This window comes from Kogia breviceps, chromosome 8, assembly GCF_026419965.1.
Source record: "Kogia breviceps isolate mKogBre1 chromosome 8, mKogBre1 haplotype 1, whole genome shotgun sequence".
Lineage (NCBI taxonomy): Eukaryota > Metazoa > Chordata > Mammalia > Artiodactyla > Physeteridae > Kogia > Kogia breviceps.
In genome coordinates this window covers 42,970,067-43,258,424 of record NC_081317.1, presented here as the reverse complement: position 1 = coordinate 43,258,424, position 288,358 = coordinate 42,970,067, and the positions used below count along the sequence as shown (strand labels likewise).

The following is a 288,358-nucleotide window of genomic DNA, read 5'->3' as shown; positions in this document are numbered from 1 at the left end:
CAGGGGACATGGGTTCGTGCCCCAGTCTGGGACGATCCCACATGCCATGGTGCGGCTGGGCCCCTGAGCCATGGCTGCTGGGCCTGTGCATCCAGAGCCTGTGCTCAGCAACAGGAGGGCCACAACAGTGAGAGTCCCGTGTACCACAAAAAAAATAAAATAAAATCTCATCTTGGCTTTCTAAATTATACCTACCATTATTCAAAGTTCAATGGGCCCGGAAGAAATATTTTCTACAAAGTAAGATTAAATTACTATTCTTACAAAACTATTTTTTAAATATAACACATTTAACTAATCAGGAAAAATTATATACTCATTGCAAACAATTTTGGAGGGAATAGTGAACATATTAAAAAAAAAAAAGCATTAAAATCACACATACTATTTCCAGCCAGAGATAAATTCTCTAAACATTTCACTGTATTTGCTCTCAATGTTCTTCAAATAATACGTGTGTGTATATGTGATTTTTTTACAAATTCAAAATTATCCAATTATATACATAGTTTTCATTTTACTGATACCATTAATATTCTATTAAATATCTTCAAAAATATCACATTTAATAATTGCATGTTATCCTATATCAGATGTTTCGGTTTCTTTTAATTTTTAACTATTATAAATAATGTGATGAATGTCTTGTGTCAAAGATCCACAAATCTTTGATTAAATATCTGATGATTTTCATGGGCTAAATCCCTACAATTTTTGAGTAACCTGTTAAGGACTTTGTCACACACTGTCAGTTTCCCTCCATAAAGTTCATGCCTATATACCCTCCCACCAGAAGAATATAAGATCATCCATTTTCTCACATTCTTGCCAACATTGGATTTATAAAAATATTTCTATCAATAAATTTCATATCTTGAAGAGATATCTGTACTCCCATGTTTATTGCAACATTATTCACAACAGCCAAGATATGGAAATAACCTAAATGTCCTTCAGTGGATGAATGGATAAAGAAAATGTGATAAATATATATCACATATACACACACAGAGAAACACAGAAATATTATTCAACAATTAAATATATATATATATACATACATCCAAAAGCAGCAGAATACACATTCTTTTCAAGTGCACCTGCAATATTCTTCAGAATAGATCACATGCTAGGACATTTAAAAAGCCCCAGTAACTTTAAGTAAATTGAAATAATATCAAGCATCTTTTTTGACCACAACACTATGAGACTAGAAATCAACTACAAGAAAAAAACTGCAAAAAAACCCACAAACACATGGAGGCTAAACAATATGCTATTAAACAACCAATGGATCACTAAAGAAATCAAAGAAGAAATTAAAAAAAAACCTGCAGACAAATGAAAACAAAAACACTATGATCCAAAATCTATGGTACTCAGCAAAAGCATTTTTAAGAGGGAAGTTTATAGCAATACAAGCTTACCTCAGGAAACAAGAAAAATCTCAAATAAACAACTTAATTTCACACCTAAAGGAACTAGAAAAAGAACAACAACAAAAAAACCCCACCAAAGTTAGTAGAAGAAAAGAAATCATAAAGATCAGAGCAGAAATAAATGAAATCGAGACTAAAAAAAAAAAGAGAGAGAGAGAAAAGATCAATGAAACTAAGAGTTGGTTCTTTGAAAGATAAACAAAATTGATCAGCCCTTAGACAGACTCATCAAGAAAAAAAGAGAGGGCCCAAATCAATAAAATCAGAAATGAATATAGAGAAGTTGCAACCAACACCACAGAAATACAAAGGATCTTAAGAGACTACTATGAACAACTATATGTCAATAAAATGGACAATCTAGAAGAAATGGTCCAATTTCTATAAATGTACAATATCCCAAGACTAAACCAGGAAGAAATAGAAAATATTAACAGACCAATTACCAGTAATAAAATTGAATCAGTAACCAAAAATGTCCCAACAAAAATGTCCCACAGGACCAGATGGCTTCACAGGTGAATTTTACGAAATATTCTTTAGAGGAGAGTTAACACCTATCTTCTGAAACTACTCCAAAACTTGCAGAGGAAGAAATGCTTCAAACCCATTCTAAAAGGCCATTATCACCCTGATATCAAAACCAGACAAAGATTCACACACCCACAAAAAGAAAATTACAAATCAATATCACTGATGAACATAAATGCAAAAATCCAAAACAAAATATTAGCAAACCAGGGGCTTCCCTGGTGGCGCAGTGGTTGAGAGTCCGCCTGCCGATGTAGGGGACACGGGTTCGTGCCCCGGTCTGGGAAGACCTCACATGCCGCGGAGCGGCTGGGCCCGTGAGCCATGGCCGCTGAGCCTGCGCGTCCGGAGCCCATGCTCTGCAATGGGAGAGGCCACAACAGTGAGAGGTCCGCGTACCGAAAAAAATATATATATATATTAGCAAACCAAACCCAGCAATACATTAAAAGGATCATACACGATGATCAAGTGGGATTTATCCCAGGGATGTAAGAATGGTTCAATAACTACAAATCAATCAATATGATACACCACATTAACAAATTGAAGAATAAAAACCATATAGTCATCTCAATGGATGCAGAAAAGGCTACTGACAAAATTCAACTTTCATTTATGATAAAAAAATAAACTCTCAACAAAGTAGGTACAGAAAGAACACACCTCAACATGATAAAGGCCATATATGATAAGTCCACAGCTAACATCATAATCATTGGTGAAAAGCTGGAAGCATTCCCTCTAAGATCAGACATAAGACAAGGATGCTCACCTCACCACTTTTATTCAACATAGTATTGGAAATCCTAGCCCCAGCAATCAGACAAGAAAAAGAAATAAAAGAAATCCAGATTGGAAAGGAAGAAGTAAAACTATCACTATTTGCAGATGACATGATACTATACATAGAAAATCTTAGAGACTCCACCAAAAAACTACTAGAGCTCACCAATGAATTCAGTAAAGTTGCAGGATACAAAATTAATATACAGAAATCTGTTGCATTTCTATACACTGAAAACAAAATATCAGAAAGAGAAATTAAGGAAACAATCCCATTTAACACCATGTCAAAAAAAAATACCTGGGAATAAATTTAAGAAGATAAAAGACCTGTACTCGGAAAACGAGAAGACACTGATGAAAGAGATTAAAGATGACACAAACAGATGGAAAGATATACTATGTTCATGGATTGGAAGAATTAATGTTGTTAAAATGACCATACCACCCAAGGCAATATACAGATCCAATGGAACCCCTATCACAGAACTAGAACAAATAATTTTAAAATTTGTATGGAAACACAATAGACCCTGAATAGTCAAAACAATCTTGAGAAAGAAGAAAGGATGTGGAAGAATCATGCTCCCTGACTATGCTACAAAGCTACACTAATCAAAACAGTATGGTACTGGCACAAAACCAGACACATATATCAATGGAACAGAATAGAGAGCTCAGAAATAAACCCACTCACTCATCATCAATTAATCTAAGACAAAGGATTGCAAGAATATACAATGGAGAAGACAAAGTCTCTTCAATCAGTGGTGCTGGGAAAACTGGACAGCTACATGTAAAAGAATGAAATTAGAATAATTTCTCACACAACATACAAAAATAAACTCAAAATGGATTAAGGAACAGAAACCATAAAACTCCTGTATGAAAACATAGGCAGCATACTCTTTGACATAAATCACAGCAATATTTTTTTGGATCTATCTCCTAAGGCAAAAGAAACAAAAGCAAAAATAAACAAATGGGACTTTCTGCACAGCAAAGGAAACCATCAACAAAACAAAAAGACAGCCTACTGAATGGGAGAAAATATTTGCAAATGATTTGACGTATAAGGGGCTAATATCCAATATATATAAACAGCTCATTACAACTCAATGTCAACAACCTGATTAAAATCTAGGTAGAAGACCTGAATAGACATTTTTCAAAGAAGACATACAGATGGCCAATGGGCACAGGAAAAGATGCTCAACATTGCTAGTCATCATAGAAATGCAAATCAAAACCACAATGAGCTATCACCTCAAACCTGTCAGATTGGCTATCATCAGAAAGACCACAAACAGGGACTTCCCTGGTAGCACAGTGGTTAAGAACCCACCTGCCAGTGCAGGGGACATGGGTTTGGTCCCTTGTCAGGGAAGATCCCACGTGCTGCAGAGCAACAAAGCCTGTGTGTTACAACTACTGAGCCTGTGCTCTAGAGCTCGTGAACCAGAACTACTGAGCCCACGCACTGCAACTACTGAACCCTGCACACTCGAGGGCCCTCATGCTGCAACTACTAAGCCTGCATGCTGCAACTACTGAAGCCCTCATGCCTGGAGTCCATGCTCCGCAACAAGAGAAGCCACCACAATGAGAAGTCCACGCACCACGACAAAAAGTAGCTCCCACTCTCCGCAACTAGAGAAAACTCACACATAGAAACAAAGACCCAATGCAGCCAAAAATATATATGCATATAAATAAATAAAAAGAAACTTAAAAAAAAAAAAAAGACCACAAACAACAAACGTTGGTGAGGATGTGGAGAAAACATAACCCTGGTACACTTTTGGTAGGAAAAAAATTGGTGCAGCCACTTTGGAAAACAGTATGGAGGGTCCTCAGAAAACTAAAACTAGAACTACCATATAACTGAGCAATTCCACTCCTGGGCAAATATTGGAAGAAAACAAAAGCACTAATTTGAAAAGATACATGCACCCCAGTGTCCACAGCAGCATTATTTACCATAGCCAAGACATGGAAGCAACCTAAGTGTCCATCAATTGATGAATGGATAAAGAAGATGTGGTACACATATACAATGGAATATTACTCAGCCATAAAAAGAATGAAATAATGTCACTTGCAGCAACATGGATGGACCTGGAGGATATTATGTTTAGTGAAATAAGTGAAACACAGAAAGACAAATACTAAATATTATCACTTATATGTAGAATCTAAAAAAAAAAACAAACTAGTGAATATAACAAAAAATTATATAAATATATATACATATATATATACATACACACACAATGGAATATTATTCAACCACAGAAAAAAAGGAAATTCTACCACTTTCAACAATGTGGATGAAACTGAAGGGCATTCTGCTAAGTAATGTAAGCCAGAGAGAAAGACAAATAATGTACAGTATCACTTCTGTGTGGTACCTAAAAGCAAATAAAAGTTAATTTCATAGAAACAGGGAATAGAATGGTGATTGCCAGTGGCTGAGGGGAGAGAGAAATGGGGAGATATAGATCAAGAAGTACAAACTTTGGTGACTGCAGTTAATAATACAAAATCATATACTTGAAAGTTGCTTGAGTAGATCTTCAGTGTTCTCACAACACACACAAAAAAAGTTAACTATGTGAGGTGATGGATGTATTAATTACCTTGATCTTGGTAATCATTCCACAAAGTATTGCACATATGTGTGTGTAAAATCATTATATTGTACACGTTAAATATATTATATTTTGTCAATTATTCCTCAATAAAGTTAGAAAAAAATACTTCTATTATCCAGCTGATATTTATTATATACCTTCTTTGGGCCAGATCCTGGCTATGGCTTCAAGAAATGAGGACTTAGGGGTTCCCTGGTGGCGTGGTGGTTGAGAGTCCGCCTGCCAGTGCAGGGGACATGGGTTCGTGCCCCAGTCTGGAAAGATCCCACATGCCGTGGAGTGGCTGGGCCCATGAGCCATGGCCACTGAGCCTGCGCGTCTGGAGCCTGTGCTCCGCAGTGGAAGAGGCCACAACAGTGAGAGGCCCGCATACCACAAAAAAAATAAAAAAAGAAATGAGGACTAGTGGAAGAAACAAAATCACAAATGAGTGAAAGAACTGATAAACAAAATAGCTAATAAATATAATGTATTATGTTAAAATAAGTAAGTAAAATGAGCTCTGGCTAAGAAAAGGTGAGGGAACTGCCTGAGGAGGAAAACACCCTGAGCTACAGCAAGTAGTTGCATAGCTCACATGGGAAGACCTTCTTCCTTAAAAATACCTTCTAGATATTATATGTATCATCTCTAATACATGATATTTTAAATGTGGTCGTACAGATAGACTAGGAATACTGCTGCTGAAAGCTGGCCAACCACTGAGTAGAAGCCAAACAGAACTTTAATCAACACTTTGTGCCAGTCAAGGAAAAGAACCTTGGGACTCCCCTGTGGTTCAGTGGTAAAGAATACGCCTTCCGGGCTTCCCTGGTGGCGCAGTGGTTGAGGGTCCGCCTGCCGATGCAGGGGACGCGGGTTCGTGCCCCGGTCCGGGAAGATCCCACGTGCCGCGGAGCGACTGGGCCCGTGATCCATGGCCGCTGAGCCTGCGCGTCCAGAGCCCGTGCTCCGCAATGGGAGAGGCCACAGCAGTGAGAGGCCCGCGTACCGCAAAAAAAAAAAAAAAAAAAAAAAAAGAATACGCCTTCCAACGCAGGGGATGCAGGTTCTATCCCTGGTCGGGGAACTACGTTCTCACATGCCACGGGGTAGCTAAGTCCGCATGCCTCAACTAGAGAGCCCGCGTGCTGCAAAGTACAGAGCCCACGTGCTCTGGAGCCCGCACACCACAACTACAGAGCCCATGTGCCCTGGAGCCTGTGTGCCACAACTAGAGAGAGAAAAAACCCACACACCACAACTAGAGAGAAGCCTAAGCACCACAACTAGAGAGAAACCCAAGCACCGTGACAAAGAGACTGCAAGCCACAACTAAGACCCAAGGCAGCCAAAAAATAAAAATAAATAAATAAATAATTTTTAAAAAAAAAAAAGGAAAAGAATCTTAACAACCCTGGACTGGATCCAAAACTTGTGATGAGTGCGTGGATTCAAATATGACCCAGTGAAGGACTTTCTGCTTTTCAGAAGCAACCTTTAAACAGAGTTAGGAGGACTTGCTGAACATTTTTCAGTAAATGGTACTACCATTTTTGTAGGCCTTCTAAAACCAGGAAAAATGAACTTAACTTGGAAATAATGTAGGCATATTAATATCCAAAATTTCAATGCACCTCAGGAATTTAACTACAATATTTTTGTGTAAATTGAGGAAAAGTGTGAAGCTATAATCAGCAAGCCTCTCAGTATAGAGTAGTAAATGTAGCCAAAAAACGTTCAAAGAAAACAAAGCGAAACTAAATTGAATACAAAGGAATTTAAAACACTGCCAAAACGCAAAATTAAGCTTTCTTGTTCTCACATTTTGCAGTTAATTTACCCCATTATAATCCTTTGACCTGCTTTTACCATCAATTTTACTGTCAGGAATTTAGCTGTTCTGTTAATATGCCCTCAGTTGTAGATATATGAACCTCAGGGTATAAATGACCTTCTGAGCAAAGAAAAAGAACCCACTGAACCCAAAGCAATGCATGCCTGGCACCCTCTGCAATTCCTCCCAGCATCTGGAAGTACTTGTGTATGAATAATCCTTCCCTGGGCCATTGACCAAGCAACAAATCACAAAATGTAGATGTTAAGGGATATTTAACAAGGCTCTATGATGATATGTCTTTGCTTTAAGTTTCAACACTGTGTGACTTTGGCAAATCACTTAACTTATTTTTAAGCCTATAAAATGTGTCTTAACAAAATAATACTTAATCTTAGGAGTGGTGAAAATTAAATGAAATAATGTATGTTAAAAAAATCTTAACATATAGTACAATATTATTTGTGTTAGTACAAAATAATCAGTTATTGCTGTTATGGTTATTTACATATTACGCTTACAAAACAATTTCTAGTCTTCTTATATGTCACAGCAACTTCGTGTTGAAATATCCAGGGAAATACAATCATTCAGACCTTGCTTTGCCCAAATCCAAACCTCAAAAAATATAATTCTCGGGGCTTCCCTGGTGGTGCAGTGGTTGAGAGTCCGCCTGCCGATGCAGGAGACACGGGTTCGTGTCCTGGTCCGGGAAGATCCCACATGCCACGGGAGCGGCTGGGCCCGTGAGCCATGGCCGCTGAGCCTGCGCGTCCGGAGCCTGTGCTCCGCAACGGGAGAGGCCACAACAGTGAGAGGCCCGCGTACCGCAAAAAAAAAAAAAAAAAAAAAAATTTCTCCTCACATGCAGTTAGTTTCCAATAGTATATGATATTCAAAGCCTACCTAATATTTCTTATTCCTGTTCTTAAGAGTATTAGCCTCATTAACGTTCACAAAATGCAAGTGAAAACATACTTTTATAGCCTGTAGAAATATATTTTTTATATAGTGTAAATGTATTACATGTATATATTAAAATGTGTTCTTCAGGAATAATTTTTAGCTCTGATGAATTAAGAAGAAAAAAAAAAAAAACAGAAGGAAAAAGGTTGTGTCAAAACCACAGATACCAGGAGGGGCAATTTAACTATCTGCTCAGACCCATATTGACACTGCCTTCCCTCCAGGACAGTAGGACAGCTTTTTCTGGAAGGATGAGGACATTTGGCTACAGATTCTGTCTAGTGTGATGGCTATAGTGGTAGCGTGTAGACTACATTGATAGCAGGGCAAGTAATAGAGAACTCTGTTTTACTCATAAAGATGATGACACCCTGCCTGGTTCTTCCCTGCAGCTTTCTATATAATGTGGAATGTGGCAGAATGTCTGTGATTCCAGACCACTAAAATGAGTGAGGGAATGAGGGATCCAGCAGATAGCCTCATCAAAGTTTACAGAAGGCCTTATAAGAACCTTATGTTAAAGAAGGCATAAGAATCTCAGTTACAATAAGAAGAGGTAATATTCCAAAGCAAACCAAATAGTGAAATTTGTCTCAGTAGTGTTTTTGAGGAATGATCAAAACACAATATGTGTTTGGGAAATAATTAAAATTCCTGAACCAAGGTTCTATGTACTTCATTCTTCACTGTGTTTTTCCATCTAGATTCTCAACCCAGAGAGATGGGGAAGACCAAAAAGACAGAGAAAGTGCAACTGTTTAATTGCAGGATCCTGTGCTCACTGCAAGTTTGAAAGTCTGAGTCATTATTGGAAGTATAATCTGCATCTTCTTTACAGCAGCAGTTCCACCTTGGCCAGCTTTCTTTCTAAGTCTGTCTTGGTAAATGAATTTAACCCAAAGAAATGTATTTGCTTACTATTCTCTTGGAGAAATGGATTGTTTGTGTGCTTTGGCATTCTGGAATAGTAACTCTCATTATTTCCTCTGTTGTTATCCACCAACTTTGACATCTTCCTGTCAGTAGCATTATACAAGTAATTCATCAAAGCTTCAGTTCCAACATAAAGTCCTCAAACACACCTCGCTTGTGAAGTATCCTCGCTGGCTTTCTTCTGTTATATCCCTTCGAGTTAACTTCCAGCTAACAGACCAAGATTTTTTTTTTTTTTTTCTTTTCTGAAACCATTAATCTTCACTGAAAAGCTGTTCAAATGTCTTCCAACAGTTACAGAGGCAGAGCCTCCTGCTGGCACTAGTAACTCTCATAAATATTATTGGGATTGTGCATGTACATCAGGGGGAGATTTTTAACCCCAGAGAACATGAAAGGAACACCAACAGTCTCATTCTTATTGAGTTTGAGTTGTGCAACTGAGCACAGGAGAGAATGTGGGCAGGAAATTAGTTAGCAATTGAAAGGGCAAAGGGGTGTTCCACATAGACTCTTCTTCTAGGGAACAGTGACAACATCACACTTTATTGTGTATCATTCTTCCTTATCATTACATCTTATCTCCTCCAGTAAATGATAAACTCCCTGCAAGAAGCATCTTTGTATTATTCATGAAGTATTTGGCAGATAGACATTCAGAAGATGTTTTTTGAATAAACTAATGGATGAGTGGATAAATGGGTGGGTAGATGGGTGAATAGCTTGTGAAATAAAGCTTATATTATTCACATGTCAAAAAAAGGAAGAACATACTCCCTAATATCAAGATGAGCAAAATATTCCCAGTCTTTTTTGAAAGAACTATCACATTATTTGTGTGTATGTTTATGCTTCAAAGCCACCCACATGATTTTTTCAGCTGACTGTTTCAAAAACTAAAAACACCACTGCATTTTGAAAAAATCTTGATGTTAGTTGTCTGGCCATGTGTTGTAGCCTTAGGAGCATTTTCTAAAGACATATTGCCTATAGAAATTAGTGAGGGAAGATTATGACAGAAAAAAAGAAACATTCTTAACAAATTAGGTCAAAAAGAACCTATAATATACTCCTTTAAAAATTATACTTGAATTAATGTTCAGAACATTTGTTTAAGCGCTAGAGGAGGGATAAAGCTCTTGTGATGATGAGATTATGAATTTAGAGCTATGGAATTAGGTTTACCACATTTAAGTGTTCTAGCGAGAATTTATTGATTCAGCAAATATTCTTCATGGTAATAAGCCTCCCCCTTTTGATATGGATTCACTTTATTTTTTTTAATTTAATGAGTCTTTAAATTCTATAGTGCTTTACAGTTTTCAAAAGTTTCACACATATGATTTCATATAATCACATAATCACCATTTTTAAAATCTCCTCCCCCTATATTGCCCCTCCCCCTTCCCTCTCCTCACTGGTAACCACTAGTTTGTTCTCTCTGTCTGTTGAGTCTGCTTCTTTTTGTTATATTCACTAGTTTGTTGTATTTTTTAGATTCCACATGTAAGTGATATATAGTATATGTCTGTCTGACTTATTTCACTTAGCATAATGCCCTCCAAGTCCATGCACATTACTGCAAATGGCAAAACTTCATTCTTTTTATGGCTGAGTAGTACTCCATTGAGAATATACATTCCACATTTTCTTTATCCATTCATCTATTGATGAACACTTAGGTTGTTTCCATACATTGACAATTGTAAATAGCTCTGCTGTGAACATTGGAGTGAACATATCATTTCAAATTAGTGTTTTTGTTTTTTCAGATATATACCCAGGAGTGCAACTGCTCTCAACACAGAATTCTTTATCCAGCAAAAATATCTTTCAAGAATGAAGGAAAAACAGGGACTTCCCTGGTAGCACAGTGGTTAAGAATCCGCCTGCCAATGCAGGGGACACAGATTCGAGCCCTGGTCCTGGAAGATCCCACACGCAGTGGAGTAACTATGCCTGTGTGCCACAACTACTGAGCCTGCACTCTGGAGCCCGCAAGCCACAACTACTGAAGCCCATGTGCTCTAGGGCCCATGTGCCACAACTACTGAGACCGTGTACTGCAACTACTGAAGCCCACATCCCTTGAGCCCACACTCTGCAACAAGAGAAGCAATGAGAAGCCTGCGCACTGCAGCAAAGAGTAGCCCCCGCTCACCACAACTAGAGAAAGCCCACGTGCTGCAACAAAGACCCAATGCAGACAAAAATAAAATAAAAGTTAAAAAAAAATGAAGGAAAAACAAATATCTTCAGATAAAAACTAAGGAAATTTATTGCCAATATACCTACTCTACAAAAAATGTTAAATTTCTTCAGGCAGAAATAATATATCAGACTGAAAATTGGATCTACCAGAAAGAAACAAGAATAAATTAAATGGAATGAATGAAGATAAAATTAAATTAACATTTTCTTATTTTCAATTATTCTAAAACAAAAGTAATAGTAATGCATTCTATGTTTATAGCATATGAAAAAGTAAAAAGTATGACAGTAGCACAGAGGATGGGAAGGAGGAATTAAGAATATACAGTTGAAGGTCCATACAGTACATATGAAGTAGTATAATATCATTTGAAGATTTATTACTTAAATATATGTATGATAAGCCCTAGTTTAACAACTAAAACAAATTTTTAAAGAGGTATAAATAATAAGTTAATAGAGGAGATAAAATAGAAACACTGAAAATGCTCTAGGCAGAAAAGGGGGAGGGGAGCAAAGAACAGAGAGAAGAAATGGAAAATATCTAGAAAAAAATGTAGGTTTTAATTCAATCATACAAATAATCACATTAAATGTGAATTTAATTTTCAAAACAAATTTCAAATTGGATTTTAAAAAGCAAGATTCAAATATATGCTATCAACAACAAATCTACTTCAAGTTCAAAGACATATATAGATAAAAAGGAAAAGGATGAAGAAAGATATACCATGCAAACATTATACAAATGAAAGCTGGAGTAAGTATATTAATATTAGATGAAGTAAGTTTCAGAAAGAAAAGTAATACTGGGGATAAAAAGGGACACTACATAATGATAAGAAAGTCAATCCTCCAATAAAGTATGCATCTAACAACAGAGCTTCAAATATATGAGCCAAAAACTGATGGAACTGAAAGAAATTAACAAATCCACAATTACAGTTGAAAACTTCAATACTCCCCTCAGTAACTGATAAAACAAGTAAACATAAAATCATTAAGTATTATAGAACTAAACAACACTATCAACCAACTAAACCTGAATAATGTATAGAACACTTCACCTAACAGCAAAATTTATTTTCAAGTGCACATGGAACAATCACCAAAATAGATTATACTCTGAGCCATGAAATGAACTTCAACACATTTAGAATAAAAATCATATTATAATATAAATTTGATATAAATAAAATTTAATATAATGTCTTATTATTACCAAATGAGAGTGGAAATGTAGGCTCACTACTCAGTCTTTGCTGACTTGGGTAGCAGAGCACCTGTGTTTTTCCATGATGTTTGCTTGGAATAGGTGGTTATTGTCAAAGTTTTCTGTCTTGCTAAATTGCTTTTTTCCCACCTAGAGAGAACAGGCTTTTCTGTGGGCTTTTAATCTGTGGTCATTGATCGTTCCTGGGTGCAGCCTTCTCCAACACCCACACTGGAATGTATGGGAGGCAAAAAGGAATCTCAGGGAACTCATCACTGTCTCGTTCCTTGAATCCAAGATCCCTAAATAGTGTGCCTTTTCCACTCCACCTTTCAGAGTCTTTTTCTTATTTTTTAAGATAATATTATAAAATTATGTTATATTACATTATATCATATCATATCATATTATATTATATTATATGAATGGAGAGTAAAGAGACCAATATGGAGGTAAATTTTCTATACTTCACTTGAACTACAAAAATGTTGACACCAGTAGACTGTGATAATTTATGTATGCATAACAGCAATCACTAAAAGAATCTATACAAAAAGATGCACTCAAAAACACTATACCTGAATCAAAATGGAATCAAAGTCAAAAATTCTAAAATTTGTTCAAGTAACTCACAAAAAAGCAGGAAAAAGAAAATAGAGAAATGAAAAACAGAAAACAAATTATTAAATGACAATTTTAAGCACAAACATATCAAAAATTACATTAAATGTAAATAGTCTAAATATATAATTAAAAGACAAAGATTGACAGAATAGATAAAAACAAAAATGACTAAACTCCTGTGCTGTCTTAAAAAAACTCACTTTAATTATAACTCATTGAACATAAAATGATGGAAAATGATATATCAAGCCTTAAGCAAAAGAAAGCAATAGTGCTTATATTAATATCAGAAAAAAGTAGGCTTTCAAACAAAGAAAATTACCAGGGACAAAGAGGAACATTACATAATGGTAAAAGGGTCAATCCAGCAAAGAGATACAGCAATTCTAAACATGTATGCAGCAAAAATCAGAGCTGCAAAATAAGTGAATCAAGAACTGATAGAACTAAAAGGAGAAACGGACAAATCCACAATTACAAGTGGAGACTTTTAGCACTCTTCTCTCAACAATTGATAGAACTACTAAACACAATCAATAAGGACATTGAGGAACGTAACAGCACCATCAACTAACAGGATCTAATTGACATTTATAAAACACTCCACACATCTACAGCAGAATACATGTTTTTTCAAGTAAACAAAGATACAGACAGGACTTCACTGGTGGTCCAGTGGTTAAGACTCCCCACTCCCAATGCAGGGGACCCAGGTTCAATCTCTGGTCAGGGAACTAGATCCCGCATGCCACAACAAAGAGTCCGCATGCCTCAACAAAGATACTGTATGCCGCAACTAAGACCCAGTGCAGCCAAATAAATAAATAAATATTAAAAAATAATAAAATAAAATAAAGTGTTAAAAAAACAAAGATACAGACATGCACTGAAGTATTTACTACATCCACTATACTTCCTTTAATTGATATTCTTTCAAACAGAAAAATTAATAAATACTTGTTAATTATAATCAGTAAAATAATACAATACAGTGATAAAGATAAATTTAATCATGTCAGACCCACTCCTCTACAATTCCTACCCACATAGTAATTGTGGGTATGAGAGATTTGCAATCCACAGATATACTAGCTCCCTCTGATATTTACAAATTCTCTATCCCCGTTATTCACCTGTATAATGGGGATAAGAATTACCGCTACCTTACAGACAGTCTTTTTATCTCTCTCAGGGCCTGCACTGTCTGTCAATCTGCTTCTCTCTAAGTTTATTCTTTTATTCTCTCTGAAGATAGAAAAAAATGAAATGGGGAGAAACTTTTCCACACATGTGGCAAAGTTTTAATGTTCTTACTACATAAATTTCAATTAAAAGTGAATATCACACAAAAAAAGTGAGTATCGCAAAGAAAAACTTGACAAAGAATATTAACATGAAATTCAGAATAAAAGGACATTTGACAGGCCAAAAAAGGAATGAAAACCTCGATTTTATTCAAATAACTAAAATAAAAACACAAATGGACAAAAAATATTCACCTAGTGACCAAAGAAATGAAAATTAAAACTATGATATATAATTTTTACTTATAAATTGGCAAAAATAAAATGAAGCCAGTATTACTGAGAACACAGCATAATTTACCTTTGCTTATACTGCTGATAGTGCAAATTGATGCAAACTTACTACAAGGAACTTGGCAACATCTATTTTGTAGTTTTTAAGTAGTAATTTCCCTTCTCAATACTTGTGTATTATTTGTACTTATTTAATGAGTTATTATGCTGCAGAAAACATCAGAGATTCACACAAAGACTTATATAGAAGATATTTCTCATGTTTTAGCTATAGTCTAGTGAAAAACTAGAAACCTAAATTTACAACAAGGAGAGTGATGTTGAAATGAATTGTGATATGTGCATGTAAGATAACACCAGCCGTTAAAATCATGTTTCCTAAAATTATTTAATGATGAGTAAATGAATACAAAATAATGTTAAGAAAAAAGCAGGATACACATCATATATATAGTGTACATGTTAAAAAATTCATACATAAGAAAAGGCTGAAAAAAATCAAAATTGTAAAGAGTGAGTTATTTCTGGGAGGTGAAATTATGTGTGATTTGTCTTTCCTTCTTTATGTTTTTATCTCTTACAATTTTCTTGCTTTAAAAATACTAATCTGTTCATCTCAGTATTTTCCACTAGACTAGACTCCTTGTAGAAGGTCTACATTGTCTTCACAGGGGTGCTCTGCCTAGAAACCAGCACAGTACTGATACAAAATAGGAATTTCCAAATGTCAAATCAACAAAGCAATGCTTTTGTAAGCAAAAAAAATTGCAGTTGATTTTATTCTTAAATTAGCTGTAATTTATTCAAGAAATAATTATTTTTATGTAAATGGCATTGAACTTAATCAAGCATTTCTCAGTTATTTCTGGAATTTCATGTAAGTCAAAAATCATAAAGAAGAAGACACTATTAGCATTTCCTTATAATAAATTAAAGGAGGTTATGTCTTTAAAATATTCTTGTTTTATATATTATCTCTCATTCCAAAAAAGACTTCAGGTGGCCTAAATAAGAACATATAATAATAGTAGTTTATATTTATCAGGTGCTTACTAAATGTCAAGTTTTCTTCTAAGTGCTTTAACTCTAGTAAGTTATTTAATCTTCATAACAACACTATTATTATCCAAATTTCATAAATGAAGAAACTGGGGTACCATGTTTAGGAAAATATACAAGATCACACCCCTGAGAATTAGGTGAGTTAGGATTAAACTCAGACCCTCTGGGTCCAAAGCCTACACCCTTGGGGCTACAGAACTGCTTCTGTAAAGTAGAGATTTGAAACAGAATCAGTTATATGCTTATTTTCAAGTCCTGGTGTGTTCTTCATGTTTAATATCCAGGCATTAAATAGCATGGCTGAAGCATGAAGCACACTGCCCAGATGCTGTGGTGGACAGTGCTCCTATTTTTAGCCCAACTTTCTTTCAGTCCTTGACCTCTCTCCTTGTGGTAGTCTTTCCTTCCCAAAACAACACCTATATCTTCAAGTCTGTCTGCCCTCTACTTCATCAGCACTTACAAACATGAAAGAACCTTTTCAACTTATTCATTCTCAAGTATACAGTGACTGATGGGACACTGTTACTCCTTCCAAGGAATTTGGATTTTTAACAAGAAACAGATTCTTAAAAAGAAGACCAAATCTCTAATGGTGAGGGTTCCAAGGATTGGCAAGGCTGTGAACGAAATAGTTGGATATAGAGTTTCTGGGGCCACTAAATTTATATCCACAAAAGAGGCAATCGGGCCTCTGAAAACAGTATGAGCTTTGGAGTCTACCATTTTCTAGCTGTGTGAACATAGGAAATGTAGTTAATTGGGCCTCTTTTTTAATTTTTAAAGGAGAACATGGTACCTACTCTCCAGGGATGTAAAAAAATTTAGTGATGATGTTTATAAATTAGCACCCACAGTCTCTGGTGTAGGGCTAATGCTCTATAAATTATTGGTATTGATATTTAGCATTCATTTTGGTATAAGTATAACCATAGGGACATTAACATTAACATTAATTGACATTAACAAAAAAGTACTGAATCTAGCATCAGAAAACCTGGCTTTTGAGCATTAGCTCAACCTTGACTCTGTTGAGAGAGGCAATCCCATGGGCTGTGAATACCCTTGTACATTCTTTCTGGGTGTGCCAAGAATGTAAGGCCCTGGGGACTCTTTATCTGGGCTATTTCTCTGAATTGTTTTTGCAGCAAGCAAATTTGAAGGATAAGGTAATGTCTCCACCCAAACAAAGAACAGGTTTGCTTAGCACTCACTATAGAACAGTAAATTCCTCTCCTATGACACAACCCGCTTCATGTGCATCCATCTAGGTCCGTCCATGTCATCCTGTGAGATCTGGAGGACATGGAGAAATGGAGCTGACATCATTCTCATGCTGTTTGCTGTGCTGCCTTTGTCTCTGACCTAGGAGTTTTATGTCTGTTACCAGCATCCAGAGAACATAACAGGCTAGCTCATCAGCTTACATGTAGGGTAAAATCTCAGAGCCTTCACAGGTCATGATAGACCCCTAATTTACCATAGACGAACAGTAACACCTGCCCTCTCTCCCCCATAGAACTGTTGGAATAGATAAATAGAATACATATTCATACAGATTGTCAATTTTTAAATAAGATGAGAGACTTAACACAAATAACTGCAGACCATAAGGTGAGCCTTGTGTCACAGCATTGAGAGACTCTCAAACAAAGTAACACTTTACTGTTAGTTACAAGTCAGCTAGTATCTATATTTTTTAGACTTTACCTTAAAAGCACTCTATGTGGTTTTGGCATCGAGCGATACCAGATTCAGAGAATAATGGCATGTGAGTGATACAATCCTATACATTCATGCCAGTGAACCTTCTGGTAACTCAAACTGAAACAAAGACAAAAGTTTCCAAAACATCGACTTTCCTCTGCTGAGAATTACATCATCCTTTTTTCCTGTAGTCTTGATGTAATAGCTTACATATTCATTTTTCACTTACTTAAATGAACTTTATCCTGTGGAGATTCTACACTGCTTTCCAAAAGGACTTGGTCTTTATCTTCTGGACTAAAGATGGTGAAGATTCACATGGAAAGCTAGATTTACCCTGCTCCCTTTACCTTACATGCATCAAGGCCAAAGAAAAAAACATCTGCTCTGAGATTTACTGCCAACTACAAAGAACTAATAGAAAACCAGGGCCTTCCAGTGGTGTGAATGCTAGTTACAGTTTGAATCTAGCAAGTGGTTACTGAATATGCAATGCCTATTCATATGCTGAAATCTTCAAACGGCCAGATGGGCCCTGCTCACATTCAGAGAACCATTGAGAGTCATCCCAAATCACCATAACTAGTACCCTTGACATTTACCAAACCACAAACCAAACCTTGTCCACATGAAAAGTGATTAAGTGAAGAGTCACTAACACAGTTTTAATATTTCATTAGAAGCCTCTAATTAAAGGGCAGCCTTTCGTTTCAACACTAAACCAAAGTGATAAGAATTCCATATGCATGTGAGCATGATGAATGTTTTATTAAAAACAAATGGGCTCACACTGAGATCCAAATGTCTGGTGAAATAATTGGAGGCCAAAAGGAAGTAACTTGTCTGAATCAGTTTACAAGTGTTTTTTGTTCTTGTTTTGTTTTGACTGATGAAAGATGGAAGTTTTGCATGGCACCTGAAAAAAAAAATCTGAGCAATGGACAAGAGAATATAGTGCAGTGAGGTGTGTACCTCACATGTGCCTCTGGACTCATAACCACAAAGGAGGAGGCTGTCTGTGAGTCTCTGGGGGCTCATCAGAGCATAGACTGCAGCACTGATTCCAAGCGACAGAATGAAACCTCAGAACATACAGCCTCCCTGGCAATCAGAAATTGTGTTTGATAGCTTTTGCTGCTCTTTACACTAACACTTTAACCATGTGTCTACTCTATTTGCTCTGGTTCAGTGATCCTAGACAATAGACTTTAACGTGAAAAACAGGTAAACAGCTCACTATTACCTGAACACTACAATAATTTCTTCAGGGTTTGAGACGATTCTCTGCAGCCTGCATTTTCTCATAATAGCAGCCAATCAAGAGAGTAGAGAAAATGAAGGAAGAAAGGAGAGAGACACACTGAGAGAGACAGAGAGAGAGAGAGAGCAGTAGCTAAGAAATTAAATTCTTAAAAGTATTGTTTTCCAGTTAGTCTTCAGAAAAAGAGCCTTATTTTTCATTTATTCTGTTTACTTTAATTTTTACAATATTGATAATATCCTACATAATTTTCTTTTTATATAACTAACCTCTTTGTAGCTATAACAGTGCACTTGCTGCTTCTAGTGTGGATCACTCCTCCTCAGATAAATGCAGTCACTTTCTTCTCTTGGTCTCTTCAGCCCTCTGGGACTGACCTGGGACCTCTCTGCTGCCCAGGAGACATTCAGATACTCAGGAGGTAAACTGCTCAAAAGTGAGGAAGGCAAGGTCATGCCACTCAGCCTCCTAGGCCCTGGGAGAATGTGGACACTCTACGGCAACCTGCAGTCTGATCAGGAGGCTCAATCCTTCTAAAGCAGGAGCCAGGAACTCCTGGAGACTATTCCTCCATTCCATAGGAGGTACGTTTGGAAAAAAGAGATAAAAGACTTTTAACAACAAACTGCAGAGAAGAAGGAGACAATTGGCTACCGTTAAGACAGGTACTGCTTTGTTCTCAGTTGGAGCTATACATGCCTGTATAATGCATGTACAGTGCACTTATGTCCATTTATAAGACTTGTAATATGGCGGCCTTAGTGAGTGATCAGAAGTTTATAGTCATGGACTTGATGCTTTGTTTGTTTGTTTCTGTGAGGTGTTTTTTTAGTTTGAAAAAAGTTTTTTTAATTTAATTTTTATTTTATATTAGAGTACAGTTGATTTACAATGTTGTATTAGTTTCGGGTGTTCAGCAAAGTGATTCAGTTACACATGTACATATATCCATTCTTTTTCAGGTTCTTTTCCCATATAGGTTATTACAGAATATTGAGTAGAGTTCCCTGTGCTGTACAGTAGTGGACTTGATGCATTGACTATATTTTATTTTTTTATTTTTATTTTTTTTTGTGGTATGCGGGCCTCACCGTTGTGGCCTCTCCCGCTGTGGAGCACAGGCTCCGGACGCCCAGGCCCAGCGGCCATGGCTCACAGGCCCAGCCACTCCGCGGCACGCGGGATCCTCCCAGACCGGGGCACAAACCCGTGTCCCCTGCATCGGCAGGCGGACCCCCAACCACTGCGCCACCAGGGAAGCCCCATTGATTATATTTTGACCTTTATATCTTTCATATATCACACACCACTACAACCCCCAACTATACTGTAAACCACCACGCCCAGGCCACATCAACCTGAACATCCAGTTAAGACTGTGAGATCTGGTAGGAAATTCTCAGGCTCAGCCTCCACCAGAAGAACTACTTCCTGCCCTATGTCACTCGTCCTTTCTTTGAGAGTTTGTAATTGTCCCTCCATGTTCCTGAATTGTGGTCCTACTGAGCACCTCCCTGAATCCTCCACTCAGGGAGAGTGATGCTTGATGTCAGATGTGGAATGTCTTTTCCACCAAAGTTGAGTAAAAGTGACCAGTGTTCTCCCTATCTCATTCCTGCCATGATTCCTTATGTTCTGCTTGATCTACTTTAATACCATCCTCCAATAAATCTAAATAGGATAAGTTTGTATCATTTTAAATTAAGTGTTCCTCCTGCCTCCCATATTTTAGTATTCTAGTTCCCTTTAGTGGGAGGGATCAAAAAGTGTGCCCAGCGAGGGACTTCCCTGGTGGTTCAGTGGTAAAGACTTCACCTTCCAATGCAGGGGGTGTGGGTTCAGTCCCTGGTTGGGGAGCTAAGATCCCACATGCCTCATGCCAAAAAACCAAAACATAAAACAGAAACAATACTGTAACAAATTCAATAAGACGTTAAAAATGGTCCACATCAAAAAAAAAAAAAAAAACCTTTAAAAAAAAAAAGTGTGTCCAGCGAAACTGGAGAACCTGGGTTTCGGGGCCCTGTCCCTTTCCAAGATGCACCCAGGAAAGATCAATGACCACAGATTAAAAGCCCACAGAAAAGCCTGTTCTCTCTAGGTGGGAAAAAAGCAATTTAGCAAGACAGAAAACTTTGACAATAACCACCTATTCCAAGCAAACATCATGGAAAAACACAGGGTGCTCACCTACATGGGGTATTTATCTTCCCTCAAAGGTAGCCATCCGATTCATCTCTGTTGCATTGTCAGATTCCCTTAGATACTATACAAGTCCTCTTACCTGATACAATTGGGACCAGAAGTTCATGTGTTAATAAAAAAAAAAAAAAAAAAGAATATGCTAAGCAAAACAATGGCCTCCAAAAGATATCCACATCCTAATTCCCAGAACTCGTGAATATGCTATGTTATATTGGTAAAGAGAAATTAAGATTGCAGATGGAATTAAGGTTGTTAGTCAGATGATCTTAACATAGGAAGATTATCCCTGATTACCCTGGAGGGTCCAGTGCAATCACAAGGGTCCTCACAATTGGAAGACAGAGGCAAAAGAGGAACAACCAGAAAGACGACAGCATGAGAAGGATTCAGCCTCTTGTGCCTATCTTTGAAGATGGTGGAATGGAGCCACAAGCCAAGGAGTGTAGGAGTCCTCTAAAAGATGGAAAAGGCAAGGAAATGGAGTCTCTCCAAGAGCCTCCAAAAGAAAAGTGCCCCTGCTGACACTTTGATTTTAGCCCAGTAAGACCCTTGGACTTTTGAACTACAGACCTTGTAAGATAATACATTTGTGCTGTTTTAAGCCACTGTGTTTTGGTAATCTGTCACAGCAGCAATAGGAAATGAATACACGTACACTAAACATTTGAGGTTAAAACATGTAACTGCTTATTCACCTGCCAACGTTTTTATGTATATCACAGTTTGGAGTTACATAAATCCTTTTTCATTAAATCACACCCATATATTTGGCTATAATTTCCAATTCAATTTCTTAAAGTGAAACAAATATCTGCTAAAAGATTGTATCTAAATATAAAAATAACTTTTAAATCAATAAGAAGAAGTAAAACAAACCAACAAAAAATAGACAAAGCAGTTAAGATATTTTAAAAGAGAAGTTAAAGGAATGGCCAATGAGCATGAAAAGATGTTCAATATCATTAGTCACCAGGAAAACACAAATTAAAATCACAACAAGATATGACTATGTAACCATCAGAATGGCTAAAATTTAAAATACTGCCAAGTGTTAGCAAGGATTAGACTTTTAATTATGCAGCATTTGAAATAACACATTTTTGCCCTCCTTTTTTGGAAGTTTCATCAATAGTTCAACTGACTCTACAGTTTATTCAAGAAGCAAACTGATAGATTTTCAAAGAGTTTTTACATATTTCTAAGATTAAAGTTAGTCTTAAGATGTACATTCAAAGAAAAGAAATCTTTTTTTTTCTTTCCCCAAACAGTAGTTCAGAAGACAAAGAAGCAACACAGACAAAGTTTCAAGGAAAAAATATTGTGACCCAGATTTACTGTTCATGTGAAAAGAAAAAAAAGAAAATGCTGGTAAGCCATGTAACAAGAAGGAGGAGAGAAAAGAGAGAATGAAGAAGTAAGGGAGGAAGGAAAGGAGGAAGTTGTATTATTTGAATATATTCAATAAAACAGTACATACATTAAAAATTATCCTTGAAAAAAGGCAATAGGACATAAAAAATTAAGTAGCAATAATGTCGGTCTAAAATACTATATTATGTTTTAATATCTTAGGATGTAACTAAAGCTATGAGAGGAAGAAAGTAAAAGCATACTAAGTTGCTCAGCTTTTACCCTCTGCTATAAATGAAATATTTTAGATTTCAAAAAAAGTAAGGACTTTCAACAATTAAATGTTATATATTCATTAAAAATAATGGTATTTCTGTAGCCATAAAAGGAATAAAATCTGCAGCCATAAAAGGAATGTTGTTACAACATGGATTATGCTAAGTGAAAGAAGTCAGACAAAGACAAATACCATATGATTTCACTTAGACGTGGAATCTATAAAACAAAACAAATGAACAAACATAACAAAACAGAAACATACTCATAGATACAGAGAACAAACAGGTGGTTACCAGAGGGGAGGAGGGTTGGGGGATGAGTGAAATATGGGAGGGAGATTAAGAGGTACAAATTTACACTTAAAAAATAAATGAGTCACAGAGATGAAATGGACAGGGTAGGGAATATTGTCAATGATATTGTAATTTTTTTTTTTTTTGGCCGTACCAGGTGGCTTGCAGGGTCATATTTCCCCAACCAGGGATTGAACCTGGGCCCTCAGCAGTGAAAGCGTGAAGTCCTAACCACTGGATCACCAGGGAATTCCTGATATTGTAATATCCTTGTATGGTGACATATGTTAACTAGACATATCACAGTGATCATTTTGTAGTATATAGAAATATCGAATCATTATATTGTGCAACTGGAACTAACATAGTGATGTAGGCCAATTATATTTCAATTAAAAAAATATGTAGACCCTGGGAGGAAATACTTCAAAATGCTAATGATGGTTACCTCTGGTGAGTGGGGATTATGGATGACTTAATTTTTACTTTATGCTTTTATGTATTTCTAGTTGTCTGCCATGAACATGTATTGCTTGTAAAATTAGAAAGAAAATAATAAATGTCACCAAAAATTTTTCATACATATTTCTGATAAAAGATAGCACAATAAATCCATTTCCCCTCAGGTCACACTGACCAGATTTGGTTCCCATGGCCATCCTTAGACCTAACATTTGCAAACACCAATCATGAGGCATCCTGTGTTGGGAGTGAGGCTGACCTTCCTGGAGAACAAGAGGGTGTTACTAGCTAAACATCATAGTTCTGTTTCCAGGAAAGAAGGGATGGAAGGATTGGCTGTTGAGAAATCGGTGAATAGAATCAATGTCCTCCAGCCAAAGATCACCAGGAACACACCTATAGTTGAACTAGTTGGGTTGAGTGCTCATTGCGGTGAGGGAGGACGCACACCACGGGGAACTGTGGGGCAGCTCAGCAAGAAACTCTGTGAAAGGATTAATTCTAGAAGCTGGGCATGGGTTAGGTGATCTGGGGGAGGGTTGAAGGAAGCAGGACTTTACTATAGATGCCTTCGGGAAAGAAGGGCAATTCTAGCCTAGATTCTTAATAAATCTCATCTACAAGGTATGTAGTGAGGCCAGAGCTGTGATAGTCACTCATATTAGCCAAGAGAGAGGGACGTTTGGTATCTGTGGTTTGTTTTTGTCTGCACCTAGACAAAATTATCAAGTTTCCTCATTTGTTTTTTTCTCTCACTTCAGCACAGTCACAGAACACCCTTGTCTGATGTCGCTGTTCTGTGAGATTGTTTATGTCCACTTGGCCTAGTTGTAAGTGTCCTGCCAGTTCCCAAAGGTCAGGAGCTGCTTTTCTCCTTTTAGGGAGTTCTATCCAGATGGTGGGGATGAGGTGAGACCTAATCCTAATGCTGTTATTTGTACCTAATATTCTTGATGCTTCGTATACCTAGTAAGAGCTACATATTCGACAAGATTTTACTAACCACTATTTTTAAAGAAAAATGTGTCTGTATCGAAACTAATGAAACAGTTCATTTTCTCTGTGCAGGAAATGATGACCCCCTCCCTACTCCTCAATTCCCCTAGGAAATCTCAACAGTGGTTCTGTTTGCAATAAATATGTAAGGCTTTGTTTGTTTACTTGGTCTTCCCTAATACTCACAAATATTGATTTATATCAGTGGATTTATTTAAATGGCAAACAGAAAAGAACTTCCCCAGGTGAGCATTTCTAAGCCAAGTTTCTGGCCGGAGGGAATACGTTTCCCTCTCAGTTATATATAATTCTCTCCAAACGAGGTACTATCAGGGGAAGTGTAAGAAACAGCGTGTGTGACTCAGCCTATTGTGGCTTTATGTCACATTTCAGCTTCAACCAGGGCTGAGTCACACAGCACAGAAACCAACAGAAACAAAAGTTTCCATTCCCACTGCAAAGAGTAGCTTCCAGGTCTCAGCAGAAAACGGAAAGGAAAGAATACTTTTTGGAAGCAGAAAATGAGGCTTTCTCTATGCCTAATTTACCTTCAGAGTCCTGCCATTCTGAGCTTTCTCACCACTTTAACCCTCTCAGCTCAAGGAAACCAAAACAAGAAAAGTAAACTGGCAGTCATTAAGTCGGTTAGACAAATAAATCCCCCAAAATTACCTGTTCGGTAACTATCTTCTACAATCTCCTGAGTTGGACACAGAAGACAGCCAGGGACACGATTCAGGCTAGCATGCCTCGAGGAACTGGAGAGCCCAGGAATTGGGACAGAGCTGGAGGTCAGCTGTGCCAGCTCACCTTAGACACAGTGACAGCCAGTGGACAAAGCTTGCCTATCTGAGGAAATGTCTTATAGTATGATCGCTTGATGGGGTAGAGAATTCACTCTCTATAGTTTCCCATCCTTTCCCACCCCCTGCTGCGTGTACTGTCATACACTTCTTTAATCCATGGCCAGTTGGTCAGAGTAATCCTTCCTTCTGATTTCTAGGTCATTATTCCATGACAGAGCCTTTCAGGAAAAACTTCACAGGAGGTCAGCCCCTGCCTTGTTCCTCTGATTTTGCCTTCCTATCCCCTCCCAGCAGGAATACCCGATGACCCATGTACAGCCCAGATCCAATGTGGCAGGGACAGCAAGTAAGCAGCAGCTTCAGATTTCAAGATGGTGGTGCCAGGACCTGATTCTGTCACCCATGGACTTGGGATCTGCCCTCAGCCATCTGGTAGACCCCTAGTCATAGCTCTTCTTTCTGTCCACCCCACTGGCCCCATCCCCTGCCCTGCAGTGTTGATCCAGACTCTGACATGACTTCCTTGATTTTCCTGCCTTATACTCTCACTGCTCCCTAGGACCACCTGAGCCCAAGGAAGCCTGATTAGGGCACAAAGATCATAGCAGCCTCTTCTGGGAGACTGGGTACTATTCCATCTCCCTGCTTCTGCTATGGAAGTAGTTTAAATTAAATCGTCTTTACTCTTGCAAAAGTACTTTTTGCATTTATTCTGACCTGAACCAGAGGTCTCTAACCCTCTATTCTTCTTCAGAATATTCTGTATTGATTGGGACACAATAAAAATCAGATTCACAGCCTTTCTCTACAAACCTCAAATCAATGATATAATGTGATCTCATCACCGTGGAAGAAGGGTACAAAGTACATGTAATAAAGGGGAAACCAGTTTGCTGTGAATGATGAGTCTGAGCCTGGTTTCTACTTAATGTTGGGGGTATAGATGGCCTTCGAACAGGGAGTGCATATATTTGAAATCAAATGCCTGCCTGGGAAATATCCACATGTCAATTGTGTAATGCATCAGCTCCACATGATGGTCACATTATAAATAGATGTTCAAGTTCAAAAAATGTGGCCCCTTCTAACATGGAGGCTCTCACATCCTCTCGTGCGTTGGTAAATCATGGTCCTGAGGAACCTGCACTGCCCTCCCTTTCCCCCTCTCCAGGACTGTTTTAAGGGTTACACTTTGCCCTTCAGCAGTGATGAATGGAGTCACCTCCATTATTCATGTCCCCATCCTCTGTCCCAGCCTATAATTGTAGCATCCCAGAAGTAGAAGCAAAAACTGCATTACAGAGGAAACTTTCCTATTCCTGATTATAATACCTGACAAAAGGCAGGCTTTTCTATTAATCTTGGGTACCTTCCACCAGAGGGGCATTCATTCACTTGCCATACATGTGCAGGGCACACATCTGCCAGCATCCCACAGAAACGGAATAGGTGGCTCTTGGGATCTATAACTTCAGCCTGAAGAAGCTGAGGTCATAATCACATCACTCCACTGATATGATGATAATCATATAAATCCTTAATCAGCCTATTACTGGCATAAATTCAGAGTTTTACTGGAGAGAGCCTATGTCCCAGAATTCGTGACTGCCAGGACCCAGGTGAGCTCTGCTGAATATCAAGTATCCCAAAATATTCTCACTCTCTCATTGCAGCCTATTACAATCCAATTCATGCTTATTCAGAAATGCCCTGGATTTGTCAGAGTTATCTCTTTCCTCCTTTTCAGTTCTTGAAGTGATACTCAAAAGAGGGCATTCAGTTACACAAATTATATCTAAAGGATATTGGCCAAAGATTTATTGTTCAAAATGTATAATTATAGGGATTTTTGTCATAATTAACAAAGAGGCTGAATAAGTGACAAGCCCATCAAAGCACCAAAAAAGCATAAATTTGGGTTACAAGACAGTCCATTACTGTAGTTGATCGTGGTTTCTATTAAGTCTTAGAGCTACAAAGGTTGTAACTTTGCCATCTGCTACTTCATCAAATCATTTATAGGAAAGCTTCTGGCCTGCAGAAAAACTGTAATGCAGCTGCATCCTGCTTGCTTCTCTTCTTTTTAAATTAAGACTTTTCAAGAAAGTCTAGGATCCAATCCAAACTGCAGGGAAAAAGGTAAATGAATTTATGTAGTATAGTACCCACAAACCCTGGCATTCATAATTGTAAAAGTTCAGCCCCGATTTATACCAAATTTGCTGTATACTGGGCACTGTCCTAGCCACTGGGTATATCTAGATAAAGGAAATCGAGTGAGACCTGGCCAATTAGCCAATTGGGAAGTCTGCGTTTGCCACATGTCTGAGACTTAGCTGTCCCTCCAAACAGACACAGCAAACCTCCCTCCAGCTTGCCAACACTGGAAGCCACTACCCAACCTCTTATAGCTACAGAGACATTACGAGAGGAGGGTAAAGGCAGGGCCTTCGCCCCTCCATCTGCCCTGGCTCTCCTGGACACCCCTTTTCTGAGTCCACAGCAGAACTGTCTCTAGTCCAAGACTGACTCTTAGAGCACAGTCAGATAGAAGAGAGTCAAGGGTCTGCTCCTAGACTATATATAGACTAGTGTCCCTAAACAGGCAACTCAAAGGTTTCTTTAAGTGACTTAAGTTTTACTAAGTAAAGAGCTTTTGTAGCCCTAAGATTGAAGAGAAAACATAATCAACTACAGCTTCAACTGATCTATTTTAAAAAGAGAGTCAGTGTCACAGAGCAAACAGGGAATTACTTATCTGTAGTTGCAATTTTCTGACAACAGGCCCCCTTTTCTCAAGAGCTAAGGGCGGATCTGTGCCTTTGATATTTGGGGCAAAATTGGCTATACCACCTAATGGTGGGGTTCAGGGAGAGGCGACAAAAAGGATCCCAGTTGGTGGAAATGGCCAAGGAACTTTGAACAGTGGCTTTCTATTCTATTCTGTGATCTCCTTCTTTATAAAAGGGATAGTGTGTGTGTGTGTGTGTGTGTGTGTGTCTGTGTGTCTGTGTGTGTGTAGAGACTGACAGACAGACAGGCAGAGGATCAAAGTTAAAGCAAGCTTTTAGAGAGTTCTTACTTTCACAAGCATCCCAGAGTCTAGTCAGAGAAATGGACAAGTAAACTGCAATAACTGCAGCGTTACACTTCACAATGGAAGTGTCATGTTGGCACGGAGGAGGGAGTGGTAGATGCTGTCAGGTGAAGGCAGAGAAGGCTTCATGGAAGAGGTGATGATAAATTGACTCTTGAAGGAGGGTAGGAATTTCCAGATACCTTAGGAGGTCAAGGCCAATCCTGCTTTGCTTAGGTGGGTGGTTCTCAAACTTCAGCATGTGTAGAGCCACCTGGAGAGTTTATTAAGGCACAGACTGCCAAGCCTAACCCCAGAGTTGCTGACTGAATAGGTCTGAAGTGGGCCCATGAATCTGTATCTCTAACAGGTTTGCAACTGATGCTGACGCTGAGAACTTGAGGCAAAAGTGCAGGGTATGGGCTTCCCTGGTGGCGCAGTGGTTGAGAGTCCGCCTGCAGATGCAGGGGACACGGGTTCGTGCCCTGGTCTGGGAGGATCCCATGTGCCGCGGAGCGGCTGGGCCCGTGAGCCATGGCCACTGAGCCTGTGCTCCGCAACGGGAGAGGCCACAACAGTGAGAGGCCCGCGTACCACAAAAAAAAAAAAAAAAAAAAAAAAAAAGTGCAGGGTAAGGAGCAGATATACTGGGAAATAGGCAGACACTGGATCATAAGGACTCTGGGTTCCATGAAGAGACCATTTACAATCTGGACAGTAAAGACCCATTTACAGGTTTTAAGTCACAGAGTGCCATAATAGTATTTGTGTTTTCAGAGGGCAACTCTGGTGGAAGTACAGAGGGAAAGGGTAGTTATAACACAGTACCAGTCAGCCTATCAGGAAATGATGAAGTTAGAACAAAAGCCCAGGGGAGTGATAGGAATGTTGAGGATGGATCTGAGGTTACTTATGTGAAAATGAGAACAAAAGCCTGGTCTCCTGAGCTATCCTCTCAAAGGGGGAAAATAAATCAACTGTCTTCTTTGCCTCTAGAAACTGTTATTTGTTCTCATCTCTTATTAAAATATGCATTATGTATCTTCTGGGAAAGGACACATAGGTTTTAGTATCATTTCCTTAACAGCCATAGTTTGTTAATTCTCTTTTCTAAGAAAAAGGAAAATATCTTATTTAGTGAAGTCAGAGACAAAGCCCTGGGTTAAGGGTACCTGGTGGGGTTTGGTGGAAGTCTGTGTGTTCATAGTTTGGGCAGAAACCAACCCAAGAAGGCCAGAGTAGTACAGAGTAGTGATGTAGAGAACACAAGAGGAGTTGCAGAAATAGCAAAAGTTGGTGCACCTGAGGATTTCTAGGAAGTCTCAGAAATATTTGGTAGGTGACTGAATTTCCTGTGGAATATGCTACATGAGAGAAATATAAAATTACATTATTTTGCAATATTAAAAGATAACATTTACTGATGCTAACTGTCTTAGCCAGGGTTTCCCCAGAAGCAGAGTCTGAGACAAAGGTTCACCTGCTGGTGGTGTATTTGGGAACAGGACCAGAGGGAGCAGGAGTGTGGAAGAGGCGAGGGGCTTGGGAGCAGGGAAAGCCAATCCCAGGCTGTGGGACAGAACTGACCACCGCCCCGGGGGCCACTGCTCACTAGATCCCACAGCACCGCCTGAGAAGCTTTATGAAACATTTCTCAGAACCATCCAACAGGGAAGAGAGGGGCCAGGGTTCCCCCAGTGGTCAAGGGCTGGCCTGCAGGACATTCAGTCTCTCACACTTCTACGCTGCCTACACAAGAGTGCCCACTTCTGGTGTCAGAGAAGCCCTAGGCAGGAAGTGAGGAGCTATCAGTTTGCACCTGCGCCAGGTAAGCAGGGCCTGGGAAGAAATGGTTACCGAGTGTCAGTATCAGAGGCAAGACCACGAGCATGTTTGGTCTGGGAAGTGTCCAGTACACTTGAGATGGGCCAGATCCTGGGCTAAGGGTTTTACATGCATTCTTTTATTTAAGCCACACAACAACCCTATAAGGCAGGCATTGCTATGCCCACATCACAGAACAAGGAATGAGGGTTAGAGGCCCAAGATGAGACAGCTGGGAAGTGGCAGGGTGAGAACTCAAATCTACTTCTTTCTGACTTGAGCCCATGCTTAACCACAATATTAGGCTGTACTCAACACATTAAACTAGATGGTAACTCAGGAAGTTAGTTCAGGAAGCCATATCAAAGACTTTAAAGTACTTATCAATTTTATTTCTATTCTAGAAATCTAACTTAAGGAAATAATCAGAAATGTACACAAAGAATGATGCTTATCCTAGTCTTATTTATAATGGAACAGATAAATAGATAGGTAGATAGATATGTATATGTATAAAGTATCATGCAATTATTTTAAATGATGACTATGAAAAATATAATACAGAGAAATATTTATAAAATAAGGTTAAGAAAAAATCTAGCCTACAGAACATACAGTATGAGCTTAACAACACATAAAATACAAATACATAGGATAAAAAAGACTAAAAGGGAAAATCAAAAATATTAAAGTGGTTGGCAAGGTAATATTAATTTAAAACTTTTTTCTTTATTCCTCTCAATATTTTAAAAATTTTCCACAAAAACAAATATTACTTTTATAATCAGTGACATTTTTATTTTATTTTAATAGGCAGTGGGTGAAGTGACTGTCACCCACCAGGGGCTCCCCACTGGTACCCTAGGTCACCTTCCAGCAGCAGCTGGCAGGTGGTCTGTCCTTCCCGGCACCCCTCACAGCAGTTGTTATCAGTGTTGTCACTGAGGAAGGGTCCTTTGTGGCCGAAAGAAGTCTTTGTGTCCTTCACAGAAAGTCTCCTTCAAACATTCTGCTTGGAACCTAGAGCTGCATCTCCACTCCTGGGCTCCACAGACACTTATGCACCCCAAGCTGGGCATCACCATAGCCTGGCCACTGCTCTCTGTGTGTGCAGCAGGGCTAATGATCCTGCAATGCTTGTGTTTGAGAAGATCTTAACTGGGAGCAGACCTGCTGCAACTCTGGCCTGTCAAGATGAGCTCTCTGTCCTGGGCAGGGCTAGAACTGTTTCTCCTGCGTTCCCTGAAGTTCCAGGACTCTTCCTGGTGCCTGGAGAAGATTAGAATGTGGGAGGGAAAAGGGCATGGGATCTACACTTTCTCATCCTTTACTAATGCCCCTAGAGGTACAGTTGGCCCTCCATATCCGCAGGTTCTGCATCTGAGGATTCAACCAACCACGGGTCAAAAATATTTAGAGGGAAAAAACTCCAGAAAGCTCCAAAAACCAAAACTTGAATTTGTCACACATCAGCAATTATTTGCATAGCACGTACATTGTATCAATATTACGTGTTATGGGCTTCCCTGGTGGCACAGTGGTTGAGAGTCCGCCTGCCGATGCAGGGGACACGGGTTCGTGCCCCGGTCCGGGAAGATCCCACATGCCGCGGAGCGGCTGGGCCCGTGAGCCATGGATGCTGGGCCTGCGCGTCCGGAGCCTGTGCTCCGCAACGGGAGAGGCCACAACAGTGAGAGGCCCGCGTACCGCAAAAAAAAAAAAAAAAAAAAAATTCAGGTTTCGTTCAATCCCCCTGCTCCCCATCCATAGGAGTGGTGGACAGAAACAACCCCAAACTCCGATTACTCTGCAGCTCAAGATGTAGGAAGGGTGCAGCTTTACTGTGTAATGAAGCATCTGGTGAGAGACCCCAAAAGACTTGGGGAGTGTGAAGAGTAACTCCCTCCACCTCAGCAGTGCCAGGTCTCACTTTCACCAAAGAAACTGTGAAAAATGCCTCCAAAGAGCAACACAGGAACCATGCAGATTATCCATTATGTACATTTTGATAACCTCTTGCAAATAATTAATTCCTCAAACTTTACCTTAGTTATAGTTCTAGCACTTTCTGGACCACCTGCCTCCAAGATACCTGAAGCACTTGATAAAAATTATTTATGCCTTGCCAGATCCCCTAACTTAGAATCTCTGGGGATAAAGACCCAGAATTTGCATTTTTAACTTGTGCTTAAAATTTCTGAGTACCTAACTTTTTTTAATTAACATCCTAGAAAAGGGCCTCTCCCTGAAAACATACAGTGAAAAGTTTAACAGAAAATTCCAGGTATATAACACAAATTACATGTTTAGACACGCAGGCATACATTGTCATGAAATGTTTAATAAAAAATTTAACCCACAGTTTTAGGCCCATAAAATTCTCCAAAATGCCTAGGGCAAGTTGAAGAAAAGGTGAGAGGAAGCCAGACCATTTTGCTGGAAGTCACCACCTACCCCCACTTTCTCTTCAAATCCAGAAACTTCCTGTGTCCCCAACAGGAAGTTCTCTAAAGAGTGTTCTGCCCAGGCAGTTTCCAAATACTGCTGTTTCTTATCATGTCTGGAAGATATGGTGGAGTTTAAAATAGCTAAGCTTCCATGAACATTGGGGTACATGTGTCCTTTTGAATTATGGTTTTCTCAGGGTATATGCCCAATATTGGGATTGCTGGGTCATATGGTAGTTCTATTGTTAGTTTTTTAAGAACACATGTACCCCAATTGTTCATTGCAGCACTATTTACAATAGCCAGGACATGGAAGCAACCTAAGTGTCCATCGACAGATGAATGGATAAAGAAGATGTGGCACATATATACAATGGAATATTACTCAGCCATAAAAAGGAACGAAACTGGGTCATTTGTAGAGATGTGGATGGACCTAGAGACTGTCATAGAGAGTGAAGTAAGCCAGAAAGAGAAAAACAAATATCGTACATTGACGCATATATGTGGAATCTTAAAAAATGATACAGATGAACCTATCTGTAGGGCAGGAATAGAGACATAGACATAGAAAATGGACATGTGGACACAGCGGGGAAGGGGAGGGTGGGACAAATTGGGAGATTAGGTTTGACATAAATACACTACCATGTATAAAATAGATAGCTAGTGGGAACCTGCTGTATAGCACAGGGAGCTCAGCTCAGTGCTCTGTAATGACCTAGATGGGTGGGATGGGGGGGTGGGAGGTGAGGTCCAAGAGGGAGGGGATATAGCTATATACATAGCTGATTCACGTCATTGTACAGCAGAAACTAACACAACATTGTAAAGCAATTATACTCCAACAAATAAGTAGTAAAAATTAAAAAATAAAATAGCTAAGCTTGAAAGAGGGCTATTTATAAGATACCATACTAAGCACTTTGAATGAATTATTTCATTTAACCCTTACAACTCTGTGATGCAGGCATAATCATTATTGTCATTTTATAGAAGAAGAAAGTACATGTAAGCAAACTGTCCAAGTTCTCAGTGAGTTAGTGGCAGGGGTAGTACATGAATCGTGGCAGCCTGACTCCAGAGTCTATACTCTTCAGTACTGCACCACATTGATAGTACTTGACAATGGTCAGATCAAAGACAGAGGAGGGAAATGTGGGGTGCTGCAAGAAAGCTGCCTGCCATATACATAAGGACCTACCCTCTCAGAGAATCTTGCAGAGAATCTTGGAGAGTTTCTACAGGGGCTGGGTTTCCACATTAGCTAGGAAGGTCTAGTCTGTGATGCATGGATGGTAGTAGCAATGGGGACCCCATCCACAGTCTGTGGCCTGAAGATTCACAAACCATATCTGTATAGTAAAGAGGCTACAGTTCTTATCACAGAGGATGGATTCTGTCATTGCCATCTGATCCTTTTGCATCTTCATTAAAAACCAGCAAAAAGAACACCTTCTGGGGTTTCTGCTGGAAAGAGTGGACCCAGGTTGCCTGCTGAAGCAGCCCCTGACTCAATTTCACCTCCTCCACTGCCTTGCTGTCTCTGGTTTCACAGGAACTGAAGCCCTTCCCTTGAGGCAGTACAGCATGCGCCTGGGCTCAAATCCTAACTCTACCACACAAGGTCCGAAACCTCAGGCAAGCTAGTTGACCTCTCTGAACCTCAGTTTTTCCATCTGTGAAAAGAAGATAAACATTCTTCACTCACAGGAATGATATGAGGATTAAATGAAAACAGTATTTAGCAAAGGTCCAGGCAAAGACTAAACACTCAGTATATAGTAACTATTTAAATTGTTATAAGAGCCCACATCTCTTCCTAAATCATGTATGCATTCATTCCTTTATGCACAAGTCCCTTCAACAAACATTTCTGGTTCTGTGCTTTTGCTTTGTGTACACACATATCCAGCAGGACACTGATAGATGGAAGATGTAGGTGTGTATTATCAGGCCTGTGTTCACTTTCTCTGCAAAAGTGGTATCTGGAAGATGCAGCCCAGCTGCTGCAGTTGGCTTTTACAGAGACGTCTACTACAGAGCAAGGCCTAGGGATCCAGGGAATCCAGCTATCTCATCCTCCATGCTCTTTATATTTTCTCTCAAAACAGCAAGAGCATGGTTTCTTTTCACACGTGAATCAATGGGATGCAGAAAGTTTCTCTTCCATTTACAGCTTCCCTCTCATCCCTCTGTCATCTGTATATTGGCTGCCTGGCTCTCTGTGTCTCTCCCTATTGCGCTATCTTGAAACTGTCCATAACAAAGAGCAGTAAATCAAGTCCACATCCAAAAGCCACGCTGAAGAGTAAAACAAACTCAGATAAAAGACCATGCCTATTCTGATGAGTGAGAACTGCCAGCCTCATCAGCTAAGGTAAGACTGAATGATGCCTTTCTAAAGAAATGTTATATATGGATTTCATTTTCTGGCTTGCCCCCAGTGCCCCTCAGATTGGTGTTTTTCATGTATTTTTGAGTTTATTCATAGGAATAAATGGATTGTTTGATCTTTCTGGATTTCCCATTCAGTTACTTACCAAGAAAAGAAAAAAAAAATCAAATGCATAATTTCAAGCCCTCAAACCACTGGTTGCAACTGCAAAAAAATGATAAGAAACGAACAGACTCTGTTCTGTAACCAGCTGTTATGTTTACCATTTATTATGTCTCATATACCTAGCTACAAGCTCCCTGACCTCAAGTCTCATGGACTAGAGCAGGATTTCTCAAACTCAGCATTATTGACCTTTGGGGAAGGATAGTTCTTTGCTGTGGAGAGCTGTCCTGTGCATTGTAGGATTTGGAAATATCCATAGCCTTTACTCACTGGATGCCAGTAGCATCCCCCACCCCAGCTGTGTCAACCACAAGTATTTCCAAACATTGCCAAATGTCCCTTGGGGGACAAAATTTCCCCTGGTTGAGAACCACTGGACTAAACAGACATGTAAACAAATGCCAATAATTAAATGAAACACATACCAGTAATGAAATGAGATGGTGATGGAAGGCAGAGACCTGTCAAATGCTACAGAAGGAAAAACTGCACCAGGAAAAATGAGAAAAACAGAGAAGGTGTGGAAAACAGAGGATCAAGCTAGTTTTAGAGCTTTTGTTGTCAGAAATAATTCCCTATTTTGAACTCAAATTAGCCTTCTTATAGAACTACTATCCTTTGGTCTAGACCCTCTCATTTGACCCTTTGAAGTTAATAAATGCAAAACCCTGTTGTCTATGCAAGTATTTCCCAGCTCATATGATACTGTGTAAATTCACTCCTCTCAACTCTGTTCTTGAAGGAGAGAAGAATGGGGAAAAGATCATTGGTGGAGCCTCAGCCACTGGGAGAAAACTTGAGGAAGCAAGTCTATCACTAAGCATAAGCATCCAAATTTACATTAAAGATGAAAGTCTGGAAAAGAACTTCACCTGTCTGATATATTTCTGTACTGTGAAATGAAACAAAAGTGAGCTGTAGCAATGGAGTTTTTGGAAATGTCATAAATTTAAGCTACCACATGCAATACTTATCCAGAAACTCTATGCACATGAGCACAATGTTGGCTAGTGGTGTTCCCTTTGCTCTCCTTCCACATTTTAACTGTTTGCTCCTCTCCAGGTTAAGAAAAGTTCCAGTTGAAATAGCAGATGCTCAGACACTCACTGCTGTAGGCCACTCATGCCAGGCACCCACCCAGGATCACTGTCGCATGTGTGCAGAGTTGCGTGGGTACACAGGCGCCCATTTAATCGCAATGACCTTTAATGCTGATAAATGTACAAAGTAAAAATGAAGGGACTGGAAAGAAGCACTTCCAGAATGGTGGATTAAGAATTGAAACCGAGGACTTCCCTGGTCCAGTGGTTAAGACTCCACACTTCCACTGCAGGGGGCACAGGTTCAATCCTTGCTCAGGGAAGTTCCATGCCATGAGGTGCAGCCAAAAAAAGAATTGAAACCGAGCAGGACTTTGCAGGGCCTTCCTGGGTACAAGCCTCTCCATGTCCCCTGCTTCTTGTTTGTAAAAAAAACCTTTAGTCTCCTAGACCCTCCTCAAGTTCCAAAGAGCAGACTAAGATAGTTAATGATTAGAGAGGTGAGAAAATGCAGAAACAAAGGGAAAGCAGTCAAGCAAGAAAAGTATTAATATTTTGAACAATAGTTCAGCAATAAAACAGAGTCACAGGACTCCTAGTTCCTCCTCAAGGGATATAGACAACAATCTGATGCATACCTTTAAGTCATTTTGTAGAAACTAAAACCCAGTGGAGGATGTTTACTACTTGCTGGTCACAAACACATAGACCCCAGACTGGTGGGAGCCACAGACTGATGATTAAAATTCCCAAAACGTCACCCTGTTACCTCACCACCAACCAATTAGAAGAGTGTTTATGAGCTGATCATGCACCCAAGGACCCCACCCCTAATGTTGCCTTTTAAAGCCCTTGCCTAAAATCCATGAAGGAGTTTGAGTCTTTTGAACATTAGCTGTCCATTCTCCTTGCTTGGTGCTCTGCAAATAAATGCTGTACTTTCCTTCACCACACCCCCGTGTCAGTAGATTGGCTTTGCTGTGCACGTTGGATGAGCAAACCTGAGTTAGGTTCGGTAAAGAACCTCTGAAACTCCATTCCTCCCTAAAAGCAACCAGAATACTGACCCAAAAAAGTCAAAATTAACTTTTTCAGAACCCTATAAATTAACTGAAAGCATACAATGATCCAAGGAGTATTTATTTATTCAAGAAAAGTGGCTGAACCTCAGTAAAAAGGGCAAACTTTGTGATGTTTGGACTTGCCCCATTACCATCCAGTTTTGAATCAGAAAGTTTGCACCATTATTTGTTGAACAAATAGATGCAGTTTGCTCTGGTTGATTAAGCATCAACTGGTTTATAATATGGCTGAGAATATACATTAATGGCAAATCAACAATTTCACCATCCATAAACTCAGCTTTGGCAGCTAAGTTTTTTACCAGTAAGTGAACTGACACAGTAATTTTTCTCATGGCCTTCTGAAGTTCATGTAGATCCTAACAGAAGACTTTAATGAGGAGAGAATCTGAGAGCTTAAGGTACATGGCGCATATTAAGTTCTTTGTGAGTTATTAATATGCTACCATTATCACTACCTTCACTATAAAACATGCCCATGAGCTTTTAACTGAGCCTCTGCCACTGAGCTTAGAATTATAAAATAGGAGTTGTAGAGGAAGCAACAAATAACCCTTAATTATAACCTCCACTCCTGCTGGGATGTAACTCCTCCATCAGAATGAAAAAAGAATAGTTAAATTGCCTAGAATTGTTAGTGAGTGTTTCAGGACTTTTCACACTTTTTTTTTTTCCAATTCATTTTTGCCAAGAGTCTATGTCCTTCTCACATCATCTCTGACTACATTGGTTGCCATGGTTTCCTAGCTTTCACTACTCCTAGAAATAAACAACCCATTAGATTTATGTCATTGTTAATTTGTCTCTTTGTATAAAACACATAGGTGATTTGTAGCTTGGAAATCAGCACTAGTTACTGCAAGTCTCCCTTAGCAAAAAGTTGGCTCCAAAATGTTTTAACAGTATATCTATTAGCATGACTTCTATTTAGGAGACCTGTCTTCATGAAAATGTAAGTATTATTTTTAATTAGTATGTCATATTTGTGTGCTTCTAGAGTTGCTAGAGACAGTTTATTTCATTTATCTTTTGTATATTTTCAGTATTATCTTGTGTCCAAGATACTTTTTCTATAGAAAATGTGAAAATAAAAATTAGTCTAAATTTTTTCAAAAAAATCACAAATTCCAAAGTGATAGACTCCAAATGAATGATATTTTTAAAAAATATATTTACTTGAAAATAATATTACAGCATCATGTGGGTGTTCTTTTTGTAGATTCTAAACTGCTCTTACTCACGAAACTTCTGACACCTGATATGTAGGGGGTTTTTCCCACACCAACCAATTTTCTAACTCTCCAGAACCAACTGAGTGTCCGCAATTCAGTTCTGACACTAACTATCCAGAGTCAGCACAGAACCCCCAGGTTAAGAGCTCAGTCCCACAAGACTGAGATGCCAGTCACAAGTCCTGGGCCTCCCATACTTTTGACTGACCACCTATAAACCCAGGTTCCCATGTCCCCCTCCTTAGGTTTGATGATTTGCTAGGATGACTCACAAAACTCAGGAAAAGTTTACTTACTGTCACTGATTTATTCTAAAATATACAACTGGGAAACAGCCAAATGAAGGAGATGCATGGGGCAAAGTATAGGGTGGGGAGCACAGTTTCCATGCCCTCTCTAGGTGTGCCACCCTCCAATCTCTGACCCAGAAGCTCTCCAATCTCTGTCTTTTAGGAGTTTTTATAGAGGGTTCATTAAGTAAACATGATTAAACATTGGCCATTGATGATCAACTCAACCTCCAGCCCTTCTCAGAGGTCAAGGGATGAGGATGAAAGGTCCAACCCTCTAATCATGAGCTAGTCTTTCTGGCAACCAGCCCCCATCCTAAAATTACCTAGCTAGGTGCCCCCAGCCACTAGTAATCTCATTAGCATACAAAAAGACACCTTATCACCCCAGAGATTACAAGGGTCTTAGAAGCTCTTGTGTCAGGAACTATGGACTAAGGCCAAACATTATAACAAAAGATGATCCTATCATCTCTGTCATTCAGGAAATAAGAGTTTTAGGAGCTCTGTGCCAGGAACTGAGGAACTGAGAGACGATATCACAGAAGCACATCAATTCTTTCAAGCCACCAAGAGAACCAGTCTACAATCTGGTGGGTGTAACTCTCCCAAATGACTTCAGCTCCATCCAGTCCAAGACCCAAAGAGAACTCAGGCTGAAAGAATATAAACAGCTTCATACCCAGTAGAAAGAAAGGAAGTTGAGGAAAAGTTTATAATCTTCTAAGGGACCAGGTCCTATTTCCTATGGAAATTATCTTAGAAGCTCCTGAATCATGTTCCCTTTTGATGTCATGGAGAACTGCTGCCTAAAATCTTGATGCTGGGACTTCCCATCCATCCACTCCACCCCACCCTCACCATCTCTAGCCCAGTTGAAACTTGGCATATAATACTTGCCAGTAACTTAGGGTAAAGGTCCTATCTTATTCATTCTTGTATTGTCAGCACATACTACAGAGCCCAGGGCATAGGAAGCTCGCAACTGTGTTGAAATATGTGGAACTAAAATATTTGTTGAATGAGCAATGTATGCACAAGCCTGCAATCATAACAAGTTGAATGTAGCTAAAGTGAGATATTTGAGGGAATAGGCCAACGTGCCCATCCTAGGCTAAGCCCAGTCAGCCTCACAGAAAGAAGGATAGCAAATCAGAGGAGAGTGGCCAAGAACCAGAACCTTCAGGAAGGTCAGATACACCTAGGCTACTGGCCAATCCAGATAATGCCAAAGGGTCAATTGCTTTCCCTACTGGCTTTGAGACATAGATCGGATTTCCAATGTGCCCTGAATCAGTTTATTCTTTTTTTTCCATTTTATGATACACTTTATCAGTTTATTCTTTGATTCAACATTCAACAAGCTTACTTACAAAACCTTTATCTGAGAGATACAAGGAAAACGAAGGCCTTCCAGAGCCTGCAGAGATCCTTTGGTGATGCACTTAAGTAGCCATGACACCAACTCAAACGGGTATGGCCATAAGAAGGAGATAAATAAATCTCCACCTGATAAGAGATCTGTTAATAATCACCTGATTATTACCAAAGAAGTTCTTTCTCATTTAAGATTTTTCTTTCTAAATAGATATACACCCAGCAGAAAGGGATTATGAAGTGGTGCTCAGACTCGTCCCTCTGCTTACAACACTGGCCTCTCCCCACCCCTTCTCTTTCTTAAGTCCTTTCATCTTCAGGTCTCAACCTAGAAGTCTGTTCCTCTAGAACGACTTCTTTGCTCCTTCTAAGGTCACTGCTACATGCTTCAAGACACATAGGACTTACATTATCAGAGCACTTACTACACTGTCTCCTAATAATTTGCTTAATTTTCTGTCCCTTTAATAAGATTAAATTCCATTAAGAAAGAACTACACTTGGCCAGGTCACCCTGTATCTCTGCTCAGGGTCTGGTGCACAGTAGGCCTGCAGAAAATATTTTATATGGATTTATCAATCAATCAACACAGAGCACATTTCAAGAGCCTCAACAAAAATCAAAGTGGAATAACATTGAGTAGTCAAACTGTTCATCAATCTAACTGGACATGAAAATAGATTAATGCAAATTTTCCCCACCAAATATGTAATTCAAGGCTAAAGGCTCTGGGACTTTCCTGGTGATCCAGTGGGTAAGACTCTGCACTCCTAATGCAGGGGGCCCGGATTTGACCCCTGGTCAGGGAACTAGATCCTGCATGCATGCCGCAACTAAGAGTTTGCATGCCACAACTAAGAAGTCCGCATGCTGCAACTAAGAACTGGTGCAGCCTAAATAAATAAATACTTTAAAAAAAAAAAAGGCTAAAGGCCCCGCCCTCATTATGGAAAGGAGTTCACTTGTACTAGCAATGAGTCATGGAGGAAATGGAGGCAGAGAGAGCATTTGAAACCCCAAATTATCCAACATTTATTCATTCTTACCATTAGTTCCCTCACCACCACAGTACCTTTTAATAGAACCGCTAATAAAGAAAGAGGAAAAAACATGCCCTAAATTTCTGCTCCTCCTGCTTCTGTCTTCTGGGAGCCTTGAGAGCTGGCAATAGCCAGAAGAAGAATGAGGAATAAAGGGAGTGAATAATCCCTGCACTTCGACTTTCAGTTGTCATGCACTGTCAGTTTCTGACAAACGATCAGAATCATGCCCAAGACTTGAACAACCTGGGGTGCCAGTGTTCACTGTTCTGTATCCCCAGTCCTGGACCCCCTGCTCAGGAAGCTTCCCCACACAGCCTCTCCACCTAAGAACTAGGCTACCAGGGGAGGCTGGGTCCAATACCCATCAGCATCACTGAGTGTCATACACACCTGGACACCACTGAACGTGACCCTGAGCAGCCACATTACCAATGGGATGCAAAAAACAAGCCATGCTGCACCTTCCAATGGAAATGCTCCCATTTTATCTGTATCTTTACAGATTGCTTTTTCTACAAGGCTGTTACTGCATGTGATGCCTCTATTACATACACAGCCTCTGGAACCATGGACAAGGCCGATCCTTGTCCAAAATCAAAACGTGCCAAAGCAGATCAAAATATGAAGCAGTGCTTAAGTTGAGGTGGAGAGTAATTCACAGGCACAGACATCTAACTTAACTCTTTCTTTGCTGTGGCAATTGGACTGTGGCAACCTAATTTGATGCCACGTCACCACCCTCCACCCTGCTCCTCAAAGGCATTATCACCACCTAGAATCACCAGATTCTACTATATCACACGATACTATTCACTGGATTCTAGCAGAGAGGCAATGGAAACACGACAGGACATTTTCCATTTCCAAACAGAGCCCAGGGAAAGCATCGCTCCACTGAAGAATGCTTGCTGTCAGGCGCTCCCAGATATCCCCAAGTGGTTCATATGCACACCCAGTTGGAGAGTGGCACTTTCCATCTAGAGCAGCTGTTCCACTGAGCCACCCTCAGAAGGCTGCCTCAGCTAAAAGCCAATTTTTTTATGGCAATGCTCACAGATTAATAAAGCATGTGCAAAGAGACAGCCCTCCAAATAATTAGCCTTCTCATTGCGGATCTTGGGAAGTCATGCCTGATCCAAGCCTGCCTGCAAATCTGGTTCCTTATCCAGTACAGTTGTGAACAAATAGGTCTTCTGTTATAAATTCCAGGTGTTTTTCTTAAAGCACAGTTAAGAAACACAGTACAAAGTAGCTTCTCCCAGCTCTTACCAGAATGCAAACACATGTCTCCCTCTGACCCGGAAGGCACCAGGGGGGTCACCATAAAGCTCCCAATTAAAATGAATCCAGGATGGGGAGGGGTGAGAATAAGAGCTGATGTTAGAGCCTCTTGAATCCATATTTGAGGAGGTGTGAGAAAAAGGACTGATATCAGACCTTGTTGGGATTGATTCTTACAGCTGTTTAAAGAATAATGTGTTTCTTATTACAAAGTAATTAATATTCACTGTAGAAATACCAACAAGCATGAGAAGAAAGATAAATTAGCACTAATCCACTTTCCAAAAGTAAGCACTGTTAAGATTTGAGTACAATTGCTCCCTTCCATGCTTGTGTGCGTATGTTTGTTGTGAGTACTATTTTGTAACTATTATTTTTACTTATAAAACTGCTATATAAATATTTTGTACATTTTTAAAGACCACATGTATGGGTACTAAAAATAGCTAACATTTATTGAGCCAGGAAACTTGCTGTATTATCTCTTGTTAAAAGTTAAACCGAGGGTTTCCCTGGTGGTGCAGTGATTGGGAGTCCACCTGCTGATGCAGGGGACACAGGTTCGTGCCGCGGTCCGGGAGGATCCCACGTGCCGTGGAGCGGCTGGGCCCGTGAGCCATGGCCGCTGGACCTGTGCGTCCAGAGTCTGTGCTCCTCAGCGGGAAAGGCCGCGAGAGTGAGAGTCCCGCGTACCACAAAAAAAAAAAAAAAAAAAAAAAAAAAAGTTAAACTGAGGCATAGTAAACATTTTAAGAGTTGAGCAAAAATCTATTCAAATCCAGCAGCGCCAAACCTGAAAGCGGTTAGGAGCGTTCCACTGACAGGAGCTCGGGGAAAGTCTTATATAGAGAAAGTGCAGAAGCAAATTAAGAAAACTGTTGATTGGCTATAGCTTAAAGCCTAGTTGGCTGTTTGTGATTGGTTGCCCTTAGCGTTTTGATTTTGTAACTTTGAGGCACTTACAGGCTTAGATTTTGGTTTGCTTACATAGGTGCAGGACGGTCTAATGGCCTCCTTGGTTAATTAATTTAGCATTCCCTTACTCTTCACAAGGACTCTCTGAGTTAGACACTCTCACATTTTACCCTTTTATAAATGAGAAAACAGAGATGTAGAGATAAGCTGTGATGTCTTTTGTCTGCTTCTCCTCCTCCCCTTACACCATCCTCATACCAAGAGCAAGAAGACAGCTTCAGGCACCTCCTCATCTCTCTACACACCAGCTAGACCAGCCCTGAGAGAACAGGTCACCAGGCAGGTCTTCCAGGACCACCTCTGCCAGGGCAGAGCAGGTGTGCCTGCCACACACACCTTGGGTTCCCAACGACCACACCAATGGTTTCCTGCCCTGTTTCTCCCCATGTTGGACCAGGACTCAGTTTTAATACTAATAAGAAGACACAGAGCACCATTTTCTGTGCCGTGTTCCCTCTGTACCATTTTGAAATCATAGTTCACAGCTTCTACTTCAGGCTTGCCAGGACCAGAAATCACATGCAACATATTTTCTCTTGTTTGTACCACCTCTTATTAAACAAGGGGTTGAATCTTGTTCTCTCTTGCTTTTTATCTCTTGTTTCGAATTTTTCTTCCATTTCTCTTCTCTTTCACACTACTGCTTATGTCCTTGCAAGACAAGATTTGTTCTCCTTTCTTCTCTTGTTCTCTTTGTTCACTGCACCTCTCCCTCACCTTACCCTGGTCTCCTCCACCAACTTATGAGCTCTCAGCTTCATTTTCTGGTAGAGAAGTTCCCCTTCCTATTGCCCTTGGTCTAGCATGCTCATTCAAGGTTGCTCCTGACATATGAAGGAGCCAGTGGCACCAAAGTTGACAAATCCCCGTTCCATATAATAAAGAGATAGTAAGAAGTTATCCCATCCAGAAGAACCCACTAGCTGCTGCCACATACAAGCACACATTCCCGACTTTCCATTCGTCTGCACTCTTCCTCAGTGATCTCCAGCTCCCACTAGTTCCTCATACAACCAAAACCAACGTGATGTTGTACGTGCCAAAGGGTCTTTCCTAGAGCCTCTCAGTCGGCATTTGGCTTCGCAATGGTTATAGCTCACAAATGCAAATACAGGTAATGAGTGAAGAAAGATTACAATGCACCCTCCAGCTAACATCTGGAGGCAGCTCTGCTTGGCTTTCTGACAAAGGCTGAGGTGTTCCAGAGACATTTCACTGCAATCCAACCTGCTACCTAGAAACCAGGCTGCCTAATTTCACTTGTCACCAGTAACTCAGGTTTAGGAGTCAGAACATTGCAAGCAGTTTAGGGTGAGGTGGGAGAAGTGGGGCATCTGAAATGCAATTCATTTTGCTTCCGGGCTGGCTCTCCAGCAAGTCTGTAGGGAGCACTTGTTTTTCAGCTTAATTATATTCCTTTACCACCTCAGTGTCTCCAGCGCCTCCTGTCTCTTCTCTGTGCCCTGCCTGCCCCCCAGTTTTCACATGCACTCACACACACTCTCACACATACACACACACAAAAATATACACCCAAGATTCCAAGGCTTTCAAAATGTACTCACTGATAGGAACCAAGCGCCGTTTATAACGGGTCTTTTTGTGCGTGTTTTTAATTTTTACCATAATAGAAAATAGAGAAGAAAATTAAAGATATCACTATTAGTAGGACAAATCCCTACTTATCTGCTGAGACCTGACCACCAAACATCTCCCCAGAGGACTGGACAGTCTCTCTGGGACTAGTCCCCACAGGCTTGCTGCTGTAGGGTCCCAAGTTGTTGGTAGCAACATCTGAAAATAATAAGCAATCCAAGACCACATGCTGTGGATCTTCCTTCTAGAAGTATATTCAATCCTGACCTGTCCTCTAACAGTAACACTGGGGACCTATTTCACAAACCTCAGTGTTGCACTGAAGAGTAGAGAGGCTCCTATTTGGATACTGTAAGATCAAAACCATGTGGCTGCTTTCCCTCAACACAGCCTCTCACTTGAGGCTAAATAACAGTGGTGCACTTCTGCTTGGCACTGAGCTGAGAAAGAGTTTGTGTGATTTTCTTAAGGATGATGGAAACATGCAAAAAGATGTCAGGATACAAATATCTTACTTAAGACTCAGTGCATAGGGCTTCCCTGGTGGTGCAGTGGTTAAGAATCTGCCTGCCAATGCAGGGGACACGGGTTCAAGCCCTGGTCCGGGAAGATCCTACATGCCGCAGAGCAACTAAGCCCGTGCACCACAACTACTGAGACTGTGCTCTAGAGCCCATGAGCCACAACTACTGAGCCCGCAAGCCACAACTACTGAAGCCCACGCACCTAGAGCCCGTGCTCCGCAACAAGAGAAGCCACCGCAATGAGAAGCCCATGCACCGCAATGAAGAGCAGCCCTCACTCACTGCAACTAGAGAAAGCCTGCGCACAGCAACGAAGACCTAACGCAGCTAAAAATAAATAAATTAAATAAATAAATTATTTAAAAAAAGACTGAGTGCACAGGATTCAGACAAAGTCTGTGGAGAGATTCAAAGAATCATTGATTTGGGACGATCTCAAGCAGGTAAGAGTGAGAGGCAAGGTTTTAACTAGCTGTTGCCAGCTATAACAATAAGTGAACTGTAAATTTTTCTGACTGGAGGTTTCTTAAAACAGCAGAGATAGAAATATTCCTGAAATTCTAATGCAGGGAAAGTTACTCAAATAAATACTTCTTAAAGTAATCGATGCATTAAAAGGAAGCATTTGTGGACTAAAAGCCTCATAACACACAGAGGTTGCATCCTGACAGGACAGTTGTTAAAAGAATCCATTTGTGGATTCCAATACTCAGGGTGAGTAATTGCTCAGAAAAAGGTTAATGGAAACAAAACAGAATTCAGGGCACATTCTCCCAAACAGTATGCAGAAATGTAAGCAAAAATATACCCTTAGCATATCCTCCAGTTATAGAATGCAAAATCATTGCAACATTCTATTTAGTAGAATTTGTAGTCAATACAATGGAGAACTGAAGGAGACTAGATGTAAGGGGACATTTGCGTGACTGGGCAGAGGGTCTAAATGACCTCTGGTCACTCCCAACCTGAGGCTGCAATGATTCCATGTTCGAAGGCAGAGGGTCTGGATGTGAATAAACCAAGTGGTGACTGGATGGAGCTGAAGGACTTTTCTCAAATTAGCTTCTAGCCCTAGAAGCTGCTCTGAAAATTTTATAAATATGTCACAGACTCACACAAATTACGGTAAATTGACCGAAAATGAAAGCCATAAAACCTAAAGGCTGTGGTCTAATCTTCCTTCCTAGAAAAAAAAGGGAAACCTGATATGGGCAGCAGTATTTTAGAAATGTTGGGACAGTGGGAGTCTGGCGTGGGTTTCAGGATCTAGAGCAGCAATGTCCTTGGAACATCACGAACAGAGCAAGAGAAGGATCGAGCTAGAGAAGGTGTCAAGAGAGAGTCTAGAAACATGAATAGGACCCAGGAGCCTCGTACAAGAGGTTTGGAACCGGGATGAATGAGCAAATATAAGGCTGGAGGGAATCCTTCCAGAAAGGGATGCCAAAGCTATCCCAGTTCAAACGACTTTTGAAAACCACCGCTGCGTTTAACAGGCCACACAGATAACCACACGAGTCAGCCACAGCGAGTGCTGTGTGCCCTTTGGCTGAGGGTTGTGCATGGTCCAGGCTGGTAGTGGATAGCTTTTAGCGAGGCCTCACTCGCTCCAGACTCAGAGCTCAGTGTTCTGCATGCAACATGTTATTTAGTCTTCATAATAAATATAACCCTTTGATAAGGGTTGCCTCCAGCCTTATCAAACCCCCCAGTTAGAGAAATAATATTTATGAAGGATTCGTGGATTCGAAATTGTATCCTTCAGTTAAACTAAATCAGAAAGCTACACAACAAGGAATGCTTGGGGGTACATGGTGCTTAACCTCCGTCCTCCACCTCCAACTCCTTTAACTGAACAGCACTGTGTTGCTACCCACCAGCTGACACATGTGAAGAGTATCACTGTGCATAAGGTAAGAGTAGTATCTGTTACATTACATAGTATCCTCTTCACGAATCCCCAAGTGACATAATTCCTTATCTTAATACATTATACCTAAGAATTATTATAGCTCTCCTAGCACTCGGCATGTTTTTATGTCATAGACACTAGATTATGCAACTGATCCTGTTTTCCTACTAGCATTAGCTGCTAGGAAGCTCCAGGTCAGATTTGTGAATCAAATCAAGACATACTATTACCCTAACTACATTCCATTCTTTCATGCTCCAGTTTAACATTTAGTTATGTTTTTTCTTTTTTAAAATTTATTTATTTATTTTATTTTTGGCTGCGTTGGGTCTTCGTTGCTGCGTGCAGGCTTTCTCTAGTTGCAGCGAGCAGGGGCTACTCTTCGTTGCGGTGCACAGGCTTCTCACTGCAGTGGCTTCTCTTGTTGTGGAGCACGGACTCTAGGCACATGGGCTTCAGTAGTTGAGCATGTGGGCTCAGTAGTTGTGGCTCGTGGGCTCTAGCGCACAGGCTTAGTAGTTGCGGTGCACGGGCTTAGCTGCTCCGCAGCATATGGGATCTTCCCAGACCAGGGCTCGAACCTGTGTCCCCTGCATTGGCAGGCAGATTCTTATCCACTGCACCACCAAGGAAGTCCTAGTTATGTTTTACCTTTTTTATCCTATAAAATTTTGTACATTGCTAAAAATCCTTTATGTATGAGAGCATTTTGTACAAAATAAACATAGACATACACATATTCATATGTACAGATCTAAAAGTGCTATGGCCAAATTGTAAAAACAGTGCAGGTACTACGGGTTTCATATAGATATAATTGAAATTAGTGAAATTCCTGTCCCCTGTTAAAATTATTTATTAATATTTATAAGTAACCCACTTTTCCTGTTTCACATTTTTATTGAGGAAATCCATTTTCCACTTGCCAGAAACCTGGATTTCTTTAGTCTCATGGAGAAACTAAGCATTCTGTTTTGTATGGAACAACTTCTCCATCTATTGGCACAATTTAATATTGCAAATAATATCCTGAAATCAGATGTTCCCTTGTTATGTTATGGAAAGTTTTCCCACACTAAGAAACTCAAGAAGTTTCCACTGTCAGTAATTAAATACATCTCCCCCGCTTTAAGCTTTTTGCTTTTAGGAGCTAATAAACCTATAGAAATTAAATTCATGGCACTATCACTGGGCTGAGAGGCTTCCTGGATCACAATCCCCACGTCCTAAAGGAAGTCAAACCAAATTTTCCAAAATAAGATGAAGAAGTATTATGCATAGACTTAGTCTAAACCAACATAGGATGTGACAATTATTTTTATATTTTTATTTATTTTTTAAAAATAAATTTATTTATTTCATTTATTTATTATTTTTGGCTGCATTGGGTCTTCGTTGCTGAGAGCGGGATTTCCCTAGTTGTGGCGAGCAGGGACTACTCTCCGTTGCCGTGCACAGGCTTCTCATTGCAGTGGCTTCTCTTGTTGTGGAGCACGGGCTCTAGATGTGCAGGCTTCAGTAGTTGTGGCTTGTGGGCTTAGTTGCTCTGCGCCATGTGGGATCTTCCCAGACCAGGGCTCGAACCCATGTCCCCTGCATTGGCAGGTGGATTCTTAACCACTGAGCCACCAGGGAAGCCCGACAATTATTTTTAAATCACGTTTAAAGGCTGAGTGAAATCTGGATATGACAACATTTCAATCCTCATTTGTTACACCTTATAAGTGACAAGACACATGGGCGTCCAAAAGGGCCAATCAATTTTGTAAGCATGTATCATAAACTAATACTAAAAATTGAGACAGAACCAGTCTTACCATTCCTCACCCACCAACAAATCTCTACCTTTGAATACGTCATTCCCTTTATCTGACAAAGCAATGCCACTTTCTCATAAACAAAAGTTTTCCCTTAAAATTTTTTAAAGCATAAGATGTTTTCAAAACCCCTGTGATGTTACAACATCTATATGACTATATATCTGCAGTGAATTTATTTATATGTACAGCTCTTATATTATTATTCTACAGATCTGAGTTTAAAATCCAATTCTTCCACTTATACAAAGTGTGCAGGCTTGAGTAAGTTATTTTACCTCTGGAACCTTCTTTCCTCATGTATACATGAAAATAATACTAATTACCTTGTAGGACTGTTTTGAAGATTAAATAAGATATCTTTTAAAATACCTAGCACTTAGTAGATACTCAATAAATGGTAGATTTTAGTAATAGTTGCAGTTGTTGTAGGAAGAAGAAAAGGCTTTGTTAGATTTTTCCCACAAGTCCCTTGACCTCTCAGTCCTTCACAAATTGAATCTCTGACCTGAAGAAACAACTTAAGAGGACCTAAAATCAGGGAGGTTCATAAACAGCAAGAAATAAGAGCCTTAATGAAAACTATGAAGTTTCAGACAGGAAGAAGCAAATGCGAACAGAAGAAAAAATAAGAATTAGAACAGAAATCAGTGAAATTGAAAATAGGAAATCAATAGAGAAAATCAACAAAAAGCAAAGTTATCTCTTTGAAAATAAAAAATCAGTAAAATTGATAAGCCTCTAGCCAGGGTAACTAAGTGAAAAAGAGAGAAGACACAAATTACTAACATTAGAAATGGAAGAGGGAACATCACTATAGATCTCATGGACATTGAAATGATAATAAAGGAATACTATGAACCTCTATGCCCACAAATTTGATAACCTAGATGACATCAACCAATTCCTTGAATGACACAATATGGCAAAACTCACACAAAAAGAAGTGGAAAATCTGAAGAGGCCTATAGCTATTAAGGAAAGTAAATCAGTAATTAATAACCCTCCAAAACAGAAAGCATTAAGCTCAGATGGGTTCACTGGTGAATTTTACTAAACATTTAAGGAAGAAATATTACCAATTGTCCACAGTCTCTTTCAGAAGATAAAAGCAGAGGAAATACATCCTAACTCATTCTATGAAGCCAGCATTACCCTAATACCAAAACTAGACAAAGACATTCGAGAAAACCACAGATCAATATCTCTGATGAACATAGATGAAAAAATCCTTGACAAAATATTAGCTAATCAAACCTGACATTGTATTAAAAAAATTTGGTAGGGACTTCCCTGGTGGTCCAGTGGGCAAGACTCCACGCTCCCAATGCAGGGGGCCCGAGTTTGATCCCTGATCAGGGAACTATATCATGTATGCTGCAACTAAGAGTCCACATGCCTCAACTAAGAAGCCCGCAAGCCACAACTAAGACCCGGAACAGCCTAAATAAATAAATAAATAAAAATCTTTACATGCAGTACAACTAGAGAGCCCATGCACCACAACTACTGAGCCTGCACGCACAACTAGAGAGAATCCTGTGTGCTGCAATGGAAGACCCCACATGCTGCAGTGAAGATCCTGCATGCTGCACCTAAGAACCAATGCAGCCAAATAAATAAATATTTAAAAAATAAATACATTTTTATAAATAAAAAAAATTTTTTTAATGTTATAATGTGGTATACCACAACCAAAAGGGATTTATCCCAGGTATGCACAACTGGTTCAACATTTGAAAATCATTTAATACGATCCATCACACCAACAGGCTAAAGAAGAAAAATCACATGATCATATCAATAGATGGAGACAAAGCATTTCACAAAATCCAACACTGATTTATGACTTAAAAAAAAAACTCTCAGCAAATTAGGAATAGAGGGGAACTTCCTCAATTTGATATAGAACATCTACAGAAAAACCTATTGCTAACATTAAACTTAATAACAAAAACCTCAAAGCCTTCCCCCTAAGATTAGGAACAGGTAAGAATGTCCCCTCTCACCATTGCTTTTAACATCTTATTGGAAGTTTCTTTTTAATTGAAGTATGGTTGATTTACAATGTTGCATTAGTTTCAGGTGTACTGCAAACTGATTCAGATATATATATATATATATATATATATATATATATATATATATATATATATATGTTGTTTTTCAAATTCTTTTCCCATATAGGTTATTACAAAATACCGATTATAGCTCCCTGTGCTATACAGTAGGTCCTTGTTGTTTGTCTGTTTTATATATACTACTGTGTATATGTTACTCCCAAATTCCTAACTGGAAGCTTTAACTAATTCAATAAGACAAGAGAAGTAAATAAAAGGTATACAGATTGTGAAGGAGGAAGTAAAACTTTGTTTATAGATGATAGGATTGTCTATGCTGAAAATTCAAAAGAATCAACAAAAAAACTCCTGAAACTAGTAAGCTATTATAGCAAGGTTGCAGGATACAAAAATAAAATATGAAAGTCAATCACTTTCCTACATACCAACAATGAACAAGTGGAATCTGAAATTAAAAACACATTACCATTTATACTAACACCCCCTAAAAATGAAATGTCTAGGTATAAATCTAACAAAATATGTACAATGATGAGAGAAATCAAAGAAGAACTGAATAAAATGGAGAGATATTTCATGTTCATGAATAGTAAGATTCAATATTGTCAAGATGTCAATTCTTCCCAACTTGATCTATAGAATCAACACAAGCCCAATCAAAGTCTCAGCAAGTTATTTTATGGATATCAACAAGCCGATTTTAAAGTTTATATAGAAAGGTGAAAGACTCAAAAATAGCCAACTCAATATTAAAGGACAGATAACCTGAATGCCTGACTTCAAGACTTACTATGATATTAGTGAAAGAATAGTCAAATAGATCAATGGAACAGAAAAGAGAGCCCAGAAATAGACCCATATAAATATAGTCAACTGATCTCTGACAAAGGAGCAAAGGCAATACAATGAAGCAAAGACAGTCTTTTCAACAAACGATGCAGAAACAGCTAGACATCCACATGCAAAAAACAAAACAAAACAAAACAAAAAAACCGAAACACAGACTTTACACCCTTCAAAAAAATTAACTCAAAATGGATCACAGACCTAAATGCAAAATCAAAACTAGAAAACTAGAAGATAATGTAGGAGAAAGTCTAGATGACCTTAAGTATGGCAATGACATTTAAAAAAATATTTTTAAATTTATATTTATTTATTTATATTTTTTATTTTTGGCTGTGTTGGGTCTTCACTGCTGCATGCAGGCTTTCTCCAGTTGCAGTGAGTGGGGGCTACTCTTCATTGCGGTGCACAGGCTTCTCATTGTAGTGGTTTCTCTTGTTGGGAGCGCAGGGTCTAGGCGTGCGGGCTTCAGTAGTTGTGGCATGGGAGCTCAGTAGTTGTGGCTTGCAGGCTCTAGAGTGCAGGCTCAGTAGTTGTGGCTTACAGGCTTAGTTGCTCCGCAGCATGTGGGATCTTCCCAGAACAGGGCTTGAACCCGTGTCTCCTGCAGTGGCAGGAGGATTCTTAATCACTGCACCACCTGGGAAGTGCTCTTCTAGAACTTTTATAGTTTTAGATTTTAGATTTAAGAATATGCTCAAGGGCAGACAGCAGAAGCAAGAAAAACTACAATCCTGCAGCCTGTGGAACAAAAACCACATTCACAGAAAGATAGACAAGATGGAAAGAGAGAGGGCTATGTACCAGATGAAGGAACAAGATAAAACCCCAGAAAAACAGCTAAATGAAGTGGAGAGAGGCAACCTTCCAGAAAAAGAATTCAGAATAATGATAGTGAAGATGATCCAGGACCTCGGAAAAAGAATGGAGGCAAAGATCGAGAAGATGCAAGAAATGTTTAACAAAGACCTAGAAGAACTGAACAACAAACAAACAGAGACGAACAATACAGTAACTGAAATGAAAACTACACTAGAAGGAATCAAGAGCAGAATAACTGAGGCAGAAAAAAAAACAAGTGACCAGGAAGACAGAATGGTGGAATTCACTGCTGTGGAACAGAATAAAGACAAAAGAATGAAGAGAAATGAAAACAGCCTAAGAGACCTCTGGAACAACATTAAACACACCAACATTCGCATTATAAGGGTCCCAGAAGGAGAAGAGAGAAAGGACCTGAGAAAATGTTTGAAGAGATTATAGTCAAAAACTTCCCTAACATGGGAAGGGAAATAGCCACCCAAGTCCAAGAAGCGCAGAGAGTCCCATACAGGATAAACCCAAAGAGAAACACGCAGAGACACATAGTAATCAAACTGGCAGAAATTAAAGAAAAGGAAAATTATTGAAAGTAGCAAGGGGGAAATGACAAATAACATACAAGGGAACTCCCATAGGTCAATGGCTGACTTCTCACCAGTCACTTTACAAGCCAGAGGGAGTGTCATGATATACTTAAACTGATGAAAGGGAAGAACATACAACCAAGATTACTCTACCCAGCAAGGATCTCATTCAGATTCGATGGAGAAATCAAAAGCTTTACAGACAAGCAAAAGCTAAGGGAATTCAGCACCACCAACCAGCCCTATAACAAATGCTAAAGGAACTTCTCTAAGTGAGAAACACAAGAAAAGAAAAGGACCTACAAAAAGAAATCCAGAACAGTTAAGAAAATGGTCATAGAAATATGACATACATATCAATAATCACCTTAAATGTGAATGGATTAAATGCTCCAACAAAAAGACACAGGCTTGCTGAATGGATACAAAAACAAGAGACCCACTATATGCTGTCTACAAGAGACCCACTTCAGACCTAAGGACACATACAGACTGAAAGCGAGGGGATGAAAAAGATATTCCATGCAAATAGAAATCAAAAGAAAGCTGCAGTGGCAATATTCATATCAGATAAAATAGACTTTAAAATAAAGAATGTTACAAGAGACAAGGAACAACACTACATTATGATCAAGGGATCAATCCAAGAAGAAGATATAACAATTATAAATATATATGCACCCGACAGAGGAGCACCTTAATACATAAGGCAACTACTAACAGCTATAAAAGAGAAAATCGACAGTAACACAATAATAGTGGGGGACTTTAACACCTCACTTACACCAATGGACAGATCATCCAAAATGAAAATACATAAGGAAACAGAAGCTCTAAATGACACAACAGATCAGATAGATTTAATTGATATTTATAGGACATTCCATCCAAAAACAGATTACACTTTCTTCTCAAGTGCGCACAGAACATTCTCCAGAATAGATCACATCTTGGATCACAAATCAATCCTCAGTAAAATTAAGAAAACTGAAACCATATCAAGCATCTTTTCTGACCACAACACTACGAGGTTAGAAATGAATTACAGGGGAAAAAATGTAATAAACAAAAACACATGGACGCTAAACAATACCTCACTAAATAACCAAGAGATCACTGAAGAAATCAAAGAGGAAATCAAAAAATACCTAGAGACAAATGACAATGAAAACACGATGATCCAAAACCTATGGGATGCAGCTAAAGCAGTTCTAAGAGGAAAGTTTATAGCTATACAAGCCTACCTCAAGAAACAAGAAAAATCTCAAGTAAACAATCTAACTTTACACCTAAAGGAACTAGAGAAAGAACAAACAAAACCAAAAGTTAGCAGAAGGAAAGAAATCATAAAGATCAGAGCAGAAATAAATGAAATAGAAACAAAGAAAACAATAGCAAAGATCAATAAAACTAAAAGCTTGTTCTTTGAGAAGATAAACAAAATTGATAAACAATTAGCCAGACTCATCAAGAAAAAGAGGGAGAGGACTCAAATCAATAAAATAAGAAATGAAAAAAGAGAAGTTACAACAGACATTGCAGAAATACAAAGCATACTAAGAGACTACTACAAGCAACTCTGTGTCAATAAAATGGACAACCTGAAAGAAATGGACAAATTCTTAAAAAGGTATAACCTTCTAAGACTGAACCAGGAAGAAACAGAAAATATGAAAAGACCAATCAAAGTAATAAAATTGAAACTGTGATTAAAAATCTTCCAACAAACAAAAGTCCAGGACCAGAGAAGAGCTAACACCCATCCTTCTAAAACTCTTCCACAAAATTGCAGAGGAAGGAACACTCCCAAACTCATTCTATGAGGCCACCATCACCCTGATACCAAAACCAGACAAAGATACTACAAAAAAAGAAAATTACAGACCAATATCACTGATTAATATAGATGCGAAAATCCTCAACAAAATACTAGCAAACAGAATCCAACAGCAGGATCATACACCATGATCAAGTGGTGTTTATCCCAGGAATGCAAGGATTCTTCAAGATATGCCAAGCAATCAATGTGAAAAACCATATTAACAAATTGAAGAATAAAAACCATATGATCAACTCAATAGATGCAGAAAAAGCTTTGACAAAATTCAACCCATTTATGATAAAAACTCTCCAAAAAGTGGGCATAGAGGTAACCTACCTCAACATAATAAAGGCCATATATGACAAACCCACAGCAAACATCATTCTCAATGGTGAAAAACTGACAGCATTTCCTCTAAGATCAGGAACGAGACAAGGATGCCCACTCTTGCCACTGTAATTCAACATAGTTTTGGAAGCTCTAGCCAAGGCAATCAAAGAAGAAAAAGAAATAAAAGGAATACAAATTGGAAAAGAAGAAGTAAAACTGTCACTGTTTGCAGATGACACGATACTATAAATAGAATCCTAAAGATTCCACCAGAAAACTACTAGAGCTAATCGATAAATTTGGTGAAGTAGCAGGATACAAAATTAATGCACAGAAATCTCTTGCATTCCTATACACCAATGATGAAAAATCTGAAAGAGAAATTAAGGAAACACTCTCATTTACCACTGCAACAAAAAGAATAAAATACCTAGGAATAAACCTATCTAGGGAAACAAAAGATCTGTAGGCAGAAAACTGTAAGACACTAATGAAAGAAATTAAAGATGATACCCACAGATGGAGAGACATACCATGTTCTTGGATTGGAAGAATCAATATTGTGAAAATGACTATACTACCCAAAGCAATCTGCAGAATCAATGCCATCCCTATCAAATTACCAATGGCATTTTTTATGGAACTAGAACAAAAAATTTGAAAATATGTATGGAGACACAAAAGACCCCGAATAGCCAAAGCAGACTTGAGGGGAAAAAAACAGACCTGGAGGAATCAGACTCCCTGAATTCAGATTATACTACAAAGCTACAGTAATCAAGACAACATGGTACTGGCACAAAAACAGAAACATAGATCAATGGAACAAGCCAGAAAGCCCAGAGATAAACCCACACACCTATGCTCTACTAATCTATGACAAAGGAGGCAAGGATATACAATGGAGAAAAGACAGTCTCTTCAATAAGTGGTGCTGGAAAACTGGACTGCTACATGTAAAAGAATGAAGTTAGAACACTCCCTTACACCACACACAAAAATAAACTCAAAATGGATTTGAGACCTAAATGTAAGACCGGACACTATAAAACTCTTAGAGGTAAACATAGGAAGAACACTCTTTGACATAATTCACAGCGTGATCAAAAATATTTCATTTTTGATCCAACTCCCAGATTAATGTTAATAAAAACAAAAATAAACAAATGGGACCTAATGAAATTACAAAGCTTTTGCACAGCAAAGGAAATCATAAACAAGACGAAAAGACAACCCTCAGAATGGGAGAAAATATTTGCAAACAAAGCAACGGACAAAGTATTAATCTCCAAAATATATAAACAGCTCATGCAGCTCAATATTTAAAAAAAACAAACAACCCAGTTCAATAATGGGCAGAAGACCTAAATAGACATTTGTCCAAAGAAGACATACAGATGGCCAAGAAGCACATTACAACCTGCTCAATATCACTAATTATTAGAGAAATGCAAATCAAAACTACAATGATGTATCACTTCACACCAGTTAGAATGGGCATCATCAGAAAATGTACAAACAACAAATGCTGGAGTGGGTGTGGAGAAAAGGGAACCCTCTTGCACTGTTGGTGGGAATGTAAATTGATACAGCCACTATGGAGAACAGTATGGAGGTTCCTTAAAAAACTAAAAATAGAACTACCATATGATCCAGCAATCCCACTACTGGGCATATACCCAGAGAAAACCATAATTCAAAAAGACACATGCACCCCAACGTTCATTGCAGCACTATTTACAATAGCCAGGACATGGAAGCAACCTAAATGCCCACTGACAGACGAATGGATAAAAAAGATGTGGTACATATATACAATGGAATATTACTCAGCCATAAAAAGAAATGAAACAGAGTTATTTGTAATGAGGTGGATAGACCTGGAGTCTGTCATACAGAGTGAAGTAATTCAGAAGGAGAAAAACAAATACCGTATGCTAACACATATATATGGAATCTAAGAAAAAAAAATGTCATGAAGAGATTAGTGGTAGGACGGGAATAAAACACAGATCTACTAGAGCATGGACCTGAGGATATGGGGAGGGGGAAGGGTAAGCTGTGACGATGTGAGAGAGTGGCAGGGACACATAAACACTACCAAATGTAAATTAGATAACTAGTGGGAAGCTGCCGCATAGCACAGGGAGTTCACCTCTGTGCTTTGTGACCACCTAGAGGGGTGGGATAGGGAGGGTAGGAGGGAGGGTGACATGGGAACATATGTATATGTATAACTGATTCACTTTGTTGTAAAGGAGAAACTAACACACTATTGTAAAACAGTTATACCCAAATAAAGATGTTAAAAAAAAAAAAAAAAAAGCTAAAAATAGAACTACCTTATGATCCAGCAATCCCACTACTGGGCATATACCCAGAGAAAACCATAATTCAAAAAGACACATGCACCCCAACGTTCATTGCAGCACTATTTACAACAGCCAGGTCATGGAAGCAACCTAAATGCCCATTGACAGACGAATGGATAAAAAAGATGTGGTACATATATACAATGGAATATTACTCAGCCATAAAAAGGAACGAAATTGGTCATTTGTAGAGACGTGGATGGATCTAGAGACTGTCATACAGAGTGAAGTAAGTCAGAAAGAGAAAAACAAATATCGTATATTAATACATATATGTGGAACTTAGAAAAATGGTACAGATGAACCAGTTTTCATGGCAGAAATTGAGACACAAGATGTAGAGAACAAACGTATGGACACCAAGGGGGCGAAGCAGCGGGGGGGTGGAGTTGGTCGTGTGATGAATTGGATGATTGGGATTGACATGTATACACTGATATGTATAAAACTAATGACTAATAAAGACCTGCTGTATAAAAAAACAAATAAAATAAAATTCAAAAAAAATGTAAAGAAAAAGTGTTCTGAAGACCTTTGTGAGAAATTTAAGAGTTAAAATCTCAACTAACGTGTGAAAACATACTAAGTTCCACACTTATTATAACTAAAATTTCAATGTTTACTCCATACCCTTTTCTTCCTCATCTGTTTTTTCCTTCTTTCTTTGTGCTTTTGTTCACTTTCCACATTTTCAGTATGAACATGCATTTCTTTTTATAATTACAAATATTAACAATATTATGGCATAAAATATTGTGGCATAAAATCATAAATTACAAAGATTGATAAATTTGACAACAAAATTTTACATTTCTTTTCTTCAAATAACAGCATAAAGAAGTGAAAAATAAGGCAAAACAGAAAATATTTAAAACCATTATAATAGACAAATATTATACTTCTAGAATATATAAGGAACTCCTACAAAGTAAGAAAAAAGACATCAGAAAAAGATGCAAGAGACAAGAAAAGATGTTTCACAAAAAACGGAACGCAAATCATCAATAAACACACTTAATATCTGAGGAAGCAAATTAAAATCAAAGTGAGGTAAATTTTGATATATTTTTTTTTTAGTAGACTGGCAAAGATTAAAATTCTGACAATGCCGTGTATCGGTAAGGATGTGGAATTAAGGGAATTCTTAGTCACTGTAGGAATGTTCCTTGTTTCAATGACTCTGTTAAGCAAATGGGAGTTATTGTGTAAAGTTTCACAATGTGCTTATGCTATCGCCCATCAATTCCACCCCTAGAAATTTTTTCATGTGAACACCAAAAAATATGTACAAGAGACATCATAACAGGGTCACCTGTGATAGAGAAAAACTAGAAACAAGCTTACTCATCATGAAAAGGAAAATGAGTAAATTCTTTATATATTTTTTTCACACAATAGAACACCACAGAAGAGTGAAATTAAACTAGTGTTATAGACATGAACATGGAAACATCTAAAAAAATATATGGTATATTGGAAAGGCATATATTTCCAATATATGGAAAGTCATATATTGGAAAGGCAAAATGCTGAAGAATTGCCTTCTATCATGATATCATGTATGATACCATGATATCATTTAACTGGATTCCATAACTCAATAAAAATTAACAATATAATGTTTATAATATATATAATACATGATATATAATGACTATATAGTTTTACATATATGAAGTTGTAAAATCAAGAATATGATAGTTATAAAATTCAGAATAGTGTTTACCCTTGAGCAGAGGATGGAAGCAGGAAAGTAAGGAACAGCACAGAAGGGATTACAATTGTACTGGAGATATTCTTTTCCTTAAAATTGGTAGAGGGTTCACAGGTGTTTATCATTTTTCTTAATCAATTCATTCATCATATATGCTTTTTATGATTGTCATATGTCATAACTTAAATGTACACAGAGAAAAGCTGTAGAGAAAATTATTCTACTTAAAGCAAGATCAACTTAATAATAGAGATGGCAGGCACTTTGATGCTTCTAGATTAAAAAGAAGATATGGGGAAATCTATGACAGAAACAAGGACTACTTTGGCAAGAAAAATTCTTGTTCACATGCTGAATTTATTCCACACCAGTAAAAAAATATACTATTATACATAATTTAAAAGCTAATATAATAATTCCAATTAACAAGCCCAAAGATATTGCTTTGCAATTAAAAATTGGTTCACTTGAATAGCCAGTTGTTTTATTACATTCTGCAGTCCAATAAATGAAGTGTTTCAATGTCCTGCTTCCTAAATCCTAAGACTGAATTCAGTTGCAATCTGATTTAGTTCTTTAAAACTCAAACCCATACATACCAGGGCAGCAGTTCTTTCATTTATTTTGCTTGAGATTCTTTATTCCAGCACATTTTTCTGCTTTGTTTTCCAAGCTCCTTAAATCTTGTTTCATGTTTCCAATTAGAGTACAGTTAGATACTTAATGATAACTTACATGTAGCATACAGTAGGGGAGAGCACAGGTTTGAATCCTAACTCCTGCACTGAATCTTGCAAAATCATTAAAGCTCTCTATGCCTCTGTTTCCTTATCTGTAAAATGAGGATAATAGTAACACCATCCACAGAGGATCACTGGAGTAACAGTCACAGAATTAATATGCGGGAAATGTTTAACAAAGACCTAGACAAATTAAAGAACAAACAAACAGAGATGAATAATACAATAACTGAAATGAAAACTACACTAGAAGGAATCAATAGCAGAATAACTGAGTCAGAAGAACGGATAAGTGACCTAAGGACCTACAAAAACAAACCCAAAATAATTAAGAAAATGGTCATAGGAACATACATATCGATAATTACCTTCAACGTGAATGGATTAAATGCTCCAACCAAAAGACACACGCTTGCTGAATGGATACAAAAACAAGACCCATATATATGCTGTCTACAAGAGACCCACTTCAGAACTAGGAACACATACAGACTGAAAGTGAGGGGTTAAAAAAAGATATTCCATGCAAATGGAAATCAAAAGAAAGCTGGAGTAGCTATACTCATATCAGATAAAGTAGACTTTAAAATAAAGAATGTTATAAGAGACAAGGAAGGACACTACATAATGATCAAGGGATCAATCCAAGAAGAAGATATGACAATTATAAATATATATGCACCCAAAATAGGAGCACCTCAATACATAAGGCAACTGCTAACAGCTATAAAAGAGGAAATCGACAGTAACACAATAACCATGGGGGATTTTAACACCTCACTTAAACCAATGGACAGATCAACCAGACAGAAAATTAATAAGGAAATAGAAGCTTTAAATGACACAATAGACCAGATAGATTTAGTTGATATTTATAGGACATTCCATCCAAAAACAGCATATTACACTTTCTCCTCAAGTGCACACGGAACATTCTCCAGGATAGATCACATCTTGGGTCACAAATCAAGCATCAGTAAATTTAAGAAAATTGAAATCACATCAAGCATCTTTTCTGACCACGCTATGAGATTAGAGTCAATTACAAGGATAAAAACATTAAAAACACAAACACATGGAGGCTAAACAATACATTACTAAATAACCAAGAGATCACTGAAGAAGTCAAAGAGGAAATCAAAAAATACCTAGAGACAAATGACAATGAAAACACGATGATCCAAAACCTATGGGATGCAGCAAAAGAGCTCTAAGAGGGAAGTTTATAGCTATACAAGCCTACCTCAAGAAACAAGAAAAATATCAAGTAAATAATCTAACCTTATACCTAAAGGAACTAGAGAAAGAAGGAACAAAATCCAAAGTTAGCAGAAGGAAAGAAATCATAAAGATCAGAGCAGAAATAAATGAAATAGAAACAAAGAAAACAATAGCTAAGATCAATAAAACTAAAAGCTGGTTCTTTGAGAAGATCAACAAAATTGATAAACCATTTGCCAGACTCATCAAGAAAAAGAGGGAGAGGACTCAAATCAATAAAATTTGAAACGAAAAAGGAGAAGTTACAACAGACACCACAGAAGTACAAAGAATCCTAAGAGACTACTACAAGCAACTCTATGCCAATAAAATGGACAACCTGGAAGAAATGGACAAATTCTTAGAAAGGTATAACCTTCCAAGACTGAACCACAAAGAAATAGAAAATATGAACAGACCAATCAGAAGTAATAAAAGTGAAACTGTGATTAAAAATCTTCCAACAGGGCTTCCCTGGTGGCACAGTGGTTGAGAGTCCACCTGCCCATTCAGGGGATGCAGGTTTATGCCCCGGTCCGGGAGGGTTCCACATGCCACGGAGCAGCTGGGCCTGTGAGCCAAGGCTGCTGAGCCTGCGTGTCCGGAGCCTGTGCTCCACAGCGGGAGAGGCCACAACAGTGAGAAGCCTGCTTACCGCAAAAAAAAAAAAAAAAAACCTTCCAACAACAAAAGTCCAGGACCAGATGACTTCACAGGTGAATTCTATCAAACATTTGGAGAAGAGCTAACACCCATCCTTCTCAAACTCTTCCAAAAAATTGCAGAGGAAGAAACACTCCCAAACTCATTCTATGAGGCCACCATCACCGTGACACCAAAACCAGACAAAGATACTACAAAAAAAGAAAATTACAGACCAATATCACTGATGAATATAGATTCAAAAATCCTCAACAAAATTCTAGCAAACAGAATCCAACAACACATTAAAAGGATCATACACCATGAACAAGTGGGATTTATCCTAGGGATGTAAGAATTCTCCAGTGTATGCAAATCAATCAATGTGATACACCATATTAACAAATTGAAGAATAAAAACCAGATGATCATCTCAATAGATGCAGGAACTTTTGAGAAAATTCAACACCCATTTATGATAAAAACTCTCCACAAAGTGGGCATAGAGGGAACCTACCTCAACATAATAAAAGCCATATACAGCAAACCCACAGCAAACATCATTCTCAATGGTGAAAAACTGAAAGCATTTCCTCTAAGATCAGGAAGAAGACAAAGATGTCCACTCACGCCACTATTATTCAACATAGTTTTGGAAGTCCTAGCCATGGCAATCAGAGAAGAAAAAAAAAATAAAAATAATAAACATTGGAAAAGAAGAAGTAAAATTGTCACTGTGTGCAGATGACATAATACTCTACATAGACAATCCTAAAGATGCCACCAGAAAACTACTAGAGCTAATCAATGAATTTGGGAAAGTTGCAGGATACAAAATTAACGCACAGAAATCTCTTGCATTCCTATACACTAATGATGAAAAATCTGAAAGAGAAATTAAGGAAACACTCCCATTTACCATTGCAACAAAAAGAATAAAATACCTAGGAATAAACCTACCTAGAGAGACAAAAGACCTGTTTGCAGAAAAGTATAAGACACTGATGAAAGGAATTAAAGATGATACCAACAGATGGAGAGATATACCATGTTCTTGGATTGGAAGAATCAACATTGTGAAAATGACTATACTACCCAAAGCAATCTACAGATTCAATGCAATCCCTATCAAATTACCAATGGCATTTTTTACAGAACTAGAACAAAAAAATCTTAAAATTGTATGGAGACACAAAAGACCCTGAATAGCCAAAGCAGTCTTGAGGGAACAAAATAGAGCTGGAGGAATCAGACTCCCTGACTTCAGACTATACTACAAAGCTACAGTAATCAAGACAATATGGTACTGGCAAAGAAACAGAAACATAGATCAATGGAACAAGATAGAAAGCCCAGAGATAAACCCACGCACCTATAATCAACTAATCTATTACAAAGGAGGCAAGGATATACAATGGAGAAAAGACAGTCTCTTCAATAAGTGGTGCTGTGAAAACTGGACAGCTACAAGTAAAAGAATGAAATTAGAACACTCCTTAACACCATACACAAAACAAACTCAAAATGGATTTGAGACCTAAATGTAAGACGGGACACTATAAAACTCTTAGAGGAAAACATAGGAAGAACACTCTTTAACATAAATTACAACAAGATCTTTTTTGATCCACCTCCTAGCGTAATGGAAATAAAAACAAAAATAAACAGATGGGACCTAATGAAACTTCAAAGCTTTTGCACAGCAAAGGAAACCAAAAACAAGATGAAAAGACAACCCTCAGAATGGAAGAAAATATTCACAAACAAATCAACAGACAAAGGATTAATCTCCAAAATATATAAACAGCTCATGCAGCTCAATATTAAAGAAACAAACAACCCAATCCAAAAATGGGCAAAAGACCTAAATACACATTTCTCCAAAGAAGACATATAGATGGCCAAGAAGCACATGAAAAGCTGCTCAACATCACTATTAGAGAAATGCAAATCAAAACTACAATGAGGTATCACCTCACACCAGTTAGAATGGGCATCATCAGAAAATCTGCAAACAACAAATGCTAGAGAGGGTGTGGAGAAAAGGGAACCCTCTTGCATTGTTGGTGAGAATGTAAACTGATACAGCCACTATGGAGAACAGTATGGAGGTTCCTTAGAAAACTAAAAATAGAATTACCATATGATCCAGCAATCCCATTACTAGGCATATACCCAGAGAAAACCATAATTCAAAAAGACACATGCACCCCAATGTTCATTGCAGCACTATTTACAACAGCCAGGTCATGGAAGCAACCTAAATGCCCTTCACCAGATAAATGGATAAAGAAGAAGTGGTACATATATAGAAGGGAATATTACTCAGCCATAAAAAGGAATGAAATTGAGTCATTTGTTGAGACATGGATGGATCTAGAGACTGTCATACAGAGTGAAGTAAGTCAGAAAGATAAAAACAAATATCGTATATTAACACATGTATGTGGAACCTAGAAAAATGGTACAGATGAACCAGTTTTCAGGGCAGAAGTTGAGACACAGATGTAGAGAACAAATGTATCGACACCAAGGGGGAAATCTGTGAGGGGGGTGGGGATGGTGGTGTGCTGAATTGGGCGATTGGGATTGACATGTATACACTGCTGTGTATAAAATTGATGACTGATAAGAACCTGCTGTATAAAAAAATAAATAAAATAAAATTCAAAAATTAAAACAAAAACAAATAGAGACTTGAAAGTCACCTTAAATTCCACCATGTGGAGAGAACTAGTTAAACGTATGTGTGTATTCTATAAACTGTAAAGATAACATTTTGGTAAAAAAAAAAAAAAAAAAAAGAGCAAGCTCTGTTTTGAGTAATTCTTGAATATAATATGAGGTATGGGTTGAAACTGATTTTCTTACATATGGATATATAATTGTTCCTGCCTTTTTTTCCATTGACTTACATTTGCACCTTTGTTGATAATCAGTTTTCTTTGAAAAAGATACATATATGTATGCATGTCTATTTCCAGACTCTCTATTCTCTTGCATTGATCTACGTGTCTATTCTTTTGCCAATACTACACTATCTTAATTAAAATAGTTTTACAATAAATCTTGAAATCAGGTACAGTGAATGCTTCAGCTTGATTCTTCTTTCTCAGAATTGTTATGGATATTCTATTTCATTTGTCTTTCCATCATAGGAAATTTTAGAATTAGCTTATCAACTTCTACCAAAACAGTCCTGCTAGAATTGATTGGTATTGCATTGAATCTACAGTTCAACTTGGAAAAAACTGATATCCCAACAATATTAAGGCTTGAAATCCATGAACACTGTATGGCTCTCTATTTACTTAGCTCTTCTTTGATTTCATTCATCAGTGTTTTGTAGTTCCACATACAGATCCCTCACATATTTTATGAGATTTATACTTAAGTATTATATAATTTTCATATTATTATAAATAGTACTGGTCTTTAATTTTAATTTACAACTTTTTATTGCTAATTTATAAAAATACAATTGAATTTTATATATTGACTTTGTACCCTAAAATCCTGCTAAACATAATATTAGTTTTAGTAATCTTTTTGTAAATTCTTTGGGATTTTCCTCATATTCATTCATGTCACCTACAAATAGAATACAGCTCTTTCTTCCCAGATTGTATACCTTTTATCCTTTTTCCTGGCTTATTTCAGTGTCTTGTATATGGAACAAAATCAAAAAGAAGTGATAACAGTAGACATCCTTGCCTTGTTTCTGATCTTACAGAGAAAGCAGTCAGTCTTTTGCCATTAAGTATGACATTAGCTGTAAGTTTATCATAGATGCCCTTTATCAGGTTGAGGAAGTACCCTTCTACTCCTAGTTTGCTGAAGTTTTTATTATGAATGGATGCTGGATTTTGTCAGATGATTTTTCTCCATCCATTAAGGTAGTTATAGTTTATCTTAGTCTGTTGATACAGTGGTTAATTTTTTTTTTTTTTTTTTTTTTTTTTTTTTTTTGCTGTACACGGGCCTCTCACTGTTGTGGCCTCTCCCGTTGCAGAGCACAGGCTCTGGACACACAGGCTCAGAGGCCATGGCTCACGGGCCTAGCTGCTCTGCAGCATGTGGGATCTTCCCGGACTGGGGCAGGAACCCGTGTCCCCTGCATTGGCAGGCGGACTCTCAACTACTGCGCCACCAGGGAAGCCCAGTGGTTAATTTTTGAATGTTGAACCACTCCTGCTTTCCTGAGATAAATCTCTTTTTCATGATATACTATCCTATTTATTTAGTTGGTAAACTTGATTGGTTAATATTTTGTTGAGTATTTGCCTGTTCTGGACATTTCAAACAAATGGAATCATACAATATGTGTAATATGTGGTCTTTTATGACTGACTTCTTTCATTTAGCATGATGTTTTCAACATTCATCCATGGTGTAGCATGTATCAATACTTCATTCCTTTTTATTGCCAAATAATATTCCATTATATGGATATACCACTTTTTGTTTATACATTCTTTAGTTGATGGACGTTTGGGTTGTTTCTACTTTTGGCCATCATAAATAATGCTTCCATAAACATTCATGTATAAATTTTTATATGGACATATGTTTTCATATCTCTTGGGTTTATAACTAGAAGCAGAATTACTGAGACATATGGTAAGTGTGTCTAACCTTTGAAAAATGTCCAAACTATTTTCAAAGTGGCTGCACTATTTTACATTCTCACCAGTAATGTATGAAGGTTCCAGTTTCTCCACATCCTCATCAATACTTGCTATTGTAATGTTTAAATTGTGTTTGGTTTTTAAATGTTTCTACTTTAAATACCATATATTTCTACCATATAGCCCATGTATTTCCAAGAGAATCCTTTATATTTTTGTTTAATTATAACAAGGTCAATAAAGCCATAATCAGTTAGTGAAATAGTATGAAATCCAAATATAAATGTCTATAACCTGTGTTAAATAAATAAAATTTTCTACTCCAAAATAGTTTTTTAAAATAGTCTCAAAGTTAAAGATCATTGTGTCACTGGAGAACATCTTGCTGATAAACTAGCCAGATCCAAATTCATGATGACAAAAATATATTTATACATACATATATATTAAAAATTTGACTAGAACTTTATTCTCTAACCTAATTAATATTTATACTTCTTTTTCCCAAAGGGATAAACCATTTTTTCCAGCTGTACTGAGGTGTAATTAACAAATAAAAATTGTATATATTTAAGGCATACAATGTGATAACTTGATATATGTATATATTGAGAAATTATTACCACAATAAAGCTAATGAGCACATCCAACACCTCACATTGTTGCCCTTTCTTTGTGTGTGAGGTGAAACACTTAAGATCTACTCGGTTAACCAATAAAACTATATGATATTAATGAAAGAAATTGAAGAAGACACAAATAAATGGAAAGATATCCCATGTTTATGAACGGGAAGAATTAACATTGTTAAAATGTCCATACTACTAAAAGCAATCTAGAGATTCAATGCAACCTCTACCAAAATTCCAATGGCATTTTTCACAGAAATGGAAAAAGCAATCCTAAAATTCATATGGAACCACAAAACACTCCAAATAGCCAAAGCAATCTTGAAAATAACAATGCTGAAAGTATCACACGTCCTGGTTTCAAACTATATTACAAAGCTATAGTAACCAAAACAGTGTGGTTCTGGTTAATATTACACTTTAAAAACATCAAGTTTTCAGCTTTTGCCCTCATCTCCTTAATAGCATAAAATGACTATCTCAATGCTTTACACCTTCAAACCATCCTCGTCAACAATTATTTTTCTTCTCAAGATTCCTGCTACTGAAATGTGTGGCCTCTGGTTTCAACTATAATTTTGATCAAAGCTAAATCAGGAATATTTTGATCTTATAATTTTATTTATAAATTAATATTCAAGAAATAGAAATGTTTAACAAGTACAAATTATCAATTTCTCCCATCAAATTAAAAAAAATTAATATCCAGCATTATGAAGGATCCGAAAAGACAGTTATTCTGGCTCAGAAGGTGGAAATTTAAACTATTACAAGTTTTCTGGAGGATAATTTATAAACATAATTTAAAAGTTTTAAGAATGTACAAACCCTTTGACCCAGCAATTCTTTTTCTAGGAATTTTTTTTCCTATTTTTTGGCCATGCTGTGTGACATCCAGGATCTTAGTTCCCTGACAAGGAATCGAACCTGTGCCCCCTGAAGTAGAAAGCACGGTGCCTTAACCAGTGAACTGCCAGGGAAGACCCTCTTCTTCTAGGAATTTGTGCAAAGGAAATAATTATAAATGTGGTCAGAATTTTATGCATAAAAATGTTCATCTTTATAATGGAAAATTAAGGAAAATTTTACATAGCTAAAAATTTAGAATGGTCAATGGTTAAATATTGGGTTGGCCAAAAAGTTCGTTCGGGGTCTGCTGTAACATCTTAATGGAAAAAGACAAACTAATTTTTTGGCCAACCCAATGAAATACAATCTATTTGTGTGATGCAATACTATGCAGCAATACAAAAGTCATGGTTTCAATTAACTTTCAATGGCCTGAGAAAAGTTTTTGATGTTATGTTTTGACAAAAATGCAACATACAAAACTACCTGTTGTGTGTTCCCCACTATTGAGATAAGACAGAGACCAATAGAACTAAACATACTGCCAATGATAAGTCATTCATGGGTGGTAGGATTATGGGCAGTTTTTAATGGAGTGTGTGTGCGTGTGTGTGTGTGTGTGTGTGTGCGCGCATGCATGTGCACGTGGGTATATTTTCAAACTTTTCTGCAGTGTACGTGTTTTACTTTAACAATGATAATGAAAGTGATGTACAGAACTGTTCTTAATTTCACCTCTATTTAAAACCACTTTTTTATTTCACTACACAGCCATAAATGTCTCCTTCATGAATACCTCATTTTGCTTTCTCCAAAAGTTCCAAAAACAACTTAGATAATGAGCAGTTTATTTGCAGTAATAACATATTGGCTCCACTTAGGGAACAAGCTCACAGAACTTTTCTCTATGGCAAAACAAAAATGTCACACACAGAGGCATTACAATGTTTATGCTAACTCTGGCATTTTACATGCTTGAGCTCATTATTATTCTCAATAATTTTGTGATTGTTAATAGCGCTGCTATTTATATGATGACTTAACCTTTACAGATTTCAATCAAAGATTTCAAAACTTAATGGAGAATGTGTCTAGAATGTAAGAGGATATATCTCTGAGTGACTTTCCCAAGCAGGAGAAATATTTTGATTCTCAATATACTTAAAGGACTGGGATGCCTAGCTAGGGAGAAGTCAAGAAACAATTATTTTATCAGTACAGGTATAAAAATTGTAGATAAGAAATTGGCCTTCATAAAAATATGTATGGGCTTCCCTGGTGGCGCAGTGGTTGAGAATCCGCCTGCCGATGCAGGAGACACGGGTTCGTGCCCTGGTCCGGGAAGATCCCACATGCCGCGGAGCAACTAAGCCCGTGAGCCATGGCCGCTGAGCCTGTGCGTCCGGAGCCTGTGCTCCGCAACGGGAGAGGCCACAACAGTGAGAGGCCCGCATAACGAAAAAAAAAAAAATATGTATGAATGTCAAAATATACATGAAATGAAAACAAACTACGGGGGTATTTTCTAAATGGTCCCTTTTATATAAGTAATCTTAAAACAAGCAAGGAGTAAAAACGTTTTTTAACGAAAAGCCTTAATTTATTACAAAAGCTGTTCTAGGCTTTAATATGAGCAGGATAAACTAAAATTTCCAAGGGATAGAAATACAGAAGATTCCACTGTTCGCTTCTGCCAACAGATGGTTTAGGCCATCTTGCACAATCGTTTTATCCTTGGTCATAGAGTTGTCCATTAGTCTGTGTCAGCTGTGTTTCTGTACAGTTGTGTAGTGTTTTACAAGCATTGTTAAAGCCATTATACATGATAAACATAAAAGCAGTAAGAACGATTATATCTCCCATCTTTTTCTCTACTTCAGAACAGTTTATAGGGCAGATAATTACCTGTTGTTTAAAAGAATCATCTGAAAAAGAAAAAAACAAAAAAGAACCATCTGACGGCAAAAATCTGCAAGTCTGACGAAATATTCCGTTGCTAAGGCTGTGGTGAAAAGGCACTGGGTAATTGAAATGCTTAACAGTTCTACCACACCTGTGGAGATTATGAAATTGCTACCTCTCAGCTCCAAATCTAACCTTTCATACTCTGCTTTTTGATCCTGGGGCCAGGACTCTCCAACCAACTTTCTGCTTGGTCAGGTGGCTCTAAGTTAGGATGTGTCAGTGGGAGCCTGAGAGGCTACAGGAAGACAAAGGGACTTGCTTCTTCCTGTCTGCTTCCTGGTGGCTTCCTGTTTGTTTGCCGTTCCCAGGAGCCGGTCCTGCAGTGCCTTCACTCTGCAGCAGCAGGTACCTTTGCAGAGCAGCAGCCAAATTCAGTTTCCAGTTTTCCCCATACTTGCAAACCCCTGTCTCCCACACAGACATCAGAATCAGCTGGCCTTCTCCTCCTGCAAGGTCTGTCCCAGGCCCACAAGGCAACCCGTATCAGACTCAGAACCTCCCACCAGTCCAGCAGTACCATCTCCTCGGAGTTCTGAGTTGCAGCTCCATAGGGCCTCTCCTCTAAGTTTCCTCAGCTGAGGGTTGGGAGCAGCTGCCTACAGTTGCTGCCTTTTGATACCTTAAAGTTCTCTTTTTACCTACAGCTATTAGTAACATTATACCTAATGAACAAGCCTTTATATTAAATTCTTTTGGTTCACATAACTGGTGTGGTCTCTGTTTCCAAAGGTGACCTTGTCTTAGTCAGTTTGGGTTGCTATTACAAGTCACCATAGACTGAGTGGCTAAAACAGCAAACATTTCTTTCTCATGGTTCTGAAAGGTAAAGTCCAGGATGAAGGTGCTGGCCTGGTCGGGTCCTGGTGAGAGTCCTCTTCTTGGTTGCAAAAGAAGTTACAACTGCTAACATTGTATGTTCACATGGCAGAAAGAGACCTAGCTAGCTCTCTAGTCTCTTTTTCTAAGGGCACTAACTCCATTCATGAGGGCTCCACCCTCATGATCTAATCATTTCCCAAACGGCTCACTTTCAAATACCATCACATTAGGGGAGTCAGGATTTCAACATATAAATTTTGGAAGGACACAAGCATTCAGTCCATTGTAGAACCTAACTAATACAGAAAAGAAGTGGGCAATATCTAGCAAAAATGACATGGATTTACCCTTTGAGCCATCAATACCACTGCTAGTACTCTATGCAGAAAGATATATGGTCTTTTTTTGAAATGCTATTCAGAATAGCAAAGATTGGAGACAAAAATATCTACCAATGGTACATGCACATAATAGGATATTATAGAGTCATAAAAAGAAATGGGAAAATCAGGCTCCCTGACTTCAGACTATACTACAAGGCCACAGTAATCAAGACAGTATGGTACTGGCACAAAAACAGAAATATAGATCAATGGAACAGGATAGAAAGCCCAGAGATAAACCCACACACATATGGTCACCTTATCTTTGATAAAGGAGGGAAGGATATACAGTGGAGAAAAGACAGTCTCTTCAATAAGTGGTGCTGGGAAAACTGGACAGCTACATGTAAAAGTATGAAATTAGAACACTCCCTAACACCACACACAAAAATAAACTCAAAATGGGTTAAAGACCTAAATGTAAGGCCAGACACCATCAAACTCTTAGAGGAAAACATAGGCAGAACACTCTATGACATAAATCACAGCAAGATCCTTTTTGACCCATCTCCTAGAGAAATGAAAATAAAAACAAAAATAAACAAATGGGATCTAATGAAACTTAAAAGCTTTTGCACAGCAAAGGATACCATAAACAAGACCAAAAGACAACCCTCAGAATGGGAGAAAATATTTGCAAATGAAGCAACTGACAAAGGATTAATATCCAAAATTTATAAGCAACTCATGCAGCTCAATAACAAAAAAAACACAACCCAATCCAAAAATGGGCAGAAGAACTAAATAGACATTTTTCCAAAGAAGATATACAGATTGCCAACAAACACATGAAAGAATGCTCAACATCATTAATCATTAGAGAAATGCAAATCAAAACTACAATGAGATATCATCTCACACTGGTCAGATTGGCCATCATCAAAAACTCTAGAAACAATAAATGCTGGAGAGGGTGTGGAGAAAAGGGAACACTCTTGCACTGCTGGTGGGAATGTAAATTGATACAGCCACTATGGAGAACAGTATGGGGGTTCCTTAAAAAACTACAAATAGAACTACCATACGACCCAGCAATCCCACTACTGGGCATATACCGTGAGAAAACCATAATTCAAAAAGAGTCATGTACCAAAATGTTCATTGCAGCTCTATTTACGATAGCCAGGACATGGAAGCAACCTAAGTGTCCATCAACAGATGAATGGATAAAGAAGATGTGGCAGAAGATGGAATATTACTCAGCCATAAAAAGAAATGAAACTGAGTTATTTGTAATGAGGTGGATAGACCTGGAGTCTGTCATACAGAGTGAAGTAAGTCAGAAGGAGAAAAACAAATACCATATGCTAACACATATATATGGAATCTAAGAAAAAAAAATTGTCATGAAGAGATTAGTGGTAGGACGGGAATAAAACACAGACCTACTAGAGCATGGACTTGAGGATATGGGGAGGGGGAAGGGTAAGCGGTGACGATGTGAGATAGTGGCAGGGACATATACACATATACATATACCAAATGTAAATTAGATAGCTAGTGGTAAGCTGCCGCATAGCACAGGGAGTTCACCTCTGTGCTTTGTGACCACCTAGAGGGGTGGGATAGGGAGGGTGGGAGGGAGGGTGATGCAAGAGGGAAGAAATATGGGAACATATGTATATGTATAACTGATTCACTTTGTTGTAAAGGAGAAACTAACACACTATTGTAAAAGTTATACTCAAATAAAGATGTTAAAAAAAAAAAAAAAGAAATGGGAAAAGGCACTACATACAGCCATGGAGTGATCTCCATGATACGTAGTTAGGCAAAAAAAAAAAAAAAAGGCAAGAGGAAGAAAATGTGTGTAGGATGCTGCTGTTTGTCTAAGAAAGGAAAGAATAAGAACACAGTCACATATTTACTTTTATTAAACTAAGTTGAAGGATAAACCAAAAAAACAAAACAAAAAAGATACCCATTGGAGGTAGGAAAGAATAGGGTGAAGAAGATTGGGACAGAAGCTAGACTTCTCTACGTTTACCTTGTTTTACAGATTTGACTTTAAGAGGTTCTGGTGAACAATTCCACCATGTAGGTGTGTATGTGGAGTGGGGGTCCCCCCACCAACAAGCAATTCTTCAACACCAGCTAGGTGTCCTACAAATCAGCTGAATACTGACAGTACCTGGAGATGGCATCAGATCCCACAGGTTAAGGGCTCCATCCTATAAGAGAGTCCCCCTGACACCTCCAACTTTAGACACCAATCACAAGCCCAGGTTATCACCTGTGCTTCTGACCAACCAACAGTAGATTGGAGGCTCTAATGACCTTCAAATTCTAACTTGCTAGAATGACTCACAGAACTCAGAGGAACATTTTACTTACGAGATACATCAGTTTATTATAAAAGGATATAACTCAGGAACAGCCAGATGGAATAGACACACAGGGCAAAGTATGGGGAAAGGGCATGGAGCTTCTATGCCCTCTCCAGGCACACCAGTCTTCCCAATCTCCACATGTTCACCAGTCTGGAACCCTCCAAACCCTGTCCTTTTGGGGTTTATGGAGGCTTCATTACGTATACTGGGTTGATTAAATCATTGGCTATGACTGATTCAACCTCCAACCCCTCTCCCCACCCTAGAGGCCAGGGGGTTGGACTAAAAGTTCCAGCCCTAATCACAGGTTAGCTCCTCTGGCAAACAGGTCCCATCCTTAGGTGCTTTCCAAAAGCCACGTCATTAACATAACAAAAGACACCTTTATGCTCTTATCACTCAGGAAATCTCAAGGGTTTTAGGAGCTCTGTGCCGGAATCAGGGACAAAGACCAAACATATATTTCTTACTACAAATCACAATATCACAACTTTGCAACCATAAAAATCATTTAAGTAATCATAAATAATACTAAATTTTTTAAATGATGTATTATATAAACAAATAAACAAAAGCTATATCCACTGAAAAGGCAGTGTTTCTACAAAGACCAGTCCAACAGCAATGAGGACTTCTAGTGCCCAGGTTATGACTCTAAATACCATTTCCCACTAAGAGGAACCAGGGCTACTTTGAGAAATGGCAGATTCTAGGTCAGGAGCAGAAAATGTACAAAGCAAGTAAGGAAGCTCCTGTTATACCAGAAAGCAAGAACAGTATCAAGGGACTTCCCTGGTGGTGCAGTGGTTAAGAATCCGCCTGCCAATGAAGGGGACACGGGTTCGATCCCTGGTCAGGAAAGATCCCACACACCATGGAGCTACTGAGCTCGCGCGTCACAACTACTGAAGCCTGAGCGCTCTAGGGCCCATGTGCCACAACTACTGAGCCCATGTGCCACAACTACTGAAGCCTGCATGCCTAGAGCCCATGCTCCACAACAAGAGAAGCCACCGCAATGAGAAGCCTGTGCACAGCAACAAAGAGTAGGCCCCGCTCCCTGCAACTAGAGAAAGCCCACGCATAGAAACAAAGACCCAACACGGCCAAAAGTAAATTTGAAAATATTTTTTAAATAATATGTTTATTTTAAAAAAAGAACAGTATCAAGGATGACTGGGTTCTGTCAAAAGGACTCAGGAGTCAACTTGAAGAGATTCTATTAGAATATCCTCATTTGCCACCCCTAATGATTAATGAGCCTAAGCATTGATCATCAATGCCTGCTCACATTCACAAAAAAAGAGACACAGTGGGCTTCCCTGGTGGCGCAGTGGTTGAGAATCTGCCTGCCAATGCAGGGGACACAGGTTCGAGCCCTGGTCTGGGAGGATCCCACATGCCGCGGAGCAGCTAGGCCCGTGAGCCACAACTACTGAGCCTGCGCGTCTGGAGTCTGTGCTCCGCAACAAGAGAGGCTGCGACAGTGAGAGGCCCGTGCATCGTGATGAAGAGTGGCCCCCACTCACCGCAACTAGAGAAAAGCCCTCGCACAGAAACGAAGACCCAACAGAGCAAAAACAAATTAATTAACTCCTACCCCCCACATCTTCATAAAAAAAAAAAAAAGAGAGAATTCTGAAAAAAAAAGTCAGTTAGAGTAAGTCCCCTACAAACGAACAATTTCTGTTCCGAGAGCAAGTTTGTAAGTCCAATTTGTTCCTAAGTCCAACAAAGTTAGCCTAGGTACCCAACTAACAAAATCGGCTATATAGTACTGTACTGTAATAGGTTTATAGTACTTTTCACACAAATAATACATAAACAAACACAAAAAATAGAGAAAACATTTTTAATCTTACAGTACAGTACCTTGAAAAGTACAGTAGTACAGTACAACATCTGGCATACAGGAGCTGGCATCGAGTGAACAGGCAAGAAGAGCTACTGACTGGAGGAGGGAGAAGAGGTGGGAGATGTTAGAGCTGAAGGATCATCAGCAAAAGGAGATGGAGGGCAAACTGCAATTCCACTCACGCCTGACTTTGATGGAATGCATCTTTGAAATTTTGCAACTTGAAATTTCACAACTTGAAGGTTCGTATGTACTGGACTTACTGTATTATATACCTCCTGATAAAAGTACACAATATCATCTTTGAAGTATTCTTGAGCAAAACATGGGAACCATAATCTAATCAAGCTTCAAGATACATGTATCTATTTGCAGGGGACAGAAGAACATATTAATGACATCATGGAGATGCAATTAGCAAAATCCAGGTGGTAGAACACAATTATTTCTTCAACAAATAAACTACAAAAAAAAAAATAGAGTGTAAATCTGTAAATTAACAGAGAAAAGATAATGGGCCTGATTTAAACAAACAAATTGTTTCAAAAACTTTACAAGACAGGGAAATTTGAACATGGGATATTTTATGATTTTTAGAATTATTTTTAACTTTGTTATGTGATGATACTATAGTTACATTTTTAAAACAAAATATATAATAGATGAAATTGTATAAAGACAGGTATTTACTTCAAAACTGTCAGGTTGGGCTTCCCTGGTGGCACAGTTGTTAAGAAGCCGCCTGCCAATGCAAGGGACACGGATTCGAGCCCTGGTCCAGGAAGATCCCACATGTCGTGGTGCAACTAGGCCCATGCACCACAACTACTGAGCCTGTGCTCTAGAGCCTGCAAGCCACAACTACTGAGCCCACGCACCACAACTACTGAAGCCCACGTGCCTAGAGACCATGTTTCGCAATGAGAGAAGCCACCACAATGAGAAGCCCACGCACAGGAACAAAGAGTAGCCCCTCTCGCTGCAACTAGAGGAAAGCCTGTGCGGAGCAGAAAAGACCCAACGCAGCCAAAAATTTAAAATAAATTAAAAAAATAAAAACTAAAGAAAAAAAACAACTGTCAGGTGTGAGGAAGAATTGAGTGAGGATATAGAAGAAACAAAATTGTCCAAGAATTTATAATTGTAGAGTCTGGGTCATGGGTATGTTGACTGAAAAAAAAACATATGATGTAAAAGTAGTAAGTTTCAGTTTTATTTGGAGACCTTACTGAGGACAATAGCCCAGAAGACAGCCTCTCAGGTAGCTCTGAGGAACTGCTCTGAAGAGGTAGGGGAGGAGCTAGTTTATATATGAATTTTTTGGCTGGAAAATACATGTAGTCAAGCATACATCTTGGCGAAAGCTTACTGCTAATTACAAAAAAAGATATTATCTCAAGCTAATGACTTTAGTGTTTTTCTATGAATGGGAAGATGCAAGAATCTGCGGTCATTGAAATTCTTCCTTAGATATTCATCTTAACTATCTAGTGGCCCTATACCCAAAACACAGAATGCCATTTTCCCATTTTTCTCCATCCTGAATTCCCCTCGGGTGTGCTAAGACTGGGTGTGCTAAGGCGTGGGAGACTGCAGTGGGTTTCCATTTGACCGTTTGTATCAGGGTGACACTCTTTGTTCTTTTTGTTTACAGGTACATGGGTGTTCGTTATAAAGTCTTTTATGTTTTTTTATACATTTATATTTTCCATAATAAAAAGTCCATTTAAAAGGCAAAATCATCTCACTTAAGAACATTTTTGAATGTATCTCTTTGATAACTTTTCCTATTACTTGAGTGATTATTGTACTAGCCAAGTTTTTCATTTCTTCTAGAGTCAACTTTTGGTGATACAATAATGTCAACTTCATGTGTATTTATGTAGATTTATTAAAATAACTAAAAAGCTTAAGCGATACATTTATAACTATGTACAGCTTTGGTTACCTCCAAAATATTTCAGGTGTCAGGGAGACGGAGAATTGTGATGCTTTTCTTATAATTATTATTAGTGGAGCAATATATCCTATGTTCACAAAATAGCTCTTGAGAAATTCAAAGAATACAGATACTTTAAAACAAAGCAAATTCCAGTCAATGATTTTAAAATAAAATATATTACAAATGTAATTATATGATTTTATAAACATGCTTCAAAATTATCAGGGATGGGAAGCAGATATAGAAGTAAGAAGACTGGCTATGAGCTGAAAATTGTTGAACTGAGTGATGTCTATATGGATGCTCATAATACTAATATCTCTACTTTTGTAAATGGCTGAGATTTTTCATTATTTTAAATCTTTTAAATAAAGCTGAAAAAGTGACAAAATTTAAAAGTTCTAAATTTCCAGCTTTGCAGAATTTGCAACAGCTGCAAGACAAGTTTAATAAATTGAATGTTTTTCCCTCAATGTAAAAACAAAATTACACAACTAAATTTGTGCCTGGTGATTTCCAGCAAACACCAGAGCACCCTCCCCCAAAACACAGACACCTATCAGGGTTTGGGATTTTACCCTACTTACAAGCTAATAAGAGCCTGTTACTATTTTATGAATATTGGCAGGAGACAGGAGACTCCTAAGTCAAAGAAAAAATGTTATTACTCAAGGCACAGCAGGCAGCATGAGCATCAAGTCCTTGCCTCGGGTCCCATGGGAGAGATGTGGAGGGTCCCGAAGGATGTAATACATACATTGGGTTTGTGCTGCAGAAGAGGAGCACTGAGCTTAGGAATTCACTGCTTTTATGGTGATAACAAAGTCTGCACTTTGAACCCACATGTACCCATGACCCAGACTCAACATGCATAAATTCTTAGACAATATCGTTTCATCTATACCCTCATTCAATTCTTCCCCCCACCTAGTAATTTTGAAGCAACTGCCTGACTTTATATAATTTCAGTGCTCAAAGCTGCTCTCTGTAATCACCACCCTAAGGAATGGCCTGGGTGAAGAGTAGTCAGGACCTTGCATACTTGGCATACCCAGCAAAAATGTGCAGGGCTGCTCAGGGCCCATGAAAGTTTGCCTTCCCCACCAATCTACCTGTTGTCCCTCCACGTCTTGGCTTCTGGCAAAATTCACAAACGTATGCCACTCTGTTGACCACTCTGATTAATTTAACCAACAGAGGCTAGAACTAAATCTGTTCAAATGGCCTCATACAGCATTCAACTAAGGTTACTATCAATAGGACTCCAAACAAGCAAGACAAAGTTAGCCTGCAGTATTGACCTCAAATATGCCTCTGGGGGTCCTGGAGTCAGACAACTGTCCCGGGGAGACCAGAGGATTCTATTTCAGACAGTCAGGATGCAGTCTAGTGTAAGCCCAGTCCATTATCCATTACAAGCCATAGACAGAGTTTACACGGACCTGCTGATCTTTGGTGTCATTGCCAATAATTACAGAAGGCAACAGATAAGCCAAAAAAAAAAAAACCCAAAACAAAAAAAAAATATCCATCCCCAATGGAGAGATATTCTATGGCCCATTTCCAGCCATATGCAAACCCAAACAGGCACAGGTAATTCTGATGAGGTTTTTCATTAAACTTGATTTGGATCAGCCTTAACATTGGTTAAGTCACACGGGCAGTGTCACTGAGTGGTTGTAGCTGGCATAACCTAAAACCTCTCAAGCATCAGAAAAGCACGTGAATTTATAACAGTCAGAATGAAACAAGGTTGTGCCAGCCCGTGTGTCTGTACCTGCTTAAAGGGTGTCCATGCTGAGAGCTGCTATTGATGGCATCAGGCGCAGCAGAAGAATTAAGAATCAGCCATGTCCACAGAATGTCAGCTGCAGCTGCTATTTGACTCAAGTGGCAGTGGTGGATCTAGGGGACAAAGAGATTATTAATTGCCCCCACCCTTACACATTTTGGGTCTAAAGTGTTCCCACCAGAGGTGCCAGGGTTGTTTAATCTATGAGTCTACAGTATTCCAATTGGCAGACCAGATAGCAGACCAGGCAGCTAAGTCATTGGCAATATCCCAATAATCAATCAAAAAAAATCTTTCATCAAAAGAAGTATTGGCCAGAGTTATGAGAATGGCCTTGAATTCTGCCCACTATGTGGACAACCACACCAGTTTTCAAGATGGCATATATTGAGCAGCACTTGAACAGCTGAAGCAGCCCGGTGGACACTAACAGGATCCAACTTAGCCAAACCATCAGTGAACAAGGGTTAGGCTTTAAGGAGAACCTCTGTGAATCAAGGGCCCCATTAAACCAATGGATTTATTTCAGGTTGTATACATAATGGAGAAGGAAGTTTCTCCTCAACAATAGCTGCCCCTTTTTCGTATAAACTGAGATGATGTTGGGGCTAGGTCACTGTGTCCTTAAATATACAATCTCCATTTGACAAGTAAGTAGACTGGACCTTTTTCTTATTAGTTGTCAAGTCTCAATTGACCCACCCAAAAATGGGGACAGCAGGTTGCAGAGTCCTAAGCCCTCTATGCATGGATCAGGCGTTCAGCTTGGCAACACATTAATAGCCACCCCGCTTTTTAAAAGGGGTGTACTTCGTGCCTGCATCAGGCAGGTGGCGATGTTGTACTGGGAAATTGCCTCTCTGAGCTGCCACCATTTAAGTCTTTAAAGCTGTGATTTCCATTTCTTCTCAGATTTTATATTCTTTTGGGAGACCGCCGGGAAGAGGACAGAGATTACCTCTCTACACGCCACAGTGCCTGAATGAAAGAATCCCTTCTGGACTTCATGAGCATTTACAATACAAGCATGTACAACATAAATATCAAGTAGATGTTCAGCAGTGAAAGACCCATTACCAAATCATTTCCTGGAAAAAAATATTAAATAAGTCAGTAAGAGCAGCCTCGGAACAGTAAAATTTCTGCTCCTGATTTCCAACACCTCCATCCCCAGGATGGGGAGTTTCTTTACCTGTGTGCACCTAAATCACATGGCGGCAGCAGGGATCTCCATACTACCATAAAGGAGAAGCAGCCCTGAAAATTTGTGAATAAGAAATTCTAGACCATATGGGAACAGACCAAAGTTCCCTCCTAGAACATTTAAGATCCTCTTCCTTTCTGCAAACAATTAATAACTTATAATCTCACGGTATCCAATGAGTTCATTTAAATAAAATTATATTTGCTTGCACAGGGTTTCAAGCACAAGCTCTGGAATTAGACCAGGCTTTGTTCAAATCCCAGCATCACCACTTACAAGTTATGTGACCTGAAGCAAATTACATAATCATTCTGAATCTCAGTTTCCCCATCTGTGAAATGGTAACATGCCACCAGATACAAAGTGTTCTTGTAAAGATTCAATGGGACATTTAATCACATTTGGTTTTTATTATTAGCTTTGTTGAGGGGAATGGTACTTAATTGTAAAGCCCATGGCCAGAGGACCCTGGTTCCCTGGGAAGGCAGCTCAGGAATTCAGGCATTTAGGCAGTAAGAAAGCACAAAAATTAAGACTATGAGAGGCATGGAAGGGGACGGCAGCTGGATATCTGTGGGGGGCCAAGATAAGCCTAAGAACTGCCTTTCTTTTTTATGAATGTAGCATTTTTTTGTAGAAGAACAGAAAACATTTATCTCAGACTTCCTTTGGTATGAGGAAGAAATACATTCAGTGATGAACTCAGGCATTCTTGAGTCATATCAAACAGGAATTTCAGAAGGGACCACTTTATACTTTATTCATTGCCATACAGATATCTCCCCTCTACTATGCTAGAGAATACTGAATGTTTCTACTATGCTAGAGAACACTGAACACCAACGGAGAGCACAGAGTAGAAGGCAGTAATTAGTCAGTAAACTTGTACTGAGCACCTTCTATGCGCCAGGCTCTGTGTTAGGGGTGATGAGCAAACTGACATTATCCCACCTTCAGGGAGGGTACATTTCCAGCATGCAGCTCTCTGGGGGCAATCTGATGAACATGCGAGAGCAGAATCACCTGTAGTGTTTAGAGTGCTCAAACTCTGAGCACAGATCCTACTCCTGAACTAATTCTAGGAGGTCAGGGCACAGGAGGCTATATTTTTAATAAATTCTAACACCCAGTTTGGGAACCACCACTGGTGTTACTCAAAGGGTGGTCAGACCCTCACACTCAGTCTGTCTAAGAGTGCAGTATAGGAATGTGTTTTTTCAATGAACCTCGAGGTCTGAGAACTGCCATGCTAGACTGCCTTTCTCTTTCTCTTTCTCTTTCTCTTTCTCTTTCTCTTTCTCTCTTTCTCTCTCTCTCTCTCTCTCTCTCTCTCCCTCCCTCCCTCCCTCCCTCCCTCCCTCCCTCCCTCCCTCCCTCTCTCTCTCTCTCTCTCTCTCTCTCTCTCTCTCTTTTTTTTTTTTTCCTTTTCGGCCATGCATGGCATGTGGGATCTTAGTTCCCCTGACCAGGGATCAAACCCATGCCCCCTGTAGTGGAAGAGCGGAGTCTTAATCACTGGACCACCAGGGAAATCCCTAGACTGTCTTTCTTTTACACCACTTCCTTTCTGTTACATAATATGTGTGAAAATATATTATGAACAGCAAAGCATGATGCCAAGTTAGTGGGGTCCAGTTTATACAAGCAACTGAAGTCAATGTGGAGTATAATGAGGCATTCCTCAGAGCTTAACAGGTCTCTGACCAAAACCTCATGATTCTCTCTCTCTTTTTTTTAATTAATTTATTTTATTTATTTATTATTTTTGGCTGCATTGGGTCTTTGTGGCTGTGCACGGGCTTTCTCTAGTTGCAGCGAGTAAGGGCTACTCTTCATTGCAGTGCGCAGGCTTCTCATTGCGATGGCTTCTCTTGTTGCGGAGCATGGGCTCTAGGCGTGCAGGCTTCAGCAGTTGCGGCACGCGGGCTCAGTAGTTGTGGCACATGGGCTTAGTTGCTCTGCAGCATGTGGGATCTTCCGGGGCCAGGGCTCGAACCCGTGTCCCCTGGATTGGCAGGCGGATTCTTAACCACTGTGCCACCAGAGAAGTCCTCATGATTCTCTTTATAGTAGCATAAGCTTCTGGCAGGTAAGGCTGATAGAACAGTGCTGTTACCTCACTGAAGGCCCTTCTGCCACTGGCCCATGGCGCAGATTCATGGTGCCTGAGCAGTTACCACACCTGGAGGGCTTCCTCTCAGAAGGCCCTTAAAGTCTACACATTCCTCTGGGCCACGTGCAGAATCTTTTGTATCATGATCGAAATATTTATTAGGCGAAACTTGTATGAGCATAGTGATATGATTCTAACCCCCTTAAATGCTTTCTCAATACACCATGAATTCCAAACTCAGGATGTGGGATTCAGCATGAGGAAGAAACTGGATGGGTTGGAGGGGACAGGCAGATGTCCAGAGAAGACACTGAACTGCCACTTTAGATGTGAAGAATGGCAAATGCCTTGGGAATACTCAGGTGGTGATGCCCCGCAAATGGCTGCTGACAAAGAGTGTGGAGATCTGAGGAGCGTTAAGGTCAATGACAGAGGCAGAGGGGACTTCAGCTGGAAGTTTGCATAGAGAGAAAGTAAATGAAGACGAATTCATCAGTGTATGGAGTCACATGTGAAGTGAGAGGAGAAAGAGTGCAGTGAAAGAGCCTAAGAAAGAGGGACCAAATTAAGAAGAAGTGAATCATGAGAGCAGAAAGCTGTAAAGCCAAAGGAGGTTAACATTTCAAGGAAAGACCTGTCACCAGTGTCAAATACCACAAAGCAGTCAGCAAGGGCAAGAACAGAAGAGAGGCCACTGGATTTGCAATCTGCACATCACTGGTGACGCTCCCCAGAGCAAAAGAGCAGAGTGATGTGGGAACTATTTCCTTCATGGTTTTGGCCAGAGTGTTTACTAATAAATCTCACTTCCTTTTATCGTTCTGATTTAACTATTTCCTGTCAAGGATTACCAGTTCTCATATTATATGTATGTTATCACTGAACATTAAGAAACTTTGTTTTTTGAAGGGCTGCCTCAGTAAGAACCAAAATGTAGCTGGATGTCTTTTCTCCCTACCCCTCAGCTTTCCCTACACTCTAACTTCCAAGGCGACCCCAGTATTATTTTGGGGGGTTTGTGGTGAGCCTCTGGTATATGGTGGTCACTCAAGGAAAGTTTGCTCAATGAATGTGAATGCAAGGACTTTAGGAAATGGGTGGGAAGAAAGTCTTCTCCCATACAGTAAATACGTTATATTTACTATAGTAATATGAAATATAGTAAATATGTTCTCTTTCAAAATTAAATATAACCCTTTATATTTAAATATTAAATATAACCAGGAAATAGCGGTACCCTGCAGTGCAACATGATGAAGTGTGGGCTTAGGAGTCAGATAGAGCTGAGGACTGAATCCCAGCTATGAATGTCTGTAAAACGGGGTCATATTCCTCACTTCATGGGGCAACTGGAGGAACTGAACTAAACATATGTAAAGACCCCATCATCGAACCCTGCAAAGAGTAGGAGGGTGGTAACTAGTAGGGGTCAGTATCAGCTATTAGTTTGTCATCTTATAAGCTGTGTATTCAGATAAGATAGAAAACGACAATAACTCTCTATATAAGTTGGGCAGGAAAACCTCACCTCTCATCTAGAAAGATCTAAACACCCATATTTACCTGAGCGGGCGCAACTCCAACCAACCTATGGAAAGTAGGTGCGGTGAGGAAGGCCCTCTCAGTGTCTGCTGAGCCATTTCTCTGACTTCTGACAGGTGAACAGTCTGCATTAGGAAGAGTTGTTACACGTTAAAAATAAATAAGTTGATTAAACATTGAAACTTTGCACTCTTAGCCACGGAAACGTTGAAGTCCCTCCAGGTCATTCGGCACGCTTTGCAAGGCATTAAGGTGGCGATGGGGTGAGGGCAAAAGGGAGAGAGGGGAAGTGACCACACATACCCGGGTGCCAGATAGGGAAGCCTCCACCTTGACGGCCAAATCATTTTTTAAATTGGCGTTTTCCCCTCGCCCCTTCGGCTCCCCTCCTAGCGAACTGGACAGTCACACTCCACGCCCCAGAGTGAGCCAGTTCCAGGCCTGGGCCCGCAGGGGAGGAGCCTGCCGCTGGCCCCTAGCAACCCTCCCTCCCTCGCGGGGTGGGGGGGGTGGCGCGGGGGCGCGGGGGCGAGGTCTCCTTCGGCCCCGCAGACCCCGCCCGCCCCGGCTCCGCCCCTCGGCCGGTGGCCCCGGGGCGACAAGGGGAGGAGCTCGGCAGCTGGAATCGCGCAGCGCACGGGATCGCGCCCCGCAGCCTGGTGCCCGGCTGCCGGTTGGAGCCTGCAGTGCAGTTCGGGTGAGTATGTCGTGGCCAGACCGCCAGACCGACGCCCGGTCCCGGGCGGGAGCGCCGGCCGCCCTGGCCCCGGCTGGGTGGGCGTGAGCCCGCGACGACCCGGCACCTTCCCCGAGCCCGCACTGTCCGGACTGCAGCGCGCCGCGCGGCCCGGGGCGGGAATCCGGGGAAGGCCGAGGGGAGAATCGGGGACTAGTTCCTGGGGACTGACCCCTTCGCCCTGTCCCCAGCCTGTGCTAAGCCGAGGACAGGTCTCGGGGACTGGAAATGGCTCTCCTAGGCCTTCTTTGTCTGGGCTGTGCGGGCGGCCCAGAGTCCACGCTGAGACCGTTCCGGCCGACTGAACTGGGGAGTCCTAACCTCAGGGAGGGTGTGCGGGCCTCACCGGGGAGTCCTTGCCGAGCTGGGGGTGGCGGGATAGGGAAATCCTCAGAGGTTCTGACAGATCAGGGAAAACACACCAAGTGGTGAGGGGAAAACGGAGTGCGGGGGAAGAGACCCTCGGTGGAAGGGGTGCGGATAGAGCCCATTCTAATAGATTCAGAGATCCAGGAAGGAACACAAGCTCCTAATTCAGCCAGCACATCAGAATGGCACATTTTCCTTCCTGCCACATACATAACCCTCCTTACAGTGTGTGTGTGTGTGTGTGTGTGTGTGTGTGTGTGTGTGTGTGTGTGTGTGTGTGTGTGTGTGTGTGTGTCATGCAGGGATGGGGGTAGGGAGTTGGGGACAGCCTCTAGGATAGCAGTTCTCAAACTTTTCTGGGGCAGTGCTCAAAAACCCCTTTACACTCTTAAAAATTAGTATACTAAGGAACTTTTATGTGGGTTATATATTTCAATATTTGCCAAATATAACTAAAACTGAGAATATTTTACTATATTTAGTAATGCATTTAGACATAATAGTGGATCTATTATACATATCTTTATGAAAATAACCATCCTTTTCAAAACAACGTTACTGAGAAGAGTGGCATTGTATTATGTTTTTGCAAATCTCTTTAATGTCAGGTTTAATAGACAGCAGCTAGATTCTTTTTTTCATTTGCTTTTTCATCAGCTAGATTCTTATATCTGCTTCTGCATTACGTCTGTTGCAGTATTACATTTCATATAGTCTCTGGAAAACTCCACTGTGTACTCCGGAAAATGTGAGAGTGAAAATGTCAAATAGCATCTTGGCATTGTTACGAAAGTAGTTTTGACCTTGTGGATCCCTAGAGTCCCCTGCACCACACTTTGAGAGCCACCGGTGTAGGAAATGCTTCAGAGGCTTAAATCGTTGGGCCTGCTTCTTGTTTGTGATCCTTCCTCTGAATGGGAACACACACCACACCATACATGGATGGTTAACCTCTGGTAGTTGCAACCAAGCTTGACCTCACTCTGGAAACCACGAACTGGGTCCCCACATAAGGGATGATGAGCCCTGCTGGCCTCCAGAAAACTGGCAAGGCTCTCAGATGCCTTTGGTTATTTCTGTCCCTGCAGAGGTGACCTGTGCGTGAGTCCAGACTGTAGCAGTGATGTGGCACACAGGACCCACGCATTCGGAGACGTGCCCATGGGGACCCCATGCCAAGTGTGGAGGGGTTTGTGCAAGAGTTTGCAAGTGTTTGAGAAGTGATTTGCAAAAGAATAGGGAGGCGTGTTGTTGCCTTCTTGTCCTCCATGATCATTTCTGTTTGTGGTTGAGCAGCCTTGAGTTTATTGGAATATGACTGGTGAATAAGAGCACCCAGCCTTGGTGCCCTTTCATTTTCCACTTTCAGAGGGGTGTCCCTGTGAGTGGCCCTTCCTCAGCCTCTGCCAGAGCCCAGTGTCCTGCATGCCGCTGTGTGGTAGGTGGGATCACCCACTGGATTACTTCCGTGGCTCCTTGTTCTGTCAGCACAAATTCCAGATAGAAATTACATACATATTTAGCCTTATAAATGTTTGGCAGACAGACATACCAAGCTATGAACAGTAGTCAGTTCTTGACAGTGGAGTCAGAAGGAAGGCAGGGAACTTATCTTTGTTACTCTTTGTGTTAACATATGTCTGCCTGCCTTGCAGCATTCATGTATTGCTTTTACAACCTGAAAACAAAAACAAAAAACTAAAATCCCAGCAACCTATACTTTTTCAAGGAGGATATGGTTATTTGTTAGAATGTTACCATCACTCCCTCTCTCCTGATAAAACAAATTACTGGGCTTCCCTGGTGGCGCAGTGGTTGGGAGTCCGCCTGCCGATGCAGGGGACGCGGGTTCGTGCCTCGGTCCGGGAAGATCCCACATGCCGCGGAGCGGCTGGGCCTGTGAGCCATGGCCGCTGAGCCTGCGCGTCCAGAGCCTGTGCTCCGCAACGGGAGAGGCCACAACAGTGAGAGGCCCACGTACCGCAAAAAAAAAAAAAAAACAACAACAAATTACTGCATCCTATTTCTAAACTAGTATATATGATACTAGTATAGATTAACTCAAAATAATATTGAGAGAGAGAGCCCTCTCAGATCAAAGCATTTTACTGAACAATATTTGTTTGACGTAAGCCCCTGTCCAAGGTTAGAAGCACCAGATCAGACTTTTTTTTTTAATTTTTGAATTTTATTTTATTTATTTTTTATACAGCAGGTTCTTATTTGTCATCCATTTCATACACATCAATGTATACATGTCAATCCCAATCGCCCATCATCACACCACCACCACCCCCGCCACTTTTCCCCCTTGGTGTCCATATGTTTGTTCTCTACATCTGTGTCTCTATTTCTGCCCTACAAACTGGTTCATCTGTACCATTTTTCTAGGTTCCACATATATGCGTTAATATATGATATTTGTTTTTCTCTTTCTGACTTACTTCACTCTGTATGACAGTCTCTAGGTCCATCCACACAGATCAGACTATTTTCTAATGGACTATTGTGCAGCCCTTAAACTGATGTTGTAAAACGCTGTTTCATGAAATGTCACGAAGTACAGTTTTAAAATTGAAAAACATGTTACCCAAGACTGTTTTTCTGTGATCCTACCGTGACGAGGAGAGAAAGCATGTGTGTGTATGTACAGATGTGCACACGCGTGGACAGACGCAAAGGATGTGCCAAACGCTGGGTGGTTTTTCTCTTGGTGGTGGGGTACAGTGGGTTTTTAATTCTCTTCACTTTGCTTATTAATATTTTCTAGCAAGTATTAAACAAGTATTAAAATTGACTTGACCAGACTTCCCTGGTGGCACAGTGGTTAAGAATCTGCCTGCCAATGCAGGGGACACGGGTTCGAGCCCTGGTCCCGGAAGATCCCACATGCCGTGGAGCAACTAAGCCTGGGCGCCACGACTACCGAGCCTGTGCTCTAGAGCCTGCAAGCCACAACTACTGAGCTCCCGCGCCACAACTACTGAAGCCCGTGCATCTAGAGCCTGTGCTCCACAACAAGAGAAGCCACCACAATGAGAAGCCCGCGCACCGCAACGAAGAGTGGACCCCCCTCGCCGCAACTAGAGAAAGCCCACGCATAGCAACGAAGACCCAACGCAGCCAAATATAAATAAATAAATTTTAAAAAAAATTGACTTGACCAAAAATAACCCTTACAGTTATTTGTACATTGAGGGCAACATAGTTGGCTTCGTTTTTCTTGGACTGACTTACCACCAACTCAGCCAGTAGCAGACCCCTGCTACTCCCTTCCTCCCAGTGGGAAATGGAGAAAGAAGTATGGAGCAAGAGTCATGGGGAACCAAAAACAGCCCTTACTTATGTTGTGCAGTGTCTACTTCTGCCTGAGGAGTCAGCTCCAGCCTCAGCCCTGCCCACTCCCTCCAACTGACCTAGAGGTTAGAATGTTCTTATCGGATCAGCACCATCACCTGAGAAGCCATCAGCTGACCATCTCCCCAGACTGAATGGCCTTCATTTCTTTTTTAGCCATTTTTAATGGAAAATTGCAGACATCCCAAGAAGTGGAGAGTATAAACGCCCTGCTTTAACAATTATGAACATTAGCATTTGACCAATCTTGTTTCATCTGGACCTTTCCTCAAACTCACTTCTTTTTTTCCCTCTTCCAGGAGTTAGCATCTTCATTTTCAACTGTATAAACTAACAAAGTATCTTTGTCGTGTCTTTTAGTAACAAGCATGTACTAACTGCTGTAACAAAATCTTAAAACTCTTCTGTCCTAATGTCAGCGCAACGGAACCCCCCGGCAGACTTAGAACACTTGCCGTGTGGTCCCCCTTCTCTGCTTCTGCATTTGCTCTCCTCTCTGCTTTCTAGGCTAAATCAGTCTTCCCTCTTTCCTTCTCCCAATTCTCCTCTGTTAAGCCTTTCTCAACTCCCTTAGTTTTAGCTGTCACTTTCCTCTGACCTCTCTTATGACCCTTAGCATATTATAGTTCTTTTCGAGCTTATCTCAGTCTGCTTAGATCATAATCTTCATGTAAAACAAGATTTTCCTTATCTCCCTTTCTCCTATGCTACTTAAAAATGCTTAATGCAAAGAAGATGCTCAAGAAATAGATGCTAAATTAATTTAAATTGATTAAGTTCATTGGAGAAAAATTTTGATTACAAAAGAAATGCATTATGTTCAAAGGAAAAATTTCAGATATTGCCTAGGACCACGAACATTTTATCTCACCTGCAAGATTTTTAAAGATTTTAAAGTACTGCAACAAAAAGAATCTTCAATTTGAGCCAGTATAAAGAAGACATCTTTTTTTTTGTGAGGAAAATGGTCTTTCTTTATGGTCTGTTGTCATTTTTTTCACATATATCTGGAGCATTTAGGTCTTCTCTTATTCTAGGATGCTTTTTTTCCATTGGTAGGGAAGAGTGACTCTGACAACATTTAGAATATCCATTATGATTTAAGACGTAGGTTTCAATCTTCAGTAGAAGAAACTGGCTATGTTTAGGGTCCGCATGCCCCATGAAGTAAGTTGCTATCAATCTCATGAATAACGGCAGCTCACAGGTATAGAGTTGCTTCCAATGTACACCATCTCTTCATCTATTGCCTCCTTTCATTATCACAGTGGCCCTTGTGAGCTGGGCAGGGCAGTGCAGGGCAGCTATTGTTGCCTTAAATCTGCAAAGAAGTAAACTGAGGCTTAGGCAGATAGAGTGAGTCTTGTCTACAGCAGAAAGTGGCAGAGTCTGATTTTAAGTGTAGATTGGAAACCAAAGGGCTTTGGGATTGGATGTTGGGAACATGCGAAGATGGGAAACTCTCTCTCTCTAAGCAGTACATATATTTGGGAGCCAGACCAGATTCTCAAAGTAAGTAGGTATATCCTACTGCGTAGAACTATCAAAGTGACATCACACTCTCTGAAGCAATCACTTCCCAGATTCCTTAGGTTCTGCTTTGGTCTTTGTCGTGGAAGTTAATCCACTTTCTGATGAATTGGCAAGGCTGCTGTGCGTGCGTGCGTGCGTGCTGCTGGGGTTCTGTCTCATTCTCTTTTCGGGACTTAAGGAGAACTCTGGGGAAGCCCATCTTTGATCAGTGTGAATTGCCTGAGCTGTTGCTCAGACTGACATGTATGGAACACTTAACAATTCCTTAACCTCATCATCCTTTCATGACCGTTACTGTAAAGTTACAAAGCAAATTGTACACATTGTGGCCTAGTTCATGAAGCATACATGTTGGTCGAAGAAAGTGTCCTCCTACAGGATTACCAGGTTTGAATTTTTGGTTGAGAAGCGGAGAAGTGAATGAAACATTGTGGACAGTCGGTTACATGCAAGAGCTATGCAGACACGCGCAAGACAGTTCTATAATAGTGGTGGGATAAAGACCAGCCTCCAGACTGGTCTTAAGAATTGCTGTGTTTCATAAAAGCCTTATTTGCTTAGATAAGGAATCAGTTACATTTTAAGGGTTGGTGATGCCTGGTGATGGGTTTTTGACATCAACCCATACTTTAAAAGTTATCTGTCATACCAATTTTGCCAAAATCAAGGATATTTTAGGGGAAATTAGAGGTTGACTATCTAGTCCTTGCATATGTACCTTGGAGTTTGAAGATTGTTTTAAAGTGCAATTTAACTTTTTTAATCCATTTGGTTAATGTGGGTTTTTGGATGAGGAATGGCTATAAAATGCTATGCCTATTTGGAAGCAGCAGGGTGCGAGGAAGTTGGCCCTGACATCAGGGGCCCTGGGTTTCACTCCCAGTCTGGCCACTTACCAGCCACAGGGCATTGGCAAGTTACCCTCTCTGATCCTCAGTCTTCTCATCTGTATAATGGGATGGTAGTCCCTATCTCACAGTTGCTGAAGGACCATATTAGACAATGCGGATAAGGTATCTGGCACTCCACGGGCACTCGGCACATGTCAGCAGGCTGCAGTGCCTGTGGAGTGATGCAGCACTCACGGCAGAATGCCTGTCCAAACTTCTCTCAGCCCAGACCTCCTGACCTCCTGGCGCATATATGCTGCTGCCTGCTGTTCCTCTTCATCCCCAATTCCCCACGTCTAAAACCGACACCCCGGTTCCCATTGTGGTCACTGGCTCTGCCAGTTTGCCCAAATGAGGAACCCAAGAGCTATCCCAGATGTCTCTTTCTTCCTCACCCACCCTCAGTCCATTCTCCTTTCTTAACTCTCCCTGGGATCTATCGCCCCTGCCCCCTTCTTCCGACTTGATGACTGTAATAGCACCATAACCTGCCTTCCTGACACCAATCTAGCATCCTTCCCCCAAGTCAGCTCTTACCACTACCAGAGTGATCTCTGAAAATCAAGTCAGGTCTTGAAGATTCCAGCTTAGAATCTTTTAATGTGTCTCCTTGTCTTCAGGATAAATCCAAGCCTTTCTGTGAGATCCCTCATGATGTGGACCCCGCCCGTCCCTTTCCTTCTCCTCTTAGCCCTGCCCTTCATGAACCCTGTCCTTCGTCCAGTCCACATGGAACTGCTTTATGGCTCCCGCAGGGTCACACTTCTGCACCTTTACATGTGCTGTTTTCTCTGCCCAGAATATTTTTTCCCTGACTCCCTCCCTCAGTGTAGTTCTGGAAGGCTCATGCATGGCATGCCTGTCCCTGGAGGTCTTCCTGACCCCCTCCCATGCTGGATTAGGTGCTATCCCTAGATGATGCTTTTTTTTTTTGGCTGCACCGTGCGACGTGCAGTCTCTTAGTTCCCCAACCAGGGATCGAACCTGTGCCCCCTGCACTGGAAGCTCGGAGCCCTCACCACTGGACCACCAAGGAATTCCAGCACCCCTAAGTGCTTCTTTATCACTCTCCATCCACTGCTGCTGTAGCATGGACTGCTTGATAGTCTCATAAACTCCTGACCAGGCTGTGTGTGACTGAAGAGCAAGGGCATCTCTTTATCCCATCAATGTCAAATCAGTGTCTATCAATGTCAAACGTATGAATGAATCTGGGTCAGTCCCTTTTCTTAGACAAGCCAGCGAGGCCCAGGCAGTAGATGTGTCATGGTCGAATGCTGCTCTATTACTTGTCACATCTTTGACCCAGTGAAATGGCCATTGCGTGTAGATGCCATGCCACTCTGTGGGCTGCTGAGATGGGACCAGAGCATCATTGCTTAAGATCTGGGCTTAAGGCCAGATGGACGTTCCCTCCATCTGGGTTGGGTTCCCTCTCAGCACGCCTCAGTCTGGCTGCAGCTTCCCAGCTCCTAACCACATGGCTATACCACTGCGGGGAAAGAACATGCTGGTCAGAAAACAGAAGGTTCAGGTCCTCCCGGCAGCTGCCTTTCTTCTCGAAAACCAATAAATGTAGGCTTATACCTCAAGCTTCTGGGAACTTCATTAGTACGAGTCATCATTCTTGGGTCTGAGCAGTGCCTAAGTGGGTTGGGGTAGATGACCTCAGAAACATGGTGAATTCATGGAGAGAAATGCAGCCGTGAGACCTCCAGCAGCCTGACACCCAGCCTTTCATGGTGACACTCTTTCTAATTCCTAAAATTTGAGTTAGAAAAGTTTGTTACCAAGGACCTACGAAATGAGTTTAGAGCTTGAGGAAATCACGCCACTCTTAAAGGATGGCTATCAACCAGGCCTGCTCTGTAATGCTAGTAACAACTACAGTTGCTGCCCCCTCGCGCCCCCTACTCTCAGGACTTAGATGAGGTAGGACTTCGGGTCTCTGCAGGCATCATTTTTGAAACCCTGCTGGCAATGGTGGGTTGCTGCAGGGTAGGGGACCCACAGTCTGAGAAGGGGCTGAGGACTGGCCTTAAAGAGGAGAGGATGAGGTCAGAAACTGAGGACTGGCCAGGATACCTGGTTCTGAGGGGGTCCTGCCCTGCTTCTTCATTTACTTTCTGGACAAATGTTTCATGACCCCACAATGACCTTCCTTTCTCAGTGCATCTCCAGAATAATAAACCTGAAGTTCACCAAGACTTTTTGTGAAATTCTGTTTATATTAGCCCATAGTGATACCAGAAAATAAAGGTAACTATTTCTGTTCTTTGGAGTTTGTGCTACTGCAGTTAATTTAAAATGAGCTTAAAGGATGTGTCAGGCAAGTTTTCTCTTTTGGGAATTTCATATGATGTTGTGCTGTCTTGGCCACTGAGCCTGGAACAGGGGAGCCTCAAAGGGGCAGGGGCTGCTTGATCAGACAGTGCCGTGGTCACAGCTCTGGTTCCCCAAATCCTGACCATTACCTTTGGCAATGGCTATGCACATCTGCTGAGTGAGTCATGATCATTTTTATGATACAACCTGAAAATTTCCAGTGTTACTTAATGAAGTTCAGGGAAACAGAAGGGTTAGATTTCAGGAAGTAGCTACTTTTTAAATGACAACCTAATGTTTTCATATTATGAGTTAATATCTTACTAAACCTAAATTCTGATGTTGGAAATGTACAATTTAAACCAAGTGTAAAGTTAGGAGAGTACTTTGTAGTTTGTCCCTAGTCAGAGTTCCTACAGTGGCTGACTCTGCTACTCCCCATCTCAATCTTTTCCTTTTCTGCCCTCGCTCACCCTGCTCTGGCCTCCTTGCCTTCCCTCAGACCCATCTCAGGACCTTTGCACATGATCTGACCCCTCCTCAAGATTGTGCTGAGCTTGCCCCCTCACTTCCTTCAAGCTTGTTCTCAAGTGGTTCCATATCAGTGAGGCCTTCTTTGATCTGATACCCATCACGGCTGACACTCCTCAGTGCCCTGTCCTGCTTTATCCACAGAACTGGTCACAGTCTGATGTTCTGCTTCTATGTTTGTTTATTGTTTAGTCTATCTCCCTCCACTGAAATGGAAGCACCACGAGGGGGCTTTGTCAGTTTTGTTCCCGGGTGCATCCCTGGTGCCTAAAACAGTTCCTGGCACAAATTATGCAGTTAATGTAAATATGTGTTGAACAAATGAATGAATGAAACATAGAATTTTTTCACCCAGAGGGACTTTTTAGATCATCAAGTAACTTTATGTGACAGACTGGGAAACTGAGGCACAGAAAGGTTATGTGGCTTATTCAGAATGAAACTGAATCATTTAAAAACTGTTATAGCTCTTTTTAGAACTCTAGGAATATATGTGGAGCATTCTGGTCAGTGGTTCAGGATGAGACAAAAGAGTTAGTGAAAACAGACTGATAACTTAAAATTTTAGCAAAAAGTGACAAGTTATTGTGTGATGGCAAAGCTTTTTGAAAGCAGAGTCTTGTTGACTTTTGTGGTGTAAAGTGCACTTTGCATTAATTAGTGCCCAAGAAAAATGTGTTGATGGATTTGGTTATACTGTTATAAAGTCATTCTTTCTCTAAGACCCTCCTGCACTGAGACAGGAGGGACAGGGGCAAGGCACAACCTTTAAGAGAATGACATATCCTGAGGATATGACAAAAACTGGTTAGAACCAACTAGGTCCAAGATGGCAGAAGATTTAACTTCCCATAGATCTTGAGCCTCATTATACACTCATTGTAATATATTAGCATATGCTAAACAACACATGGACAAGCACCATGACAGTTCTGAGGCCAACCATGAAAAGCCAAAAAGTGGGTGGTGCCCCAATTCCTGGAAATCCCCGCCCCCTCTCCAAGACAGAATATTCCACTCGTTAGCATATGGAATTGCCCACCGCATAAAAACTAACCAGCCCCACACTTCAGGGGCTGCTCACTTTCCAACAGGACCCCATTCCCTGGGCCTGCTTCTTTCTATGGAGTGTGTACCTCTGTAAATAAACCCACTTTCACTTTTACTGTGGCTCACTCACTTGGCCAGCCATCCCAGGGACTCTAGGCCTGGGACATGACCATTCTCTCATGCCCCATTTTTCCTACAACAGCACTACTCTTCCTTTTTTTTTTTTTTTTTTCCATTCTCTCCCAAAATAGACAATTGCACTTATGGCTTTAAAATTCTTTTGGTTACAAGTATCACATTTAAGAGATTTTTGTGTTGTTTTTGGTGTGTGTGTGTGTGTGTGTGTGTGTGTGTGTGTATTTTTTCTTTTTCAATACTTTTATGAACAGCTAAGAAGATCAAAGAAGTGACTTGGTCTCTGGGAAAATTCAGAGCTATTCAGCTATTCCATTTTTCCAGATGCGTGTGCATCAAATAAAGCAAAGAACTAATATTTCTAGCTCTCCACTTCGTAAAAGAACCGAGTTGACAAGCCACGGTGGTTTGAGGGCCTGAATGGTTCTGACCTCAATCTTGTTTATAGACATCCTTGGAATCTCCCTTTTGACAAAAAGTTGTTTATAGTAGCGTGATGTTTAGATACACAACAGTCAGTTTGGGGGTGGGACCAATTAATTTCTCTTTAAACAGAAAAAAATGAAGCACAGCTAATCATTTTAGTGAACTGGCGTAAACTCTAAAAGATGCAGTGATACTGCTTTAACTTTGGACTTGGAAGCCATGAAAATTCAGGGAGGGTATATTTAGGAAAATGTGAGAAGAGAGGAAGAGAGGTGGGTAAACCACATGAATACAGAAAAAACCTCTTTCTATTGTTAGCACAGATTTTAAAAATCTACTCTTGTGTGTCTTTAGATATGCTAAATAAACAATTCTGAGGGCTTGTTGTCTGTACTTTAGACCACAGAGCAGTGATTCTCAACTAATCATCTGAAGGCTCTTTCAAACTATCCAAACTCCCCAGGAAACTGATTACACACAATCTCCACCCCACCCCCCTAACTTTATTCTCCCCATCCCATTACTGACTGGGAATTCTGCTGCCCAGGGTTACGCCTCTCCTCTGCTCTTTCCCACTGATGCGTGGAAATCCTGTGGTTGGTGGTAGGGCCCATTCATATGCACGCCTCTTTCTCTATCCTAAGACAACCTAAGAGGATTCAACTCCGACAGCATAAGCAGCTAAATCTTAGATTTATATACTGCAAAGGCTGGAAAAAGACCCTAAGACGTGACTCTTATTTTGTCTGATCGTTGGCATTTAGCTAAAATCAGTCGACTATTCCAAACATCTCTACAAATCTGGCTGTAGCAAACAGGCATCACGACTGTCAGCTGGGGTATAGTCCCAGGCCATCCTCTAGCAAGAGCAGTGGTTTAGCATTGTACTATCCATATGCTGTACTCAGGCTCCCTCACAAAACCCATTTGCGAGACTGCTGCCTGGGCTTGGAAATGGTGTGGGTTACAGGTAGCAAAGCTCACTGACCCCAGTGGGGATTTTGCCTGTGAGGTAAGCTAATTAGTCACTTACTTTGCTATAACCAACTAGGTTCACAGTGCATCTGAGCATGGGGTCAAACTGTGCGTTAGGTTTTGGGCTCCCTTCAGGTAAAGGGGAATCTTACAGACTGCAAGTCTCGAGATCAGGTAGAGGCCACAGGCAGTCCTCGCCTCTCCAGGACTACAGAGCTGAGTCTCATCCACAGGAATAGTTCAGTGAAGTCCCCTCGGAGATGAGAACATTTGGTCACCAGAGGCCATCTTAGTGACCCTCGGTTTGCCCTTTCTGGCAGACAGGGAGTTTACAAAAGAAGAAATTCAGATTCTAACAGAGGGATGGAAAGGTATTCACCTTCACTAGCAATTAGAGAAATGCCCAAGGTTAGCTTTTTAATCTCTCAATTTGGTAAAAGGTAAAGACCAATTATGTTGCCTGGTTTAGGCACCTTCATTTACTCACTGCTTCAGAGAAGGGTCATAAAATTAGTACAGCCTTTCCCTGGCAACCTGGTGATGTGCAACCCAATGGAGATATCAAATCCTTTCACCCAGCTGTCCTACTTCTAGGAACTGAAAGCTACAAGTTTATTTTAAGGAAGTGGATTAAGGACCTATTCCAAGAAATGTATACAAAAGTTGCAAGCGTTATTTGAATGTCAGTACTTGGAAACAACCCACGTGTTTTAATAATAAGAGATTTAAATAAATTATATATCTGAATGATAGACTTTTATCGTGTAGTTAAAAGTGATATAAAATATCACATGATGGCTCTATAAAGATGTTTGTGGTCTACTGCTGAGTGGGAAAAAAAGCAACTTACAAAACAATGTGAGGTCTAATCATTTTTTGAAAATCAAAGTACATTTAAATGTCATGTTAAATGAAACTACCATGGTATTACAGATGACTTTCATTTTCTTCTTTTTGTTCACTTGCATTTTCTTTTCTTTCTTTTTTTTTTTGTGAGTTGTGTGGTTTTTTAAAATTAGGTTCTATACGTAAGTGTGATCTGATCATACAGTATTTGTCTTTCTCTGACTCATTTCACTTAGCATAATGTCTTCAAAGTCCATGTTGTCACAAATGGTAGGATTACCTCATTTTTTATAGCTGATTAATAGTGTTTCCACAATGAGCATCTATTTTTAAAATATTCTTTTAGGGACCTCCCTAGTGGTCCAGTGGCTAAGACTCCATGCTCCCAGTGCAAGGGGCCCGGGTTTGATCCCTGGTCAGGGAACTAGATCCCACATGCATGCTGCAACTAAGAGCTCGCATGCCACAACTAAAGATCACACATGCCACAACGGAGATCCCAGGTGCCCCAACTAAGACCCAGCGCAGCCTACATAAATACATAAAAATTTTGTTTTTAAAATTTTCTTTTAATGTATTTTTCTGATCTTTTTTCTAAGTATTTTTTTAAATTGAAGTGTAGTTGATTTATAACATTATATAAGTTTCAGGTGTACAATACAGTGATTCACAATTTCTAAAGATTATACTCCATTTATAGTTATAAAATATTGGCTATATTCTCTGCGCTGTACAATATATCCTTGTAGCTTGTTTATTTTATACATAGTAGTTTATACCTCAAAGTTCCCTACCTCTGTCTTGCCCTCCTCCCTTCCCTCTCCCCACTGGTAACCACTAGTTTGTACTCTATATCTGTGAGTCTTTTTTTATACTCACTAATTTGTTTTATTTTTTAGATGCCAAATAGATTATAACAGGTCTCATTTTTTAAATTGTTTGGTTTTTTTGGTATTGAATTGTATGAACTGTTTATATATTTTGGATATTAACTAACCCCTTATTGGTCATATCATTTGCAAATATTTTCTTCCATTCTATAGGTTGTCATTTTGTTTTGTTCATGTTTTCCTTTGCTGTGCAAAAGCTTTTAAGATTCATTAGGTCCCATTTGTTTATTTTTGCTTTTGCTCCCTTTGCTTTAGGAGACAGGTCCAAAAAAATATTGCTATGACTTATGTCAAAGAGTGTTCCATCTATGTTTTCTTCTAGGAGTTTTATGGTTTCTGGTCTTACATTTAGGTCTTTAATCCATTTTGAGTTTATTTTTGTATGTGGTGTTAGAAAATGTTCTAATGTCATTCTTTTACATGTAGCTGTCCAGTTTTCCCAGCGCCACTTTTTGAAGAGACTGTCTTTTCTCAATTGCATATTCTTGCCTCCTTTGTTGTAGATTAATTGACCATAAGTATGTGAGTTTATTTCTGGGCTCTATAGTCTGTCCCATTGATCTATGTGTCTGTTCTGTGCTGTTTCTGTTTTGTTATACTCATTCATTTGTCTTATTCTTTAGAATCCACAGGTAAGTGATAAACTTTCTCTGTCTGATTTATTTCACCAAGCATAATACCCCCCAAGTCCAGTTGTTACAAATGGCAAAATTTCATTCTTTCTTATGGCTGAATACTATTTCATTGTATATATATATATATATACACCACATCTTCTTTATCCATTCATCTGTTGATGGACACTTAGGTTGCTTCCATATCTTGACTACTGTAAAGAATGCTGCTTTGAACATCGGGATGCATGTATCTCTTCAGATAAGTGTTTTCGTTTTCTTCGGATATATACACAGCAGTGGAATTGCTGGATCATGTGGTAGTTCTGTTTATAGTTTTCTCAGAACCTCCATACTGTTTTCCACAGTCGTTGCATCAATTGACATTCCCACCAATAGCATACGAGGGTTCCCTTTTCTCCACATCCTTGCCAACATTTGTTTTTTGTGGTCTTTTTCATGGTAGCCATTCTGACAGGTGTGAGACTGTGGTTTTGATTTGCAAAACCTGTTGGCAATCTATATATCTTAACTTTACTCTGTGTCTTTCTTTTTTGTGTTCATTTGCGTATGAATGGTATGTGCGTCTGATATTCACATCAACAGAATTGATTTGTCATTCCTCTGCCTCTATTGGAATAAACTAGTCATCAAGAGTAGACAGTTAAAAACTTAACCACAAGTTGTTTTCCCAAAGTTTAGCTGTCAGTCAGTTCTCCGGAATTTTGAACCACGGAAGGTTCAGTGAATGATTATAGAACTAACTCACAAAAGTGCCAGAAGACTGTGATATGCCTAAGAAGTACTTTTGTCAACTCTACTTAACGCAGGATTTTAAGGTGTTTTTGTTTGTTTGTTTTCCCTGCCAGAAATTTGCTTTTTACTGAAGGGAAAATCAGCTATATTTTCTCCTGGTTCTACCATTTATAATCCTATGACCCCAGGCCGTCAACTTCTTTTTAGGGCCTCTATTTCCTCATCAGGGGAATGTTGGTCCCCTGATGTAGTCCTAGGTAAGGTTCTTTATGGTAGGCTCACCATTCTCTGATATCTCATTACCTCCTTAGCATCTAAGATCAAAGTGTCCCTAGCCTATGGTGATGGATCAATGCCAAGCCACACATGTACAAGTGAAGGTGCCTCTCCAAGTCACATGCCAGTGTCCTAAACTGAGGCCAAAGGTCAGTTGGTAGCAACACTGTCTGTGGCTGGAGAGGATCCCCAGCACTGAACTCCCTCAACCTTTTTCACTGGAAGCATAGTTCATGTGTTAAGTGTCTCAGGTCTACGTGCCTGTGCCTACTATTTAGTATTTTTAGTAATTTACTTTAAAAATCTGGTGTCCACATATATGTGGAATCTAAGAAAAAAAAATGTCATGAAGAGATTAGTGATAGGATGGGAATAAAACACAGACCTACTAGAGCATGGACTTGAGGATAGGGGAGGGGGAAGCTGTGATAAAGTGAGAGAGTGGCAGGGACATATATACACTACCAAATGTAAATTAGATAGCTAGTGGGAAGCAGCCACATAGCACAGGGAGATCACCTCTGTGCTTTGTGACCACCTAGAGGGGTGGGAGGGAGGGTGATGCAAGAGGGAAGAGATATGGGAACCTATATATATGTATAACTGATTCACTTTGTTGTAAAGGAGAAACTAACACACTATTATAAAACAGTTATACTCCAATAAAGATGTTAAAAAAAAAATAATCTGGTGTCCAGCACTCCCTTCCCCACCCCCACTCTTCGATGCACAAAATGTATCTGTAAGGATCATGCCAAGTCACCCAGCTGGTATTTCAGGATGGGTTAGCTTTGAGAGACACCGTTTCCCTACCACATAATTATCTTTTCTTTCCAAATGTGAACAGATGTAGTGAAGGGTTTCACAGATGGTGCAAGTGTCTCTTTTTGGATTCCTTTTCTTTGAGAACTGTCCATGGGTCCCACTTGATTCAGAGGCCAGGCAGATATCAGCAGTCCTAGCCTTCTCAGCACAAGTGTTCAGGAAGGGCAAGTTCTTAATGAGCTGTAAACTCGCTGCTTAAAAGATATCATTTCCCCTTCTTTCCTTCTTTTTTTTTTTTTTCCTCTTTCTCTTTTTTTTTTTTCCTTTGCCTCCATGCAGTACCACCTTATTCTGTGGAACACAAGAGGCAGCAACCCGAACATATTTCCATGCATACTAATTCTTCCCTCTTCCAAAAGAGAAAAAACCTAGGATGACACTCCACCCTCTCCCCCCGCCAATCCTCTCTGTTTGCTCATTCCTCTCTTTTATTAGTATTGAATGGGGATTAGACAAAAACGGGGAAAAAAGGCAGGAACAATGCAGATAAGGAAGGAATTGAAACAGCAACAGCAGGGTCTGTGCTTTCTGTGGTTGTGGAAGTAGACAGGACTCCCCGGCTACCGGCCAGTTGGTAGCGTTTCAAGCAAAATCACAGATCTTGGGATAATTGGGGATAATACTCAGGGTTTGGGGATGGGCTAGGATTCTGGCCAGGATAAGGCAGACCTAGGTACATTCACAATGCCTAGATTCTACTTTGGATCTGGATTGTTCCCAAACCAAAGATCTTTCCCCTCACACCCTCCTTGGCATGTGGTTGTTTTGGCACCCTCTTGGGATTACTAAAGCACTGGAAACTCCTATAAGGTCATTTGAAACAAGAGTGATAGAATGAGTGAAACTGTGGAGTGGCTCTGATTTCCAGAACCCTCCAGGCTTTATAAGGGGGTGGGGGAGGGTGGGGGGAAGGTCCATTTCCCAACTTCCAAGCAAAACCAGTTTAGGGTTGCCAAAACACAGCTGCTGTTGCTTTCCACTGACCTGTGGCTCAGAGTGGCAAGGGACATGTGACAATCAATATCTGGCTCAGGCCATTGTGCTGGGTGACCCCTAGAAAGAAGGAAAGGCAACTCTAGTATTCAAAACTGCCTCTTGTAGGAGGATTTCTCAGGCCCATGGCGTCTCCTGGCTTTTTTCAGCTCTGGGGGTTGGTTGGTGACCTCCAGCCAGCGCCATCTTCAAACCAGGAGTTGCCACACCTGGAGAGGCAGCCCCAAGGGGCTGGTGGAAAAAGCCAGAGTTCAAAACCTGGCTCTGCCTCTTACAGGGATGTATGCCCTGAGGCGAGTTTTTCCATCTCTCTGAGCTGCAGTTTTCTCAGCTGTAAAATGGAAGTAATGATAGGCTGGAATTTACAGAGATGTTGCCAGAGTTATAGAAGATGGTATGAAGCACTTGGCACGTGCTGATACTTAGTAATTAGTCATTGGCTCTTCTCTCTCCTAACTTCTGCAAGTAAAATTTCCTTCATTTATATAGTGAAACTACACAATTATTTAGTCTCTAAGGAAAAAAGGAGGCAGATGGAGAGTGCGTTATATGACACATTTTCTACAAGAGCCACACTGGTCACTATATCCATCCTGAAATACCGGCTGGCTTTGTAGGGTGGTAGGAACAGCAGGAATCATGCAAGGCTTCCAAAGGTCTGCCAGGGCATTTATAAGCTACGGGGAAGCAAACTGACACATTGTGTCCTGTATCCTCACTGCATCATGGCAAATATGGGTACAATTTGGCAACTGGTTTAACCATAGAATTTTGGCAAACTGAGCCCCTTTAGGGATGATTCAGTGACTTAAGGCTTTTGAAAGATATGAACAGCCCACCGTGCCCAGTTCAGTGAGGGGTTCCCACCACTTCCAGAGTTCCCTGCCTGAGTTTTCTCTCTGTAGTTACCTCCCATTCCTCCAAAACGTCTGCCAGGCTAAGTTAGAACGCAGGTCAGGTAGTGCCCTCAGTCATGTTTGGTTTGGCCATTGTGCTGCAGGCCCACACTCAGTAGTTTCGAAAAATCTAGTTACTGACATTTATAAATCAAGAATGTTCATGTAGAAATCCAGACTGCCAGCCTCGCTTGAAAACTTGGCTCTGTCCACACTGGGCTGGCATATTCCAGCATGCAGCCCGCAGCTGGAGCCAAGTGGCTGTCGCTCCCTTAGCCGGGCAAACGTTGCCCGGGCTGCCAGGCCCCTCCGCTGCCTGCTTCACTTGTTCAGGCCCCCTTCCTGAACCGTGTGGTATTTTGGTTGCGATTCACTCCCCCTCTCAAACATATACTTTCCATGGTACCTCCCTGCTTTCTGAATCAAGTGTAACTTCCTCACCTGGCTCTCCACGGTGTCCAGCAATGATTCTCAAACTGGACACGTGCTAGAGACACCTGGGAAATTGTCAAATTCCTGGCGCCTCCCCCAGTCCCTTCGGATTCAGTAGCTCAGCGGTGGGACTCGGGAGCCTATTTTTAACAAGAAAGAGCCCCAGGTAATTCTACTGCAGATGATCTAGGGCACGCCCCAGCATCCCGTGCTAGGCTTTCTTTAGTTTCAGTTCCGGAATTCCTAGAGAAGTCAGTTGGCCTTCCCTCTGCCCCACCAAATGGCGGCAGCTCCTGCAAAAACCACGTGGGACTAGGGGAAAGAGGCGATTCCTAGTAAAAAGGCACTCTTCTCATTCTCTCCCGCCTGTTGCCGGTACCAGCTCATCCCATTGTCTCTGCACTTGTAACTCCAGGAAGGCAGGGCTTGCTTCTCACTCAGCTGCCTCTCCCCAGAACTGCCTGGCACTGGACTTTAGACACACTGGGTGTGCTCATCATCTATCTCTTTTACGTTTTTAACTAGTTTTCAAACAGTTATATTTGTACAGTTAAAAATGCAAATAATACCAAAGGATATATAATGAAGCTGAGCCTTTCTCCCAATCCTGACTTCGAGGCCTCTGTCCCTCTTAAAGGAACCAGTCACTTTTGTGTCTCCACGAAGACATGGGCCTGTCTATGGAGACAAGGCCCACTTGTCACTTTTTATCCCCCCAGTTTTCTGTACAAACGGTCCTCGACTTACAATGGTTTGACTTACAATTTTTTGACCACTTTGGTGCAAAAGCAATAGGCATTCAGTAGAAACACACTTTGAATTTTGAATTTTGCTCTTTTCCCGGGCTGGTGATACGCGGTACAATACTCTCTTGTGATGAGTCCCAGTCAGCCACACGATCAGGAGGATGAACAACCGATACCCTTACAACCATTCTGTACCCAGACAACTACCCTGTTTTTCATTTTCAGTACAGTATTCAATAAATTACATGAGATATTCAGCACTTCGTTATAAAATAGGCTCTGTTAGATGATCTTGCCCAAATGGAAGCTAACGTTAAGTGTTCTGAGAATATTTGAGGTAGGCGAGGCTAAGCTGTGATGTTCAGTAGCTTAGTATATTAAATGCATTTCAAATTACGATATTTTCAGTTTACAACGGGCTTATCAGGGTGTTACCCAATCATAAGTTGAGTAAGATATTGTACTTTGTTTTCATTTTATAGTAATATGTTGATCATTCCCTATCAGTCATCCCCAAAATAGGTTTTATGAATATTTATTCATAGAAACCTTGGATTAGATAGGAGAATGTTACTATTATTATCTTAAAATTAAGACTGTTGGAGAATGGATCAATTAAAGGATTTTTGCCCACGAGGTAGGACTAGAAAGCAAGTCTTCCGACTTACACCCCGGAGTGTTTTGCTCTAAGTTATATAGTAAAGTTATTTGAAATCGCTGTTTATCTGTGTGGTGGAGGCCAGGAACAGTGTCCTTTCTTGTTCACCACTTATAATTTATAAAAAGATAAGGAGAAATTCTGCCCAGAGCTGGGGTAGAGGGTCCTCTCCAAACATATCTGGGGAGTTTGGGCCTTTATGCCACCACAGTGTACCTTAAAGATTACCTGATGTGAACTCACTCTTGGTACCAACTCAAAAGTGAGTTGGGAAGACTTCCAACTAACAGGTTTATTTAAAACGCTGCAGAGACAGTTACAACAGAAAACAGCTGCTTTCAAGTCTGCTCTTCCAGAGTTCGAGTTTTATACGATTGCACAATGCCACCTGCTCCGGACCTCTTAACCTCCTATCAAGCAAAACATGAGTCCATTTCAGAGGTCTGTTCATATATTCGAGATTTACCATGCAACACATCCTTCATTTCCCTTCTTCCTCATGACTTATCAGTGCAAGAATTTTGGAAAGTTGTATACAGATAAGGCAAAAGAAGTTTGGAATTGTATGCACTCTTGAGAGGTGAATCCTAGCTTTCACAAATAGCTTCACAGAGCCCACTTTCTTTGCTAAGGATATCATGTTTTCATTCATTTATGTCCCACCTTTCCCCTACTCTGAGAAGATAATAAGTGATTTCTTGAAATGAATGTGTATCATAATTGTTAAAGAGGGCAAACACTCATTGAATAAATAAGGTCCAGCCTTGAGAGTGGAAATTAAATGTTCTCTGTCCTTTTCAGGGACACGTGGCCATCAGGAATCATGAGCAACCCATTTGCACACCTCGCTGAGCCTTTGGATCCTGCACAACCAGGAAAGAAATTCTTCAATTTGAATAAATTGGAGGATTCAAGATATGGTAGGTACATGGCTCTATGATGTAAGTGCTCTGATAGTAATTGGAATATCATTTGCATAGTAAGTAAGCTACTTAATAAATTAGGCTTTAGGAGAGTTGGAAGAGGGAGTAGCAGAGATGGCTGAATGGTCTTGGGTTAACCACACAAATACACACCTTTCTTACATTGCTCGTTTTCAAGTAGATAATGATGATTATATATATGTAACAGTTACATAACATTTAGTATAGAGAGTGTACGTATATATTGTTTAATCTGAATAACAACCCTATCATGTTATGTTTAAAAACATAAGAAGTCCTGAGGAAGCTGAGGCCCAGAGAGAGTACATGATATGACTAAATAACAACTAGGTAGGTAGCAGAAGAGGATGAAATCACAAGCCTTTTTTTATTCCAACTCCTGTGCTTCTCTACCTTTGTACTCTTGCCTTTTCTGGATAATACTGGTAAATAATTCTTATGTATCTGGATGGACCATTTCTTTTATAAACAAAATAACTTTTCTTATGAATTACCATTGTTTTATTCTAGAAAACACAGTTACCAATGACCATACTACATGGCGTTTAGGGGTTTATTTCCTTTGAAAGATGTATCCGACTATTCTTTAGTCTTATTATAATAATTGTAAAGTTGTTATTTTCTCATTTCTTAAACACTAGGTTTCATAAGAAATACTACTGTGTGTATGTGTGTGTTACTTGCTAACAGTAATACAGTAAGTTATCTAGACTGATGTCTTTCATGATGACTTAAGGGAAATTCTGTTACTGGATTCCAAGGCTAGGCAACCATTTATAATGAAAGATTTAACTGTAATATTTTCTTTTTGCCTAGGCTGTTGGTATTTTCTAGTACTGAATGTCTCCTAAATCCATTCAATAGTCTTATATTTTTAACTGTTGAGATCAGTTTAAATTTACTCTTTCCCTGCTGGAAGAATAGTGTGATGCCTTGTATCAAGTTTGTATGGAGTTTGGCTTTAGAGAGCTCTTATAATAAGATGTCTCTGGGTTTGGTTTTGTTATACTTTCTCCTTTACTCCTAGGACGACTACCATTTTCTATCAGAGTTCTCCTGGAGGCAGCCATTCGGAACTGTGATCAATTTTTGGTGAAGAAAAATGATGTTGAAAATATCCTAAATTGGAATGTCATGCAGCATAAGAACATAGAAGTGCCATTTAAGCCTGCCCGCGTCATCCTGCAGGACTTCACGTGAGCCTCATGTCACTTCACTCTCTTTTTCTCTGCATCCCTTGTCAGCCTTTAAAGAAAGCTTCTTAAAAGCAAAAATAAAAAACACAGTGACTGTATAATTTTTCACTCAACATTCAGAGACGGTTGAAAGCAAAAGGGGGCAGTCATCCCAGATGGGAAGAGATAATCTCAGGCAAATCAGGATGCATACTCACTCCACCTTTCCCAGTGGCAAAGGTCTTTGTCCTTGGTCTTCAAGATCCTAGTCCTAAGTGTACTAGCAAAAGTTGAAAGAAACAGCATGGAGTGGAGCTGTCGGAATCTTTTCGCCCCTATGTCCTGTCACCCAAGGAGCCAGGTTTCAAACAGCTGTCCTTGGAACATTGATATGTATCGCCTAAGGGGAGATATGTAGTTCACAAGGCCTGATGTGTTGGTGTTAAGCCTCTGCTCACATCCTTTTATTCCCAGGAATTGCTCCCCATCACGGCTTCATTTTGAGACATTACCGTTTCATTTTGAAATGATGTTATTTTATTCCTTCTGGAGAGCAAATTTCATTTTTTTAGAGGAAGTTCACCCAGATTTTATTCTCTAATAAAAAGGAAGCATTCACTTAGTATAAATTTGATTCACAGCCTACTTTTCTGAATTGTATCCATTCCTTTAAATTTGGTCTTGGGGCTTCCCTGGTGGCGCAGTGGTTGAGAATCCGCCTGCCGATGCAGGGGACACGGGTTCGTGCCCCGGTCCGGGAAGATCCCACATGCCGCAGAGCGGCTGGGCCCGTGAGCCATGGCCGCTGAGCCTGCGCGTCCGGAGCCTGCGCTCCGCAATGGGAGAGGCCACAACAGTGAGAGGCCCGCGTACCACAAAAAAAAAAAAAAAAAAAATTTGGTCTGAAGTTGATGGCCGTGATCTGTATATCTTGTCCAGGTCTTTGTCAGCCCACCATATGAACAGGGAACAGTGATGGCAGAAAAAGTTCCAGAGTTTTTAATTGCCAGCTTTCCCACAGTTTCTCTGTTTAGACCATATTGGCTGTGAACTTCAATGCAGGGATAAAATTGCATATAGAGATACCACTCAGTCGTGGCACTTATTACTGATATGATTTCTGCTGAAGGGAATGTGTTTAGACACTTTCACTTTTCTAACACATCCATTGTTAGCACCACTGATGAGACAGCCCCATTGCCAATATTATCAGCAGAGGCAAAAGCTGAAAAATCCCATGGCACTTGTTTAACAGATTTGTTTTCTGCTTAATCTCCCTTTTCTTAGGGGTGTGCCAGCTCTGGTTGACTTTGCTGCCATGCGTGATGCTGTGAAAAAGTTAGGAGGAAATCCAGAGAAAATAAACCCCATCTGTCCCGCTGATCTTGTCATTGATCATTCCATCCAGGTTGATTTCAACAGAAGGTGAGAGACTAGGATGAATACTTGGGTTTTCTGCTTTGTGCAAAATCTCAGAGTATAAGTCTTTTTTGTGTGTGTAAAAGGGAACCCTCCTGCACTGTAGGTGGGAATGTAAATTGATACAACCACTATGGAAAACAGTATAGAGTTTCCTTAAAAAACTAAAAATAGAACTATCATATGACCCAGCAATCCCACTACTGGGCATATACCCTGAGAAAACCATAATTCAAAAAGAGTCATGTACCACAATGTTCACTGCAGCACAATTTACAATAGCCAGGACATGGAACCAACCTAAATGCCCATTGACAGATGAATGGATAAAGAAGATGTGGCACATATATACAATGGAATATTACTCAGCCTTAAAAAGAGACAAAGTTGAGTTATTTGTAATGAGTTGGATGCACCTAGAGTCTGTCATACAGAGTGAAGTAAGTCAGAAAAAGAAAAACAAATACTGTATGCTAACGCATATATGGAATCTAAAAAAAAAAAAAAAAGGTACTGATGAACCTAGTTGCAGGGCAGAATAAAGAGGTAGACATAGAAAATGGACTTGAGGACATGGGATGGGAGGGTGAAGCTGGGGTGAAGTGAGAGTAGCATCCACATATATATACTACCGAATGTGAAATAGTTGGCTGGTGGGAAGCAGCAGCATAGCACAGGGAGATCAGCTCAGTGCTTTGCAATGACCTAGAGGGGTGGGATAGGGAGGATGGGAGGGAGGCTCAAGAGGGAGGGGATATGGGGACATGTGTATGCATATGGCTGATTCGCTTTGTTGTACCACAGAAACTAACACAGTATTGTGAAGCAATTATACTCCAATAAAGATCTATTAAAAAATTAAAAAATTTTAAAAAAAAAAGAAAAATCTTTAAAAAGTATATTCAGGAAAGCTCAAACTTAATAAATATTTTCCCCTGAAGTTTCTTTTTTTTCAGGGTGGGGGCAGGGGCGATTAAGTCTTTTTTTTTTTTTTTTTTTCTATTTACTTCTTGGGTGGGAACAGCCTGTGTTTAAGCTTGAAGTCTGGGTGAAAAACATACAAATTCTGCCATGAGAGCTTGTCAATACAAGTATGTGTTTGCCTTTAAAAGAGTTTGGCTTTTTTTTTTTTTTTTTTCCAACCACTGGAATCTTATTCCTTTTTGATTCTAAGTAACTATTTCATATCTGGCCATCTCTGCCTCTCCACGTGGGTGTCCATAAAGTCTATCCCTTTCTTTTCCTTTTTTCCTTCTATTGTTCAGGATATCCACTTCTCTCTTCCTGCTAAAATCCTACCAACAACCTACCAATCCTACCAATAAAATCTCAGTAGCAGAAGACAATAAGAATTTATTTCTCACACATCTACAAGTTGGGTGGGAGCTCAGCTGATCTCAGCTGAGTGCAGTTGGACAGCTGTGCCTCACCCAGCCTTGGCTGGGTTGACTGCTTACACTGCACTGCACATCGGTAGGGCAGCTGGGACAGCTCCATTCTATGTGTGCTTCTTTGGGGGCCCAGGCTAAAGGAGAAAGCAGCTATGTGGTGATCACAGAGGCTTAAGAAGCCAAGTGGGAACCTGCAGCATCTCTTCAGGCCTAGATGAGGACTGACATAGGATCACTTCTATTCACAATCACAGTAATCAAAGCAAGTTGCACAATTTAGCCCAAAGTCAGGGGTGAAGGAGTATACTCCAGTAACTGCAAGATTACACAACGAGGATTTGGATACAAGGAGGGCAACCAGGTACTACTAGAAGGCTGATATCTTAACCTAGAAGTATAACCAAATAAAATTATTTCCAACTTTAGATAGAACTTTAGGGCTTCCCTGGTGGCGCAGTGGTTAAGAATCCGCCTGCCACTTCAGGGGACACGGGTTCAAGTCCTAGTCTGGGAAAATCCCACACGCTGCAGAGCAACTAAGCCCATGTGGCACAACTACTGAGCCTGTGCTCTTAGAGCCCACAAGCCACAACTACTGAGCCCATGTGCCACAACTACTGAAGCCCACGCGCCTAGAGCCCGTGTTCTGCAACAAGAGAAGCCACTGCAATGAGAAGCCTGTGAAGTGCAACAAAGAGTAGCCCCCGCTCACTGCAACTAGAGAAAGCCCGTGTGCAGCAACGAAGACACAGTGCAGCCAAAAATAAATAAATTAATTAATTTTTTTTAAAAAGATAGAACTTTAGTTAGAAAGAAATAACTGTTCTGCATACAATACTGGGAAAATTAATTATTTGGTAGAGAGAATAGTTCATATGATTTAAAGCATTAATATTTCAAAAATTAAATCTTCAAAGATTTTGAAGAAAATTTAATTATATAGTGTCAAATGTCTTGATGAGAAAGACCTTTCTAAATTTAGAAGCAATGAATGAAACAAAGGAAAAAAAAAATCTATAGATTTAATGACTTCAAAGTTACCAGGAGAGGGCTTCCCTGGTCGCGCAGTGGTTGAGAGTCTGCCTGCCGATGCAGGGAACGCGGGTTCGTGCCCCAGTCCGGGAAGATCCCACATGCCGCGGAGCGGCTGGGCCCGTGAGCCATGGCCGCTGAGCCTGCGCGTCTGGAGCCTGTGCTCCGCAACGGGAGAGGCCACAACAGTGAGAGGCCCGCGTACCACAAAAAAAAAAAAAAAAAAAAAGTTACCAGGAGATAACTTGAAAAATATTTTCAATAAAGAGTTAATATCACTAATATATAAAGAATATGTATAATCTATTAAAACATAGTAAAACCCAGCAAATAAATGGGCAAAGGAAAGTGGACATTTCACAATAAAAGGAAATACAAATGGTAAACAGTATATAAAGACTTTTCAACTTTACAAGTAATAAAAAGGTAAATTAAATCCTTGAAATACCATTTTCTCTTATCAACATAGTTTAGAAAATAAATGTTATTAATTATAAATGTGTCATGAGGGAGACACTTTTATTTATAGATTTTTTTTTTTTTTTTTTTTTTTTTTTTTTTTTTTTTTTTTTTTTTTTTTTGCGGTATGCGGGCCTCTCACTGTTGTGGCCTCTCCCGTTGCGGAGCACAGGCTCCGCGGCCATGGCTCACGGGCTTAGTTGCTCCGCGGCATGTGGGATCTTCCCGGACCAGGGCACAAACCCGTGTCTCCTGCATCGGCAGGCGGACTCTCAACCACTGCGCCACCAGGGAAGCCCAAGGGAGACACTTTTATACACTGCTGATAGCACTACAAATTAGAAATGATGAAAGCAATGTGCCATATCCTTTGTCCTGGAATTTCCACTTCTAAACATACACTTTATAGATATCTGAAATTCAGCAAAAGCTTAATGACTAAATAGTGCTTATTAAAGTATTATTTATAATAGTGAAAACTTAAAAGCATTCTAGGTGTCCAACAAAGAAACAAAACAAAAAAAAGCTATTGTTTTTATAATAGAAAGTCATAAGAATATGAAACCAACCACTCAAAGGAAAAAAAAAGCAAAAACGTTTATTTGCTTCCTTGGGGATTTAAGTGGGTTCCATACAGCCTCAAGAGAAATGTAGAAACTGGTCATTCTCAAATTAGTATTGCCAATATCCAAACCAGAGAAATTAAGGAATAGAGAGAAAACTGCTTTGTCCCCTGAATTGATGGTTCTTGGAACAAACAGACTGGATACTTGCTAGCTCTTTCCTTTTCTTTGGATTCTAAACCCATCCTTGGGCAACATGTCTTTTTTATTTTTTTCCTTAAATCACATGAGCTCAATTTAATGTTTTGATTTCAAAGGGAAGAGTTAAAAATACACAAACTATTATCCTGTTGGAGAGTAAGTATGTTTGCTAAAGTCCCACTTCAGAAATTATTAAAAGTAGCCTCACAAAATCATGGGCAACTTTTTCTTGAAGATTCATTGGTGTTGATGGATTTAACCTTCATTTCCCTGGCCTGGAAGGTGAAAATACTGGTGGAGACAGAATTGTAATTGTTTTAATGTCTAAAGTTATTTGACTCAAAACTCAAAAGAGCTCCTGACGATGAAGCAGGTAAAGAATCTGAGTCAGCACCAAGTTCATTGTGACTTGGTTTCCTCCTTAAACCTTGACATCCATCAACTCTGGTTTCAATTTTTTATGGACCTTTTTCGTTTACACTGTAATACTAAAAACATTATGATGAAAATAGCAAAGTCTAGGGGTGAACTTTTATCCAAAATGATATCCAAATCTAGCAAACACTTTTTTTTAATTAAAGAGAAAACACTTCTATGAGAAGTGTTTTCTTTTTTTAATAAATTTATTTATTTATTTATTTTTGGCTGTATTGGGTCTTCGTTGTTGTGCACAGCTTTCTCTAGTTGCGGCAAGCAGGGGCTACTCCTCGTTGCGGTGTAAAGGCTTCTCATTGCGGTGGCTTCTCTTGTTGCAGAGCACAGGCTCTAGGCGTGTACACTTCGGTAGTTGTGGCACGTGGGCTCAGTAGTTGTGGCTCGCGGGCTCTAGAGCGCAAGCTCAGTAGTTGTGGCACATGGGCTTAGTTGCTCCATGGCATGTGGGATCTTCCCAGACCAGGGCTCAAACCCTGCATGGGCAGGTGGATTCTTAACCACTGCACCACCAGGGAAGTCCAAGAAGTATTTTCATTGCTAGTGTTTTGTTTTTATTTCTTGAGTTTGGTTTTGCAATTTGACCTCCCAGTCTCTTTCCTCATTTTTGTAAGGAATTAAGTGGGATGTCTCAGCTTTTGTGAAATTGTGTGCTGTGGGCTTATTTCCAGCTATTTCCAGAATGAAGTAAGGAGTGGTGGGATGGTGAATTTTCTCAGTTAAGTATTTCTAAGCTCTTTCCCTGCTGTGAATAGTAATTGGCTTCACACCATCTTTAGGAATCGAGGATCTAACTAATGCATTATTGTAGTGTTTTACAAAGTTATCTCAGAAATAACCTTTTTAAAAATCCCAACAAGAATATCATAGCAATTTCTGACCAGATTTCATGAGTGTCAAAACTATCTTCTCTATAAATATTGTCTGTGAATTTCTGGAGTACCATTAAATGTAATACTCAGAAACTTTGAACTACATCCAAATCTGATTTTAACTTATGTAAATAAGGAGAAATTTCCTCTTTAGTGTGTGAGGCCATTCACATTCAGAGATCTTATTGAAAGCTCACCAGATTGGGTAAATCTAGGAAAGTTCTGAGTGGTGGAAAAATCTGGATTCTAAGTCTGTTTATTCATTCGAATAATCAGAACTAAGTTAAAAAGCCAAGGTTAGCATGAAAGATTTTTTTCCTTTAGTGAGTAAATAGGGTTGTTTTTTAAATTTTATTTTATTTTATTTTTAATTTTAACTTTTTTTTAACCTAGAATTTAACATATCTTAAAGCAGCCTAAGCATTTCTGGCTTCTCCTTGTCCTGTGACTATGTCATGTATATCGAACTGATGGTCCCAGCATTCTCTAGGGTAAATGGTCCTCTTCTAACCTTGCTTCTGTTGTGAGAAACTCTGAAATCCTTCTGGAGACAAGAGGACAAGGCATAATGACTGGGAGTCCACATGTGCTCAGAGCTCAGCAGAAGAGATGGGGCAGGGCCATACATGATTAAGAATAATGTTCCAAGATGCCTTCCCTTTTTTTTTGTAAAATTAAATCCATTTAGCAGACCTACTGTGTGCCAGTATTTATTCAAGAAGCAGGTTAGTCTAGAAAAGTAGAGAGATTAGAGAATGCATAGCTTGAATGCAGTTAGTAAGTGTAGGAACCAAATCACTAACTTGGAAAGCCAGGGGGGGCTCTTCCAGGAGCGTCATGTAATCTGGGTCCCCAGGCATGTTTACCAAAGAGCGAAGAGCTGGAAAGGCGTTCTACACAGAGAGAACAGAGCAATGCAAATGCATGAGGAAAGTGGGGTTTGAGAGAGTATGAGGGCCACAGTGCAGCTGAAATTGAAAGTTTGGACTGGAGTATGGGAGAGGGCTCATAAAGGAAGTCTGAGGTCAGACTGAAGGACCTTGTTTTTTAAGGCAAGGCATTTGTACTTTATTTAGAAAATGGGATCCACTGACAGATTCAAGATGGGTTGTGATCTGTATTTTGGAAAACTGATTCTGGTGACAGTACAAAAGATTGGTTGACTAGACTGACAGAGAAACTAGAGAGGAAGCTGTCTCTGAATAAATACTCTGATAGCTGTAGGTACTAAGTGGGAGAAGAGGAGGTCATTAGATGAGAGATGGACAGCCAGGGATGAGGAAGAAATGTAGGAAAGAAGGTTACACATTAGGGTTTGACCTGCTGTGTTTGTGGTGCCCGAGGTGTTCCTGATGCAGGTGCCCAGGATACATTGGGACTGTGGATCTTGACCTGAAGAGACAGGTGGGGACTGGAGGGATGGAGCCCTTAGTGTACTAGTGCGAAAGTGGAGACAAGCACCTTCAAGAATAGCTGCATCTGATCCAGAGGGTCCACAGGGGCTGCTGATCAGGGGTCAGGACAGGGATCAGAACGACTGCCTTGTTCCACTACACTAGGATCTCTCCTCCATTTCTTTTACTTTTCTCTAACACGTACACACGTTCACAGACATTCATTCTTCATGTCAGAGATCAGCAAACTTTTACTGTAAAGGGCCAATAGTAAATACTTTAGGTTTTGCTGGCCACATACTGTCTGTTTATTTTTTTCCCAACTTTTAAAAATATAAAAATTATTCGTTGCTTGACAGCCCAACATATACAATATTGGGCCAGATTTGACTCATGAACCATAGTTTGTGGACCAACCCCTGCTGTAAGATACTCTCAGAAATTGATTCCATCAAAGCAACTGACACTTATCTGGAAGAATATTCACATCAAGAGAAAAAGAAAAAAATCTGCATGGTAACTGAATGTATATTTGTAGAGTAAATAATAAATGCCTCCAGTCTTTTTCTTCTCAAGGAGTGCCTGCCTACCCATGTTCATCTGGCAGACTCCCCCTCGCCCTCCAGACTACATCGATGTCATTGCCTTCTGGAAGGCATCCCTGGCTCTCTGGTCTGAGTTCATGGCCCTTTCTGTACTTCCCGTATCATGACATTGATAATCACACTCTCATGGTTGCCTGGCTGCTGCTCTGTGTCTCTCGCTAGGCTCTGAGCTCCAGCTGGGCAGCACACATGCCCCTTCTGCACCTTTGTATGCCCAGCATGTGGCACCAGGTAGCCTCTGTAGATCATTAGTAACTGACAGAAGAAAGTGGGTATAGTGGTTAAGGTAGAGGCTCCAGGACCCGTCAGACCTGTGTTCAGGTGACCACTCTGTAATTTACAAGCATCTGACCTTGGAGAAGTTAACTAATTTTTCTGTGCCTCAGCTTCCTCTTCCATACATTGGGGTAATGGTAGTACCTACGTGAGGGGTTGTTATGATGATTGAATGAGTGAGTTCATGTGTGTAAAGCACTTAGAGCCTATGACGCATCGTGCAGTCTTGCACTTTGGCTCCTCCTGTTATTATTATTATGGTAGTTGTTGCTATTACCACTACCACCATTGCTGCTGCAGTTTCTGCAACTACTACTTCAGGGAGGCAGCATAGGGATTTAGAGCATCATTCTTGAATCAGACTGCCTGGGTTTCAATACCAATTCCATCATTTACTAGCTGTGAGGTCCTGAACAAGTTTCTTACCCTCTCTGTGTCAGTTTCCTCTTTTGAAAAATGTGGATATTAGTTGCTCCTAGCTCAAAGGGCTATTTTGAAGACTAAATTAGAAAATCAATGTAAAGCACTTTACTGCCTAGTTCCTAGTAATGTCAATAAGCGTTACCTATCAATTAGTGAAGTCTGACTTGGGTCTTAGCTATTAATTTCACTATCCATTCCTGTGTTCACTCAACCCATGACAGTTTGTAAGCGCTTCCTGTGTGCTGACCATGCCAAGTTGTCACTATGACTTACTCTACCCTGGACTCAAAACAATGTAGTTTGATTATAAAAATTCTGGAAAAGCTTCCTGATGCCCTGAATTGTCCATGTCAGCCCTGATGAACTGAATGACTTTGAGCAAACCTCGGTATATAATCTGGGCTTTACAGATATTCTTGAGTGGCACCATCCTCCTCATAAACCTCCTTTTGAAAGATAGGAGACTGTGATTCTATAAATTCCTGTGCCTCCTGGCATCACTGGTTCCCTACCTCCCAACATAAAACAGATGAAAATGCCAGCCCAGATATGGCTTAGCTCAGAGAGGTGTAACAAGGTCATAGGTAAGAAAGAAGTACAAAATGAAAGCTTCTTTAAATATCTAAGCTGCTGTTGTCATCATAAATGTCTTGAGTCTGTTCCTAAGAGTCAGACTTTATGATTAGAATAGTTTTAACTTAAATTCACTTAATGTTTTCTACCCACCATTATAAAAATCACCTGAACCAAAAAATAATTATTCTTTTTACTTTCTTTAATTACCTCTTTCCCATGTTAACGAATGCATAATACCACCCAGCAAGCCTACAGATGAAACTGCCATTTTCTTTATTATCACCTATAAATTTGACCAGTAACATTTTACGCCTTAAAATTTATACATTTAGTTTTTCTCTTTGACAGGGCAGACAGTTTACAGAAGAATCAAGACTTGGAATTTGAAAGGAATAGAGAACGATTTGAATTTTTAAAGGTATGGGCAGAGTTTCGCTCCATTGATTGATTCTTTATGTGTGTGGGGTATGCGGAAGAGGTGCCAAGGAGGTGAGCTGCATAAAGGTGTGTCTGGCATCCATAGTGTTCTCCCCATTTTTCAATCCTAGTGGGGCTCTCAGGCCTTTCGCAACATGCGGATTATTCCTCCTGGCTCAGGAATCATCCACCAGGTGAATCTGGAGTATTTGGCAAGAGTGGTATTTGATCAGGATGGATATTATTACCCAGACAGTCTTGTGGGCACGGATTCGCACACTACCATGATTGATGGTTTGGGCGTTCTCGGCTGGGGTGAGTGTTCTTCCGGGTTCCTATTCCACTTATGCTGTTCTATGCAAATACCTTGATTTACTTTGATACCCTTACATCCCAGCAGCATGAATTTGAGTGACCACAAATATCAGAGTGGTTTTTTTTTTGTCTGTTTTCCAGTAATTTCCAGTACCCAGAAAAGTGTCTCATGCCTTTTAGGCACTCAGAATAATGATTGGAAGAATGAATTGGAATAAGCAGCTGGAATTAGAATAACTGAAAATCAGCTGGGGTGTTTGTTAAAAACAGTGACTCCTGAAGCCCACTCTCCTTTTTAGTGTGGAATCAAGGGGATTTTGACACAGGTGTTTGGGGGACCACACTTTGAGAAACACTTGTTAAAAATTCTATAGAGGGAAATAGAGAAAAGATAACTGTTCTTTATGGAAATATAGCTCTATACTAGTAAAACACTATAAGTGGGTTGACTACTTGTTAATGACACTGAACTATGCCTGAGGGATATCGTGAGGACTAAGGAAAGCATTACTCTGTCATGCCTTTCCACACAGGTGTGGGAGGTATTGAAGCAGAAGCTGTCATGCTGGGCCAGCCAATCAGCATGGTGCTTCCCCAGGTGATTGGCTACAGGCTGATGGGAAATCCCCACCCCCTGGTAACATCCACTGACATCGTGCTAACCATCACCAAGGTAACGATGTGCTGCCTCTTCTGTGGTCTGAGTCGAAGTGACAAATAGGAAGAAAGTCCATGATGGAGTCTCTCTTGGTTTCCATGTGCTCTAGAAATGCTAGGAAACAGTTATGTTTATGACTTTAAAAGAGATGACATAAGGAGAGAACTCTGCAGTTAGGTTTCAGATCATTATGTTCATTTTACTCTTCTGTTGCTTCATGGATCTTTTTCTTTAAAAATTTTTTTTTGAAACTGTGAAATAGTTTAAATACACAGAAGTTAAAACGACATTTATATGCCCACCATGTAGACTTAACAGATGGTAACATTTTGCTGTATTTGCTTCAGAGCTCTCTCTGTATGTATATTTTTTAAGAAGTGAAATGTAATATTTATGGCTAAAGCCACCCTCTTCATTTCTAGAGATAATCACTATCTTGAGGTTATAAGAAATCATTTCCATGCATATGTTTATACGTCTGCATTTTTTCCACATGGTTCTTCTTTATATGAAAATAACAAATTCTATGAATAATTTTTGACTATTTAAAATTCCATTCTCTGTATTATAAGTTACATTATTGTAACAGATGTTTCTCCAAGCTGGAAAATATTAGTTTTGTTTTGTTTTGTTTTTCATTTGCCCTTGTCAGAAATAATCTTTTTTGGTGATTTGCTTGCTTTGCAAAAAGAAGGCAGTTTCATTTTGAAAGACTATTAGAAAAGTAATTTTTTTTTTATTATCACACAATTTTTTCTGGTTGTATAGTTTGGAGGCTTGGGGTATGTGGGATGGATACTATACTTTTGATTTAATAGTCATGGACATCAGAATCGGATTTATTTGAACACTATAGCTCATCAGAGATGTCCGCATCATTCAAGTGTGGAATAATATAGGCTTTGCCCACAAAATTTGGCAGAACTCCACGTAACCAAAAGAGCCTGTCTGTGTGGTTGTCCACACTTCATACAGCTGATTTCATGCAGGGCCAAGCCAGTCACTGAGGCTCCAGCTCTGGCTGATGGCTTGTATGGAAAAGGTGTGAGAGTCAGACTGCATGGATCTTTTGGTTACATTTGACTTATACCTGTGTTCAGGATATTTGTTCATTATACCCTTGAAAACAAGGCATTTGCTTATTCAACAAGTGCAAATCATAATTTATTCAAGTTGAAAGAATTTATTTAATTTTTAGAAAGAAGTTTTCTCATTTGGCAAAACTTATTGTGTTTTTATATTACTTTTTCTTTCTTTTTTAAGAAATGTTTCAACATAATTTTAGATTTACAGGAGAGTTGATGTAAAGGTAATACAGTTCCTGTTACCTTTCTCCCAGCTTCCCCAGATGTTAACATCTTACATAACCATGGTATATTTATCAGAAACAGAAGTAGTTAACATCGGTATGACATTTTTAACTAAACTAGAAACTTCACCAGTTTTTTCAGTAATCCATTTTCTGTTCGAGGATCTACTCCAAGATACCATGTTGTATTTAGTTGGCTTTACTTTTTAAGTTTTATTTTTAAAAGTAATCAAACATATGTTGGGCTACTTCATTTTTTGTGTTTACTCACAAGGCTACTTTATGAGAACTGCAAGGGGATAGTTCTGCATTTTAAATACAGGTTATCAAGTCTCAAACTCTGCTATTGTTCTGTTGCTCAGCACCTCCGCCAGGTTGGGGTAGTGGGCAAATTTGTCGAGTTCTTTGGGCCAGGGGTAGCCCAGTTGTCCATTGCCGACCGAGCTACAATTGCCAACATGTGTCCAGAGTATGGAGCCACTGCTGCCTTTTTCCCCGTTGATGAAGTCAGTATCAAGTACCTGGTGCAGACAGGTAAGTGCAGAACACTGAAAACAAAAGGCCGTTTCTAAAGTTCATAGAACGCTAAGAATCGGAGCACTACCCTCGGCCTCTGTCCCTCGATTAAATAGTTGAGGCGCTCAACCTAAAGAAGAGAAGAGAAGGGATGGTGGGGAGGGGAAAGCTGCAAAATACATCCAGAGATGAGCTTAGTTTCTATGGCTCTAGAGGTGGCCACTGAACCTCTTACTGATCTGGTACCGAATTTGTAACATCTACTGAGGTGAAACCAATGGTTTCAGAGAAATTGAACACTTTCTTTCTTTTTTTCTGCGGTACGCGGGCCTCTTCTCACTGCCGTGGCCTCTCCCATTGTGGAGCACAGGTTCCGGACGCGCAGGCTCAGCGGCCATGGCTCACGGGCCCAGCCGCTCCGGGGCACGAACCCATGTCCCCTGAATCGGCAGGCGGACTCTCAACCACTGCGCCACCAGGGAAGCCCTCACTTTCTTAAACTGAAACCTAAAAGAAATTTCTCTCACATGTCTTCGTGGAGAGGATGACAGGGGATGTAACGAACACTGGGGCCCAACAACAGGTCATGATAAATATGTTAACGAAGATCAGACAGTCATCTGTTATAAGGTCCATGCTGAAAGCTGATAACCTTTACAATTCAGTTAAAATGAAGAGGCAAAAAAATAATGCCGATCTGTTGTGGCTCCAAGAATCAAGCTCTCAAACAGTCTTATTTAACTGTCAGAGAACTGGGAGAACTCCGTGTCCGTTGGGCAAACCGTGCGTATTAGTTCCTGCAACCAGGGTCTTGATCAGAATGAAACAGCAGAGCTTGCAGGGTCATATTCCTGGTGATATAGCATCACGAGTTAGTACTTTGAACTCTGGAGTTAAACTCAGCTTCGGATCCTGGTTCTGCCATTTACGGCCTGTGTTCCATGGGAAAGTTATTTAATCTTCTTGAGCCACTATTTCCCCATCTATAAATGAGGATAATACCAGTACTTGTCTCATAAGGTCATGATAAAGGATTAGAGAATAAAGTAATGCATTTAAAATGTTTAGCACACAGTGCTGGGCGCACAGCTGGTGATCTGTGGTGGGAGACTGTAGGGATTACGACTTTAACGAGAATAATGTGGAATGCTGAGGGTCTGTGGCCAGTTGAAGGCAGATGCGTTGGAGGTATGCTTTGACAATTCGCTGAGGCTTAGGATCCTCTTAATTAAGACCCATAACCAGAGAGAGAGGAGTGCTTATAAGTAAGAATCTTCTACAGAAAATGGTCACTTCGAAAGAACAGCAGATCAGTTAATGGCCCCTAGTAAACAGCAGCATCGGCTAGAGAGTCAGACTGTTAGCCTGAAAGCTGCAATATCAGCAGAGGGCTTGGTGTGTGTTTAAGTGAAATGCCCATTACTTGTACAGTTTCTGGTAGAAGCATTAGTTTAATCAGGACATATTAACATCTGTTACTTGTTACCTCTTAAAATGCCCATTAGGTCGTGATGAAGAAAAAGTAAAGCATATTAAAAAGTATCTTCAGGCTGTTGGAATGTTTCGGGATTTCAGTGACCCCTCTCAAGACCCAGACTTTGCCCAGGTATGAGAGTGCCTTTCACTGAACATGTGTTTCCTCTTTCTCAAGCCTGTGGTTTTGTTGTGAATGTTTTTTCTTGGGGGGTGTATTTGTAGGAAATTAGTCACTGCCAAGTTATCGCAGAAGAACAGGGTGTTAAAAGGCTGAAAAATCAAAAAGATAAGGAACTGTAGACATAAAATAACATAACTTGTCCCATTCTTCCCAGCCATTAGGTTAAGTATGCTCCCCCCTACACACTTTTTTAAAAAATAAATTTATTTTATTTATTTATTTATTTTTTGGCTGCATTGGGTCTCTTTTGCTGTGCGCGGGCTTTCTCCAGTTGCAGTGTGCGAGCTTCTCATTGCGGTGGTTTCTCTTGTTGCGGAGCATGGGCTCTAGGCGTGAGAGCTTCAGTAGTTGCAGCACGCAGGTCCTAGAGCATGCGGGCTTCAGAAGTTGCGGCGCGTGGGCTCATTAGTTGCGGCTCGTGGACTCTAGAGCGCAGGCTCAGTAGTTGTGGCTCACAGGCTTATTTGCTCCACGGCATGTGGGATCTTCCCAGACCAGGGCTTGAACCCATGTCTCCTGCGTTGGCAGGCAGATTCTTAACCACTGCGCCACCAGGGAAGCTCTGCTCCCCTTATTTGCTTAACTACTCTTATGTGGAAGATCTTTGGAAAAGGAGTTTAGAAGGACTAGAGCTATTTAAAGGCTGATAAGCACATCATTATTATAGATGGGGAAAGAAAGGGAGGTGCAAGTGAATCAATTTGTTCTGATTTACCCATCGACATACTTATCTTCATTCATTTTCTAGGGTGCAAACTGAATCCACATTTTTCTCAGCAGCCAAGATTGGAGGGTAAACCAGATGTGGGATCCTTGTTTTGTTTCATATTACATTGAGGGAAGGAAATATTCAATTAGACTAGGGCCCATTTCTTGGCATTGAGGAGTTAATGGATGCATTCCCCCAGTCATCTTAGAAAAATTACAATGGTTTATCTATCATTTCAGTAGAAAATCCATCTCATTGACTAACTTAAGCAATAAAAAGGATGTATGAGCTGCTTTGCAAAGATGGCTGAGTGAAAGACCCTGGCAGCAGCCACAATGCCCACCCTGGTCTTTCTGAGAGGTGGCAAGGCTTCTGCCTGTCCCATGCTATCGAAGTGCTCATCTGGAACTTTGGAAGTTCATCCCTTCAGTGTAAAATGGACATTGACTTCCTTGGTTTTGAATGTGGTAGTTTAGTTTATTTGTGTTGTGGTGGTGTTTCAAATTCTCTGGCATGGCTGTGTTTTTTCTTTGTGAGTATAATGTCAATTCCACGGTTCCTTTTCTTTGGGGTGCACAGGTTGTGGAGTTAAATTTGAAAACAGTAGTGCCTTGCTGCAGTGGACCCAAAAGGCCTCAGGACAAAGTTGCCATATCTGACATGAAAAAGGACTTTGAGAGCTGCCTTGGAGCCAAGGTAGGGACCTGGGAGAGGTGGATGGAAATCCTCCCCAACGCTGCCCCAAGCCTGGCTTCTTTGTGCACAGGCTTCACCGCCCTCGATGATGAATATTCCTGAAGCCCTGTGCTGCAGGCGTTTCCTCTCCATCCTGTAGTCCTCGACGCCTCCCTCTGCATTAGCTAAGAGCCAGGCAGCTTCCTTAGAGCACTTGATTTTCTGTAAACACAACTCAACCCTCCTTTTCAATAGCATACCTCCTTTTCATATGACTCACCACAGTGTTCACTCGGCTTGCCCGAACTTTTCTGGCCACTGTACTTTTGTTCATGCCATCCCCTGCCTGCATGTCCCTTCCCGGTCTGCATGCACTAATCTCTCAGCTCTTCCACAATGTGGCCTCAGATCTCATAGCACAAAGTCATCTCTCCCTCATTTGAACCTTCATGGCATCAGTCGGAAACCCTGTGATGGTGTTTCATAGCCTTTAATTTCGTTGTTGGTACTGTATACTATTTGCATGTCTGATTTCCTTTACTAGACTGTAGATTGAGGATAGGATTTATGCACAGTCACCTTTGTATCCCACAAAGTGCCCAGCATAGTATCTTGTACACAGCAGATTTTCAATGAACATTTTTCAAATGAATAAGATTTGTGATGGATTTTATCCACGGGATGCCAGCATTTTACCAAATGTTCAGCTGCACTGTGTTAGCCTTATTGCTTATGATGGTTGAATCTGGCCAAAATGGCACCTTTTTCTAAATTTCCATAAAGGTTAGTATCAGCGCCCTCAGTGTAGCCATTACATCTGTACTTATTAGCTCTAATTAGACTAAGCTAAATTTGTAGTTTTAGTGTTTCGGTATTTGAGGTGGGGAATAATTGTTAATAATTTCAAAGCAAAATCAGATTCAGAAATCGACTCCCTTTTATAAAGATTTAAAAAGAGTAAATTTAATTTTTCTGTAGCATTTCAGAGTTTACCAGCTGAGATGTTTGTTTTGTTAAGAATTCGCCTTTAAAACTATAGTTACCAAAGTATTTCTTCTTCTTCCAAAGTGAGAACTTTTGACCATATATTTTTTTTTCTTTTTTTCTTCCTATAGCAAGGATTTAAAGGATTCCAGATTGCTCCAGACCATCATAATGACCATAAGACATTTATCTATAATAACAGCGAGTTTACCCTTGCTCACGGTTCTGTGGTAATCGCTGCCATTACTAGCTGCACTAACACCAGTAATCCATCTGTGATGTTAGGAGCAGGTAAGTGCCTTTGATGGTCATGTGGACGTGTGGGTAAAAATTTCCCAAGACATGACCTAGGGGCTTAACTGAGTTCTACATATAGTTCCCTGAGCCTTATCCTTTCCAGATGCAAAGATTAATTGGCCCAGAAATGTTTACACAATAAATAATGCTGAATGCAAAGTATTTAAAGTAGTATAGTCGTTAGAATGAACACAGAAAGTAAGGAGAAGAGGGGAAAGAAAGATGAATTTCTGGTAAAGCCTAGAATCTTATGTCAGACTTTAGAAGAAGAAAACTGTTTTCATTTCACAGACTGTTTTCTCTATAAAACCCGATAGGCCTTTTTGTACAGTAGAGTTTAGTCTGTCTTAGATGCACTGTCAAGTGCATCTGAATTAAGGCACAGGGCACTGGTCGATAAAACTTATCTACCTATTATGCAATTCTGTTTAATTATTTAATATTTACATGCAGAGTTTCATTACTCTAATGTCTCTTTAGTTTCCAAATTTTAAAATATCCCTAAGAGTTCCTCTTGTGTCCACAAACAGTTCTTTCTTTATGAATTGGACAAGTGCGTAAGGAAAACCTTCTTTGTCTAGGAATTCATCTATTGCCACCTAAGCTTTGGACAAACCAATTTCCTTAAGATAAGATACCAGCTTGTCTGTAGCCTTTTGTCTCTTTATATCCCCAACTCCTTATTTCTTTCCTACTTCCCTGATATGTCCTAAGTCAAAGTACCCAGTGTCCCTGTAATAAATAGTCTCTGTATTTGCCCAGTGTCAAGTGGCCCAAGAGCCCTTGATCTTCCACTTCAAGAAATATCTGAGGACTAGATTTTATCTTCTAGGCAGACTGTATTCCTCACCAACAAGTTTACAATTCATATACTTTAAGAAGGGGCCCTTCCTATTATTTTTCATCTAAATAAAATATAATTAGAAAGACTGCTTTCCCTCCAAAAATTAAAACTCATTCTATAATATAATCATGATTGGTTCAGGTTTATCTCTTTTTTTATTTTTTATTTATTTATTTATTTTTATTTTATTTTTTTTTTCAGTATGCGGGCCTCACACTGTTGTGGCCTCTCCCGTTGCGGAGCGCAGGCTCCGGACGCGCAGGCTCAGCGGCCATGGCTCATGGGCCCAGCCGCTCCGCGGCATGTGGGATCTTCCCGGACCGGGGCACGAACCCGTGTCCCCTGCATTGGCAGGCGGATTCTCAACCACTGCGCCACCAGGGAAGCCCTATCTCTTTTTTTTTAAAAAAAGGCACAGCTCTTTTTATCTTTTTCTTCATGTCTATGGCTAATTTTGAGTTTACTGAATACATGTAAATGACTTTGGGCCAGCGAGCTTTTGATTTCTGTCAGGCAACAAAAATGGCAGAAAGCATCAACATGAACGGGGCTCTGTCAAGCAGTGCAGGAAGTGCAGACTGAAGTCAGTCTCTTTCCTGAAATGTCCATGGCACCTAGAGTGGGCAGCCCCACACACCGTGTCTGTGTTTACCATTTCACAGGCTTGTTAGCAAAGAAGGCTGTGGATGCTGGCCTGAATGTGAAGCCTTACATCAAAACTAGCCTATCTCCTGGAAGTGGTGTGGTCACCTACTACCTGCGAGAAAGTGGAGTCATGCCTTACCTGTCTCAGCTTGGGTGAGGGAGAAATCTCTTACACCATTGCTTTTGTTTTATTGTATTCCACAGGTATTTTGCCAAGTCACCTTGTAATGGATGTAAGCTTATCTGATGGTGTCTAAAATTGTGTAGTCTTCTGTCAGATGGTAAACAGACAAACCCTCACATTCCGACAGAGCAGGGCCCTCCTGTGCAATTGTACTGGTTGTTCATCAGACAAGGGTGTCTGTGAAGAGAGCAGGGGCTGATATCAAGCCTGTGCTCTGCTGTAGCGCTGCACTCCTGGGGCAGGGAGCGTCTTTTCTCAGTTGCATGAAGGTGTGCTATGGGCTAGTGTTGGCTCTGCAACTGAATCTGCCCTTTGGTATGAAAATAATTACTTCCCATGCCTAAAAATGTTCTGACTCCTTGAAGTCAATTAGTTACCTGTTGCCAAATACAGTTTCTCCAATTAATCCACTATTCCTAATTTGGATGACATAGATTTTTGTCATGTGCCTCATAAAAGTCAGAAGTCCTTGGGATTATATAATAAGAGTAGTGAATAAAGACATCAAATGGCATATCTGATTTCAACTTTTAAAAATTCCAGATCATTCAGATAGACTCCGTATAATTTTCTTATAAATTTAAAAAGTAAATTACTTATAAAAGTAAATTATATGGAACAGAATAGAGACACCAAAAATAACCCATACAGCTATGGTCATTAATCTTCAACAAAGAAGGTGAGAATATGAAATGCAGAAAAGACAGTCTCTTTAGCAAGTGATGTTGGGAAAGCTGGACAGCCTCATGTAAATCAGTAAAATTAGAATACTCACACCATATACAAAAATAAACTCAAAATGGTTTAAAGATCTAAATGTAAGACATGACACCATAAAATTCCTAGAAGAGAACATAGGCAAAACATTATCTGACATAAATTGTAGCAATATCCCAAGGCAAAAATAAACAAATAGGACATAATGGAACTTAAAAGGTTTTTTTTGTTTTTTTGTTTTTTTGTGGTACGCGGGCCTCTCACTGTTGTGGCCTCTCCCATTGCGGAGCACAGGCTCCGGACGCACAGGCTCAGCGGTCATGGCTCACGGGCCCAGCCGCTCCACAGCATGTGGGATCCTCCCGGACCGGGGCACGAACCCGTGTCCCCTGCATCGGCAGGCGGACTCTCAACCACTGCACCACCAGGGAAGCCCAAAAAGTTTTTGCACAGCAGAGGAAAGCATAAACAAAATGAAAAGACAAGTTACAGAACGGGAGAAAATATTTGCAAATGATGTGACCGACAAGGGATTAATTTCCAAAATATACAAACAGCTCATACATCTCAATATCAAAAACAAACAAACCAACAACCCAATCAAAAGATGGGCAGAAGACCTGAATAGACATTTCTCCAAAGAAGACATACACATGGCCAACAGGCACAGGAAAAGATGCTCAACATCACTAATCATTAGAGACATGCAAATCAAAACTACAATGAGGTATCACCTCACACCAGTCAGAATGGCCATCATCAAAAATAATAAATGCTGGAGAGGGTGTGGAGAAAAGGGAACCCTCCTACACTGTTAGTGGGAATGTAAATTGGTGTAACCACTATGGAAAATGGTATGGAGGTTCCTTAAAAAACTAAAAATAGAGCTACCAAATGATCCAGCAGTCAGTGGAATATATCCAGAAAAGACAGAAACTCTAATTTGAAAAGATACATGCACCCCCGTGTTCATACCAGCACTATTTATAATAGCTGAGACACTGAAGCAGCCTAAGTGTCCATCAACAGATGAATGGATGAAGTAGATATATATACACAATAGAATACTAGTCAGCCATAAAACAGAATGAAATATTGCCATTTGCAGCAACATGGATAGACCTAGAGAATATCGTACTAAGTGAAGTGAGTCAGAGAAAGACAAATATTATATATTACCGCTTGTATGTGGACTCTAAAAAAAAATAATACAAATGAATCTATTTACAAAACAGACTCACAGACATAGAAAGCAGACTTATGGTTACTAAAGGGGAAAGGAGGGATTGCGGGGGAGAGGTGGGATTAGGAGTGTGGGGTTAACAGATACACACTACTATATATAAAATAGATATGGGACTTCCCTGGTGGTCCAGTGGTTAAGACTTCGGGCTTCCACTGCAGGGGGTGCAGGTTTGATCCCTGGTCGGGGAACTAAGATCCCACATGCTGCGTGGCGTGGCCAAAAAAAAAAAAAAAAAAAAGATAAACTACAAGGATTTACTGTATAACACAGGGAACACTATTCAATGTCTTGTAATAACCTATTGTGCAAAATAATCTGAAAAAAAATGTGTGTGTGTGTGTGTGTGTGTGTGTGTGTTTGTATATGACAATCACCTTGCTGTACACCTTAACATAATATTATAAATCAACTATACTTCAGTTTTTTAAAAAAGTAAATTATAAAAAGGACTCTTAATTGAATGATTTAGAATGGTTGAATAGTAGATCAAAATGTTCGCAAGAATGAAAGCTTTATAGAAACAGCCCTGTACTAAACTTACTTAAGTCAGTGGTCTCTAGGAACTGTAACCAGCAGGTGAGCCCAGAGAGTCATTCTCCATCCTGTGCCTCTCTCTTGCACCTAGGTTTGATGTGGTGGGCTATGGCTGCATGACCTGCATTGGCAACAGTGGGCCCTTACCTGAAGCTGTGGTAGAAGCCATCACGCAGGTGATTACAGAGGAACTTGTGGGTCTTCAGAGCTGTTGTCATGTTTCATATGATGTGTGATCAAAAGGCTGGTAATTTTAAGAAGGTCCAGGGAAGCATGGGATGTGGTTAACAGTACAGTCTTTGGAGTTGAGCGAAACTTATTAACTGTATACCTTTGAGCAAGTTAATTAACCTCTTTGTGCCTCAGTTTTCACAACTGTAACTGGAGACAATAATAGCGCCTGTTCCATAGAGTTGTGAGCATTAAGGTGATAGTGGACACGAAGGACATAGTGCAGCACCTGGCACACACGTGCTCCCTACACGTGGTTTTGACTGCAGAAGGCACAAGAATCGTTTGTTCCTGTTGTCTAAAAACTGGTTCCACGTCAGACAAATGAATGTAAACTAAATTGCATTGGCTTGATTTTTGTCCCATAAATTCTATAGCATTGAGAAATACTATTTGGTTTGCTTTGCATTAATTATAGAATCCCTGTCAGTCAATGTGGCTTCCTTTAGCTTTCAACATGCAGTCTTCCCCACCTGTTCTCAGGCCCCAGCAGCAAAATAACCAGGATGCTGCCTCCTGACCAACCTGCTATTTTCTCATGAGCAGAAACCACTGAATGTGTCTCTCAGCTGCTTTTGACCCAGAGTGTCTCCCACAGGGTCACCCTGTGTGCTCTTCTTCCCAGGGAGAGGACCAGGTGAAGGGGAAGCTTAAAGGGAAAACTTTGACAAATGGAGCCTAGGCACTCTTCTCTTTGCGACCTGCTTTTCCCCTTGCCTCACACAGGGGGACCTTGTTGCTGTTGGAGTACTGTCTGGGAACAGGAATTTTGAAGGGCGAGTCCACCCCAATACCCGAGCCAACTATTTAGCCTCTCCGCCTTTAGTAATAGCGTATGCAATTGCCGGGACCATCAGGATCGACTTTGAGAAAGAGCCACTGGGTAAGATCTTATTTGAGGGGTTACAGTTTTTCCAATGTATTTGAAAACATTACTGGGAGAAAGTTATTGCTTTCTTTAATAAATAATGAAAGTTAGACCCTCCAGAGATCAGAGGAGGAGTCTTCTTTATGCCCCAATACACAGCTAAGTCATAACTGAAATAGTTAAACAAGAATTTACTAAAGCGGGCTTCCCGGGTGGCGCAGTGGTTGAGAGTCCGCCTGCCGATGCAGGGGACACGGGTTCGTGCCCCGGTCCGGGAAGATGCCACATGCCGTGGAGCGGCTGGGCCTGTGAGCCGTGGCCACTGAGCCTGCGCGTCCAGAGCCTGTGCTCCGCAACGGGAGAGGCCACAACAGTGAGAGGCCCGCGTACTGAGGAAAAAAAAAAAAAGAATTTACTAAAGGGGGAGGGACAACAAAAGGGAAAGAAATACCCAAAGTAATGGAGATCTTGCCATTCTGGCTTCTTCTCCAGTCCCTTCCTTTCCAGTTCCCGCTTTAATCTAATGACAGGCACTGTTTTAATGTCTCCTCTGTAGGAACACATCCACTTAGTGCAGCTTCTCAAAATTCTGGGGAAAGGATGCTTTGTTTCCTTTCCTCTGGTCTCTTTGCTGTACCCTCCTCAACCCATGCTAATAAGCAGATTAGATAATATGAAAATGGTGCCCTGGAATTTACTTTTAGGAAATCATAGCTTTAGACATACAGCGGATCCTCATTATATATGGATTCCCTGTTTGCAAATTTGACTAATCATTAAAATGGATTTTAACCCCAAAATCAATGCTTATCACTCTCCCATGGTCACTCACAGATGTGCATGGGGCAGGGGCGAGGAGGGGTGCAGGTGTGAAAACTTTGAGTCCCTCACTGTGCCTGCTCTCAGCTGAGGTCGAACAAGGCAACATTCTGCCTTTTTACTGCAGGTCTTATACTGCAAACAAGTGTCCTGTTTGTGCTCTGTTTAGCACCATGTTTTTCACATTTTTGTGCTTTTTGTTGGTGATTTCACTGTTTAAAATGACCCCCGGGAGTAGTGCTAAAGTGCTGTGTAGCGTTCCTAAGCCCAAGAAGGCTGTGACGGGCCTCGTGTTAGACAGGCTCGCGAGTTCAATGTGAATGCATCATCGGTATGTGTGAAGTAAGGTGTCATGAAACAGAAACACACATAAAACAGGGTTATGTCTTGATCAGTTGACGACAGTGTTGTGGATGGAGGCTCTTGGGATCCTAACCCGTGTGTCCTCTGGGGGCAGTGACTGAGTATTCTCTGAGTGTGCACGTAGGCTTTACAGAACGTAACTACCCTGAACGAGACTTGACTGACTGTATGGGGCGATGAAAATGGGGTATGAGATGAAGTTTTTCTCACTAATAAACATTTTTTTTCCCCAGGGGTAAATGCAAAGGGACAACAGGTATTTCTGAGAGATATCTGGCCAACCAGAGACGAGATCCAGGCAGTGGAGCGTCAGTATGTCATCCCTGGGATGTTTAAGGAGGTCTATCAGAAAATAGAGGTGAGGTCCCAGCCCACCTGTGAGGGAAAGCTGCTCTTGTGCATCATCTCTGCCACCCTTGAGGCCAGTGGTGGTATCAACTATACAAAGTAACATTTCTTTAGATGATTGGGGAGGTGGTTATCCATCATTTTTCTCCTAAGACTCATGTTTTTCCAGACCCCACACTCCCCAGATGTTCCCAGAATTGAACAAGTGAGCGGCAGCCTCAGGAGGAAAGGCCCAGCTGTGTGTGATTCCTGGCCAGCTCTCCACAGCTACCCCCTTCCTCAGGCAGCCTGGAGTGTGCATCAACTATGGTTGAGGACCCCCTGATGTCACTGTAGTGGGTCACTGAGGCATCAAATGGTTGAATGCACCTCTCAGATGTATTTGCATGCTTTAAAAAAATAATAAAAATAAAAGCCACTCAGTAGGAAACACCACCCTATCAAACTACCGAAATACAAAACAACTTGCCGTGCATTTTACAAATACAGGGAAAAATGTATGGGGCTCAGCATCATTTTCTGCGCCCCTTGGATGTTACCACTTTCCCTAGTCTCTGTGATAGGCTAACACAAGGGCTTCAGCCTGGGGCTGGTGGTTTGAAACAAGAGGGCAGACTGGGGAGCAGAGTCACACGGGGGTCATATTCATGCATCGTGAATCCCACAGGCTGCTCGGTGGGAAATGGTACAAGGGAGTTTGGTAGATATTGGGTTAAATGTATTTCTCCGAAGTCTGAGTCAATGGACATGTAGAGCTAATTCAAGCCAATTTGAAGGCATAGCAGCTGTCTTTTACCAGCTAATGTCCTTATGACCTGGAGGTCTACTTCCCAGAATCTTCAGAGCATACATAATTTCCCCTGGGGTACAATCTGATTATTTCTTCATAAATTATATTTATAAGTATATGTATTAGTTATCCATTGCTCTGCAACAAATTACCCCCAAACTTAGTGAGTTAAAACAGCAAGCATTTTATCTCACAGTTTCCATGGGTTAGAAATGGAGGTGCAGCTTAACAGGGTGTGTGTGCCTTCACAAGGCCCCAGTCAAGGTGTCATCTGGGGCTGCAGTCTCATCTGAAGACTCAACTGGGGGAGGATCCATTTCTAAGACCACTCATGTGGTTGTTGGCAGGATAAAGGACCTCACATGCTGTGGGTGAAGGCCTCAGCTCCTCACTGTCTGTCAGCTAGAGGCTGCCCTCAGTGCCTTACTAGTGGGTCTCTTCACCTGCTCTTCACAGAATGGTAGCTGGCCTCCATCAGAGCAAGTAAGCAAGCAAGCGAGGGTAAGAGGTTGAAAGTGACAGAAGGCAGAGACTCTTTATAACCTAATCCTGGAGGTGAGTCACTAGGCTCAGCCCTTACTGAGCAGGAGGGGATCACTTAGGGGTGTAAATCCTAGAAGGCAGGTCTGTGGGGGCCATTCTAGAGGCTGCCTATCACAGAGCACATGTATTTTTAAATTACTTAGCATGGTGCTATCTTAGTATAGAGGAACTCTGTTTTGTGACCATTTAGAATAAGAATGGTTTTTACTGTGCTCTTAGCTTGAATATATGTTTGTGTATGCATGCTAAATTTTCCTTAGGATGGACTGTGATTAGATCTGCCTTTCCTTTTTTCTTTTTTCCCCAAGACTGTGAATGAGAGCTGGAATGCCTTAGCAGCCCCGTCAGATAAGCTATATTACTGGAATCCCAAATCTACATACATTAAGTCACCACCATTCTTTGAAGACCTGGTAGGACTTTTTATTTTTTAACAAAATGAGTTCTTAAAGTTTCTTGCCTTGTAAAATCTACTTGACTACCCAATACCCCTGCTTTGACTACCCATTTCATTAAAACCTTTACAAACCCGAGCAGATAATACTGGGGAGAGTTTGGGGAAGCTGAGTTATTTGGCTGGAGTGGGCCTACAGTTTCTCTGTCCAGGGCTTCTGTGTGGCTGTGTAGAGATCCCCTGGTGATCAAGTACCACCTGGACAAAGACTCAGTAAAGTCTGAGGGAATGTCCAGGAGAACATCCCCTGGGACCTGCCATATTTAACCTTATACCCATAAAAACAAGGGAAATCTTCTCTGAAACTGATGATCAAGGAGTCTGCACTGCCCTGGTTGGGACCGGGAGGACTCCTGCTGTCCTCAGCATCTGAGGCCTTCTCTGTATGTGGAGAAAGAGAATGTCGTTTGCAGCAGCATCCCTGTAGCTTTTGAGGGGATAGTGCCAATACTTCACCTCCCTTCAAGAGTGAGATCTGAATATTTTGCATAAATTCACCTCACTTTTCTAAACATCCCTGATAAAAGCAATAAAACTAGAATTTTCTATGCACTGATATAGGGCTATCATCTGGTTCAGGTCCATGGACCGCTACCGTTGGGGTTCCCCTGGTGACATGTTGGAGAAAACCCGGGCAAACACTGACTTACTGTGTTCTTTGGTAGACTTTGGATCTTCAGCCCCCTAAATCTATAGTGGATGCCTACGTGCTGTTAAATTTGGGAGATTCAGTAACAACGGACCACATCTCTCCAGCTGGAAATATTGCAAGAAATAGCCCTGCTGCTCGCTACTTAACTAACAGAGGGTAAGTAATGAATAAGGGGAGGAAGGCCTGAAGGCAGAAATGGAGAGAGTGAGGCCAGTAGTTCTCTTTTCATCAGGTCTCCTTAGAGTCAAACTTTGGTTTTTCACTGAACCCTGGGGCTTTTGTTTATTTTTGTTTTTTGTTTTTGCGGTACGCAGGCCTGTCACTGTGTGGCCTCTCCCGTTGCGGAGCACAGCGGACGCGCAGGCGTCGCGGCCACGGCTCACGGGCCCAGCCACTCCGTGGCATGTGGGATCCTCCCGGACCGGGGCACAAACCCGCATCCCCTGCATTGGCAGGCGGACTCTGAACCGCGCCACCAGGGAAGCCCAAACCCTGGGACTTGAAAACCAATTGCTCTAGAAAGAGCAATTTTCGAAGTTTGCTGCTTCGAAGCTTCGAAGCTTCCCTGGGAGACTCCATCAGCACATGAACCCCCACAGGGATGAGGACCTTCTTTATGAGCAGGTGTACTCATTAGACTCAGCTGTCATCCCTACCCCAAGCTTGGCTGATTGTTAAAGTACAAGGCTCTGCTCTTCACCTGTGGCAGAGCCTGATTACACCTGAAGCACTCGACAGGGCTAGAACTGGAAATGCATTGATATTTCCTGGTTGAGAGACATATTCTTTACAGAGATCCACTTCAAGGATCTGCAGTTTACGCATCCATTCAGCAATCCTTCAGTCACATACCAATTTTAACAGGCATTATACCAGTATTATCCACTGTTATTTAATATACCACTGTCAATCGATGTCGATCCTAAATGGGACTTTCCATGAGAATTGTCTAGGGAGATAAAAGTTCCTGGTTCCTGTCCCCACCTCCTGAATCAGCTTCTTCAGGGATGGGGCCAGAGCCAATTTGAGAAAAAAAATTCAACACCTTTTTTTTCCCAGTGGGAGAGAACAACTGCCTTGCCCCTCATCTCACTTGCCTGGTGGCTAACCCATTTTCTTCATGAATTTCCCTTTCTATCCTGCCCACTCATCTCTGCCTTCTCCTAGTGCACCCTATGGGACAGTCTATTCATTCAGACCAAGAATATTTCATATTCCCCAGAAATGTGAGTGTTTTAAGTTTAAGAAGATAGCCCACATCTAGAGGAGGTGATGCACAGTGGTCTGTGTCAAGATTTTTCTTTAACGCAGGGCAACCATTTTTTAAAATGTATGGGAACTGCCTATACACAGATACATATTGTGAGATTTTAAAGGGATATGATTCTGCTTTGAGTGGGAGACACAAGTCCATCAGCAAGTAGAAAAGGGCAGGTGATATTCAAGATGAGTCAGTGAGTCCGTGCTCTTTCACTCACCCACACTGCTCGGGACATACTGCCCACCACCTTGTTCACTGAATGTTCCAAGCAAGGCCAAGTACCCTTCTGCCTGAGAGCCTTTGGTTGAGCTGGCTGTTTTTTCCTCTTGGATGCCCTTCCCCAAGATACTCTTAGCTAACTCTCTCGCCAAGTTCAAGTCTTCCTCCATGAGTTCACTCCCACCATACTCCTGTTCTCCTTGCCCTGGTCTACCTTTTCTTTTTTCTAAGGTATTAACCACAATCTAGTAACACTTGCATAGGATGCTCTTTAAAAAAATGTCTTTGTCTCCAGCTTCTAGAGTGTAAGCCCTGCAAAGGCAGAGATCTTAATTGGTTTTGTTCACTGTTCACCCAGAACAGCTCCTGGCACATAGCTGGTGCTCAATAAAAAGTTGTTGAGTGGAATGAATGGGAGAAAAGGCTTCTAAGAACAAACAGAAAAACTAGAGAAACACAAGATTGAGGCTGGAGGAAGAAACTAGAAAATGAGCAGTGACCAACACCTTTTTAGATTGGTGATTATTGATACTCTAGAGAATTGAATGAAAGGAGATATACCTTTCCCATAAAAATGCACATGCACATTTTAGACATAATTTCAGGGGTTCATAGACACACTCACCTACTCCTGAAGCCCATTCAAAGACTCTCAATCTTCAAATTAGATCTAACTAATAAATCATTAACCACACGCTTCCTAGCATTAAGAAACAGCCCAGTGAACTGGTCACCATGTTCATTTTAAGATGTTGTTACTCACTTTGCAAAGTGTCCTTTCATTGGGACCCAAAGACAAGATTCTCCTGTCTGCCTCTTTGACACTGCCCTGATTTTGATCTTATGAAAATTCTAAGTCATGTCTCCAGTTATGTGTCTTTTCATTGCACTGAGGTCCTGGTAACTCGGGGACAAATTTGAACCTACTTCTGTTTAGTTTATAGAATGTATTTTATGTGTCCCCATTCTTGGCTCCACCTGACTGGCCTACCCTGAGTATTATTCCCTTTGTTTGTTCTTTTTATCCATTTTTAGCATTTTACCTTTTGTGAAGCTTTATAGGCTACCCTACTGAATCAGTAAAATAAATACTCTTATTAAAGTCCCTCCCGATTGCTCTACTCAGATTTACAAGGCTGTAGGTTGCTGCTGGGAGCATACTGATTCACAATCCCACCTGCCACCTCTTACTCTGCCCTCAGTTGAAGCTATGGGAACAGCTTTTCTGCCTTGGAGAACAATACTTAGCAGACTTAGAGAAACACCTAGGTTTGTGGGTTTTCTCTTTTCTTGGGGTAAGCCAAGTTTAATCTTCTCTAACCAGCTCCTCTCCTGCTTTCGTTATCAGCTTGACTCCACGAGAATTCAACTCCTATGGCTCCCGCCGAGGTAATGACGCCATCATGGCACGGGGGACATTTGCCAATATCCGCTTATTAAACAAATTCTTGAACAAGCAGGCACCACAGACTATCCATCTGCCTACTGGCGAAATTGTGAGTATTGTGTCTTCTACTTCATTAAGCCAGAATTTCTCAGGCTCTGGGTGGTTGGATGTTTGCACCATCACTTTCCTTTCGGTCTTATTTTTATTTCACAGCTCATCCTACCTCTTGCTTTGTACAGTCCCTCTTGCCAGGTGTCCACGTATATAGAGTTCATCCTTGATGGAGAGGCCCTTTAAACTGGGAAACCTTTTCCTGCTTAGAGATTCTGCTTCATGCTTTAACTAAGTCTAGTTTCCTAGGAGTTGAGCTTAAAAACCGCTGAGTGAAATTTCGTCAGTTCAGAGTACTCGAAGGGGAAATTCCAGGTTAAGGTGTAGGATATTTATTAAGAAGTGCTTTTTTATTGGGTTGGCCAAAAAGTTCGTTTGGGTTTTCGGTAGCCTCGTATGGAAAAACCCGAATTAACTTTTTGGCCAAGCCAATATAACTTTAATAGCATTTAATTAATTTACCGTATCACTAGGAAAAGAAGGAATGTAGAGGATTGTGCAGGCCTGCTTGGGTCCTAACGGGAACCGTTTGGAGTTGGCATATTACAGCTGGAATTGTCTGTTCACAGATGGCAGGCCTATGAGAGGTGGGGAAGCCTGCACTTTAAGTCAGACAAGCCTGGGTTCAAGCCCCAGCTCCACCTCATATCAGCTGTGGAGCCCTCAGCAAGTTATCTCCCTCTCTGAGCCTCATTTTTCTTACTTGAGAAGTAGAAATAATAACTACTTTTTAAGGCTCTGAGGCTTAACCTTGAATGGAATGACAGGTAAAACACCTAGCATAGCATCTGGCACAGCAGTAGGTCCTCAAGGTCACTCCCCTTCCCAGTGAATGCTGTGAAACCGCATGAAAACTGGTTAAGCTACTTACGAAATAACCCTCACAAATTATTTTAAAATGATAATGGCTAAATACGTCTGTGGAACTTACTCCATCCCAGGTGCTGTTCTAAGCTTTTTGCATATACTGACTTGTTCAATCCTCATAACAACCCTTTGAGTAAGGTACCATAATTCTCCTTGTTTTAAGTTGGCAAGTGGAACCTAGAGAGCTCATGTAACTCCCTAAGTTCACAAATCTGAGGAGCTGAGATTAAAACCCACGGAGTCAGGCTCTGTCCGAAGTCAACGCTCTTTACCACCAAACACACTGCCTCACTTGTAACTGGTTCTATGTTTGTAAAGCAAATTCATCATAGATACTCTGATCACCAGGATCCAGCACAAAGTCAGTGCACAGGAGATATCTGTTCAGTGAATAGCAGGGATGATAAACTATTAAGTGAAAAAGATACAAATAAATGGTAAAATCCCCAAGAGATGAAGGGGAAGGACTTGCAGTTACAGACTTTGGAGGCCTCCAGGATACTGACTGTCACAATGAATCTCCCTCATTTACAGCCCTGCCATTGCACAGAACTCCTAGTCGGTTGCTTAGTGCCTCAGCTTAAATAAGGAGACAGAATGAGAGATGAAGAGTCAGGCCTTGAACTTGGAAGACAAAGAACAGAGGATATATAAAGGACAACAGATAATTCAAAGAGTAGAAGAAAACTAAGGAAAACAACTGTCTCTTCAGAATGATAAGAGATGATTTTCTGTTGCTGTAAAGTAATCAGAAGACAAGAAAGAGCTCCTTAAAAAAAAAAAAAAAAAAGCCCCTAAAATTTCACAGGAAAAGTTGATTAGTTGAGAATATCTTCCAGAATATAGAAAGACAAAGGGGAAATTAGAAAATGTAAGAAAATTAAAGACTGAACTGAGGAGGGCCAACATCTGACTGAATAGAGATGCTAAAAAGAACAGACAAGATCTGAGAGGAAATTATTAGAGAATTAACACAAGAAAATTCCTCAACTGCAAAATCTGAGATTCCAGATTCAAAGGTCCACTGAGTGCCCAGCCACATGATTAAAGAAGACCCACTCCAAGTGACATCATTGTGAAATTAAGACAGCAAAGTTGGGAATTCCCTGGCGGTCCTGTGGTTAGGACTCGGAGATTTCACTGCTTGAGGGCCTGGGCTCGACCCCTGGTTGGGGAACTAAGATCCCACAAGCCGCGCGGCACGAACAGCAGAGGTAAGGAGACCTAGAAACTTCAGAGAGGGAAAAACAGCTTATGTGCATTGTCCTGGGGATCAGACGCGCTCACAGCAACCCAGGAAACAGACTGAGGGAAGTTATTAAAATCTGTGTCCCTCATACTTCCAGCCAAGCGAGATTAAAGTAATAACACATTCAGATATTCAAAAGCTTTAAAAATACCTTCAGTCTCAGTCTCAAGAAGCTACTTAGTAACTGTATTACACCAAAACGAGGGAACAAACCAAAAAAAGAGGAAGATGTAGGATCCAGGAAAAAGAAATACAGGGAATCGACAGGATGTTGGGGAAAGAATAGCCATCAGTCCACACAGGAACGTTGGGCTCCAGGAGTAACACCCCATGAAAAAGATTTTTAAATTAGATTGCCTGATAGATTTGAGTGTCTTTAGAGAAGACTTGTATTGATACTTTAGGCAGTGCATTTGGGGATTAATTAACAGGTAGGGACAGAAATAGGTGAGCACACACGCAAAAATTTTATTCCAGTGCAAAAAAATTTTTTAATTGCCAAGAAAAGGAAATCAGAGTATATTATGTGGCTCAGCTATAAGTGGCATTTACATAATCAAAACGTATGACAATGATATGAGAGGGCCGCGGAGAGTAGGGGGTGGGGGAGGGGAAGGAGCACGGTGGTTAAAAGAACTAAATCATCAAAGTAGGAAATTAATAATAAAAAAGGAGAAATGAAGAACTGGCCGATTAAATATAGTACTTAGGGATACAGAGGCACAATAACAGAAGAAACCATTAAATTTTATGTTTTCTTTAGAAGAGCAGGAGAGTGCAGGAGCTCATGCTTTATAAGCTGCTTGCTACTCTCAGTTTGGCTCATGTATGAGAAAAGCCAGGAGCTGGCAATTCTAGACCTGCTTAGTCCCACTCATCTTGGGTTCCAAGACCTGCTTTGCCATGGGATTGTCAGCTTTGCGGTAGTTTTGAAAGCACTTTAAAAAACACACACTCCCACAGTCTTAATATACAAAGCTACTAATAAATATCTCTGAAAATATCAGGTAGGTTGTTTCTTTCTGGTCTTTGAAAGGATCCAGGCTATTTGGTTAGGGAAGGCTTTCACTGTTGTGTTTTTGTTTTGGTTTTTTTTTTTTTTTTTTAACAGTTTCTATATTCATGAGCTCTATCCAGCTGAAGACATACAGAATCTTACCCAGATTTAGGCAATGCCATGTGACATCAACCACAGTCTCCATCCTTTCACCACAATAGTAATTTGTGAAAGCCTACTTGAGAATTTGATTAGACACCTTTCTAGAGCTCCTTTCAAATCAAATACTCCTTCTTTTGGACAGATCTTATTTTCTGACTTAAATAGCCAGGAGAAAACAATGTTTTATTACTCACCAGCAATGATATCATCTCTTTGTGAAGTCTCAGCTCAGCAGAATATTCAGAGTTCCTGTGAGAAACAAATGAACCTATTTGTGGAAGATGTTTCTCATATATACTAAAAGATCCGTTAATCCTTTCCTGTCCTTTTTTTTTTTTTTTTCTGTCCTTTATTGATTGGTGCTTCCATCAGTGTTTCTACTGTCTCTACCTTGACCTCTATGTAGAAGGGTGACAAATAAGAGTTTGCATTTTATGTAATTTCCGAACATGTGACCTTCTTTCTGTTTGGCCACCCTTCACAACTAACCATCACTGAGTTTCTGGTACTCAGTCAAAACCCAGGTTTAGGTGGGATTCTCTGCTTTAGCTTTAAAATATTTTAATCAATGGAAGAGTTTTAAAAAAAACTGATCTAATTTCCTTTTTTTCCCCTGATGCCCTAGGATTTGAATGTTTTTCTAAAACTAGGACAATTAGGCATTTCACTTAAGAGTATAAAATTCAATTTTATAGAGGTATGTAGATGGAGTTAACTGGAAATTTGTAGACCAGGCAACTGACTGGTTGAGTGTTCCATTGACTTTACGTTGGCTTAGCCGACTACAGACACTTCTGCCCCTGCATGTCCCACCAGGACTCACTGCCGTGTGTCCACACTCTGTGCCTTTACTGCATCTGTAAAGCCTTCCTCTTCTCTTCCTCAGCTTGATGTGTTCGATGCCTCTGAGCGGTACCAGCAGGCGGGCCTTCCCCTGATAGTTCTGGCCGGCAAAGAGTACGGCTCAGGCAGCTCCCGAGACTGGGCGGCCAAGGGCCCTTTCCTACTGGTGAGTAGGATGCAGAGACATCCCAGCAGGCAGCTGCCCCTCTGAACCGGAAGGGAAGCTGGGAGGGAGGCCAGAAATAAAATGCTTTGCTTCACTTTCCAAGATGTTGTAGAAGAGCAAAGCAAGCTCGGGAAAGCATGGAATGTTTATTCATCTCCTGCTTCTTGGTAGATCAGGATTTACTTCACTGAGTGAAGGGTAATCTAGAGTTCACCGGGTTCCCTTAGATCAAACGTTGCTATCCTGGGAGCTGTGGATCTTTGGGGGTGTCTACAGAACAGTTCGGGGGAGGGTCCTGAAGTCTGTCTATCCAGAAGTGTGTAGTATGTGTCTTTTTTTTTTTTTTAATGGGGAAAGTTTCATGGTTTTCATAACGTTCTCAAAGGTTAACACCTGATGTTTATTCAAGGCTCTTGTCCCAGGTGAATGTGAGGAATAAGCTACGGCTACTGTATCGTCAGGTTCACAGAAGGGAAAAAGTAAGGAGCCTGAGCTTTGGATAAGCTTGGGGAATGCACTTTTTACAGTTGCTTATCGCTGCCTGTGAAAAGTCTGCATACAGGCTCAACAGAAAAGGAAGCCCTCTCTGTATGTAGACAGTCAGCTCTTTGGAACCTTCAGCCATTTCAGGGCTTGACCTGCATCAGGTGTCCCTGTGGGAAGGGCCATGCAGGAGCTTTTACCTCTCTAGCATTTGCTTGCTCTGAAAGCAGGGCACACTCCTGGTGACTGACTTTAATCCTCAGGATAGGGCAGAATAGCTTAGCTGATATCAATTTAAATAATGATGGCTCAAGCAAATCAATGCACTTGGCAGACGCTAAGTAAGTTGATATCCACAAGTACAGTAAAAAAAATATATGGCTGTATGGCAGGCAGCCCTCCAGAAGCCCAGGCTTCTGAAAAATGTCTTTGAACATCACACCTATATTTTTTTTTAGGCAATCGGTTTGCAGTGGGTGGGGGGGGAGATGTTCTTATTAGTTGGCAATTTGTCAAAGGCCTGCCTTTTCTAGAAACTGCTGAAAAGAACCTAAGAAATTACAGAAGAAAGGATTTTAGGGAGGGAGCTGGGCGCTGCAGGGAGCAGTCAGGTGGGGACAGTGAGATCTGGGGAGTAAGAAGAGACCTGGCACCGAGGGGCTCTCTAGAGGCTTGTTGGGCTGCACCAGCCACGAGACCAAAGAAAGAGCCCGGATACAGCGACAGAGACATCAGTGGTTTAATAGAGGGGGGCTCTTACACATCTGAAGCAAGGTCCTGCGACGACACCCCCACCGTGTGCAGCAAACAGCAAGCAGGACACAGCAACAGTCTTCCCTCCCCTGGGGGAGGAGGAGACTACCATTTATAGGGAGGATTGATGTCAGGTTGGCTCATTAGTTACCAGGGAAACCAGCAGGTGGGGCCTGTCTCTCACAGCCCCTCAGGTTAACCACCACCACTAGGGCAGATGTTTCCCTTTAATAAACTAGCAGGTGGGGCCGTTCTGGCCTAAGGGGCAGGGGGCAAGCACATTCATGTGAGTAGGGCAGAGGTGAAGCAGGGACTGGTCGAGCAAGGGATGTACAAAGAGCAAGAGAACAGCCATCTTGAGGGGCCTGACCACACACGTCTATAGACTTCTCTACAGAACTGCTCCGAGTTCTGTCTGCCCAGACAGCCCTACACACTTCATTCTGTAGCTGCCCAGCCTCGGCCACTAGGCAACCCCGGGCTGTCCTCATGCAGAGAGGGACAGACAGCTGTGATCTGCAGTGCTGCAGGGCCCTTTACACAGAGCTTGAGACGTGAATGACCTGTGTTTACAAAGATTGCCACTTCCCCCCAAATAAGTATACAGTACATATATACATAAATCCAACAAAATACCTACTATCCTAAAGAATCTGCCCTTCCTCTATAAATTTGCTTTTAAATTTGGAGACACCTTGGGATTTTAAAAAAACACCTGTGCCTGGATCTCATTCCCAGAGATTCTGGTTTAATTGGTAAGGGGAAAGGCCAGGACATCGGGATTTTAAAAGTCTCCCCAGTGATTCTAATATTCAGCAGAGTTTGACAACTACTGCTCTATAGACATGGTTCTCCTAAAAGAATTACTCTCTTCTCCCACCCATGCTCCCTGTTAGAGATTCTGATACAGTAGACCTGGGGTAGTACCCATGAATCTACATTTTTTTAAAATTAATTTTTATTGAAATATAGTAGATTTACAATGTTGGGTCAGTTTTGGCTGTACAGCAAAATTAATCAGTTATACATATACATATGTATAACTCTTTCTAAGATTCTGTTCCCATATAGGTGATTACAGAGTATTGAGTAGAGTTCCCTGTGCTATACAGTAGGTTCTTATTAGTTATCTATTTTATATATAGTAGTGTGTATATGTCAATCCCAACCTCCCAGTTTATCCCCCCCATTCCCCTTTGGTAACCGTAAGTTTGTTTTCTACATCTGTGACTCAAGAATCTACATTTTTAACAAGCTTCCTGAGTAACCCTGATTCAGGGGATCTTAAAAGTGTACCCTAGATATTGAGACCTTTTAGGGGTATCTTACTATTATATTACAGTTAACTAATATTTGAGGATGGGATATTCTAGTTAATCAAGTATCCTGGTTTATTGATCATTGCTGTACATTGCCAGTTATAGATTACCAGTAAAATGTACTTTATAGGAAGCTTTCTATCAAGATTATAGTCAATGTAATTTGATCCCTGAAACAGGAAGTATAAAAGCAGCACACAGTAGGTAATCATTTACTTTCTCTGTAGTATGTTCTGAAAGTTGTGTTTTTATTAAATCTTCGGTGTCGGCTGATGCACCTACAGTAATAGCAAAATTCAAGGGGAAAAATGAATTTTCCTTATGTTTCTTTGTGCTGAGGTTTCCAGATACAGTGGAATTTTGCTGAGAAATGTTGTATCACAAAGTGGCTAAGTGTGTGGTTAGACTGCATGGGTTCAGATATTGGGTAAACCACTGACTACTAGGGTACAGGGGCACAATAACAGCGTCTACATCGAGGGTTGGGGGAGGGTGGGAGGAGAGTTCATTTCAGTGCCTACATGCTGCCTACACAGTGCAGGTAATCAGGTAAGCCTGGCTACTGTTGTTTATAACTAGGGGGCGACATTTTACGTAAATGATTAATTGTTACTTATGAAGAATTTAGGTGGGAGAAGAGTTTTGACTTACGAAGCCTTTGTAAAGTGTCTGTGTAACTAAAGAAAAACTGTCCAAACTACTCTGTTGGCTCATCAGGGAATCAGAGCTGTCCTGGCTGAGAGTTACGAGCGCATTCACCGAAGTAACTTGGTCGGGATGGGGGTGATCCCCCTCGAGTATCTCCCCGGGGAGAATGCAGACACCCTAGGACTCACAGGGCGGGAACGATACACTATCAGCATTCCAGAAACCCTCAAACCACGAATGAAAGTCCAGGTCAAGGTAAGTCGGCGCCTTTCCATGCCAGGCCCCGCTCAAAGGCCCTGCGTTCGTCATCAATCTTGTTAGAAGGAAATCAGTGGGATTTGGAAGGAAAAAAAAAAAATCCCTCAGTAGACGTGCTTTAGACTTAGGAGTTCTACTAGCACCTTTCTGACCTGCCAGCACAGTGATGCCACACTATGTCGGTTTATTATTTATTCTGTTTACTCATAGAGTTATATCAGTTCCATCCTTCCTCCCAAACCCACCAGCCCCACTGTCTCCTGTTCCTCCCAATCTCAGCCCAGAGAACAGTGATGAAAGCTCAGGGATAGGTAGGGCATTTTCACATTACCTTAAAAACACCTTTTTAGTATAAACCTGCGAACAGACACACTCACCCCATCCCTGAGCCTCACCCCAGGAGGCCGACTTTTATTAGCCCAAAGGTGAAAATGACAGTGCCCTGGATGAGGTAAGGATGAAGAACCAGCACCAAGGTCCCAGGGTGACCTAGCTGCCCAGGCAGACTAAGCCGCTGAGCTGTGTCCCAGGGTGAGCAGCTGGGCCAGTGCCTAAGGGACAACCTTAACGAAACATCTGCTGACTGCCGACACTTCCATCCTCGGGCAGTCCCTGGAGGAAGTTTAGAAAATATCCCAAACGCCACTACTAGCTACTGCCCTGAGAGGCTATTTCTAATTCTCAGGTGTCTCTCACTTCCATCACTTATTCTCTGCAGTGCTTGCTTTACTGTGTACATCAGTACACTGGGGATCTTGTTAAATAAAATGCAACTTACTGCTCAGCAGGTCTGGGCTGGGGCCAGCGGGCGCCTGTTCCTGGCACTGCCGGGGTGTGGACCACACTTGGAGGGGCAGCCTGAGGGCAGGCCGGGCAGGAGGCCTCTGCAAAGGGCTGGCTCGCCTCCTCCCTCAGCGAGTCTTCTCTGCTTCTTCGTCCTCCCAGCTGGATAACGGCAAGACCTTCCAGGCTGTCATGAGGTTTGATACCGACGTGGAGCTCACTTATTTCCACAACGGGGGCATCCTCAACTACATGATTCGCAAGATGGCCAAGTAGGCGCTGGTTTCCTCGGAGACGGGCATCCTGGCCGCAGTGGGGAGGAAGCGCAGTGCCTGCAGCCCGCAGGCCCTGGCATGGCAGTCTCTCCACCCCACCCTTTCCCCTCCCCTCCCCTCCCCTCCCCTCCCCTCCCCTCCACGCAGGGGCGCTTCCTGCCCGGGGCGCTTCCTGCCCAGGGCGGCCCTAAGGTTCAGTGCCAATCCTCTGCACACAAAATCAGCAGTCTCTACATGCTCTATTTTTGTTAATCTTTTTATCTTTTTCTAGAATTTGGAAGCTTAGAATGGTGGGATTGTCAGTTGTGCCAGAAGGGAGAGCTGAGCCCTTTACAGTTACTGATCATAGTATATGTTGATTTTTCACTCTTAGCCTGTACTGTTCAGCTGAACACAAATGTCTCCTGCCTGATTTTTGGTTCCTCTGTTACCCTCTGCTCAGTGAAACCTTTCCCTCGAGAGTCCTTTGCCTCTGCATACCGTCCCAATGTTAACTGACAAGGCAGAGAAGTACTTTTTCACACTTCAAATCCTAGCTGTGACAGTAATCCCCTCGCCCCGCCTTTTCCTCCAGAGTGAATGATCCAGACACCTCGTGGATGGCTCAGAGGTTGAAATTTTTGGATTATGTACCTTTTGATAGATCAACACTGAAGAAATATGGAGGTTTCTTTTACTATATTCAAACATTTTCCCCAGAAAATTTTTCATGTATCGAGAGAACTTTGGATGTGGTTTTGGAGAGAGATGCAGAACATTTCTAATTTGAATACGATTAAATCTATTTTCAAGGAAAACTTTTTGACTTTGATACTGAATTCTGCTGTGCGTGTGGCCCTCGTTTTGGAATATGTAGAGCAGAGCAAATCTCAGACTGCAGGATCCTGAAGCCTGGATGACCTTCGAGTTCTCCTCTTTTTGTAATCACGTCAGTAATATGCAGGTTAAATGGCTGTGTTGAACCTCATTTGGGAGCAAACAAGAAGGTAGCAATAGCCTGGTAGCAGCAGCAATAATGTAGTCTGGTGAACGGATCATAATTTTTTTATTTTCATCTAGGTTATCTGCTCATTTTCATCACTGAAGTCATTTCAGGGCACATGTCTTAGGCTACTCCAGCTGCCATAATGAAATATCATAAACTGAGTGGCTCAAACATCAAACATTTATTTTCTCACAGTTCTGGAGTCTAGAAGAGTCCAAGATCGAGGTTCCAGCAAATTCACTTTCTGGTGAGAGCTCTCTCTCTTCCTGGCTTACAGCCAGCTACCTTCTCACTGTGTCCTCACGTGGCCTTCCCTTAGTGCCTGCGCACGGAGAGAAAGCACGAATGAATGAGCTCTCTGGTGTCTTCATCTTACAAGGGCCCTACTCTAGTGACCTTTTTTAACCTTAATTACTTCCCTAGAGGTTCCATCTCCACAGAGTCAGAGTGTCGGGGAGGACTTCAACATATGAATTTTGGGGGGACAACATTCAGTCCATAACAGGGCACCTTAACAGCTTACAAATTAATCTTCTTGTAATGAATTTTAAGTCTCAACTTTAGCACACAGGGTTTGTGCGCTGGTCAACAGAACACCTAGGATCAAATCCTGTCTCCACCTCTTCCCAGATGACAGACAAGGCAGGTTATTGAGCGTCCTTGCCTCTGATGTCCTGGGATCTAGCTTCTGTTTATGAATAAAAATTACAAACAGAACGTGTTGCACAAGAAAAGCCTGTGACCCTCAAATTAAGATCAGTCCTAGGATAAAAACACTAAGAAAGGGTGAGAAAACAGATGTCCACCCCTTAGCCCCCCATTGTGGAGCATGGGAGCAGCCTGGCTCCCCACAATCAGTGCTTATGGGGAAACAGATTCCTGCAGCTATGACTTCTGGAATGGGGTCCCTTCACTTCTGGACTCCCCTCCTCTACCTCCAAACACAGTATCTTGTTCATTAATAAAATGTCTCAGCCAGTGTCCCATCCTTGCTCTCCACAAGGCTGAACAAATAGACCCCTTTTACCTGGTTTGTCAAGAAGGCACTGGGCTGCTTACTCTCCAGATTAGAAGTCTGCTGCTCTTGCTAGACCCAGCCCCTCCTTCCTCTCTATGGGGTTCCCATCTCCTTTGTTCTTAGTTTTCTAAATCCATTCCTGCCTGATCCCTCCTAGGGAAACAAGCACTCCTTGGTGTGCACAGTGAGTTCACTGACCAACTTTTTTAATGCAGCAAATAAGCACATGTGTCTTTGGCTACGGGACAGCCTTCATGTAAGTGGAGAATAATCTAGGGGAAGGATATATTAGTCATGACTCTTAGTTGTAGTGTTAGAAGCACAATTCAAACTGCCTAAAGCAAAAAAAAAAAAAAAAAAAAAAATTGGCTCCAAGAACTTGAAGAACATGGGTGGCCATGGCTGCAGGCTTGATTGGATCTATGACTCAAACTCAGGTTCCTTCCCTATCGTTCCCCTCTCGCCCTTCATTTGTGACGGCCTCTTTCTGGAGCGGGCCGTGTGCCGGGGAATATGGCCACCGGCAGCTCTGGGGTCACAGTTAATAATTTGTGGTCGTAGAGATTTGTCTCCCAGTATCCCCTAGGCTAAACATACTGGAAGTTTGCTAGTCACCTAAATGAAGAACCTTATTTTTGGCACAGTCGGCCTTTCAGGGTTGAGTTAGGACAGTTTGGCATACCCTGCAGGGTTATGAGGAGCAATGCAGAGCTGCTTCTGAAACACAGGAACCAAGGTTCCACTGGCTGCCTTCTTTGGAAGTTGTTAAATGTCATGACCACAAACAGAATTTAACATCCAAGTAGTTTTTGTTCACCCAGACAGCCTAATCATTGTGCACAAAGACTATATAATTACAGCTGATATTTTTAACAGGTTTAATAATTTGCATCCCCAAAACTGAGATCTACTTTTTAAATACAGATTTGTTGAGTGGAACTTATAGTTTTATTACATAATATAATAAAACAGAGTTACTGGTATGATCCTGAAATTTATACTCCAATTTGGTTCTGGTTGTCTAGTCAGCATCAGGGCTGAGTATCTGCTACTGTGCTTCTACAGGGTGTTTACAACGTCGCATGAATAAAAGGGGTCCAGGGTCGGGGTATCTGGGAACCCTGGGTTAAATGGGCCTTATTACCGCAGAATTGACATAAGGACACACAATGGCAGTGTGTACTGGAAATCGCTCATTTGAGGGGAGAGGGGGCAGCAGACAATATAGAATCCTATCTGCCCACAGAACTGCCTTCTTCAGAGCATCTCACAGCACTTGGGTTTCACAGGACACACTTGAGGAAACTGACCTGATGGCTTGTTTTTAAATTCAAATAATAATGTCAGTTTTAAGGGTGGGAATCAGTTTACTGGCCTTGTGACACAATCAGGCATTTGAATGAAGGTGACTTTTCATTTCAGGTGAAAAATATCACAGGGTGAGCACTGGTGGGGACCACAAAGTTAACAAGATCCAGTGGTTGTTATCAGATTATATCAGAACCACCTGAGGAACTTCAAAACGTACACGTGGCTAGACACACCCTGGCAGGATGTTCTAAGGGGGCTGGGCATGAAAAAGACTCCCCAGTTGGTTCTGAAATGCAGCCTTTGACCTAGAAATCCAACGACCAGCTTTTGGACATCAGTTAAGCGTGTGCAATTCTTAAAACCGTACCTACTGGTTTCTTTCATTCAATAAATATTAACCAAATGCCTACTCTGTTCCATGCTCTATGCCTGCAATGGGTTGACTCCAGGCTAAAGTCAAACAAGGAAATTATTTTTCTTGTTTCAGCTTTAGACTGCATTCTTCTGTTGGCTGTACTATTCACCAAAGAGATACTTGTTAGATTGGGATTTCTAAGAAATATATATTTGGTCTTTGTCCCTAGTTTCTGGCACAGAGCTCCTAAAACCCTTGGAATTTCCTGATAAGAGCAACAAAGGTGTCTCTTGTTATGTTAATGAGTGACTTTTGGACTGCCTCTAAGGATGGGGGCTGGTTACTGGAAAGCCAACCACGTGATTAGAGGGTTAGACCTTTCAGTCCCATCCCCTGACCTCAGGGGAGAGGAGAGGGACTGGAGGTTGAATAAATTACCAATGGCCAATGATTTAATCAATCATGCTTACGTAATGAAACCTCCATTAAACCCAAAGGACAAGGTTCCAAGAGCTTCCAGGTTTGTGAACATGTAGAGATTCAGAGAAAACACAGAAACTCTGAGCCCCTTCCCCAAACCTTACCCTATACACCTCTGTCATCTGGCTGCTCCTGAGTTACTTCCTTTTATGATAAACCGATGATCTAGCAAGTAAAAGGTTTCTCTGAGTTCTGTGAGCCTCTCTAGCAAATTAAGCCCACAGAGGAGGTTGCTGTAACCTCTCATCTGTATTCAATTGGTCAGAGGCACAGGTAATAACAATTTGGCTTCTGAAGGAGGGAAGAGGCGGGGCAGTTTTGTAGGACTGAGCCCTTAACTTGTAGGGCTCTGACGCCATCTCCAGGCAGGTAGCGGCAGGATTGAGTTGAATGGTAGGACACCCCGTCGGTGAATTGATTGGTGGTGCAGGAACAAAGCCCATATTAAAGCTGGTGACCAGAACGTTAATACTCTAATAATACAAATGGAAAATGCATAAAAATCAGCAAGCAAGTTGGCTTACATAACCCATTTTTTTTTGTTTGTTTGTTTTGTTTTTGTGGTACGCGGGCCTCTCACTGCCGTGGCCTCTCCCGTCGCGGGGCACAGGCTCCGGACGCGCAGGCGCAGCGGCCATGGCTCACGGGCCCAGCCGCTCCGCGGCATGCGGGATCCTCCCGTACCGGGGCACGAACCCGTATCCCCTGCATCGGCAGGCGGACTCTCAACCACTGCACCACCAGGGAAGCCCTACATAACCCATTTTATTGTGTCTTACTAAGCATACTATTAATAGCCATTATCAAACAACTACTATGTATGTCAAGTACTTACATGTTATTTCAGTTAAAAACTCTCCACTAACCCTCACAGGTATGTATTATCCTTGTTTCACAGATGAAGAAAATTAAGCCTAGGAGAAGTTATGTAACTGGCAAGTTCTCTGATTCTCGTCAGATCCAAAGGAGGAAGAGGTGGCAGCAGGTCACCCCACTGATCTCCAGGACTGATCTGGGGGTCTGGGTGGCCTCCTGGACACCAGTTAGCCTTCAGATATAAATGGGTGCTCTCTGATAAGAGTTATGCAACCCCTTATGTTAAGCATATTAACATTTTATGATGCTTGGAGGTTTGTTTAAGCCATCGATGGTCCTAGTGAATTACAAACAACTAATCTGAATCTGTTTTAGGAAGATGCTTACATTACTATAGAGGCTATCCTGAGCGGAACATAAAATACCTTGGCCTGGATGGAGACAGTAAAACTCGGGTAGTTGTCTCCATGTCTGGAAAACCCCAAACTAAGCTCTGGAGCATCAGGAAACTTTGTTAAATGACACAGGAATGCCCTTTGGATATGTAGTCTAAGTTTTTAAATAGAAAGGACAGCCAAATTAAACTGCCCCTTCAGTATCATCCAAAGGACCTACCTGAGAACAGAGTCCGAATGCTGACCATCAACTATTACTGGAAAATGGCTTGAAATGACCATTTGAAGGGAACAATGGCACAGGTTAAGAAAACAAATTAATCGGTCAAGATGTACAGTAAACCAAAAGAAATCAACTTCTCAATGAGTACTGTATTATTTAAATGCCCCCACTACTAAAAACTGTCCACTGTAGAATTTTAAGATCAGATGCCACACATAGAGAACACAAGTGTATGTGACTATTATGCCTATGTATGTGTATATATATTGAACCTTTGGAATTACCAAGGATCAGCAAAAAGGAGCCAATGGAAAAGACTGGGGTAGAGTTTGAAGCGCTAGCGGCCAAGAGGGAGTTCCAAGAAAGGAGTATTCAACAGGGCCAAAAGCAGCAAAGAGGTCAAACAGAGGGAAGGACTAAGACGTGCCCAGTGGATTGGGCCACCAGAGTCACTGGTGACCTTGACAAAAACTATTTCAGTAGATTATTAAGGGCAAAAGCCAGTTTACAGTAGTTTAAGGAAAGAAAGGGAAGCATGGAAAACCTTTCAACATTCCATTCAGTCATTCATTTATCCCAATGTGTACTGAGTAGCTAGCGGTGCACACTGGCAGTGGGTTCTGAAGGGAAGAATGGCAATAAGTTAAGCCTTTTTCATTTTTCCCAAGCTCTACTGACCTACAAAGTGATTCACTGAGTGCTGTGATTCATTCACTTGTGTTTTATGTAAGTGATACAGTACAAACTGCTGAAAACAACAGAAGTTAAGTGATATATACTCAATACAGTACAAGCCTTAGGGAAAATATCTTGACAGTGGTACAACTGATCTGTGATTCACCCACTGGTCTAATTTCTTCTTCACTCAAGGTCACCCATTCCCTGCAGACTGAGGTCCTGAGCTCAAGTGGACATTTCTGCAAGCATCAAATGGGATCTTCTCAAAATGAAAGTGCTTCCACTTTGCATACAGTGTCTGAGCTCCAGTTGCAACATCTTCCACCACAAAACTTTCAGTCTTTATAACTGGAATCTCAAATACCTTATACTTCACATGGATTCCCCAGTCATAGCTGCAGTCCTCCCTGGCACAGAAGATCTTTGCCCTCTTCTCAAAACTCCCAAAGCTCTTTGGTCTGGGGTATAACTTACTCACAGAGTGCTCCCTGAAAGCAACTCCAACCATAGTGAAATGGCATTCCTACAGATGAAGGGATCGAATAGCATACAAAACAGAACGTTAGAACCAGAACATAATTGTGATTTTAAAAAAAGAAAACTCCACAATAATCAGAGATGAAGAGAAGGCAGGATCCCAATTCTTTCACAGATGGAGTAAGAAGGAAATGTGCATTTGCCTCAAGGCCAGAGTAGAATCCACGCAGCCTGACCCCCAGTGACACAGGTGGAGGTGAGGGTGGAGGTGGAAGTGCAAATGAGGGGTCAGGGGACACCTCATGAAGGGGAGGACTAAGAAGTTTCCAGGGGCTTCCCTGGTGGCCCAGTGGTTGAGAGTCCGCCTGCCGATGCAGGGGACGCAGGTTTGTGCCCGGGTCCGGGAAGATACCACATGCCGCGGAGCGGCTGGGCCCGTGAGCCATGGCCGCTGAGCCTGTACGTCCAGAGCCTGTGCTCCGCAACGGGAGAGGCTACAACAGTGAGAGGCCCGCGTAATGCAAAAAAAAAAAAAAAGAAGTTTCCAGGCAACCCAGCTCCCCAAAATAGATACTCCTTATTAATTCAGACAAAGGGGTATTTATTGAAGATCTGTGAAGCCTGAGTTCACCAGTGGCCCTGACAGGAAGAATCCAAAGGATACAGAGAACAACAACAAAGGGTCAATGTGCATCTGAAGAGGCTCAGGGACTAATGTGTCCACTGGCCCCACCCATAGTCAACGTTAGAATAAACCTGAACAAACGCCACAGTGCACAGAACAAATGCAGATCCTACATAGCAGTCCCTCGGGAAAACATAGTCTAAAAGGGCCATTTCAACAGAAGATCACCCACACTGAAGCTGAAAGGACCTTCCTTTTACTGCTAAAGAAAAAGACTCAGAAAGGTATGGGAACTTGCCAGTATTTCCCCTAATACGCTTCTTGCTCCAATGTTGGACTGATTAGAGACTCAGCTTTCTGGAGACTAAACAGAACCCTAAAGTAATAACTCATCACCTGACCCGGCCCAGGCCCTCCACCCTCCCCAATCGGCAGCAATAGTTACCTCCAATTTTTGTCTTTGGAGATTTTTCTAACCCTTTATCTAAGAGTTTTAAGAAAGAAAAATAGAAAGCTAACCTGCAGATGTCATGTTTTTAAAATAAGGAGATTTTGCTTCCACTGTAAAAGTGATCCATATCCCCAAATGAAAGTTTAGAAAACATAAAATAGTAGAAAGAGAAAAAATCATGGTGTCTCACTGCAAAATATTAATACATTTTAGTATACTTCCTCTAGCCTTTTTTTTTTTTTTTTTTTTCCGGTACGCGGGCCTCTCACTGTTGTGGCCTCTCCCATTGCGGAGCACAGGCTCCGGACGCGCAGGCTCAGCGGCCATGGCTCACGGGCCCAGCGCGGCACGTGGGATCTTCCCAGACCGGGGCACGAACCCCTGTTCCCTGCATCGCAGGGGGATTCTCAACCACTGCGCCACCAGGGAAGCCCCTCTAGCCTTTTTATAAGTATTTTTTTGGTGGTGGTGATGGTGGTATTGCTGCTATTATTTTGCACTGCTATGATCATAGCACATTTACTACTTTGTATCCTCGTTAATTTTCCCAGTTTACCATTAGTTTGTAAGAAGTTTTTCATTATACTATATAAGCTTCCTAATCATTTTGTTTAATAAACTTTATTTTGGAGTAATTTCAGATTTACACTGAACTACAGGTTTTACCACTTTTTCTAATAATATCCTTCATCTTTCTAGGATCTAATCCAGGATACCATGGTGCATTTAGCATAACCATTATTTGTAATAGCTACGTAATATTTAATTAAGTAGCTGTGCAGCAATTTTTAAGCTATTTCTTTATTGCTGAACATCAAGGGTTTCTTTTAAACTTTTTAGCCTTTTAAAAATACAAGGACCATGGCCATGATAACAACAGAATAACAGTATTCTTACTATAAATATCTCACTGATAGATAAAAAGCTTTAATGAGTGCTAAAAAATGACCCAGTGCTATTTGTTAAAAAGGCTGCCTAGGGACTTCCCTGGTGGCACAATGGTTAAGAATCCGCCTGCCAATGCAGGGGATACGGGTTCGAGCCCTAGTCTGGGAAGATCCCACATGCCACAGAGCATCTAAGCCCATGCGCCACAACTACTGAGCCTGCGCTCTAGAGCTCGCAAGCCACAACTACTGAGCCCGTGTGCCACAACTACTGAAGACCGCATGCCTAGAGTCCGCGCTCCACAATCAGAGAAGCCACTGCAATGAGAAGCCCATGCACCACAACGAAGACCCAATGCAGCCAAAAATAAATAAATTAATTTAAAAAAAAAAAGGCCGCCTACTTCCATCACTCTTATATCAGCTGTATAACATGCAAAGGTTTTGCACTTTCTGCAGAGCAGTTTTTTATTTTCCTTATCAAGCACAGGTTTTGCTATTCCTTGGTTATCCCTGATGAATTTTTCATGAATCTGTATCTGGCAAACCTAGATGCAAAAAACCAAAACAAACAAACAAAAGAACCTCTTCAAATATGTAATTTGAATATAACTAGGATATATATACACACACACATATATATGTACATAATCAGTCATTCCTATACAACTTTTCCATGAACATACAGTACCTGGCTTTGTTCATAAAAATCTCATAGGTAATTTTATTGATTCTCCTAACAGGAGAATTCTTTGTTAGTTAATGTTTAATTGTGGCCTCCAATTAGTCTTTTAATATCTTAATCAAAGATGCCCATAAAAGCACTAAAGATGTCCATAAAATAGTCATGTGACCCATGCTTTCTACTTTAGTAGTTGGTAAAATTTTAAAAATCCTTCACAGAGACTTCCCTGGTGGCACAGTGGATAAGAATCTGCCTGCAATGCAGGGGACATGGTTTTGATCCCTGGTCCAGGAAGATCCAACATGCAGCGGAGCAACTAAGCCCGTGCACCACAACTACTGAAGCCCGTGTGCCACAACTACTGAAGCCCGTGCACCTAGAGCCCATGCTCCACAACAGGAGAAGCCACCGCAATGAGAAGCCCGTGCACTGCAACAAAGAGTAGCCCCCTCTTGCCACAACTAGAGAAAGCCCATGCATAGCAGCAAAGACCCAACACAGACAAAAATTAAATTAAATTAAATATTTTAAAAAATAAAAAAATAAAAATCCTTCACAAACAGACATATGATATGCATTAACTGTTTCAGGAATAATTACACCCACTCGCAAGGCATAAACCCACTGAATGGAACAGTAGGCAGAAGAGTCCCTCACCGCCTAAAATCTTTTTTCTCTCTTCCCTTCCAACCACAGAGAGTACTGTTGAATTACAGTAAAATTAAATGTCTGTATAGGATGACCACATTCTATCTCAAACTTTAGGCCTTGGCTAAGTACAACTAAGAACACTGGACATTACATATAAAATAAACATAAGATTCTGTTGGGTGAAGAGAGGAAGGCAGACCAGCTAGGAACCTTGGGACCCTAGAAACAACATGGTAGTGAGTTTCCTGGGTTTTCTTTTTGCCTCGTATATCCCAGACATGGAGCTGAAGAAGCTGGCAACCAGAAATGACTATGGGGACAGACAAAGAAGTCTCAACAAAACCCTATCTCTCTAGCCAAAAGACCAGGACAGGGGCAGCCAGCAAGACAGAAAACTTTTAGACAACATCTGTTCTACCTAACACCAGAGGAAAGAACAGCAACAACAACAAAAAACCCTGAACCCTGAGGCTAAGTGTGGAACCTAGATTTCCACTCTGCAGGGCTGTTACAAAGCACCTCAACACTCCTACCTGGTGGTGTCAGAGAAAGCCAGGATTTTCAGTCCTGCCAAATGGTAGCCCCCCTCACCTGTGGTGTCCATGGAGACCACGTGGGGGGCCAGAACTCCCATCCCCACACAGCAGTAACAAGGAGCCCCCCCTTGCTGGTATCAACAGAGGCTGAGTAGGAAACCAAGACTTCTACCTTTACCTGACAGTGATGAAACATGTCCCCCCATCTCCCCTACCAGAGTGATATCAGAAAGAAGCCAGCTGACATAGAAGGTTGAATAAGATCCCAAGTCTCATCATATAGTATGAAAATCTCTGGGTTTTGATTAAAAATCACTCTTCATACCAAAAACCAGAAAAATCTCAAACTGAATGAAAAAAAATGACAACCAATTGATGCCAACATGGAGATGACAGAGATGTGAGAATTATCTGACAAAGATTTTAAAGTAGCAATAATAAAAATGCTTCAATGAGTCATCATAAACACTCTTGAAACATGAACAAATATAGAGGCTCAACAAAGAAATGGAAGACATAAAGAAGAACAAAACGTAAATTTTAGAACTAAAAGATACAATAACCAAAATAAAAAGCTTAGTGGATGGGCTCAACAGCAGAATGGAGAGGAAAAAGGAAAGAATCAGTGAACTGGAAGACAGAACAATAGAAATAACCCAATGTAAACAACAGAAAGAAAATAGGCCGAAATAAATGAATAAGTAAATAAACAGAGCCTCAGGGACCTTTAGGACTATTTAAAAATATCTAACATTTATGACACTGGGGTCCTGGAAGGAGAGGGGAAAGAGCAGAGCTTAAAAAGTACTGGAAGAAATAATGATGGAACATTTCCCAAATTTAACATAATGTAACATAAACCTACAGATACAAGATGCTGGATAAATCCAAATAGGATAAAGCCAAAGAAACCACACCAAGACACATTACAATTAAACTTCAGAAAACTAAAGACATAGGAAAGAATCTTGAAAGCAGCCAGAAAAAAACTGACACCTTACCTACAGGGGAAAAACAATCTGGATGACACCAGATTTCTCAGCAGACACTATGGGAGAGCAGAAGAAAGTGACACAGTATTTTTCAAATGCTGGAAGAAAAACCTGTCAACACAGATGCCTATATCCAGCAATATATCCTTCAAAAATAAAGCAGAAATCAAGACATTCTCAGATGAAGGGAAACTAAAATAATTTGTTCAACAGTAGACCTTCCCTAAAAGAAGAGCAAAAGGAAGTTCTCTAAACAGAAGGATATGATAAAAGAAGAAAACTTGAAACATCATAAAGGCAGAAAGAACATGGTGATTTCCACAGTATCAGCTGTAGAAGGATCCGTCTGTCCCAGTGGTTTGTGGCGCTGCCTCTCTTTTATCAAGTGTTCCAGGTGGAACCAGATAGCCTAGGTGCAAATCCTGTTCCTACCACTTAGCAGTGTGATTTGGGGCAAGTGCCTCAGTTTCCTCAATTATTATACAAAATGGGAATAATAATAGCATTTACTTTGAGGGCTGTTGGGAGGTAAGATGAGTTAATAATAGCTCAGGGCTGCCTGGCAGAGCTTTAATGCTCCTTGGTGTTAGCCTTGGTGTGTTAGGCTAGTCTTTTCCTAAGAACCATGAAAATGTTAATGATGGTGATTTGTACTTTAGTATTGGGTAGGGCAATACCCATTCATGAGTTATTTTTTCAGAAATGTCATAGCTATTTTCATTTATTTATTCTTCTGTATAAACTCAGGAACCATTTTATCAAGTTAAAATATCATTTAGGGCTTCCCTGGTGGCGCAGTGGTTAAGAATCCGCCTGCCAATGCAGGGGACATGGGTGCGAGCCCTGGTCCGGGAAGACCCCACATGCCGCGGAGCAACTAAACCCGTGCGCCACAACTACTGAGCCTGCGCTCTAGAGCCCACAAGCCACAACTACTGAGCCCGCATGACACAACTACTGAAGCCCGTGTGCCTAGAACCCATGCTCTGCAACAAGAGAAGCCACCGCAGTGAGAAGCCCGTGCACCGCAATGAAGAGTAGCCCCCGTTCGCCGCAACTAGAGAAAGCCCGCACGCAAGGAAGACCCAATGAAGCCAAAAATAAATAAATAAATAAATAAATAAATTTATTTTAAAAAATCATTTATACTTTGATTATGGGTTATGATAAACCTATAAGAGAATTTGCGGCAAATGCACATCTTTAAAATATTCAGTCGTTCCATTCAAGAGCATGGCATTTCTTTTCTTTTGTCTTAATCTACCTTCTATCTCTAAGTAAAATTTTTTTAGTTGTCCTTATTTACACTTCAAACATTTCTGGTTAGGCCAATAGATGTAGTAGTTAAACAGGTGGGCCCAGCCAGCTCCACCCCTAACTAGCTGTGTGGTCTACTGACACTGAAAACTTCCATGCCTCAGTTTCCCTCCTGGAGCATGACATAATAAGAGGCTCTACCACATGGAGTTCTATGAGGCCCGTTGATATAAATAAAGAGGCATTTGCAGGGCTTGGTGGAGAGCCCATGTTCTGCATGTATGAGTCACAGTTATTGTTGTCACTGTGAATGGAAACGTCCCACCCCCATATATCTTGTATTGGTTACTGATCATCCATAGAGAATCCACTGATCTCTAAAGCACTTCAAATTCAAATAAAATTTGATTTATATTTTAAAATTTAGGCCTGGAATACAGGTTAGGAAAACAATCAAAATATGATTTTCTCTCCCCCAACTCCCTACCCCATCCCACTTGAAATTATCTTCATTGTTTTTGTAAGAATAAAGGATGCTTAATGCTTCCTATTTTCAATTCAAGTTTTCACTGCTGTAAAACTGTTGCATTATGTATATTTAATCCCATTATTACCTTTGGGTAAATTTCTAGAAGTGAAATTCCTGGGTTACATGATATACATTTCCCTATGAGCAATTTTAATTTCTTTTTCTGAGACATGGTTCTGATCACTACTTAATGCAGGCTCAGGGTCGGGGGGGATCTGATAGGAAAGAGGGTAAAAATATAAACTTGCCCTTTGGGCATCCAATTTTAAAAATTCACTTATATCTAATGATATTCAATTATATACTAAAATTCAATTAAACATTAATAACCTCAAATATTTAAATGTCACTAAAGGCAATAAATATAAATCCTAATAAATTAAAACTAACTATTACTGCTATACTGAAAACTAAGTAAAACTCAGTAACTGGATAAAGAGGTTCAACCAAAGTCACAAATTAAGTCTAGAGCACACTGCTTCCCCATCGCCCACCTGTGGGTGAGAAGCAGCCTAACTCCCTGCACTGAGGTGGAAAGAGCGAAACTATGAAACCCCGATTGCGCACAGTCACGGGTACACATCATGTTGGAAGTTCTTCCGTCAAGTTGAACTTTCAACCCATATCTTATTCTCTACTCATAAGAAAGGAAAGTAGGCTTCCTCATTTTGATTTCAAATGACCTTCCACAACTAGAACTGTGAAAAATATCCTTTATACCTTATTCCTCCAGAATGAAATACTACCAGATCCTGAAGCTTCCATCATAGAAATAAGTTCTTGGATGCTTCTGGGCTCTCTACATGTTCAGATGGCTGGAGAGTAACCAGAGATTCCCCAAGGGCCACAGTGCTCTGGTGAAGGTCAGCCACGCGTAGACAATGGACAATGCAGCTGTGGGTGCAGAGAAGAAAGTGTACAGTCTCTCTCCCCCCTACCCAGGGATTACCCTAAAGACCTCTGAACTGGTTCCCCCTCTTCTTCAGAGTTTCTTTGATATGAAGGGCCCAGGTGCTCAGATCCAATTCCCAACCCTTAACAAAACACCACAGAAAGGGGGCTTACCCCAAGAACCATAAATTCCTTTTAGTTTTAAGAGCATAAGGTTTTCCCTACCTTATTATACTTCTCCTAAGCCTTTGAAGGCAAGGTCTTCCTCTTTCAACAGAGCAGTGGAGGCTGGTCACCAGGATAGGACAGGGACGACACAAAGACTCTGAATTCCCAGCTGCCATGGCATTGCCAGCTGCCAATGACTCGTGGCCGCACTTGTGCTGGGCCCTTGCTGATTCTTTACCACCTCTGCCCGTTTTTGATCTGTGGGTATTAGAGGAATCCCAAATGCTATTAAATAGCCTAATTCAACAGATATTTAAACCATTTTCTCCTCACCCCACTCTATGGCCTGGTGTACTGCCTACAAAAGAATGTCTATGTGTTTGTTCCAGCCTCCGTCTTCCTCAAGACTTTTACTCTATTGCTTCTGCCACATGTGAGTGTAAGCACCTCGTTACTCAGTGGGGGAGATAAAGAATTATGCCAAAGCTAACATGGTTTTAAAGCCTTTATTAGCAGTGTCCCTGTATTCTACAAAATGGAGAAGTGGCTCAGTGAAAAAAACCTATCGTAAGTAAAATTAAGGAGGGAAATTAAGAGGAACTGAAGAATTGCCCTTCAATTCTGTTCAATGAAAGTGTGGAAGAGGTATTTTTAAATATCTTGTTCTCCAAACTTTAGGAAGAAAAGTTCTTTAAAATGAGTCAACGCTGACATAACACTAATTTTTTTCTAAAATAAGTATTAGTTCGCTTTAGATCATTCATTGCTTCTCAATACTTTTTTGAGCATACAAATTATGACTTTTCAAAATTATGAACCCTATGGAATCGGTCTACTAAATTGTAAGACTCATCTTCATGAAGTTTTAAAGTAGGCCTCATGCCTCTGTCCAGTAACAACTCCCATTTTTGAGCACTTATTTTATACCACGCACTGTACGAAGCAATGCATACGTCTCACTTTATCCCCCAAACTACGCTGTGAGTTAAATACTGTTATTTTCCCAACTTTACAAACAAGGAGAATGATGATTTCAAAGAGGAACTACCTGAAGTCACACATTTTGTAAGTGGCAGAACTGGGACTGGAACCACTGATTCTAATGTTAAAGCTCCTGCCCCAGACCTGCAGCGTTCGATGCTTCCAGAGAGTCTGAGATAAAATCTCTGCAAGTGGTCTGCAGAAAGTATGGGTGTGTGTATGTGTGTGTTTCCCCAATCTGCCCCCCCCATTTTTCTGTGTTATAAAGGAAATTACAACCAAACTAAGGTCACTACCGAGATGCTGGGCTGAATCAGTGCGCCACTCCGAAGTTCACACTATTATCCATACCTACATACTTCCAACACTGGGCACACCTCCCAGGCACAGTGCACTGGAAGCTTTTCCCTGAGGACTCTGGATGTTAGAGAGAGAGAGATTTGAGGAAAAGACTAAGAAGAGCTGTGTCTTGCAGTGTTAGGGTGTAGTGCTCATAATGAACTGTCAACTTAAGGGCAAGTCTAGCTCAGTTTGCCTTTTAGATCTAAAAACATAGTTTCAGGCATTAGCACTAATACAATATATTTTAACTCACTGAGACTCAAAGCAGAATAAATCTGATGCTCACTACAGGGTGAAATTTTAAGCATAAACTTATGGTTCTAAAATAACACTCTGGGGACTTCCCTGGTGGCGCAGTGGTTAAGAATCCACCTGCTAATGCAAGGGACACGGGTTCAAGCCCTGGCCTGGGAAGATCCCACATGCCGCAGAGCAACTAAGCCCATGTGCCACAACTACTGAGCCTGAGAGACCGCAAGCCACAACTACCGAGCCCACGTGCCACAACTACTGAAGCCTGCGTGCCTAGAGCCCATGCTCTGTAACAAGAGAAGCCACCACGATGAGAAGCCCGTGCACTGCAACGAAGAGTAGCCCCCGCTCGCCACAACTAGAGAAAGTCTGCATGCAGCAACGAAGACTCAACACAGCCAAAAAATAAATAAATAAATGTATTAAAAAAAGAAAGATGGTTAGGGACTTCCCTGGTGGTCCAGTGGTTAAGACTCCATGCTCCCAATGCAGGCGGCCAGGGTTCGATCCCTGGTCAGGGAACTAGATCCCGCATGCCATAATTAAGACCTGGCATAGGGGCTTCCCTGGTGGCGCAGTGGTTGAGAGTCCACCTGCCAATGCAGGGGACATGGGTTCGTGCCCCAGTCCAGGAAGATCCCACATGCCGTGGAGCAGCTGGGCCCGTGAGCCATGGCCGCTGAGCCTGCGCGTCCGGAGCCTGTGCTCCGCAACTGGAGAGGCCACAACAGTGAGAGGCCCGCGTACCACAAAAAAAAAAAAAAAAGACCTGGCACAGCTAAATAAATAAATAACTTTTTTTTTTTAAAAAGAAAGATGGATAAAAGGGTCACAGGCATTCAAATTAGAGATTATTGCCAGCTGGGAGAATTAGGGACAGGTGATGTGGAGGCAGGAGAAGAGGAAAAACAAAGATCAGCAGTAGCAGTACACACACAATTCCTTCAAAAAGGAAGAAATGATAAAGTCAGGTAGGCTGAAGTGGCTAATGCATATAATGGAAGAATGGGGAATGAGGTTGGAAAGATAAGTGGGTGCTGGATTTTGAAAATGCTTTAACATCAAGAAAATTGGGGAAACACTGGAGTTTCTAAACAGGCAAGGGACATGCTCATGCATGCTGTTGTTATGGAAATTAGAAAAAGTAAGAGAGACCAGTTAGGAGACTGTCTAGTTCAAGTGGGACACAACTCCTTGGAGTGTCTCTTCTGGAATACAGGGAGCCCACCAGCACCTAAGCACAACCAGGAAAGGTCCACATGTGACTGCCAAAGCGTCAATCAAAGTTGGAATTATCCTTCCATAAATATGTCAGCCAATGTCAGTCAAGTAATCAGTATTCATTGTGAACAAGAACCAAAATAGAGTATATGTTAGTGGACAAAACTGTAGCCACCCAGTCCTGACCAAGTAAGCCACCTTTAGGGCCAATGATACCAGGGTCCACTGTGCCATATGTCACAGTAAAGGAGAAAGGCTGGAATGACAGACACATTTACAAATCAGATAAAATGGCAGCCTTTTAGTAATGGCATGAAAGCTTTTCTCACCTCTGGTTTGGATCACTTTGATGACATTGCCCACATACTCATATAGGAGGACCAGATTGCACTGAGCAATGTCAATGCCTTCATCAGCAACTGAGGTGACAATCAGAATCTTGTTATCTCCGTCGGTTCTGAATGCATCCAATACACACTTCTATACTGGGAGGGTCATTCCTGTGTCAGAGTCAGAAGGCAGGTATAACTCACCAAGAGGGAACGTTACCCTTGAAAAAATAGCTATTAATTACGGAATGCTTATGACATGCCAGGTACTGTGATAAGTGCTTTACATTCATGATCTTACTACAACCGTTAGCGATAGGGCCCATCCTTGTCCTTGTTTTTGAGAGGATATTTAAGGTGGGGTCCAACAATTTGGACTCTGCCACAAGTCTGCCTGACCTAAAATCCCAGCTGTGGCACCTACTAGCTATGTGGCTTTGGTCATGGTATATCAAAACAAATATTGATTTTTTTGCAAAAATATCAACAGCTAATTTTAACACGTTTGCACACACACAGCAGTTTTCAGCTAACAAGACCGTTTCACATCTACGTACTCACTGGAATTTCACAAGGCCCTTTTAGGTTGATGTGGCAAACGTTATGATTCCCCTTTGTTACAGGTGAAGATCTTGACATTTTGGAGGTATGGTAAACTGACAGCTAGCTAGCAGCAGAATCGGGCTTTGAATTTAAGTCTAGGATCCAGCAGTATGCAGTTCCCAGCCACTGATACACTGAGAAGGAAAGAATTTCAGTGGTCTCCACCTCAGAGTTAAAAGAATTTATATATATATATTTTTATTTTTGGCTGCATTGGGTCTTCGTTGCTGCGTGCGGGCTTTCTCTAGTTGTGGCGAGTGGGGGCTACTCTTCGTTGTGGTGTACATCTTCTCATTGCAGTGGCTTCTCTTATTGCAAAGCATGGGCTTCAGGCAGTCGTGGCGCACAGGCTTAGTTGCTCCGCGGCACGTGGGATCTTCCTGGACCAGGGATCGAACCCGTGTTCCCTGCACTGGCAGGTGTATTCTTAATCACTGCTCTACCAGGTAAGTCCTGAATTTACAAAAGTTCCATTTTTTCCCTAGTACATTGGCAGCCAAAATCCTGAGATATATTTCGTTGAGGCCAAAACAATTTCTTTCCACCATCATTTCTACTGAACAATGAACATGCCCAAGACAGACACCATACTTCACTAATTTCTGAACTTATCCATTTGTTCATCAAATATTCATTCAGCAGTTATGTTCTGTCAGATAAGGCTGGAATGGTGAAAAGGTTCATTTTTATCTACAAGGAGCTCCTAGTTTGTGGAAGAAGGATATAAATAGGAAACTACAATTCAGTGTGATGAGCAATGAAATGGGGGCGGAACTGGGTGCTGTGGGGTCTGGAGGAGGGATACCCCTCCCTGGTGGTTGAGTCGTAGGAGGAGGGGAACGCTGCTTGGCAGATACACAGTGACTGGAACAGAGTAAGTTCTAAACAAATGCGGGTGGATGGATGGACAGACGGATAGATGAATGGAGGGATGGACGAACAAACAAGTATGAAAATAGTTTCTGGGTGCTTATGTGTGGGGGAATAACAAAGTTTGATAATCAAATTAGACTCATGCTGGAGTCATATGGCAGAGAACTCTGAATTCCAACCACAGTAATGTGGTGTTGGACTTCATTTGGTAAGCCAACTTTTCAAAATCTGACTTTACTTTTTAGATTCATGAAGTTTACATTTTGCATAAGGGGATGGGCTTCCCTGGTGGCGCAGTGGTTGAGAGTCCGCCTGCCAATGCAGGGGACACGGGTTCGTACCCCAGTCTGGGAGGATCCCACGTGCAGCGGAGCGGCTGGGCCCGTGAGCCATGGCCGCTGAGCCTGCGCGTCCGGAGCCTCCGCAACGGATTTTGCATAAGGGGGAAAGTGCAAGGGTGACGACCGAGGACTGGCAGCAAGGGGACTGCTTATTATAAATAACACTAAATAAGAGATACAGTAAGGACCTGTCATTGCTGGTCACTGAGGCATGGGGAGCATGGCTGTGAGAATGTCAGGATGAGGACCGGCCACCTAGAATCCTCCTGGGTGACAACAGAGGAAGCCTTTCATCCTTTAACACCCCTACCTAGGTTTCAGGATTATCTCTAGGACTTTTTAAAAAATTACAAAATATATAATATTTTATAAAGTATCTATAGTTTAAAGAATAACAATAAAATAGAAAGAGAACATTTCTGTTTCCAGTTAATCTTAATCTATTGGCCGAGAATTTGAGCAAGAGAGTAACATACTCAAACAATATTAAAAAAAAAACTTTGGTTTTGTCTCTAGGACCTATGGAAGGAGGCAAAGTCTACAAATTCCTGGCATTTGAGCACTGTGATGGCTTTTTGATGTGTCCACTTAGTTAGGCTGAACTGCAGTCCCCAGATATTCACCTAGGTGCTTCTGTGAAGGGAATTTGCAGATGTAATTGAAGTTCTTAAATCAGTTGACATTGTTACACAAAAGGGACTTCATCCTAGGTGGGCCTGACCTAATCAAGTCAGCCCTTTAAAAGAGAGCTTAGGTGACCCCTGAGCTCAGAGACTCCAAACAGCTCATGCCTGTGGGGTTCCACCTGGTCCTGCACCTGCCCTATGGACTTCAGGCTTGCTTTGCCAGTCCAAGTGTCTATGTCAATTCCTTGTAATAAATCCCTGTGTGTGTGTCTGTGTACAACATATATATGTACGTATATATGTATGTATGTATAATCTTCTACTGGTTTTGCTTCTCTGGTTGAACCCTGACTGATACAAGCAATAAGAAAGAATTCAAATATATTATATATGTTCTTATATATATATATAGCATACTAAATCTAATCCACTATATATAAATACCTATTTTCTGATTTGTTCTGCCATGTCCAGTCAATATGCCAGGTTTTAGAAAGCTGAGCTTAGGATTTTCTTCAATCCATTTCTTTAAAGCCTGAAAATGCAAAGCAATTATCAGTTGGATACTATTTGTATACTATCTGTATTAATTCAATATTGAATATACACAAGAAGAAGAAAAAAACTTAAAGTAAACTGTAATGAAAAAGAATATAAAAAAGAATGCATGTATATGTATAACTCAATCACTGTTGTACAGCAGAAATAAATACAACATTGTAAATTAACCATACTTCAATTTTTAAAAAGTACACAAACAAGTATACTTAATTAGTTTTCAGACTAATAAACCTGAGGGAAAAAAGCTTCTTGTAATTGAAGTCTATGCAATAATTAACTATAATGGTATAGATCTTTGTAATCTGATATGGTTTAATTTCTTAGATATTTTTTAAGTGAAAAAGGCAAGGTTCAGAATAGTGGGTATGTAGAACAATAAGTGAATTTAGCAAGATCTCAGGACACAAGATCCATAAACAGACATCAGTTGTATTTCTATATACCAGCAACAAACAATTAAAAGTACCATTTATAATAGCATTAATACTTAGGTATAAGTCTAACAAAATATGTGCAGAATCTGTATGCTGAAAACGACAAAACACTGATAAAAGAAACCAAAGAGTATGCGGCAGGTGGCCTCTAAGGCTGCCCTGAGTGATTTCCACCTGCTGGTATTCAGATCCTGTTTAACCTCCTCCCCTCAAGTGTGAAATGAACTTACTGCCTTGCTTCTTTTTTTAAATTTTTATTTTATATTGGAGTATCATTGATTAACAATGTTGTGTCACTTTCAGGTATACAGCAAAGTGACTCAGTTATACATATACACGTATCTATTCTTTTTCAAATTCTTTTCCCATTTAGGTTATTACAGAATATTGAGCAGAGTTCCCTGTGCTATACAGGGTCCTTGTTGGTTATCATTTTAAATATAGCAGTGTGTCTTATCAACTTGCTTCTAATGAATAAAATATGGCAGACCTGAGGGGAATCACTTCCAAGTTGAAGCTATAAAATGACTGTGACCTCCATATTAGGTCCTCTCCCTCAACCTCTCTTGGATCACTCACTCTAGAGGAAGCCAGAAGCCATGTTGCAAGGTCAGCCTGTGGAGAGGCGCCCGTGAGTGAGCTAAGCACATCTTCTGCCAAAAGCCACACAGTAGGGCTGGAAGCTGGTCCTCTGAGTCAAGCCTTCAGATAACTGCAGCCATGGCCAGCACCCTGACTGCAGCCTCATGAGATACCCTGAGACAGAAATACCCAGTTGTTTCCAGATTCCTGACCCATACATATTAAAAGATGACAGATGTCTGTTGTTTCCAGCTACTAAGTTTTGGGGTAATCTGTTATCAGCACTAGATAACTAATACAGAAGCTCTCTATAAATGAAGAGATATACTATGGTCATGGACTGGAAGACTCAATATTGTTACAATGTCATTTCTCCCCAATTTTATCTATAGATTCAATGCAATCCCAAATGAAATTCCAGCAGACTTTCTTATAGATGTGGATGAGCTGATTCTAAAATAACAATGGAAAGGTAAAGAAAGATAGCTAAAATAAATTTGAAAAGAATTAAAAAGTTGGAAGACTCATACCACCTGATTTAAAGACTTACTATAAAGTTACAGTAATCAAGACAGTGTAGGATGGGTGCAAGGATAGATGGTTAAATGAATGGAACAGAATAGAGAATCTAGAAAAAGACCCACATAAATACAGTCAACTGATTTTTTTTTAAGTTACAAAGGCAATTCAATGGAGAAAGGATAGTCTTTTCACCATATATGCTGAAACAACTGGATGCCCACATGCTAAAAGAAAAAAGAATCTCAACCCACACCTCAAAATGGACTGTAGACTTAAATATAAAATGTAAATCTATAAAACTTCTAGAAGACAACATAGAAAAAAATCTTTGTGCTCTTGGGTAAGCAAAGGTTTCTTAGACACAACAGCAAAAGCACAATCCACAAAAAGAAAAAAATGATCAACTGGACTCTGTCAAAAGTTAAAACTTTCAATCTGTAAGAGATACTGTTAAGAGAATGAAAGACCAGAAGAAAATATTTGCAAATCACATTTCTGACAGAGGACATTTTTGTCAGAAAAAAGAACTCTCAAAAACTGAACAATAATATGATAATTAACCCAATCAAACCCCATTTTTAAATGGGCAAAAGATGTGAACAGATACTTCACCAAAGGAGATATATGAATGGCTAATAAGTGTATGAAGAAATCTCAACCGTATTAGTCATTAGTGAAATGCAAATTAAAACCCTAGTGAGGTACCAGTAGGTACCCATACGATAGCTAAAATTTTTTTAATTGATGAAAAGAATTAAAAAGTATGAAGTGCTTTCTCTATGGGTATTAGAACTTACTATAAATCAGAGTGATTGAGACAGTGAGGTATTAGTGTAAGGATAAACAAACAGAAAATCAGAATAGAATAAAGAGCCCAGAAACAGACCCACACATATATGGATGCTTGATTGCAAAGCAATGAGGAAAGGACAATCTTTTCAATAAAATGGCACTGGGCCAATTTGTTATCCACAAGGAGGAAGAAGCTTACATCCACGAGTGCTCTGGTTTTCACAAAGAGGATGATTCTGGTCTCTGGGCTTAAGTGGTACTCTTCTTGCAAGATGAAGCAGAGATCTTTGAGTTTAGGGTTGTCATTGCTGGGATCCATGGAAATACATTCTAGTTCCTGCAGTTTCTTTGCAAAAGGGGAACATTTTACAAACGGTTTATAAATACTAGCAATGTAGAACACACTGTGACCTTTGGCTATAGTTCAAACAGTTTATCTCCCAATCTCTGACCAGAATTTTATGAGAAATAACCATCAATTTAATGCATACATTAAATATACTGATAAATGCATACACTTTCCCCCCAGAAAGCTGGTTGTTCAGTGTTTAGCAGCACACATATGTATAGTTAATACTTTGGTAGGCAAAAAAAATTAACAGTAATTACCTGTGGGAAAAGCATTTGAGAGAGGAAGAAGAGAGATTTTTCATTGAATATTTTCCTATATTTTTCTTTATATGAAGGCAGTGGGATTATAAGCCATGTTGGCTTTCTTCTTTATAAAGACGTATATATAATTATGGTCTTAATATCATTAAAACACTTTTTAGGGCTTTCCCGGTGGCACAGTGGTTGAGAGTCCGCCTGCTGATGCAGGGGACGCCGGTTCGTGTCCCGGTCCAGGAAGATCCCACATGGCCCGTGAGCCATGGCTGCTGAGCCTGCACATCTGGAGCCTGTGCTCCGCAATGGGAGAGGTCACAACAGTGACAGGCCTGCGTACTGCAAAAAAACAAAAAACAAAACAAAACAACCCGCTTTTTAAAACTTTATAAAATTACTAAAAGTTAAACCAAAAAATGCTACTATCAATTGACTATTTCGATGGGATGTATCCTTTGCAAATCCTATTATTTTTTCCTTCATCAAAACAAGAAATAGTATAAGCAGCAGATTCTTTTCACAAGCGCCAGATTTCCCTGAAGCATCACAGTCCTGACATGTATAATACCTTCTTAAGCCCAGGTAAAGTCCCTGAGCATAACCACGTGTCGCTAAGTGTGACACAATATGTGTAGGCTGTCCTTGGAGTCTCCAGGCTCCACTGGCTTCCTCTCCTGGAAACGCCACCCACCTTCAGATCTCTGAGTGAGAGCTTGCTCAATCTCATCAAATCCTGCTGCTCGGACATTTCTGAAGAAGTCTTTTAAGTAATCCAGAGCATCTTTCATTCGAGCATGCTCATTGATAATGAGGGCATCATTGTATCTGTTGAAAGTGAAAAGTTTCAGTATGTTTCTAACATCTAATGCATTCGCTGTACTCAAGTTCAATTTGCTGTAATTAACACAGAATTAATTTTAATAATAAACTTGTCTCAAATCTATTCCAACTTAGTTTTTTTTAAGATGGTCTCTAACAGTACTATAATAAAACCTTAGAACCACACTATAAAAAAAAAAAACCCTCAATTAGCTAGACTCATTAATTAATTAGGATCACTTTGGATTCTAGAATTCTACCTTAGAAGAGAAAGAAAATTCCAAGAAAAATGCATGTCAAAGACTAAATCACACAAAAATGTAATTCAGACATTCAGCTTAACCTTTTTATACACCCAAAGCCATCACTGAATTGTAATGGCACCTGTTCAGAATGATGGTGCTGAGCACTTACACCAGATAGTCAATTAAATTCATTAAAATTCTAGAAATTCATACTGACTGAGTGCATTTTAAAATATTTTCAATGGCACGACAGGCAGAGGTGATGATGGTTGTTGTCACTTACCTTCTTGATTAGCCAGCAATTAACCAGAGACTCTGGGTTTCTCAGCATGTTGCTTGACCAAAAGCAGGAAAACATGTGCTTCAGGATATGGCAACACGACCCACCTACTGAACTTTAAAGATGGCTGTCAGGGGTCACGTATCTACAATAATGTGCATCACCACCCAGTGTTTTCCAATTATGCCAATTATGGGAATGCTAAGGCACAGCATACAACCTCAGCCTTTGTTTCTGTCCCGTTGCCTCTAGTGCTAGGTTTCAGAGAGCAAAGAAGACACTGAATGGGATAACTTTTGGAGTATGTTTCATAAGAGCCACCTGGCAAGTGGCTAAGTGATGCTCTCTCAGCTGCCACAGTGCAGCTCCCAGTAGGTGACACGACTGAAATATGCTTTTCCAAAGAAGCCACATACCCACAAATGCGACGTGTAGAAAAACAGTGCTTTACAAATTCTGCTCTCTTCATCTTTGGCATCTGAAACACCATGCACGCTTTCTGAACTGCGATAATCCACTGTTCATATCTCTGTGTTCCAAAATTCCTATTTTGAATTTGAGATAAGTTTTCTGAAAAAAAAAAAAAAAAAAAGTTTTTCATTGTGCCATCTGGCCAGTCATTTAAGGTTCTAAGCATGCCTCGCCTTCTAATTTTCTTCCTTACTCTCTGTACACAGATATTCCTCTTGAAAAAGTTTTCATTAGTGTGTCTGTGTACATATTTGATTGTTTACTGAATACCTACTATGTACCAAGAATCAACATGTCTTACATTTAAAATGTAAGAATAGAATAAAGAGCCTGTAAGGCAGGCGGATTCTTAACCACTGTGCCACCAGGGAAGTCACTCTGATGCCTTTTCGACCTCACTTGTTTACCTCTCCGTTTTAACTTGGCTGACTTCAAGATCTGTCTCAGGCATCAGCTCCCCTGGGAAGTCTTCCCTGCAGCCCAGTCCATGCCTAAGCTCCCATATGCTCCCATGACGCCCAGTGTGTAACTCTGCCCTATGGCATGGCAACTATTCACATCTGATTCTCATTGTTTGACTGTGAGTTCCTTGAGGGCAACACTGTCTTTAATCTTGGTGTTTCCATTACCTAGCATAGTACCTGGCACAACACCTGGTGAATTAATTAATTAATTTTAAAAAGGAGAACAGAACTTGGTGACTTCATGAGAGCCTCAAAACAAGAAAGAATCAAAGATCACCCCTAGGTTTGTTTTTTTTTTGTTTTGTGGTACGCGGGCCTCTCACTGTTGTGGCCTCTCCCATTGCGGAGCACAGGGTCCGGACGCACAGGCTCAGTGGTCATGGCTCATGGGTCCAGCCACTCCACGGCACGTGGGGTCTTCCCGGACCGGGGCACGAACCCGTATCCCCTGCATTGGCAAGCGGATTCTCAACCACTGCGCCACCAGGGAAGCCCTCACCCCTAGGTTTGAATCTGAGCCTTCATGGGAATGGTGGTTTCATTCATATACATAGGGAGATCAGGATGGAAAGCTAATTTGGAAGGCCACGAAAGCAAAGAATTGATTTAAATACAGCATTTTTCAGGTGTGTGTGTCCAGACGGATTTACTTGGGATTTAAAAAGAGAAAAAAAAAGCAAGAGAAAATAAAGGAGGACTAAGAAGGCTCCTGAATAACCTATAATCAAGAAAGTCAACCTCTAGATATGGTCTTGACATTGCCTGAACTAAGGAGAGTGCAAGACACCAGTGAACAATAGATGGCTATTCCCAAATGGAGAGAATACAAAATGAGGTTATTCTCACCCAAAGTTATGGTACCAAGTTCTTCAAAGATACTCTTTACCAGACTCTGTCTCTATCATCAACTGAGATATGTTGCATTTAAATCTGTCGGTGGTCTGTGATTCCACTTTCCTGAAAACTAGAGCCATCAAAGGAAAATGAGTATTATTCAGGAAGCACACTTCATAGTTCAAAACATGCCTCTCCAAACCTTTCTCTGCCTTTGTTACTTCCTCTGTAAAACCCTAGGCCCCAAGCTCACAGGCAAGTCACCTGAATGATAAAACAAATACTCAGAAACCTTGCAGCAGCTCCCTAGTGTTTAATGCACTGATTCTAACATCTCTTTCACTGGCTGGGTCTAATTCAACTTCTTACTCAGGCTTTCCTGTTACTCAACACATAGGCCCTGCTCTGACAAGGCTGATATCCATCTTGTTCCTGCAAATGCCACATTTAAAACCCTGTCTCTGTTCTTTGATCTTCTCCCTTCCCACCCAACCCCAGGAGTGTTCACAATGTTCCTAACATTCATTTTTGCATTGTATCCACAGAAACTTATTAATCGTCTACCACATGCTGTGTTCTGGTGATAGCTGAAAAGAACAGGCTCTGTGCTCCAGAGAGGTCTGTCTTTTTAGGGGAGAGAAAGATACACAGCCAAATGACCACACAGAGTGCTGTGACACAGTATGTGCAAGGTGTCATGGAGCATGGGAAAGACCCTCTCATTCTTCCCGGGGAGGCAGTGTCGTGGGATAAATAGGGGAAGAGGCAAGAAGGAGTGAGCACAGTCATGTGCAAATGCTCAGATGGACAAAGCTTAGAGACAGAACACACCACATGACCCATTTGAGGAGCCCAAGGAATGTGACTTGGTTGGGCTAATGGGATGTGAGAGGAGATGAAACTCAAGGGGCAGGGGGGACCGGACTATAAAGAAATTTGTACGTGATATTAAAAGGTGTAGACCGGGTACCTTCTCTACACTCCTCACAAGCAACTACCTTACTATTTCAGGTATGTATGTTCTGCCTTTTACTCATTCAGTCATATGCTATTCAGAGAGCAAGGAGATGAAGTTATATGTATCTTCTGTACCCTTCTCCCTTGCTGGGTTAATATAGCATTCGTATTCAAGAAACATTTGTTAGTTGATCTTATTAATAAAATCATATTCTGATCTTTTGAGGGAAAATATGATGAGCTCAGATAATTTCACTTCAACCAAAATTACCAGATACATATTCAAATGATGAATGGGAACTCAGTGTCTGCCTCAGGCAGAGAAAGCAGGGAAGGACTGAGCCATCTACATGATTTTCTAAGCACCCCTCTCTCAGTGCCAGTACGTTTATAAGAGTTTTGCAGAAATGAAGAGTAAGAATGTTTGCTTTCTACAGGCCACTCCTGAACTTCGTTGGGGAAAGAAGCTGGAAATGTGATTACTTCCCAAGTTTGGGGTTAAATATTTTCCACTAAACAGAGGAACGGTAAAAATTCAGGGTTCATCTAAATGGCCCTGAACTAAGAATAGCAGGGAGTAACAAACTCCCAAAGGGCTTGTTACTGGATCCCACTTACACTTCTGGGGCTTAAAAACAATCTCCTCCAGTTCCTCCAAGTTGTCTTTGACTGTTGCTACCACTGATGCGTCGAGAGAAGCACACAATTTGCAGATTTATTCTGTGGCTTCAGCTGTATTTCTGGCATCCCCAGTGCCAACCGAGGCAGTCAGCCCAATGACCTGTGAGGGAGCACTCCAAACCGTTAGATGTCTGGGAAATAGCATGATGTTTCCACAACCCTTCATGTAACTCTTTCCTGCTAAAGTAGGTTTTGTTCTGTTTTTTAAACTAACTTCAGATAAAGAGCAAGAACGTTTTTTTTTTTTTTCTGACATTCTCCATGACATCAAAAATGGAAAGGTCCCCATTAGGCAAAGCACTGAATAAATGCAGGAGTCACTACTCAGCAGCTAAACACAAATCAGCATAGAAGCCAAGAGAGGAAACCCTTTCAAGGCAGGACTTTTCTTTACCCTTGTTTCCCCCAGGATGTGTAGAACAACATACTGAAAAGGAAAAGGACTAAAATCAAGAGACATGCTTGCATTCCAATCTCAGCCATGTCACACTGTCTGTGTGTCCTTGGACAAATATCTTCAGCTGTCTGTAAAGTTGGGAAACAACAGCCATTTAAAATGGTAGCTGTGGGGCTTCCCTGGTGGTCCAGTGGTTATAACTCCATGCTTCCAATGCAGGGGGCATGGGTTCAATCCCTGGTTGGGGAACTAAGATCCCACATGCTGTGTGGTACAGCCAAAAAATAAAAAACTTAAAAAAAAAAAAGAGGTAGCTGTGTGACATAGAGAATCGACTTGTGGTTGCCAAGGGAGAGGGGGTGTGGGAAAGGGATGGATTGGGAGTTTGGGATTAGCAGATGCAAACTATTATATACAGAATGGATAAACAAGGTCCTACTATATAGCACAGGGAACTATATTCAATATCCTGTGATAAACCATAATGGAAAAGATTATGAAAAAGGATGTATATCTATGTATAACTGAATCACTTTGCTGTATAGCAGAAATTAACACAACATTGTAAATCAACTATACTTCAATTTAAAAAAAACGGTAGCTGTGTGAATTCAGTAAGATAACATTTGTAAAGAATTTAGTTTAACAGTCTCCTAATAAGTATTTATTCCTTCCTCTCATAGCCACTCAAATATTGAATGACTGAATCATTCAATCAAGCAAGGAATCTAATTAACTACCGAATTTATTCTAGAATAAAAATCTGTAAGAAATGTGATTTCTACTGAATTTTCTCTATGGGCACCATACTGAATTTCTTTTAACCTGTGCTTCCTAAATGAGTAATTATTAAGGTTAGAGAACATGACTCAAATGTGAGATCAGTAAACCATAGTCATGGTTTCCAACCTCATTTGGTCCCAGTATGACCAGGCAATTCTTCTGTGTTCCTCTCAGTTCTGTCTCCCATTTCAAATCCTCTCCGTACACCCTGAGCTCCCTCCTCCATCTCCATCTTGATTATCCTCAGTGAACAATCTCTCTTTCCTACATTCGAGAGAAAAGAGAGGTTATACACCAGGGATTCCCTACCCTTCCTGCCTCCATCTATTCTCTGTCTGAACTCTTCTCAGCCACTCCTCTCTGATGACACCAAAATTAGCGTTTCATCTGCTCTCCCATACTAATGCATCTACTTGCCTACCTATCCCATACCCTCTGGTGTCTCCTGGAATCTTGTTCTGTCAATCATTCCCTCTCTCCCATCCTGCCTCACCAGCTGCTATTCACTACTTCACACTCTGCACTCAGGCAATATCAAGAACCTCAATATTCTTGGGAATTCCCTGGCAGTCCAGTGGTTAGGACTCAGCACTTTCACTGCCGTGGCCCAGGTTCAATCCCCAGTCAGGGAACTAAGATCCTGCAAAGCTGTGCAGTGCGGCCAAAGAAAAAAAAAGAACTTCAAGCTTCTTGAGCGCCCCATGCTCTTTCATAACTCTCTGCCTCTGGACACACAGTAGCTTTTACTGAAAACCATCTAGCTATCTGCCTTGTAAACTCTTGTTAGTTTTTGCCTATCCTAACTTCTGTTAGGTCCTGCCTCACTTTCATAGCACATTTAGGATCTCTGTCATTTCTGTTCTGGACCACTCCATCATGTGCCATCACCATACATTACAACGTAATTCTCACATATTTTGCTCCCCACAAAACTGAAGCTGTTTGTGGGCAAGGACTATGTCTTTTTATATTTATACCCTAGTGCCTAGCACAGTGCATGACACATGGAGGCACCTAATACATATTTGTTAAGTGAATAAATGAATGAATGAATCAAAATTAACGAATGAGTTGTACAGTGTGCACTCAGGATCTCAGAAGCACATCCTCAATATGGCCACAAGGGTAAATAAACAGGATTTAGGAAGGTTAGAACTCTTCTGAGAAATCCATCTGATTTTAGAGATACCCGGGGCAGTGAGTCTGAAGATCCTCCAAGTTTCTGATCTAGATAATTAAACATGATCATATTATAAGGATGATATTTACTAGTGTTGTGGCATTCATCAAATATCATCAAAGTAAAGACAGAGAGTGACAGAATAGTCCCATTTTTAAGGCTGTTCACAAGAATCTGTGGAGTTAAAATGATGATGTCATTGTTCTCAACAGTCTGTTCCACAGAGACATTGTCAGATGTTACTCCAGAAATGCCTCCAACTTTGTACCTGGAAAATGACAGAAATTTCCTATTACCAACCATGATGTGAATGAGGAACCACAAAGATATGAAATACCAGGTCAGAACATCGAGGGATTAAATTCTCCTTAAGTCCAAAAGGAACAGATCTGGAGAAAAGTTAAGTGCTAGCACAAAGCCTGACACACAGTAAGTGATCAATAAATGTAAGCTAGGAAGAATTGCTAGTAGAATATATTCCATGTGGCACCTGCGGATACAGAGGGCTGACTAATTCTTGTAAGCCACTGAGAAAGAAAATAGTAAGGAAAAGAGTAATATTAAATAAATTATAAAATCATTAAAAAGTTAAATGTGCCATTTAAATATAAAATTTATCTTAAGTCATTTACTCACTCTATAAGAGCTAATCAAAGGAATTCAGGATTTCAAGTCTATCTAACAAAAAAGACTTGAATCCATGAAGGAACTACATCTGGATTATATAAAAGCTTAATCTACTATAAATTTTTTGAATCTTGGTTTTCCAAAAGCAACACAAAGCAGAAAACACATCAGTTACATGAAGCTAGAGAAAAAGAAGCTGGACCAACTGATACCTACCCAAGTCTTTCAAAATACTTTGAGAACACAGATTTCTGCTGTTCATACACTGGGAGTTGAATAGCAAAACAGACCACTTTCCCCTTTTGTCCTTGTGGAAATTTTTTAAGATGATGTTCACATATAAGAAGAAACAAAGGTTTTTCCACAACCTTTTAACATATAAAGAGAAAGACAACATGTAACTAATAGTATACTAAAATACTTCTGTAGAAAGGTCATTATTTTAGGCTCCCCTAAACCCACTGAGCTGACTAGTAAATTGGTGATATGGGCAGGTTAACAACTGCAGAATTTACACTATGACTGAAAAACCAAGCTACGTCCTAGTTAACATACATTCAGACAGTCAGGGCCTGCAGGAAGCTAAAAGAGGGCATTTTTCGGGGGCTTCCCTGGTGGCGCAGTAGTTGAGAATCTGCCTGCCAATGAGGGGGACATGGGTTCGAGCCCTGGTCCGAGAAGATCCCACATGCCATGGAGCAACTAAGCCCGTGCGTCACAACTACTGAGCCTGCGCTCTAGAGCCCACGAGCCACAACTACTGAAGCCCGCATGCCTAGAGCCCGTGCTCCGCAACAAGAGAAGCCACAAAAATGAGAAGCCCACGCACCACAACAAAGAGTAGCCCCCGCTCGCCTCAACTAGAGAAAGACCGCACAGCAACAAAGACTCAACGCAGCCAAAAATAAATAAATAAATTTTAATAAATAAATGAGGGCATTTTTCTTTCCTTCCTCATGTTCCTTAAAATACCTTGAGACTACATTAATAGAATGGTTGTTTCAAAAGACAAATGGAACAATCAAAAAACTGAAACTTGCCCATTGTGTCCCAGTGTTCAATAAAGGGGAAAAAAGGAAGCAAATAGAGAAATAAACTATATCAGTAATGGCAACTGGCTTACCAGTAGGAGCACATATTATTGTGCTTTTTCCTTTCTGAGCAGGTAAAGCAAACTCTAGTTGGTAATTTCTTGGCTTCAATGGGCTGTAAGTATGAGGCACTGCTGTAAAACAAAAGAAACTAAGTTACCAAACAGTGACTGCTCTGAGAAATCAAGGCAACAGGTATTGTCCAACAGACAAGAATTCTGTCTCTAGAAAGAAAGGCCTCATTCAAGAAAGTTTAGAATCCTTGTCTTTAATCATTCCAGCTTCTGCACTGATTTTTGAAGTACAGAATTCTCCCCCAATGACAAAGTACCAATGGCAAAAAGGAAAAAAGAAAAAACCCACAAAGATTTCTTTCTGAAACAATCATGGAAGCCTAATAAGGAGAAACTAAAGCAAGAATGGCCTAATTCAGGGCAAGACAGATGGCCACCAGTTAAAGGAAATGCTGTATGAGACAAAACAACCACAAACCCCTCCAAGATCTTTGAAAAACACCTAATTGTGAATACTGAACTCCCAAAGTAATCTCTTATTGACGAACAACCATGCTTTGTAATTCTGCAGGCTCTCACATGGTATTCTCTCTTCATAGAATGAGAAGTTTTAAAAAATAATCAGAGGCTTTTCTCACTAACAGATAAGCATACAGAATATTAAGAGCTAGAAGAGACCTTGGAAATCATCTATTGAGTCCAACCTACCCATTTTAAAGAAAATGGGAATTTCTAAAAGGTTAAGTGAGTTCACTAAGGACCTTTATATGTCAGAAAAAATGAAAGCAATTTGCATTCACTGATTTTATTCTGGAATAACAAAAAATGTGTATCATTCGGTTGCAGAAGTAATCTATACATTTTCACCTTATGTTGTTATCCCCAAATCACATCTTTCTTCTAACACTATTCATTATCGATCCTAATTGTTTCCCTGATGCCCTTTTATAAATAACTCTTTACTATGGCTTATTATGCAACTCTCTGGTCTCCTCATGAAAATATGCTTCAAGAAACATTAAGTGGGCCTTATAGGGTCGTAGCTAACTTATGTGAGAATTAGAGAAAGGAGCCCCTTTTGGAGGACACAGACCCTCAGTGTATTGTTTGCCAAACAACACAGGCTGGATCTCAGCCCCACTCAACCTCTCAGCTCCACACATCTGTGCAGGACACACACTTCATCAACATACACTGCAGCCCTGAGATCTTGAGAGGAAACTGAGCAAGTGACTCACAAAAAGTAGAAGTATTTCTTTAGAAAGCAGGGCTGATTTTGGATTTCATAGACATTGAGTTTCTGGGAGGACTCTATTTGCATTTTCAATGTATACAAGCAAATACTTAGTGATAAAAGAAGACAAAAAAAGAAGGAAAAAAAAGGAAGAAGCTAGCAATAGCTATGGAAGGGAGAGAATGACATTTTTAATTACAGAGAAAGTATCCATTTTAATATAAATTCTCTTTTCTTTCTTACTTTTCCTTAAATACCTTTTCATTAGGCTATGACTTTTGGCACTGCAAAACATGACCCCACACAAAATACCTAAAGAGCATCATTATGGAAAAGAACAAACGATGCTGAGTACTTGAAGAAGGGCATGAATTCTGACTAACATTCTGGTTTTCTGGTTCTTCCCTGTAGAAAATCTATACATCCAAAGCTTTCATTTCATCATCCTCAAGATCTTTCATTTTGACATCTTTTGCACCTTTATGAGACCAAAACACATCTTAGAATCTTTACGTTATTTGATTACAATCTTGATGGTGAACGCCCTACAAAGAGATCATAATACTAAAATTTTAAACTTCCATTAAGATTTCTCACAACTACTCCCTCCACCTTTTAAAACAACCAAAGGAATCATTTTTATTTCAAATTGAAATCTCAATTTGGAGTTTGAACTCCAGTGTCATTTAGAACTTTATTATTCAAAGTGTGAAACATGGACCAGCAACTTCTTTAGGCGCTTGTTAGAAATGCAGACTCTTGAGCCCCGAATGAATCAGAATCTGCATTTTAGCAAGCTCCCCCGTGATTTACAATCAAACCAAAGAGAAGCACGATTTAGCAGACACTCATGTCTTCCATTCCTGACCCGACCCAAGAAATCAGATGTGTATTTAGACAGATAATTTCTGGAACAATTTGGGATCTTAAAGAAGCCTACAAAAGGCTAAGACCAGATACTCAGATGGTTTACCAAACTCAACTTTTAAAATAATGCTCTGGGCTTCCCTGGTGGCGCAGTGGTTGAGAGTCCGCCTGCCGATGCAGGGGACGCGGGTTCGTGCCCTGGTCTGGGAGGATCCCACGTGCCGCGGAGCGCCTGGGCCCGTGAGCCGTGGCCACTGAGCCTGTGCGTCCGGAGCCTGTGCTCTGCAACGGGAGAGGCCACAGCAGTGAGAGGCCCGCGGTAAAAAAAAAAAAAAAAAAATTAAAATAATGCTCTGAGAAGATGTTATTAGCTTCAGGAAGCCAAATGATGGCTCAGATACTTAATCACAACAGATTCTTTTTTCCAATCCTGTTCTAGTTCAGTTCCAGATGGCTTCCAGGCAAGAGAACCAGGCAATGTCCATCATGATTCTACTCTGAAAAGGGGATGAGTCCTGGAGTTTGAACCTGTAACTCTAGAATTTTCAAGCTATTTCTCTGATAATCTAAACCCAGACAGCGAGCTCAGACTCTGCCTTACCCAAATGCTTTGGGCAGGATGGGCTAATTCTGGATGAGAGTGGTTTGTTAGGGGTTATATACAACCTAACTAATTCTGTAGATTAAAAAAACAGAACCCAATTTCACGCTGGTCTCTCACTAGAGATGTAACCATGAGTATTTGCAGGGGAAAATGCCTCTGACAGTGAGAGAAAAACAGGCAGGACTGAAGGAAGCCCTAAGTAGAACTATGAGGAAGGGAATGTTTTCAGACCCTCCCACCCTTCCAAACAGTGTACCTTTCTCCACCATCCACAGTTCACTAAACTTGCTCTCTTCTTTCTCCAATGCAAGTTTCAAAGTTTTGGGCCAGTTCTCCTTGTCTGATCTGAGAAGGCATTCAACCATTTTCTCTGCACCTGCCATCAGCCCCTTGTTGGAACAAATCTAAGCAAGACAAATGCAGTTGATTGATCAAGTTCAAAAGTTTTCATTTTATGAGTTTTTACTGAAAAAATATCAATTCAACTACTATCTGATTTAAAATCACTGTGTACTTTGGTTCACTAGATCTCCTTCATGACCGTTCTTGCCCCATCCAACTCAGTCTTTTAAGATACCCTTTCCTTCATCCTTGTCCTCTACATGTGATATCAACATGTCAAGCCATGTGTTCTTACCTCCTCTGAGATGTTATATGTATCATCATCAGCTCTATTAGGAAGACAATGAACCTATCTGACACCCATTCAAAATATGGGTATATTGGCATAGGTATATTTGGAAGGATATGACAAAATATTAACAAATGCTTTTTTCTGGGTAGTGCGACTTACATGACTTTTATTATTAATCACAATAATTAAAATTTATTGAGCACTTATTATTATGTGCCAGGGATATGTAAGCACTTTACATATATTATCTCATTCAATTCCTACAAAAATACCATATTAATAAGGTACTATTATTATTTTTATTTTATACAGGAAGAAACAGAGGCTTAGAGAAACTAAATAACTTGCCTAAGATAACACCACTAGTAAGTGGTTGAGTTTAGATTAACAAAATTTGTGTCCAGAGCCTGAACACTTAACCACTGGAGTCCATAGCCTTTTTTCTTTTTTTCCTTTTTCTTTTTTTAATTAATTAATTAATTTATTGGCTGTATTGGGTCTTCATTGCAGCACGTGGGCTTTTCTCTAGTTGCGGTGAGAGGGGGCTACTCTTCGTTGCGGTGTGCAGGCTTCTCATTGCGGTGGCTTCTCTTGTTGTGGAGCATGGGCTCTAGGCATGCGGGCTTCGGTAGTTGTGGCACATGGGCTCAGAAGTTGTGGTTTGCAGGCTCTAGAGCGCAGGCTCAGTAGTTGTGGCACACGGGCTTAGTTGCTCCATGGCATGTGGGATCTTCCCGGACCAGGGCTCGAACCCATGCCCCCTGCATTGGCAGGCAGATTCTTAACCACTGTGCCACCAGGGAAGCCCCCTTTTTTCTTTTTATTTGCTAAACTGTTTGGTTGTATTTAAATTTACATAAAATATTATTCCTAAAAGTAATAAAATAATTTTATCTGATAATAGGGCAAACCTGAAAAAAACTTGTGACACAAAAATTACTCAGATCACAATTAAAAATACTCTTCTAGGTAATTATGCCTTAGATTTGAGGACTTTCGTAGATTTCAATGATCTTGCTCAGGTCTAAAATAGTATAGAAAATAGAAGACATTCCTCATGTTCAAATTTTTCCCCCAAATTCAATATTTAATATTAATTAAAATACCTGAATAATTTCTTCACATTCCTGATTAATTAAACGTTCAGATATTTCAGGAATGATACCTTTTGGATTGATCATGGTTTTAAATTCTGGTTGTAAACTCTTTAAAAGTAATTGTACAACCTTTCAATTTTTTGGAAATCCCAACTTTCAATGGCATCATAAAGTCCAGAATAACCTGAAAAGTAGGAAGAAAATGGGGCTTTTAGAACACTAACTAGAAAATACTTTGAGATTAGTATCATAGAAATCATGTTTGAATATTCAGTGAGAGAAATGAAAACATATCTGTAAATCACCTCCATTATTTATGATCTTTTAAAAAGAAAATTCAGTATTCATTTTAGGCACCCCACATTTCAGGTCCTCTAACAATGTTTACCATCTCTTAGGAGAAAGTACTAAGGATAAATCTGAAGTCTTACATTTGGTCTTAGTATGAAATCTTCTTTCCAAGGTACCCCATGGACTTCACCTCAACCTCTGATTTGTCTTTCAAATGAGTCAAACTGTCATGCTATTAAGTATCTCCTCAGTGCAAAGTAGTAAAAAGGGCCAAAAGAAATCAAAATTTTAATTCCTGCCCCTCAGGGGCTTACCTCCTACATTATTCCAAGAAAAGAATAGTAAGCATAATGGGAAATTTGAGGGGAAAAAATTATTTTCAACTGTAATAATCCAAGAATGCTTGGCCCTAAGATTCTCTTAGCAGAATAACCAGGCTTGTCTGACTATAAGGCCCACACTCTTTTCTTAGGCTATAAAGACTATAAGCACAAAATGAGCACAGATGAACCTACTACCAGACTTAAGAACTAGAATATTCCAGTACCTTTGTGGGTGTATGCCTCCTCTCTCCCACCCTTCTATCTTCCTTCAAAGATACCACCATCCTGTATTTGATTTATCACTCTTGATTTTTTTTTGAATAGTTGCATGGCCTATGTTCAGTTCCCTATACAATACACATTTAGTTTAAGCTTGTTTGAAACATTATAATTATATCCTACTAAATGCAATTTTCTCAGATTTTTAAAAAAGTTAAATATTACATTTTTAAGTTTCACCTGTGTTGTCATCTGTAGCTATGTTCGTACATTTTCATTGCAGTATAATAGACTCTTATGAATATCATAAAATTTATTTATCCATTTTCCTCTTGAAGGATACTGGGGTTGCTTCCAGTTTTGTTTGTTTGCTTGCTTGTTTTTGGCATTACAAATTGATTACACTATGAACATTCTTATATGTGTATTCTGGAATATATGTGTTAAGAGTTCTTCTAGGGCATATATCAATACTTAAGAGTGAAACTGCTGGACAAAAGGATACAGGAGAGTTGAACCATACAAGATGATGACAACTGTTTTTCAAAACAGTTGTAGCATTTATACTCCCTATTGTGATCCTTAAGTTTTCCCATTATTAAAAATCCTCTTCAAAACTTCACACTATTGGACTTCTTAAATTTTGCTATCTAGCACTTATAAAATGCTATCTCATTGTGTTCCTAATTTACAATTTCCCAATTGTTATCTGGACTGAGAATCTTTTCATATGTCTATTAACCTTTCATGCTCCCTATTCTTTGAAGTGTCAGTATCTTTTGCCTTGTAAATGTTTTCTTTCTTTTTCTAATTGATTTTGAAGCCTTTTTAAATACATTACGGATACTAATTCTTTGGTGATTATATATATATATATATATATATATATATATATATATATATATTTTTTTTTTTTTTTTTTTTTTTTTTTTTTTTTTGCGGTATGCGGGCCTCGCACTGCTGTGGCCTCTCCCGCTGCGGAGCACAGGCTCCGGACGCACAGGCCCAGCGGCCACGGCTCACGGGCCCAGCCGCTCCGCGGCACGTGGGATCCCCCCGGACCAGGGCACGAACCCGTGTCTCCTGCATCGGCAGGCGGACTCTCAACCACTGCGCCACCAGGGAAGCCCGGTGATTATATATTTTGAAAATGCCCTCTCCCAGTTTGTCACTTGTTTTTTCACTTTCTGTATAGTGTTTTTTGATAAACAGATGTTCTTAATTTTAATGTTATCAAGTTTATCAATCTTTTATAGTTAATGCTTTAATGTCTCATCTCATAAATCCTGCCATATCCCAAGGTCATAAAAATGCTCTTCTGTATTCTTTTCTAAAATTGTAAAAATTTTGTAAAGCCCCTATCACATGTCTAGCACTCAGTAAATAGTGACTATTATTTATAAAGCTGAAGGATTATATCCACTTTTCCATTCTTTTGTTCTTACAGTTAACAATAAATGTTGGCTATTATAACCAGAGGTTAATAGGTACCATTGAGAGTCAGTGTGGTATAGTAAAATAAGCACAGAATCTGAATTCAAATCCCAGCTCTGCCCTTACAGGCTATAATCACAAACAATTCACAATCTGTGAGCCTCAATTCCCTATCTGTAAAATGGGAATGAAAACAGTACCTACATCCCAGAGTTATGAGAATCAAATGATATAATCCATTTAAAGGACTTGGCATGCAGTAAGCCCTTATTATACAATGCCCAAATCTGTCTATCCATTCATTCCTCCTGACTGCAGTAATCAAAATGATTGAGTGCCTGGGAATGATATTGGTATGGCCTATGAAAAATTCTGTTAGAAAGATGAATGGATAAAGAAGATGTGGCACATATATAAAACGGCATATTACTCAGCCATAAAAAGAAATGAAACTGAGTTATTTGTAGTGAGGTGGATGGACCTGGAGTCTGTCATGCAGAGTGAGGTTAGTCAGAAGGAGAAAAACAAATACCGTATGCTAACACATATATGTGGAATCTAAGAAAAAAAATGTCATGAAGAGACTAGGGGTAGGACGGGAATAAAACACAGACCTACTAGAGCATGGACTTGAGGATATGCAGAGGGGGAAGGGTAAGATGTGACGAAGTGAGAGAGTGGCATGGACATATACACACTGCCAAACGTAGGGTGGATAGCTAGTGGGAAGCAGCCTTATGGCACAGGGATATCAGCTGGGTGGTTTGTGACCACCTAGAGGGTGGGAGGGACGGAGATGCAAGAGGGAAGAGATATGGGAACATACGTATATGTATAACTGATTCACTTTGTTGTAAAGCAGAAACTAACACACCACTGCAAAGCAATCATACTCCAATAAAGATGTTAAAAAAAAATTCTGTTAGAAGTCTAGGTTAGTCATTTCTACCCAATTCACACAAATATTTTGCTGTTTATAATTCCCTGAATGGAAACTTGGATCCTTTTACTATATGGTCCCATCTAACCATAATTTCTGTGTTTGCAAATCTCACCATATGCCTGTTTATTTGAAAAGAAAAAAAATTAAAATTGTTAAAATTTTGCCATTAAGAAGAATTAAGTCTTTAATTCTTTTGATTTATTGTGTGTGTGCGAGTGGGTGCGTGTGCATGGAATGAGGTAAGGAATACAAATTTAGTTGTATCCACATGGATATGAAAGTTAGGGTTTGGTTTGCCTGGTTCTCAACATTATCCTGTTTAAAGTAGCCCATTGTAATTTATCAAAAAGCCCCTCCTTTCCGAGTGATCCCCGTTTCCCAGTGATCTTCAATACATCGGGTTTCTATAAATATATGAGTTCGATTGAAGGCTCTCTATTCCATTTCATTGGTCAGTTGTTCAATGCCAGGACCAGCATTACACTGTCTCAATGCCTATGGTTTTTAATAAATCTTGATATCTAGAAAGGGAAACCCCAACCTACTTAATTTTTCTTTAGCGGTGTATTGACTATTCTTGGGTCATAATTCTTCCACACACATTTTAGAATTAGTCTGTCAAGTTCATGAAAAAGCATGCGGGATTTTTATTTGGAATTGTATTGAATATATAGATCAATGTAGGGTATACTACATTGATACATTTTTTGTGTTTTTTTTGCAGTACGCGGACCTCTCACTGTTGTGGCCTCTCCCGCTGCGGAGCACAGGCTCCGGACGCACAGGGTCAGCAGCCACGGCTCATGGGTCTAGCCGCTCCATGGGATGTGGGATCTTCCCGGACCGGGGCACGAACCCGTGTCCCCTGCATCGGCAGGCAGACTCTCAACCACTGCGCCACCAGGGAAGCCCGACATTGATACTTTTATGGTATCAAGTCTTCCTCTCCACGTGCATAGGTATATATCTCCACTTAGCTAGGACTTCTTTTTTGGGGGGGCCATGCCGCACGGCTTGCAGGATTTCAGTTCCCCAGCCAGGGATTGTATCCAGGCCATGGCAGTGAAAGAACAGAATCCTAACCACTAGACCACCAGGGAACTCCCTAGGACTTCTTTAATACTTTTCAATAAACTTTTATCATTTTCTCCATTCAGACTCTACACATCTTTTGCTAGGTTTATTCCGAAATATAACTTTTGTTACTGTTATAAATGGTATTTCATTTTGGATTACATTTTCAATTTTTTCCAGTGGGTGGAAATACAATTAATTTTTTAAAATAAATTTATTTTATTTATTTATTTTTGGCTGCACTGGGTCTTCATTGCTGCTTGCAGCCTTTCTCTAGTTGCAGCAAGTGGGGGCTACTCTTCATTGTGGTGCACGGGCTTCTCATTGCGGTGGCTTCTCTTGTTGCGGAGCACGGACTCTAGGCATGTGGGCCTCCGTAGTTGTGGCACGTGGGCTCAGTAGTTGTGGCTTGCAGGCTCCAGAGCGCAGGCTCAGCAGCTGTGGCACACGGGCCCAGCTGCTCCACGGCACGTGGGATCTTCCTGGACCAGGGCTCGAACTCAGTTCCCCTGCATTGGCAGGCAGGCTCTCAATCACTGCACCACCAGGGAAGCCCACTAATTTTTATATACTGATCTAATATCCAATAAACTTGCTAAACTGTCCCGTTAGTTATAATAATCTCTCTGTAGATTCCTTTGGATATTTCAAGTAGACAATTACAGCATCTGCCTGAAAATAGTCTTTACGTTGCCTTAGATTAAGAGACATGAACTAAATGTGGATACTTATAAATTAATAGTATTTCACTTTTACAGCATTTTGAAACAGTTGAGTAATATACTCTGATTTGTGAGTAAAAAGGATGAACTAACCTGCTTGGTCAAGGGCATCCAAAAAGCCGCAGAACCAGCTTTCCTCCTGGCTCCAACAGGAACTGGAGAAAAAGTGAGGCAGCCTCCATTGGGCCCTTGTTGTTTTTCTCAGCCTGAATATGCTGCATCTCATCTACAAAACAGAAGCAAGAGTGGCATCAAACTGCAGAAACTAATCATTGGAAGTAAAACCATTAATCATTGGAAGGGTTGGTTGTCAGACCAACTTTCTCAAATGGGACTGCGGAGTATAACAAATCACGCAACGAAACGAACTGCAGGAAGGCAGCAAGTTCTCTGCCCAGGCCAATCACACCCATTCTTGACCAACCCCGCCTCCCATCCTCTCTGGAAACTTCTCAATAGTTTGGTGTGGAAGTCTGGGAACACGCTGGAGGGCAGTCCTTAAGAAAAGGAGTTTCTTAAAGATGTTTGCAAGAGTCTCCCCATAACAAGGGAGAAGTCAGGGTAGCACCGGGTTAGGTGGAAGAACAAAGTCTTCTTCTAACATTTTGATAGCTTCTTGTTTAAAAGTCTAAATTAATTACAGGACTAAAAGAGTGTGAGGATAGGACCACTCATGTCATCAGTAACAATTACACTGGACACAGCAAGCAGAGTTAGGATAAACAGAGATACTTTCATGGACCTTTTTCCAGGCTTTTGCTAAGATGTGTAAAAAAAATAATAAACAGAAATCTCAATTAAATAGAGTCAGGAGACCAGAAGGGGGCGCTCTCATGCCCTGTGAACATAGCAGAGCCCAAGAGGAAGAAGACAGACTCTTCTCTCCTAGCAACGACTCAGCCAATGAAAAGCCATAGACTCTTTGTTTACTACAGCCCTCCCAGCCTCCTTTCCTCTCTAAAAAAGTGTTCTCCCTTTGCCCTACAGGGACTTGCACATAGCTGCCACGGTTGGAGACCCCAGACTGCAATTCTCTGCTGACCCTGAAAAAACCCATCTTTGCTGGAGAAATATCTGGCAGTCTATTCATTTCAGGTCAACAGACAGTAGGAAATATAGTAGAAAAGAGAAAGCAAAAGAAGCTAAAGAGAAACACAGTTAGGTCAGGTAACAGAAAACTATCCACCAACCAGCTGGCTTCGCATGACCTGACATTTGATAATTTTCCATTTTTTTCCCCATTGTCAATGGAATGTAAATTCCAATGGAGTAAGCCAGTTGTCTGGCTGGTTAACCTCTGTATTTTCAGAGTTTAGAAGAAGACCTAGTACTTAATATACACTTAACAAAGGTATGCTGAGTGAATGCAAGAAGAAAGGAAAGAATGCATTCCTTCTCTGCAACACTAAAACAAACCTTTCTAAAGTGTAAAATTCAATAGTTTTTAGAGTTTTAAATCTAATTTTAGTGCCTTTTCCTCACTGTAAAAATAGATCTTGTACCCATTAGCAGTCATCCCCATTTCCCCTCCCCCTAGCCCCAGGTAACCACTAATCTTCTTGGGTCTCTATGGATTTGCCGGTTTCGGACATTTCATATGAATGGAATCAGATAATAGGTGGTCCTTGTGGTCCTTCACTTAGCATAATGTTTTCAAGGTTCATCTATTGTGTATCATTTATCATTCAATCCTTTTCCTTGCTAAATAATATGTCATTGTACGGATACACCACATTTTGTCTATCCATTCATCAGTTAATGGGCATTTAGGTTGTTTCTACATGTTGTCTTTTATGAATAGTAATGCTATGAACATCCAAGTACAAGTTTTTGTGTGGACATATGTATTCATTTCTCTTGAGTATACACCTAGGCATGAGATTGCTGGGTCCTATGGTAACTCCATGGTTAACACTGTAAGGAATTGCCAACCTGTTATCCAAAGGAGCTGCACCATTTTACAGTCCTACCAGCAATTTATGAGGATTCCAATTTCTATACATCCTTGCTAACACTTTTTACTACCTTTTTAATTTTAGCCATCTATATTAGTTTCCTGTGTCTGCAGTAACAAATTACCACAAATTGGGTGGCTTAAAACAATAGAAACTTATTCTCTACAGTTCTGGAGGCCAGAGTCTGAAACCAAGGTGCTGGCAGGGCCACACTCTCCCTGAAGGCTGTAAGGGACAAGGCATTCCTTGTCTCTTCCAGCTTCTGGTGGCTGTTGGCATTCCTTGGCTTGCGGCCACATCACTCCACTCTCTGCCTCTTTCTTCACATTACCTTCCCCTCTGTTTGTCTGGCAGTCGCATCACTACAATCTCTGTCTCTGCCTTCACATGCCATTCTCTTTGTTCCTCTGTGTCTTCACATGGCTGTCTTCTTAGGAGGACACCAATCATATTTGATCAGGAGCCCAACCTACTCCAGGATGACCTCATCTTAACTAACTACCTCTGTAAAGATGCTATTTCCAAATAAGGTCACATTCTGAAGCCTGGGGTTAGGACCTCAATATATCTTTTTGGGGGGATAATTCATAAACCATAACAGTAACCTATCTTGTCACCTATCCCAGCATCCTTGGGCACACAACCCTTTGCAATATTTAATCCTTTTCCTAAACCTAGTCCTTACAGCTGGGTTCTTGCTCCCAGGCTTCGCTGCTGTTTGTTCTTCCGCTAGACGTGCTACCTATGAGCCATTACGGATAGTCCACATGGAGGTCCAGATTCCTCTAATCACAACTGAGACCTTCCCAGGTAAACTGACTTGCCATATCCTGGGCAGTTTAGTTTTACTCTGCACATGGTTGGGCCCACTGTGATGCTGCCTGGCCCCAACGTCTGCTGCTACTAGGTAGTGTTACTTTCCTCAAAAGCACTGGGAGTTCAATGCATGGAAACTCGCATTTTTGGCAGGCAGTATCTCTCACTCCTTTTGCCATCCTGGCCACTCTGTGATGCTATCCTCAGCTCCCCAAGGCATAATTTCTTGGTCTTTCCCTGTGCTTTCTCAGTTAATTTACCTGCCTCTGACTGGAGCGCTGACACTGCATAGTACATAGTAATCATTTGGGGGCCTGTCTTCTCTCTTAGACTGTGACCATGAGCATGTTGTACTCATTTTATCTGCATCTTTGTCTTCTAATCATCAACAAAGTGCCCAGCTCATGCATGTGTCCAGAATATGTTAAAGGAATGGACAAATTCTTAGAATATTGCCCACCAGCACCCTTCCAGGATAAGGGTTAGTCTTGACTCCAGAGGCATATTGAAAAAAATCTGTAGCCCACACCCAGGTCTACATTGAAACATCCTGGATAACTTGTGAATAGGCAAAGCCCTGAGGTACCCCAGTCACCAAGCAAGCTCTCCAGAAGAAACATGGCTGCAGTGCTCCTTTCGCAAGAGGCAACTCATGCACAATATCCAACATGTGGAGAGAAGGATTATAGCAAGAGATAGTGGATGTTGCTAGTGTAATTTAAACATATTGGTGTATGTGTGTGGGGGGGGGGGATGTATGGGCATAAGGAGAGTATGGATAAGCCCCCACTGCCTTCTAATGAGGGCAAAAAAAAATGAGTCAAAAAGCTTCTAGCCAGCCATAATGCTCTTTAGTGTCTGTGCTCCTTCACTGAATCCTGATGATAAAATATATTTGTCACAGTTAAGGTTAACCAACAGAATCCAGAGCTTCCAAAGCAGCCAAGAAAAAAAAAAAATAGGGAAGAGAGAACTTTATCAATCTAACAGAAGACAGAAAGAGATGGGGAGAAAGCAAAGAGTTTGTGATAAAATATAAAGAAATGAACAGGAAAGATGTTAACCAACTAAATGAAAACAGCTGCCTCCAGGGAAGGGCTCGAAATAAAAACTCTATGGTATCATTAACAGTCAAAAATAAGAAAATATTATACAGTGTTCTTCAGCTTGCTTTTCTAACTTAACTTCTGGTGTTTTTATTGTGATTGTATTGTAACTATAAATTAAAACTAATATATATTAAAAGCTATCCCACTTATGTGCTCCCTTAGCACACTACGGTTTTCCATCAAAGCACTCACCACACTTTATGACCATTGTTCTGTTACTTGCCTTCACAAGTGCACTCTAATCTCTTAGGGCAGGAACCACTTCTATAGAGCTCACCAGTGAACCCTCAGTTCCTAATAGGATGCTTCCTGTTAGATAATATGTGTAGTAATATGTGTTAATTGTCTCCAATACTAGCCTAATGCCTAAAACACACCTTAACTGGGGTTAAGTTGCTGGTAATTGAATCAATACACGAGTGCCTGAAAGGATGGGATTCCTAGCATTGTTAGGGTTTCACTCATTCCAAGGATTTCTAGAAGGGACAGATGTCTTGCATGGCTTACATTCTCCAAGGGCCCAAGATACTCTTTTGTTACTTTTCTCTGAGCACAACTAGAAAGTAGGGGTCTATTTGTGTTGGTGGCATTCTTCCACTCCTCACTCCCCAACCTGTGCTTTGGTTTTGCACAGCAATTAGCACTCAAGTTACCTGTCTGCTTTAATGCAATTTCCAAAAACCACCTCACATCAGGAAAGCTACATAGGCACTTAGAGCAGATTCCTTCTCTCATCTCAACCCTTCCAGGCACCACCTCTCTTCTCTTCTCCCCAAGCCTCTGCTCACCTCTGCCACAAAGTACTTCAATACAAATTTGTAAAGCCATTATCCATCATCAAGGGACTTATAAACCACATGGAAACACCTGAATTGAAGCCTAAAGCCATTCACTCCAGGGAGTCTTGCTCCTCTCATAATTCAAAAGGATTCATGCACCCCAGTGTTCACAGTAGCACTATTTACAATAGCCAAGACATGGAAGAAACCTAAATGTCCACTGACAGAGGAATGGATAAAGAAGATGTGGTACATGTATACAATGGAATATTACTCAGCCATAAAAAAGAATGAAATAATGCCATTTGCAGCAACACGGATGGACCTAGAGATTATCATACTAAGTGAAGTAAATCAGACAGAGACAAATACCATATGATATCACTTATATGTGGAATCTAAAAAAGTGATACAAATGAACTTATTGACAAAACAGAAACAGACTCACAGACTTCGAAAAGAAACTTATGGTTACCAAAGGGGAACCCTAGGGGAGAGGGATAAATTAGGAGTCTGGGATTAATGTATACACACTACTACATGTAAAATAGATAATCAACAAGCACCTACTGTATAGCACAGGGAACTCTACTCAATATTCTGTAATAACCTATATGGGAAAAGAATCTGAAAAAGAATGGATATATTTACATGTATAACTGAATCACTTTGCTGTACACCTGAAACTAATACAACACTGTAAATCAACTATACCCCAATATAAAATAAAAATTAAATTTAAAAAAGTTTCCGATATTTGCCAGTGCAAATAAGATCCAGATCCGGCAGAGTAAGCCTCAACTTCCTTTGAGTTCTGACAGCACTTTGCAATCATTTGTGTACTTCTGTCCTCAACCATCTCCCATCTCCAAACCCTTGGACTTTAAAGTATTTTAAGTAAGGCCTTGTATCTTATTCTGAATCTCTGATGTCAGCCCAAAGACAAACACAGGAGACGCTAAGTATTAGTAGAAATAAATGAAATGGACAGCGACTTGTTTCCCCAGCTTTAAATCTAAATAGATGTGCCCCCCTATGCAAGTCATTTCACCTCGCTGGGGCTCAGTTTCCCCATCTGGACCTCCAAATGCTCCTCAAACTCTTGACAATCTCTAGTCTAAAACGCTGTGGAGATCTTGCCACAAACCCGGTGTTCCCACTAAGCTACCTGTATTGATTGAAAGACTGGGGGGAAAAAAGCAAGGCGGAAATAAGTCCTGAACTGTTTTCTCGCCCCAAGGGGCAAGCGCCGCTGGGAACCACTCACTGTCCCTAAACCAGGGGGTCACGTAGCTCAAGACATAGGTAGAGTTCACGATGTTCCTGACCTGGTTCCAGAAGGCGTGCATTCTGCCGCTGCTCGGCGGTCCTGCCCGCGGCTCCGCTCCCCGCGAGTTCCTCGCCTCGCCTGCGCTCCGCTCCCTGCGCTCAGCTCCCAAGAAAGCCCCGCGAGCCGGGAGGGATTGTCCAAGAAAAGCACCCAGCGCCGAGAGGCGGAGCTGCAGGGAAACCAGGACTGCCAAGGAAAAATCGAAACTGTGATCAGGGGTGGGAGACGGCGGCCGCCCAGTCTCCGCTCACGCAGGTCTCCTGCGCGGTTTCGTTTCCTCTCTGGCTGACGGGCCCTCCCACCCGCGGGCGCACGCTGACCCAGAGGGACCCAGGAAGACCCCTGCGAATTGCTTTCTGATGTTCATTTTATTCATCTTACTTTCTATTTTGCTTTTACAGAGGTAAAATTTAGTTAAAATAAAATGCACAGATTTTAATTTACAATTCTGAGTTTTGGAAAATGTATGCGGGTGTAACCACCTTCCCCAGGTTGTGTGGGTTCTGTGGCCAAGTGTCTTAACTTTACAGGGTTCTGTCACCTGTCTTCCAAAATGGCCGTCCCATGGTCCCTTCCCTCCTGGAGTGTGAGACAGCTCCAGGTGATGCACATCCAGGAAATACACGCGTCGGTCAATTTTTTGTTCGCTTGCTTGGTTTGGTTTGGGTTTTTGCCAGGTGTGAAATGGTGCATTATTGTCAAATATGTGTACTCCAGATATCTTCTCCCAGTCTGTGACTTATTTCATTTTCTTCAAGGTGTCTTTTCAGCACAAATCTGTTTTGGTGCAATCTAATTTGCAGGGTTTTAAAAAAATTTGTTTGCTGCCTTTTGTGTCCTCTTTAGTAAATCTTTGCCTACTCCAAGGTCATAAATATATTCTGTGTTTTCTTTAAGAGTCTTTGTGCTTTTAGCTTTTACGTTTAGGTTATGACCATATCAAATTAATTTTGTTGTGGCGTGAGGCAGAGGTCAAGGTTTCATTTTATTCCTGCACTTGTTCCACACAAACTGTTTCATTTGTTGAAAACTCTTCCTTCTCCCATTGAATGGCCTCTGGCACCTTTATCAAAAGAAAAAAAAAAAAAAAACAGTTGACTGACTGTATGTGTGAAGGTCTATTTCTAACTCTATTCTGATCCACTTATCTAGTTGCTGATACTGCTTTATTCTTCTTTGTGAAGATTATATTGATTATTCTGGGATTTTGACTATATTGGGATTTTTTTTTTTTTTTCCCGTACGCGGGCCTCTCACTGTTGCGGCCTCTCCCGTTGCGGAGCACAGGCTCCGGCCACAGCTGACGGGCCGAGCTTCTCCGCGGCATGTGGGATCTTCCTGGACCGGGGCACGAACCCGTGTCCCCTACATCGGCAGGCGGACTCTCAACCGCTGCGCCACCAGGGAAGCCCTATATTGGGATTTTGATCAGAATTACATTAAACCTACAGATGAACTTGAGAAGTGTTTTTTTTTTTTTTTTTTCGGTACGCGGGCCTCTCACTGTTGTGGCCTCTCCCGTTGCGGAGCACAGGCTCCGGACGCGCAGGCTCAGCGGCCATGGCTCACGGGCCCAGCCGCTCCCGCAGCATGTGGGATCTTCCCAGACCGGGGCACGAACCCGCGTCCCTTGCACCGGCAGGCGGACTCTCAACCATTGCGCCAACAGGGAAGCCCGAGAAGTGACATTTTTAACAATGTCAAGCCTTCGAACCCACGAACGTAAATTTTCATTTATTTAAGTTTATTAATTTCCCTCCGCAATATTTTATAGTTTGAAGAGTACAGATCTTCTACATATCTGTTAAATTTATTCTTAACTATTTTATGTTCTTTGATACTACTGTAAATTGAATTGTTTTTAAAGTTTCATTTTCAAAATTTTTGTTGCTAGTATATAGAATTCACTAATTCACTTATTAGTTCTAGTGATTATTCTATAGTTTTCTTTAAAATCTCTAGGTAAACAATCATGTCATTTTTGAATACATGGTTTTTACTTCTTCTTTTCCAATCCTTATGCCTTCTATTTTGCTTCCTTTCCTTATGGCACCTCCTATGGCTTCTAACAGAAAGTTGAATAAAACTGGTGAGAATTGGCACCCTTATTACTTGTCTCAGCAGGGAAACAATGTTTCACTTTAATTACAAAGTTTGTAACAGAGAAGGACAAACCTGACTCCATACTGAATCTATTCCTTTAGCTCTAACCTTGTGCTCTGTTGCCTGTGCTTAGTCATGCTGGCTCTGCACCAAGGGCTCGTCAAACAAAAAATATTGCCTCCAGACTGAAATACACAGGATAGCGCATTCTCAAGGCTCTGACCTTTAAATGTATAACACTTTTCCATTCATAATAGAGATTAAAAGTTGCAGAACAGAGAATAACATTTGTCTTGTTGCAGGTTTATAGGAACATGTGACCAGACCTACCTTGACAGCTGCAAGAAGAAAGGATTCCTGCACCAAGAAGTCTGCAGCAACCAGCCACACCCCCTCCCCTTTTGGTATAAAAGAAGCCTGAATTCTGACTTGGGCAAGATGGTTCTTTAGTACGCTAGTCCACCATCTTCACAGTCCACTGGCTTTCCGAATAAAGTCGCTGTTCCTTGCCCCAACACCTCATCTCTTGATTTATTGGCCTGTCGTTTGGTAAGCAATACAAGCTTGCACTTGGTAAACAAGTTGGCCATTGGTTTTTCTTAGATGCCCTTTATCCGATTGTTTTCTTGTATTCCTAGTTTGCTCAGTTTTTATCATTAATCGGTGTTGAATTTCTCAAATGTTTTTTTCTGTATCTATTGAGGTGATCATATATTGTTAACATACTAAACATTGATATTTATTTATTTATTTATTTAGGCTGTGTTGGGTCTTTGTTGCTATGTGCCGGCTTTCTTTCTAGTTGTGGCGAGCGGGGGCTACTCTATGTGGTGGTGCGTGGGCTTCTCATTGTCGTGGCCTCTCTTGTTGAGGAGCATGGGCTCTACACGCGCGGGCTTCAGTAGTTGTGGCACACGGGCTCTAGAGCACAGGCTTAGTAGTTGTGACAAACGGGCTTAGTTGCTCCGCGGCATGTGGTTTCTTCCCGTAGCAGGGCTCGAACCCATGTCCCCTGAATTGGCAGGTGGATTCTTAACCACTGCGCCACCAGGGAAGCCCCATTGATTGATTTTTGAATATTAAACCAACCTAGAACTCTTGGGATAAATCCCATCTGGTCATGATGTAGCACCCTTTTAAAAATTATTCTTTTCTCCTACTTCCTTCGGGTTTAATTTGCTCTTTTTTTACTAGCTTGTTAAAGTAGAAGTTTAGATCACTAATTTTATACATCTTTCTTTCCTAATATAAGCATTTAAGGTTATAAATTTCCCTTTTCTCATCTAAGTTCTAACATCCCATCAGTTTTGGTACATTGTATTTTCAATGTCATTCCATTTGAAATAGTTTCTAATATCCCTGTGATTTCTTCTTTAACCTATGAGTTAATTAGAAATGTGCTGTTTATTTTTCAAATATTGGGAATTTCCTAAACAGCTTGATGTTATTGACTTCTGATTTTTAAATGTTGTGATCCAAAAGCATACATTGTAAGATTTCAGTCTTTTGAAATGTACTGAAACTTGCCTTATGGCCCAGCATATAATGACTGTCTTGATATATCAAGTATCTTCTAGATACACTTAAGAAGAATGTGTATTCTGCAGTTCTTGAGTATAATGTTTGATAAATTTCAATTATGTCAGGTTGGTTTTATTAGTGTGGTTCTAATCTTCTATATCCTTACTAATTTTGTCTACTTGTTATATCAAGTAGTGAGAGGGGGTGTTAAAATCTCCAACTATGATTATTGATTTGTCCATGTGTCCCTTTTGTTCTATCAGTTTTTCCTTCATAAATTTTGTAGCTCTGTTATTAGATGCATACACATTTAGGATTGTTTTTTTCCCGATAAATTATGTGTTTATAATTATGAAATGTATTTTTGATACTTGTTATATCAAAGTCTACGTCATGTGTTATTACAAAACCTGTAACAGCTTTCTTATGCTTACTGTTTGCAGTAAGGATCTCTTTTCCATGCTATTCCTTTCAACCTCTGTTAATATTTAAAGTGCGCCTCTAGTATATAGCTTATAGTTAGGTGTTCCTTTTTTATCCAGTCTGACAATCTCGGCCTTTTAATTGGAGCATTAAATTATTTCCATTTAATTATTATATGGGTTTAAAACTGCAATTTTGTTGTTCATTGCATCTGATTTTGTTCCTCTGCTCTATTCCTTTGGGTTAATCAAATATATATTTTACCTTTATCTTTCTTAGCTATAAATTCTTTGTTTTCTTTTAGCTTTCTCTTCCTCCTCCCACCCATATATGTGTACACATAGTGGTTGCTCTGTTGTTTACAACATGCATCTTTAATTTGTATCAGTCTACTTATTTTTAAAAATATATTTTTAAATAAATTTATTTATTTATTTTTGCATTGGGTCTTTGTTGCTGTGCATGGGCTTTCTCTAGTTGTGGTGAGCGGGGCTACTCTTGGTTGTGGTGCACGGGCTTCTCATTGTGGTGGCTTCTCTTGTTGTGGAGCACGGGCTCTAAGCATGCGGATTTCAGTAGTTGTGGCTCGCAGGCTGTAGAGTGCAGGCTCAGTAGTTGTGACGCACGGGCTTAGTTGCTCCGTGGCATCCGGACCAGGGCTCGAACCCATGTCCCCTGCATTGGCAGGCGGATTCTTAATCCCTGCGCCACAAGGGAAGCCCCTATATCAGTCTATTTATAATCAATATAAGATCAAGTAAATATAAAAGTATAAGATCCTTGCAGCCATGTAATTCCATCCACCCCAGCCCATCATTTGTGCTATTGTCCTTTTACTCTTCTATATATTATAAACCACATAATACAATGTTATAAGCTTTATTGTAAAAAGTCAGTTGTCTTTTAAATAAAGTAAGAAAATGAGAGTCTTTTCTATTTTCCTGTGCTTTTTACCATTTCTGATGCTATTCATTCCCATTTGTAGATACTGGTTTCTTTCCATCTGATGTCACTTCCCTTCTGGCTCCTCCAATACGTTGTTTAGGCTTCCAGTGAATTTTTCATTTCAAGTATTATTTTGAAAAGTTCCAAGAGTTCTACTGGTTTTTTCTACTTTCAATTTCTCAGCTGAGAAACTGTTCATTATAGCTATCTTCTCTTTAAGTTCATGTATATATTTCTAATAGTGTGTCTTTAAAGTCTTTGTCTGCTAATTCCATCATGTGGATTATCTCACAGCCTGTTTTTGTAACTTTTTTCTCTTGCCTATGGATTCCTTCACTTGTCTAATAATTTTTTATTTTACACTGAACGTTACAGATATGCTGTAGAATCTCTGGATTCTATTATTTTCTCTGGAGAGTGCTGCTTTTTGTTCTAGCATGCTAACTTACCAGCTATTCATTTTGAAATTACAGAGGCCTTGTTTCACACATTGTGGTGGGTTTCACACATCTGTTAAAGTTTTGCCTTTAATGAAAGGTGACTCCCTTATTCAGGGGTATAGTCTTTTCTGCTAAGGCAGGGCCCTGAGGGGCTTCAGGTGAAAAGCCCTACATGTTTCCACTGCCTTTCCAAGTTGGTGGGACTCAGACTCCAAATTCTGCCTTCCCTTCTCAGCTGAGATCTCTCTTGAGCTTTTCCAGCCTTCCAGCTATTGCTTACCTGGGCCCCTTGGATTCTCCCCTGCATGTATACATCTCAAGGACAGCTAAGGATTTGAGTGCAGGTTATATACAAATTCTAAGGGTCCCCCTTTGTGTTTCCTTTCTTTCAGAATTTTCCCCCTCAGTATTGTCACTTTGGCAGCCCCAGGGTTCATCTTCTAATTCAATGCCTGTGATTTTCTGCTTATCTGCAAACCTCCATGTGGACTGGGAGGGAACCCTTAGAAGAAAAGCCAAATAAATGCAGTTTTCATGCAGTACAGTTCCTGGGTTTCAGTAGTCTAATTCCCTCTAGTTTCTGCCTTTTGATTTTTTTTTCAGTGCCTTCAAGTACTTGTTCTTTATATTTCGTCCATTTTAATCAGTTATACAAGCTATTCTGCCACTAGTTGGGTTTAGATTTTTAACTGAGAAAAAGAAATCAGATCCAAAATTCCTTAAAAAAAAAAAAAAGACACGCTTCCTTTTATGCTACCAGTAGGAAACAACAGAGCTTTGAATAACAGTGGATTTATTAAACATCAACAATTATAGTGTAGAATCTCAAAGAACTGAAGTCCCAGAGATAGAGTCAAGTGATAGATTTGTACGTAAAATCTGACCAAGGTCGGGGAAGAAGGGAAGTGTCACAGAATGGTGAGAAGAAAGGATTCAGCAGACTCTCTACCTCACCTGGGCATTACTTCATCCAATGCATTTACAGAGTATCTACTGTATGTCAGGTATTGTGAAAAGAACTGGGTATCTGGAGCTATGTGAAAAACAGTCTCCCTCAGAAGCTTAGAGTCTGATTGGAGGAGGGAGCAGACAGTAAAGATGTAAAAGTGTAAACAATTAAGAAATTGCCAAATGTGAAGTAATACAAAGAAAGTAAGTAGAGTCACGAGATGGAAAATAATGGACATTGGAAAAAACTATTTTAATACAATGGTAAGAGAATATTTTTCTGAGTAGGTCACATTTCAGCTGAATCTTTAAGAATGAGAAGGAATCAACTATTCAAAAAAAAGCTGGGAGGGGGATTCCATGCAGGGGGACAGAAACAGAAGTAGGTCAAAAAGAAAAAGTGAAAGACACTTGTAGCTGGAACTTCAAGAACAAGGGGTAAATGGTAGGCAGTGCTGCTGAAGAGGTAAACGGGGGCTCGTAATACAAGGAATGAAGCGCACTGGGAACACCTTGCAGGGTTTTAAGCAAACAATAACATAGTCTCATCACATGTTTTGAAAGAACTCTCTGGCTCCTACACAGAACGAGTAGTTCGGTTGGGAGGTGACTCAAGTAGGAGATGATGAGGGCTTAGATAAGGACAGTGGCAGTGGGAGTAGAAGAAGAGATATATTTTAGTGATAGGATTGCATGAACAGCAGCAGAAAAGAAGAGGAAAAGGAATCAAAGCTACAGTCCAGGTATCTGGTTTGAATGACTGTGAAAATGGTAGCACCATGACTAAAATGGAGAAGTTAAGTTTAGAGCTTATGACATTCTAGTGTGGGAGTCAGATAAGAAAGTATTGGTAGATGCCAGGTAGTAGTAAGGGCAATGAGGAGAAATAAAGCAGAATAAGGGAATAAAGAGTAACAGGGCTGCTTATACTACATGAGTTGATCAGGGAAGACACAAACAAAGTGAGGGCATGCCAACTGGGTGAAGAGCATTCCACTCAAAAAAAAAAAAAAAGCTGCCACGGCGGGAAGGCAGTAGTGAACTGGGTCCGCAAAAGAAAAGAAGGTGCGCAGGGTTGTGGGGTGGAATGGGTTGGGGAGAGGGAAGACAGAGGTGGCCAAGGCTGTTCACGTAAAGCCTGACAGACTTATCAAAATAAGGACAACGGCTTTGATCCTAAATATGCTGGGGTACCACTGCAGGATTTTAAGAGGGAGAACAGAAAACAAACTGCAAGGGGGAAGGGGGAAGCAGTGACCTGGTAAGAAGCTACAGCACTAGTCCCAGTGCAAGACATGGCATATTGGACTAGGATCAAGCAGTGGAAGTGGTAAAGTTGCTGGATATATAACCTTAAAATCCCACACAATCTGCTGTTGAACTGGATGAAGGATATGCGAGAGGGGAGTCAAGGAGAGCTCCCATTTGTTTAACCTGAGGCGCTGCACGAATGGTGGTGTCAACTATTAACAGGGACACTGGAAGAGAGAGGCAAGCTTGGAGGAGGAAATCAAGAACATGCTCGCTTGCTTGCTGATGAGAACTATCTACAGGCGGTGCTTCTCAAACATTAATGTGTACACGAATGACCCACAGGTCTTGTAAAGTGCAGATTCTGATCCAGTAGACCTGAGACTCTGCGTTCCTACCCAGCTCTCAGGTGATGCTGACGTTGCTGGTCCACAGACCTCACTCTGAGTAGCAAAGTCACTGAAAAACAAGAGATAAAGGAGGGAGGAAGATAACTGAGACACCAAAATTGTGATTAAAGTGAAGGTAAGTGAAATCCAGAGAACATAGGGAGGATTAGCCTCCATCAGAGGTTCTCAAACTGGTTTGCAGGGCAGCAGCATCAGAACCACCTGGAAACTTGTTAGGAAAACACATTCTTGGCATCCCATACCTTCTGAATCAGAAACTGTGGGGGTGCGCCCAGCAAATCCATGTTTTAACAAACTCTCCAGCTGCTTCTGACGCATGTGAAAGTTTGAGAACAGAGGCCTAGAGAAAGAGGGCTTCATCCACTGAGTGGAGAGATGAACATCATGGTAGGTCGAGAGCGAAAATTACAGTTCACTTTTCCAAAAAATTTACACCTTTTACAGTGTAACTCTGCAGTTCCTCTCATCAACAGTGGAGTCTCTTTTCCCTCCCCTTGCATCTGCCTGGAATTATGACTTTGCCGTAGGCAACACAATGAGGGAATGACAGTGTGTTGATACTGAGCCCAGGTTTCAAAAGACTTTGCACACTTCTGCTCTCTCTTGGACCCCTGTGACCACTATAGAAACAAGCTCAGGCTAATGTGCTAGAAGACAAATGACCACATGGAAAGAGCCCCGTAATCCCAGCTGAGGCCATCCTAGATCAGCAGACCCACCAGTTGACTAAACATATGAGAAAGCCAGTAAAGACCAAGTAAGCAGGCAGTGTCCCTAATAATGTGCTAGAGGTATTGTTTTTGATAAACAGGCTGAGTTTGTTTGCCTGACCTTGACACTGACCAGAACTGCCCAGCCAGTATGGAAAGTGTGTGGTAGAGAGAAATGGGTGATTTGGAGGAGGAAAAGATGTGAAATATCCATTATATCAATGGGGAAGAATAATAAACTTGTACAGTAATGTGTATCATATGAAGCTGAGGCTGGTGATTGTGTTTTCACAGTGACACTAATCTATACAGTTACTGATTTCCTTCAGGAATGCTTTGCAGGATGCATGTAGGGACAAGTTAAGAGCTGGGTTCATCCAGATTGAGGTCTTGCTAGGTAATGGGTTAGCAAACTATTGCTTGCAGGACAAATCTAGTATGTGGCTTGTTTTTTACAGGCTGCAAGCTAAAAAATGCTTTAACATTTTTGAAGTGTTATAGAAAAAAACAAAGTCTATAGACAACAGAGATTGCATATGGCCCATAAAAGTTGAAAATACTTACTATTTGGCCCTTTACAGGAAAAGGTTGCCAACCCCTAAACTAGGTGAATGAGGACAGAAAGGCAAGAGAGTTGGAGGGAATTGCAAGGAAGTGATTTAAACCTAATCCAGAAAATCAAAGCTGGGCATGAAGGAAAAGTGTTAACAAAAGACAGTGATTGAGTAAGGTCAAAAGACTGTCATTCATAGTCCTGTACTGTCTACATCATATTAGATATCCTCGGAGGCGGCCTCACCTGCTCTACCCAGTGGAAAATCTGCTTAAGCCCTACTGTGTGCAGGATACTGCATTTAACAGAGGAGATACAAGACAAAATTGGAGGCAAAAAAAAAAAAAAAGTATATGGCACTAGAAGAAACACCTCTCAGTCTCTCTTTTTTTTTTGTGGTATGCGGGCCTCTCACTGCTGTGGCCTCTCCCGTTGCGGAGCACAGGCTCCGGACGCGCAGGCTCAGCGGCCATGGCTCACTGGCCCAGCCGCTCCTCGGCATGTGGGATCTTCCCGGACCAGGGTACAAACCCGTGTCCCCTGCATTGGCAGGCGGACTCCCAACCACTGCACCACCAGGGAAGCCCTCTCAGTCTCTTTTGAAAGCATCTCTTCATCAGCCTCCTTAAGGTTGTGTTCGCTAGAATTCTCACCTATGTCTGCTTCTCTTCTTGCTCTACCTCCCCTCTCTGGGAGATCTCATCCATTCCCACAGCTTCATTACTACTCTATTCCCAGTGACTCTTAAATCATCTCTCTAGCCCCAATTTCTCCTCCAAGATGCACACTCCTATTTCCAGCTACCCACTGGAAATTTTCATCTGCATGGTATGCTCTATTCCATGCTGTACAAAGAATTTTCTGAGGTGATGGAAATGCTTTCTACCTGTACTGGCCAATATGGTAGCCACAAGCCTCATGTGGCTATTAAATGTAAATAAAATTCAAAATTCCAAAGTTCCTCAGTTTCACTAGCCATATTTCAAGTGGTCAATACCAACATATGGCCAGTGGCTACTATATTGGACAGCACAGCTCTAGGCAACTCAAACAGTTTCAAACTGAACTCTTTTTCCTCCCCCAACTATCCCTATTTCTGTATTTCCTACCTTGAATATTGTCACCATGTATCTCTCACAGCCCATCCTTATCAAAATGGTGCCCAAATCTCATCTCATCTACCTCAGAAATCTACTGAATCTAGCGTCTCTTCTGGATCCCTATTGTCACTGTTCCACAGGCCCTTTTGATTTCTGGTTTAAACTACTGCAAAGAGCTTCTCAAACATTTTTTTTTTTACTGAGACTTTCCCCACTCCAAACCTTCTACATTATCTCTACTTGTTTCTTAAGAGCCAAGACTAATTGTTCCATCCCCACCTTCTTTAAAATTCTTGTTGGTGCCCTCCTATTCATCCTTATAACCCTAGCATTTAGCATAATCTTGGACCACAGGTACACAGTATCTGATGAATAAATGATTTTACAGATAGAAAAACAAAGAGATAGCCCCTTGCCTAGGAGTGAACTGTTCACCTATATGAAGTGCAGATGATCTTTCAGAGAAACAGAAGCTAGCCTATGCCAGGCAAATCCTAGATGCTTTAATTTTGCCCCGTGTCTACAGAAAGCACACCACCTAAGGTTCTCGCAAACATTGCAGTTGTGGCTCCTACTGGGATGAATTTAGACTCAGACCTTGGCCTAAGGTGAATTCTATTTCCCTTACCTCTTGCTTTTCTCATGCACAGATCCAATGGTATTTACCATTCCCCAATATCCTTGCAAAGTAAAGTAGGAAAGAATTTACTTGCTTTTCTCAGGCACAGATCCAATGGTATTTACCATCCCCCAATATCCTTGCAAGTAAAGTAGGAAAGAATTTACTAATTTCCATGACATTGTAACAAGCAACTGTACTTTTTAAAGTGGCCAAATAACACTTACTGTTTTCCAATACCTCAGAGATTCAGGTATTGACTGAAAACTCAAAATGAGGAATTAATCAATTATTTACCAAGCTTTGGTTATCTTCTGTGCATGAGTCAGCTGCTGCAGCAGAACATGAGCGTAAAGGACAAGATATAATACCCGTGACACAACTACCATTTTCTTGTCCATCCTGTATCTCCCACCATCACCCAGAGTGTTCTTCCATGTAGAGAATACTTAACAGCCTCACAGATCATTATCCTCAATTCCAATCACCTTCACCTCCACCCATTTTTGTAACTTCCAGTCATGGCTAGAATTAGGTGCTCTCTAAAATATTTTTTCAGTCTTCTTACTCCTATCCCCACTATGCCTACTTGAACCTCACGGGAAAATAAATCCCCTGATACCTCACTGTTCTGTAAGTATAATGGTCACCTCATAGCTTCACTTCCTTCCCTACACAGCCCAGACACCAGAATGCACTAATTCAACTACACTCACCAGTATCTCCCTCAACTCCCTTGCCCATTTTTTTACCACTTACATTCAGCAATATGTCAACCATAGATAAATCCATCCATTTGTTCATTCACTGTAGAAATACTGAATGCATACTAGATGTCCAACATTAGTTTCTGCTTCTATTTCCATATTGTTGAATGCTACCAGGGCAAAATCACAAATTTCAGGGTCCCATAAATTTAAACATCCCATTATCTCAGGTGAGACCTCAACACTCATCAGCAATTCTTAACTAAGCCTCTCTCCACGACCCTCAAGGAACATTTTTCCACTCCTCTCCTCAAGCCCAATCCTACTCAGGATGCATCTTTCTCAGAAGATGGCATTGCTTCCTACTTCATGGAGAAAAGAGAGGCTTTAGAAAATGAACTACTACCTCATCTTAATCATCTACCCACCAGTCTCTCTGCATTTTTACTTCCTTCTGCCACTTTGGAATAAGACTCGCCTCTGCTTCTATATCCATTATTAATTCACATACCTGTGTTCTGGATCCCCTTTGCTACAGCACTTACTGCTCTCCTTTATTTTCAACTTCTCCTATTCTAAGGCCTCCTTCCCCAAAATCTTCTCTCCCTCCCATTTGAAATTTTAAAAATAAAGCAAACTCTCCTTTCTTTGGTTTTATACCCTCACAAACTTGCTTCTGAGCATGGAATCAAGAGTAGTCTAGTGACTTCCGTTCTTTCTCACGGAGAAAGTGGCTTTAACAGTCACATGTTTGCCTTTGTGATTTTTTCTCCCTTTTGCAGGGTATACAAGGCTGATATCTCACTGACACATTCTCACATGCAGGCAACCTTGCAGGCCTAGAAAAGCACTTTTGAAACTATTTCAAACTTACGTGAAAATTACAAGGAGTACAAAGGATTTCTGCTTTACCCTCGTTCACCAATTTTTAAATTGTACCATGACTTATCATTACTCCTCTCCAACTACATACGCATCTTCTGAACCATTTGAGAATAGGTTACATAATGATTATGATTTACATGCCCATGTGGGTTTTCCTAAAGGCACCAATCACCAGACGTGTCTATACAATTTCTGGTCTCTACATTATCATAGTAATTTAAAATGTCACCAATTCGATAGTACACAGGTCTAATGAGCTTAATGTTAGAAATGGATCCATGCTCAGGAATTCCCTGGTGGTCCAATGATTAGGGCTCCACAGTTCCACTGTCTTGGCACTAAGATCCCACATGACGTGCAGTGTGGCCAAAAGTAAATAAATGAACAAATTTTTAAAAACCCAAACAACAGAAATGGATCCATGCTCTGAATCCTGATGAAATCTGGTTTGTGTGTAGGAACCCCTTTCCATTTCTCATCCCCTGCCCCAATTTGTGGGGACAATGGGTGCTGGTGGTTTCCAGTACCCCAAAGCACCTTCTGAAAATTTTTTCTAAGTCCAGAGATGCATTACCGGCTGGCTCAGGTGTCCACAGCCTACGGTACAGGGGACTACAATTATTCCACATGATGTAAAAATAATTCCCAGTAAGTACAGGCCATCAGCTGACCTTGCATAAATTCTGCTCCTCTGTACACACCACCCATTGTTACTACAGACTAGATGGGTTAGGGAAGCCCTTGGGTTGCCTCCCCCAAGAGCTAAGGCCAAGTTTGACTATTTAGACAAGGAAGTAATAATAACAAGTTTTCCTGTTGTGAATCCGAGGATGAGATTGAGCAAGTGCTTGCCCAATGAATGAGCAAGTGCAAATACCTAGTTGCAGTTCCTTTACAGAAATGTCTCAAGAACACTGAAAACCTGAGGTAAAATAAAATGTCTCATGGACAACAAATTTGGATGAATAGGGCTTCCCTGGTGGCACAGTGGTTGGGAGTCCGCCTGCCAATGCAGGGGACACGGGTTCGTGCCCCGGTCCGGGAAGATCCCACATGCCGCGGAGCGGCTGGGCCCGTGAGCCATGGCTGCTGAGCCTGTGCATCCGGAGCCTGTGCTCCGCAATGGGAGAGGCCACAACAGTGAGAGGCCCGCGTACAGAAAAAAAAATAATAATAATAAATTTGGATGAATAGGCTAAACGAATGCAGTGTTAGGTTGCAAGTTTATAAAAGTATAGCTCTGTGAAAGCAGAAAGCAGGTCTTAGCCAATTAAAAAAATCTCAAGCACCTATACATCCACCCAATAAGCACCTTAAGCATATCCTATGTGAAAGAAAATAGAGAAGGGATATAGCAGAACACATACAGTTGCCAAAGAACTTTCAGACCGGTGAGAGAGAAGACATTAGTAATCAACCTTAACTTGTGATGCATACCCTAAAGGAGTCCAGGGTTGTTAAGAGGAAGTAATTGAGAGGAAATAATGGAGTGGAGGGGCACACTTTAACATTAACCTAGTTTAGCCAGAGAATTCAGTTCCCAGCAGAAGAAAAACGCTATGCATGAAGGCTCTGAATTAGTAGGGAGCAGCACCTCCACAGACCTGAAGCTGGCTAGTGTGGCCAGAGCACAAATGAAGCGAGAGAAAAGCTAAAGATGGACTAGAGTCTAATTAAGCAGAGATCTGTAATCCATATTATGTTGGACTTTTGTTTCCTTTTAATAAATATCCTAAGAATAATAGGAAGCTACTGAAGGATTTTAAGTAGAATGAAAGGGGGAAAAAATGTTTTTAAAGGTCTTTTGAAAGCTACATCAACAATGGATGGGGGCTTCCCTGGTGGCGCAGGGGTTGAGTCCGCCTGCCAGTGCAGGGGATATGGGTTCCTGTCTGTCTGGGAAGACCCCACATGCTGCAGAGCAGCTGGGCCCGTGAGCCATGGCCGCTGAGCCTGCGCGTCCAGAGCCTGTGCTCCGCAACGGGAGAGGCCACAACAGTGAGAGCCCCGCATACAGCAAAAAGGAAGGAAGGGAGGGAGGGAGGGAGGGAGGAAAGAAAGAAAGACAAGAAAGAAAGACAGAAAGAAAGGAGGTAAACAGTGGATGCAGGCAGACCCATTATGATAGTACAGGTGAGAGATCATGGCTGCCTAAACTGGATGCTTGTACAGACACATTAGAAATATTAGAAAAATATCTAGTGACCAAGATTTAGTGACTGGATGAGAGGGCTGAGGGAGAACGAAGAATCAAAGGCTTGGAAATTTTTGGCTTGAACACCTAAGAGGATGATGTGATGGTGCCATGTATTAAGATGGTTTTTCTCTAAGTGTTTAACTCAAAACAGTAAGATGAGTGTTCACTAAAATATCATGCAAAAGCAGAATGTGGAATAAAACAGCATTCTTACATTTTTAATACTTAAGAAAAACTACAGTCATTTCATAATTTCGAAGTATATTCTTTGATCAGCTATAATCATCCCACAATTTCTCAACGTCTGGGCTTACTAAAATTGTGTCAACTTTAGATTCTCATTACTTTACAAACCAGTTTCCTACTGCCCTTAGGATAAACACAAACTCTTAGTGGGGCCTACAAAGCTTGGTCCCGCACTCTGTCCTTTAACTAAGCCTGCTTCTTTTAGTCCTTATAATATGCCAGACTCCCTTTCTGCCTTTGGATCTCTGCACATCCGCTTTGCTGACAACTCTACTCCTAGTTAATATCTACTTGTTCTCTGGATTTCAGTTCAACCACTACTTCCACCTGAGATTAGGCTCCCACTGTATGCTCTTACAGGAAATTATACTTTGTCTCCAGAGAGCTTATAGTTTGTACTGTGTATATATATATATATATATATATATATATATATATATATATATATATATATATCTCCCATGAGGAAAGGGAACATACCTGCTTTGTTCTATCACGGAATCCCTAAAAACCTGCCACACACCTGCAGACATTACAATTTCTGTTGAACAATGAATGATCATGGGAGCAAGGCAAAGTGACGGCTAAATTTAGATCTCATCCAAGTTCTGCTGTTCACTGGCAATCCTATGTTAGGCTATACATGTACAGCAGTTTTTATCATCTCTAAACCAGAATAAAACATAAACACAGCCACTTCGTGTAAAAGAACTACCAATATAAAGGAAGTCAAGCAAGGGTGTTTTTGTTTTTAGCAAGCTACATACTACATAACTGCATTTTGCTGAAGACAGCAAATTAAGATACTCTTCATAATCAGATTAAAGAACTAAAATAATCATTAAAACTGTGAGGTTAAATGTAGTCACATTAAAACTGTGAAATTCAGTATTTATAACACAAGGATATCCTTAACTATTTACAAGAGTTTAGCTCCACTAAAATAATTTGATTTAAAGAACAATCAATACTGCAAAGGAAAATTTTTGGATTGTTTTAAAGTGTTACTGTTTTATTTTTTCTTTTGTTGAATACACATTTGCTTTACTGGCAGTCCAGATAAACAAGTATATAAAGGAAATATTTAAAGTTTTCTTTTGGCAGATGTCAAGATAAACTGTGCAGATAAAATTCCTCAATTTAACCTGAAGAAATGGTTTTGAATCATACAAATTTTTAAGAAGAAAAATAAAGACTGTCCAAAGGGATTCTCCTAGCTTATAACACATTTCCAGAATAACTCTCAAAAAAAAATTCAAAAATACTCATTGACTACTTTAAAAATATGTCAATACCATATGGCTTTATGAAATAACTTCTAAAATTTATATTTTTTATTTTAAAAGGATCCCAAGTTTTAAATAAACTGCTAGCAATATCATTTTCTTCACTTAAAAGTGCATATCTCTGAGGGTGGGACATACATATTTTTTGAACAAATAATGATTTTTACAAATTTTTAACACACACACACACACACACAAATCACAAAATATTTTTAATGGGGAAAAGAGTTTTCACCAAGTGTCATCTTTAAACAGACTACAGTAGATGACATAGTTCTTTTTTTTTTTTTTTTTTTTTCCTTTTTATACCACCAGAATTCTCAATGAGACGCTTTGGCAGTTTTAAGACATATCATGGTCTCTACCAAGAGACACTGACATTAATGATATCCGTGGAGATGGCAATCGCCTTGTTGACTCAGTGTGATAAGAGACATTACTGGGCTGGCTCTCCAAATCAGAGACAAAGGTGCTCTCTTCTCTTACATCAAGAGTCTGTTCAACTGAAGCTGCCTGGGGTGAAATATTATCTACAGTTTTGTTGGCATTATTCAAGTTGTTATTAAGTGTGGTAATATCACACTCCTTGCCCAGGACACCAAATTCATCTTCTATTGTAACTACATCTTTAGTTTCAAATGGTCCCAAGGAAGGAACCAAAAATTCATTTTGTAGAGGGTTTTGAGGACCACTAAGGTCACATTCTATATCCTCCTTTACTTCAGAATCCTTATCACTGTCACTGTCAATGGTAATCACAACTGGGGAACGTGAAGCATCATCGCCATGATGTTTCTTATGTTTCCTCTTATGTTTCTTCTTTTTCTTTTTATGGTGTCTAGTTGTATCGGTAGCTTTCCCTTCATAAACTATCTCTACACTTAGGCTCCGGGTCCTTTTTCTTCTCTTGTGCTTTGTCTCTCTGTCTGATGATCGGGTATCTGAAAAGCTGTCACTCTCATTTTTATAGCTTCCATCCAATTTTGATGAAGATTTTGAGTAATGACCTTCCTTTATTTTAGAAGCAAATTCCCGAGATGGTTGAGCCACATCGTTAGAACCCTCCAAATGCCGTGTTTTGTATTTTCGTTTCCCGCCAGGCTTTTCATTTCTCACACGGTCAGGCCCTGTAGATGCAGTCTTTGATCTAGTACTAGACAGGCTCCTCGATCTATGCCTTTCATAGTAGTAATATTTCCTTTCACTGTGATTATTTTTTTTCCTAGCATTTGTTCTTTCAGAAAAAGACTGCATTCTAAATTCTGGACTTGAAGATTGTCTGGAATAATGAGCTCTGGACAGAGTCCTCCTCCTGTAAGATGATTCGTAGCCATCCCTGTCCTTGTTTCTACTATAGTAAGTATACTCCCACTTATATCTGCTTCCATAATTATTTCTTAAATAGTAACGATCTCGATTTCTGCTCCGTGATCTTCTTTTACCACGATCACTGCTACGAGATCTTGATCTGCTTGTGCTTTCACTACTTAGAGACAGAGTTTGGCTTCTTCTTGACCAACTGCTATCTCTAGTTCTTGATCTCTTTTTGTCTCTTCTACCTCTAGGTCTGCTACTCTCCCTGCTTCTGGATCGTCTGCTTTTCATTCTTTTCTTCCCATGATGCTTCCTACGATTCTTCTGATCATGGCCACTCCTACTCTGGGAACACGAATCTGAACTTCTGGATCTTCCCCTCCTTCTGTGTCTGCGGGTATATGGGGAATATACTCTGTCTCCTCTGATGGATGAGCTCAGGTCTCTGGGAGAGGACAATGATACAGACCGTTTCTCTTCCTTCTTTGATGTGATTCTTGTACCAGAATCACAATGACCTTTATTTATTTGTTCATCCTTTCCAAGGACAGAGTGTGGAGATGAACATCTACTAACATCACTATCACCAGAACTGTAAGACTGCTCTTGTTCTTGTGCCTTTACAGTCTCCATTTTCTCGTAGGAACCTAACTCCTCAGAATCAGAGGACAGTTCAACAAGTTCTGGGGTCCTCTCAGCTAGTGGTTTAACAAACCCAACAATGACACAATTATCTGAAGAAGAATCACTGTCATTATTTATGTCGTCATTGGTTTGTACTCCTTGCATCTGAGATGTGGCTCTTCCTGTTACAAGTTCTTCATCTGAACTGTCAGAAGTATTCAAAAGGGAAGACATGGCAGCATGTACCTGCTCTGAGCTTGAATAAGATGGCCCTGGAGTTTCATCATCCCATGGTGCCTGACTAATAGTAGCTACATTAACATCCAGCTCTTGGGTCTCTGCTTCATCAGGAGATATTGTTATGACCGAAGAATCAGAATGGCTACCTTCTTCATATGAAGGAGCAGGACAATCATAATTTGCATGCTGGTCAAAGGCTGCCATGTTAAATGGAGATCGGGCAAAACTGATAAATTCGTGTATAAAATGCTCAGTCCGATTTAGTAAAAATGGCCTTAAATCAGACACAAATGCCTGACTCTCCAAGTCATAGCGAGTAACATTACTCATGATGATATGCTGGACAATATTCACTAATGATCCATGAGCTCCAAAGAGAACTGTGAGTTCACGTTTTAACCAGGGGACTAATCTGTGAAGGCAAGCTGGATTTCTACGGAAAAATTCAGCTGAAATATCCCTATAGCGGCCACCGTCTTCAATATTTCTAACTCGAGCACCAGCACGATAGAGAGTTCGCCTAAAATTAATAATATCCTGTTCTTGAATTTTCCGCAAAGATCTTTCATCTGCAGTAGCTGGCCTCCTTATTGCAATCTGTCTCATAAATGGAGGAATTTCACCATCTCTAGGTCTTGCTGAAATGCCTAACCCTTCAAATATTACTCCACTATCTGGTGGGGTTGTTGTTCTTCTATTCATGGTACTATTAGGTGAATAAATAGAAGCACTTCGTTCCCTTGTCATAGTTGTACGGTAGCGGAATCGTCGAACATCAGGTGTAGCAAAAGAACCATTGTATGAAGGCCTTAGGACATACTCCTTGAAGTCGTCTTCTGCCCTCACAGAATGGAAAATAGAATCAAAGGGCTGTTTACATAGTGGACATTCAGCTTTGTTTTTTGACCACTCCTGTACACAGCGAAAACAGAACTTATGTAAACAGCGATCTAAGTAAGACACATTATCAAACCTATCCAAGCATATAGGACACTTAGAATCAGGAGATGCATCAGCTGGTACTGTCTGTTGCAATTTGCTAGTGCCAGCTTTAGGTGAAAAGTTGTCCATTTTAAATTCCTTAGCGGCTGATGCCATTATCTGTAAAAGGGAAAAAAATACATCAGTAACCTGATAAAAAAGAAATCTAAAATCTGAAAAAAAATGCAAATGACTGTGAAACATACTTTGGTAAAAATAGTTAAGTAGTTTATTGTCTTTGTAACATAAAGGGGCAGTGTAGCATAATAATACAGTACTTAAAGCACAAGCTCTAAAGTCAGATTTCCTGGGTTTGAATCCTGCTGCCACATTACCAGTGTGACTATGGATTAGTTACTAGTTACTGTCCTTATGCTTCAATTTCATCTGTAGCTCACTGATACTAGAACCTGCCTCATAGGATTTGTGAAGATGTTAAAAAAAAAAAAAAAAAAAAAGCCCTTAGAAAAAGTGCCTGGTCCACAGTAAGCTCTCAAATATTATATAATAGTCTATTATTCTTTTTTAAAAAAATAATTTGATATATACAAAAAAGTGCAAAAGAAAATATACCAAGTACCCATGTATCCTCCACTCAGAGTTAGCAGCTAACATTTTCTCATGGTTTTTCCAGATTTTTTTAAATGTCCATTTATGTGCTTCCCCGCCGCCCCCGCCATCCCCGCCATCCTTCTCTAGAAAACAAAAACCAAAAATATCATAATTCTCAGTTGACACATGGTTTTATATCTTGCATACATATGCCCCAAACACTACGGACTACTCAACTGTTTTGTTTGTAGTATTATACATGTATCTTTAAAATTAGCTTTAGGGAGAAAATTTGCATACCAGAAAGTTCACCTATTTGAACCATTTCTGTGGTTTTTAGTGGAAGATTCTTTCACACACAAAAAAGGATCTGTTAGTGAAGATTAAATGAAATAACAAAATGTAAAAGCACTCATGGGCAGTGCCTGGCTTATAGCAACTGCTGAGTAAATGTTAGTTGCTGTTATTATTACTACACTCCTGTTATACTACACTATTCTTACTACACTATTATATTCAGTTCATCACTGACTCCTTTCAGCCTCCCTAAGAAGCTTTTCTTCGCCTTTTTATTTAATCCAGTCAGTTACTAAATACCTTGAAATCATATTTTCAGCCTCCTTCCTTACTTTTTCTCACAAGGATCACTAGAATCTTAAAGATTAGTTCTGTTTGCTTTAAATTTGTCAGTTTATATAGACCCATAACTTACAAAATGAATTTTCCAGACCTGAAATCTAGTTGCATTACATTTTGGCCTTGTTGTCTTAAAAATCCCTCTTTAGCTGCTTTCTACACTAATCATTTTACAGATGTTAAATATTAGTTTCTTCCTTTATATTTTTCTGGGCCTATTACTGATCTTTCTCCACCATCACAGAAAGTCCCATCATGAGTCAACTGCTATCTAGTCAAATAACAGAATTGCAATTTCCTAAACAAGAAACTCACTGGCCATACCTAGGTCTAACAAAAACAAATAAAACCCATGATAAAAACCCATCAATATTATTGTAAAATATAAGTACTTCACCATAGACTTCAAATTAAACTTGCTCATCTAGGGCATCTTAGCTTTCTCAGAGCTATAACTTAATAGGAAACCAATTAACGCTGAACAAGTTTCTTCAGGGGGTTCCAAATACTTCCAGTCCTCTGTTTCTAGAGTGGAAATGTAAAAATTACCATTGTTCTTAAATAGAAAAAATTATAAATATATTAATACTAATTGCATTTTTGCTAATATATTTAAAGTCTGGAACCTTAATATTACATAAATTTCTCAGCATTTCCCCCTACTTCTAATATTTTTAAATTCTCCTGCTCAGGAGAAAAATAAATCTTTAAAATAAAAACCATTAGGATAAGAGACTGTGCATGTGCATTAGGGGAAGGAGTGAAGAGTGAACAGGGCACTGGAGAGATTATCAGATCTGGATTGAAGACCAGGTTTCATCTAAAACTAACTCCATCAACTGGAGAAATCCACATTAACTCTGGACTTCAGTTTGCCCCTCTATATAAGAAAGGAATAATTAGAATTTTAAAAAGACTGGTGAAATTCAAGTTAATACATTTTATCTTAATTTCTTTCTTTGGAATACAGAATTTTAGTGTTTACTAAACATTTCCAGTTCACATAAAAATCACAAACCAGAATGCATTCATTAAAAAAAATTATTTGGTAATAACTTGAAATTCAAGTAAAACAAAATCTCAACTAACTATAATTTTTTAAATGGAATTTTAGTCCTCCCTTCCCTAGTTTTAAAAGTCTGTTAACCGGGCTTCCCTGGTAGCGCAGTGGTTGAGAGTCCGCCTGACGATGCAGGGGACACGAGTTCGTGCCCCGGTCCGGGAGGATCCCGCATGCCGCAGAGCGGCTGGGCCCGTGAGCCATGGCCGCTGAGCCTGCGCGTCCGGAGCCTGCGCGTCCGGAGCCTGTGCTCCGCAACGGGAGAGGCCGCAACAGTGAGAGGCCCGCGTACCGGAAAAAAGAAAAAGAAGTCTGTTAACCAATCTGACAGCACCAGTCTAAAGAATTATAAGTAACATCATCCATAGTAGGTAAAAAAGTACAAATTATTAGTCCGGTTTTGTATATCTATACAGGAATATCTTTCGGTACAAAGAATGGTATTCATCGTTAACACCAAATAATGGCAATGAATATAAATCATCATATGAAGGATTTACTCTTTCAAAATCTTCACTAAATACTAAAATTAAAATACTTGCTAATTCAAATGAAGTAGAATTACCACATGACCCAGCAATTCCACACCTATCCATGGAAGAGAAACAAAAACATGCCCAAACAAAAACTTGCAAGTGAAGAGTCATAGCAGTGTTTGTCCTAAGAGCTTAAAAGTGGAAATAACCCAAATGCCCATCAACTGATGAATATGGAATCTCCATACAATGGAATATTTGACAATAAAAAGGAATAAAGTACTGACACATACTACAACATGGATGAGTTTTTTCATTATGCTAAATGAAAAAATATCAATCACAAAAGATCACATGTTGTATGCTATTTTATAGGAAGTTTACAGAATAGGCAAATGGATAGAAAGCAGACTGGTGGTTGGGGGGGCAGTTATGAGGTTTCTTTCTAGGATGATGAAAATGTTCAATTAGAGTTGCACAAGTATACTCCATAAATACACTAAACACCACTGTATTTTATATTTTAAAGAAGTGAACTTTATGGATGAAATATAAATTATATCTCAACAAAACTGTTTCAAAAATACGTAGAACAGGGATGGCTAGGAGACAGACTGAAGATTTGTAGGTTAGCGGGAGAGTTCCGGGTCAGGTAGCAAAGGTGGACCTGATGATAGATTTAGTGCTTCAGGTTCTAGAAGAAGCCTGTGATAAAAGTTTCTCTATCCAAGCACTCTAGGAATTAGGACTTCAAATTAATTTCCCCATAGGGGATAAGTTAATCAGTTCTTTTGAACCCTTTTCCTTAACTGCCTCCCAAATTCTAAATAAAGTTTACCATCTTTAGAATAAATTGATTAAGCAAAACCTTCCCTTCCCCAAATCTTCAAATGTGTTGGCTTTAACAGGGATAAGAACCCTCCATATCACATGTTGGGGGAAATTTCAGATAATCAATGTGCATACATATCTAGGGAAAATGGATGGAGGGGTAGACAGGTGGAGGGTGATAAAGAATCGGGAGGCTAGAATCTAAATTAGACCACAAACCGGACATTTAAAAAACTGCACAAGGATACAAAGTAGGAATGCTCTGCAGAATTAAATATTTAATAAAACCAGACTTCCTATAAAAGTCGTCTTCTACGGCATTCCTTAAATTATCACTGTATATACAATTTAATCACTGGCTGATTACATTGACGGAGTGATGTTAATTCTAATGTAGAGCCAGGACTGAGAATCAAAACCACTTACTAGTGGCGTGATCTTGAGGAAGTTATTTTACTTCACAAAATCTTACATTTTCTCAATTCTAAAACAGGCTGAGTAATAGTACCCACCTGAAAAGGTGGCTGTGTGAAGGGATATATTCCACGTAAACCCATAGCATAGTGCTTGGTGGGCAGTAAGAACTTAATACTGTTTTCCTATGTTATGTGAAAATAAAGTTAATTTTGATCATTTCCATCATCCATAACTGATTATAAAATGCCCAGAAAGATGACAGTCTATAACAACTAAATGATTTTCATATTAATATCAATATTGTACTTAATATATCTAAGCAAAGTGGCTAAAAAGGGTTCACAAGTGGATGAACTACAAATATACCAAGTATTAAAAACAATCTGGGCCCAATCTCTTGTGACCTTAAAGAGACCATGGGGCTTCCCTAGTGGCGCAGTGGTTGAGAGTCCGCCTGCCGATGCAGGGAACACGGGTTCATGCCCCGGTCCGGGAAGATCCCACATGCCACGGAGCGGCTGGGCCCGTGAGCCATGGCTGCTGAGCCTGCGCGTCCGGAGCCTGTGCTCCGCAAAGGGAGAAGCCACAACAGTGAGAGGCCCGCGTACCGCAAAAAAAAAAAAAAAAAAAAAAAAAGAAAGGAAGAAACCATGTATGTCTCTGAACTGCAATCTAATCACCAATTCCAAGAAATCAAACAAAAGTTATAGGACCTACTAACCAGACCCTAGAAAACTTAAATAATGAAGACCCTACGAAATTTAATTCCAGTTTCAGCAATAAAAAGAATTGCTTGGGAGCCATTCCCCTCTAAAGCCACTCATTCCGGATAAGCATGACTGCTTTGGCTGACCTGTAGCTTTCACAGTCATTGACTAAAAACAAACTAAAAAGCCCAACCCCTCACCGCTATTAACTTAAATCTTCGGTAACTCTTTCTGAATTTATCTTAAACAATCTTGAAAATTACCTCCCAAAAATTCTATTCACTTTTCCTCTCAAATCACTATTTGCCTCATCTCAGTACTGCCCCCTTCCAGTCTACCAATCAGCAGCCCGTGAAGAAAGCTGCGCTGACTTGATGAAGAAGTCACTGGCTTACGGGGTGTAAACAGTGTACAAACTCCAACAGTCACGGCGACAGTCACTTCCTTTCGTTGAAAACTGCCACCTGCCAGGATCTAAGATAAGCACCGCGTGCATTACATAATCACAACGAACTAAAATACCGTTACTCCCGTTTTACAGACATACTCAGAGAGATTAGGGGCCCGCCCAAGGTCACATCTATGACAGCCGCGATAACACGACTCAGACTCGTTTTGTTTTGTGTCGGCTTTTTTCCCCGGAGACGGAGCTCCTTCCAGTACACGGGTTGGGCTCGCGCCCTCGGGAGCGCTTCTCGAAAAGCAGCCCTCCCCCGCCCACCGGCACGGATCCACAGGTGCGCGACGGGAGCCGCCGGGACGCCGGCCCGCCGGGCAGCCACGGCGCCTCAGGCCCGGACCGCAGCTCCCTCGACCCTGGGCCTAGCTGCAGGCGGGAGCTCCAGATCGCCCAGCCCTTCCGACCCCGGCGCCCCATTGTTCCCGATCTCACTCACCTCGGAGGATACCGGCGCAGGCCCGGCTGGGGAGCTCGTGGCAAGCTCCCTACGGCCCAGAAAGCTGGGTCGGTGACGGCAGGACCCGCGAAGGCGAACCCGGCGACTTCTCCGCCGGCCCTCGGGAGCGGGAGTAGGCAGGGGCGCTTCACCCTCCTCGCGAGACAGCGGAGACCCCGGCGGCTGCTGCGACCCCTGCGACGTAAAGCGCTCATCACCAATGGCTGCTTGAGGGCGGTGGCAGAAAGCGGTGGCAGAAAACGAAACCCACTCCGCGACCCCCAGCAAGTCAAAACACAGCACCCGCCTGCGTAACGCATGCGCAGTAGAGGACGCCGGCACTGAAGGCGGGGCCTAGCGCGCTCGGCCCGATCCCGGCCCTTCCCCCACCCCCCTCCGCTACTGGAATGAGAGGGACCTGACGCTCCGAGGCAGAAATCGCTATCATACCGTCACTCTGGTTGCTACTAATATCTGGGGATTACGGGGGCACTAGTTTAAAGTTTGCTTCTAATTTACCCGGAAGACACGATAACTAGCTTGGTCTCATTTAAACCTCACCAAACTCTGTGAGAAGTTACTAAAACTGCATCTGGTGTATAGAAAAAGGAACTGAGTTACCCGGAGGTTAAGGGACTACCTCCGGCTGCAGTTAGGAAACAACACCGGGATTCGAATGGAATACCCAAATCAGAGGCCTACAGTTTTCAGAGAGATCAACTCCAGTATAGGGATAAACAGGGATTTAACCTAAGAGAATAGGGCCTTGAAATCTTCCCGAAACAGATAACGTTTTTACCCTTCCCCACTCTCCGAAATCTGCATTAAAACTCTGGTTAGGCGACAGCTGAGATTACAGAGACATAACGTCTGGTGCCTAAAACGGCCCTCTGCCCCATTCTTAGCCTCAAATGTGAGTGTCCCGAACATTCTAGGGCTGAACTTGGCTCCGCGTGCCAAACTCTGTCCTTCGGTTTAATAGTTGATCGTGCTACCGTCCTAAGCATACAAACGTTCAATAAACACTTGTTGATTGGCAGCTACATTCTGCCGGGTAATTCATGCCACGTTATTTCTTAAAAGTATCACTGACATCAACAAGCCATTGCGTTCTCAAAGCCTTGTTTCTTGAAGAAAAGCTCAATTAACAGGGATTCCCACAACGATTCGTCAGTTATATATAAAAGCGGGTGGTATTCTTGTTTACATCAAAGATGAATACACGAACTACCTACATTGTGGGAACAGATCCGGGAGGAAACATTAATTCTTTGAGCGCGAGACGTCGGCGTAGTATTTAAAACGTGGATTATTTTTCCAAATAAACTTTTAAATGCACACGACGGTACCTTATCTCGTATTAATACTGCTCTGGAACTGAAGGAAGACCGGCTGACGAGTCAAGCCTATCCCTCTAAGTGGCAAAAAACACTTCCAACATACTTTCTCGTTTCTCTCACCTCCTTCGCGAAAGGCGGGCTCGGCCCCCGGTCACGTGACACCGCCCACAGCTCCGGGCGGAAGAGGCCGGCCCAGCCGAAGGGAAACGCGCCGGAAAGCGAGTGGGCCGGCACTCGCGCCCGGCTGAAAGATGGCGGCCGCCGCCCGGCAGCCACCGCCCCGGAGGTTACTCTAGGGCCTGCGGCTTCCGCCCGTGCCCGCGGACCACCGGTGTCTCCTTACCATGAAGCCTGTGAGTCGCCGCACCCTGGACCGGATTTACTCAGCGGTAGGTCCCGGTCCTGGAGAGGCTCCACGGGGTCGACTCCTGAGGCCCGCGGGTGAATGCCTGCTATTTCTTCAGCGCCCAGAAACTCCAAAATCCATTGCTGAATTAAGCCTTTCACTCCCTCAACTCGACTCCGCCTCTTCCGGGAGGACACGCTCTTCCGCTTCTTACGTAAGAGCGGCGTGGTGTACTTGCTGCCTGAACCACATTTATACGAGTTTGTCACTAAAATTCCCACCAACCTGATGGGGGTAGGAGGAAGTGCCACTCACATGTTTTTGCTTTTACTCCTCCTCTTGCATTTCTTAGTTGCTCCTCGCGGTCGTATTGCTCTCCTGGGGATACGTCATCTATGCATCAACTGTAGCTGCACGGCGACAGCTAAGGAAGAAATACCCATAATCTTCGGGATGAATGAAAATTTGTAATTCCTCTGGACTTGATTCCATGCATATACAATTCTTTACCTCATGCTTATCTGACACGTCTCGATTTAAAGTAAAATCTTTAATAAAATGCTTCGAAATTCATTTTTGTATACCGTCCTTTATAATAACCACTAATATGCTACTTTTTCATATACTTAAAGATTTGTCTTTTACGTTCTCACATAACAAAGCAACCTACATCTAGGCCTTTTAATCTAGAGTTTCTAAAATACTTCTTTTGAAATGCTTCAGAAAGCCTTCTTTAAAAGTGTGTGGAACTTCTGTTCTTTTGTTTATTGCAACATTTCATTACATTGTATACCTTCACGTCACAGGAGATTAAGTAGTTTAAGAAAAAACTATCATGTGACTAAATAATTTTCTACATGCTGTTTTCTAAATTTAAAATGGCCAGAAAAAGTAGGTGATTGCCCATACCATTTTTTTAGCATGTCCAGTTTTTACTTATTGTTAGATAAGTCAGAGTCTCAAATTGTACAGAGAGAATTGTACAGTTTGGGAAGAAACAGACAATACATATCTGAGTAAACTTTATTAAAGTTACTTTTCCAGAAAATATATTCAGTAAGTGTGGTAATGTAGCAACAATCTTGGGCTCAAACACCTTTGAAATTTTAAAAGTAATCTTCAGTGTTGTTGATCAGGAAATTCTTTCATTGGTGGGATTACTTCTCCAGTTTCCAGAATTGTATCACCCTAGAAAAACACAGATGCATTAGTGAAAAATCCTGTCTGCAGAGGTGATAGTTCCATCTGGTCAGAGCTCATCTGGAAAATCTAGTTCACTTGTGGCATTCACACTTTAAAAGGGACACAGGCAAAATAGAAGCTGTCTAAAGATGAGCAACCAGTATTCAAAATCTTAAGGTATAAGGGAGCGAATACAGGAAGTTCCACTCAAAAATGACTAGAAAGGACATGAAAGTTGTCTTTACAAAGTGATAAAAGGATAATCTTTATTTGCTTGGCCCCAAGAAATAGAAGCCCTAGAAAGCTGCAGGTAAACATCTTCACTTCAATATAAGGCAGTAATGTATTCCCAGCAACTGAATGTTAGCCAGTCACCAGTTTACCGTTTGGCTCAGAATGGATATTAGAGACAGAATGCAAACTTTCCTTGGGCAGCTGGTTCGGGTGTCTTTCCAAACCTAGATACAGTGTGTATGGCAGAACAGGCATCGACTTTAAAGCCAGAACCAAGTAGTGTGAATCTGGAACCCTCCACTGACAAGCTGTATAATTTTAGGCAAAGTACTTAGCTTTAATTTCAGCTCTCTGTTTAAGACAGCAGGTTCCATCAGCCTGATAGTCCATGAATTGACTTAGTAGAAGTAGAATTATCCCCATCACCACCTACCATTCCCTGACCTGGTACGGCTCAGGACTGTATAAACTTGTATTATGTTTAAGCCATTATATACTTGGGGGAAAACTTGTTACCACAGTTAGCATTACCCTAACACAAATTAATAACTTTAAGTGGTACTAATGCTGCTGTAATAAAAATTGAACCACATGGCACTGGCTTAGCAGTGGGGCTACAAGGACACTGGCATTGGAGGCTATAAGATGGAAACAAAAGGCACTAATAACTTAGAAGCAGACTGTCTAATGAACTTGAGGTTCTAGGAGAAGTACCTGAAAAAACGTTATAGTATGTGTTTAACTACTAGTGGCTGCCTTAGTAATGTATTTTAAGAAACATAAGCTCAGGTAAGAAGTGGCTGATTTGAGAGGAGAAATAAGAATCTAAAAATTTGGGACCTTGCAATATTAGAAAATCAGATCGATTGTTTCTGAATCTCTAAACAGTAACAACACTGAAAAGATTCTGAGAAACAGAAGCCCAATAAAACTCAGTAAACAGAGGGACCCAGCACCGTGCAAAGATCAGACTGAAACAAAGGTAGCCCTTCAACTACAGTGTGTTTCTGGTGGCCTCCACATAGCTGCCTCTCAACTGAGTTGAGAGAGGCAGTAGAATAAGGACAAAGAAATGAGAGACAACTTGATAACTATGTATAGAAACCACAGATACTGGCATGTGGGAAGCAAAAAGATCAGACTCCTACCAAGTATTTTTCTTTTCCATGCCTGCCAAGTGTGAGAACTAGATGGTCAAAGAAACCAGACATACAGACAATAAAAGCCTATGACTGTTTCTGATTAAAACAACCTCTGGCTCTCAACCTTCTGTGAGCAGCAGGTAGACTTTAAAGGCTGTACAACCCTAAGGAGGGCATACTTCCCAGTACTTTTTAGATGTGGTCTAGGTTGATAATGGAAAAGAAAGAATCCCCCTAGACTGAGCCAGGGGCCAGGAAGAACAATGAACAAAGGTGTTCCTTACAGAAGCAAAATCAGTCCTGTTCAAGTAACTTCCCACACACAGGGGTTAGGAGGCTTTACAGTGTTTGACCACTGGGGTTTCAGAGCCAAGTAACTGCTATGCTGTCCAAATTCCATTGTTGAATAATGGGCATGGTTGGGAGGCAAAGGATACAGTTCACTTGCCATTGATCCTCAAATCTCCAAGAGAAGAATCTCCAAGAATAACCCTGATGGATATTACTATACATCATCTGAAGATCTTAGGTTGCAGTGATGTAATGGGACCTTGGGGTTTCTCCCTAGGAAAGGGACTTGTGTTACATGTGTGGAAAGAAGGAAGCAAAGAGCTATTTGTTGACTAGGAGGATACACTGTGGCAGAGACTCCAGGTATGGGAGGCTGAGAAACATAAAAAAGCACAAAGACATGTGGGATCATGAGAATGAGTTCTGGCCGACAGGACATGAAGAGAAGTGATGTAAGCTACTTCCAAGCTTAGACCTTAAAATCATTCCCTAAGACATCCAGCCCTCTCTTTCCCTATGATCTTGGAGCCTCATAGTCCCAATGGCCTCACTATAATTGTCTGACTTATGCTAGTCTGTGATGTCAATAGAAAATAAACTTTTGTTAAGCCACTGAGATTTGGGGGTTTGTTTGTTACTGTCTATCTACATACTGTCTAAGGTATGTACAGATAAGCATTCTTCAGGTCTTCAAAGGGGCAGCTTCTCAAAGGGGTCAATGGTACAGAAACAGGAAAGAACCACAGTGGCAAAAAATATACAAGTAGGAGAGATACTATGGAATCACTATATGGTCTTCTAAAGAGAGTCCTCCTTCTTTTCCTTTGAACAGTAATGGCAAAATAAACAATAAACAAATGTATAAATGGAAGAATAAGTAAACTACCTAACTCGTTGAAACCAACAAGATAACTGAGCCTACCTAGGCCCTGACACACATCAATTATACACAATGAAATACAGAAGAAATCCCCTACTATTTTCTAAAGCAGAATTCCAAATGGAAGAGTTAGCCAATTTTGGTAGTTCTCCCTAAAATTCCCTTCTGTTGCAGTCGTCAATGGATTATTGTGACCATGTCATTTGAAAGAAGCAAGAATCTACATCGAGTTTTGTTTTCTAAAATTATATAACTTAGAGATTGATGGTAGTTCATTATCTGTGACTAGAAATGGAACAAGAACATAACATGTATTTGACTCTGCTAAACAATAACCTCACAAACAGCTAGTAAAATACCAACGGACTAATAAGTAATCTTTTCATGATGAAGACTTATTTTAAATTAGGATAATAGCCTACATATTCATAACATAAAATTTAAAGCACAGATTAACAGATGATAAGTTCACAGATGAAGAGGTTATGGTCAAATTGCCATAGGAAATGACAGTTTAGAAATAATAACAGAGGAATTTAGTTGCTGTTACAATGCTCAGGTGTCTGCTCAGGCTAGTGCCCTAAGTCCTTAACCCTACGTGAAACGGCACCTGTGAAAAACTGTTGGTACCTTCAATTCACTTTAGGACTACAAAGGTCACACAAGCTTTACAGCCAGGGTGAAAAGAAATGTGCCCACATCCCAGGTTCAACTGTAACTGCTACCTCACATTATTTCCTCCTATTTTTTTTTTTTTTTTTAAGGATATACAGGGCTTCCCTGGTGGCGCAGTGGTTGAGAGCCCGCCTGCTGACGCAGGGGACTGCCCTGGTCCGGGAAGATCCCACATGCTGCGGAGCGGCTGGGCCCGTGAGCCATGGCCCCTGAGCCTGCGCGTCCAGAGCCTGTTCTCCGCCACCGGAGAGGCCACAACAGTGAGAGGTCCGCGTACCGCAAAAAAAAAAAAAAAAAAAAAAAAAAAAAAAAAAAAAAGAAAGGAAAATTTCAGTCTAATGATCACTTGGGAAAGGAAAGAGGAATATAATAAAAAGAAAAAACAAAGATGTTTTAAGACTTACTGGGAATATTCTGGGTTTCCTTTCAACGATGGCATATGGTTTTGTCTGCAATAAAAGTAATGCTCTGTTAATTATAGTTTTAGAGTTTCTTCTAAAATAAAGTAGATCATATCCCGACTTTTTTTTCAGTAGAAACGCTGGCACCAATTTTTTTCCTTTTTTTTTCTCATATCCCAAATTTTTAACTTAAGCCCCAAACTTTCACTAAGCTCCAGACTCATACATCCGATTATTTACTCAAGATCTCTACTTGATCAAACAGGCATTGCAAACTTAATCAGGTCCAACACTTAATGTCCCTCAGTGCCAAACTGTTCCCTATCTCTATAAATGGCACTTTCACTCTCCTAGTTACGAAGGCCCAAAACCCTGACTCCTCAGCAGAAGGAGATTTTATCCTAAACCACCACCTCTAGTACTACTACCCTTGTCCAAGCCTTTATCATTTTTTCACCTACTAGTCTCCCACCTTCCGCTCATGCCCTCCCTACAGTCTATTCTCCACACTCAGGCAGAGTAGAGTGATTCTTTTAAGATGCATCACTCCTGTTACTCCTCTGCTCAAAGTTTCATAATTCTTACAAAAAAAAAAAAAAAAAAAGCCAAAGTCCTTGCTGTGATCTCTAAGAACACGATCTGGCCCTTGGCTACCTCTCTGACCCTCCCTCTCTCTCTGTCTCTCTGTCTCTCTCTCTGAACTGTAGCTGCAGTGGCTCCTTTGTATTAATACAATCAGTTAGGCCTGCTTGTGCCTCAGAGCCCTTATGCTTAATGATTCCTCTACATGAAATGCTCTTCTCCTAAATACCTGCTTGGTCCAAATCCTCATTTCATTTGTGTTTTTCAAATACCACTTCCTCAAAGAAGCTTAATAAAAATAACAGCCCCTGTCATTCTCTAGTCTTTTACCCTTAGTTTTTCTTCTATAGACTTAATACCTCCTATAGCATTATATACCTCTTTGCTTATCTACTTATTGCCAGTCTCCCTAAACATTTCATGAAGAAAGGAACTCAATCTGCCTTGTTCAGTGCTATATCCCTGTGTTAAGAACAGTGCCTTGCACATAGGAGGTGCTAAATAAATGTACTTATTAAGCATACACATCTGTACAAGATACCACACCAAAAAATTTAAAAGATTATTGGCATGATGTAAGACTCAGGCAAATTGGGGCCAAAAGCAGGAGAGAAACTCAGAATACAATGTGAGGACATTCAAATGTCTCTAAAAACTGTGGCCAGAGGCAAGAAGATACTGAAATGTCTTCAGAGAGAATGTTAAATTCAATTAAGCATAAAGGTATTAGCTGAAGTAAACTGGGTACAACAGTAGAGGATGCAGGCCTACCCAAACCAAGACAAAGAATAAGGTAAAAGAGAGGCTTTGGGACATCTACTGACATAAAACCTTTAATTACATCCATCTGTGGCTCAGGAAAAATCACCTGGAAGTATGAATCCCTCAGATAAGCAGCTATATTAATGTCTTGAATTGTCAACCCAGTAACTGCAGCTTGTTAAATTTTCTTCTCTTAGGAGATAAGTGTTTTTTTCAATCCTAGAAATATTTAGTTAAATACAGATATGACAAGGTAAATTAACCCAGGGTATAAACAGATGAATGTCAAATTTAATAAATTCTGAAAACACTGGGACAATCCATATATTCTAATATAGAGTATTTGTAATGTTTAAGATAATCAGGCTATTAGAGATTCTAAAAGATTAGTTCTAGGATTCTAGTTAAAATGCATAATTGATTTAGATGTATGATTTTTAAGTTTAAAAAGATTTTCCTTTTTAGAGTCATTAATATGTCCTACAAATACTTAAAAATAAAACTCGACTTAATTTGAGTTATTTCTTCCTGAAAAAGTATCTTCTGGCTTCACTTTACTTTTTCATTCCTGTTATCTCTGCCCTAACCAGATTCTCATCAACTAATACCTACTAAACTGCAACAGCCTCCAGCTGATGTGCCTGATGTCAATACTTTCCTCCCTCCAATTCACCCTACATATCAATGTTTTTTATGTTTAAATATATCACTTTATCAACTCACTCTCCTATTTAAAAATGGAAAGTTTCCCACTGCCTACCACGTAAAGTTCAACCTCCTCTGCCTAGCTTTCAGGACCTTCCATTTATCGGTTCCACCCTACTAAACCAAGACACTCGCAGTTCTAGGCAATCCTATTTTGATAAACAAGACCATGCTAACTACTAACTCCTTGTTTTTCTAACTGGAACAGATTTTCTCCTCCATACTTTTACTCAAATCATACCTATCTTCCAACTTTATTATAAACTCCTTGAGGTCAGGAATTTCATCTTATATATTCTTTCCACAGCAATAAAGGAAGACATACTAGGCATTCCATAGTTGATGATCAACAGACATAATCTTAGTGAAGAAAACAAAGGTGTTGTCAGCAATCAGAAATTTAAAGAACCCACACAGTCAACAGGGAACAAGTGACAAAAGAGTGAATTTTCTGAGAACCCGTTATTTGTTTCACTCTCCTTTCATCACTACAGGAAAGCAAACCTCAACTGGATTAGCTACAATTTGTTAGGTGGTCCCAAACTTTTTTTTACTGAATCACTTCATAGTGAATTGCTGACTGATTTATTACTTTAGTGTGTACTTCCTACAAATAAGGACAATATTCTTAAAATAATCACAATACAGCCATCAGGATCAGAAAATTAACATTGATATATTAATACCTTCTATCTAGGCTGAAGAACCCATTCAAATTTTATCACTTGTCTCCATAACTGTTTGGAGTTATCAAAAAATCCCCCCTTATAGGGCTTCCCTGGTGGCGCAGTGGTTGAGAATCCGCCTGCCGATGCAGGAGACACGGGTTCGTGCCCTGGTCCGGGAAGATCCCACATGCAGCGGAGCAACTAAGCCCATGAGCCATGGCCGCCAGGCCTGCGCGTCTGGAGCCTGTGCTCCGCAACGGGAGAGGCCACAACAGTGAGAGGCCCGCATACCGCAAAAAAAAAAAAAAAAAAAAAAAAAAATCCCCCCTTATATAACCAGTTCTCCATCCATCGTGTAGGCTGTTTAAAGTTCTGACTGCCAATGCCATCTCTTTGTTTTTTTGACGAAGCAGATTGTGCCCATGAATCAAGTTCACAATTAGTTGACAAGTCCCTTTAGTCTTCTTCAATCTGGAACAAATGTTCCACGGTTCTTTAACTTTCATGATCTTGACATTTTTGAAGGTAACAAGCCAATTATTATGCAGAAAAGTCCATCAATTAGATTCAGCTTATACATTTTTGGCAGGAACATTGCAAAACATATTGTTTTCTTCTTACTGCATCCTATCAAGTAGTACACAATTTCAGTCTGTCCCATTATTGGTAATGTAATTTAGATTTCTTGATTAAGGTGATGTCTGCTAGGTTTCCTCCATTACAAAGTTACTCTTTTTCCCTTTGTAACAAATAAGTATGTTGAAGGTAGGAATTTGGGGATTAATTTTAGCAACTTTTGATGTTCCCTGGCTGAATAAAATATTACTATGATGATTCTCAAATGGTGACTTTTCTTGTCCATTTCTTATTTACTCGACTGTACAAAAAAAAAAGCTTTCTCTTCCATCCATTTATTAATTAATTAATTTATATGAGTATGGACTCATGGATTTGCATTTTATTTATCCAGCTGGCTCTCATCTATTACTATCATTTATTTTGCTGCTGAAAGCTGTTCCAGTGGGAGTCTTTTCAAGATGACTCTGTCCTTTTGATTCATCTCCATCATTCTTTGAACACACTTCTTTACTTTCTGGCACAAGCTCATCTTGTACTTTCCCTGCCCCAGTCCTGGAATCAGCCATTTCTCCAAGGAGCTCTGGATCCTTTCAGTGGAAAGCTATATTTAGAAAATAAGCCCAGCTGCTAGATGTGCTAGTTATTGATACCATGGGGTAGCAATGCTCACAGGCCCTATCAATGGACAGAGCTAGGTAAATCTGCATTTACAGCTATATTTATTTCTATTTACCAATACATACTAAAAATCATGAGTCACACCAATACTTCCAATTCCATTCAAGTACCACAAGGTTTTCTCACTGTATTCCATATGCATAACTCCCTTTCCTGACAATGAGAATTCAAGGTTTCAGTATCATCAACATATGTTCTCATTTGATCAACCTTCCTGTATATAACCAATCTCCTGTCATCACCACCACACTCCAGTATAAATAACCTCCTCACCTCATTCAGATTCTGACAATTTATTTTGGGTTGCCAACTCCATCACTGCCCCAAACCACACTCCTTCTGGATGTCTTCCTCCCCTCACTCAGGTTCCAATATCCTACAGCAGATTGCTGACACTGCTGCCCTCCAAACAGGTACACTCACCAATTCCCTGTCCGCTTACCCACTCAGCAACCCATTCAGGATCTAAGCCTCCTCACTGGGTACAAGAATGCCCTCCTCACTCTTTGGGTTACAAAACTCCATGCTGGGCAACTACCAGCACTCTCCCTTCCATGCCACTCCCCAAAATGCACTCCTTCCTCACCCTGCCTGGGATTTTACACCCTACACCAGGGTATCCCTAGCCTTTAAAATATGGCAACAGACTCAATTCAATGCAAGATCTTTCAGTGAAAAAAATTCAAGCTTTTGGACATGCTGAATTCTAAAGAAAGTACGTTGTGAAAAACCAGACAGAGCAAAGGGAAAGGAAATGATGACAAAGATAACCTTTATCTATTGTGAATTTTATCTTATACCAAATCTGTACTCAAAAAAAGGAGCAGAAATTATTTTCTCCCTTCCAACTCAGGACCCTGAGTTTGCACCAGTATTATTAGGTCAACTACATTTCTGATCATTTAAACATTGTTTCATGAGGAAATGCAATTCAAGTTGTAAACAACTAATATAAAGATCAACTTTTTGAAAAACCATACATTACCTAAGTTTCATTAAACCTTTTACCTAAAAGGATTCAAAGTAATTCAAAATCAGTTATAAGTGGCAGATTATTTCCACTAAGTAGAGCCAGATAAGGCATAGTCACACAGGAAATAATTTTGTACACTATTAAAAATTCTGGAAAATACATACTTAAAGCACACTTACATTCACATGATATTTGAGATAATAATGAATAATCCAGACAGGGATCAGTATATGAGTAAAAGCAAAGATACTGTGTCGGTACGTCTTATAGATCTGGGGGAAAAAAAAACATACACGAAATAAATATCTTATTCTTTATACATTTGTGGCAGAAAGCATCAGTGATATAACAATATCACGGTTATTGTAAAATCTCTAAATGCTACGTATTTCCATATAGTCTGTAGCTAATCTCACACACCGAATATTCTTACTAAGCATAGTGCCTGCTAGGTGACACCTAAAGAGTTCAAAGCAAAGGAGGCTTAAGAGAAGCAGCATTTTGCAAAACTATAATACTGTATTTATAAATACGTTTTTAAAAAGACTTCTAAAAATATCCTTATTATAAGTTTAAGATAAAATATGGCATAAATAATGAAATAATTCTAATCAATTTAACCAAAGCAATCAGAACTACAGAATTTTCAGGTAAAGTCATTTCCCTAATTTATCAATTTCAGATACCCATAATCAACACCACCTGTATTATTCTAGCTGTAGGGCAGACAACCTTGAGTGCACTAATGCTGGAAAAAGAATGTTTTACATACTGGGATAAGGGTGTTCCAAGCTCACTTTGAGGTACCTTCAGACACAGTATTTTTAAAAAGAAAGGCAAAAGACAGCTAAAAATGGAACTTTTCCATGGCAGCCAATTTGACTGAAACAGACCTATCCTGTCAGGGAAAAGACAATCTAGATTCTAAGTGCTGTAACAGATAAGATTATGAAAGAAAAAGTTAACTCAAAGTAAGGTAAGACAGATTCCAACAAATGATTATTTACTTCCTTACATCACTGGCTGATCGGTGGGATGTCAACTTTCAACCAGTGGCTGCCAAATCAGTTAAGTAATGCCAGAGATACAAAGGGTGAGAAGAGAGGAGAGTTGAATTAGAGTTTAATTTTACCATCATAAATAAGTATCTAATACCACTTTCTTAGAAAAATTTGCACCAGACTTTGTAGCACAATAAGATACACAAGGTGGCTTCCCTGGTGGCGCAGTGGTTGAGAGTCCGCCTGCCGATGCAGGGGACACGGGTTCGTGCCCCGGTCTGGGAAGATCCTACATGCCGCGGACCGGCTGGGCCCGTGAGCCATGGCTGCTGAGCCTGCGCGTCCGGAGCTTGTGCTCCGCAACGGGAGAGGCCACAGCAGTGAGAGGCCCGCGTACCGCAAAAAAAAAAAAAAAAAATACACATGGATTTCAAAGTGAACTTCTTCAATTCCTAGCCCTGGGACCACAGGTAGATCACTGAATTTTTGCAGGTCTTGGTTTCCACATATTTAAAATGAGGATTAGGTATGTTTCTACCTTATGGAAGTAAAAAATTAAATAAAGTAACACATGTAAAACCTTCAGCAAAGCGCCAGGCACAAAGTAAGCACCGAAGTGTTACTTATATTATTACCATTATTATTAGTCGCAAGGAATTCTGAGATACAGCATTCATAATTGATGTGATTTAATTAACGACCTCAAGAAAATGTCAGGAGACCCTGAAAATAAAGATAGCACTTGAGTGAGTGATTTGCTGCAAAGTCCAGGAATGGCATTCTTAAATGAAAGCGTGTGTTCAACGTACGTAGTAGCGGTTAAGAAAGGGGGCTCTTGAATATGACTCACTCAGCATACCAATAGAACCCCTTCTTTTATGGTCATTACATAGAGCTGTATTACCAGCTAGAGGCTCATTGTGCCTTCTAGTAGTCGAGTGCAGTGTTATTTGGTCTCTATAATCTCAACCTCAAAAATCAGACAAGTGCCTTCAAATACTAAAATCATTGAATTTTAACTCTAGTGAATCCTTGGCCATCATTCTGACGGAAGGTCTCCACACTCAAAAGAGAACCAAGCGTGCAGTGTCCTGTAAAACCCAGGCAAAGATTCTCCTCCTTCTCATCACACTTGTCAGCCAAAGGGCAAGACCATCCCGAAGCCATACAAGCTCCGGACTCCTGACTCCTGACTCCCAGCCCATGATTCCTGGGACCAGAGAGCGTCCCAGCTAAACCTAAGTCTCGGTAGAACCTGATTCTCCCTTGGGGAACTACCGGAACTTTCGGGGGTAGAGTGAGTCAGTCCCTAATGTGGCTACAGTGAGCAGGCGTTCCAGCAGCCAGGTTGGGGACCGCGACGGGGCGGGAGTCAGGGTGGGTGTGGGGGAGGGCCGTCACTCACCACGTTCTTCCAGGAGGCCCCGTCCTGCAAAAACTTATTCCAGAATTGCTCCATAGGCCACACCCTCCGCGGGGGCAGCACTGGTTCCCGGGGGCTCAGCTCCTGATCCTTCAGCCATCGCCTTCTCAGCTCTCGCAGCTGCTGCAGCCGCAGTTTCTCGTCGGACGTATACCCTGACATGTCGCCGCTGATACCAAGGCAGCAGGATACGGCGCGTCCCCGAACCAAGGTCTTGTCACTTACGCGCGCTCCCGCTCTGCAAAGCGACCTTGCTAGGGCGCCAGGGAGCGGCGCGCCGTTATGACGTCACTCTGGTCCTACCTCCGAGCGGCTCCAATCTGCGCGTAGTGGCTGGGCATGCGCAAAGCCCTCCACACGCCTTCCGGTTTTAGCGGCCCAGATTACCAGTGGCGGCAGTGCTACCTCAGTTACCGGATGAGGAGGGAAGTGATGAATGAGAGAAAGTATGAGAGCTCAGAGGACTAGAGGTTCTGATAAGGAAGAACTGTTGTGCTGGGATTTGGAAGGGTGAGAATATGTGATTCAATGAATGTGACGTCCAAATGCAAAATTCTTCAGTTGCCTCTCCCACCTTGCAAATCCTCTTCCTGTGACCTAGAGTCTGTGGAGAGCCGTTGCATCTAAGTTTAAACCCCACACTGGTCAGTGACTGGTAAGGTGACCTTGAGCAGCTGTCTCAGTCTGTTCCTTCATCTGTAGTGCAGAAGTAAAAAGAGTCTCAATATCTAGCAGAATTATACACATTCACACTTTGAGCTAGCAATCCCACTTCGAGAACTCTCTCCGAAAGATATCGTGGTAAAAGTATGTGCAAGACTATTCACTGCAGCACCATATGTAATAAAATACTGGAAATTGCCCCCAAAGTTCCTTAGTAAATGGCTACTTGTATAAATTATGGTAAAATAATGCAATGAAGTGCTCTATATACAACTGGAGTGAGCTCCTGAATACATATATTGTTAATTGAAAAAAGCTGTGGAAAGAAGTGTATATAGTATACTACCTTTCATCCAAAAAGGGGAGGGTAGTAGTAATACTAAATAAGTATATATATATATATATATATATATATATATATATATATATATATACATATACTATATCTAGTAATACTATATATATATTTGCTTAAAGTTTAAAAATAACAGGAAAATTACTGATTTTTTTAAATGTTACTTGTAGGGAGAGGAAGGCAGTAGGCTACAAGAGACAGAGATAGAACCTAAACTTCTCTGAATTTATAAAAAGCAGTCTTTAAAAATCAAAAGAAAAAATACATGGGTCTAACTGATCTGCTTGTTGGCATAATTTCAAAAACACACACCATTTCAGGTAACTTTAAACCATCAAATTACTGTACATCCATAGGGAGATATACTTCAAAGAAAAAAGAACTAAAAAAAAAGAAAGAAAGAAAAGAAAGAAGTCAAACTGTTTTAAGTGATCATATTGTTGGTAGCGATGGTAGTGGTGGTATTGTTAATCTGACACTGAAAATAAACATTTATGCCAGGATTTTTGTTATGGGAGAAAGGAGATACAAATGTAAATTGTATGAGTTTAAGTAAAAACTGTAGTCCTAAATTTGGACAGGAATAAACAGTATTAACTCATGATGTATTTTATCTTTAAATAAATATATAATTTTATCTTAACTCTGCCTATGAAATGGCCTAAAAACTATGGCCAACCCAGTAACCATGAACATCTTTAGCTCCTAGATTGTGATCTCTATAAATACCATTTTCCATTAAAAGGAACCAAGACTCCTTGGAACAGCAGTTCTCAAAACATTTTGCTCCCCAAATCTCTTTAAATTCTTTTTTTTTTTTTTTTTTTTTTTTTTTTTTGCGGTATGCGGGCCTCTCACTGCTGTGGCCTCTCCCGTTGCGGAGCGCAGGCTCCAGACGTGCAGGCTCAGCGGCCATGGCTCACTCACGGGCCCAGCCGCTTTGCGGCATGTGGGATCTTCCCGGACTGGGGCACAAACCGGTGTCCCCTGCATTGGCAGGAGGACTCTCAACCACTGCACCACCAGGGAAGCCCCTCTTTAAATTCTTAAAATTGAGGGCGCCAAAGAGTTTTTATTTATGTGGGTTATATCTATTGATGTTGACTGAATTAGAAATTAAAACATTTAAAAATAACAAAGTATCTATTAACAAAAATTACTTAGTGATAAGAGTACAGTTGTTTTACATTTCTGTAAATCTAATGTCTGGCTTAATAAATGACAGCAGAATTCTTAGAACTGCTTCTGCATTCAATCATAATATTGCACATCATGTAACCTTTGGGAAACTCTGTATATATTTATGAGAGAATGATAGTTTAAAAGGGCAAATAGCCCTTAGTATTAATATGAAAATAATTTTGACCTCACAAACCCCATGAAAGGATCACAGGGACTACCAGGGGCTCCCAGATCACACTGTGAGAACCATCACCTTGGAGAAATAGCTAATTTCAGGTTCGAGTTAAGAAATATAAAATAAGCCTGGAACAGCTTGTCTTAGCAGAAAGCAGGGAAGTTTTTAAAGACTAGTAGGGTCATGTCAAAAAGATTCAGGAGAGAACTTCAATAGTCTTACGTTGGTCAATAAGTATAGTGACTTCAGTGGAATGAAAAATATCAAATACATTCACATACATAAGTTCATGATTTTTTAAAAACTTATTGGTCACTTCTTGATAGTGTTAGGGAACCAACTCATTATTTTGAAAACTGATAAGTACAGGAAAAATCAAGCATTTTTCTGTCCTCCTTATATCTTAAAGTAACATCTTAAAGTTACAAAATAGTTGATAAGGGGAAATTTATTCAAAGGAACATAAAAACCTAATAAAAGAAGAATGGATGCAGTTAGAATATCACTGTTTTGAAACCGTTGGTTTATTAATGAATCAATGCCCCGATTATCAGGAGGTTGACATCCCAAAAAGAGAGCAACTGCGCCTCCTGGTGGAAGACTGCTTCATTGTCTGTGAAGTAGCCTTGCCAAACAAAAAATTGAACTTGAATCTGATCAAGTTTCTCAATCTAACCACTCATTTAAAGGAAATATAGGGGAGAGAGGAACTCCTTATATGACACCAAAATGATACATTCAGACAAATCTAGATTGTAGAAACTTCAGACACGCAACTCAGTTTCTTAAACAAAAATATATGGAGGAGAAAGAGAGAGAGAGAACCTATAGATTGAGAAGCAACTTAATAAGAAAACAAACAACCCAACTTAAAAATTGGCCGAAGACCTTAACGGACACCTCACCAAAGGAGATATACAGATGGCAAGTAAGCATATGAAAAGATGCTCCACGTCATATGTCATCAGGGAAATGCAAATTAAAACAATGAAATACCACTACACACCTATTAGAATGGCCAAAATTTGGAACACTGACATCAAATACTGTAGGCGTGGGATGTGAAGGAACAGGAACTCTCATTCACTGCTGGTGGGAATGCAAAATGGCACAGCTACTTTGGAAGACTGTTTGGAGGCTTTTTACAAAAGTAAACATTCCCTTATCATAAAAGCCAACAATTTTGTGCTTTGGTATTTACCCAAAGGAGTTGAAAACTTATGTCAACACAAAAACCTGCACACAAATATTTACAGTAACTTTATTCATAATTGCCAAACTTGAAAGCAACAAAGATGTCCTCCAGTAGGTTAATGGTTAAATAAACTGTGGTACATCCAGACAATGGCATATTATTCAGTGTCAAAAAGAACTGAGCTCTCAAGCCTTGAAAATACACGGAGGACTCTTAATTTCATACAGCTAAGTGAAAGAAGCAAAGCTGAGAAGGCTACATACTGTATGATTCCAACTCTATGACATTCTCTAAAAAACAAAACTATGGAGACAATAAAAGATTAGTGGTTGCCAAGGGGGTGGTGGGGACATGAACAGGCAGAGCTCAGAGGATTTTTAGGGCAGTGAAAATATTCGTATGATACTATTATAATGATGGATATGTTATTACACATTTGTCCAAACCCATTGAATTCACAACACCAAGAGTGAACACTATGGACTTTGGGTGATTATGATGTGTCAACCTAGGTTCATCCTTGTTTAAAAAAAAAAGTACTATTCTGGTGAGTGGTGTTGGTAATGGGGGAGGCTACACATGTGTGAGAACAGGGGATATGTGGGAAATCTCTATACATTTCTCTCAATTTTATTGTAAACCTAAAACTACTCAAAAAAAATTTTTTTAAAAGGGAGACAATGAGAGAAATTTGAACACTACCTCAATCTTTTATGATATTAAGAAATTTCTGTTCACTTTTATGGGTGGTGATATTGTGGTTATATTTTTAAAGGGGAGTTCTTATCTGTTAGAGATACCTTCTAAAATACTTATGAATGAGAGGATATGATGCCTGCGATTTACTTCTAAATAATGGAAGAGGAAGGAAAGAAGTATGGTGGAAATAAGATTAATAATGAGTGGTAATTCTTGAAGCCGACTGATAGGTAAGTAGGGGTTGATTATTCTCCTCTCATATACTATTTTGTATATGTTTGAAATTCTTCCAAATAAAAGAATTTTAAAGATTTATGCCTTTATGCAGCCGACTTAGGTTAGCCTGCTTAGGCTCTCAACTCTGTCATGATGAGATCCCTACTGAATACACTGTAATGACCTATATGGGAAAAGAATCTAAAAAAGAGTGGATATATGTACATGTATAACAGATCCATGTTGCTGTACACCTGAAACTAACACAACATTGTAAATCAACTGTACCCCAATAAAATTTTTTTTTAAAAAAAGAAAGCCACAAACAACAACAGCAAAAAACAAGTGTAGGTCCCTGAGTGCTAATTATCCCCAGAAGGGCTGTGTTTAGGTCCGCAGTGAGGCATTTGAGAGCCCAAATAAGCGTTTCCTTTGTGAGTAGAGTTAAAGACGCCTAGCAGTTTCTTGAATCTGGGGCCTTCTGGAGCCCTACCACACTTTCCCCCACTTCCCACCAGCACCACATTTAAAAAGGAAAACAAAGAAATGAAATCAACATTGTTTTGGAAAATATATTCTTATACCACTGGCTACTGCCTACCATATTTCCACCCCTTCCCATTTACCTATGGCTGTGAAATCCATCAAGATCAGTTGAAGAAAAATAAAGCACAATTGGGGAGCATGTCCAGCTCAGCACACCTGGAAAATGGACTCACAAAATCAGAAGGTTGGCAGCACCTGGATTAATTACTTGATACTCCCACAAGAGGGCACTCTAACTTTCTGAAAAATCATAAAATCAATTAAATTGGGTTTTATATAAGGTCTAATTAACCAGCGCATAAAACTTGTTAAGAGCTAAGTCATGGTGGACAGGGAAAAGAAAGGGCCAGGGGATAAAGCGAGAAGTTGTCTTCTGTCAGTAAACTTACCTCTTCAACTTTGGATCTGTCTAGTAAGGGTCTATGCGTCCAGCTATGTTTTTATAAACCAGTTCAGTTTGACCCCTGCAAGAGTGCATTAGTTGGGGCAGACATGAGATTGAGGCCATGGATTTCAGGTGGTGTGGGACAGAAGGCTGAACTGTGTGCAGGACCTCCCCTCCCTCCCAACACACACACACACACACACACACACACACACACACACACACACACACACACACGAGTCTGAGTCTGCCAGCAGGAATTGAGATGAGCGTTCCACATCAAATTTCCCTTTCCTTCCTTCAGTCAAAATTTAAAAACTCTGGTGCTGTCTTCATTTTAAGTACTGCTTAAGGCTACTGTTGAAAAAATATTTAATTTCCCTACAAATTCCTTTATCTCCCAGTAAGATTCTTTCATCTTGTACTTCTGCTTTAAAGAAAAACACTGTATCATCCTACCATACAAGGCATAGTTATTTCCAAAAGGGCAAAGGGGAAAAGGATGCCTGCTTATGTTGATCAGAAAAATCTGTGAAGCTGCTTAAGAGGGGGCATTCTCCTACAGATCCCTATTCTGAAGCTTTTTTTAAACCAATGTTTTAGGAGTGTACAGAAACTAATATAATAAACAACTTCATGGTAAAGTTCATTACTAACAGAGGCAGAATATCAGACACCGTGTGCCACAGATAAAGCTTTGAGCTGAAACCTTAGTTTAACATTATAGTTTCCATCTACGGAGCATGGTTGGCATGACTACAGCATCTTAATTTCCTTCTGAGACTGGCAGAGCAGACTAAGTTGTTTGACATCTTATGCATTTAGTAGTCCACAACAATGTCCATTGCTCAAGTTTGTACTTCTATTTGGATGCCTGCACTTTCAGTGGCAAGTGATGCCAATCAGAAATCACCCTAGAAAGAGTGATTAATGAAAATCATTATCTCTGTAACAAAGAAGGTATCCTCCAGTTCTCTACAAGAGTTTATAAATTTTGTTTTCATTTTAATGATAATTTTTAAAATGTAGTGTGAGCATACTCTAGATTGTTTCAATAACCACCTTATAACCAAATACCTAAATTTGCATGTGTTTACAATTGCCAGGTGGAGGCCATGTGATATTATGACACTAAATAAAGGCTTCACAGTCAACCATGCGTAGGGAGGTAGTAAATGGGGTCACCTCACAGATCCCATCTTTGTATATATCGACTAGCAACAGTTCATTCAGTAAATAAGGTAATAAATAGACGAAATGAAAAAGTTTTCATTATGCCTTCTTATTGTTGGAATATTATGTTACTACTGCAATCTGAAGGGTACTATTAAGCAGATCAGGCCAACAAAACAACAAATTGGTTAAAATTAATATTATTGTTTGAAAGGAAAAATAAAAAGCAACACTCAATAACTCAGTGTTCCAGCATGTTCAACATCAAGGCAATATACAATGAAGCAGAAAACCCCAAAACATCTTTCCAATTTTCAACCCAACATCATTGTTTTTGTTTTATTAAAACAAATCCAGGGCTTCCCTGGTGGCGCAGTGGTTGAGAGTCCGCCTGCAGATGCAGGGGACACGGGTTCATGCCCCGGTCCGGGAGGATCCCCCATGCCGCGGAGCAACTGGGCCCGTGAGCCATGGCCGCTGAGCCTGCGCGTCTGGAGCCTGTGCTCCGCAATGGGAGAGGCCACAACAGTGAGAGGCCCGCGTACCGCAAAAAAAAAGAAAAAAAAAAAATCCATTATTTGAATCTTATTCATGTTTGTTCTCATTTAATTTGTAAGTTAATTTTTGTTTCATAGTTGAAGCAGAATATAGACAGTGAGGTTATATGTAATTCGTGTTTGTGAATATTTAAGTAAAGTTATAATGAAAATTATTTTATTCTAGGAATATGCAAGAATTTGTTTTCTCTCCTTTAAAAGGGATTATTACATTACTCAAATTTGAAAAACAGGAATTCCCTAGCAGTCCAGTGGTTAGGCCTCTGTGCTGAGGGCCTGAGTTCAATCCCTGTTTGGGGAACTAAGATCCCACAAGCCACGCAGCAGGTACAAAAAAATGTGAAAAAAAAATTGAAAAACACTGTTGTAACATCATGCGGGTTTATTTCTACCCGCCTCCACCATGCTTTTTTTCTTAGTTCCCCGACCAGGGATGGAACCCGTGTCCGCTGCAGTGGAAGCACGGACTCTCAACCACTGGACCACCAGGGAAGTCCCACGGGTTTATTTCTTAAAAATAATACATAACTGTATATTATTAACATATACAAATTATAAAATATATAACAATATATTATTAATATATATAAACTATAAAGTTAATAATGACCAACAGAGAATAAACTAAGGAAAAAAACAGAGTAAGCATGTAGTCATAAGAACAGTAGTGCTTTTTGGGGACTAGAGTGACAACTAGCTTTTTGTAAGATCTAGTATTCTTATATAAGAGATCATTCCTTAATTTTAACCTAGTAAATTACATTTCATAAATGATATATCTTACAGAATATCAGGGCAAAGTGTTTAAGCCTAAGATTTTCTGAGTCTGCCAGAAGGAGAATTTTTCTTTTCTTTCTTCCTTTCTTTTTCTTTTTTCCCCAACTAATTTTGTCTTTTTTCCTCCATAATTTTAGTTGGGTTTCTTGGATGAAAGAGATGGCTTTGGAGAAAGGAAGGGAGGTGGAATGTGAATCATCCCAATGGATTATAACAAAAATTTACATAATAATTGATAAACTGTCTTCACTTTTTACTAACTAGATCTGACATAAGATTCTTTAGGTCCTTATTATTATTAAAAAGTATTGTTTAAAAATTTTAATTAACATTAAAACCCTTCATCATTATGAAAATACAGCTGTCTTCGAGTTTTTTTTTAAACATCTTTGAGTATAATTGCTTTACAATGGTGTGTTAGTTTCTGCTTTATAACAAAGTGAATCACTTATACATATACATATGTTCCCATAATATCTCTTCCCTCTTGCATCTCCCTCCCTCCCACCCCTTTAGGTGGTCACAAACCACCCAGCTGATCTCCCTGTGCCATGCGGCTGCTTCCCACCAGCTATCCACCCTACGTTTGGCAGTGTATACATGCCCATGCCACTCTCTCACTTCGTCACAGCTTACCCTTCCCCTTCTGCATATCCTCAAGTCCATTCTCTAGTAGGTTTGTGTCTTTATTTCTGTCTTACCCCTAGGTTCTTCATGACCTTTTTTTTTTCTTCTTAGATTCCATATATATGTGTTAGCATACGGTATTTGTTTTTCTCTTTCTGACTTACTTCACTCTGTATGACAGACTCTACATCCATCCACTTCACTACAAATAACTCAATTTCGCTTCTTTTTATGGCTGAGTAATATTCCATTGTATATATGTGCCACATCTTCTTTATCCATTCATCTGTTGATGGACACTTAGGTTGCTTCCATGTCCTGACTATTGTAAACTGAGCTGCAATGACCATTTTGGTACATGACTCTTTTTGAATTCTGGTTTTCTCAGGGTATATGCCCAGTAGTGGAATTGCTGGGTCATATGGTAATTCTATTTTTAGTTTTTTAAGGAACTTCCATACTGTTCTCCATAGTGGCTGTATCAATTTACATTTGCAACAACAGTGCAAGAGTGTTCCCTTTTCTCCACACACTCTCCAGTACTTATTGTTTGTAGATTTTTTGATGATGGCCGTTCTGACTGGTGTGAGGTGATACCTCATTGTAGTTTTGATTTGCATATCTCTAATGATTAATGATGTTGAGCATTCTTTCATGTGTTTATTGGCAATCTGTATAGCTTCTTTGGAGAAATGTCTATTTAGGTCTTCTGCCCATTTTTGGATTGGATTGTTTGTTTTTTTGTTATTGAGCTGCATGAGCTGCTTGTAAATTTTGGAGATCAATCCTTTGTCAGTTGCTTCATTTGCAAATATTTTCTCCCATTCTGAGGGCTGTCTTTTGGTCTTGTTTATGGTATCCTTTGCTATGCAAAAGCTTTTGAGTTTCATTAGGTCCCATTTGTTTATTTTTGTTTTTACTTCCATTTCTCTAGGAGGTGGGTCAAAAAGGATCTTGCTGTGATTTATGTCATACAGTGTTCTGCCTATGATTTCCTCTAAGAGTTTGATAGTGTCTGGCCTTACATTTAGGTCTCTCATCCATTTTGAGTTTACTATTGTGTACGGTGTTAGGGAGTGTTCTAATTTCATACTTTTACTAGTACCTGTCCAGTTTTCCCAGCACCACTTATTGAAGAGGCTGTCTTTTCTCCACTGTATATTCTTGCCTCCTTTGTCAAAGATAAGGTGACCATATGTGTGTGGGTTTATCTCTGGGCTTTCTATCCTGTTCCATTGATCTATATTTCTGTTTTTGTGCCAGTACCATACTGTCTTTTTTTTTTTTTTTTCCTGTGGTACGCAGGCCTCTCACTGTTCTGGCCTCTCCCCTTGTGGAGCACAGGCTCTGGACGCGCAGGCTCAGCGGCCATGGCTCATGGGCCCAGCCGCTCCGCAGCATGTGGGATCTTCCCGGACCGGGACACGAACCCGCGTCCCCTGCATCGGCAGGCGGACTCTCAACCACTGCGCCACCAGGGAAGCCCCTATACTGTCTTGATTACTGTAGCATTGATCTATATTTCTGTTTTTTGTGCCAGTACCATACTGTCTTGATTACTTATAGTCGGAAGTCAGGGAGCCTGACTCCTCCAGCTCCATTTTTCGTTCTCAAGATTGCTTTGGCTATTCAGGGTCTTTTGTGTTTCCATACAAATTGTGAAATTTTTGTTCTAGTTCTGTGAAAAATGCCAGTGGTAGTTTGATAGGGATTGCATTGAATCTGTAGATTGCTTTGGGTAATAGACTCATTTTCACAATGTTGATTCTTCCAGTCCAAGAACATGGTATATCTCTCCATCTATTTGTATCATCTTTAATTTCTTTCATCAGTGTCTTATAATTTTCAGCATACAGGTCTTTTGTCTCCTTATGTATGTTTATTCCTAGGTATTTTATTCTTTTTGTTGCAGTGGTAAATGGGAGTGTTTTCTTAATTTCACTTTCAGATATTTCATCATCTGTGTATAGGAATGCCAGAGATTTCTGTGCATTAATTTTGTATCCTGCTACTTTACCAAATTCATTGATTAGCTCTAGTAGTTTTCTGGTAGCATCTTTAGGATTCTCTATGTATAGTATGTCATATGCAAACAGTGGCAGCTTTACTTCTTCTTTTCCGATTTGGATTCCTTTTATTTCTTTTTCTTCTCTGATTGCTGTGGCTAAAACTTCCAAAACTATGTGGAATAAGAGTGGTGAGAGTGTGCAACCTTGTCTTGTTCCTGATCTTAGTGGAAATGGTTTCACTTTTTCACCATTGAGGACAATGTTGGCTGCGGGTTTGTCATATATGGCCTTTATTATGTTGAGGAAAGTTCCCTCTATGCCTACTTTCTGCAGGGTTTTTATCAGAAATGGGTGTTGAATTTTGTCAGAAGCTTTCTCTGCCTCTATTGAGATGATCATATGGTTTTTCTCCTTCAGTTTGTTAATACGGTGTATCACGTTGATTGATTTGCGTATATTGAAGACTCCTTGCATTTCTGGAATAAACCCCACTTGATCATGGTGTATGATCCTTTTAACGTGCTGTTGGATTCTGTTTGTTAATATTTTGTTGAAGATTTTTGCATCCATGTTCATCAGTGATATTGGCCTGTAGTTTTCTTTTTTTGTGACATCTTTGTCTGGTTTTGGTATCACAGTGATGGTGGCCTTATAGAATGGGTTTGGGAGTGTTCCTCCCTCTGCTATATTTTGGAAGAGTTTGAGAAGGATAGGTGTTAGCTCTTCTCTAAATGTTTGATAGGATTCATCTGTGAAGCCATCTGGTCCTGGGCTTTTGTTTGTTGGAAGAATTTAAATCACAGTTTCAATTTCAGTGCTTGTGATTGGTCTGTTCATATTTTCTATTTCTTCATGGTTCAGTCTCAGAAGGTTGTGCATTTCTAAGAATTTGTCCATTTTTCCAGGTTGTCCATTTTATTGGCATAGAGGTGCTTGTAGTAATCTCTCATCATCCTTTGTATTTCTGCAGTGTCAGTTGTTACTTCTCCTTTTTCATTTCTAATTCTATTGATTTGAGTCTTCTCTCTTTTTCTCTTGATGTGTCTGGCTAATGGTTTATCAATTTTGTTTATCTTCTCAAAGAACCAGCTTTTAGTTTTATTGATCTTTGTTATCATTTCCTTCATTTCTTTATCATTTATTTCTGATCTGATCTTTATGATTTCTTTCCTTCTGCTAACTTTGGGTTTTTTTTGTTCTTCTTTCTCTAATTGCTTTAGGTGCAAGGTTAGGTTGTTTATTTGAGATGTTTCCTGTTTCTTAAGGTAGGATTGTATTGCTATAAACTTCCCTCTTAGAACTGCTTTTGCTGCATCCCATAGGCTTTGGGTTGTCATGTTTTCATTGTCATTTGTTTCTAGGTATTTTTTGATTTCCTCCTTGATTTCTTCAGCGATTCCTTGGTTATTAAGTAGTGTATTGTTTAGCCTCCATGTGTTTGTATTTTCTAAAGATCTTTTCCTGTAATTGATATCTAGTCTCATAGCGTTGTGGTCAGAAAAGATACTTGATACGATTTCAATTTTCTTAAATTTAAATTTAAGAAATTTAAATTTAAATTTAAATTTCTTAAATTTAGATTTGTGACCCACGATATGATTTATCCTGGAGAATGTTCCATAAGCACTTGAGAAAAATGTGTATTCTGTTGTTTTGGGATGGAATGTCCTATAAATATCAGTTAAGTCCATCTTGTTTAATGTATCATTTAAAGCTTGTGTTTCCTTATTTATTTTCATTTTGGATGATCTGTCCATTGGTGAAAGTGGGGTGTTAATGTCCCCTACTATGATTGTGTTACTGTTGATTTCCCCTTTTATGGCTGTTAGCATTTGCCTTATGTATTGAGGTGCTCCTATGTTGGGTGCATAAATATTTACAATTGTTATATCTTCTTGGATTGATCCCTTGATCATTATGTAGTGTCCTTCTTTGTCTCTTGTATTGGTCTTTATTTTAAAGTCTATTTTGTCTGATATGAGAATTGCTATTCCAGCTTTCTTTTGATTTCCATTTGCATGGAATATCTTTTTCCATCCCCTCACTTTCAGTCTGTATGTGTCCCTAAGTCTGAAGTGGGTCTCTTGTAGACAGCATATATATGGGTCTTGTTTTTGTATCCATTCAGCCAGTCTGTGTCTTTTGGTGGGAGCATATAATTCATTTACATTTAAGGTAGTTATCAATATGTATGTTCTTATTCCTATTTTCTTAATTGTTTTGGGTTTGTTTTTGTAGGTCTTTTCCTTCTCTTGTGTTTCTTGCCTAGAGAAGTTCCTTTAGCATTTGTTGTAAAGCTGGTTTGGTGGTGCTGAACTCTCTCAGCTTTTGCTTGTCTGTAAAGGTTTTAATTTCTCCATCAAATCTGAATGAGATCCTTGCCAGGTAGAGTTATCTTGGTTGTCGGTTTTTCTCCTTCATCACTTTAAATAAGTCCTGCCACTCCCTTCTGGCTTGCAGAGTTTCTGCTGAAAGATCAGCTGTTAACCTTATGGGGATTCCCTTGTGTGTTATTTGTTGTTTTTCCCTTGCTGCTTTTAATATGTTTTCTTTGTATTTAATTTTTGATAGTTTAATTAATATGTGTCTTGGCATGTTTCTGCTTGGATTTATCCTGTATGGGACTCTCTGTGCTTCCTGGACTTGATTATTTCCTTTCCCATATTAGGGAAGTTTTCAACTATAATATCTTCAAATATTTTCTCAGTCCCTTTCATTTTCTCCACTTCTTCTGGGACCCCTATAATTCGAATATTGGTGCATTTAATGTAGTCCCAGAGGTCTCTGAGACTGTCCTCAGTGCTTTTCATTCTTTTTTCTTTATTCTGCTCTGCAGTAGTTATTTCCACTATTTTATCTTCCAGGTCACTTATGCGTTCTTCTGCCTCAGTTATTCTGCTACTGTTCCCTTCTAGAGAATTTTAAATTTCATTTATTGTGTTGTTCATCTCTGTTTGTTTGCTCTTTAATTCTTCTAGGTCCTTGTTAAACGTTTCTTGTATTTTCTCCATTCTATTTCCAAGATTTTGGATCATCTTTACTATCATTATTCTGAATGGTTTTTCAGGTAGACTGCTTATTTTCTCTTTATTTGTTTGGTCTGGTAAAAACCTGGTTTTTACCTTGCTCCTTCATCTGCTGTGTGTTTTTCTGTCTTCTCATTTTGCTTATCTTACTGTGTTTGGGGTCTCCTTTTTGCAGGCTGCAGGTTCATAGTTCCTGTTGTTTTTGGTGTTTGTCCTCAGTGGCTAAGGTTGGGTTCAGTGGGTTGTGTAGGCTTCCTGGTGGAGGGGACTAGTGCCTGTGTTCTGGTAGATAAGGCTGAATCTTGTCTTTCTGCTGGGCAGGTCCACGTCTGGTGGTGTGTTTGGGGGCGTCTGTGACCTTATTATGATTTTAGGCAGCCTCTCTGCTAATGGATGGGGCTGTGTTCCTGTCTTGCTAATTGTTTGGCATAGGGTGTCCAGCACTGTAGCTTGATGGTTGTTGAGTGAAGCTGGGTCTTGGTGTTGAGATGGAGATCTCTGGGAGATTTTCGCCGTTTGATATTACATGGAGCTAGGAGGTCTCTTGTGGACCAGTGTCCTGAAGTTGGCTCTCCCACCTCAGTGGCACAGCCCTGATGCCTAGCTGGAGCACCAAGAGCCTTTCATCCAAACGGCTCAGAATAAAAGGGAGAAAAAATAGAAAGAACGAAAGAAAGAGGATAAAATAAAATAAAGTAAGATAAAATAGTTATTAACATAAAAATAATTATTATGAAAAAAAATTTTTAAGTAAAAAAAAAAACAATGGACAGACAGAATCCTAGGACAAATGGTGAAAGCAAAGCTATACAGACAAAATCTCACACAGAAGCAGACACATACACACTCATGAAAAGAGAAAAAGGGGAAAAAATAATATATCTTGCTCCCAAAGTTCACCTCCTCAATTTGGGATGATTCGTTGTCTATTCAAGTATTCCACAGATGCAGGGTACATCAAGTTGATTTTGGAGCGTTAATCCGCTGCTTCTGAGGCTGCTGGGAGAGATTTCCCTTTCCCTTCTTTATTCGCACAGCTCCCGGGGTTCAGCTTGGGATTTGGCCCCGCCTCTGCGTGTAGGTTGCCTGAGGGCGTCTGTTCTTCGCTCAGATAGGATGGGGTTAAAGGAGCAGCTGATTTGGGGGCTCTGGCTCACTCAGGCCACGGGGAAGGAGGGGTATGGATGCGGGGCGAACTTGCGGCATCAGAGGCCGGCATGACGTTGCATCAGCCTGAGGCGCGCCACGCATTCTCCTGGGGAAGTTGTCCCTGGATCACATGACCCTGGCAGTGGCAGGCTGCACAGGCTTCCGGGAGGGGAGGTGTGGAGAGTGACCTGTGCTCACACACAGGCTTCTTGGTGGCGGCAGCAGCGGCCTTAGCATCTCATGCCCGTCTCTGGGGTCTGTGCTGATAGCCGCGGCTCGCGCCCGTCTCTGGAGCTCTTTTAAGTGGCGCTCTTAATCCCCTATCCTCGTACACCAGGAAACAAAGAGGGGAGGAAAAGTCTCTTGCCTCTTCGGCAGCTCCAGACGTTTTCCTGCACTCCCTCCCGGCTAGCCGTGGTGCACTAACCCCTTCGGGCTGTGTTCACCCTGCCAACCCCAGTCCTCTCCCTGCGATCCAACAGAGAAGCCCGAGCCTCAGCTCCCAGCCCCCGCCCGTCCCGGCGGGTGAGCAAATAAACCTCTCGGGCTGGTGAGTGCTGGTTGGCACCAATCCTCTGCGGCAATCTCTCCGCTTTGCCCTTCGCACCCCTGTGGCTGCGCTCTCCTCCACGGATCCGAAGCTTCCCCCCCTCCACCACCCGCAGTCTCTGCCTGCGAAGGGGCTTCTAGTGTGTGGAAACCTTTCCTCCTTCACGGCTCCCTCCCACTGGTGCAGGTCCCGTCCCTGTTCTTTTGTCTCTGTTTTTTCGTTTCACTTTTGCCCTACCCAGGTACGTTGGGAGTTTCTTGCCTTTTGGAATGTCTGAGGTCTTCTGCCAGCATTCAGTGGGTGTTCAGTAGGAGCAGTTCCACGTGTAGAAGTATTTCTGATATATCTGTGGGGAGGAAGGTGATCTCTGCGTCTTACTTTTCCGCCATCTTTTCCTCGAGCTCTCGAGTTTTTGAAATAACATTTTATTTCTTTGCTGCTCATAAGTTATCTTTGGTCATCACACACCTGCCCTGGTGTATCATGGGTTTCTGTAATGAGATGAGTGACGGGAATATTTGAATAGCTTCTTTGTTCTCTGTTCTGTACTTACGCATTTCATGAGCATGAAGATGCCATGGTCATAGTCTGGAAGAGTTATTGTTATTCTCCTCACTTCCTTGTTACACACACACACACACACACATGCGGATAGATTCTGCCTACTTCAAATAACGCCACAACCACTGTCATCGATTAATTTCTCTGGCAAATTTAAATGAAGAAGCAGTATGTCTAGGCTGGGCCCAATAAAGTGGAGAGTTGAGACATAAAACAGGATAAAATCCTTTCTTAATATTTATGTTAGCCAGAATTATACCAGTGCTTGTTAGCATTGCTCAATTCATTGAATGTTACTTGAACTATTTATCTGCATTTTTTTTTTTTTTTTTTTCGATACGCGGGCCTCTCACTGTTGTGGCCTCTCCCGTTGCGGAGCACAGGCTCCAGACGCGCAGGCTCAGCGGCCATGGCTCACGGGCCCAGCCTCTCCGCGGCATGTGGGATCTTCCCGGACCGGGGCACAAACCCGCCCTGCATCGGCAGGCGGATTCTCAACCACTGCGCCACCAGGGAAGCCCTATCTGCATCTTTAGGGAAGGAATATTTCATGCACTGATTATACCAATATGTTTTCAGTGAAAACTATGTGCATTTTGTGGGTAAACATTAATTATAGGACCTATTAGTGACACAGTATTCCCCAGTTTGTAAAGCACTTTCATGTATATGTCACGTTTAATGCTAAAAGCAACTTTTTGAGTCTGTGTTTTCTGAAAACTCTGAGCTGTTTAGAGAAATTAGGGTCAGAGGAAATGGTCTATTTCATTTCTTCCCAAGCCACTCAAGATTAAACGAAGCACTTTTAACCCCTCCTCTTAAAAAGGGAGGAAAGAAGCCTGTTTGTTTGTTTTAGTGAATCAAAAACAAAAAGAAACCATGTGCCCAGACATTTTCTACTGCTCTTGGATTTGACTGGGTATAAATGCAAGATCAGTGGCTCCCCTTGGGTGGAAGGTGGAAGTCACAAGTCGAGTTAGGTCTCAATGTATCATCTGAACTAGTAGGATATACCCTTCAACAGACCTCCCATGGCTGGGCCCAGCACACTTACTTCTGTCAGATGGAGGTCAGCTCCTCACTGGTCTACATCCCCCAAGGCTGCTACATCAGAAACTATAGCTTACTTTTTATTGGCCTATTTACAAGAGCTCCTCAGAAAAACATGAGATTAATTACAATGGGCTCAGTTTAGTTTATCTTACGCAGAGAGAAAAGGTTTCAATGTCAAAACTCAAAACGGGGACTTCTCTGGTGGTGCAGTGGTTAAAAAACTCTGTGCTCCCAATGCAGGGGGCCCAGGTTCAATCCCTGGTCAGGGAACTAGATCCCACATGCATGCCGCAACTAAGAGTTTGCATGCTGCAACTGAGGAGCCCGCCTGCCGCAACTAAGACCCTTCGCAACCAAAAAAAAAAAAGAATTTCTGTGTCTAAGTGCACAGTTTTCTGCAAATATGCTCCATTCTCAAGTTTGTGTCTTCTACTTTCAAATTTGTGTCTTACCACGTGTGAATATGTAAGCAGTCTTCTAGCAACTGTTTACTTATAATAATATACAATTTTCAGTTACCAAATTCCTTCCAAGACCCCATACTACACCACCGAGTCTTGGAAATTTGTGAGTGCTTATAAGAACCATCCATGCATCCACTTATTCAGTAAACATTTTACTTAATGTTTTATATACATGTAAGGGGAGCAAAATTTGCTGCCTCAAAATGTCTCTTTGGCATAGGATTGATTTAAGTCGATTATTTTTAAGGCCCAAAAGACTCAGGAAGAACCTTTAACCTTCCCCATAATTGCCTGAAAAACGTAAATAGAGGACCTGTTCTAGGAAGGGAGCTATCACTATAGACAACTACAGTATGAACCAGGTGTGTAAACAGGGAAGAACTTAGCAAAGCCCCGTTTGTTAAAATTCCCCTCTGTGTCCCATTGTCTCTACTTGGCCCAGCAAGCATTTGTTTACCAAACTTTTTTTTTCCACTTCCATGTGAATTGCCTTCCTCCCCTTTGAAGTCCCACACCACTATCCCCAACATCTTTTTTTGTCTAGCTGAGGATGATATTTAAGGTGAGGGCTTTACTCGTTTTGGGAGTTACTCTGTTCTCCTGAGTTTCTCCCATGTATATGTGTTATTAAACTTTTGTTTGATTATCTCCTGTTAGTCTCATGTCAATTTAATACTTAGACCAGCCAGAAGAACCTAGAAAGGTAGAGAAAAATGTCTTCCTCCCCAACATATGCCAGATACTGAACTGCACTGAGAATAAATTTGTGAACAAGACTCAAGGAGCCTTACAATCTAATAAAGAAAGACAGATATGTAGGCAAATAAGTGTATGTAATGGCTGGATGTGTGAGTGACGTCTCCAGCCTTGGGAAAATAAACCTACCTATTTTTCATTCATCCATCCATCTGTGCGTTTATCATATATTAATATATTTTTAAAGTTTTTTAAAAATTTTATTTATTTTTTTATACACCAGGTTCTTATTAGTTATCGATTTTATACATATCAGTGTATACATGTCAATCCCAATCTCCCAGTTCCTCCCACCACCACCACCCTGCCACCACTTTTCCCCCTTGGTGTCCATACCTTTGTTCTCTACATCTGTGTCTCTATTTCTGCCCTGCACACTGGTTCATCTACACCATTTTTCTAGGTTCCACATGTATGCGTTAATATATGATATTTGTTTTTTTCTTTCTGACTTACTTCACTCTGTATATCATATATTAATTTTTTTTTTTTTTTTTCGCGGTACGCGGGCCTCTCACTGCTGTGGCCTCTCCCGTTGCGGAGCACAGGCTCTGGACGCACAGGCTCAGCGGCCATGGCTCACGGGCCCAGCCGCTCCGCGGCAAGCAGGGTCCTCCCGGACCAGGGCACGAACCCGCGTGCCCTGCATCGGCAGTCGGACTCTCAACCACTGTGCCACCAGGGAAGCCCTCATATATTAATCTTGAGCACCCATGAGATGGCAGGCCTTGCCCTTAGAGTCAGGGATAGAGAGTTAAATGAGACATGGCCCCTGCCTTCAAGGAATCCACAGTTAGTGTGGGAGCCAGATAGTAATAAATAATAAGTAATAAATACTTGCAATAAGCAAGAGATAGAAATGACATATATCTGGTACTACGGCTGCACAAGGGAAAGAGTGATCAGCTATCTTGGTGAGGCTTCAGGGCAGGCTTTATAGTACAGAAGGTGATAGAACAGGATCTAGAAGGATTAGACAGCATCATTGGGCAGAGGAGGAGAGAGGGTACTCAAGGAAGAAGCACAGACTATACTTTTCATTATCTGTGAGTGTTTAGATTTAGGAGCAGGGTGTTTAGCAGACCCTCTCTCAGCTTGAAATGCCCATGAGTGTGCCATGGGGGAAAAGTGAATGATGGCAGGTACCAGAACAAATGATTGGGTAAGACCAGTTTATCTATTAATTTTTTTTTAAACATAGTTTTGGGGACTTCCCTGGTGGTGCAGTGGTTAAGAATCCACTTGCCAATGCAGGGGACATGGGTTCGAGCCCTGGTCCAGGAAGATTCCACATGCCATGGAGCGACTAGCCCATGCACCACAGCTGCTAAGCCTGTGTTCTACAGCCCGTGAGCCACAACTACTGAGCTCATGTGCCACAACTACTGAAGCCCACATGCCTAGAGCCCATGCTCCACAACAAGAAAAACCACCACAATGAGAAAGAAGCCTGCACACCACAATGAAGAGTAGCCCCTGCTCGCCACAACTAGAGAAAGTCCACGCACAGCATTGAAGACCCAACACAGCCAAAAATAAATAAAAATTTATTTTAAAAAACCATAGTTTTGTTTATTTATTTGGCTGCATCAGGTCTTAGTCGCAGCATGTAGGATCTTTAGTTGTGGCAAGCAGGATCTTTTAGTTGTGACATGCAGGCTCTTATTTGCAGCATGTGGGATCTACTTCACTGACCAGGGATTGAACCAGGGCCCCTTGTATTGGGAGCGCAGAGTCTTAACCACTGGACCACCAAGGAAGTCCCTATTAATTAATATTATTAGACAACATTTGTTTGGCCAGGAAGCTCTGGCCAATCCAATCTGGCTTCAAATCCAAATCCAAGTGATGGTTTTCAAAGCTCTTAGTCACCTTCCTTCATTTTGTTTTTGCTGCTTAATTTCACCCTCTTCCTCTACCTCAATCTTATAAGACCAACTGCCTTTCTATCCCTCAACAACCTCCTTATTCACTCCTCTCTCTTCACCTTCTGCCACCAGTCATGCTTCCCTCCTTCTCCTCTGTTAGTCCCTAGTTAAGCTCAAGTCTCAGTTCCTCTGCAAAACTTTGACCTCTGTTGGCCCAGTGATTTCTATTTCTTTTGCCCATTTAAAGGACTCCTTGAGTAGAAGATGGTATTTAAGGTGAGAGTTTCAACCATTTTGACCAGCCAGAAGAACCTAGAAGGGTAGAGGGGAATTTCTTCCTACCCAACAGCTGGGATGAGATTGGGCTGCAGCTTTACTGGCTGGACACTACTTGCCCCAAAGCTGTTGCAAAAAGAGATTTTGGGATACCTGACAGAAGCCAGCAGAAAGTGAGGATTCCTAGCACATCAGTCAGTCTCCTGGATCTCTGCCTGCAGGGTCTATTGGAAACAAGAGTGCTGTGTGGCTGGCAGGGTCTTGGTGCTTCGGCCAGCTGTCAGGCCTGAGCCTCCGAGGTGGGAGAGCTGAGTCCAGAACATTGGACAACCAGGGACCTCTGAGCCCCACGTAATATCAATCAATAAGAGCTCTCCCAGGATCTCCAACTCAACACTAAGACCCAGCTCCACCCAATGGCCAGCAAGCTCCAGTGCTGGATGCCCCATGCCAAACAACTAGCAAGACAGGAACACAAACTCACCCATTAGCAGAGAGGCTGCCTAAAATCATACTAAGTTCACAGATACCCCAAAACACACCACTGGACATGGCCCTGCCCACCAGAAAGACAAGATCCAGTCCCAACCACCAGAACACAGGCACCAGTCACCTCCACCAGGAAGCCTACACAAGCCACTAAACCAAACTCACCCACTGGGGGCAGACACCAAAAACAAAGGGAACTACGAACCTGCAGACTGCAAAAAGGAGACCCCAAACACAGTAAGCTAACAAAATGAGAAGACAGAAAAACACACAGCAGATGAAGGAGCAAGGTAAAAACCAGGTTTTTACCAGACCAAACAAATGAAGAGAAAATAAGCAGTCTACCTGAAAAACCATTCAGAATAATGATAGTAAAGATGATCCAAAATCTTGGAAATAGAATGGAGAAAATACAAGAAACGTTTAACAAGGACCTAGAAGAACTAAACAGCAAACAAACTATGATGAACAACACAATAAATGAAATTAAAAATTCTCTAGAAGGAATCAATAGCAGAATAACTGAGGCAGAAGAACAGATAAATGACCTGGAAGATAAAATAGTGGAAATAACTGCCACAGAGCTGAATAAAGAAAAGAGAATAAAAAGAAATGAGGACAGGCTCAGAGACTGCTGTGACTACATTAAACACACAAACATTCGAATTATAGGGGTCCCAGAAGAAGAAGAGAAAAAGAAATTGTCTGAAAAATATTTGAAGAGATTGCAGTTGAAAACTTCCCTAACATGGGAAAGGACTAGTCAATCAAGTCCAGGAAGCGCAGAGAATACCATACAGGATAAATCCAAGGAGAAACATGCCAAGAAACATATTAAACTATCAAAAATTAAATACAAAGAAAAAATATTAAAAGCAGCAAGGGAAAAACAACAAATTACATACAAGGGAATCCCCATAAGGTTAACAGGTGATCTTTCAGCAGAAACTCTGCAAGCCAGAAGGGAGTGGCAGGACATATTTAAAGTGATGAAAGGGAAAAACCTACAACCAAGATTATCCTACCCAGCAAGGATCTCATTCAGATTTGATGGAGAAATTAAAACCTTTACAGACAAGCAAAAGTTAAGAGAATTCAGCACCACAAAACCAGCTTTACAAGAAATGCTAAAGGAACTTCTTTAGGCAGGAAACGCAAGAGAAGGAAAGACCTACAAAAACAAACCCAAAACAATTAAGAAAATGGTAATAGGAACACACAGATTGATAATTACATTAAATGTAAATGGATTAAATGTTCCAACAAAAAGACACAGACTGGCTGAATGAATACAAAAACAAGTCCAGTATATATACTGTCTACAAGAGACCCACTTCAGACTTAGGGACACATACAGACTGAAAGTGAGGGGATGGAAAAAGATATTCCATGCAAATGGAAATCAAAAGAAAGCTGGAGTAGCTATACTCATATCAGACAAAATAGACTTTAAAATAAAGACCAATACAAGAGACAAAGAAGGACACTACATAATGATCAAGGGGATCAATCCAAGAAGAAGATATAACAATTGTAAATATTTATGCACCCAACATAGGACCACCTCAATACATAAGGCAAATGTTAACAACCATAAAGAGGGAAACTGACAGTAACACAATAATAGTAGAAAACTTTAACACACCACTTTCACCAATGGACAGATCATCCAAAATGAAAATAAATAAGGAAACGCAAGCTTTAAATGACACATTAGCAAGATGGACTTAATTGGTATTTATAGGACATTCCATCCAAAAACAAGAGAATACACATTTTTCTCAAGTACTCATGGAACATTCTCCAGGATAGATCATATCTTGGGTCACAAATCAAGCCTTGGTAAACTTAAGAAACTTGAAATCATATCAAGTATCTTTTCCAACCACAACACTATGAGACTAGGTATCAGTTACAGGAAAAAACACTGTAAAAAATATGAACACATGGAGTCTAAACAGTTCACTACTAAATAACCAAGAGATCGCTGAAGAAATCAAGGAGGAAATCAAAAAATACCTAGAAACAAATGACAATGAAAACACAATGATCCAAAGCCTATGGGATGCAGCAAAAGCAGTTCTAAGAGAGAAGCTTATAGCTATACAATCCCACCTCAAGAAACAAGGAAAATCTCAAATAAACAACCTAGCCTTACACATAAAGCAATTAGAAAGAACAAAAAAATCCAAAGTTAGCAGAAAGAAAGAAATGATAAAGATCAGATCAGCAATATATGAAAAAGAAATGAAAGAAATAATAGCAAAGATCAATAAAACTAAAAGCTGGTTCTTTGAGAAGATAAACGAAGTTGATAAACCATTAGCCAGACTCATTAAGAAAAAAAGGGAGAAGACTCAAATCAACAGAATTAGGAATGAAAAAGGAGAAGTAACAACTGACAGTGCAGAAATACAAAAGATCATGAGAAATTACTGCAAACAACTATATGGCAATAAAATGGACAACCTGGAAGAAATGGACAAATTCTTAGAAATGCACAACCTTCTGAGACTGAACCATGAAGAAATAGAAAATATGAACAGACCAATCACAAGCACTGAAATTGAAACTGTGATTTAAATTCTTCCAACAAACAAAAGCCCAGGACCAGATGGCTTCACAAACGAATTCTATCAAACATTTAGAGAAGAGCTAACACCTATCCTTCTCAAACTCTTCCAAAATATAGCAGAGGGAGGAACACTCCCAAACCCATTCTATAAGGCCACCATCACTGTGATACAAAACCAGACAAAGATGTCACACACAAAAAAAGAAAACTACAGGCCAATATCACTGATGAACATGGGTGCAAAAATCTTCAACAAAATAGTAGCAAAAAGAATCCAACAGCACATTAAAAGGATCATACACCATGATCAAGTGTGGTTTATCCTGGAAATGAAGGATTCTTCAATATACGGAAATCAATCAATGTGATGTACCATATTAACAAGTTGAAGGATAAAAACCATATGATAATCTCAACAGATGCATAAAAAGCTTTTGACAAAATTCAACACCCATTTATGATAAAAACTCTCCAGAAAGTGGGCATAGAGGGAACCTACCTCAACATAATAAAGGCCATATATGACAACTCCACAGCCAACATCATTCTCAATGGTGAAAAACTGAAACCATGTCCTCTAAGATCAGGAACAAAACAAGGTGTCCACTCTCATCCCTATTATTCAATAGGGATGGAAGTTTTAGCCACAGCAATCAGAAAAGAAAAAGAAATAAAAGGAATCCAAATCAGAAAAGAAGCAGTAAAACTGTCACTGCTTGCAGATGAGATGATACTATACATAGAGAATCCTAAAGATGCTACCAGAAAACTACTAGAGCTAATCAATGAATTTGGTAAAGTAGTAGGATACAAAATTAATGCACAGAAATCTCTTGTATTCCTATACACTAACAACAAACAACCTAAAAGAGAAATTAAGGAAATACTCCCATTTAACATTGCAACAGAAGGAATAAAATACCTAGGAATAAACCAACCTAAGGAGACAAAAGACCTGTATGCAGAAAACTGTAAGACACTGATGAAAGAAATTAAACATGATACAAACAGATGGAGAGATATACCATGTTCTTGGATTGGAAGAATCAACATTGTGAAAATGACTGTACTACCCAAAGCAATGTACAGATTCAATGCAATCTCTGTCAAACTACCAATGGCATTTTTTACAAAACTAGAACAAAAATTTTCACAATTTGTATGGAAACATAAAAGACCCTGAATTGCCAAAGCAATCTTGAGAAAGAAAACTGGAGCTGGAGGAATCAGGCTCCCTGACTTCAGACTATACTACAAAGCTACAATAATCAAGACAGTATGGTACTGGCACAAAAACAGAAATATAGATCAATGGAACAGGATAGAAAGCCCAGAGATAAACCCACACACATATGGTCACCTTATCTTTGACAAAGGAGGCAAGAATATACAGTGGAGAAAAGACAGCCTCTTCAATAAGTGGTGCTGGGAAAACTGGACAGCTACATGTAAAAGAATGAAATTAGAACACTTCATAAAACCTAAACTTAAAATGGATGAGAGACCTAAATGTAAGGCCAGACACTATCAAACTCTTAGAGGAAATCATAGGCAGAACACTGTATGACATAAATCACAGCAAGATCCTTTTTGACCCACCTCCTAGAGAAATGGAAATAAAAACAAAAATAAATGAATGGGACCTAATGAAACTTAAAAGCTTTTTCACAGCAAAGAAAACCATAAACAAGAGGAAAGGATAAACCTGAGAATGTGAGAAAATATTTGCAAACAAAGCAACTGACAAAGGATTAATCTCCAAACTATACAAGCAGCTCAATATCAAAAAAAACAAACAACCCAATCCAAAAATGGGCAGAAGACCTAAATAGACATTTCTCCAAAGAAATGATTGCCAACAAACACATGAAAAGATGTTCAACATCACTAATTATTAGAGAAATGCAAATCAAAGCTACAGTGAGGTATCACCTCACACCAGTCAGAATGGCCATCATCAAAAAATCTACAAACAATAAATGCTGGAGAGGGTGTGGGGAAAAGGGAACCCTCTTGCACTGTTGGTGGGAATGTAAATTAATACAGCCACTATGGAGAACAGTACGGAGGTTCCCTAAAAAACTAAAAATAGAACTACCATATGACCCAGCAATACCACTACTGGGCAAATACCCTGAGAAAACCATAATTCAAAAATAGACATGTACTATAATGTTCATTGCAGCACTATTTACAATAGCCAGGACATGGAAGCAACCTAAGTGTCCATTGACAGATGAATGGATAAAGAAGATGTGGCACATATATACAATGGAATATTACTCAGCCATACAAAGAAATGAAATTGAGTTATTTGTAGTGAGGTGGATGGACCTAGAGTCTGTCATACAGAGTGAAGTAAGTCAGAAAGAGAAAAACAAATACCGTATGCTAACAGATATATATGGAATCTAAAAAAAAAAGGTTCTGAAGAACCTAGTGGCAGGACAGGAATAAAGACCAGACGTAGAGAATGGACTTGAGGACACGGGGATGGGGAAGGGTAAGCTGGGACGAAGTGAGAGAGTGGCATGGACATACATACACTACCAAATGTAAAATAGATAGCTAGTGGGAAGCAGCTGCATAGCACAGGGAGATCAGCTCGGTGCTTTGTGTCCATCTAGGGGGTGGGATATGGGGGTGGGAGGTAGAAGCAAGAGGGATGAGATAGGGGGATATATGTATATATATAGCTGATTCACTTTGTTGTAAAGCAGAAACTAACACACCATTGTAAAGCAATTATACTCCAATAAAGATGCTAAAAAATAAAGGACTCCTTGTGTGTTAAATGTGTGCCAAGTACTGCTTCCATAAGTGGCTCAGGTGAAGGGATTTCCTACACCCCACTCTGCCCAGCCTGAATATACCTGAACACCAATTACTATATGGAGTCAGGCACATAACCACATCTTGTAGGACATCTTGGAAAAGAGTTAACTGAGAAGTTTAATTAACCTGAAACAATGCGTGATAACATAAGTAAATGCCTCGTGGCTAGAGCTGACAAGCCCTGTTCCATTTCTCATACTGTAAACACTTCATACTGCAGTCACCATGTCTCAAGCTCTGGGGAGCATCTCTGTCCAAGCTTCATCATCTCTATCCACAGCCCGCCTTTCTGACCCCATCACCTCAAACCCTATCTGGAGGCACTCTGTGCTTCTCCTTCCAGCTGTTCTGCTAGATGTTTTCAGAACTCCTCAACCATGTGCTTACTCTGAAACCTGGAGAAGAGTCAGAATGCTCCCCAGTGTCTCTGAAGGAAATTTGGACCTTATTGCCTTTCTCTCACATTATCTTTTTTCTTTCCTCCATTGTTTCTTCTCTCCTGTATTTATCAGGTTAATTAACAAAAAATCCTCAAGTCTCATTGGCTTAAAATGATGAAAGCATATTTCATGTCCACGTCACAGTTGTTATAGGTTGATCAGAGGGCAGGGCTAGGCTCCACACAGACACTGAAGTACTCAAGTTGATAAAGGTTCCTGTTGTCCACAGGGGCAAGGACACCCACCAGATGGCAATTGATAGGGAGATTAAAGAAACATGGAGGTTGGTGCAGTGTATCTTAAGAGTCAGGACTGGAAGGGCTGTGTATCTCATCCATCCACATTCCATTTGCCAGAACTCAATCACAGGACCCCACCGAATTGCAAGGGATGCTGCGAAATGTAATTTAGCTAAGTTTCCAGGAACAGAACAAAATGTGTTTGGTGAACAAACCCTCCATCCCATTTGGTTAGGGAGAAATTTGTACATACCTCTCCTTAGGGGCCTGTTCTCTCCAGTCAGTCCAAGGAAACACCCTTTGACACCTCATACAATTCCAACAATGTGTTTGGTCGTTCATCTGCAGTTACATTTGTAACAAATGTCTTTATCCTATGTCATACACTGTCTTGTATAATTCTCAGACTGTCTCACATTTACATTCCTTAATTCTTCAATGAGATTTCCTGGTGGAAGGGGTGGAGGAGGTGGAGGGGTGGGGAGGCATGAGAGGAGGCTGGCTAGAAGGGGCTGTTTTTCATAGGAAGAGAAAAAAGTAAACAATTTAGGACTTTTAGAAACTTAATTGATTGTGTACCCACAGATTATGATATCAAATTAATCAAAACAGGAATCTGAGTGGAAAGATATTTATTTCTGAGCAGACTATTTATATACGGAACAGTTAATTTGGATTTAGAGGCATTACAAAGAATTTTTAAATTTCTATTTGGAGATTTAAAAAATTTTATTTTAAAAATTTGAGGGCTTCCCTGGTGGCGCAGTGGTTGAGAATCCGCCTGCCGATGCAGGGGTCACGGGTTCGTGCCCTGGTCCGGGAAGATCCCACATGCCGCGGAGCACCTAAGCCCGTGAGCCATGGCCGCTGGGCCTGCGCGTCCGGGGCCTGTGCTCCGCAACGGGAGAGGCCACAGCAGTGAGAGGCCCGCATACAGAAAAAAAAAAATAATAATAATAATAATAAAAATTTGAATGTAAGATCTTAGAGGATGCACCCATTTTTTCATAGTTAGGAAATTCCACTAGATGACCCTGTTTCAAAATATTACAAAGCTGGAGATGAACGGCTTCCTGATGAATTGTAACTCTCATACCTTTTCAAGTATTTAGGGCACTTCATTATCAATTATAGCTGGTTTTCCTAAAATACTATTGATGTGGCAAATCTCATCTTTTAGTATGACATGGAAACTGTTTTGGTAAAAGAATTTAGCCCAAAGTTTTCTTAACAGAGCGTATTTTGTTCTGAACAGATCATTTAAAATGAACAACCTGGCAACACTGAAATGACAACCTGTTCCCCAAAGTGCAGAATCAGCAGTGATGTCGGGAGAGTCCACAAAGCAGCCTGAGCTGTAAATTTCCTCTGCTCCAAGTGGATTTTAAAACCAACACAGATTCTACTCCTTTTTTTTCCAGCTCTATTTTGAGACACACATTTCAAAATCCCTAAGGTTATTCTGGTATGTTATATGGATTCTGACAACTCCAAATAAGTCAAAACCATCCAATTAAAATATGCTCTGAAACTAAAATGGGAAGATTATAATAAAAAGCTGCAAACCCAGTATTTAGCAACCAGAGCTTGGTAGTTGCCATTATAAGGCATCTCCAGAATTGCTGACGAGAGAGAACTAGTATCTCTTTTTTCTATCTGAGCATCCATTAAAACTGGCATCCTTTGTATCAGGAGCTAGCTCTCAGTGCAAGAAAGGAGTTCATCTGATTAAAAATAAAGTCAAGGAAATGGATAGTGGTCTTTGACTCTCTCCTTCCTGCCCTTCCCCAACCTTCAGTCTTGCTCAAAGGGACCAATGGTGGGGTCTCCTACCACTTCAGCTCTCATAATCCCTCTAGCAAATCTGATAATAGCAACATTGGTTTGTTCCCAGAAACAAAGGAAGCCAAGACCAGAGCCTTCTTCCTCCCCTCTTACCATCCTTCAAAATGCTTCCTATACTTAAATGGAGCTGTCACACTACACTCAACATTACTAAACCATTCTAATATATATCCACAATTGTAGACAAGAAATCAGAGCAGTACATTCAGGTTAGAATAATTTCCCACCAGTACTGGGTCATCTGAGTTATTTTAGACATTATATTGAAAACATTTCCCATCCTGGTTCTTCCAAACTTATGGCAGTCATATATATCCTTAACCATTAAATTCTAGACCACAAAAATTCCATATTTGTGTGTCCAGAGAGTTGAAGGATTAAGTTTGGCCAAGCTAATGTGTATGTAATTCCACCTCTGGCCACAATGAAGTAATGGGTACTGGATTTACCTTTCTGCCTTAAACAGTTAGAAAATCAGATAACAAAAGTAATGGTTTTCACTAGGTAACATAGGACTATAATCCCCAAGAGAAGGGAAATGAATGAGGCGAGCACTACAATTGCCCCAGTTTTCTGCCTGGAAGAAGTTTCTATGTTGTACAACACAAAGTGATAACCCAGAGTGCAGCAGTCTCACTGAGTTGAGGAGATAGAGATTGAAGTCTGCAGAGGCCAAGGCATCTAGATTTTCCTTCCAAGAGGAGGGGGCTAGTGGAGAGAGAGCTCTGAAGTCTTCAGCTGGGTAATGATCTATGCATGTGTGAGGGAAAACCACCTGAGTCCAGAGAAAGAAACCCAAGGAAGCCATACACCAAACAGTGCCTGCAGCTCACACAGTTCATGTTCCCTACCAGCAATAGTGAAAACATCTCAGAATACAAGAGACATCAGGTAATGACCTGAGGAGCGTATTGCCTTCTTGGTAGTAGGGCTACTCTGGATTCATCCTAACAAAGCTATAAAGCAAGACTTGAAACAATCCAACTAATTCCAAGTAACATAATTATATATCAGGAAAAAAGTCCAACACTATGTAAGGCATACAACAAAATGCATCATCCAACAAAGTAAACAACATGATGTACAGAATTCAATTAGAAAAAAAATTACTGGGCATGCAAAGGAGCAGAAAAACTAAGATCTGTAATGGGGGGAAAAATAAGTTTCATCATCAGAGCCAAAAATGACAGAAATAGTGGAATTAGCAGAGAAGGATGTTTTAAAAAGCTATTATAAAAATGCTCCATATATTAAAGAAGGTAGAAGAAAGTGAAGAATGAACAGGAGGAGACTGAAAGATATAAATAAAGAACCATAGAATTTCTAGAAAATAAGACAACAATCAGTGAAATGAAAAATACAACGGATGACATTAGCAACAGCTTAAACATTGTAGAATAAAAGATCAGTAAACCTGAAACACAGTAATAGAAACTATCTTAAATGAATAACACAGAGAGAAAAATACTGAAAGAAATAAACAGAGCATCAGTGTCCTGGGAGACAAATCAATATGTGAAACTGGAGTCCCACATAAACTGTAACAGTAGAAACACAAAACCACAGATAGATTAAAAGGAAAGGGTAGAAAAGATAAACCATGAAGACACCAGTATTTTCAGACAAAGTACATTTCAGAACAAGGAATAATATCTGGAACAAAGAGAGACACTTGATAATGACAAATGTGTATGTACCTAATAACAGAGCTTCAAATACATCAAGAAAATATTCATAGAAATGGAAGAGGGACTTCCCTCGTGGTCCAGTGGTAAAGAATCCTCCTTCTAATGCAGGGGATGCGGGTTCAATCCCTGGTCAGGGAACTAAGATCCCACATGCCGCAGGGCAACTAAGCCCACGTGCCCCAACTCCTGGGCTCATGCGTCTCAACTAGAGCCTGCATGCTGGAAACTACAGAGCCCACGCTCTCTGGAACCTGCGCGCCACAACTACAGAGCCCACATGCCCTGGAGTCTGCGTGCCACAACTAGAGAAGAGAAAACCCGCACACCACAACTAGAGAGAAGCCTGCACACCACAATGAAGTGCCTGCATGCCGCAATGAAAGATCTGGCATTGCCTCAATGAAGATCCTGTGTGCTGCAAACCAAAAAAAACCATATGCAGCCAAAAAAAAAAAGAAATGGAAGAAAAAACAGATAAGGATATAATTATAGCTGGAGACTTCAGCACTCCTTTGTCAGTAGTTAACAGAACACAAATATCAAGATAATCAGTGAGTACACAGTGAGTAATCAAGTACCAAACAACTTGATCTAATTGATATTTATAAGACATACCATGCAACAGTAGCAGAAGACACATTCTTTTCAAATGCATGTGGAATATTTACCAAGATAAACCATATTCAGGGTGACAAAGTAAGTCTCAAATTTAAGAGAATCAAAATCATATAAAATATATTCTGTAACTGCAGTGGAGTTAAATTAGATATCAATAACAGAAAAAAAAATACTGGAAAATACCCGACTAGTTGGATACTAAGCAGCACATTTCTAAATATTCCATGGATCAAGAAAGAAATCACAATAAAAATCTTTTTTTTTGAAAAATTAAAAAATTAGGAACTCTTTTCACTGAAAGTAAAAAACAAAACACATTGACCCAGCAATCCCACTACTGGGTATATACCCTGAGAAAACCATAATTCAAAAAGAGTCATGTACCACAATTTTCACTGCAGCTCTATTTACAATAGCCAGGACATAGAAGCAGCCTAAGTGTCCATCGACAGATGAATGGATAAAGATGTGTGTGGCACATATATACAATGGAATATTACTCAGCCATACAAAGAAATGAAATTGAGTTATTTGTAGTGAGGTGGATGGACCTAGAGTCTGTCATACAGAGTGAAGTAAGTCAGAAAAAGCAAAACAAATACCGTATGCTAACAGATATATATGGAATCTAAAAAAAAAAAAAAGGTTCTGAAGAACCTAGTGTCAGGACAGGAATAAAGACCAGACGTAGAGAATGGACTTAAGGACACAGGGAGTGGGAAGGGTAAGCTGGGATGAAGTGAGAGAGTGGCATGGACATACATATGCTACCAAATGTAAAATAGATAGCTAGTGGGAAGCAGCGGCATAGCACAGGGAGATCAGCTCGGTGCTTTGTGAACACCTAATGGGGTGGGATAGGGAGGGTGGGAGGGAGACACAAGAGAGAGGAGGTATAGGGATATATGTATATTCATAGCTGATTCACTTTGTTTTACAGCAGAAACTAACAAACCATTGTAAACAATTATACTCCAATAAAGATGTTTAAAAAACACATAAACATTTGTGGGATACAGTTAAAGCAGTGCTCAGAGGGAAAGTTATAACATTAAACATTAATATTTAAGAAGAAAGGCCTTAAATCAATTATCTAATTTTCCACTTTAAGAAAATTTTTAAAAAGAGCAAATAAACTAACGTAAGCAAAAGGTGAAAAAAGAGCAGAAATTAATGAAAGAGGAAACAGAAAGATAGTAGAGAAAAATAAATGAAACTAACAGTTGGTTCTTTGAGAAGATAAAAAGCAAATTATAAATTTCTAGCCAGACTGATGAGAAAAACTATAGAGAGGTTACAATTCACCAACATTAGGAATGAAAGCGATGATGTCACTACAGATTCTGCATACATGAAAATGAAGATAACAGAGTGTAATGAACAATGCCATGCCAATAAATTCAACAACTTGGATGAAATAGACAAATACTTTGCAAGACACATACTCCCAAAACTCACACGGTAACAAATAAATAACATGAATAGCCCTATATCTATTAAGAAAATTGAATCTGTAGTTTAAAAACCACCCACAAAGAAAATTTCAGCTTCATATGACTTCACTGGTGAATTCTATAAAACCATTAAGGAAGAAATAACACCAGTTCTACGCAAACTCTTTGAGAAAATAGAAGAGGAGGGAACACTTCCCAAGTCATTCTATGAGGGATAACAAAACCAAAGACATTAAGAAAAAACACCATTATAGGCCACCATCCCTTATAATATAGATACAAAAATTTTGAAAATTTTAGCAAATCACCTCCTCTAGTATATATTGGGCTGGCCAAAAAGTTCGTTCGGGATTTTGTAACATCTTACAGACAAACCCGAACGAACTTTTTGGCCAACCCAATAAAATGATTAAAAACATCATGACCATATAGGGCTTATCTCAAGAATACAATTTTGGTTTATTCTCTAAAAATTGGTCAGTGGAACTCATCATATTAACAGACTAAAATAGAAAATCCAGGGACTTCCCTGGTGGCACAGTGGTTAAGAATCCGCCTGTCAATGCAGGGGACAGGGTTTCGATCCCTGGTCCGGGAAGATCCCACATGTCACGGAGCAGCTAAGCCTGTGCGCCACAACTACTGAGCCTGTGCTCTAGAGCCCACGAGCTGCAACTACTGAAGCCTGCATGCCTAGAGCCCACACTCCACAACAAGAGAAGCCACCGCAATGAGAAGCCCACGCACTGCAACAAAGAGTAGCCCCTGCTCACTGCACCTAGAGAAAGCCTGCATGCAGCAACGAAGACCTAATGCAGCCAAAAATAAAATAAAATAAATTTATTTTAAAAAAAGAGAAAATCCATAATCACTTCACTAGACAAGGAAGAAACATTTGACACGATTTAATACCCATTCATGATTTAAAACACAAATATACACACACTCTCTGGAAACTAGAAGGGAACTTCCTAAATCCTATAAACTGCATCTATGAAGAATCTATGACTAACATCATACTTAATGGAGAAGGACTTAATGGTTTCCCTTAAGATTGGGAATAAGGCAAAGATACCCACTCATATCATTTCTATTCAATATTGTACTATATTGTACTAAAGGCCCTAGCCAGTGCCATGGCTAAGAAAAGAGATAAAAGGTAAACAAATCAGAAAGGAAGAACTAAAACCATGTTTATTTGCAGCCTAATAAAGCTGCTAGAAATAATAATTTAGCAAGATTGCAGGATACAAGGTCCTATCACTTATTTTTCTATATACCAGAATGAACAATTAGAAATTTAAATTAAAAGCATGATTTATAAGAACACCAAAATCTTAAATACTTAGGCATACATCTAATGAAATAAATGCAAGAGCTACACACTGAGAAACTACAAAACTTTACTGAGAGAAATTAAAGACCTATATAAATGCAAAGATACAGCATGTTTATGGATCAGAAAACTAAATAGTGCTAAGATGACAATTCTCTGCAACTTGATCTACAGAGCCAATACAACCCCAGTCCAAATACCAGCAGATTTTTAATAGGCATGGCAACTTTTACAACTCAATAATAAGAACACAAAAAATCTGATTTTAAAAATGGGTATAAGATCTGAAACAGACACTTCACCAAAGAAGAGTTATAAATAATAAAATGCTCAACGTCATTAGGCATTAGAGAAATGAAAACAACAACAATAGCAAAACCCCCACAACACAGTGCAATTTAAAAAGAATGATAATGCCAAATGTTACAAGGATGTGGAGCAATCAAAACCTCATATGTTGGGGGTGGGAATGCCTAATGGCATAGCCACTTTGGAATACAGTTTGGCAGTTTTTTAGAAAGTTAAACATACATTTACTTTATGAACTGGCAATCCCACTCCTAGGTTCACCCAAAAGAAACTAAAACATGTGTCCATACAAATATGTATATTAGCTATATTCATAATAGTCAAACCTTGGAAACAACCCTAATGAATCAGCTGGTAAATGGATAAACAAATGGTGCTATGTCCAGGTAACAGAACACCACTCAGCAATAAAAGGAACAACCTAGTGATACAAGCAGCAACCTGGACAAATCTCAGAAGCATTATGCAGAGTGAAAGAAACTAGACACAAAGACTACACATACTGTATAAGTCCACTTATCTGAAATTTTACAAGAGGTGTAATTATAGGGATAGAAAGCAAATCAATGATTGTCAGGGACTAAGGGCTGGGAGGTGAGGACTGACTGAAAAGAGACACAGGGAATGTCTTGGCCTGATGAAATGTTCTGTATCATGATTGTGGTAGCGACTGCTTAACAGTATGTATCTGTTAGTACTCAGTAAAGTATATACTTTAAATTGCTGGATTTTATTGTGTATAAATTATACCTCAATGAAGTGTTTTATTTTTGATTTTTTTTAATATAGAGAGAGGTGGAAAATCCACAAGTCCACTGCATAAGGATGGTGACAAAAATATACATACATTCTTTGGAATTCCAATGCTGAGTTCCCTAGACAACTGGAATCTTTAATCTGACCTATGCTGATAGGAAAGGAAAGTGTAGAGTGAACTAAGGTACAAAGGGTACCCCGGTATGCGACCTACTTCAGATGCTTGAGATGGGGTGGGCTGGGGAAGAAAGAGATGTGAATTTGGAACGCAGTGCTAAGATAAGCATCTCCCAGCCAGCTCTACAAAGCAAGTTAATTTGTGGTTCCCATTTAATCAACATATACACCTAGAGCACCTACTATGAGTCCAGCAGTGTCAGTCCCTTGGCAAAACATAAAGATGAATAAGACACGGCATGTGTCTTTAAAGGCAAAGCCAGGATTACAATACAAAGTCATCAGCGCAAAGTGCTGCTGAAATATCGAGAAGGATCTATCTACTCATCTAAAAAACATTTATTGAGTCCTAATTATATTCCAGGCACTGTATGAAGGGCTTTGAATAAAATGATGGGCAAAATAGCCACAGAACTCCCTCTCCCACAGATGAGTCAGCCACTAATAAAGGAATCACACTGCACTACTCATTGGGATTCTTCATAATAAACATGACACTGACTCTGGTTAAGTTAAGGAGAAAAATAACCTCCTGCAAGGGTATCATATGACTCACAGAATTGATAGAAATGTTAAAGAGCCAGACTAAGGCAGGATCCAAGAGAGGCTAGGCATAGTCAAGACTCTGCTACAGGAACTAGCATCTGCCTCTAATGACTGCCACCCATGGATACTTGCCACCACGACAGTGAACTCTCCCTCTGCTCAGGCTCTAATCAGCCCTGTGCTTTTTACAACTTTCCCTCCAGATTTATTTGCTTGTCCAGGCTTAGATCATGTGCCTGCCTGGATGTGGGGAGAAGAAATGGTCTTCTCCCCCTTTGGTTTTTTGTACTAGGGGGCAGAGTCTTAGTTAATGGGTGAAAAGGATAGAAAAGAGTGCATCGACAAAAAAAAAGCACAACCTAAAAGTTGAGAATTATGTTTTATTTGACAGACTTTCAGAGGACTTCAGGCCCGAGAGGCAGCCTCTCAGATTGCCCTGAGGGACTGCCCTGATGAGGTGAGGGAGGAGCCAGGATTTATAGGAGTTTTGCAACAAAGACCAGGTAGTGGGAACATCAAAAAATTACTGTTAGTTAAAGAAAACCAGACATCTCAAGTTAATGAATTTAGCACTTTTCTATGTATGGGAACTTGCAAGAGACTGGGATCATTGAAATAATTCCTTTGATATGCACCTTAGCTATCTAGGGCCAGTATCCTTTTCTTTCCCATCCTGAGTCCTTTCAGGATGCACCGTTGGGGGTGGCTGTAGTGGCTGAGGGCTTGATGGTGGGCATCCTGTTTGTTTCCACCCTGAGTTCCCTCAGGTTCATCATTGGGGGCAGCGGTAGTGGCTGATGGCTGTAACATTCTTTGTTTACTGATATGACAGGCAACATTTTTCATTCACCAGTGTTCCAAGAAGAGGAAACTGCATGTTCTGAGGTCCCACGGTAGGAGGGAGCATGATGCATATCAGACACTGTAAGTAGGGTGGACCATTCAGCACCCTGAGGGCCATGTTTGAAGGTTTTGACTTTTCCAAGTGCAATGAGAAGCCATTGTGGGATGTGAAGCAAGGAATGAGATAATTGAATTTGTGTGTCTAAAAGATTACTTGCACTCTGGAGAAAAAAATGGAAGGAACAAGAAAAGGAAGTAGAGTGATCAGTTACTTGGCTACTCCAATGATCCAGGCTAGAGGCTGACTCACGTGGTGGCAGTAGAAGTGGAGAGACAAGGATAATCAAGAGCTCTGAAGAAGGTATATAGGACAGGCTGTGATGGTAGCCAGATGTGGGAAGTGAGAGAGAAGTGGATCTAGGAAGACTCCTAGGTTTCTGACTGGCATAACTGGACTAATGGTGGTACTAACCGTTGGGAAAGGGAACACAGCAAGAGGACCTGTTTGGCAGAGGAAATAATTTGTTTTAGTATTCAACCTGTTTACCATGAAATGGCTTCAGATACCCAAAAGGCAATATCAAGTAAATGAGAGAATCTCAGCCCAAACAAGTTAAAAAAAAAAAATAAAAGGATAATGGAGGGTTAGTAATGCACAAATTGCAAGGTAAAAACAAATCATGGAGGTAGGTCATCAGACACAACTGGAGTCAGAAGTTGAAATAATATTAAGGTGATTCATTTTCTCTCCTCATTACTCAGAAAAAGTAATATTAATCCATTCAAATGAAAAATATTTCTTAAAAAAAACCCTATGACCTCAAAAATGTCCCAGAATCAAGTAAGAAAGAAAGATGGATGGACTGAATGACCTTCAAAATGCCATCCAGCCCTAAGGTTCTATTATATTGTCTAAGTTTTGAATTGTCTAGAGAGTTGATTTATTCCTATTCAAACAAATTGGTTCCACTTTTTAACACTAATAGTTTTATTATTACTATTACTATTATAATTATTATTATTTCAAGCAAGCTACCTCTATTTCCCTGATGTAAATTTTAAGAGGCAATAATGATATGTTAGATAAAAGCATAAAGTTTGAGGGCAGAGGGGATTCCCTGGCAGTCCAGTGGTTAGGGCTCCACACTTCCACTGCAGGGAGCATGGGTTCCATCCCTGGTCAGGGAACTAAGATCCCGCATGCCATGCAGCATGGCCAGAAAAAAAATAAAGTTTCAGGGCAGAGAGTTCTGGGTTCCAATTCCATCAAACATGAATCAGTTACACAAACCTACGCAATATATTTCACTTTTCTGAGCCTCAGTTTTCTAGTTTTCAAAATGAGAATAATAATAGTGCTTATGTCATAATTTTTAAGATTAAAAGTGTTCTTGAATATAAAAAAGGCAATGTCAGGTAGGTGGTTGGATATAAGAGCCTGGAACTCAGAGGAAAAGTCTGTGTGAGAGATATAAATTTGTGTATCATATGTATGCTAATAATTGAAGCCTTGTTATGAATGACATCACCCAGGAAAAGAGTAGAGATAATGGGCAAGGCCCAGGACTGTGCATTGTGGAACTCCTGAATTAGACTTCCTGGGCATTATCAGAGTAGAAAACTTCTTAATGAGGTTTGAAAACATGAGCAATTATCTAGGTGAAGAAGAAAGGAAAGGGTATTTTGACAAAGTGTGAACAGGAGGAGAGAGGCCTAAAGCTACATGGAGTATTCTGGAAAAGGAGAGATGTACAGTGAGGCTGGAAGGTACATGAGAGAATGATGGGTGCTGAGGCTGATATGGTAGACACTGAGTAATTGTGCATACTAGGAGTTTAGACTTTCTTGTAAGCCATCCATGAAGTTTTATGATCAGAGTAATAGGGTTTGTTTGTAAAAACAAAATTTACCCAACAATGCAGAGGCCAGGCCAGAGAAAGAAGAGCTTGGAAGCAAAAAGAACCAGTCAGGAGGCAAGTACAACAATCCACTCACAAGGACGTAAGTGTTCCTCTAAGGTAAGGAGACATATGTGTGACATATGTGTGAGATGTTTTGGAAGTAGCACCCACAAGACTTAATAATGGACTGTGTGTGAAGGATAGAGGGGCATTAAGAGGGGCATCCAGGACCCTAAAAAGTTAGGTTAAAAGAAATGCACATATCCAACAATAAGTATCATTTAACAGGCTGCCAGGAGAATCATAGCAGAACCATCAACTCTAATTAGGTGAGGTCATCCTATGAAGTTAGGCTATCGGTAGGTCACAATCTGTGGTGCTCTGAGATCCATTTTTGCCTGAAGTTCTTGGATGATACAACCCAGGTGGTGAAAGCAACAATGTTGGATTATAGCCTGTATGATCAGGTGGATGGTGGAGCCATTAACTGAAACAGGGAATATGACTGTTAGCAACTCAGAGAGTTGGTGGCCACTGCACAAGAACTTTGCCAATAAAGGAGATATGGGGAGTAATTAAGATTTCAGGAGCAACCAGAGGAGGAAACATACACATGGATGTTTAGGAAAATAGAACAGTGCCTGTCTTGGGAGAATTGAGCCAGAATACTGGTAGGCAGGGGACTCAAAGAGTGGATTCCAATACTTTTTGTTGGAGATGTTGAACCAATGAGCAAAACAAATTTGGCAATGTCTAAATGTTGAGGGGGGTTGGGAGCAGGATGGCAGAGCAGGGTTACATTAATCTATATTTATATTTAAAGTAGGTTTCTTTTCATGACAAAACTACAGCTAACATCATACTCAATGGTTAAAAACTGAAAGCATTTCCTCTAAGATCAGGAACAAGACAAAGATGGCTGCTCTTGCCACTTTTATTCAAGTCCTAGCCACAGCAATCAGGCAAGAAAAAGAAATAAAAGGAATCCAAATTGGAAAGGAAGAAGAAAAACTGTCACTGTTTGCAGATGACATGATAATATACATGAAAAATCCTAAAGATGCCACCAGAAAACTACTAAAGCTCATCAATGAACTCAGGAAACTTGCAGGATATAAAATTAATATACAGAAATTGGTTGCATTTCTGAACACTTACAACAAACTATCAGAAAGAGAGATTAAGGAAACAATCCCATTTACCATAGCATCAAAAAAGAATAAAATACCTAGGAATAAACCTACCTAAACAGGTAAAAGACCTGTTTCCTGTACTAGGAAAACTATAAAACTCTGGTGAAAGAAATTTAAGATGGCACAAACAGATAGAAAGACATACCATTTTCTTGGATTGGAAGAATTAATATTGTTAAAATGACCATACTACCCAAAGCAATCTATAGACACAACGCAATCCCGTCAAAATATCAATGGCATTTTTCACAAAACTAGAGCAAATAATTTAAAAATTTGTACAGAAACACAAAAGACCACAGATAGCCAAAACAATCTTGAGAAAGAAGAACAGAGCTAGAGGAATCATACTCCCTGACTTCAGACTATAATACAAAGCTAGTCATCACAAGAGTATGTTAATGGCACAAAAACAGCCACACACAGATCAATGGAACAGAATGGAGAGTCCAGAAACAGACCAATGCACTTATAGTCAATTAATCTATGACAAAGGAGGCAAGAATATACAATGGAGAAAAGATAGTCTCTTCGATAGGTGGTGCTGGGAACACTGGACAGCTATATGTAAAGGAATGAAATTAGAACATTACCTAACACCATATACAAAAATCAACTCAAAATGGATTAAAGACCTAAATGTAAGACTGGAAACCATAAAATTCCTAGAAGAAAAAATAGGCAGAACACTCTTCGACCTAAATTGTAGCAATATTTTTTGGAAACTTCTCCCAAAGCAAAAGGAATAAAAGCAAAAATAAACCAATGGGACCTAATTAAACTTAAATGCTTCTTCACAGCAAAGGAAATCATCAACAAAATGAAAAGACAATTTACTAAATGGGAAAAAATATTTGCAAATGATAGGACTGATAAGGGATTAATATCCAAAATATATAAACAGCTCATACAACTCAACATCAAAAAAACAAACAACTCGATTATAGACATTTTTCCAAAGAGAACATGCAGATGGCCAACAGGCACATGAAAAGACACCCAATATAGCTAATCATCAGGGAAATGCAAATCAAAACCACAATAAGATATCACCTCACACTTGTCAGAATGGCTATCATCAAAAAGGACACAAATAACAAATGTTGGTAACAATGTGGAGAAAAGGGTATCCTCATACACTGTTGGTGGGAATGTCAATTGATGCAGCCACTGTGGAAAACAGTATGGAGTTTTCTCAGAAAACTAAAAATAGAACTACCATATGTCCCAGCAATTCCACTCCTGGGTATATATCCAGAAAAGAAACGAAAACACTAATTCAAAATGATACATGCACCCCAGTGTTCATAGCAGATATTTACAATTGCCAAGATATGGAAACAACCTAAGTGTCCATCAACAGATGAATGGATAAAGAAGATGTGGTATATATACATATATACATTTGTGTGTGTATACATACACACACACACACACACACACACACATACACATACATACAAAGAATACTACTCAGCTGTAAAAAAAAGAATGAAATTTTGCCATTTGCAACAACATGGATGGACTTGGAAGGCATTATGCTAAGTGAAATAAGTCAGAGAAAGACAAATACTGTATGATACCACTTATATGTGGAATCTAAAAAAATACAACAAACTAGTGCATATAACTAAAAAGGGACAGATATAGAGAATGAACTAGTGGTTACCAGTGGGGAGAGGGAAGGGGGAGGGTCAATATAAGGGTAGGGGAGTATGAGGTATAAACTATTATGTATAAAATAAGCTACAAGAATATATTTTACAACACAGGGACTATAGCCAACATTTTCTAACAATATAAATGGAGTATAACCTTTAAAAATTGTGAATCACTATACTTGTACACCTATAATTTACATAATATTGTACATCTACTATATGTCAATTAAAAAATAAAAAATAATTCAGGTGGTCAAAAAAATAATAAAGTAGGTTTCTTTTCAACAACATATAGTTGTTGAAAATCAATCTTTACCTTTTAACAGGTATACTTAGACCACTGACATTTTAAAGTGATTATTGATACAGTTGGATTAATATCTGACATATTTGTTACTATTTTCTATTTACTGACCTTATTATTAGTTCCTATTTTTGTCTTCCACTCTTTTTCTGCCTTTTGTGTTTTTTTAAAAATAAATTTATTTATTTTTGGCTGCATTGGTTCTTTGTTGTTGCTTGTGGGCTTTCTCTAGTTGCAGTGAGCGGGGGCTATACTCTTCGTTTTGGTGCTCGGGCTTCTCATTGCAGTGGCTTCTCATTGTGGAGCACGGGGTCTAGGCTCACAGGCTTCAGTAGTTGTGGCACATGGGCTCAGTGGTTGTGGCTCGTGGGCTCTAGAGCGCAGGCTCAGTAGTTGTGGCACACAGACTTAGTTGCTCCATGGAATGTGGGATCTTCCTGGACCAGGGATTGAACCCATGTCCCTTGCATTGGCAGGCAGATTCTTAACCACTGTGTCACCAGGGAAGTCCCTCTTTTGTGGTTTTATTTCAGCATTTTATATTATTCAATTTTCTCTCCTGTCTTAATAATTAATATCAATTATAGTCGATATCAATTTTACTTCTTTTTTATTGTTTTTTTTTTAGTAGTAGCCCTAGAGTTTGTAATATACATTGACAACTAATCCAAGTGTACTTTCAAATAGCACCATATCTCTTCACGGGTAGTGCAAGTACCTTATAATAGCACAATATTCCCAAATCCTCCCTCCCATCTCTTGTATCACTGCTGTTATTCATTTCACTTATGCATAAACTATAATCATCAAATACACTGCTATTATTTTCTCAAACAAACTGTTATCTGTTAGATAAATTAAGAATACAAAATGAAAGTTTTTATTTTACCTTCACTTATTCCTTCTTTAATGCTCTTTCTTTATGTAGATCCCAGTTTCTGACCTATATCATTTTGCTTCTCTCTGAAGAGCTTTTTCTAATATTTCTTGCAAGGCAAGTCTACTTGCAACAAATTCCCTCAAAAAAAAAAAAAAAAAAGGAGAAATACTTTCTTAGATGTATTTCTCCTTTTTTTTTTTTTTTTTTTTTTTGTGGTACGCGGGCCTCTCACTGCTGTGGCCTCTCCCGTCGCGGAGCACAGGCCCCAGACGTGCAAGCTCGGCGGCCATGGCCCACGGGCCCAGCCACTCCGCGACACGTGGGATCCTCCCAGACCGGGGCACGAACCCGTGTCCCCTGCATCGGCAGGCGGACCCTCAACCACTGCGCCACCAGGGAAACCCTATTTCTCCATTTTTAAAGGATAATTTCACAGGATACAGATTTCTAGGTTGCTGGGGTTTTTTTGTTGTTTTTCTCTCTCACAACACTAAATATTTCGCTCCTCTCTTTTTGATTGCCTTTGTTTCTGAGGAGAAGTTGGATGTAGTTCCTGTCTTTGCTCCTCTACAGGTAAGGTGTTTCTTCCCTCTAGATTGATTTGCTGCAGTTTGAATAAGATATGCTTAAGGTGGTTTGTAGGCGGACGGGGAGGTTATCCTATATGATGTTTTCTGAGTTTCCTGGATCTGTGTGGTTTTCTGTCTGACATTAATCTGGGGAAATTCTCAGTCATTATTGTTTCATATATTGCTTCTGTTCCTTTTTTTTCTTCTCCTTCAGATTTTCCCATTATGTGTATGAGAGAGGCAACCCAGGACTGAAACGTAGTTCTAATGCCACATGATTTTCACCATGCTGCTTTATGAAGAGTTTGTTAGAAAATACTTAGTGTTAAGCCATAAATTACTCAACCTGGAAAACTACAGTGGCATAATATAAAGTGAGCCTGAGTGAACAAACAAAACAAAGCAAACACCTGTGTTTAGGGCTCTGAGAAAGGGATGGGGGTGGAAAAGAGATTACAATTACTGAGCAGTTAGAGTATGTGAGGTTCTGTGGTCTGGTCTTTACAAACTTTTTCTTTTACACCTCCCAACAGCCCTGTGAAGCAGAGATTATTATTTTCATGTTACCAATGAGGCTATGAAGCACAGGGAGGGTTAACCCTTGGCAAAACTGTCAACTTAAAAGATTGGCTCTTATGCTTTTGTTCCTTTTTACCTATTTCTCACTCCCCTATCCCCAACATTTTGATCCTCCTCCTTCTTGATGCCCTGAAGTAGGTGAGGCTTCCTTTGAAATTTGAAAACCTCATCCTTGACAATCTCAGAAAAAAAAGTTGATAGAAAAATTAGGTGCTTTAACCTTATCTCATGATTGGCTTGATTTTATTGTCAAAGAAGTGTGTGTGTGTGTGTGTGTGTGTGTGTGTGTGTGTGTGCACGTGTGTTTAAAATGGGCTCTATTTTCCTTGCTTCCTTCCTTCCTTCCTTCCTTCCGTTTTCTTCACCCCCACCCTTTATTTTCTTTTGTGGTTAGAAATGTCTGCCTTTTGCCTTGCAACTCGAATGACAACTTGGCTTGGTATAATATCACTGGGTTTTACATTCTTTCTGGCAGAAATTGTAGGTACTGCTCACCTGTCTTTTGTGGAAAAGTAGGGGGACAGCCTGACCTTTCCCCATTGTAGGTAGATAGCCTTTTCTGCTTGAATGCCTCAGGAAACCTTTCTTTATCCCTGAAGTTAAATATCTTAATAAATGTCTATTGTTTTACATCAAATAATCTCTGGGTATATGGTGTACTACCATTTCAATAGAAGATTTCATTTCAGGGAAATTTTCCTTCATTGTATTTCTAAATAATTTTTATCTTCTATTGTTGAGTATGCTATTTCAGGGACAATAATTATCTGTATTTTGTATCATCTAGATCTGAACATCTTATTTTGTCTCTAATTGTTTTAATTTCTTTGTAGTTTTCTGCTGTGTTCATAGTGATTATTTTAAGTCATTCTTCAATGCCAGTAACTTTTCAGTTGTGTCTAGACTGTTCTTTGATTTCTAATTTATTTCTTAGATCTGTAATAGTATTATTTTGGTTCTGATCGGTTTCCTCAGCCTTGCAAGTCTCTTTCATCTCTTTCTGTTGTTTCAGCATTTTGTCTTTGAGTTCTTATTTATTGATAGCATATTTTAAAGTTTTTCTTTAGCACAAGACAATCTGGGGGAGTTTTCTTCTGATTTGGGGGTTTTGTTTTCTTCCAGGCTGTTTCCTTTGTGTCTGGTTCTCTCTCTGTCTCTCTCTCTGGAACATTTACAAGGTTGACATGACTTTTTTTCTGGACATGCCATTTATTTTCATTTTGCTCAAGCTACAGTTGGGCATTTCTGTATACTCTCCAGTCTCTCAGACCTACTTTACTTCTCCTTGACCTTTGTACCTTCCCTGGAAACTATCAGCCCAGTGGATAGCAACTTGGGGGCTGGATGTCATTTTCTATTTACTTGCCTGCAGCAGGGAACTTGAGAGGAGAAGGAGAAGAGCTCCTCTGGACCTGCCTGCAGCCCTTGCTGGGATCCTGGACTGCATTCTCTCTTCTGAGTCCCAGTGAATGCCCTTTACCAGGGCCAGTTTTCCCAGTGAGGGCCAGGAATCTCCTAATCCATGGACTCTGGCTGGCTCCTCCAACTCAGCAATGACCTTGGAGAACTGGCAGGCCCTGTCAACCCCTCCTTCCTCAGCCAGGATTTGCAATGGTGCAGAGAGTGGCTCCTATGCTCAGAGTTTCCACACTAATTCACCCTTCTGGCCACTTCTCTTCAAATCAAGGTGAATTCAGAGTATCAGAATTTTGTTGACTCACCTCTCTCAGTTCTTTTTCTGAGGAGCGGGCGTGGTAAGCAAGGTTAAGAGCTACTTTTCAAACTTTATTACATGAAGTTTTATCCTTTTTCAATTTTGATTGCTGATGATGAATTTTTGGCCTTTTGAAAAACAATATTTTTGTTCATTTCATTAGGTACTGAGGGAGAAATGTTCTCTGATTTTATTTCCTTTACCCCAAAGTTTCAGAACAACTTTGCAGAAAGCACTACTGGTGATTCCAAGTGGATGGTTCATGGACCAAACTTAGAAAAAAAACAAAGCATGAAATTCAAAGTCAAGGTAAAAATAAAATTAAGGATGGGGTGGAAAGCAGAGAACCTTACTTTGTATTGGCTTTAAATAGTGAGATGGTTCCTAATATCATATTTACTTAAATAATATACTTATTATACTTAAGAGCTAAGAAAAAAGCCAGGACACTTTGCTTTTACCTTTCCCAATGTTAAAAAGCATGGAAGGTGAATAGGGGCAGGTTAAAAGCCTCATATATTAAATACATTTAAAAAAGAAATTCAAAGCATTTTCACAATCACATAAGGTATCAGAGTGGCATTAAAATGTGTCCCAAGTACACAGTATCCTTTCCCAAGATGCCTCCTTCTAAAAGCAGATGAGCTGAGCACCTCTGACTTTACCATACTTTGCATTTATTTATCTTACAGAGTGAAACTAATTCTTTCATTACTTTAAGAGATTAATTCTGTGTGCTTACTTCAACAAGACTTGATGTTTTCCATTTGTGCTCAGCCACATTTTAAGCAACACCCTGGGAGATAGTCAGTGCTGTGTACAGGGATTTCACTGCACAGTTCACATACAGATAAGCAAAAAGGTGGATAAATCCCTAGGTGCAGCTTTAATTTTGTTGCCAGAAAAAAAAAAAAAACCAAAAAACCAACCAGAGTTTGGAGTCCATCAGGCTTAGCTTCTCTGATGTGCCTCTGCGAAGTGCATCAGGCAGCAAACAGCACATATTGGGGCTTGACCTCCCTTGAATCACAGCTGCCAGCCAGACCCAGGAGGCTTGGTCCTTGGAGACCAGTGACCACTCTGCCCAGTGTTGCAGGTCACCGGTTCTTGAAAGCTGCTTATCCTCTTTCCAGCATTTGGCAGATATGCTTCACCATTAGCTCAAGTCTCCCTGTGTTCCTTAGATGATTCACAATGACTGCTCCACATGTCACCTTAACCTAGTGAGCACATTTGCAAGAGCTGTTTATTCATTTTAAAGTGTACGAATGCCTTAGTCACAGTGACTAAAGAGACTATGTGAGCCAATGGCCAATAAATACCATTGATTTCCTCATATGCTTCACAATGACTAGTTAGGTATAGTGATGGGGGCAGGGTGGCAGTGGTTGAGCTCCTGTCTCCACCACTAAGTTTTTTTTCCTTTTATTTATTTATTTATTTGGCTGCATCGGGTCTTCCTTGTGGCGTGTGGGCTTCTCTCTAGTTGTGGTGCACGGGCTTAGTAGTTGCAGCACATGGGCTCTCTAGTTGTGGTGTGAGGGCTCTAGAGCGCACAGGCTTAGTTGCCCCGCGGCATGTGGGATCTTAGTTCCCTGACCAGGGATCAAACCCACGTCCCCTCCATTGGAAGGCGGATTCTTAACCACTGGACCACCAGGGAAGTCTCTCCACTACTAACTAACTGCATGACAGAGCTAGGTACTTACCCTCATCGGGTTCTTTATCTGTGAAATGGGGATAATAATGGCAGCCATTGGGAAGATTTTTAAAAAGCTAATCTACAGGGAATTCTTAGCCCTGTGCAAACGACACAGCCACTGAACATGATTATCATCATACTATTTTATTAGAGAAGTCTGGTACCAAAGGCTCAAGATTATACATTTTAAATTTCTATTGAGTTGCTTTAGCAATGAACATGAATATAGTGAAGTACTTCTGAAACCATATGCTCTTTATTTTCAAGTTTCAAAAATTTATTTTTAACTGTATAAAACCACCACCTGGTTTTATGGATGAGGACTCAAAGAAATACAGAGGCCTCCCTGGGGTCACAAAGCTGACTAGAGGTAAAGTCAATACTAATAAACCTTTAGTAACCTTATTTTGAGTCCAGTGCTCTTTTTAATACATTACCTTGACTTCCTTTGTGTGATCATATTCATCAGTGGAGGCTCTCATATTGTAGCCATGTTTCTATAGGGACTTTCTGGATGTTAGTAACTTCACATCTCAGCTGTTGTAACAGAGAGCCTCAAAATAGCCCTGGGTTAAACAAGACATTTACCTCTCTTGTTAAAGTTCAGCTAAGCAATCTGGGCTGGTATGGTGGCCCTGCAATCATCGGAGACCCAGGCTTCTATTTTGATGCCCTGCCCACTTCAGCAGATGGTGTCCATCTTTGGTCCAAGAGGCCAACTCCAGCCTTTACCGTCATTTCCACTTTCCAGGAAAGATGTGGAAAAGGGTAAAAGTGGGCTCACTACTTTTTTCTAAGAACACATAACATTTTGGCTCACAACCCATTCACCTGAACTTAGTTATGTAGCTACATCTAGCTGCAAAGGAGGATGGGAAATGTACTTTTTGGATGTATCCACCCGATAATTCTATTTCTATGTAAAAAGGGAAGACTGGATATTGGCGTATAATTAAGTCTCTGATTCACACACACAATGAGCTTTAAGTAGTTTGATGTTTTTACAAATGTACTAAAGTTTCTAGAGTTGAATACAACAGCTGGAAGGTATACATAGGTTCTAAGTGCCTACAAAGGATAATTAATCCATTTCTTAAAATATGGTTCAGGACTGCAGCTTCCACGTAAGGATCTAGGAAGGTGGTATAGGGTTCCACACAGTATTTACAATATTTACAAAGCCAATAGATGAAAAGATAGATACTAACAAGTGTTGGTGAGAATGCAGAGAAACTGTAACTCTTGCACTCCACTGTTGGGAATGTAAAATGGGGTAGCCACTTTGTAAAACATCTGGCAGTTTCTTAAAATGTGAAACATAGAGGTATTGTATGACCCAACAATTCCAATCCTAGTTATCTGCCCAAGAGAAATGAAACATCATGTCCACACAAAGATTTGTATGTGAATGTTTATAGGAACATTAACATGGATAGGAATATCCAAAAAGTAGAAACAACCCAAATGTTCATGAACTGGCAAATGGATAAATAGAATGTGGTATATCTATGCAGTGCAGTACTATTCCAGCAATAAAAAGTAACCCAGTACTGATATATGTTCCAACGTGGATGAATCTCAAAAACGTTGTGTTAAATGAAAGAGGCCAGATACAAAACACCACATATTGTATAATTTCATTTATATGAAATACCCAGAATAGGCAAATCTATAAGGACAGGAAGTATATTAGTGGTTGCCTAGGGCTGGGGGTAGGAATGGGAGTAGGGGTAGGGTGGGGTGGGGTGGGAGAATTTTGACTGCAAATAACCATGAGGGTGTGTGTGTGTGTGTGTGTGTGTGTGTGTGTGTGTGTGTGTGTGGTGATGGAAATGTTCTAAAATTTTGATTGTGGTAATGGTTATACAACTCTGTAAATTTACTAAGAATTATTGGAATTGTACAATTTTAAAACGCCAGGGGAAACAGCATGTATATCCTTAACTGGCAGGCACAATAGGCTAAATGAGCAGGGCCAGGCTGGGCCAGGGACAGTGTAGGTACTGGAGGTACCAGAGAAGAAAATACTTGTTCTCAGCTTGCAAAGGGCTCAGATCTTAGGTTCGTGATTTTTTACTTCTCACATGTCCATCCTCATAGCACAGCTGCCTTCTAATTTGATAACTTTACTTCAGATGAGGTCTTTTGTTTTCTGATAACCACACTCAGGCCTCTTGAAATATACTCTTAAATAAATCTTGCTTCTACCATCAGCTTATCAGTATCCTCCAGCTAGATGCAGTCTTCCATGCATCTAAGCATGTTTTTCACTTGTTGTGTAGCCTGAGAAAATCTAGAATTCGAGGACACACCTGATTCGTGGCTGGAGAAATTAAGTGGTTAAAAAGAGCCATGGCCTGTGCCACACTCAGGGATGGGAAGAGGTGAACCAGGAGAGTGGCAGCAGGCAATAGGAGGAGAAAAACCAAGAGTCAGTCATGCTGGACTTCTGCCTGGAGAATAAACATGTGACAGCTCTAGGGGATATGGGGTAGAGTAAGCCAAGCATGCAACAAAAGCAGCAGGCAGAGTATATTCCCAAGGTCTCTGATGGCCACTCATGATCCTACAGTTTCCATGAGACCAAACCACACTGATATTCCTAATCATTTATTCATTGATTCATCCTTCACATATTCAGCAACTAATATGTTTTTGTCCCCCCTATTGCCAGGAGTAAGGATGCTCCTAAGAGCCCGGACTTGGCTTCTTGTTCTGCCTGCCTCTCAAGCTCAGGTCTCATCTCAGTATCTTATAAATTCTCCTTTCACGTTTTTTATAATTTCAAGGAGTCTGTATCCCTTTGAATTTTATGAAAAAAATAAGATGAGGGCTAAAATTAGCTTCTCGTACCTGCAATATACCAGAAGGTACTACCTTCCCACATTTCTTGAGCACTTTGTTCCCTTCCTTAATATTACAAAGTACTTTCCAAGTTCACATACAAAGCCACAATGCACAACTTTAGACTTAAGTATGAAAAAAACATTAAATGACCGTAACTAACTCAGTTATCCAATCTGCATGCCAGTAACAAAATTAAAAAGTGATCAGAGAATTCTTTCCAATGAAACCTCCTGGCCCAGATAGCTTTGTGAGTAAGCCTTTCAAATGTTCAGAAATCACATGATTCTTATCCTTTGTAAACTCTTCCAAAGATAAAAGTATGGAAAACTACCTAATTAATTATTTTTTAAAAACCCACACACATATGGTCACCTTATCTTTGATAAAGGAGGGAAGGATATACAGTGGAGAAAAGACAGCCTCTTCAATAAGTGGTGCTGGGAAAACTGGACAGCTACATGTAAAAGTATGAAATTAGAACAATCCCTAACACCACACACAAAAATAAACTCAAAATGGGTTAAAGACCTAAATGTAAGGCCAGACACTATCAAACTCTTAGAGGAAAACATAGGCAGAACACTATACGACATAAATCACAGCAAGATCCTTTTTGACCCATCTCCTAGAGAAATGGAAATAAAAACACAAATAAACAAATGGGACCTAATGAAACTTAAAAGCTTTTGCACAGCAAAGGATACCATAAACAAGACCAAAAGACAACCCTCAGAATGGGAGAAAATATTTGCAAATGAAGCAACTGACAAAGGATTAATTTCCAAAATTTATAAGCAACTCATGCAGCTCAATAACAAAAAAACAAACAACCCAATCCAAAAATGGGCAGAAGAACTAAATAGACATTTCTCCAAAGAAGATATACAGATTGCTAACAAACACATGAAAGAATGCTCAACCTCATTAATCATTAGAGAAATGCAAATCAAAACTACCATGAGATATCATCTCACACCGGTCAGATTGGCCATCATCAAAAACTCTAGAAACAATAAATGCTGGAGAGGGTGTGGAGAAAAGGGAACCCTCTTGCACTGCTGGTGGGAATGTAAATTGATACAGCCGCTATGGAGAACAGTATGGAGGTTCCTTAAAAAACTACAAATAGAACTACCATACGACCCAGCAATCCCACTACTGGGAATATACCCTGAGAAAACTATAATTCAGAAAGACTCATGTACCAAAATGTTCATTGCAGCTCTATTTACAATAGCCAGGACATGGAAGCAACCTAAGTGTCCATCAACAGATGAATGGATAAAGAAGATGTGGCACATATATACAATGGAATATTACTCAACCATAAAAAGAAATGAAACTGAGTTATTTATAATGAGGTGGATGGACCTGGAGTCTGTCATACAGAGTGAAGTAAGTCAGAAGGAGAAAAACAAATACCGTATGCTAACACATATATATGGACTCTAAGGGAAAAAAATGTCATGAAGAGGTTAGTGGTAGGACGGGAATAAAACACAGACCTACTAGAGCATGGACTTGAGGATATGGGGAGGGGGAGGGGTGGGCTGTGACGAAGTGGGGGAGTGGCAGGGACATATATACACTACCAAATGTAAATTAGATAGCTGGTGGGAAGCTGCTGCATAGCACAGGGAGATCACCTCTGTGCTGTGTGACCGCCTGGGGGGGTGGGATAGGGAGGGTGGGAGAGAGGGTGATGCAAGAGGGAGGAGATGTGGGAGCATGTGTGTATGTATAACTGATTTAGTTTGTTGTAGAGGGAAAACTAACACACTATTGTAAAACAATTATACTCCAATAAAGATGTTAAAAAAAAAATAAAAATAAAAAAAAAAAAAAAAAAAAATTACCTTGCTACCAAATTACCTTGGTACCAAAACTTAAAACAACAACTCTAAACCAATCTTATATATCAATATGGGTGCAAAAACCTTGGGTAAAATAGTTACAAATGAAATTAAAGAACATTTTTAGGGACTTTTCACCATGTCCAAGTAAAATTTCCCCAAGAAATGGGAATATACAAACCTTAGCACTTGAGACAGAGTAAAGATGGCCACAAATTCTTTGACACTCCTCCCAATGAGAGGTAGGGTCTATTGGGCCTCCCCTTGAATCTGGGACAAGCTGGCCACACTGACGAGTTTAGAATGGTGGACGTGACACTATGACAGTTATGGGTATAGGCTTTGTGAGGACTGGCAGCTTTCATTTTGGTTTCTTGGATACCTAAACTACCTGTAAGAAGATGGACTTCCCTACTGGAGAGTCCACATAGAAAGGCTCTGAGAACTACATGGAGAAGAACCAGGGTCTGGCTGGGTACACCCTTCTAGCTATCCCCACTAAGATGCCAACAATGAATGAAGCCATCTTGGACCCTCCAGACCATCCCAGGCATGGCTCCATACCATCAAGTGACCCCACTCAACGTCATGTAGAGAGAAGAGTCACATGACTGAGTCCTGTCCATATTCCTAACCCACAAAATCATGACATATAATGAAACAGTGGTTGTTTTATTTGGGGTAGTCTGTTAAACAACAATAGATAACTGGAACAATGGCTCAGCAACATGTGAACGGACATCCCACATAAAAAGAAAATATCTAATCTATACATAAAAATGAATCTTCCATCTTGCAAGTAGAGCATAGGGAAACCAACACTGCTATACTACTGCTGAGTGCAGAGTCTGTGTGACCTTTTTGAAAGGTAATTTGGCAATATGCATCCAAATATAAAATTTGCAGACTCATGATCTAAAAATTTCACTTCTAGGCATTCCTTCTAAGGAAATAACCCATTAAGGGCCCGATGATCTATGTACAAAGATATTTTCTGTAGAGTTATACGTAACAGAGAAAAATTGGTAGCAGTCTAAATGCTCATTAGCATAGGACTGGTTAAATAAAACACATGCATCCCTCCAATGGCATTACACCAGTTATTAAAAGAGATGCCTGGAAGATATAAACCAAGTTGGTTATATGTCTATCTCTGAGGCCTAGAGGTAGAGGGGGAGACTTTCACTTTTTGCTTAACATTTCCCCCTTCCCCCAATCATATATTACTTTTATAAAAGAATAAAGAGAAAGTGTTTAAATTTGAAAAAAATAAAGATACAGTATTTAAAAGGAGTCCTCCATATGGTTCAGCCTAACTGGAGTTCTGCTCTGGGGCTTGGAACTCACCTCACAGTATCTGTTATTTCCTCTTGGGACCATGCAGAGACCAGTATTTGGTAGAGACTAGGATTCAGTCGTTCAGCATCTGATATCCCAGCCATCTGCCTCTCAATTTATAAATATCTCTTGGCATCCAGAGCTATAACTATGTATGCATACATGCCCTCTACAGTTAGAATTTGTAAACAGAAAAATTTTGCACCCCTCAGACAGCCCTGGAATTAACAACATAATATGAAGACCTTTTTCTTTACCTAAATTTTGAATCTATATCATTAAGCAATGTCTTCACCATCCTACCTCTAGCTCCTTGATTTTGTTTCTCTTAGGATACCAGTTTCCTGTCCCTTTTCTCTGTGTCTTCCTTTCCTGTGCTTTACACATGATACTCCTGGAGGCTCTGACTGGAGATGCCCCACTCCCTCACCAACTCCTATGGCTTCAAATCTCATCTCTATGTTAGTAAGTCCTGTTCTCTCCATTGAGTATCTCTAACCCACTTCTAAGAATTTGCCCTACAGCTATACTTTCAAATATCACAAAGACATATTCAAGAATTCTCATTACATTATTTGTAATAACAGCAAAAACAGTCACAAAGGTAGAAAAAAATTGTTATTGTTAGATGAGTTAAGTAAATGATGCTACATTTATGTAATGTGATACAATTCAACCATTAAAAACAATTGATTTACATTATGGAAAGGTATCCAAGACATATTTGTGGGGAGAAAAATAAGATGCAAAGCAACATACACAACATTATCACATTTCTGTTTCTAAAAAAATGATAAATAATATACATACAAACACATTCAGTAAAATTCCACCTTAGTATGATAAGCAGAGTCTAAAAAATTCAGCAGCCCAAGATGCGAGTTTCCTTTACTGTGAGGTTAATAAAGTGATGCCATCTGGAGCTGAGGTCCAGTTTCGAGACCCAAATCCAACCTAGTCCTAACTTCAGTTTGGCGCCACCTGGTGGCAGAAACCGACTCCAGCTTAAATATTACCAGCCGGCAGCTTCTAGAACAGTGGCAGCGCTTCCAAATATCCTCAGATTCATTGGCTCCCTTACTTAGGGGAGATAGGGTAGGAGAATAATGAAGGTATGGGAACCCATTTTCGCCTCTCCATTTCCCTAGATAGTGTGGCTTGTCACGTTCTCTTCCTCCTACCTCCCCACCTTATCCCACCACCTTTCCCAGAGCCTGGGCTGAGCAAGAACAGGAGGTAACCACATTTATGTCAGAATCTGAGCTCCCCGGGCCATTCTGCCGGTAATAATAATATATAAAATTATATTATAAAATATAAAAACCACACAGGATGGCTATCAAAGTGCTGACCCTCCCTGACGGATGCAGTGTCACCCTGTGGGGTACGGGTAGAGACTGACAAAAAGTTTCCCACAGTCATAACTGGAGGCTGTCAACCTTCTGTGATGTCAAGTGGTACAGGAAGGACATCAACTGACCTTACCAAACAAGCTAAAGGAAGCATTTATTGACTCAGAGACCCTCATCCAAAGATGACCCATGTCCCAAGCTTGCCAGTTATCATCTCCACCTCCCACTGGACATCAAGAACCAGGGAGATATGAGGGAACTAGAAGTTCTCGGTGATGCAGGAATGTGCCTGAAATCACATGCACAATGGCCACCTGGCTCCACATTGGATACCTGGACCACAGTTGCTTCATTTTTATTTTTAAAAGCATTCTTTTCTTTAATAGTTAAGGCAGATGCAGAATGCATGTTTAATAGACTACAAAACTGGCTGTTCTAGTTAGCATAAAGTTTAAGCCAAATCATGTACAAGCCAAAATGACTTCCCCATATCTCAATATGTGAAAATTGCTTCCATCAGTCTTTTTCCTCATTTATTGTACTTGTAGAAATAATATTCTCACTTTTCCTGATTTCTTTGCTTCTTGTTCTTTTGTGTTTAACAACATATTGAGAATTGCTTCTCCTTTTCCTTGTTTCCTTTAGGAAATTAATAATATGTATTAAATCAAATGACCTACAGATGACTTTAAAAAAATCATCTGTTAGCAACAGTTAATCATGAAAATAACTCTTTAGACAAAGTAGTTAGTTTAGCTTTTTTTTTTTAAGGTAATTAGTATACATATACCATGTAAATAGGAATTCATAGGGAATTCTTTCTGGGATTCTTCTGTTATTCTCCACAATCTTATTTCTCATAATTTTTCTTTATTGCAAAATTCCATTTAAAAATATAAATATCCATTAGAGTGGTGTTAATTAATCCATAAATAGAATCTATTCTTTCTAAAATCACTCATGGTTTACAAATATTCACATGTAAGTTGACTATACATTTGTAAGTCATGTTTTATTTCTATGTATGGGGAATAATTGATTTTTTAAATTATTTTGTGTTTTAACTCAGCTCCAAAGTATGTTAGCTTCCTAATCTATAAATTGAAGCACTTCCAGATTATTCAGGAAAGCCATCTTCTAAAGCATATATATGCATTATTAGTGATTATTTGCATGTATCCCATGTGTAAATATTTTGGGATGGCTAATTGATATATGTATAATGAAAGCAATTTCTATTTTAGATTGATAAGCAAGAACTTATATCTAACTTTATGCGTAGTCAGTATTCCTCACTTTGTATATACATTAAAATTTTATTTTAATAACAGCAATGAAAATAAGAAAAAAGCATGAATTACATTGAGATTAAAAACTCAGAAAAAGCTTGCCTGGGCTTTTTGACATGAAATACACAGGAAGATAAAACCCAGGGATATTATTAGTGAGGCATGCTGCTTTGTTTTAAAGAGGAATTTTTTTAATATAATAAGAAAGAACTATTAATAGCAACTGACGGTAGGCTGCTAAAGAGTTTTTAGAATTAACACATTTTTTTTTCAATCACTTAGGATGTGAACTTTCTTTTGGAATTGCAGAACGATTGGCATATATGGAACTGAACACTGAATGGCACACCAATTTAAAGTATTTTCGAAAAAGAATAATAGAGACAAAAATTCAAAGAAAGTTCAAACTCCTAGACTAGTTCCAAGGATCACACATGAGGCACACAGAACAAGCAGCCTCCAAGTTTGAGGAATGGAGATGGCTGACCCTTTAGGCAGGTAAATCAGAGCTCCCCTTTCCCGCCCCACCCCCCTCAGGTGGAGAAGTCTTGAGGATAGAGTGGCAGAATTTCTTTCTTCACTTAATAAAATAAAAACTTACATATCTCCAAATATAATTTTAATCATTTTTTCAACAATAAAGTGCTTACCCCTCTATTTATCCAGTTGTATGCAGTCCATTTCCCTTCTATATGCTAATGTTTTCATTAACACTGAGATTTCTGCAGGATCACATGCACATGTTGGTTATCTGAGTGCCTGTATCCTCTTCTGGGTCATATAAAAAAGTCTACTTGACCCTGTGAGTGACTTTTTATTGATTAAACTTCTATACAGATCTTCTATTATACACTAGTTTCAGACCAAGAAAGGTACCAGCAAGAAGGTCATGTTTCTGGGACTTTCCTGGTGGTCCAGTGGGTAAGACTCTGCACTCCCAATGCAGGGGGCCCAGGTTCAATCCCTGGCTGGGGAACTAGAGCCTGCATGTCGCAACTGAAAGATCCCCCATGCCCCAACTA

General features: G+C 40.3%; 5 protein-coding genes across 6 annotated transcripts; 2 read left to right on the top strand and 3 right to left on the bottom strand.

Annotated features, from left to right (window-relative positions):
• The first annotated feature begins 85,005 nt into the window (after nucleotides 1–85,005).
• Nucleotides 85,006–145,850, top strand: ACO1 (aconitase 1). The gene is made up of 21 exons (XM_059072779.2): nucleotides 85,006–85,173; nucleotides 105,537–105,655; nucleotides 106,707–106,875; nucleotides 108,142–108,279; nucleotides 116,846–116,915; nucleotides 117,046–117,229; nucleotides 117,763–117,902; nucleotides 119,559–119,730; nucleotides 121,218–121,318; nucleotides 122,658–122,774; nucleotides 123,869–124,028; nucleotides 125,541–125,676; nucleotides 128,296–128,380; nucleotides 129,162–129,318; nucleotides 130,719–130,843; nucleotides 132,475–132,579; nucleotides 133,286–133,428; nucleotides 136,101–136,248; nucleotides 140,412–140,534; nucleotides 143,807–143,992; nucleotides 144,941–145,850. The coding sequence occupies exons 2-21, from the start codon at nucleotides 105,559–105,561 to the stop codon at nucleotides 145,052–145,054; spliced, it is 2,670 nt and encodes an 889-aa protein (XP_058928762.1). The 5' UTR covers nucleotides 85,006–85,173; nucleotides 105,537–105,558; the 3' UTR covers nucleotides 145,055–145,850.
• Nucleotides 145,851–151,497: 5,647 nt separating this feature from the next.
• RIGI (RNA sensor RIG-I) lies at nucleotides 151,498–217,964 on the bottom strand. The gene is given in 29 exon segments (XM_067041066.1): nucleotides 151,498–151,557; nucleotides 151,559–151,837; nucleotides 154,159–154,302; nucleotides 159,125–159,203; nucleotides 159,354–159,438; nucleotides 162,589–162,759; nucleotides 165,476–165,566; nucleotides 168,122–168,268; nucleotides 168,532–168,640; nucleotides 168,699–168,867; nucleotides 169,220–169,353; nucleotides 170,293–170,344; nucleotides 170,347–170,442; nucleotides 171,669–171,697; nucleotides 171,699–171,771; nucleotides 173,217–173,379; nucleotides 175,649–175,907; nucleotides 176,483–176,614; nucleotides 176,616–176,634; nucleotides 177,390–177,491; nucleotides 178,961–179,083; nucleotides 180,333–180,480; nucleotides 181,817–181,932; nucleotides 181,935–181,991; nucleotides 186,907–186,956; nucleotides 186,958–187,039; nucleotides 192,740–192,988; nucleotides 193,344–193,865; nucleotides 217,881–217,964. Coding segments are annotated over 28 exon segments (3,243 nt in total). The 5' UTR covers nucleotides 193,369–193,865; nucleotides 217,881–217,964.
• TOPORS (TOP1 binding arginine/serine rich protein, E3 ubiquitin ligase) lies at nucleotides 209,340–219,770 on the bottom strand. Of its 2 annotated transcripts, XM_059072776.2 has the most exons (3): nucleotides 219,564–219,770; nucleotides 217,881–218,075; nucleotides 209,340–212,425 (listed from the first exon to the last, which is right to left on the bottom strand). In XM_059072776.2, exons 1-3 carry the CDS (start codon nucleotides 219,564–219,566, stop codon nucleotides 209,489–209,491), a joined length of 3,135 nt encoding a protein of 1,044 aa, XP_058928759.1. In that variant the 5' UTR covers nucleotides 219,567–219,770; the 3' UTR covers nucleotides 209,340–209,488. The 2 variants fall into 2 exon arrangements, with proteins under 2 accessions (XP_058928759.1, XP_058928760.1); XM_059072777.2 differs by lacking the exon at nucleotides 217,881–218,075 and having other exon boundaries at nucleotides 219,564–219,746.
• SMIM27 (small integral membrane protein 27) lies at nucleotides 219,421–220,139 on the top strand. Its single transcript, XM_059072831.2, has 2 exons — nucleotides 219,421–219,609; nucleotides 219,919–220,139. Exons 1-2 carry the CDS (start codon nucleotides 219,565–219,567, stop codon nucleotides 220,009–220,011), a joined length of 138 nt encoding a protein of 45 aa, XP_058928814.1. The 5' UTR covers nucleotides 219,421–219,564; the 3' UTR covers nucleotides 220,012–220,139.
• A 436-nt stretch (nucleotides 220,140–220,575) lies between these two features.
• On the bottom strand, nucleotides 220,576–232,037 carry NDUFB6 (NADH:ubiquinone oxidoreductase subunit B6). The gene is made up of 4 exons (XM_059072828.2): nucleotides 231,725–232,037; nucleotides 229,498–229,590; nucleotides 224,375–224,419; nucleotides 220,576–220,754 (listed from the first exon to the last, which is right to left on the bottom strand). The coding sequence occupies exons 1-4, from the start codon at nucleotides 231,902–231,904 to the stop codon at nucleotides 220,686–220,688; spliced, it is 387 nt and encodes a 128-aa protein (XP_058928811.1). The 5' UTR covers nucleotides 231,905–232,037; the 3' UTR covers nucleotides 220,576–220,685.
• Nucleotides 232,038–288,358: the final 56,321 nt, after the last annotated feature.

Excerpts from the sequence above, each read along its gene's own strand:
- TOPORS (XM_059072776.2), bottom strand. Across the intron at positions 212,426-217,880 it reads CTGCGCCGGTATCCTCCGAG|ATAATGGCATCAGCCGCTAA; the intron begins GTGAGTGAGATC and ends TCCCTTTTACAG.
- ACO1 (XM_059072779.2), top strand. The coding sequence starts at position 105,559 with ATGAGCAACCCATTTGCACACCTCGCTGAGCCTTTGGATCCTGCACAA. Across the intron at positions 116,916-117,045 it reads AACGATTTGAATTTTTAAAG|TGGGGCTCTCAGGCCTTTCG; the intron begins GTATGGGCAGAG and ends TTTCAATCCTAG. Across the intron at positions 117,230-117,762 it reads TTTGGGCGTTCTCGGCTGGG|GTGTGGGAGGTATTGAAGCA; the intron begins GTGAGTGTTCTT and ends CTTTCCACACAG.
- NDUFB6 (XM_059072828.2), bottom strand. The coding sequence starts at position 231,904 with ATGTCAGGGTATACGTCCGACGAGAAACTGCGGCTGCAGCAGCTGCGA. Across the intron at positions 229,591-231,724 it reads GGGCCTCCTGGAAGAACGTG|ATCTATAAGACGTACCGACA; the intron begins GTGAGTGACGGC and ends TTTTTCCCCCAG. Across the intron at positions 220,755-224,374 it reads GGAAACCCAGAATATTCCCA|GGTGATACAATTCTGGAAAC; the intron begins GTAAGTCTTAAA and ends GTGTTTTTCTAG.
- SMIM27 (XM_059072831.2), top strand. The coding sequence starts at position 219,565 with ATGAAGCCTGTGAGTCGCCGCACCCTGGACCGGATTTACTCAGCG. Across the intron at positions 219,610-219,918 it reads TGGACCGGATTTACTCAGCG|TTGCTCCTCGCGGTCGTATT; the intron begins GTAGGTCCCGGT and ends TGCATTTCTTAG.